Source organism: Pipistrellus hanaki (genome assembly GCF_964339955.1).
Source record: "Pipistrellus hanaki genome assembly, chromosome: 21".
NCBI classification, from domain to species: Eukaryota; Metazoa; Chordata; class Mammalia; order Chiroptera; family Vespertilionidae; genus Pipistrellus; species Pipistrellus hanaki.
Genome location: NC_140523.1, coordinates 5,025,396 through 5,302,990, shown reverse-complemented (window position 1 = coordinate 5,302,990; position 277,595 = coordinate 5,025,396). Strand labels below are relative to the sequence as shown.

The following is a 277,595-nucleotide window of genomic DNA, read 5'->3' as shown; positions in this document are numbered from 1 at the left end:
AGAGAGACACACACACACACGGAGGAGGGAGAAGCAGCCCTTTTATCTCTCTTTTGTGCTCTCACTTCCTTCCACCCCCCACCCCCTCCTGTCAGCCCAAGTTTTCTTTTTCTCTTGCCACCGAGGACGGGTTTTTTTTTTCTTCTTTTTTTTCTTTTCTTCCCCTTTCTCTCTGCCTCTCGCTCCAACTCTCCCACTCCGAATGGAAAGCGCCTCAGCCGGGCGTCCGCTCCCCCCCGTCCCCTCCCTCCCTCCCTCCCTCCCCTTCTTCTTTCTTCCCTCTTTTCTTCCTTCTTCCTCCTTTCTTATGTCTCTAAAAAAGGGTTTTGTGTGCCTGTGGGAGTTTTCGTTTGAAAACCTAGTCACGCCTTTTTTTTTTTTCTTCTTTCCTCCTCCTCCTCTCTCTCTCTCTCTCTCTCTCTCTCTCCTCAGAAAAAGGGGAACAAAGATGAAGTGAAGCGGGGGGAGGAGAAGGGCAGCGGCGGCACCTCACATGGGAAAAGGGGGGGAGGCATCAAGGGGCCCGGGGACCGCGCGCCCCCCCCCTCAGCCCCCCAGGCCTTGGGGAGCCTGAGGCGCCCGGAGAAGGGGAACCAGCGGGGCGGGTGGGGTGCCGCCCAGCCAGTCGCCCCTCCCGGGCCCGAGGTGGAAGCTGGGTGTGTTCTGGAGACTCCTGTCTTTTGAAAAAAGTAGGCAGATGGGCTGGGAAACTGCAGAAAAGCCTGGAAAACAGCTGTTCGGGGCGCCCTGGACGGACGGACTGACGGGCTCCAGGGCGCGGGCGGCGAGGGGGGCGCGCAGGCGCGCTCCCGGCCTTGCGCGCGCGGGGCCGGGACTGGCGGAGCCGGGGGTCGGCCCCCCGAGGGCCCTCCAATCCCAGGGCCCGGCCTCGGCCCCGCGGACACCGCAGGGGGCGTCGGGGCGTCGGGGCGTGGCCACTTCCTGTGCAGGGTCAGGGCCTGGCGCCTCCTGGCGGGGGGGCTTCGCACGGCTTGGCTTCCCGCCCCCCTCAGCCCCCAGCTCTCCGGGGCGCAGGCCGGACCCTGGGCCTCCCACCTCCGGGAACCCGGCCCCTCGGACCCGCGTCTCCACTCGGGAATCCTGTGCCCCCACCCCTCGGGGCAGAGCCGCCCCGAGAGGGTCAATTATTCATGGGGCGCCCGGGCGTGCTCCCAAGACCTGCTCTGCCCTCAGCTTCTGCAGGCGAGGCGGGGAGAGGACAGGGAAAAGTTCCCAGAGTAAAAAGTTGGCCACGTTCTCTCTCATGTCCCCCAAGTAAGTATTGAGCACCTGCTGGATGCCTGGGGCTGGGGCTGAGGCTGCTGCCAAGGACTGAGGGGGGGAACGTGAGGTCCCCCTGGGGTGTCCACCCCCCCCCCCACCCCGGAGTTTCCGCAGGAAACAAAGCCTGAGGAGCCTGGCGCCCCAGACCAGGTCAGGGAGGAGGAGGAGGAGGAGGAGGAAGGAAAGCCGGCGCCTGGCTGCCCTGCGCCTCGCTTCCTTCCCCTTCCCTTCCTTCCTTCCTTCCTTCCTCCCGGCAGCATCTCCTTGGCTCCGCCCCTTCTTCTCATCCATTCCTCCCACACTTCCCTGCTTTTCAGCGGAGGGTCCCTGCTCCCAGCAGAGAGAGCAGATGTGGAGCCCTATTGTCTTCTCCCCCAAGGGGCTGCAGCCTCCCCCGACCGACCTGCTACTTGGCATCCCCTCCCCTCCGCCTGCCCCCCCAGCCAGGAGGCCTGGGCCTTCAGAGACCGGAGCCCCAAGGCCACTGCCCCTCACCCCACCCCGAACCAGCGCCTGGTGATGTGAGCAATGACTGCAGTCACTCAGAAACATGATTTGTGTCTGACTGGGAGGGAGAAAGCAGGAGCCGGAGGCTCGGCGTGGGCAAGGAGGACACCAGCGTTTTAATACCACCACACGAAGGCCCCAGAGCCTTCGGCCACTGGGCCCCCTTCATAGGATGACACATTTCTGTCATTTTTAAAAAAATATTTTATTGATTTTTTTACAGCGAGAAAGGGAGAGGGATAGAGAGCTAGACACATCGATGAGAGAGAAACATCCATCCACTGCCTCCTGCACACACCCCTACTTGGGATGTGCCCGCAACCAAGGTACAGGCCCTTGGCCGGAATCGAACCTGGGACCCTTCGATTCACAGGCCGGTGCTCTGTCCACTGAGCCACACCGGTTTGGGCGAATCGCTGTCATTTTATTTTCCTCCAGATTCGTGCCCCCACGTTGTAGCCTTCAAACAAAGCGAAGCACAGCTCGGGCCGGCCAAGCATTCATTTCACAAATGCTCACCGAGTATACCTACTGGGTGCCTGCTGTTGAGCTGGGTGCCAAGGTCCTCCTCATGGAAGGCCTGGCCAGACCCGCAGGGAAATAATAAGCAAGAAGGCAGCAGCCACCACAGTGCCAGGTGCTGCGTGCAAAGAACAGAGGAGGAAGCACCTAAGAGGGGACTCTAGACGAAGGTGGTCAGGGAGGGCTTCCCGGAAGAGGCGGCATCTGGATGAGTAGGCCTGGGACAGGCAGATGCGTGGGCAGGCACAGCCTGTCCAAAGCCCCCAGGGCAAGTGAGCACATTCTTACAGATTCTTGGAGCTGCCCCAAGTATGTGCCGCCCCGAGGAGGGTGCATGCGGGGGAGTGGGGAAGGAGAGCAATGTCAGGGCACACGTTGGGGAGGCAGGAGCATGGAGAGTGACTGGGCGAAGTGGGGGAGGGCAACGGGTATCGGGGAGATTGTCAGATTTTAGCCTCTCCCGCTTGTTTAACTTCATGAGCTTGGGGGAGTCACAGCCTCAGGAAAGAACTTAGACTCAGTTTCCCCACTTATACATTGGGGCTAAGAAAGATCTGGGAGCCAAAACTGGTTTGGCTCAGTGGATAGAGCGTTGGCCTGCGGACTGAAGGGTCCCAGGTTTGATTCCAGTCAAGGGCATGTACCTTGGTTGCGGGCACATCTCCAGTGGGGGGTGTGCGGGAGGTAGCGGATCAATGTTTCTCTCTCATCAATGTTTCTAGCTCTCTATCCCTCTCCCTTCCTCTCTGTAAAAAAAATCAATAAAATATATTTTTTAAAAAAGAAAGAGCCGAAACCGGTTTGGCTCAATGTATAGAGCGTCAGCTTGGGGACTGAAGGGTCCCAGGTTCGATTCCGGTCAAGGGCATGTACCTTGGTTGCAGGCACATTCCCAGTGGGGGGGGGTGCAGGAGGCAGCTGATCGATGTTTCTCTCTCATCGATGTTTCTAACTCTATCCCTCTCTCTTCCTCTCTGTAAAAAATCAATTTAAAAAAATAAAAAAATATGCCGGGACCGGTTTGGCTCAATGGATAGAGCGTCGGCTTGGGGACTGAAGGGTCCCAGGTTCGATTCCGGTCAAGGGCATGTACCTGGTTGCGGGCATATCCCCAGTAGGGGGTGTGCAAGAGGCAGCTGATTGATGACTCTCTCTCATCGATGTTTCTGACTCTCTATCTCTCTCCCTTCCTCTCTGTACAAAATCAATAAAATATATTAAAAAAAAAATTAAAAATAAATAAATAAATAAAGAAAGAAAGAAAGAAAGAAAGATCTGGGGGCTGCAGAGATAGCATCTTCTGTGTAAGGGCCCAGGCTTACTTGCGGGCAAATCTCTGGGCTTGTGGACTTCTCTGTCTTCCCATCTGTAAAATGGGTATGAAAACACCGTCTCACGGGGTTAAAACGAGGCCTACGTGAGCCTGTGCAGAGCACGATGGTGGCTTCTATTCATTCGTGTGTTTTTTGGGGGGTTTTGTTTGCTTGCTTATTTGTTCTGTTAATCCTCACTCGTGGATATTTTCCCATCGGTTTTTAGGGAGCGTGGAAGAGACGGAGAGAAACATCGATGTGAGAGCAACACCATGGATGGTCTGCCTCCTGCACAGGCCCCGGCCAGGGCCCAGGCCCGGGAGGAACCTACAACCCAGGTACAAACAAGCCTTTGCCCAGAGTCGAACTCAGAACCCTTTGGTCCCTAGGCCGACAGTCTATATCCACGGAGCCAAACCAGCTAAGCCTATCCCTTCGGGTTTTTTGTTTGTTTGTTTGTTTTTAATATATTTTATTGATTTTTCATAGAGAGGAAGAGAGAGGGATAGAGAGTTAGAAACATCGATGAGAGAGAATCATCCATCAGCTGCCTCTTGCACCCCCTCCCCCCCCACTGGGGATGTGCCCACAACCAAGGTACGTGCCCTTGACCGGAATCGAACCTGGGACCTTTCAGTCCGCAGGCCGACGCTCTATCCACTGAGCCACACCGGTTCAGGCTTTTCCTTCGTGTTATAAACCAGGAAGGTGCCCGTACATGAGATTCCGTTCCAGATGACTCACCGCGCCAGAAACTCAATGAGCTGGCTTGTGGAGGAGCATTCATTTGAAAAATGCCCCGTGTCCCCACAGGTGGCCTGGATCGGGGACACCTACGTCTCATCCAGGGGGCCAAGGCGTTCGCTCAGGGGCATGGCTGGCACTCGGAGACTGGCTACCCAAGCCAGGCCTCGTCAGGGGAGGGTAGCCTGGCAAAGACAGGGGGCCACCCTCGGAGCCGGTACCCACCTGGCTGAATTTGCTCAGTGAAGAGAAAAGCAGACAGACAGTCACGCTGGGGAGGAGGGCGGGGCAGGAGGGATTATAGACTCCTTTGCCAGCTGCTAGACATCATTTTTTTTTAAAATATATTTTATTGACTTTTTACAGAGAGGAAGGGAGAGGGAGAGAGAGCTAGAAACATCAATGAGAGAGAATCACCGATCAGCTGCCTCTTGCACACCGCCTACTGGGGATGTGCCCACAACCAAGGTACATGCCCTTGACTGGAATCGAACCTGGGACCTCTCAGTCCACAGGCTGATGCTCTATCCACTGAGCCACACCGGCTTTGGCTGCTTCAAATCTTAGTTCTTTTTGCCTGGGTCCCTCATTCTCGAAGCCACATGCAGATGAACTTGGCACCAGCAGAATGCCCCCTCCCGGATCCTGGCGCACCGGTGTTCCAGTTTCTGGCATTGTAAACATCTTAACACTCCTATTATTTCTTTAGGACACAAGTTCACGGTGAGATAGTTTGAAAATCAGCTAAGCCAAACTGAAAAGGAAACCCCCATGGAGCCATTATAGTGTGGCATATACATCCTTGGACATTTTATTTTTTTATTTTTTTAATATATTTTGTATTGATTTTTTTACAGAGAGGAAGGGAGAGAGATAGAGAGCCAGAAACATCGATGAGAGAGAAACATCGATCAGCTGCCTCCTGCACACCCCCTACTGGGGATGTGCCCGCAACCAAGGTACATGCCCTTGCCCGGAATCGAACCCGGGACCATTCAGTCCGCAGGCCGACGCTCTATCCACTGAGCCAAACCGGTTTCGGGACTATTATAAGGTTTATTCGTCCTCAGGATTTCCCCAAGGGGGAAGGGGATCAGATGCATTCATGCTGCAGACTTTCCAGAATGTTCCTATCCATCTCTGAAAGTCTGGGGAGTCTTGAGAGCTGAGAATAGGTAGGAGATACAGCTCTTCGGCGTCTCAATTGATGTGTTCCCCCGAGTAGCTGCTGGGAGATTAGCAGGTGATTATTAAGATCTGTTTCTCTCATTGACAGACATTTTAAGAAGCATCCGTGACTCCTGTAATATTTCGTGCTTGATGCTTCGGACTAAATCTCCCAACTGGAATCGGCCATTGGAAAGGGCAGGACCCCAGGGTAGAACTAAGAGGGGCTTCAAAAAGCGGTTATGTCACAGATAGCTTTCTGCCCCTCTAGAAACAGTCACATTATCCTTATTTTTTTAAATATATTTTTTATTGATTTTGTACAGAGAGGAAGGGAGAGAGATAGAGAGTCGGAAACATCGATGAGAGAGAGTCATCGATCAGCTGCCTCTTGCACACCCCCTACTGGGAATATGCCCGCAACCAAGGTACATGCGCTTGACCCAAATCGAACCTGGGACCCTTCAGTCCCCAAGCCGATGCTCTATCCATTGAGCCAAACCGGTTTTGGCTATCCTTATTTTTTTTTTATTAATTACGTTTTTAAAAATATATATTTTATTGAGTTTTTACAGAGAGGAAGGGAGAGGGATAGAGAGTTAGGAACATCAATGAGAGAGAAACATCGATCAGCTGCCTTCTGCACACCCCCCACTGGGGATGTGCCCGCAACCAAGGTACATGCCCTTGACCGGAATCGAACCTGGGACCCCTCAGTCTGCAGGCCGACGCTCTCTCCACTGAGCCGAACCGTTTTCGGCGGTATACACTTTTAAGCTTTTTTACATATAAAATAAGCAAAGACATAGCTTTATTTTGCTTGTTTTGTTTTTATTGATTTCAGAGAGGAAGGGAGAGGGAGGGAGAGAGAGAGAAACATCCATGATGAGAGAGAATCTTGGATCGACTGCATGAAGCTTGCCACCTGGGCATGTGCCCTGACCAGGAATCGAACCTTGACCTCCTGGTTCATAGATCGACGCTCAACCACTGAGCCACACTGGCCGGGCCTTTTAAGCTTTTCTTGGTCGCTAATATGAAATTGTATTCCAGGCTTTTTACCAATGAGCTCTTCCACAGCAATAGAGGTTATTGTTATGGCTCTTATGCGTTTATTGGTTTTGACCTGGTGAAGCTGGCAGGTTCCTGTTTATGGTCGATGGCCTAGCCTTCTTTTGGCATATTTTCAGTCTCATATTTATGCAAATAAGGCTGATTAGGTTATGGGGAATAAAGCAATGCAAATACACACCCGTGGCCACAGGCGGAGTCATCAGAGGAAGGCAATTTTGACACACCCTGTCATTACTCCTGGAAAATCACTTGCCAATGTCACATGTCGACCACACACAGATTTTTGCCTGCCTTTGGGTTTCCCACTAAATCCTGGATGATTCCTAAATTTTCCTTTTAAAAAAAAAAATATATTTTTATTGATTTCAGAGAAGAAGGGGGAGAGAGAGAGAGAGAGAAACATCAATGATGAGAGAGGCTCATGGGTCGGCTGCCTCCTGCACGCCCCACCCTGGGGATGGATCCCTCAACCGGGCCATGTGCCTCTGACTGGAATCAAACCTGGGACCTTTCAGTCCGCTGGCAAACGCTCTATACACTGAGCCAAACCGGCTAAGGCTGACCTGGATCTTTTTGACTGAAGCCTAGGTCCTGTTCTCTAACTATATGTTAACGCTTAAAGATTATATACTAGCCCTAGCTGGTTTGGCCCAGTGGATAGACTGTCTGCCTTCGGACTGAAGGGTCCCAGGTTCGATTCCAGTCAAGGGCACGTACCTTGGTTGCGGGCACATCCCCAGTAGGGGGCGTGCAGGAGGCAGCTGATCGATGTTTCTCTCTCATCAACTCTCTATCCCTCTCCCTTCCTCTCTAAAAAATCAATAAAATCTATATTTAAAAAAAAAAAATCATATACTAGCCCTAGCCAGTTTGGCTCAGTGGATAGAGCGTCGGCCTGCGGACTGAAGGGTCCCGGGTTTGATTCCGGTCAAGGGCACATGCCAGGGTTGCGGTATCGATCCCCAGTGGGGAGCTTGCAGTAGGCAGCCCATCAATGATTCTCTCTCATCGTGGATGTTTCTATCTCTCTCTCCCTCTTCCTTCCCCTCTGAAATCAATACAAATAAATAAAAAAAGAAAAGAAAAAGAAACTATCATCACCCTGGAAGGAACAAAAAAAAACAAAAAAAAGATCCAAGTCAGGCCTTCAAGGTACTTCCAGTCCAAAACAGCCGAGCACACCGGAAGTCATGGGGCAGAAAGCAGGCATTTTCTCCGGCCCTGGAGATGCTGGAGGACCTAGGAGGAAGGAGGAACCACAGAGCAGCGGCTGAGGATTTGGGCTGTGGGGTGAATAGGCTATTGTGAAAGCGTATTGTGCCAAAGGAGAATGGGGCTTTTTGTGAAGGGAGATAAAGGGTTGTGGGGTGAGAACCGGGAGGAGAGGGTTGAGAAGAGGAGGGGAGGGGAGGAGGAGGAGGCAGGCCTGGGTGCAGCAGGTGGACTGGGGGCAGGGCCTCTCTGAAGGTCTCCTATGGGTGTTCTCCAGCCTGCACCTAGGTTGCTGTGTCCAGGGCCAGCCCAATTGGGGGGAGGGCGGGTTGGGGGGGTCAGTAAATGTGTATTGTTCGTAAAAACAGATGAATGAATCAGCATGGCCAAAACTGGTTTGGGGGGCTCAATGGATAGAGCGTCAGCCTGCGGACTGAAAGGTCCCGGGTTCGATTCCCGTCAGGGGCATGTACCCTGCTTGCGGGCACATCCCCAGTGGGGGGTGTGCAGGAGGCAGCTGATGGATGATTCTCTCTCATCGATGTTTCTAGCTCTCTATCCCTCTCTCTTCCTCTCTGTAAAAAATCAATAAAATATACTTTAAAAAACAACAAAAAAAAAAACCAGATCACCGAAACAGGTTTGGCTCAGTGGATAGAGCATCGGCCTGCGGACTGAAAGGTCCCAGGTTCGATTCCGGGCAAGGGCATGTACCCTGCTTGCGGGCACATTCCCAGTGGGGGGTGTGCAGGAGGCAGCTGATTGATGATTCTCTCTCATTGATGTTTCTAACTCTCTATCCCTCTCTCTTCCTCTCTGTAAAAAATCAATAAAATATATTTTAAAAAAACAAACAGATGAATGAATCAACATGCATCCTTAAGGATCACTCTCATGAATTTCCTTTAAGGCATTCAGTAAGCTCGCCGTCTGGGGGGAAAAGGACACCATTGCGAAGCCATGAGGATGGGCAAGACCAGAGGAGTGAGGTAGGTGTGTGGCTGCGTGTGCGTGTGTCTGCGTGTGCGTGCGTCTGCGTCAACCACAAGAGGGGCCTGGGTTCGAGTGAGAAGGTGGCCATGGCTGGAGCCTAAGGAGCTCGTGGCTGTGTGGACTCAGCAGCCGGGGGTGACCTTGGCCACACGCCATCTCGGTGCTTCTCTCCCTAAAAGCAAGCGTGTCAAACTCGCCCTGGGCGGGCCGGGCCGAGAGATTGACATGTTTGTTGGCCTAGAGCCGTGGTCGGCAAAGGGCGGCTCGCAAGCCACAGGCGGCTCTTTGGCCCCTTGAGGGTGGCCCTTCCACAAAATACCACGGCCTGGGCGAGTCTGTGTTGAAGAAGTGGCGTCTGAAGACGTTTGAAGTTTAAAAAATGTGGCTCTCCAAAAAAATGTCAGTCGTTGTCCTGTTGATGTTTCACTCTGTGGACTCATGAGTTTGCCGACCCCGGGCCTAGAGAATGGGCTCAGGGTCACCTGTGTTGCTGAGGAGATTCAGTAAGACAATGCATTGCTGCCCTGGCTGGTTTGGCCCAGTGAATAGAGATCACCGCCTGTGGACCGAAGAGTCGCGGGTTCGATTCCGATCAAGGACATGTACCTCCGTGGCAGGCTCCGCCCCAGCCCAGGCCCAGGTCTGGGCACGTGCAGGAGGCAATCATATCGGTATTTCTCTCTGTCTTTTTTTTTTCTTTAATATATTTTATTGATTTTTTTACAGAGAGGAAGGGAGAGGGATAGAGAGTTAGAAACATCGATGAGAGAGAAACATCCATCAGCTGCCTCCTGCACACCTCCCACTGGGGATGTGCCCGCAACCAAGGTACATGCCCTTGACTGGAATCGAACCCGGGACCCTTCAGTCCGCAGGCCGACGCTCTATCCACGGAGCCAAACCGGTTAGGGCTTCTCTCTGTCTCTGTCTCTCCCTCTCTCTTCCACTCTCCCTAAAAGTCAATGGAAAAATATCCTTAGGTGAGGATTAACAAAAATCAAAATAATAAAAATAAAATGGATCTTGAGCTCTGCTGGTGTGGCTCAGTGGTTGAGCATCGTCCTAGGAACCAGGAGGTCAGGGTACGATTCCCGGTCAGGGCACACGCCCGGGTTGCGGGCTCGATCCCCAGTGTGGGGCGTGCAGGAGGCAGCTGATCCGTGATGCTCTCTCATCATTGATGTTTCTCTCCCCTCTCCCTTCCTCTCTGAGATCAATAAAAAGAAGTATATAGCCGAAACCGGTTTGGCTCAGTGGTAAGAGCGTCGGTCTGCTGACTGAAGGGTCCCGGGTTCCATTCCAGTCAAGGGCACGATTCCGGTCAGGGGCATATACCTTGGTTGCGGGCACATCCCCGGTGGGGGGTGTGCAGGAGGCGGCTGGTCGGTGTTTCTCCCTCATCGACGTTTCTAGCTCTCTGTCTCTCTCCTTTCCTCTCTGTAAAATATCAATAAAATATATTTTTTTAAAAAGAAGTATATATATATATATATATATATATATTTTTTTTTTTTTTTTTTAAATGGGTCTCGAAAGAAAAGTGGGAACCTGCTCAGCCACGCAAGGGGCCCAGGGCTTTGCTCAGGGACAGAGTGCCGGAAGCTCCCTAACCCCTCGGAGCCCTGGTGTCCTGCTCTGCAGAAGCCTCTCCGACCGCCGGAGTGAGATGACACATGCCCAGTGCCAGGGAGGTGCCCGCCTGGAGTGGGTGCTGACTGACAGAGGCCAGTTCTTCGTCCCTCTCTCAAGATCACTTCCTCTTTGAGGCTTCCTTCCTGTTCCCTTGTGTCCTGTCCCCGTCCCCCCCCCCGCCCCCCCTGCTCCTGAGCAGGCAGTGACTGCTGCTCGGGCTGTGAATAACTCAGCCTGCTTCCCAGAATCCGCAAAATCCTTTTCAAAAGCGGGTCATGCCAAAAACCGGTGTGGCTCAGTGGACAGAGCATCTGCCTGCAGACTGAAAGGTCCCGGGTTCGATTCCGGTCAAGGGCATCGACCTTGGTTGCGGGCACATCCCCGGTGGAGGGTGTGCAAGAGGCAGCTGATCGATGTTTCTCTCTCATCAATGTTTCTAGCTCTCTATCCCTCTCCCTTCCTCTCTGTAAAAAAATCAATAAAATATATTTTTTAAAATATATATAAGTCAGTCCTTTGGGGGGCAAATCCCCCGGGACCAGACGCCTCTGGGATGGAGAGCTCCCTCCCCTGTGAAACCTTAGGCTGTTACACAACAGGCTGTAATGAATACCGCCCAGGCTCGGAGAGGCAGCCCATCACGCTAATGAAAAATGAAAGACACCTCGGCTCAGTGCCCAGCGCCTGCAGGCATGTGCCAGGCCAGGAGCCGCCAGCAGAGGGCGCTCCTGGGGGCCTGAGGTGCCCAGGCCCATCATTCGTTTGCCCATGGTGCCAGCCTCCTGTAGGAGAGAGAGCTTCGGCCTGTGGACTGAAGGGTCCCAGGTTCAATTCTGGCCAAGGACACATGCCTGGGTTGTGGGCTCCATCCCCAGTCAATCAATGATCCTCTCTCATCATTGATGTTTCTAGCTCTCTCTCCTTCTCCCTTCCTCTCTGAAATCAATAAAGAAATATACGTAGCCGAGGCTGGTTTGGCTCAGTGGATAGAGCGTTGGCCTGCGGACTGAAGGGTCCCGGGTTCGATTCCGGTCAAGGGCATGTACCTTGGTTGCGGGCACATCCCCAGTGCGGGGGGTGCAAGAGGCAGCTGATGGATGTTTCTCTCTCATCGACGTTTCTAACTCTCTATCTCTCTCTCTTCCTCTCTGTGAAAAATCAATAAAACATATTAAAGAAGAAATATATATGTGTATATATACACACATGTATACATATACACATATGTACATACATACACGCGTGCATATATACATGTGCGTGTATGTGTATGTATTATACATAATGTATGTATTCATATGTATAACACACATATATAACACATGCACGTGTGTATACATACATGTGTATGTATTCATATGTATATGAATGACCCAGTCCTGGTCAGCCAGAGCAGGGCATGAACCCGTCGTCCTGTTGCCATGGGAGCCATTCAGAGGGGAGGCCTGGGAGGGTTGGGGGGGATAGGGGGTGGTGCAGAGCAGGGTGGCACCGCCAGGACGTGCCCTGCCTCACAGCGTGGCTGTGGTGGGACTCAGTGAGAGAACACGTAGGAACCACACGGGACAGGCACGTGTCATCAACGTTGGCAGCGGTGATAATGCTGCTGCTGAACCAGTTCCTCCTCTGCAGCCCCGCCCAACCCAAACATGCCCACCCTTCACAGCTCCTCTTCCTCCGAGAACCCTCCTGGATCATGTAGGGTCCGTGGTTTACAAATCGGGGGCCCTTCTGGATCACCTAAGAAGGCGAGAAGTTGCCAAAACCGGTTTGGCTCAGTGGATAGAGCGTCGGCCTGCAGACTGAAGGGTCCCGGGTTCGATTCCCGTCAACGGCACATCCCCAGGAGGGGGCGTGTAGGAGGCAGCTGATGGATGACTCTCTCTCATCGATGTTTCTAACTCTCTATCCCTCTCCCTTCCTCTCTGTAAAAAAATCAATAATAAAATATTTTAAATTTTTTTTTCAAAAGGTGAGAAGTTTGTTTGCTTGTTGTTGTTTTAATGTTCTTACTGATTTCAGAGAGAGGAAGGGGGAGGGAGAGAGAGAAGCATCAATGATGAGAGGGAATCATCGGTCGGCTGCCTCCTGCACGCCTCCTAGTGGAGATGGAGCCCACCACCTGGGCATGTGCCCATTACTGGAATCCAACCCAGGATGCTTCAGTCCGCAGGCCAATGGTCTAACCACTGAGCAACACCAGCGGGGGCTGTATCAGGATGATGCTTTAAACAACTGAACCACTCAATCAGGGCCACGGCTTTTTTTTTTCCTTGTGGTGAGGATTTCTTAAAGTAGATCTTAATCTACTCTCTTAGCAACTTTTATTTTATTTATTTATTTTTATAATATATTTTATTGGTTTTTTTTTTTTTTTTTACAAAGAGGAAGGGAGAGGGATAGAGAGTTAGAAACATTGATGTGAGAGAAACATTGACCAGCTGCCTCCTGCACTCCCCCTCCACTGGGGATGTGCCCTCAACCAAGGTGCATGCCCTTGACCGGAATCGAACCTGGGACCTTTCAGTCCCCAGGCTGACGCTCTATCCACTGAGCCACACCGGTTAGGTCTGTCTTAGCAACTTTTATTTATTTATTTATTTTTTTAAATATTTTATTGATTTTTCACAGAGAGGAAGAGAGAGGGATAGAGAGTTAGAAACATCGATGAGAGAGAATCATCGATCAGCTGCCTCCTGCACACCCCCTACTGGGAATGTGCCCGCAACCAAGGTACATGCCCTTGACGGGAATCGAACCCGAGACCTTTCAGTCCCCAGGCCAACGCTCTATCCACTGAGCCAAACCAGTCTTGGCATGTCTTAGCAACTTTTAAAATATGAACTGTAGTATGATTAACTATAGTCACCATGCTGTACAGGACATTCCCCCAATTTCTCCATATGCCAATCTGGATAGGTGTGTATTCCTAGGAATTACGCATTTCTTGTAGGTTATCCGAATTTGTGGGTGTATCACTGCTCACCATATTCTCTTACAATCTTTTTTTTTATGTCTGTGAAGTCAGCCGTATGCCTCCTCTTTCCCTTCTAATTTTAATTATTGGCGTCTCTTCTCTCTTTTTCCCACCCTTGGTTCCTATGGCTTAAGGGTTTGTCCATTTTGTTGATCTTTTCAAAAACGATTGCTTAAGCCGAGACCAGTTTTGCTCAATGGATAGAGCGTCGGCTTGGGGACTGAAGGGTCCCCGGGTTCGATTCCGGTCAAGGGCATGTACCTTGGTTGCGGGCATATCCCCAGTGGGGGGTGTGCAAGAGGCAGCTGATCGATGACTCTCTCTCATCAATGTTTCTAGCTATCTCTCTCCCTTCCTCTCTGTACAAAATCAATAAAATATATTTTTTTAAAAAAACAAACAAAAAAAACAAAACTATTGCTTAAGCCGAAACCGGTGTGGCTCAGTGGTTAGAGCATCAGCCTGCGGACTGAGAGGTCCCGGGTTCGATTCCGGTCAAGGGCACATGCCCGGGTTGTGGGCTGGATCCCCAGTAGGGGGTGTGCAAGAGGCAGGCAATCAGTGACTCTCTCTCATCATTGATGTTTCTATCTCCCTCCCTCTTCCTTCCTCTCTGAAATTAATAAAAATATATATATTTTCAAAAAACTAACTCTTAATTTTGTCGCTTTTTTTCCTATTGTCTCTCTATGCCCTGCTTTGTTTATTATCTCTGCTGTAATCTCTATTATTTCCTTCCTCGGCTAGCTTGGGTGCAGTGTATTTTTGGTTTGTATTTGCTTGAGGTAGGAAGCTAGGGTGTTGATTTGAGCCGTTTCTTTCTTTCTGAATGCGAACATTTCATAGCTGTAAACTCCCCCTGAGCGCCGCTTCCACCGCGTCTCGCAAGGTTTGGAATATTGTGTTGCTCTTTTCATTGGTCTCGGGGTAGTTTCTGATTTCCCCGGTGATTTATTCTCTGACCCGTTAGTTGTTTAAAAGCGCGTTGTTTAATTTCCATCCGTTTGTGGGTTGTTTTTATTTTTCTTTTTTTCTAGTTTTCCCTCTGCTATTCATTTCTGGTTTTCTTCCATTGTTACCGAAAGAGACACTTCCTATGATTTCAATCCTTTAAAAATATATATAGATAGTGCCGAAACCGGTGTGGCTCAGTGGATAGAGCGTCGGCCTGCGGACTGGAGGGTCCCGGGTTCGATGCCAGTCAAGGGCATGTGCCTTGGTTGCGGGCACATCCCCGGTGGGGGGTGTGCAGGAGGCAGCTGATCGATGTTTCTGACTCTCTGTCCCTCTCGCTTCCTCTCTGTGTAAAATCAATAAAATATATTAATAATAATAATAATAATAATAATAATAAATAAAATAAAAAATTTATTTTTTTCCCCCAGAGAGTAAGGGAGAGGGAAAGAGAGATAGAAGCATCCATGACGAGAGAGAATCATGGATCGGCTGCCTCCTGCACATCCAACACCGGGGGATGGAGCCCAAAACCCAGGCATGTGCCCTGACCGGGAATCGAACCTGACCTCCTGGTTCCTAGGTTGACGCTCAACCACTGAGCCACCTGGTTGGGCTTATTTTTATTTTATTTTATATTTTATTGATTATTTACAGAGAGGAGGAGAGAGGGATAGAGAGCTAGAAACGTCAGTGAGAGAGAAACATCGACCAGCTGCCTCTTGCACACCCCCAACCGGGGATGTGCCCGCAACCAATGTGCATGCCCTTGACCAGAATCGAACCTGGGACCTTTCAGTCCGCAGACCGACGCTCTACCGCTGAGCCAAACCGGTTTCGGCTGGGCTTATTTTTAATTTTTTTTTATTAAATTATTATCTATGTACATATTTTTAATTTATTATTATGATTTTTTTTATCCTTACCCAAGGATGTTTTTTTTTTAAATGTTTGAGGTGACAGACATGCATCTTTTTTAAAAAAAAACATATTTTATTGATTTTGTACAGAGAGGAAGGGAGAGAGATAGAGAGCTAGAAACATCGATGAGAGAGAGTCATCGGCCAGCTGCCTCCTGCACACCCCCTACTGGGGATATGCCCGCAACCAAGGTACATGCCCTTGACCGGAATCGAACCCAGGTCCCTTCAGTCCCCAAGCCGACGCTCTATCCATTGAGCCAAACCAGTTTCGGCTTGAGCCAAACCGGTTTCGGCCCAAGGATGTTTTTATTGAATTTTATTTTATTTTATTTTATTTTATTTTATTTTATTTTATTTTATTTTATTTTATTTTATTTTATTTTAGAGAGAGAGAGGAAAAGAGAGAGGAACAGAAAAATCAATGTGTGAGAGAAATAGCCCGTACGCACCCCGACTAGGAATCGAACCCATGACCTTTTGGTGTACAGGACGACACTCCGACCAACTCAGCCCCCCAGCCACGGCTACCTTTCCTTTCCACATGTTCTGATTTTACCTTCTACCCTTTCCAACCTTTTTAGCCTTCTTACTTCCTTTCATATTTTCTCTTTTAATTACCTGTTTTTATGGTTATAGTTCCCTCCAACTTAAAAAAAAAAAATCGTATTTTTCTGACTAGGAAAGTGGAGTGTATTTTTATTGCTAACTGTTTGGAAAATATAGGAACGGGTATAAAGAACGAAATTAAAATATCCCATTAAGTCTCCTCTAGGAATAACCACTGTTGCTGTTTTATTGTATTCTCTTCCACTGCTTTTTCTATTCATAAACACTTAGAGATATTGCCTTAACCCTTTGTCTGACTAAGTGTCGTAAATATTTTCCTATGACTTGATGTTTGTTGAAAAAAATATTAAAAAAAAAAAATACATTTGTATTGATTCCAGAGAGGAAGGTAGAGGAGACAGAGAAAGAAACATCAATGGTGCCGAAACCGGTTTGGCTCAGTGGATGGAGCCTCGGTCTGCGGACTGGGGAGTCCCAGGTTCGATTCCGGTCAAGGGCATGTACCTTGGTTGCGGGCACATCTCCAGTGGGGATTGTGCAGGAGGCAGCTGATCGATGATTCTCTCTCATCGATGTTTCTAACTCTCTATCCCTCTCTCTTCCTCTCTGTAAAAAACCAATAAAATATATTTATATAAAAAAAATTAAAAAAAAACAAAAAACGATGGAACCGTTTGCTTTTATTTTCTTCTCAAGATCCATTCTTTCTTAGGGGAGACCTAGTTTTTTTTGTTTGCCTTCAAATAACACGGGGGTTTATTGAGGGCCCGATGGTACGAGATGGCACTCACCTTGATCTTCCACGCTGTTAGCCAGCCCAGCCAACGAGATGGATCGGCTTACCCATCCTCTCCCTGTTGATGTGAAATCCCACCTTTATCACACACCGAATTCTTATTCCTATGGACTCTTTTCTGTCCTGTTCTATTGATCTGTTCGTGTATCGCCAGGCCAATACTGTGCCATGACTTCATTTCTTATTAGGAAAAGCAATAAAGGCTTATTTACAGAAAAAGTCAGAAAAACGCACGGGCACAAGCAAACCAAATATAAAACACTGGCAATGGCATCCGGGACTAACTAACATCCGGGTTACCTTGTTTTCTATCACTTCGGATCATTTAATTTATAGAACACCATGTGTGTAAATATATATACTTCTCCAGTAACATAAAGGCGGTGCCACTTAAGTAGTTTGGCAAACCTTTTATCCACTTTATGATACTTTGGAGGGAACATGTTTCCTTGCTGGTAAATACTCCTCTTTTCAAACCTTTTTTGTTGTTGTTGTTGCCCTGGCCGGTGTGGCTCAGTGGTTAGAGCAGAGACCTGCGGACTGAAGGGTCCCAGGTGCGCTTCCCATCAAGGGCACATGCCCAAGTTGCTGGCTCGATCCCCAGTGGGATCTCACAGTCCAGGAGCCCTTGGGGCATGTCCAAGCTTCGATATTTTTTTTTAGAGAGAGCAGAAGAGAGGAAGGTGTTTTGTCCCTCAGAGTCCACAAAAAGGCGGGACTCGCTGCTGCAGAGTCCGGAGAAGCTTCGTTGACATTCTCCACCATTATTTGCGGACGGGAACCAGACTCATTGATCTATTATTGAACACACTTCGTGCCTGCGTTTTTTGAATTCCGCTAAAAGCTTTTGTTTGGATGTATCGATTATATCTGAACACGGCTAGTCTCCTGAGACTGTTAGATCACCCCCTTCTGACAATCTTTACATTCCTTAAAACAATGCTGCAAATGTATTCAGTCTCTGTGTGTTTTCATATACACAAATAGGAAATGGATAAGCCACAGAAAATTTAAAAAATATATATTTTATTGATTTTTAACAGAGAGGAAGGGAGAGAGATAGAGAGCTAGAAATGTCGATAAAAGAGAAACATCAGCCAGCTGCCTCTTGCACACCCCCCACTGGGGATGTGCCCGCAACCAAGGTCCATGCCCTTGACTGGAATCAATCCTGGGACCCTTCAGTCCGCAGACCGACGCTCCACCACTGAGCCAAACCGGCTTCGGCTTGTTTTGTTTTTTATTTATTTTTATTGTGCCACAGAAATTTTAAAAATGACTATTGCCCAGCCGAAACCAATTTAGCTCAGTGGATAGAGCGTCGGCCTATGGACTGAAAGGTCCCGGGTTCGATTCCGGTCAAGGGCATGTACCTTGGTTGCAGGCACATCCCCGGTAGGGGGTGTGCAAGAGGCAGCTGATCGATGATTCTCACTCACAGATGTTTCTAACTCTCTATCCCTCTCTCTTCCTCTCTGTAAAAAGTCAATAAAATATATTGTTTTGAAAAATGACTATTGCCCAGCTGGCATGGCTGTGTGGTAGAGTATCTACTTATGAACCAGGAAGTCACGGTTTGAATCCTGGTCAGGACACATGCCTGGGTTGTAGGCTATTGGTGCCCAGTGTGGGGCGTGCAGGAGGCAGCCGATCAGTGATTCCCTCTCATTTTTAAAAAAATATATTTTATTGATATTTTACAGAGAGGAAGGGAGAGAGATAGAGAGCTAGAAACGTCAATGAGAGAGAAACATCGACCAGCTGCCTCCTGCACACCCCCTACCGGGGATATGCCCGCAACCAAGGTACGTGCCCTTGACCAGAATCGAACCCGGGACCTTTCAGTCCACAGACCGACGCTCTACCACTGAGCCAAACTGGTTTCGGCTCCCTCTCATTATTTTTTTTTTTTAATATATTTTATTGATTTTGTACAGAGAGGAAGGGAGAGAGATAGAGAGTTGGAAACATCGATGAGAGAGAATCATCGATCAGCTGCCTCTTGCACAGCCCCTACTGGGGATGTGCCCGCAACCAAGGTACATGCCCTTGCCCGGAATCGAACCCGGGACCTTTCAGTCCGCAGGCCGACGCTCTATCCACTGAGCCAAACCGGTCCCGGCTCCTCTCATTATTTTTAAAAAATATATATTTTATTGATTTTGTACAGAAAGGAAGGGAGAGAGATAGAGAGCTAGAAACATCGGTGAGAGAGAGTCATCAATCAGCTGCCTCTTGCACACCCCCCACTGGGGATATGCCTGCAACCAAGGTACATGCCCTTGACCGGAATCGAACCCAGGACCTTTCAGTCCCCAAGCCGACACTCTATCCATTGAGCCAAACCGGTTTGGCTCCCTCTCATTATTGATGTCTCTCTCTCTTTCCCTCTCCCTTCCTCTCTGAAATCAATACAAATATATTTTAATTTTATTTATTTTTAAATATTTTATTTATTTATTTATTTATTTATTTTTACAGAGAAGAAGAGAGAGGGATAGAGATTTAGAAACATCGATGATAGAGAAACATCCATCAGCTGCCTCTTGCACACCCCCTACCGGGATGTGCCCACAACCAGGGTACATGCCCTTGACCGGAATGGAACCAGGAACCTTTCAGTCCGCAGGCCGACACTCTATCCACTGAGCCAAACTGGTTTCGGCACAAATATATTTTTAAAAAGAAAAGAAAAAGAATACGTCCAGGAGAGGAAGGACTGAGTGTAAAAGAGACAGGAATAGAGGTCAGACTTTCTGAATGTACCTGGTTTTGTAGCTCTGACTCTTGAGTTTTGTGTACGTTTCACATGGAATAAAACAAACTTAAATCAAATTGTATTGGCGATTTGCATCTTCCTTTCTTTTTTTTCCTTCCCCGGTCTATTTAAGGCTGATCAACTTTATTGACCTTTTCACAGAACCAGCTCTCGGCCTCATTGATTTCTCTCCAACATTTGCCTGTTTCCTATTTTATTGATCTCTGCTCTTATTTCTTTCTGCTGATGTTGAGTTTAACCTGCTCTTTTTCTAGTTACTTAGGGTGGAAGGTTGATTTTTAAAAAAATTTCTGCTTTTTTTGCCGGGACCGGTTTGGCTCAATGGATAGAGTGTCGGCTTGGGGACTGAAGGGTCCCGGGTTCGATTCTGGTCAAGGGCATGTACCTTGGTTGCGGGCATATCCCCAGTAGGGGGTGTGCAGGAGGCAGCTGATCGATGACTCTCTCTCATCGATGTTTCTAACTCTCTATCTCTCTCCCTTCCTCTCTGTATAAAATCAATAAAATATATTTTAAAAAAATTTTTCTTCTTTTTCATCCTGGCCAGCGGGCTGAGTGATTAGAGCATTGGCCCGAGGACCGAAGGGTCTCGGGTTCGATTCCCGGTCCAGGGCATGTCCCTGGGTTGGGGATTAACTCCTTGTTCCCACTGGGGCACGTGTGGGGGGAGGTAAACAGTCGATCTGTCTGTGTCTCTCTCACATCAATGTTTATCTCTCTCTCTCTCTCTCACCCCCCTCTTCCCCTCTCTTCCACTCTCTCTGAAAAGCAATTGAAAAAATACCCTTGGCCAGCACCGGTTTGGCTCAGTGGTAGAGCGTCGGTCTGCGGACTGAAGGGTCCCAGGTTCGATTGCGGTCAAGGGCATGTACATTGGTTGCGAGCACATCCCCAGGAGGGGGTGTGCAAGAGGCAGCTGATCGATGTTGCTCTCTCATCGACGTTTCTAGCTCTCTATCCCTCTCCCTTCCTCTCTGTAAAAAATCAATAAAATATATATTAAAAAAAAGAAAAAGAAAAAATACCCTTGCCAAAACCGGTTAGGGCTCTAATATACTTCTTTCCATTATTGTTTCCGTTTCTTTTCCTACCATTTGTTGGATTAATAACATTTCTGTATTCTTCTCCTCCCCCCCCCCGCCCCCCCCCCCCCCCCCCAATGATGGTTTGCACGCTCGAGATCCTATCTCTGTTTTGCTGGTGATCACCCTCCGGTTGTCGCCTTTTCTCGGTGTCACGGGTGCGCTTACCGTGAGAGCCCCATCACCGTGGAAGTCTGGTTATGAGAAACAGCGACTCCTCCGCCTCCCCAGCCGTTTCCCCCTCCGCAGCGGAAACCACTTTCCCTCCTTCGGCGGGCCCTGCGCCTCTTCTCTCCTTCATCTCTCACCCGCACGCACGTATGGCCCCGTCTGGGTTTCTCGGATTGAGTCACTTGTCTGTTGACTTTCCACTGGAGAGGATGAAGGTGGAACTCTCCCTGTTAGAATACGTGTGCATGCCGAAGCTGGTGTGGCTCAGTGGATAGAGCGTTGGTCTGCGGACTGAAAGGTCCCAGGTTCGATTCCGGTCAAGGGCGTGTACCTTGGTTGCGGGCACATCCCCAGTAGGGGGTGTGCAAGAGGCAGCTGGTCGATGTTTCTCTCTCGTTGGCGTTTCTAGCTCTCTATCTCTCTCCCTTCCTTTCTGTAAAAGTATTTAAAAAAAGAATACGTACACACATGCACACACACACACCCCTTCCTAGTGGGTAGGAGATAGGAGGATGAATGAATGAATGAACGTTAGTGTCCTATATAATAAAAGGCTAATATGCACCCAAACCGGTTTGGCTCAGTGGATAGAGCATTGGCCTGTGGACTGAAAGATTCCGGGTTCGATTCCAGTCAAGGGCATGTGCCTTAGCTGCAGGCACATCCCCAGTGGGAGGTGTGCAGGAGGCAGCTGATCCATAAAAATTGATCATCATTTTTGTTTCTATCTCTCCCTCTCCTTTCCTCTCTGAAATCAATAAGAATATATATATGTATATATAAAATGAATCAACCAATGAATGCATAAATGAGTGGAACAACAAATCAATGTTTCCCTCTCCCTCTCCCTCTCTCTCTCTCGAATTGATAAATACATGTAAAGAGGAATATTTGCAAGTAGAGTAGTCATGTATATATTTTAAAGGATCTGGCAAAGATAGCATTTCAAGGAAACATTTAGGGATGCATTTAGTTCTGAATATAATGACAAATCAGGGAGGGAGGAGGGACTATGAGGAGCACTTCCAGATGAACAAGAATTAGCTTGTATTGATAACTTACATAGAACTCACGATAACTCCATGACTTCTTTTTTTTTTAATATATATTTTATTGATTTTGTACAGAGAGGAAGGGAGAGAGATAGAGAGTTAGAAACATCGATGAGAGAGAGTCATCCATCAGCTGCCTCCTGCACACCCCCTACTGGGGATGTGCCCGCAACCAAGGTACATGCCCTTGACCGGAATCGAACCCGGGACCCTTCAGTCCCCAAGCTGACGCTCTATCCATTGAGCCAAACCTGTTTCGGCTCCATGACTTCTATATATGCTCATTCCTGTGCATGAAACATGCACACAGTACCCGAACTCATTTCTCATATCCTCATCAGCTTGTGAGCCTTATTCATTCTGAAGTCCTTCAAAAAAAAAAAAAAAAAAGGCTATTTCCATGATGTTTTCATTTGCATCTCTCTGATTACAGCTGAGGTCGAATATGAAGATGTTTCCACGGTTTAAAAAATTAACTAGCTTTTAATTGGAGAAGTCATTCATGTACAGGGGGGGAAAAATATCAAAGAGCATAAAAAGCCACGCTAGGAGACATACATCTCCTTCCCACGCCCGAGGAGCCCCTGGCCCTGAGGCGGCCACCGAGATCCGCTGCTTCTTCCTCCTTCCAGAAATACTGCGTGCACAAGCCAGCACCTTAGGAAAGAGGAAATGCATCGGGGTACCTCTGAATCTTTTTTTTTTTTTTTTTTTTTTTACTATATTTTATTGATTTTTTTACAGAGAGGAAGAGAGAGGGATAGAGAATTAGAAACATCATCAGCTGCCTCCTGCACACCCCTACTGGGGATGTGCCCGCAACCAAGGTACACGCCCTTGACCGGAATCGAACCTGGGACCCTTGAGTTCGCAGGCTGATGCTCTATCCACTGAGCCAAACTGGTTTCGGCCTCCTTTTTTTTTTTTTTTTCACACAACAAGAACATGTTTTTTTTATTTTTAAAAACATATATTTTATTGATTTTTCACAGAGAGGAAGGGAGAGGGATAGAGAGCTAGAAACATCAATGAGAGAGAAACATGGACCACAGGAGATGTGCCAACAACCCAGGTAAATGCTCTTGACCGGAATCGAACCCGGGACCCTCTAGTCCCCAGGCTGATGCTCTGTCCACTGAGCCAAACCACTTAGGGCAATACCCAAGTAATTCTGATGCCACTTCATGCCAGGGGGTATCACCATCCACTTACCGTTAGCAATCATGTCCCTTTGGCCACCGGAAAATGGGCGGTGCAATTTCTCAGGCCTCTCCAGAGAGCGATCTTGTAAGGAGCCCCCTGGGGACCAGTGGTCTGAAGGGGCAGGTGGGGTGGCATGGCCATACGGTGAGGCGTGGAGGACGGCTTCTGCCCGCAGTCAGTGGAGCCCCAGCAGAGCTGGTCGCCAAGGCGGAGTGGCTGGGACAGGGAGTGGCAGGGACAGAGAGTAGCTGGGACAGGGAGTAGCTGGGACAGGGAGTAGCTGGGACAGGGAATGGTGGAGACAGAGAGTATCTGGGACAGGGAGTGGCGGGGACAGAGAGTGGCTGGGACAGGAAGTAGCTGGGACAGGGAGTGGCGGGGACAGGGAGTAGCTTGGACAGGGAGTAGCTTGGACAGGGAGTAGCTGGGGCAGGGAGTGGCTGGGACAGGGAGTAGCTGGGACAGGGAGTGGCTGGGACAGGGAGTAGCTGGGACAGGGAGTGGCTGGGACAGGGAGTGGCGGGGACAGAGAGTAGCTGGGACAGGGAGTGGCTGGGACAGGGAGTGGCGGGGACAGAGAGTGGCTGGGACAGGGAGTAGCTGGGACAGGGAGTGGCTGGGACAGGGAGTGGCGGGGACAGGGAGTGGTGGGGACAGAGAGTAGCTGGGACAGGGAGTGGTGGGGACAGGGAGTAGCTGGGTCAGGGAGTGGCTGGGACAGTGAGTAGCTGGGACAGGGAGTAGCTGGGACAGGGAGTGGCTGGGACAGGGAGTGGCGGGGACAGGGAGTAGCTGGGACAGGGAGTGGCGGGGACAGGGAGTAGCTGGGACAGGGAGTGGCTGGGACAGGGAGTGGCGGGGACAGGGAGTGGCGGGGACAGGGAGTGGCTGGGACAGGGAGTAGCTGGGACAGGGAGTGGCTGGGACAGGGAGTGGCTGGGACAGGGAGTAGCTGGGACAGGGAGTAGCTGGGACAGGGAGTGGCTGGGACAGGGAGTGGCGGGGACAGGGAGTAGCTGGGACAGGGAGTGGCTGGGACAGGGAGTGGCGGGGACAGGGAGTAGCTGGGACAGGGAGTGGCGGGGACAGGGAGTAGCTGGGACAGGGAGTGGCGGGGACAGGGAGTGGCTGGGACAGGGAGTGGCGGGGACAGGGAGTAGCGGGGACAGGGAGTAGCTGGGACAGGGAGTAGCTGGGACAGGGAGTGGCGGGGACAGGGAGTGGCTGGGACAGGGAGTGGCGGGGACAGGGAGTAGCGGGGACAGGGAGTAGCTGGGACAGGGAGTAGCGGGGACAGGGAGTAGCTGGGACAGGGAGTGGCTGGGACAGGGAGTGGCGGGGACAGGGAGTAGCTGGGACAGGGAGTAGCTGGGACAGGGTACATCCAAGGCCCTGGGAGGCCTGGAGGCCGTGACGCGGCAGGACGAGCTGCCTGATACGAAGGCCTGTCACGGATTTTCCTCCCGAACAAGGCCTGCCCTGTTTGCATTTATCGACGCCACGTGATGGATAGGTTTAGTTCTTATTCTGACATCTTATTTTACAGGATGTCTCCTCTCCCGGGTGCCTTCTTTGTTGTGCGTGTCTTTGGCTCTGTGCCGCGTGTGTGTGTGCGTGCGTGTGCGTGTGCGTGTGTGTGTGTGTGTGTGTGTGTAAATTCTCTGTGTTTGTGGCCCTTTGGCATTCTCACTCTGGAACCCCCAGACTTTGTCAGGACCAGACAGACGTTGTCAGGTCTGCTAGGGTGTGATCTGACGTGTGAAGACCTAAGACTCCAGCCTGGCCTTTGTGGCTCAGTGGTTGAGCGTCGACCCATGCACCAAGTGGTTGCCTGTTCGATTCCCGGTCAGGGCACATGCCCAGGTTGCGGTCTCAATCCCCATAGCAGGGCATGCAGAGGCAGCCGATCAATGTCTGTCTGTCTGTCTGTCTGTGTTTCTCTTTAAAAAAATTATTATTATTATTTTTAAAAAGCTCTAGCCGGTTTGGCTCAGTGGATAGAGTGTCGGCCTATGGATTAAAGGATCCTGGGTTCGATTCTGTTCAAGGGCATATGCCCGGGTTGCAGGTTCAAACCCCAGTGGGAGGATGCAGGAGTCAGCTGATGAACAATTCTCTCTCATCCTTGGTGTTATTATCTCCCACTCCCTCTCCGTTCCTCTCTAGAAACAAAACAAAACAAAAAACAAACAGAAAACAGCTAAGCCCTAGTCGGTGTGGCTCAGTGAATAGAGCGTCAACCTGTGGGTTCGATTCCGTCAAGGGCATGTACCTGGGTTGCAGGCTCCTCCCTGCCCCCCTGCCCTGGTCGGGGAGCGTGTAGGAGGCAACCAATCGATGTGTTTCTCTCACATCAATGTTTCTCTCTGTCTCTCCTTCTCTTTAAAAAGAAAAAAAAAAAATGAATGGAAAAGCATCCCGGGTGGGGATTAACACACACACACACACACACACACACACACACGGCTACAGCCCTGTCCGGTGGCTCCGTTGGTTGGAGTGTCAGCGCACCCTAGCAGGGGACATTTGGACACAGGGCAGTGGGGAGCCTGGGTCCAAGAATATCAAGGGAGGACAGAGAGGGGCAGTGCTGTGCTCTGGAGCGAGTTTATTACTGTTTTTAAATTATATATCTTTTTTTTGATTGATTTCAGAAAGGAAGGGAGAGGGAGAGAGAGAGAAACATCCATGATGAGAGAGAATCATGGATCGGCTTGTCTGTCTCCTGCCTGCAACCTGGGCATGTGCCCTTGACCGGAAATCGAACCCGGTACCCTTCTGTCCGCAGGCCAGCCGGTGCTCTGCCCACTGAGCCACACCGGCTGGGGCCCAACCCCATTTTGCAGAGGAGGAATCACAGGCTCTGAGATTGAGGAACTTGTCCACAGCGGGAGTTCCAACCCCCTAGATCTGACACCCAACCCTAGGCCCCTGCGTCGCAGACCCCAGGAGCCTCAGCCATGGTGGGACCTGGGGCCGGGCCCCAAGAGCAGCTTCAGCGCTCCCCTCCCTAAACCCCCTACCCCCTTCCCCTTCCCATAAGGGCTTCTCCCTTTTCTCCATTCCTGTTCTCTGGAGCTGATCCTATAGGATCTCTGTTCTCCCAGAGCCCCTATAGGGTATCTGTTCTCCCAGAGCTGATCCTATAGGATATTTCTTCTTCCAGAGCCGATCCCCTAGGATAGGGGTGTCGAACTCAATCAGAGAAGGGGCCAAAATCTAAAATCCAGCCTAAATCGTGGGCCGAATGGTTTACTGAACAGTCATAAACTGACAATGTCATAAACTGACAGCGGAGTGCAGTGATGACAGCGCGGTGCGGGCCACATTGCAAGGCCTGGCGGGCTGGATTTGGCCCGCGGGCCTTGTGTTTGACACATGTGCCCTAGGATCTCTGTTCTCCCAGAGCCGATCCTATGGGATCACTGGGCCTCAGTTTCTCTGTGCGGGTATTGGGGCAGGGGTCTCCCTCTCCAGGAACAGGAAAAGGGAGAGAAGAAGGATCCCAGCCCACCCAGGGTCTGCCCAGATGCCCCCTCCCGGCGCGCACGGTCCCGGGGCGGGAATGAGGCGCGGCCCCTTTAGGTCCCGCCCAGGAACTCCGGGCGCCGCGGCCTTCCCGGAACCGCAGGGAGCGGGAATCGCTGGTCTCTGCTCCCGGTCCGGTCCCGGTCCCGGTCCCGGTCCCGATCCCGAGGAAGATGAGCCGCATCTACCAGGACAGCGCGCTCCGGAACAAGGCGGTGCGGAGCGCGCAGCTGCGCGGGGCCTGGGAGCCGGCCGCGCACCAGGGGTAACCTCCCCTCCCCGCACCCCGGCTTTTACTGGGGCTCCCCGATCGGGTGGGGGCTCCCGGATCCGGTGGGGTCTCCTGGGGGCCGGAGGGAGGAAAAGCAGGCGGTGCCAAAGCTCCTCCCTCCCGCGCGCCCCCTCCCCTTGGCACGCAGGCGCGGCGCACCCCCCTGACACCGATCGATCGATCAATCGATCGGGTTCAACCCTTGGAGAGCGTTGGGTCTCCACCCCCAAACCTGGCCCCAACGTGGGTGCCGGGTTCTCACGATCTCGGTCTCCACCCCCCACTCCCCCTGGCAGCCGCTTGCCAGCTGGCCCAGCCTTCCTTCTGGCCTGGGCACGGCTGGCACCGGATCCAGAGTCCAGAGGGGTATTGGGGCCGAGGGGTGGGGCGGGGGTGGGATGTGGGAGGCGCAGGCCTGCCCCGAGGGACCCAGAAGTTGGGAGAAGGAAGGGAATGGGCCTTTGAGGGTGGAGAAGGGTGACAGGGGCACTTGGGTACAGACAAGTTGCCATGTTTTGTACACACAACCCTCCCCCCCACCCCCACCCCCCACACGCCTCTCCCATTTTTGGGGTTCCCTGAACAGGAAATCCACACTCAGTTCTGCTTTCATGCAAAGTGGAATCAGGAAGTGGGGTTCCCAGCTCCTCTCAGTGGGAACCCCGCAATCAGGACCCTAGGCTTCTTTGCCTCCAAAATAGCCATGAGAACAGGGATGTGAGAGTGCTTTCAGCAGGTGAAAATGCCCCAGCCGGTCTGGCTCAGTGGCTAGATTCCGGTCCCGGGTTCGATTCCCAGTCATGGCATGTACCTTGGTTACGGACACATATCTAGTGGGGAGTGTGCAGGAGGCAGCTGGTCGATGTTTCTAACTATCTCTCGTCATTCCTCTTTAAAAATAAATAAATAAAAATAAACAGGTGAAGCCGAAACAGGTTTGGCTCAGTGGATAGAGCATCAGCCTGCAGTTTGAAAGGTCCCGGGTTCGATTCCGGTCAAGGGCATGTACCTTGGTTGCGGGCTCATCCCCAGTAGGGGGTGTGAAGGAGGCAGCTGATCGATGATCCTCTCTCATCGATGTTTCTAACTCTCTATCCCTCTCTCTTCCTCTCTGTAAAAAATCAATAAAATATATTTAAAAAAATAAATAAACAGGTGAAAAAGGAAAGATTTTTTAAAATTTTATTTTATTTTTTATTTATAAGACTTTTAATTTTTTCTTTTTCTTCTTTTTTTTTTTTATTGTTTAAAGTATTACATGTATCTCCTTCCCCCCCCCCAACTGATCTTCCCTCTGTCCCATGCCCTCACCCCACCCCCACCCCCAAGATTTTTAAAAAATTGATTGGTTTGACTTGAGAGAGATAAGCATGAATTTGTTGTTCCACTTATTTATTCATTGGTTGATTATTTTATTAAAAAATATTTTTATTGATTTCAGAGAGGAAGGGAGAGGGGAGAGAGAGAGACAGAAACATCAATGATGAGAGAGAATCATTGACCAGCTGCCTCCTGCATGCCCCCTACTGGGGACCAAGCCCACAAACTGGGCATGTGCCTTTTACTGGAATCGAACCCGGGACCCTTCAGTCAGCAGGCTGAAGATGTTATCCACTGAGCCAAACCAGCTAGGGCAATTGGTTCTTATATAGGCCCTGACCCGGAATCAAACCTGCAACCTTGGTCTAACCCAGTGGTCGGCAAACTCATTAGTCAGCAGAGCCAAATATCAACAGTAATAAAGGATGAAATTTCTTTTTGATTGAAAACTTAAACGTTTTCTCATGCCACTTCTTCAAAATAGACTCGCCCAGGCCGTGGTATTTTGTGGAAGAGCCACACTCAAGGGGCCAAAGAGCCCCATGTGGCTCTCGAGCCACAGTTGGCTGACCACGGGTCTCATCAACCCAACTACCTAGCCAAGGCAGGAAAAATAACTTTATAGCAACTTAGACACCCTTTCTAATTTGGTTAAATAAAAAAAAATAAGCTCTTTTATACTTAATAAACACTGATTAGTTTACCAAACACCTTCATATACATGATCTTCATCATCATAGACCCAGAGTGAGATGACTGTTACCCTCCCATTTTGCAGATAGGAAGACTGAGTCCCTGGTGACAGTCCTCCCCGAAGGAGGGGCCATCATTTGGCCTTGCAGTTTGACAAGGTTCCCTCCTTCCCCCCTGAGCAGCACCCCAACCTTTGGGACCCCCAAAGGCATGGAGGCCCCATGTGGGAAGCACAGAGAAAGGGGCTGCTCATATACATGGGAGCTGCCTCAGTCCCAGTGCAGACTCTGAGCTGGGCCTGGAACCTGGGGCTCTCTCCTGACGACTGGCAGAGCCAGCTGATCCCTCCCTCTCATCCCATCCAGGGGAAATGGTGTCCTGCTGGAGGGAGAGCTGGTGGATGTATCTCGGCACAGCATCTCGGATGCTCATGGCAGAAAGGTGAGGATGCCAAAACCAGTGTGGCTCAGTGGATAGAGCGTCGGCCTGCGGACTGAAAGGTCCCAGGTTCGATTCCAGTCAAAGGCATGTGCCTTGGTCCCCAGTAGGGGGTGTGCAAGAGGCAGCTGGAAAGAAGGGAGAGGGATAGAGAGTTAGGAACATCGATGGGAGAGAATCATTGATCAGCTGCCTCTTGCACATCCCCCCATCAGGGATGTGCCTTCAACCAAGGTACATGCCCTTGACTGGAATCGAACATGGGACCTTTCAGTCCGCAGGCCGACGCTCTATCCACTGGGCCAAACCGGTTTTGGCTATCATTGGTATTTCTAGCGCTCTCTCCCTCTCCCTTCCTCTCTCTGAAATCAATAAAAATGTATTAAAACAAAACAAAAGCTGAAACCGGTTTGGCTCAATGGATAGAGCATCGGCTTGGGGACTGAAGGGTCCCGGGTTCGATTCCAGTCAAGGGCATGTACCTTGGTTGCGGGCACATCCCCAGTAGGGGGTGTGCAAGAGGCAGCTGATCGATGACTCTCTCCCATCGATGTTTCTAACTCTCTATCTCTCTCCCTTCCTCTCTGTACAAAATCAATAAAATATATTAAAAAAAAAAAAAAACCACATGTGAATGAATGAACGAATGAATGAATGGGTGTACGTATGGGTGGATAAATGGATCAGTATTGGAGTAGTGCACCGCTAGAATGTTTTTGGAGCCAAGGGTGGGGTTCCAGGGTGTAGAGTTTGGGAAGGGCTGCAGGGAGTGTGTGTGTGTATTGGGGGGTGGGGAGGGGGAGTGGAGCAGCCCCCTAACTCTCCGCCTGCCCCCCCAGGAGCGCTACTACGTGCTGTACATCCGGCCCAGCCACATCCACCGCCGGAAGTTCGACCCCAAGGGCAACGAGATCGAGCCCAACTTCAGCGCCACCAGGAAAGTGAACACGGGCTTCCTCATGTCGTCCTACAGTAGGTACCTCGGCCCTGCGGCCCGAGAAAGGGTCTTTGCAGCCCGATGGACTCTTATTTTATAAATATATATTTTAAGCCGAAACCGGTGTGGCTCAGTGGATAGAGCGTCGGCCCGCGGACTGAAGGGTCCCGAGTTCGGTTCCCATCAAGGGCGTGTGCCTTGGTTGCGGGCACATCCCCAGTAGGGGACGTGCAAGAGGCGGCTGATAAATGTTTCTCTCTCATCGATGTTTCTAGCTCTCTATCGCTCTCCCTTCCTCTCTGTGAAAAATCAATAAAATATATTTTAAAAAAAATAATAAATAAATATTTTTATTGATTTCAGAGAGGAAGAGAGAGAGGGAGAGAGAGAGAGAAACATCAGTGATGAGAGAGAATCATGGATTGGCTGCCTCCTGCACGCCCCCTACTGGGGGGATGGAGCCCGAAATCTGTGCCCTGAGGGGAATCGAACCTGGATCTCCTGGTTCATAGGTCGACTCAGCTACCCAGCCAAGCCAGCTGGGCAGCATGATAGGCTTTCAAGCCCATGTCTGGCCAAAACCGGTGTGGCTCAGTGGATAGAGAGTCGGCTTGGGGACTGAGGGGTTCCGGGTTCAATTCCGGTCAAGGGCATGTACATTGGTTGCGGGCCCATCCCCAGTAGGGGGTGTGTAAGAGGCGGCTGATCGATGACTCTCTCATCGATGTTTCTAGCTCTCTATCTCTCTCCCTTCCTCTCTGTACAAAATCAATAAAATATATTTAAAAAATAATAATAAAAAAAAATAAAAATAAAAATAAAGCCCATGTCTGGCCTGAGGGCCCCTGACTGAACCCTGTACCCTGTTCACGCAGATGATCCCAGTGCTTCTGTCCTCTCTCCCCCTCCCCCCGCCCCCTCAGCCTGGCAGAATCACCCATGAACCCGGCTCTGGGCTCTCACTGCCTTGGTGCAGAGCCCAGGTCACGGCCCCGGGGGGCCTCCAATTTGCTGCCAAAATTCTCGTTCGGGCCTTGGGCCCTTCGGGGTGTCGTTTCTCTCCCCGGGGTTGGCAGTAGCGGGACCTCTGCTCTCTACCCCTGTGAGGGAAGGTTTTTGAGGTTGCACGGCATCCATCCATCCCCCTGTCATTGCGTTCATCCGTGCTTCCCACAGCTCATTCATTCTCTGAGCATGGTCGTTGTTCATTCTCACCCGAGGATATTTGATATTATTCCCATTGACTTTTAGAGAGCGGAAAGGAGAGGCAGAGACAGAGAGAAACATCGATGTGAGAGAGACACAGTGATTGGCTGACTCCCGCATGTGCCCCAGCCAGGACCGGGAATCAAGCCTGCTACCTGTACGTGCCCTTGACTGGCATTGAACCCGGGACCCTTCAGTCCGCAGGCTGATGCTCTACCCACTGAGCCAAACCAGTTAGGGCTGAACATTTATTTATTTATTTTATTTTTATTTATTTATTTTTTTAAATATATTTTATTGAATTTTTTTACAGAGAGGAAGGGAGAGGGATAGAAAGTCAGAAACATCGATGAGAGAGAAACATCGATCAGCTGCCTCTTGCACACCCCCTACCGGGGTTGTGTCCACAACCAGAGTATATGCCCTTGACCGGAATCGAACCCGAGTCCCTTGAGTCCGCAGGCCGATGCTCTATCCACTGAGCCACACCGGTTTCGGCTGAACATTTATTTTTTTTTTTTTTACTAGAAGCCTGGTGAATGAAAATTCTTTTCTTTTCTTTTTTTTAAAATATATTTTATTGATTTTTTTACAGAGAGGAAGAGAGAGGGATAGAGAGTTAGAAACATCAATGAGAGAGAATCATCGATCAGCTGTCTCTTGCACACTCCCTACTGGGGATGTGCCCGCAACCAAGGTACATGCCCTTGACCGGAATCGAATCTGGGACCTTTCAGTCTGTAGGCCCATGAATGCTCTATCCACTGAGCCACACCGGTTAGGGCTAATTTATTTGTTTTTTTTAATTTCACTCGAGAATATTTTTCCATTGATTTCTAGGGAGAGTGGAAGAGAGAGGGAAAGACAGAGAGAAACATCGATGTGGGAGAAACACATTGACTGGTTGCCTCCTGCATGGGGCCAGGGAGGAGCTTGCCATGGAGGCACGTGCCCTTGCCTGGAATTGAGCCCGGGATCCATCGGTCGGCAGGCCGACGCTCTATCCACTGAGCCGCACTGTCTAGGGCCCTCCGTGCTGGTCCCACAGCGGGAACAATCCATCCTCTTGTGCTGTGTGCCTGCAGAGGTGGACGCCAAGGGGGACACGGACAGACTCACGCCCGAGGCCCTGAAGGAGCTGGTGAATAAGCCAGAGCTGCTGGCTCTGACCCAGAGCCTCACGCCCGAGCAGACCGTGGCCTTCTGGGTGCCCGAGTCCGAGATGGAGGCCCTGGAGCTGGAGCTGGGGGCCGGGGTGCGGCTGAAAACCCGCGGCGACGGCCCCTTCCTGGGTGAGCAGTGCAGCCCTCCTGTTCCCATTTGGCCTGGGGGCCCCCCCAAACCCTCCTGCTTGGAGATCCGGGAGCAGCCAGGTCTGGCCTCTGGGGGGACAAGACCCTTTAAGATACATCCCTAAATCCCAGGGCCGTGCCCTGAGGCCCTGGACACCCTGGATTGTGGGGTGCTGTCCAATCCCGTGGTCCCTGTGGGTGCCCTTTCCCACCGTGTTTCCCCGAAAATAAGACATCCTCCGAAAATAAGACCTACTTACGGGTTTCCTTCTGAGTGAAATAGAAGGCATCCCCCCGAAAATAAGGCCCCCCCCCCCAGGCTAACCATGAGAGATTTGGCCCACTGATCCTGAAAGAAATGGAGTCACAAGAAATTCACCAGGAAATTCAGGAGTTGGATGATTAGGATGATGTTCCAGAAGATGATGACGTGATTGTCATTGAATAAATGAGTAAATTCTTTTTTTTTTTTTTTAAAGAAATAACTTTTTTTAAAAATATATTTTATTGATTTTGTACAGAGAGGAAGGGAGAGAGAGAGAAAGCTAGAAACATCAATGAGAGAGAGTCATCGATCAGCTGCCTCTTGCACACCCCCTACTGGGGATATACCTGCAACTAAGGTACATGCCCTTGACCGGAATCGAACCCGGGACCTTTCAGTCCCCAAGCCGACGCTCTATCCATTGAGCCAAACTGGTCTCGGCTAAATGAGTAAATTCTTGATACTGTAGGATTCACAGTTTGTCTGGTTTGTGTTGACAACTACCGTACTACCATACCGTATACAGGTAATACATTTCCTTTATTTTCACTTAACAATAAATGTGTACCATATTCTTCATGGAAAAATAAGGCATCCCCTGAAAATAAGACCTAGCGCATCTTTGGGAGCAAAAATTAATAGAAGACACTGTCTTATTTTCAGGGAAACAGGGTAGCTGGGGCCTCATGGTTCGGTCCCATCCACGGTCTCCCTGAGGTCCACACCCAGGCCTGCAGAGAACAATGGCTCACGCCCCGGCCACAGGGACCCCAGGAGAATGGGGCCAGCCCCCCACGGGGTTCCCGCCCCAGGGAGAGAGGCCACTCAACTTCCTTCCTTCTCGCAGATTCGTTAGCCAAGCTCGAGGCTGGAACAGTGACCAAGTGCAATTTCGCTGGCGACGCGAAGGCGGGCGCGTCATGGACCGACAACATCATGGCCCGGAAGGCTTCCGAAGGGGCCACGGCGGAGACCCGGGAGCAGGGGGACGGGGCGGAGGATGGGGAGTGGGTAGGTCAGGGGAAACGACCATGGACTTGGCAATGGAGTGGTTTACCTCTTGGCAGGAGTTGTGCGTTTTTAATATTTTTTAAATATATATATATATCTTATTGATTTTTTAACAGAGGAAGGGAGAAGGATAGAGAGCTAGAAACATCGATGAGAGAGAGTCATCGATCAGCTGCCTCTTGGATGCCCCCCACTGGGGATGTGCCCGCAACCAAGGTACATGCCCTTGACCGGAATCGAACCTGGGACCCTTCAGTCCGCAGGCTGACACTCTATCCAGTGAGCCAAACCGGTTAGGGCTGTTTTTAATATATATATGTATATATATATATATATATATATATATATATATATATATTGCTTTTTAGAGAGGAAAGGCGAGGGAGAGAGAAAAACATCAATGATGAGAGAGAGAATCATGGATCGGCTGCCTCCTGCACGCCCCCTACTGGGAATCAAGCCCACAACCCAGGCATGTGCCCTGACCGGGAATGCAACTGTGACCTCTTGGTTTCTGGGTCAGCGCTCAACCACTGAGCCACACCGGCCGGGCTGGCTGGGCTTGGCAGGAGCTTTGTCCGTACCAGCGGCAGTTGTGTGTAGGACAAGGAGACAGCAGTGTGAACTTGACCCTCCAGCCTTGTTGGAACTCCGTGGCCTTCCTGAGGGTGTGTTGCATCGGGAAAATTCTTCAAGGTGTGAAGGCAGACAATTGGGACCTTCCTTTTTTTCTTTTTTTTCTCCTCACCTGAGGATATTTTCCCATTGATTTCTAGAGAGAGTGGAAGAGGGCGAGAAAGACAGAGAAATATCGATGTCAGAGAGACACCTTGATTGGCTGCTCCTGCATGCGCCCCTACCAGGGCCCAGGCCAGGGTGGAGCCTGCAACCCAGATACGTGCCCTTGACCAGAATCGAACCTGGGACCCTTCAGTCCACAGGCCAGTGCTCTATCCACTGAGCCGAACTTCCTAGGGTAGGGGTGTCGAACTCAATCAGAGAAGGGGCCAAAATCTAAAATCCAGCCTAAATCGCGGGCCGAATGGTTTACTGAACAGTCATAAACTGACAATGTCATAAACTGACAGCGGAGTGCAGTGATGACAGCGCGGTGCGGGCCACATTGCAAGGCCTGGCGGGCTGGATTTGGCCCGCGGGCCTTGTGTTTGACACATGTGTCCTAGGGCCTGGAATCTTTCTTTTTGGAGGATCTGAACTGTGCCCCTTTACAAGAAATCCCCAGAGATGTATACAAGCAAGGAACAGCCTGGGTTGTGGGCTCGATCCCCAAGTGTTGGGCACGCAGGAGGCAGCTGATCCATGATTCTCATCATTGATGTTTCTCTCTCACTCCCTCTCCCTTCCTCTCTGAAATCAATTTAAAAAAAAAAGCGGGACACAGAGAATGGACATGTGACTTCAGAGCAAGTCTGCAAACACCGTCACACCCAGCAACTACCATCAGCCAGGCGGAGGCAGCCATGCAAGGAATGCGTAATTCCTTTCTCTGTTCTGGGCGCTCTGCCCAGAGCGGCTAGGAAATGGCTAACTGGGTGCTCAGTAGTTTTTTTTGTTTTTTTTTCCTTTGTTTGTTTGCCAATGGTCAGCCCTCTAGTTGACCTCAGCCTACTCACCGCTTACTATTTGTTTTGGCGGAAGTGTATTTCACCTGAAGATCTGAATTGATGTCAAACGCCCCAAATGGAGCATTCAGAAACAGAGTCACAGAAAAATGGGCTGTTTGTCTCGGTGATGGAGATGACAGCCTTTGTCGGAGAAAACAGAGCACAGGTGGACGAGAGGGTCTGGATTTCCATTTGTCTTGATAAAGTGAGTCTTGCCGAAACCGGTTTGGCTCAATGGATAGAGCGTCGGCTTGGGGACTGAAGGGACCCGGGTTCAATTCCGGTCAAGGGCATGTACCTTGGTTGCGGGCATATCCCCAGTAGGGGGTGTGCAAGAGGCAGCTGATTGATGACTCTCTCTCATCGATGTTTCTAACTCTCTATCTCTCTCCCTTCCTCTCTGTACAAATCAATAAAATATATTTTAAAAATAAATAAATAAAATAAAAAATAAAGTGAGTCTTGGCCCGGCTGGTGTCGCTCAATGGTTGAGCATCGACCTATGAACCAGGAGGTCACGGTTCGATTCCCGGTCAGGGCACTTGCTTGGGTTATGGGCTCCATCCCCAGTGTAGGGTGTGCAAGAGGCAGCTGATCAATGATTCTCTCTCATCGTTAATGTTTCTCTCTCTCTCCTTCCCCTTTTCTCTCTGAAATTAATAAAAATATATTAAAAAATAAAGTAAGTCTTGGACAGAAAAGCAATTGGAGATGTCAGCTGACGCCCTGGGCCACCTCTAAAGAGGTGAGGCTGAGTCCTAGCCAGTTTGGCTCAGTGGATAGAGCGTCAGCCTGCAGACTGAAGGGTCGCAGGTTCAATTACCATCAAGGGCATGTACCTTGGTTGTGGGCACATCCCCAGTGTGGGGGGGTGTGCAAGAGGCAGCTGATGGATATTTCTCTTATTGATGTTTCTAATTCTCTCTTCCTCTCCCTTCCTCTCTGTAAAAAAATCAATAAAATATATATTTTTAAAATATGTGCTCACTTCACGTCTCTTTGCTTTATCCCCAGGACGACTGAGGTTCCTGGAAGAAGCCGTAACCCCGGGGCTCACCGACTCTGAGAATTTCTGCCATCGACTTCCCTTCTGCAGTTCAAGGAAGAATTTTTAAAAAAATGCCCGGCTGGTGTGGCTCAGTGGTTGAGCATCAACCTAGGAACCAGGAGGTCACCAGAAGCCTTACTCACTTTGAACAAGCCGTGCTGAGACCAAATCCAACAGCCACACCCTTCGCATCAGGGCCGCTGGCTGTGGCTCACGGAGGGGCCCTCCCTGAGTGAGAATGTAGCCTCCTAGTTTTTTGACAGCCACGGCCTGGGGGCAGCTGTGTCTCTGCAGGCAGGTGGTGAGCGAGTGCCCCAGCGTGGTTAGAGGAACTGGGCTTGGTCCTGGTGCAGAATTGGGAAACATCCCTCTTGTATATGCAAAGCAGCCCGGAGGAGAAGCTGACAGCTACTCCCTCTGCCCTGGGATTCTCCCAGTTCTTCCCTCACCTGTCCTCTCTGGTGCTCTGAGCCGGGGCCTCTGCTCTGCTGCTCAGGCCTCCTGTTCCTGGCGCCCTCTTCTCTCCTGAAGCTGCCAGTTCTCTGTTCCTCCTCTGGGTCTCCACCACCTTGGGGGTTCCTGCCTCCTCGCCTCTCTGTCTGCTTGTCTGGGGATACTGTGCCCAGGTGTGGCTGGCTGGTCCTCACCTTTCAGACACCCTCTGCCAGACCACATTTCTGATACCACCTTTTTCCCTCCTTTTTTTTCTTTTTTAAACAAAGCATTTTTATTTTATTTTTTTATTTCAGAGAGGAAGGGAGAGGGAGAGAGAGATAGAAACATCAGTGATGATGCTGCCTCCTGCATGGGAGATGGAGCCCGAAACCTGGGCATGTGCCCTGACTGGGAATCAAACTGGTGACATCCTGGTTCCTAGGTTGATGCTCAACTACTGAGCCACACTGGCCGGGCATTTTTTTCTTTTTAATCTTTATTGTTGAAAGATTAAAAAGACATATTGTTTATATGTCCCCTTTTCCCTCCATTGCCCTCTCCTGCCCCTGTCGCCCCAGGCCTTCACACCCTATTCTGTGTCCATGGGTTATGCATATATGCACACAAGTTCAGTGGTTGATCTCTCCCTGCCTTACCTCTGAGGTTTGACAGTCTGTTCCATGTTTCTATGTCTCTGGGTCTATTTTTGTTCACCAGTTTATGAGATTATCCTTTTTCCATTGTTATATAATCACTTTCCATATTGCTACTGGAGTCTTCATAACCATTATTATTATTTTTTTAAGATAGGCTACCATTTAATAGCTCTATCATTGTCCAATTTTGGGGTAATTCTTTGGTTCCTTTTTAAAGATATATATATATATATTTTTAAGTGATTTTTTTACAGAGGAAGGGAGAGAGAGAGAGTTAGAAACATAGATGAGAGAGAAATATCAATCAGCTGCCTCCTTCACACCCCCCTACTGGGAATGTGCCCGCAGCCAAGGCACATGCCTTTGACCAGAATCAAACCTGGGACCCTTCAGTCCGCAGGCCTACGCTCTATCCACTGAGCCAAATCGGTTCTGGCTGCTAACACTTTTAAAAATTGTATTTAATAAGGTGAAAATACTTTAATTTTAAAGTTAATACTTTATTTTAATTAGCCTTTCCCCCATTAATAGCGAGCTTAAACATTTTCATTTCCTAGATGTGTTTCCTCTTTTGTTATTCCGTTTCTTTGTCCATTTATCTACTAAGGGAGTAGCTCTTTTCGGTTTATCACAGCTATTTCTGTTTTAAAATATAACCATTTGCCATATTTTATGAGACTGATGCGCTGCCTACTGCGCTAAGGAGGCAGCTCCTTGGCCATGATTTTAACAACTTTTCCATTTTTATTTGTTCCCACATTTAAAAATTGGTTTTACAAATACAAAGTCTTTATATAGAGCTGATGACTTGTGATTTTTATCGCTTCTAAGATATTCTTTTCAGCTGTTACGCTACTTCATTTTCCTCCATTTTTGGTTATTACCTAGTTTTATATTTAAGTCTCTAAACCACTTTACTAGACTTTAATTTTAGAAGGATATGAAGTGAGATAACGAAATTGTTTAATTTCAAATTGCTAACCAGTTATGCCAACATATTTATTGCATTTCCCCCCACTGTCAGGTTATCATTTCTCCTACATCACATAGTAAATTATTTCAATTAGCCATTATATTTCAGTGGGTTTGCTATAATGACAATGTGACTATCACAGTAGGTTTTGATAGTTGGCAGAGCTAAGTCCCCTCTTCTTTTAGAATTTTCTTTGGTACTCCTCTCAATATTGAAAACATTTTGTCAAGTTTCAGTGCATATTACTGCCTTTTGGATTTTTTTGAATTAAACAACCTTGGCTACAAGACTAATACATTTTTTAAAATATATTTTATTGATTTTTTTACAGAGAGGAAGGGAGAAGGATAGAGAGCTAGAAACATCGATCAGCCGTTTCTTGCACACCCTCCACTGGGGACGTGCCCGCAACCAAGGTACATGCCCTTGACCGGAATCGAACCTGAAACCCTTCAGTCCGCAGGCCGACGCTCTATCCACTGAGCCAAACCAGTTTAGGCTAGAGTAATACATATTTATTTTAGAAAAAGTATTGATCGATTTTGAGAAATAGAGAAACATTCATTTGTTGGGTCTAATGTTATTTTTTTAAACATTTTAAAATTGATTTCAGAGAGGAAGGGAGAGGGGGAGAGAGAGAGATTCATGATGAAACAGAATCATTGATCAGCTGCCTCCTGCACGCCCATACAGCTTGTGAGGGCCGGGCATGGGTCCAATACATTTTAAAGGTGCTTGAAACATTCCCAGTCATTTGTATAATGTAGCCTAAGAAGGTGCTCCACCTCACCCCGACTGTCATTAAACGTAAAAAAAATAACAAACTTTACCAATATGGGGTCGCCTGTACCTTTTCAATGGGATTGCATTAGCGATCTCTTGATTCCACCATTCATATCTACTATGGATGGAATCCAAGAAAGAAAAGAAAGGAAAGGAAAGGGAAGGGAAGGGAAGGGAAGGGAAGGGAAGGGAAGGGAAGAAAAGGGAAGGGAAGGGAAGGAGGAAAGAAAGAAGAAAAGGAGGAAGGAAAGGAGGAAAGAGGAGGAAAGAAAGAAAGAAGAAAAGAAATCAAGAAAGAAAAGAAAAGAAAAAAGAAAGAGAAAGATCTTAACGTGCTCCAACTAGGAAAAGGCTAAATTAGCCTGTATCTCATAGAGGGCAAGCAGGACATTATGTCGGGATGTGGATGGGAAGAGAGGGAGGCCTCCGCCACTTCGCGCAGGCGTTCCTGCGTGGGAACCTGCTTCTCCCACGTGATCGGTGAGGCGAGCGGTCGATCTGGGCAAAGGACACAGATCCAGGGCTCGCATCCCGGCCAGGCTGACCGAGGAGACAACCCTCCCAGCCTCGGGGTCTCGTGGTCCCCCCCCATAACCCTATCCCCGCGGGCCTGCAGCGCGTCCTGGCTCCTTCTCCGCGATCCGGCCCTCAGGCGCAGCAAGGGGGGGCGTTTCCGCCGGCCGCTTTTCAATGGCGCACCCACCGGAAGTGCCCGAGTTGTGGCGGAAGTTGATGTTTTCTGGAGACAGCAGGCTGCTGGGAAGGAGCGTGACGGCCGGCAGAGATGATTCAGGCGATTCTGGTTTTCAACAACCACGGGAAGCCGCGGCTGGTCCGCTTCTACCAGCGCTTCGTGAGTGCGGCCCGGCTGCGTCACGTCCCTCCGGGGCACCGCGTCCCCTTCCTCCCGATCCCCAGGCCCCAGCGGGCCCCCCTCTCCGCTGCCCATCTCGGGCTCCCTCACCACGCGTGACCCTCACACGCCGACCTCTTTCCCGCTCTCCCTGACCCCTTTCCGGACCCTGGCATTTCTATGCCATTTTGTTTTTATTATTATTTTTTTAAAATATATTTTATTGATTTTTTTACAGACAGGAAGAGGGAGGGATAGAGAGTTAGAAACATCGTTGAGAGAGAAACATCGATCAGCTGCCTCCTGCACACCCCCTACTGGGGATGCGCCCGCAACCAAGGTACATGCCTTTGACTGGAATCGAACCTGGGACCCTTCATTCCGCAGGCTGATGCTCTGTCCATTGAGCCACACCGGTTAGGGCTCTATGCCATTTTGTGACACCTCCTTGCTCTCCAGGCTCTCTGTAAGTGACCGGGGTGCCTCAAGGAGACCCTGACTGAAACATCAATAATGAGAGAATCATTGATCGACTGCCTCCTGCACACCCCATACTGGGGATGGAGCCTGCAACCCGGGCATGTGCTCTTGACCGGAATCAAACCTGGGACCATCCTGTCTACACACCAGTGCTCTAACCACTGAGCCAATCCAGCTAGGGCCATGTACTACAAGTTTTTATGTGGACATGTGTTTTTCATTCCTCTTGATTTTATACCTAGGAGTAGAATTTCTGGGTCCTACGGCCGCTTTATGGTGAACATTTTGAGGAATTGCCCAATTTTTTCCAAGTGACTGAACCCTTTGGCATTCCCATTGCAGTATGCATTCCAATTTCTCTACCTCCCTGGTGACTTTTACTGTTTTCCATGAAAGATGTCTTAGTGAGTGTGAAGTAGGTTTTTATTGTGGTTTTAATTCCCATTTCCCTAATGTCTAATGATGTCGAGCATCTTTTCCTGTCCTTATTAACCATTTGTACTATCTTTGAAGAACATAGTATTTTTGTAAAAACCATATTAGCTTAGGAGTGAAAATTAACCTTGTAAAAAGAAAAGTATTGAAGGATATGAGGGATTATTAAAATAATGGGGGGGAGGAGAAACAATTGTAGTAATCTGAACAATAAAGATTTATTAAAATAGTCGAAACCGGTGTGGCTCAGTGGTAGAGCGTCGGTCTGCGGACTGAAAGGTCCCAGGTTCGATTCCGGTCAAAGGCATGTACATTGGTTGCGGGCACATCCCCAGTAGGGGTTGTGCAAGAGGCAGCTGGTCGATGTTTCTCTCTCATTGATGTTTCTAGCTCTCTATCCCTCTCTCCTCCTCTCTGTAAAAAAAATCAATAAAATATATTTTAAACAAAAGATTTATTAAAATAAAGAAAGAAAAAAAAAGAATAAAATAAATAATTGAGGTCTAACCTTAGCTGGTTTGGCTCAGTGGATAGAGCGTTGGCTTGCAGACTGAAAGGTCCCGGGTTTGATTCCAGTCAAGGGCACATGCTTGGGTTGTGGGCACATCCCCAGTGTGAGGTGTGTAGGAGGCAGCCAATCAATTATTCTCATCATTGATGTTTCTATCTTTCTCTCCCTCTCCCTTCCTCTCTGAATTCAATAAAAATAATAATAATCACTGAGGACTAGAAACAATTGGTAGTTTACCTTTTTGTTGAGTTAGAAATTCGGTAGCTTCATCATTTCATATTTTTTCCACCATCTGCTGCCACCTCCTGAGATGTTTTTCTCAGTTTAAAAAAGTGCTGATGCTTCCCTCTGCGAGCTTGAAGTGGAAACCAGGAAAATACCTGGTCGATTTACTCAGATTTACAAGGGCCAGTGATTAGTATGTTTTCATTCATCCGTCAGTAAATACCGAGCCGCTGTGCTAGTGTACCCATGGCGAGTCAAAGTTCTGAAAAATGGTTTCTCCACCGTGACATTTTCCCTGTTTTTACCTCTATTTCTTTCCAATAACTAAACATTTCAAGTATAAATTGCTGCAGAAAGAAAGGTATTAACATTTAAAAATATACATATTTTATTGATTTTTTTTTTTTTTACAGAGAGGAAGGGAGAGAGAGAGAAACATCAATGAGAGAGAAACACCGATCAGCTGCCTCCTGCACACTCCCTACTGGGGATGTGCCCACAACCAAGGTGCATGCCCTTGATCGGAATCGAACCCGGGACCTTTCAGTCCTCAGGCTGATCCTCTATCCACTGAGCCAAACTGGTTTCATTGGTATTAACATTTTTGAATCTATTACGTATCTGACTCTTAGGGCAAGTCCAGTCTGAAGGTTTGTTTGCTATAGGTTAGGGGTGTCGAACTCAATCAGAGAAGGGGCCAAAATCTAAAATCCAGCCTAAATCGCGGGCCGAATGGTTTACTGAACAGTCATAAACTGACAATGTCATAAACTGATAGCGGAGTGCAGTGATGACAGCGCGGTGCGGGCCACATTGCAAGGCCTGGTGGGCTGGATTTGGCCCGCGGGCCTTGTGTTTGACACATGTGCTATAGGTCAATGCTCAACCACTGAGTCACGCTGTCTGAGCAATACACTCTTGCTTAATTCCTGTAACAGAGCCTTGTCCATTTTTCCAGAGATTCCCCTATTATTATTATTTTTTTTCTCTACTCATCCCTTTTTTCTGGGACCTGGTACCATATGTTCAGATCATTCCCAGCTTGGAAGCACTTCTCTCCCTGTCCACCTCCATCAGTGGGATACATTTCCAGATGCCCCAGCTCAGTGGTCGGCAAACTCATTAGCCAACAGAGCGGCGAACCTCCATTGCGAGCCGCAGTTTGCCGACCACTGCCCCCTGCTGACTCACTTTACTTCTTTCATCCCACAGCCCGAAGAAATTCAGCAGCAGATCGTCCGAGAGACCTTCCATCTGGTTCTCAAACGGGATGACAACATCTGTAACTTCCTGGAGGGCGGGAGGTGAGTGACCAGCTTCCGGTTTCTGCCCACGTGTCCTCCCCCTTTTGGGGGGCCTTCGTCATTCCTGCTGGAGGCAGCGCCCACGTGACAGCTGGGTACCCGGTGCAGCCGGGCGGAGCTGACCTCGGCATGACGGGCTGAGGGAGAGACCCCATTCCGTTTGGAAGCTGTTGAACGGTTGTGTTTCGGATTTTTCTCCCTTAGAGGTTTGGTTTCTGGGAGGATGGGCAGAAAAAAAAAAAGGTGAGGGAAGTGATTTAGGCACCACTGCCAAGCGTGGTCACACTCGCCTGGTAGAACTGGCCTATGCTTTGGCCAGTCCTCCCCCTGTGTGCTGGCTCAGGTCCCAATTCCCTGGGACAGGGTTGCTCTTTGATGTGTTTAATTAAGATGCAGGGATTTAGCCGAAGCCGGTTTAGCTCAGTGGATAGAGCGGCGGCCTGCGGACTGAAAGGTCCCAGGTTTGATTCCGGTCAAGGGCATGTACCATGGTTGTGGGCACATCCACAGTAGGGGGTGTGCAAGAGGCAGCTGATGGATGTTTCTAACTCTCTATCCCTCCTCTCTGTAAAAAAAATCAATAAAATATATTTTTAAAAAATGCGGGGATTTAAGTGTTTTCTGTCTTCCACAGCTTGATTGGTGGTTCTGATTACAAACTGATCTATCGGCACTACGCTACCCTCTACTTCGTATTTTGTGTGGATTCATCCGAGAGTGAACTTGGGATCTTGGACCTCATCCAGGTACGTGCAGTCAGCTAATGACAGCAGGTGCTTTAGGGTTTGTTTTGGGGTGTTTTTTTTTTGTTTGTTTTTTTTAACATATTTTATTGATTTTGTACAGAGAGGAAGGGAGAGAGATAGAAAGGGAGAGAGATAGAGAGTTAGAAACATCGATGAGAGAGAATCATGATATTCTCGCAACCAAGGTACATGCCCTTGACTGGAATCGAACCCGGGACCTTTCGGTCCCCAAGCCGATGCTCTATCCATTGAGCCAAACCGGTTTCAGCTGCTTTGGGTTTTTGAGTAGCCATCCTATAGATTCTTTTGTCAGTCTCTGTACTGATACTGGTAAAGTTGCCAGATGTCCACCAGATGGTGCTATGAGAAAGCTCCACTGCAACCCTTCAACACCTAGAGCTTCTGGGTTCATTGGTTCCTACCATCCCTCTCGCTGCCCTTGGTTTTTATGTTCATTTGTGTACATTTCCAGTAGCTCGCTACTTGTTTTTTTGCTTTTCAACCATTTCCTTTTCTCGCCGTTCTTGTCATTTCTCTGCCTACCAGCTAGAGCGTCTTCTCGCGCACTCATTGCTGTTTTTGCCTCTGATGAAACAGAGGCTAGCACTCAGTCAGTTAAACTTTCACTAAATCTTTTTTTTTTATATATATATATATATATATATATATATATATATTATATTGATTTTTACAGAGAGGAAGGGAGAGGGATAGAGAGTTAGAAACGTCGATGAGAGAGAAACATCGACCAGCTGCCTCCTGCACACCCCCCACTGGGGATGTGCCCGCAACCAATGTACATGCCCCCGACCGGAATCAAACCCAGGACCCCTCAGTCCGCAGGCCGAGGCTCTATCCACGGAGCCACACCGGTTTCGGCTATTCCTTGGGGTTCTTCATCTTGATCATGAACTTGAATGATGGTGTTTTGAGGCTTGAGGGGAAAAATACACGTGACTGCTCCATATATGTGTGTGTGTGTGTGTGTGTGTATGTATGTATATATATATATACACACACATATATGTACATATATATGTTCTTTTTTATTTCTTTTTATTTAGAGAGAGGGAGAGGGAGAGGGAGAGAGAAACAACCCCTTATCTCTAAGCCACAGAGCAATAAAGGAAGACACACACAGGCTGCTAAACAAACAAGAAACACAAACAAGATGATCTCTTAGAAATTAAAATCCCGAGAGGAAAATGGGAGAGCAAAGATAAGAAAATGAGGAGGTTCTGTTTTGTTTGAGATTTACATCAGGTACCCGGTACCACGGCTTCGCCCTTTGCTTTCCCGTGTGCTGTTTGCGAAGATGTGACTATTTCCCGTTTCTCTCCTTTACCGGCTTCTCTGTGTTTCCCAGGTTTTTGTGGAGACCCTGGATAAATGCTTCGAAAACGTTTGCGAATTGGATCTGATCTTCCACATGGATAAGGTACCTTCTCTCCCAAACCAGGGTTCCCAGGAAGCCAAGCGCCTCAGCCATCCCTCTGCACCAGGGGTCTTCAAACTACGGCCCGCGGGCCACATGCGGCCCGCAGAGGAGTCTGATCCGGCCCGCCAGGTTTTTTGGGTAGTGAGCGTAGCCGAGGTGTTACAGTAGGAATTAGTAGTTCATATAGTCCAGCCCTCCAGCTCTCTGAGGGACCGTGATCTGGCCCCCACTTTAAAAAGTTTGAGGACCCCTGCTCTGCACCTTCATGTGCTTTCTTTTGTGCTTTTTCCCTTGGGACATTCCTAGAACCTGGTTTTGCTTTTTTCTTAATATGTTTTTAAAAATATATATTTTATTGATTTTTTTTTTTTTACAGCGAGGAAGGGAGAGTAATAGAGAGTTAGAAACATCGATGAGAGAGAAACACCAATCAGCTGCCTCCTGTACACCTCCCATTGGGGCTGTGCCTGCAACCAAGGTCCATGCCCTTGACCGGAATCGAACCTGGGACCTTTCAGTTCACAGGCCAACGCTCTATCCACTGAGCCAAACCAGTCAGGGCTCTTAATATGTCTTTTTGACGCTCAACCAACTAAGCCATACTGGTTGGGCCTAGAACTGTTTTATATATATATATATTTTACTGATTTGAGAAGGGAAGGGAGAGGGAGAGAGAGAGATAGAAATATCAGTGATGAGAGAGAATCATGGATCAGCTGCCTCCTGCAGGCCCTCTACTGGGGATCGAGCCCATAACCCAGGCATGTGCCCTGACCAGGAATCGAACCCCGACCTTCTGGTTCATAGGTCGACGTTCAACCACTGAGCTACGTCAGCTGGGCAGAACCCGTTTTCATTTACTAACTTAAGTGTGATAGTTTTGGGGGTTCTTTGCAAAGATCCGTTCCTAGTGGTAACACACAGGGATCACTCTTGGGCCTGTATCATGGTTCGGCTTTCCATTACAGACCTCCTGGTGGGTGGCAGCCATGCCCCCGGAATGCCTGGCTGTCGGGCTGAACGGTGAGATCAGTAGATTTATGTTGGTTATCAGATGAGATTCCCGGCAACGGTTCAGTGAGAGTGAAGCTTTCACATAATCCCGACACCGAGGCTTTGACTTCCCCGGTGAAATTTTTACTTTTCCTGAACAGGAGAGCGGTGACTAAGGCATCGTTAACGTAGCCTTAGGTCATGTGACGCTCTGCGGAGGAGCTGATGTCAGGCCGGATCGGAGGGGTTCAGAGTCCCATGTTCCCTGGCGTGGCCTCCGCCCTCGAGATCCAGATTAGACCTGGGCGATTGCCGGCCAGGGCAGGGCAGCTGCCGCAGGTGATTTGTCCAGAGGTCCATGCAGCTCCGGTTTGGCTTGGTCCTGGTTTTTCTCCAGCTGGTTGTCATGGGGACCCTGGGCCCTTGGAAGGTGGTAGTGATTTTTTTGGATGCTCTGTGCTCATTGCTAAGCCATGGTCCTTTATGACACTGTTTCCATCCCGATGGGGCAGATGTTTGTATTTTTATCTTTTCATAATGTTTTTAATCCGCACCCGAGGATATTTTTCCATTGATTTTTATTTTTATTGATTTTAAAAATATATTTGATTGGCCGAAGCCAGTTTGGCTCAGTGGATAGAGCGTCGGCCTGCGGACTGAAGGGTCCCGGGTTCGATTCCGGTCAAGGGCATGGACCTTGGTTGCGGGCACATCCCCAGTGGGGGGTGTGTAGGAGGCGGCTGGTCGATGATTCTCATCGATGTTTCTAACTCTATCCCTCTCTCTTCCTCTCTGTAAAAAATAAAAAAAAAAATAAATATATATATATTAAAAAATATATATATATATATTTGATTGATTCTCTACAGAGAGGAAGGGATAGAGAGCTAGAAACATCGATGAGAGAGAAACATCGACCAGCCGCCTCCTGGACATCCCCCACTGGGGACGTGCCCGCAACCAAGGTACATGCCCTTGACCGGAATCGAACCCGGGACCCTTCAGTCCGCAGGCCACGACGCTCTATCCATTGAGCAACACCGGTTTCGGCTCCATTGATTTTTAGAGAGAGTGAAAGAGAGAGGGAAAGACACAGAAGTAGCGATGTGAGAGAAACACACTGATTGGTTGCCTCCTGCACATGCGCCCCAACCAGGGCCCGGGCCAGGGAGGAGCCTGCAACCTAGGTATTATACATGCCCTGGACAGGAATCGAACCTGGGACCCTTTAGTCTGCAGGCCGATGCTCTATCCACTGATCCATACTGGCTAGGGTGAGGCGGGTGTTATTAGTCTAGGGACTCTCAGTCTCAGTGCCCTCTCCCAGGCTCTCGGGGCACTCTGCAGGCTGGCGCAGTCTGGGCATTCTCAGGATTGGCTGCTGGAACGCAGGGAAGTTCCTCTCAGCATCTACCCTGACACTGACTTCACAAGGAGCCTGGTATAAGGGAATTTCAGAGTGGTCGGCAAACTGCAGCTCGCGAGCCACAGGCGGCTCTTTGGCCCCTTGAGTGTGGCTTTTCCACAAAATACCACGGCCTGGGCGAGTCTGTTTTGAAGAAGTGGCGTTAGGAGAAGTGTAAGTTTAAAACATGTGGCTCTCCAAAGACATTTCAATCATTGTACTGCTGATATTTGGCTCCGTTGACTAAGGAGTTTGCCGACCACTGGGCTATGACATTGGTGAGTTGTTGTTCATATCGATTAGCCCATGGCACAGTGGTTTCATGTCCGTCATTTTATTTCAAGTTGTGTTAACCTGTCGTGACATTAAACTAGGACTTGCTGTACTTGACTTGGCGCTCCTCAAGCCTCACAAGGCGTCCGGAACCCTGGTTGCCGGTTCGATTCCCAGTCAGGGCACATGCCCGGGTGGTGGGCTTGATCCCCAGTAGGCTGTGTGCAAGAGTTAGCTGATTGATGTTTCCCTCTTACATCAGTGTTTCCCTCTCTCTCTCTCTCTCTCCCTCCCTCTCTCTCTCTCTCTCTCTCTCTCTCTCTCTCTCTTCCTCTTCACCTATCTAAAAGTATATTTTTAAAATATATTTTATTGATTTTTTACAGAGAAGAAGAGAGAGGGATGTAGACTTAGAAACATCGATGAGAAAGGAACATCTACCAGCTGCCTCCTGCACAGGGGATGTGCCCGCAACCAAGGAACATGCCCTTGCCCAGAATCGAACCAGGATCCCTCAGTCCGCACTCCAAGGCTCTATCCACTGAGCCTAACCGGTTTCAGCATCTAAAAGTATTTTTTTTTTTAAGTTTTTATCTTATCTCCTGAGATAATGGTGAGCTTTTATCTTATCATTCTCATGCTATTTTTAAAATATTTGTGAGGATATTTAAATATTTAAATATTTAAGTATTTAAATATTTAAAATATTTGCTAGGGCGGTAAAATAATTCAGGCCCAAGTACTTCACTGGACGTGGCTTTAAAAGGAAATAAAATGCCTTGAACTTGTTGTTTCTCCTATGTCTTATCTTCACGTGCGTTCCAGGCAGGATTTTGATACGCTTGGGCTTCTTGTACAGTCTGAGGGGCTGTAATGTTGGATTGCTCTTACGACATCAGGAAGTTGGGTTTCGGAAAGTGAAGAGGCGACTTTTGGTCTGCCCACCTGTGGAATGCCCGTATGTGACTTCCTTTCCCTGGCGTCTCAGGCTTATCTTGGCCCTCCTAGCTCAGCCCTATCTCCTTTTCGAGAATAGAAAGTGATCTTTTCACTCGGAAGCAAAGGCCGCGTTGTAAGATCTCTGGAGTAAACAGCTTGAACTCTCTGTTCTTCTTGATTGAGGACTCTCTCCAGGAACTCGCATCGGTGCCTCGACCTTTACACTCTGCGCGGGGCTGTCCTGGGTGTGGACCCGTCACCCCGAGCAGGTGTGGCTGGGCCAGCTGCCCCGAGGGAGGACTAGGGAGGACAGTCCTGCTGCCTGGCAGTGTGTCACTTTCTGCTCTTGGGATTTCTCTTTCTGCTCCTGTGTTGTTGTTGTTGTTTAAATATATTTTTATTGATTTCAGAGAGGAAGGGAGAGGGAATGGGAGATAGAAACATCGACGATGAGAGAGAATCATGGATCGGCTGCCTCCTGCACATCCCCCAATGGGGATCAAGCCCGCAAACCAGGTACGTGCCCTGACTGGGTATCGAACCGTGACCTCCTGGTTCATAGGTTGACACTCAACCACTGAGCCACACCAGCAGGCCCCGTAGAGTCCTTCTTATACCTGGTTCTCGGTTATTTGCATTTGGCACATTTGCTTTGGTATCTCTCTAGATATGCACATTTCCCCTGAAACCCCTGAAAGTTAGTGGCAGGCATTGTTAACTTTTGATCACCAAGTCCATCAGCAGACATCGCTGAAGATCAAGGGCATTGTCTCAGATCGTGTGCTGTGCCTAATTCTCTAACCTACTCAATGGCGACATAACTAATTAGCAGCCACAACATAAGTAACATATTTAGGAAATGTAATGCTAATAAATACTCTTTTCTAATTTTTTAAAATTGATTTCAGAGAGAAAGGGAGAAGGAAAGAGAAATAGAAACATCAGCGATGAGAGAGAATCACGTCCCCTGAGTGGAATCGAACTTGGGACCCTTTAATCCCTGGGAGGCCACTAACCACTGAGCCACACTGGAGAGGGCTCGTCTTGTTCTCGCTCCAGGGAGCAATCAAAAGCACTGCATCTGGCCGAAACCGGATTGCCCCAGTGGACAGAGCGTCGGCCTGTGGACTGAGAGGTCCCAGGTTCGATTCCGGTCAAGGGCATGTACCTTAGTTGTGGGCACATCCCCAATAGGGGAGTGTGCAAGAGGCAGCTGATTAATGACTCTCTCTCATCGATGTTTCTAACTCTCTATCCCTCTCTCTTCCTCTCTGTGAAAAATCAATCAATAAAATATATTTTAAAAAAACACACACAAAAAAACACTGCATCTGGTCAAATATACAATAGATAGCAAATCGCACTTCATAGACCTGTGTGTAAATTACACCAAATGATCCAGTGTCTACTCAGGAGCTCTTTTATGTCAGGACATTGGATCAGAGGCAGAGAAAAATGGGACTGTGGAGAAATGGCTGTTTCAGAGACCGCGCTCTGAAATCCAGGGGGCAGGAGAGATGGGGGCCCGGTGGCAGCTTTTGGCTGGGAGCCCGGGGTCCCGGATGCGGGAGCACGCTGGCAGCACTGGGGGCCCTTGGGTGCCGAGTGTGGCGCAGCCTAAGGACAGCTGGGTGAACACCTCAGATGTGACGACAGTTTGAGGCAGATCGGTGCCACGTGAGAGAGCAAGGAGGCTGTATAAATTCCTGAGGGAGCTGTCATCGGGCCAAGGGGACGGGACAGCTGCCAAGTGCCAGGCCTGTGCCAGGTGCATGTCCAATCGTCTTACATAACGTGGGTGTGGTGCCCCCCTGTCACAGATCAGCACGCTGAGGCTTAAACTAAGGGGCCCCAAACTTTAAAAATTCATGTTTTAGCCCGACTGGCATGGCTCGGTGGTTGAACGTCAACTTATGAACCAGGAAGTCCCGGTTCAATTCCCGGTCAGGGCACGCGCCCGGGTTGTGGTCTGGATCCCCAGTGTGGGGCGTGCAGGAGGCAGCTGATCAATGATTCTTTCTGCTCATTGATTAAGCAACCCTCTTCTTTTTTTTTTTTTTTTAATATATTTTATTGATTTTGTACAGAGAGGAAGAGAGAGAGATAGAGAGTTAGAAACATCGATGAGAGAGAGTCATCGATCAGCCGCCTCCTGCACACCCCCTACTGGGGATATGCCCGCAACCAAGGTACATGCCCTTGACCGGAATCGAACCTGGGTGCCTTCAGTCCCCAAGCCGCCGCTCTATCCATTGAGCCAAACCAGTCTCGGCAATTAGGCAACCCTCTTAAAGACCACTTTGTGGTTCAGCTTCTTCCGTTGTAAAATAGGGATGATGCCATATTTTACCAATTTAGTCTCCCTTTTTTCTGATAATTATGATTTAAAAAAATATTTTATTGATTTTGTACAAAGAGGAAGGGAGAGAGATAGAGAGTTGGAAACATTGAGAGAGAGTCATCGATCAGCTGCCTCTTGCACACCCCGTACTGGGGATATGCCCGCAACCAAGGTACATGCCCTTGACTGGAATCGAACCCGGGGCCCTTCAGTCCCCAAGCCGATGCTCTATCCATTGAGCCAAACCGGTCCCGGCTGATAATTATGATTTTAACATGTCAGATCAAGATTTGTTTTACAGTCGTGGCATTTATAGTTTGATTGATGTTTTTCTTTTTTGGGGGGGTACATATAGCAGTGGTGTGATCTATAGACCGTGGAGTCTTAGCTCTGCTGAAAAACATTAACATCCACTATTCATGGTGATTTTTAAAAAAATGTATTTTATTGATTTTGTACAGGGAGGAAGAGAGAGGGACAGAGAGTCAGAAACATCGATAAGAGAAAATCATCGATCAGCTGCCTCTTGCACAGCATCCACTGGGGATGTGCCTGCAACCAAGGTACATGCCCTTGATCAGAATCGAACCCAGGACCTTTCAGTCCGCAGGCCGACGCTCTGTCCCCTGAGCCAAACCGGTTTCGGCTCATGGTGATTTTGAGGATTGCAGTTAGTAATTGCTCAGCTCAGTAAATGGTGGTTTTTGATCTTTCTTTTTAATTTTTTTTTTTTCCCTACCATTCTCCCTCCAAATTCTGCCTTCACTCCATCCTTACACCTGCTTGATGACATAGTTAAAGGGCTTTTGACTCTCTCACCCCTTGTCTGAGCTCTTCTGTGGCTCTGTGCCGCCTCCAAAGCCTTCTGAATGCCGAGAGACACTGAGTGGCCGAGGGACGTGTGTTGTCCAGGTGCATGCCGGGAATGTACTCACAGAGATGCGACCACTGCAGAGGATGGAGCGGAGGCCCCTTCCCCTGCAGACCGTCCCCCCTGCCTCTCTCTCTCACCACCTGCCATCCCCGCCCTTGCACTTTGAGCTGCAGTAGCTCTGAGCTATTTAGACCTTGTCTGCAAGGAGATTACTGCTCTGTAAGGTTTCGATTCCCCGTGAGGGCTAGTGAGGGCGTGGTGGGGCCCAGGGCCGTTCCAGGAACTGCTCTTGAGAAGGAACAGGAAGCCGAAACTGGTTTCGCTCCTTGGATAGAGCGTCAGCCTGCGGACTGAAAGGTTCCGGGTTCGATTATGGTCAAGGGCATGTACCTTGGTTGCGGGCACATTCCTAGTAGGGGGTGTGCAAGATGCAGCTGATCGATGATTCTCTCTTATCGATGTTTCTAACTCTCTATCCCTCTCTCTTCCTCTTTGTAAAAAAATCAATAAAATATATATATATATATAAATAATAATAATAATAATAATAATAATCCCAGGGTGTAGAATCTCAGAGTGGTGGGCAGGGAGCACAGGTCAGGCCGGGAATGGACATGGCTCCATGCACATGGCTGCTCAGCAAAGAACTTCCCGGCAGTTCCCGCTGCTGCTCAGTAGACCAGGCAGCTGGGAGCAGCCTGAGCTCTCTGCCCCGAGGGGAAGGGTTTGTCTGTCTCCGGAGCCAAGAATCAGTCCCTGTGTCGGGAAGGAGGTTGGTCAAAAAGACTGACTGTCATTACTCCATCAACTAGTAGTCACTAACTGCGTACGTATCTCCATAACGGCCACATCATCTTGTTTTAGTTTTGGAATGGGCATCAGCAAGGAGTCTCGTTGTCCCCATTTTACAGATGAGGAAACAGGTTTAGATCCGGACCACCCGTAAGTGGCAGGGAAGTGGCTTCACAGAGAACCCTGACTCATAAATAGGAACTTGTTTCTTATTTTTTTTAAGGAAGGAATACTTTGCAACAAGTGCACCTTGCTGCCGTCAGCTATATTTATGCAGCGCTGAGAATTGAGTGATTTTTTTTTTTTTTTATTGGAGAAGAATTATTAGCAAGGCCTGAAGAATAGTTAATGAGTTGCTGGGAGATTTGTCATTCCTACCTCCGTTTACCATTTGTTTAAGCCCCACCCTTCTCCGAGCTTTTACAGTCTTTGTCCTTGGTCCTGGCACTTATCGCAGTCTGCCTTTTATTACAGATATTTTATGTCCCGTAGTTACCCTCAGCCTTACGGGGACAAGGTCCACCTGCCGTCCTCATTTCTTCCTTACAGCCCCGAACATCCCGGAGCGGGAGGCACGCCTCACGGCAGACATTGCTGCAGGTCGCGTTTTCTCAGGGAAAACCGGCCAGAGTCTTGGCCTTGACCCACGATCTTGTGTCTGGCGGGTCCCGGGGGCTCACCTGTGCAGGCTTAGCTTCTACAGAGTCAGCTCGAGCCATTCGGCAAAAAAAGAATGAGAATAAAAAACTCTAAATTCAGCCAAAACCAGTTTGGCTCAGTGGATAGAGCGTCGGCCTGCGGGCTGAAAGGTCCCAGGTTCGATTCTGGTCAAGGGCATGTACCTTGGTTGCGGGCACATCCCCGGTAGTGGGTGTGCAGGAGGCAGCTGATCGATGTTTTTATAGCTCTCTATCACTCTCCCTTCCTCTCTGTAAAAGAAAAATAAATTAAAATAAATAAATAAAACTCTAAATAATACAGAATGATTCTGCCCCCGATTCCGCTCGCTCAGCGAGGGGCTGGAGTGGGACATTTGAACGGGCTCTTCTTGGCCTCTGCCCTCACATGCCTGTCACTTGCCTGTCACACGCATGACACGGCGCCTGGGGTGACGTTAGTGTTTGAAGATGCAGTTCAGACTTCCGGTCTGTGTGGTCCCTGGATAGACCACTTGGTCTACTGCTCACCCGGAAAGGAAAAGGAATCATTATTGGGGGAGGGAAATGGCCGGGTCGGTCTGCAGAGGCGATGGAAGGGATTCTTGGCTGTGTCTACTTTCCTCCCAGTTGGTGACTTTAGGGATTTGATCTTTTTCTTTTCTTTTTTTTAAATATACTTTTATTGACTTCAAGAGAGGAAGGAAGAGGGAGGAAGAGACAGAAACGTCCACGATGAGAGAGAATCACGGTGGATCGGCTGCCTCCTGCAAGTCCCCCCCCTGGGGATGGAGCCCACAACCTGGGCACGTGCCCTTGACCGGAATCGAACCCGGGACCTTTCAGTCCGCAGGCCGACGCTCTACCCACTGAGCCAGACCGGCTCGGGCAGGACTTGATCTTAGGTAAGAGGAGGTTTCGCTAGATCCACTTGTTCATTGAGAGAATGAATGATCACACGAGTGAAAGGGAAGAAAGAAAGTCAGAAGCCAGGGGTTGACTCGTATGGAATTGCTTGGTGAGAAGACGTCTGGAGGGAACGGTGAAAATGCCCCGTCTGAAGACCACAAAGGTCCTAAAAGTGGTGCAGGAGCCAAAGCCGGTGTGGCTCAGTGGATAGAGCGTCGGCCTGCGGACTGAAAGGCCCCAGGTTCAATTCCGGTCAAGGGCATGTACCTTGGTTGCGGGCACATCCCAAGTAGGGGGTGTGCAGGAGGCAGCTTATCGATGATTCTCTCTCATCGATGTTTCTAACTCTCTATCCCTCTCTCTTCCTCTCTGTGAAAAAAATCAATAAAGTATATTAACCCTTTGCACTCTGCTGTCCCCTCTCAGGGGACATTGGAATTCTAGCATATCACTCGGATGTCCCCTCTCAGGGGGGACATTGCAGTTTATTAGTGATTACGGGGAATTGAGTTAATTCAACGCACGTTTCCGCCGCAAAGTAGCGTCGAGTAGCTGGTAGCCAATGTCCAGGATGGTTCGGAGTGCAAAGGGTTAAAAAAAAAAATGAAAGTGGTGCAGGAGACACTGATAGCAAGCAAAAGGGAAACAAATGGGACTGGACAGAGCAGGTTGCTTTCTTCACTGTAGCAGAGCTGACAGGCTAAGTTATGGTCAGAATGTTCTGATTTAGCAGTCACAGGAGCGCGTAGTACATTTGAAGGTTTTCCTTCCAATCGTTCCATGGTGACTGGACGTATGACCGGTCCCATCTGTGTCCTCTCCCGTGTGTGCCGGCGCTGAGTTTTTTTTTTTAAATATCTTTCATTGATTTTTTTTACGGAGAGGAAGGGAGAGGGATAGAGTTAGAAACATCGATGAGAGAGAATCATCGATCAGCTGCCTCTTGTACCCCCCCCACCACCACCACTGGGGTTGTGCCCGCAACCAAGGTACATGCCCTTGACCGGAATCGAACCCGGGACCCCTCAGTCCGCAGGCCGACGCTCTAGCCACTGAGCCACACCGGCTTTGGCCCGTGTGCTCCGTTTTGTTCATGGCAGATAGACCTGCAGAGACGCTCAGCCCACACGGCTGGACGTGATGACCATATGTTCCTTTGTGGACATGTGAGATGCAAGATGCGATAAGCCATGGGGACAGGCAGTCCTTAGCGTGACTTCAAACCCTGATAAAACGTTGGACTTTGGAACGAAAGTGGGGGTAAGAGAGGAGGCTGAGGTGCCAGAGTTCCGGAGGGTGTTCTGATGCCCTCTTCCTCTTTCATTTCTTTTTTGGAATGGATAATTTGGGAACTGGAGATCAACTCTGGACCAAGATGACTCAAAAAATGATTTCCTCTTTCCCCGTCACTGCTCAGCCCTCTTAAAGTGACCCTGTCCTCTTCCTTGGCTTATTCGCAAACCACTGCACCCTCCTCCGGACACAGAGGTGATACGTACCCCGGCTCACCAGGATTTCCCCTCTTCACTCTCCTAGGAATGAAGCCACTAAGAAGTAGAAAAACCTTACCCACACCTAAGCTGTTTATAACCGTAGACTAGATATTTATTTACTTATTTTTTAATCCTCATCCGAGGATATTTTTTCCACTGATTTTTCAGAGAAAGGGAAGACAGAAATACCAGTGTGAGAGAAACACATTGATTGGTTGCCTCCTGCATGTGCCCCTACCAGGGGCCTCAGCTGGGGAGGAGCCTGCAACCGAGGTACATGCCCTTGACCGGAACCCAGGACCCTTTGGTCCACAGGCTGACGCTCTATCCACTGAGCCAGACCGGCTTAGGGCTAGACTAGATATTTCATTAGTGATTACCACTTCCTTTTGAAAACTTGAGTCTTGCCAAAACCGGTGTGGCTCGGTGGATAGAGCGTCGGCCTGCGGACTCAAGGGCCCCGGGTTCTATTCCGGTCAAGGGCATGGACCTTGGTTGCGGGCACATCCCAGGTAGGGAGTGTGCAGGAGGCAGCTGACGAGCGGTAGGGGGTAGGGAGGGTTTGCAGAAGCCGTAGCAGGTGAGCCGGTCACGGGGCTCCTCGGTGGCTCTCCATGTGGCTGTTCCCTTTCGGTGCAGCTCCCGGTGCAGCTGCGGGCCGGGCCTTGCTGGGCTCAGAACCTCTGATTCAGGCTCCTCAGAGCAGGAGAGTCACACCCTGCACGGTCCCGGAGCTGGGCCTGGGCACTGTCGTCTCCTCGGCACTCACGGGATTTCCCCCCCCCCCTCCCTTGGTACAGCGGAGCCCTGGGCCCAAACTCCTAGGTCTCCATTGTCTTTAAAAAACACAAGTTTATCGATTTCATTTTTAAAAAAAATATATTTTATTGAATTTTTACAGAGAGGAAGAGAGAGGGATAGAGAGTTAGAAACATCGATGAGAGAGAATCATCGATCAGCCGCCTCCTGCACACCCCCTACTGGGGATGTGCCCACAACCAAGGCACATGCCCTTGACCGGAATCGAACCTAGGACCTTTCAATCCCCAGGCTGATGCTCTATCCACTGAGCGAAACCGGTTTCGGCCATGTTTATCGATTTCAGATAGGAAAGGAGAGGGAGAGAGAGAGAAACATCAACGATGAGAGGGAATCCTGGATCGGCTGCCTCCTGCACGCCCCCTCCTGGGGGATCGAGCCCGCAATCCTTGACCAACATTGAACCCGGGACCTTTCAGTCCAGCAGGCCAAATCTGTCCCCCGAGCCAAACCGGCTAGGCTAGGTCTCCATCTGGGCAGGTCGTTCAGAGTGCCTCCAGGGGAGGAGGTGGGGTAGGGCTCACTGAGTTCCCTTCTATCGGCAGAACAAAGGAGCAGAGCCAGACTGGGTGACCAGTGGATCCCATTATAGAAGCAAACACCTCGGTGGGGGGTGGAGGAGAGGGGTGAAGAAGGGACGATGGGACAGGTCCCTGGAAAAGAAACATGAAGGACAGATGTCCAGGCGTGTGGGGAGGACAGAATAGAGGCTTGGTAGCATGTTAGGGTGTCTTCAGAGCGGTAGACATTCTGACTCTAGTAATCATCCCTACTTTTTTACTGTTCTGAGGGGTTTTAAGAGAAAGTTTTTTGTTTTTGTTTTTTAAATATATTTTATTGATTTTTCACAGAGAGGAAGAGAAAGGGATAGAGAGTTAGAAACATCGATGAGAGAGAATCATCGATCAGCTGCCTCCTGCACACCCGATGTGCCCGCAACCTGCCCTTGACCGGAATCGAACCCGGGACCTTTCAGTCCACAGGCCGATGCTCTATCCACTGAGCCAAACCGGTCCCGGCAAGAGAGAGTTTTTAATAGGACAGGATTATACACTGCAACTCTCAGTCACTAAGGTGTGGCCACACGTTTCTGTATTTTGGTCTTGTAAAAAAACACGTTTCCAGCCAGCATTTTACCTGTGGAGATTTCAGCTTCATCAAGTTTTTTCTCTGCTCCTAGCCAGTTTTGCTCAGTGGATAGAGCGTCGGCCTGTGGACTGAAGGGTCCTGGGTTCGATTCCGATCAAGGGCATGCACCTTAGTTGTAGGCTCCTCCCGGGCCCAAGCCCTGATCAGGGCGTGTGCAGGAGGCAGCCAGTCGATGTGTTTCTCTCACATCAATATTTCTCTCTTTCTTTCTCTCTCTTCCACTCTCTCTAAAAATCAATGGGAAGCAATGGGGGCGGGGGGAGATATATGTACTACTATATGTAATACTTTAAACAATAAAAAAATAAGTTTTGATACAAAAAAATAAATTAAGCCAAAACCGGTTTGGCTCAGTGGATAGAGCGTCGGCCTGTCGACTGAAAAGTCCCGGGTTCGATTCTGGTCAAGGGCATGTACCAGTGGGGGCTGTGCAAGAGGCAGCTGGTCGATGTTTCTCTCTCATCAACGTTTCTAAACTCTCTATCCCTCTCAATTCCTCTCTGTGTAAAAATCAATAAAATATATTTAAAAAAATAAATTAAAAAAAATTAAAAATAAATAAATTAATTAAAATAAATGGGAAAATATCCCAGGTGAGGATTTTTTTTTTTTTAAAAAGTATTTTTCCCTGTTGCCTTCCCCTCCCATCAAGATAACCTGTGGTTTATTGGGGTTATCATAATCTTTATGTTCTGATGAAACTCTTCCTGGTTGTGATTAATCCTGGATCGAATTGCCGGTGCCTTTGCCAAGAACTGAGGAGTCGGTGGCACTCCTGTTCTCTGGACAAACACTTCCGAATGCATTTTGCTGGTGTCATTGTTTTAGGCGGCTGCTGAAATAGCAGGATGTTGTCAAGTGGGTAATTGGCAGTTCGTGTTTGCCCAGTGCCCACTGTGTGTGGCTGGGGTTCGGGCTCTTGGGGACCTTTTCCTCTCTGCTTTCTTTTACTTCTGTAATTATGTTGTTCTTTTTCTTTTTCTTTTTTTAAAATATATTTTATTGATTTTTTTACAGAGAGGAAGAGAGAGGGATAGAGAGTTGAAATATCGATCAGCTGCCTCTTGCAACACCCCCTACTAGGGGTGTGCCCGCAACCAAGGTACATGCCCTTGACCGGAATCGAACCCAGGACCTTTCAGTCCGCAGACCGACGCTCTATCCACTGAGCCACACCGGCGTCGGCTGTTGTTGTTTTTCGATCCTCACCGGAGGATATTTTCCCATTGATTTTTAGGAAGAGGGGAAGAGAGAGGGAGAGACAGAGAGAAACATCGATGTGAGAGAGACACATTGATTGGTTGCCTCCTGCACATGCCCTGATCAGGGCCCGGGCTGGGGAGGAGCCTGCAACCAAGGAATGTGCCCTTGACACGAATCGAACCCAGAACTCTTTGGTCCACAGACCAACACTATCCAATGAGCCAAACCGGCCAGGGCTACTTGTGGGTTTTGTTGTTGTTTTTTAAAATATATTTTATTGATTTTTTACAGAGAGGAAGGGAGACAGTGAGAAACATCGATCAGCTGCCTCCTGCACACCCTCCAATGGGGATCTGCCCCCAATCAAAGTACGTGCCCTTGACCGGAACCGAACCTGGGACCCTTCAGTCCGCAGGCCGATGCTCTATCCACTGAGCCACACCGGTTAGGGCTACTTGGGGGTTTTTATCGCCACCTTCACGACCCGGATTTGAGATTCCCTTCCCCCGGCCTCCCTTTGTCATGTTGGTGCTTTAGCTCTCGGGGCCTCTGAGGTGTTGAGCCACGTTTCTCTTGACCTCAGGATCACCCCATCAGCCCCCAGCTATCATTGGCCCCAACCAGGCTTTGTGATTTGACTGACTCCCCAGTTTGTTAGGGACACAGTTTAGTTTCGATTCCCGACTGCCTTCTCCCCACACCTGTGCTTGGCAACTTTCCCTGGATAGCCACTCCTGCTGAAACCGGTTTGGCTCAGTGGATAGAGTGTCAGTCTGCAGACTGAAAGGTCCCAGGTTCAATTCCAGTCAAGGCCATGTACCTTGGTTGCTGATTGAAGGCACATCCCCAGTGCGGGGTGTGCAGTAGGCAGCTGATGGATGTTTCTCTCTCATCGATGTTTCTAGCTCTCTCTCTCCCTCTCTGCAAAAAATCAATAAAATATATATATATATATATATATATATATATATATATATTTTAAAGGAAGGGATCAGGTTTATTTGTTTTTATGTGCATTACATATCTTTTTTTAAAAAATATATTTTGTTGATTTTTTACAGAGAGGAAGAGAGAGAGATAGAGAGTTAGAAACATCGACGAGAGAGAATCATCGATCAGTTGCCTCTTGCACACCCCCTACCGGGGATGTGCCCGGTACATGCCCTTGCCCGGAATCGAACCTGGGACCTTTCAGTCCGCAGGCTCTATCCACTGAGCCAAACCGGTCCCGGCAAAATATATTTTTTTTTTAAAAAGAAAAGAACGCTCAGTGGAAGAGGTCTCCCCAGCCTTGCCAGGTGGACACAGGCCGCTGGGCAGCTGCTCCTTCCTGGCTTGACCGTGTTTATTTACCCAACGAGAGGCTGTGTCCAACCAGGGTCAGTGTGACGTGTTCAGACCTGTTGATGCCACTTATGCTGGTATAGTAATCATGTAATTTACTTAATAATAGACAGGTAAGCCAAGCGTGAGAAACAAGAATCTGTCCTATGAAAACAGAGGTGAGTGCTCTGGAAAGGCCAGTTCCCTGGAAAAGGAAATGACGTTGAATTAGCCCGAGCCGGTGTGGCTCAGTGGATAGAGCGTCGGCCTGCGGACTGAAGGGTCCCGGGTTCGATTCCGGCCAAGGGCACATGCCCGGGGTTGCCAGCTTGATCCGCAGTAGGGGGCGTGCAGAAGGCAGCCGATCAATGATTCTTCTTTCATCATTGATGTTTCTATCTCTCCCCTCTCCCTTCCTCTCCGAAATCAATAAAAATGTATTTTAAAAAAATTAAAAAATGACGTTGAATTAGGTTTGGACAAGGAACTATGAAGATGAGGGTGGTGGGGTGGGCAAAAAACCTCCAAGGGTTCTGTACTGACTGCTTCACCGGACTCTGAATTCTCCCCCTTCCGGGAAACTGGAAATTGTGGGGGATGCATTACGGTTGAATGTTCTGCAAGAAAAATGGCATAGCCCTAACCGGTTTGGCTCAGTGGATAGAGCATTGGCCTGTGGACTCAAGGATCCCAGGTTCGATTCCGGTCAAGGGCATGCACCTTGGTTGTGGGCACATCCCCAGTAGGGGGTGTGCAGGAGGCAGCTGATGGATGTTTCTCTCTCATTGATGTTTCTAACTCTCTCTCTCTTCTCTCTTCCTCTCTGTAAAAAAAATCAATAAAATACATTGAAAAAGAAAAATGGCATAGAACTCATCAGCCAAAAATGTCTTGTTGGCCCTAAATGAAAATTTTGGTGTCTCTGAAAATACTGTTTATAGCAAATGATTGTGGGCTTAGACACGGGGGAGGGGGAATTGTAAAAGAGATCATGCCCGTTTCTTTATAATGTGAGTTGTCGGTTTTAAGTGCTGTCCGTCAGCCCTCAGCCAGTGAGGATGGGGAATCAATCGTTACTGTTATTCCATCCACCGCCCTCCTGTTCCCCCATGTCTTCCTAATGTTGGTGCCTTCCCGGGGCCCAGCCCTGACATTCTGTCATCACTCTCGCCTTTAGTCTTGGTCCTCCCAGTACTTGGACTCAGTCGGTGCTCACCACCCGTCCTTCTGCCGTCCATTTTCCGGTCACCCCTCGGCTGCCAGAGTGCGTCCTGGCGATGCCTCAGAAAGACGGTGGGAGCAGCGGTTCCCGCTGTATTCCTCTTGGTTGATGATCGGCGCAGAATAAAATGCTCTGATCATGCTTTTTCTCCCTGGGCATCTTTGTAGGTATTGTTCCTTCTTCTGCTAGAATTTTACTGTGGAAATTTTCAAGATTTGCCCTCCCTCCCCTTTTTTTATCCTCACCAAGAATGTTTATTGATTGAGAGAGAGCAAGAGAGAGAGAGAAACATCGATGTGAGAGGGAAACATCTATCTTATCAGTTGCCTCTTATATGCGCCCTGACCGGTATTCGAACCCACGGCCTTTTGGTGTGTGGGATGATGCTCCAACCCACATGTGTCAAACACAAGGCCCGCGGGCCAAATCCAGCCCGCCAGGCCTTGCATTGTGGCCCGCACCGCGCTGTCATCACTGCACTCCGCTGTCAGTTTATGACATTGTCAGTTTATGACTGTTCAGTAAACCATTCGGCCCGCGATTTAGGCTGGATTTTAGATTTTGGCCCCTTCTCTGATTGAGTTCGACACCCCTACTCCAACTGATGAGCCACCCAGCCAGGGCAGATACTGCCCCCCTCTAAGGGATGTGATCTCTTGCCCGGTTGCGGAAACCCGGTCGTCCTGCCCAGGAGGTCTGTCTGGCGATGCCTGGGTAGGGTCCGTTTCCCTGGGACCCGTGTGTCCTTCCGCCATGCAGCTCCTCCGGTGTCTCAGCCACCACGCCTTCAGGTCTATCTTTATGGAATCTTTATGAACTGCCTCTGTACGTTTATGGAATCTTTATGAACAATCCACGATGTATTTATGGAATCTTTATGGGAACAAATCACTGTATATTTTTGGAATCGTTGTGAGCAAGTTGCTATATATCTGTCCCATTCCATTTTAGTTTGGGGCATGTATGCGTCTCCTTAGCTGTCTGCGGTAACTCGTTTCCTCTCAGTTCCTTTTAACTGCTTTTTGTTTGTGTGTTTCCATTCGCTTGCTGTTCTTCCTTGCTCTCCTTTTTCGCTCCTTACTGTGTTAGCAGCGACTCTCCTCCCTGTCTTTTTAAAAAATATTTTTTTTATTTTATTTTATTTTTTATTTATTTATTTTTTTTACAGAGAGGAAGAGAGAGGGATAGAGAGAAACATCGATGAGAGAGAATCATCCATCAGCTGCCTCTTGCACACCCCTTTACTGGGGATGTGCCGGCAACCAAGGTACATGCCCTTGACCCGAATCGAACCTGGAACCTTTCAGTCCTCAGGCCGACACTCTAACCATTGAGCCACACCAGTTAGGGCTCTCCTCCCTGTCTTTCCTCGCAGCTCCACCTTCATTTCTGCACGTTTTTCTGAGCTGGGCTGGCAGACGTCTTCTTACCCCCCTACTTATCCCACCAGCTCACGCTTCCATCTCTGCTTTGAGCTCTTGCTTCAGAGTTTTCTTTTTTTAATTTTACAATATATTTTAGGACAATTTAATCTGCCCCTCGGCAGCATTTTCCCACGGTGTAGTATTAGCCCACCTTTTTGCTCTCCTGTTTCTTTCCTAATTGTTTCTTGTGACGTCTTTCTATAAATCCTTTTTTAAAATATATTTTATTGATTTTTTTTTTTTTTTAACAGAGAAGGGAGAGGGACAGAGAGAGAAACATCGATGAGAGAGAAACATCGGTCAGCCTCCTCCTGCACACCCCCCACCAGGGATGTGCCCGCAACCAAGGTACATGCCCTTGACCGGAATCGAACCCGGGACCCTCAGTCCACCGGCTGATGCTCTACCCACTGAGCCACACCGGTTAGTGCTAAATCCTTCTTTATAACTCATCTTTAAGTAGGTGAGTTTTCAGGGGCCGGCTGTTTGCAGAATGCTTGGTTCAGGAGGTGTCAAGTCTGTGTTCCCGTCTCATGGCAGTTCTTGGTGCAGGATTCTGGGTGAGTTCACTTACCTGTATTCGCTCCAGCCAACAGAGGCGGGCACCGTGAGCTTGCGTGCCCGGCCTGTGGTCTGCGCAGCCGCGGAGACCAGCCCTGGGAGGCAAACAGGGCTTGTACGTGGGGTTCCTCATTTAGCCTCAGCTCCAGCCCCAAGGAAGCTCGCTTGTCCAAAAACTCGGAATCTGTTTGCTCCCTGAGGGCGTGCCCTTTCCCTCCAGGAAGTGGATTTGTGCTGTTTTCTGAGCTTCGCAGCCTGTGCTCTCTCTCTCTCTCTTCCCCCGTGGCATCCTTTCCCCCTCTCTGCTCTGAAGGAGAGGAGCCCTTTCATTGAGCTCCCTGCTCTTGACAGCTTTGGGGGGGGGGGGGGGCCTGGGCTTCTTTCTGGTGCTGCTGAAAACGGAGTCTGCGTTTTTACTCATTTCTCCTTTTTTGCACTTTGCACTGGTACATTTTGAATAGCATTTAAAAGTTACGAGTTCATGCCGAGACCGGTTTGGCTCAATGGATAGAGCGTCGGCCTGCGGACTGAAAGGTCCCGGGGTTCGATTCCGGTCAAGGGCATGGACCTTGGTTGCGGGCACATCCCCAGTGGGGTTGTGCAAGAGGCAGCTGGTTGATGTTTTTCCCTCAATGATGTTTCTAGCTCTCTATCCCCCTCTCTTCCTCTCTGTAAAAAATCAATAAAATATGTTTTAAAAAAAGAAGAAGAAGAAGAAGTTCTGCAAGATCCTTGGCAAACCGAAGGCAAGCCTTAAGCGGTTCCGTGTGGACGAGGGGGGAGGGATGAGCAGAGTGGAAGGCATTTGGGATTTCGAGGAAGCATGGTGGGAAGGGCAGAAACTCCAGCTCTGCGCCAGGAGCGCCGGCTCAGTTCTGCTGTGAATGCACGTGACACTGGGAGGTGCCCTGGCTGTTCCAGGGTCTGTTTTCTCATCTGGAAAATGAGACTGCATTGCCTGCCTCGGGTGGGCGTTGGGAAATTAAAATAAGTTACAGCCCTAAGCAGTTTGGCTCAGTGGATGGAGCATCGGCCTGCGGACTGAAGGGTCCCGGGTTCAATTCTGGTCAAGGGCATGTGCCTTGGTTGCGGGCTCTATTGATGTTGCAGCTGATCGATGTTTCTCTCATTGATGTTTCTAACTCTCCATCCTTCTCCCTTCCTCTCTGTATAAATCAATAAAATATATTTAAAAAAAAAAAAAAAAAAAAAGAGCCGAAACCAGTTTGGCTCAGTGGATAGAGCCTCGGCCTGCGGACTGAAGGATCCCAGGTTCGATTCCGGTCAAGGGCATGTACCTTGGTTGCGGGCACATCCCCAGTGGGGGGCGTGCAGGAGGCAGCTGATTGATGATTCTCTCTCATCGATGTTTCTAACTCTCTATCCCTCTCCCTTCCTCTCTGTGAAAACAATAAAATATATTTTAAAAAAGAAAAAAGAAAGAATAGCGTGCTCAAGTTCACAAACTAATAGAGCGGAATTTAACCAGGGTCTGCCCGACCTCAGAGCCCGTGCTCTCACAGCGCCTCCTGCCCTGAGTGTGAGCGGCACCTCCCCCCCCCCCCCCCCCCCGGCTCCTGGGGGATCTGTGTGTGACGTGGGAGCACGAGGGAAGAAGCCCCTGTGGCTCCTTGAGAGGTGATGACCCCGGGACTGCGGTGTCTGCTCGGGGGCCAGTGTCAGGTCCCCCAGCCCCGCTGCCTCCCCCGACGCTCCCACGCTCTGACCCTTCTCCTTCCCGCCCCCTCCAGGTGCACTACATCCTCCAGGAGGTGGTGATGGGAGGGATGGTGCTGGAAACGAACATGAATGAAATCGTGGCGCAGATCGAAGCTCAGAACAGGCTGGAGAAGTCGGAGGTGAGCGCACAGCTGGCCCGGCCCTGGCTGGTCCAGGGCGCTGGGCGGGTTGCGGAGAGCATGCTGGGTCGGTGTGGGTGACCTTGGAAATGTTTTACGCTCCTTTCTTCCTTGAGTCCATGAAAGCTCACTAAGGCCAGGTGAGAGGGAGGCACAAAGTGTGCACGGACAAGCCAGCTGGCACCGGAAGGCAAGCAGCTTCCGGGGGCTGTGGCCCATGTCTGTGGCTTGTCATTCCTTTTTTTTTTTTTAGCTGTATGATTTTTTTTTAAATGTATTTATTTATTTATTTTAATATATATTTTATTGATTTTTCACAGAGAGGAAGAGAAAGGGATAGAGGGTTAGAAACATCGATGAGAGAGAATCATCGATCAGCTGCCTCTTGCACACCCTCTACTGGGTATGTGCCCGCAACCAAGGTATGTGCCCTTGCCTGGAATCGAACCCGGGACCCTTCAGTCCGCAGGCCGACACTCTATCCATTGAGCCAAACCAGTGTGGCTTGTCATTCTTCCTCTCAAAGCCATACGCTCCCTGCAGGGGCCCAGAGCCCTTCTCCGATTGCAGTGTGGTCTCCTGGTTTGTGTGCTCACTGAGTCTGACCTCCCAGCAGCCATTTCTCACGGTGCCTTTCAGCCCTCAGAGTCACCAGTGTCCGTTTTTACAGTTAGCCTTCTAGAAGGCTCCAGGAGCAGGTGAGCTGGGTTTAACAGTAACACACCCCGGCCTACGCCCACGTGGTGCAGATGCTCCCGGTAAATCTGTCCAGTCCCGCCGAAACCGGTTTGGCTCAGCGGATAGAGCATCGGCCTGCGAACTGAAAGGTCCCAGGTTCGATTCCGGTCAAGGGCATGGACCTTGGTTGCAGGCACATCCCCAGTAGGGGTTGTGCAAGAGGCCGCTGATCGATGATTCTCTCTCATCGATGTTTCTAGTTCTCTATCCCTTTCTCTTCCTCTCTGTAAAAAATCAATAAAATATATATATATATATTTTAAAATCTGTCCAGTCCCCACTGGGACTCTCCATCGTCTCCATCCCCCTTCACACGCTGCGAGATCTCGGGGGCAAATGAGCGCCCTTGTCTCCCCAGTGTCTTGAGCAGCTTCCTTGCTCTGTGTCACTGAACTTGACCTTGCGAAACCAGGAATCCTTGTTTCCGTGAGGACTGGCAGTCCCGCTGCGGAAGCCTTTCCAGACCGCAGCTCTTGTGGCAGCCGTAGTTCTAGAAAGGCAGGCTGGGCCGGCTCCAGGAACAGTAGGTGACTCAGAGGCGGGCGGGCCGGCCGAGAAGCAGACTTGCAGGGCGAGGGGGGAACCAAGGGAGAAGTGGGCCTCTATAGAAGGATCTAGAACAGCGTTTTGAGATGTTGCCTGGTGTGCCGTAGGTGCAGACAAGACAAGAATTTTATAATTTTTCACTATTTTGTTTACTTAATATTTCATAATAAAGTAATTATAAAATACTTTCTTTGTGTTTATTTGATTCCTATTCAAGAGAATTACTTTATATATAGTCAATATAGGCACAGAGTTAAATTTTTTAACATTTTCTAATGGTGGTGTGCCTCGTGATTTTTTTTCATGAAACAAGTGTGCCTTTGCCCAAAAAAGGTTGAAAAACACTGATCTAGAAGGCCGACGACGAGGAGGAGGAGGAGGAGGAGAAGGAAATGGTTTTGAGCCTTTGTCAGTCTGCTCCTCTCCTCCGCACAGCAGGGGAGAGCCTGGAGGGTGAGGGCTGAGCGGAGGTGCCTCGGCTGGGCTGCCCGGGTCTGTCACCAGTCCCTGCGGGGTGGGTGCCCCCACCTCCCACTGGTCCTTCCTCCCATCCGGTTGCCCGTGACGTTGCGAAAGCCGGTGCTTTTCCATCTCCCATTATGAGTTGGCAGGCAGGTGCCCTGAGCAGTGACATTGGTTTTCCTTGTAACAGCTTCCCCGTGACTGCACTTGTTTGTAAGAGCCCTCGGTCTCTTGAGGAAAGGATTTTGCTCTGTTTTGTAACCTGAAAAGTGCCCGCTGCTGAGTGTAACTCGGTTAAACCATCTCAGGTTTTTCCGTAATCGCTGAGCGGGCACCGGCCGTGGGCCCGGCACTGTGAGGTGCTGGGCTGTGAGGCTACCTGAGCCACGGCCTTCAGGAGCTCAGGGTCTGAAACCCGTTACCATAGCCCCAGTCACCTCAGATTGTTTTGTTGGCTGGCTTCGAGGATGGGGGTGAGGGGGGATGAAGCTTACCTTGTGTGTGCTCAGGCTGGACAATTTATATATATATATATAGCTGAAATGGGTGTGGCTCAGTGGATAGAGCATCAGCCTGTGGACTGAAAGGTCCCGGGTTTGATTCCGGTCAAGGGCATGTACCTTGGTTGTAGGCACATTCCCAGTAGGGGGTGTGTAGGAGGCAGCTGATCGATGTTTCTCGATGTGTTTCATGTTTCTAACTCTCTATCCCTCTCCTCTCTCTTCCTCTCTGTAAAAAATCAATAATATATATATTTTATATATATATATATATATATATATATATATATATATATATATATATATTTTTTTTTTTTTTTTAATTTCAGAGAGAAAGGGAGAGGGAGAGTGAGAGAAACATCAATGATGAGAGTGAATCATTGATCAGCTGCCTCCTGCAGGCCCCTCCTGGGGATCGAGTCACAACCGGGGCATGTGCCCGGACGGGGATCCAAACTGTGACCTCCTTGGTTCATGGGTGAACATCCAACCACTGAGCCACACTGGCCGGGCCGGGCTGGACGTTTTTGAGGCCCTGTCACTGGGTTTCCTGAGCAGTAAGCCCGCAGCACTGAGGGCCTGTCTCACTCCACCTCTCATCTCTCCCCAGGGCGGCCTCTCGGCAGCCCCCGCCCGGGCCGTGTCTGCCGTGAAGAACATCAACCTGCCCGAGATGCCGCGGAACATCAACATCGGAGACCTCAACATCAAAGTCCCCAACCTGTCCCAGTTCGTCTGAGGCCGGAGACTCGCCAGTCCCACCACAGAGCCTCCCTGCGCCCGGGGAAAGAAGCCTCGGACCCGGATCCGCGCTGCCAGGGAGCGGGAGGGGAGCCTCGGGCCGCTGTGGCGAGTGCCCTGGTCTCCGACGCACGTGGCCGCTGCAGACGTGGGGGGATCGGTGTGTCCCAGTCACTCGGCCCCTCTCCCTCCACATGCAGCCGTTCCCGGGGTTTGGGGTCGTACTGAGAGGCCCGCCCACTCCCCAGGACCACCCCCCCTAGAACATCGTCTGACCAGAGTCTTCTTCCTTCGCACCCAGTCGCATGCACTTTAACTCTGGGACGTGGCAAGTGGCGGGCAGGGGCCTGCTGGCCCTGCCGGGTGGTCAGCCCAGCGTCCTCTCGTGTGGCCATGCTTCCTGGTTCCCCTCCTGCCAAGGGCACCGCCCCTGCCACCGTCCCGGCTCTGCCCCCGCAGGCGTTCCGTGCGGGAAGCGATCCAGGCCCTGAGCCCGGGGCAGGCCCGCCACGTCCCTGCTGGCTGGGGTAGCACCTCCCCACGGCACCCCTCCAGCCCAGCCAGGGGCCTCCCCCGTCAGAGGGGAGGGGGGTCGTGTCTGTAGAAGGTAAAGCCGGCAGCCAATCGAGCCTCTCGGAGTTCCGACCCTTTCCGGGTTTAAAATACATCGTCCTCACGAGGAGCAGACGGGTCTGGCGCTGTGTCGTGAATGATGAGTTTCCTTTCTCCGAACGGGAAGCCCACAGCCATCCGAACCGGCTTCTGGAGCGGGAGGGCCGGGGCCGGGGCCGGGGCCGGGGCCGGGACACAGGAAGTGCCAGCATCTTCCAGTGTTCGAGGGGCCCCCCTGAGCACCCCTTGTTCCCGCAGAGCTGGCTTTGGGAACCCGTACACGTGGACCTGTGCTCCGAGCCCTCCTCCCCACGGTTCATTTGGAGCAAACGCGGCTCCTCGGAGCAGTGCCCGTTGCTCCTGCACAGCCTCAGGCCTCAGGGACAGTGTCAGGCTGCCTAGTGGTTAGGGAGCTCACCGCACCATCATGGCGCCCACTGGCCGGGCCCCAGACTGGTTCCTTGGGCCTCCTGATGCCATCACAGAGCCTGAGACACCGTGCCCAGCAGGGCCGTGTGTCCAGATCACGTCTCTTCCCTCTTGAGTTTTTTCTAATTGTTTTAAATTGATTGATTTTTTTTTTTTTTTATAGAGAGCGCACGGAATGGGGAGAGAGAAAGAGGTAGAGAGGAACATCAGTTGGCTGTCCCGCCACCCATTTATGCATTCGGTGGTTGATTCTTGTCTGTGCCCTGACTGGGGATCAAACCCGCGACCCTAGCTTGTTGGGATGCTACTGTGACCAATGAGCTGCCCGGCCAGGCCTCTTCCCTCTGGATGTGCTCCTCGGGGCCCATTGGTCCTCCCTCTTTCAGATCCTCTCCGGTCACCTCAGAGGGGGCCGTGTTGGTCCCTTTTATGTCAGAACAGGAACGTAGGCGGCTGTGTCTGATTTTGAAGGGTTTAACGTTTTTAAAAAAATGTATCTTATTGATTTTTTACAGAGAGGAAGGGAGAGGGATAGAGAGCTAGAAACATCGATGATAGAGAATCATCGAGAGGGAGGGGGACAAAAAAAATCAATAAAATATGTAAATAAAAAAAAAAAGAATCATCGATCGGCTGCCTCTTGCACACTCCCCACTGGAGATGTGTCCGCAACCAAGGTACATGCCCTTGACCAGAATCGAACCCGGGACCTTTCAGTCCGCAGACCGACGCTCTATCCACTGAGCCACACCGGTTTCGGCTGAAGGGGTTAACATTTTTATAGAGATCTCGGCACATTCACACCCCTTTCTCTCCGTCCGTTCCTTCGTCCATTCGTCCGTCCGTCCGTCCGCCGAGTGTGAACTAGGAGCAGAGGGAGGACACCGGTGTGTGTTGTGCCCCCGCCGCTGGGACGTGGCTGAGCAGGCCCTTCCACAGCCCTCACAGCAGAATCTCCGCCTTCGGGGGAAGCGAGTAGGACTCGGAGGCCAGGTAACCAGCTGGAGGTCAGGCCGGGCTAAGCACCGAGCCTGCCAGGGTCCCCGTCCTTTCCCGCCGCCCACGACGGCTTCCCCCACGTTTGTCTTTCTTCTTCGGGATGAGGGGGCAGCCGCGCCGAGGTTAAGTGGCTTCTCACAAACTGACCCACAGAGGCCTGGCCTTCGGGAGCAGGAGCCGGAGCGCCCTCTGCTCCGTTGATGTGAGGAGGGAACGGAAGCCGGGTGTTGGGTGTGTGGAGTGTCACAGAGAGAGCGAGCCAGGTCCTTTTAAAAAATACATATTTTATTGATTTTTTACAGAGAGGAAAGGAGAGGGATAGAGAGTTAGAAACATCAATGAGAAAGAGACATCCATCAGCTGCCTCCTGCACACCCACCCCCTACTGGGGATGTGCTCGCAACCAAGGTACATGCCTTTGACAGGAATCGAACCCGGGACCTTTCAGTCCGCAGGCCGACGCTCTATCCACTGAGCCACACCGGCTTCGGCCCTTTTTTTAAAAAAATTTTTATTTATTGTTTTAATCCTCAGCTGAGGATATTTTTCCGTTGGTTTTAGAGAGAGGGAAAGACAGAGAGAAACATCGATGAGAGAGAAACACATCGATCGGTTGCCTCCTGCATGAGGCCGACCGAAGCCTGGGCTGGGGAGGGGCCTGCAACCGAGGTACGTGCCCTTGACCGGAATCGAACCCGGGACCCTTTAGTCCCAGTCCCTCTGGCCCCAGCTTCATCAGCAAAGAAACCCCACCTCTCCTAAGACAGAGAGACCCCCAGGGGCTCCCAAGTCTGCAGCTGCTGCAGTTCAGTTACCCCCCGCCCCCCCCCCCCCCGCGGGCCCGAGGGAGGCCAGATAAGACCCTTCAGATGGCATGTGTGCCCTGCGGTGGAAGGGGCGAGGGCCTTCTGGGTCCCCATCTCTGGACCCTCATAAGCCGGCAGCAGAACTGGAGGCCGAGAGATGGCCAGCAGCCCAGGGCACTGCCACTGCCAAAGCCCCATCTTTCCCTGGGCACCCTGGCAGCGCAGCTCCCCTGGCCTGGGTTCTGAGCACTGGGTGTGATGCCCTTGACCCTCCCTGGACCTGCGAGTGGCTCCTAGCGGCCGGAGGCCACCCTCTCTTGCTGTGTCTGATAGCAAGAAGGCAGCATATGTGCCCTGGCATGCAGTCCTTGCTTGCCAGGGAAGGAGTGCCTGTGTTCGGAGGCAGGCGGCGGGGATTCGAACTGTCCACCTTGCTAAGCCAGCTTTTCAGAACTCGGTGTGGCTGGGAGGTGGTGGCTGCCACTCCTTTGGGGTGTTTTTTTCTGCTGAAATTCCCGCCCCCCCCCCCCCCCGCAAGGGTCCCAGCCTCCGCCTGGCTCTCCATCAGCTGGGCCCTGGCTAGTGCCAGCTGGTTAAAGTTCACTCCGATGTGACCGGACAGGAGGGAAATCCCCGGTCCAAACTACCACACAGCCTGGCGTCGCGGTGACGCTGCCCGGATCGGGGCGCACCTGGCCCCGGGGACAGCAGGAGGGCCCCGCCCCGAGCCCCCGCGCCCCGGGTCACACCCTGCCAGCTGGCCTCCAGCCCGGCCCCAGCCATCACATGTGCTCCCGTGTGACCCTTCCCTCTGAGCCTGCCGTCCCCAGCTGGCAGCACCGGGCAGCTGGCCTGGCCGCGGTGTGAGCTGAATGAATGTTTCTTGTCTTTTTTTCAAAATATATTTTATTGATTTTTCACAGAGAAGAAGGGAGAGGGATAGAGAGCTAGAAATATCGATGAGAGAGAATCATCGACCAGCTGCCTCCTGCACACCCACCACCGGGGATGTGCCCGCAACCAAGGTCCATGCCCTTGGCCGGGATCGAACCCGGGACCCTTCAGTCCGCAGGCCGACGCTCTGTCCACTGAGCCACACTGGTTTCAGCGTGAATGAATGTTTCATTGTCGTAACCACTGGGCTGTCCCTGGTTGGTCGCTCCCTTCCTGGCCCCGCCGCAGTCCTCCCTGGGACCTCAGCCCTCAGATCCACGGGGAGAGCTGGAGCACCAGTCCCCGGGCCCCGAGCTGGCCCCTGGGAGGAGAGGGGACACCTCCCTCTGCACGTCTAACAGCTCATCCATCGAGGAGCAGCCAGCTCCTCAGTCTTCCCCAAACCCCGCGAGGCCGAGCCTGATTCAGAGAAAGCTTCTCGCCCAGGGGAGTCATTTGCTGATGATCGCCACGGCCAGGACACAAATCCTGACCGCTAATGGCCACTGTCCACACCCTCCTCCCCAGAGCCCACGGGGGCGGCCCCGACGCCGGGCAGCCCGGCTCCTCAGAGTCACACCCCGGCGGGAACCCGTTCCCGACACCTCTGTCCACGTGCAGACCCCAGGCCCCCCAGGAGCCAGGAGAGGGTGCAGGGACCCCAGGCTCACGTCTGTGGACAGACAGCCTGTCCTGGGGGCCAAGATCCGAGCAAATCTGGGTGTCAGGGAGAGAACCCCGACTCCCAGGGGGGGGGGCCTCTTCCCCCAAAAGCGGGGGCCCCTGGACAGGTGGACAGGCCACCCCCCCAGCCTCCTGAGGGATCCAAAGGGGAGGTGTTCCAGGAGGCTGCAGCCGGGGGATCTGCTGGTTATGGGGGGTAGGGAGGGGATGCCCTGGGCTGAGAAGGGGTCGGGCTGCCCAGTGGGTGGGGTTTCCAAAGGGAATACAAAAGGGGCTCAGGCTGCCAGGCAAGAGGAGGAGGCCCGGGCAGGCCGGAGCAGGTCTCTGACGAGCCCATGTTCTCTCTGAGGCTGGCGGGTGTGCGCCTGAGCCGAGCCAGCGGGGAGTGGGTGGAGGCCGCAGCGGTGGCGGGGAGAGGCCAGGGGGCACCCCGCTGGGTGTAGGGGGGCCGCATGCCCAGGCCCTAACGCCCGGAACCTGTGAGCGTGAGCTTGTTTTAAAAAGGAGTAAATTGGGTGGAATTCAGTTAAGGGTCCAGGGACGAGATCACCTGGGATCACTCAGGGGAGGCCTAACCCCAGGGACAGGTGTCCTTCTGAGTGACCCAGAGGCGGCGGCGGCCCTGTGACCACAGAGGCAGAGCCTGGAGCACATGTGTCAAACACAAGGCCCGCGGGCCAAATCCAGCCCGCCAGGCCTTGCAATGTGGCCCGCACCGCGCTGTCATCACTGCACTCCGCTGTCAGTTTATGACATTGTCAGTTTATGACTGTTCAGTAAACCATTCGGCCCGCGATTTAGGCTGGATTTTAGATTTTGGCCCCTTCTCTGATTGAGTTCGACACCCCTAGCCTGGAGTGATGCCGACGGAGCCACCAAGGCCAGGAAGAGCCCCCTGATGGCACCTTGTCTCAGACTTCCGGCCCCAAATGGCAAGAGGATAACTTCCTGTTGCTTTAAGCCCCTGGTTTGCAGGACTTTGCTATGGAGTCGGGGGCCTCAGGGTGGGCAGAGGGGACAGACGGAAAGATGGAGGGAGGGAATCGGGCAGAGGCCTGGAGGTCTGGGGTGGGAGTAGGGGGGCCGAGAGAGGAGAGAGGGGACCCGGGAGGGGGGCCCAGGACAAGCAAGGCCTGGGAAAGGACCCGGGAGGGGTGGCCGAGGCCAGCGATGGTTCCTAGGGAAAGAGACTGGTGCCCCAGGGAGCGGCCGGAGGGGGCAGGGGCGTGCCCCCGGGTCAGAGACATTGGCACACTGCGCCCGTGCAGGTGGGGAGGATAGTAAGCTGCCCACGCCTCTTCCCCCAGAAGCCCCGTGAGGGCCTGCCCCCACTTTCCAGATAAGGACGGCGGAGACTCCGGCTGGCCCTGCTTCTGGGGGGCAGACCCTGACGGGAAGCCAGGAAGCTCCTGGGGTGAGCGGTCAGTGCACAGAGGTCGGGGCCCGAGGGGTCATTGGGAGAGAGCCCGCCCCGAGGCGCAGGGCTCCTGCTGGAACGCCTGGCCGGCCCCCCCTGACCCCCCACCCCCCACCCCTACGCCTCTGGGACCACTGTCCCTCCACTGCCCCGGCCCCCACTGGGCCAGCTTACATCAGCAGGCCCCGTCCCGCTTCCTGCCTTGCCAAGACAGCTTGTTCTAAAAGCTGCTCTTTGTCTCTTTTTTTCTTCCCCCCCCCCCCCCGCCAAAAAAAAAATGTGTTTTTAATCAACCTCATACTAGAACCCAAACTGAAGTCTTGAAAACAGCAGCAATAAGAAATAGCAAAATAAGAAATCTCGGCTCCAGAAGCGCTGACTCCAGCACCATCCTCTCCAGCCTGGCGCCCCTCCCGCGCCCCTCCTGGCCTCCCAAATGGCCACTCACCCCCTCCTGAGAGCCCCACCTCTGCAGCGCCCTGCCCCTCCACCTGCCCTCAGACCTCCCCTCCGGACCGTCCCCCAGCGGACCCCAAACCACCGGAGCCTCACTGTAAAAGCAGGTCCATCCGTGCCCTCCTGTCAACATTCATGGAGCCTAAACTCCTTGGCAGGAAATCCAAGGCTCCAGTGTCCAGGCCCCCGCCCACCTCTGGCCCACGTGCACTGGACCCCTGCCATGGTGCATGCTGGCCCCTCTACCTGGGACTGTTGGCAGTCTCAAGCATGGAGGACAAGCTGGCTAACGGGCCCCACGTGGGACAGGCTGGCGGAGTCCCTACCATCTTCCCCTTCCCAGATGCTTAATGGTCTCCTTTTCTTTCTTTAAAAAAAAAATAGCCGAAGCCGGTTTGGCTCAGAGGTAGAGCGTCGGTCTGCGGACTGAAAGGTCCCGGGTTCGATTCCGGTCAAGGGCATGTACCTTGGTTGCAGGCACATCCCCGGTGGGGGGTGTGCAGGAGGCAGCTGGTCGATGTTTCTCTCTCATCGATGTTTCTATCTCTCTATCTCTCTCCCTTTCTCTCTGTTGAGAATCAATAAAATATATTAATAAATATATATATATATATATATATATATATATTTATATATATATTAATTTCAAAGAGGAAGGTAGAGAGAAACATCAGCGATAAGAGAGAGTCATTGATAAGCTGCCTCCTGCACACCCCCACTGGGGATTGAGCCCACACCCAGGCATGTGCCCTGATCAGGAATCAAACTATAACCTCCTGATTCATAGGTTGACGCTCAACTTGTGAGCCACGCCGGCTGGACTCTGGTCTCCTTTTTAAAATAGTATTGTAGTATTGTAGCCGAAACCGGTTTGGCTCAGTGGATGGAGCGTCGGCTTGGGGACTGAAGGGTCCCAGGTTCGATTCCGGTCAAGGGCATGTACCTTGGTTGCGGGCATATCCCCAGTAGGGGGTGTGCAAGAGGCAGCTGATCGATGACCCTTTCTCATCGATGTTTCTAACTCTCTATCTCTCTCCCTTCCTCTCTGTACAAAATCAATAAAATATATTTTAAAATAGTATTGTAATGGTTTTGGTGGTGGTGGTGGCTCCTGCAAAGCTAGTATACACTGAGTGGCCATACTATGATGATCTCTGAACGCATAATAATCTGGCCACTCAGTGTAATATATATATATATTTCTATTAGAGGCCCAGTGCATGAATTCATACATGGGTGGGTCTGGCCAGCCTGGCCAGGGGGAGGGGACATGGACAGTTGGCCAGCCTGTTTGATAGTCAAACTCCTGGTCAAGGGAACAATTTGCATATTAGCCTTTTATTATTTAGGATTGTATTCTATAGGATAAACACTGAGGGGCCAGATTATTATGCGTTCAGAGATCTCATCATCATCTGGCCCCTCAGTGTATGTTCTAGCAATTCAAGGAATACCCAGGTGCATATGGACAAAAAGTGGTCTCTCCCTGCCTTTGTCTATTCTGGTCCCTCTACCCCTCCTCCCTTGCCCCTGCATCATGTGGACTCCCTGAGGCCAGCTAGGGTCACCATTCAGCATGTGTTCCCACCCTTATCACAACACTCTTGACATGGCACAAGTGTACAAACGCCCTGAGTCCATGTGAAGATGGGACCGTAGTCTAAGTATTACCTCGGCACTTGCTTTGAAACAGAGAAAATGGACTGTGGACACCATTTCAAGGCAATGTATACAGATTTAACTCATTCTTTTTTAAAAAAAAAACATTTTATTGATTTTTCACAGAGAGGAAGAGAGAGGGATAGAGAGTTAGAAACATTGATGAGAGAGAAGCATCCATCAGCTGCCTCCTGCACGCCCCCCACTGGGGATGTGCCCGCAACCAAGGTACATGCTCTTGACCGGAATCTAACCCGGGACCTTTCTGTCCGCAGGCTGACATTTTATCCACTGAGCCAAACCGGTTAGGGCATTAACTCATTCTAACTACAGTTTTTCCTGAGGGCCTTTAAGTTCTGGTTTGGTTTCCCTAGGTTTAGGGTACAGTCCCCCAAAATCAGGGTCCCAGGGTCAAAGGGTATATGCATTTGAATTTTTTATCAATTTGTTTATATATATATATATAATTTTATATATATATATATATATATATATATATATATATATAAAATTGTTCAATATATATATTATTGATTATAGAGAGGAAGGGAGAGAGAGGGATACAGACGTCAATGAGAGAGAATCACGGATCGGCTGCCTCCTGCACGTCCCGCACTGGGGATGGAGCTTGAAACCCAGGCAGGCACCCTGACCGGGAATCAGGAATCGAAGCGTGACCTCCTGCAGCCACACGGGCTTGGCTACGCATTTACATTTTTAATGGCTTTTGCCATTTTGCATTCGGAAGGGGCCAGAGCATTTCTCTATTGCAGTGTTTTTCAACCTTTTTTGGGCAAAGGCACACTTGTTTCATGAAAAAAATCACGAGGCACAGCACCATTAGAAAATGTTAAAAAATTTAACTCTGTGCCTATATTGACTATATATAAAGTAATTCTCTTGAATAGGAATCAGATAAGCACAAAGAAAGTATTTTATAATTACTTTATTATGAAATATTAAGTAAACAAAATAGTGAAAAATTATAAAATTCTTGTCTTGTCTGCACCTACGGCACACCAGGCAACAGTGTGCCGGGGAACAGCGGTTGAAAAACGCTGCTCTATTGCTCCATGAGCTAGTCACGCTGGCTGCCCACACCCCGGCCAGCTGGAGCTGTTATCGGTCATCTCAACCTTGGCCAGTAGCATGGGCCAGAACTGACGTCTCTCTGTTTCCACGCTGTGTTCCCTGGGTTAACGTGAAAACATCCAAACCTGTAAAGAGTTTTTGGGGAGTTTATTTGAGCCAAAATAAAGTTTCTTTGAGCCAAGCTGTCGACAATTGCTGGGAAGCAAAATCTCCAATGTATCTGGGACAACGCTCCAGAGAAGGGTGGTTTTTCACGTTGTTTTTTTTTTATACATTATAATCAAAGGCGGAGTCGAAACCGGTGTGGCTCAGTGGGTAGAGCGCCGGCCTGCGGACTGAAGGGTCCCAGGTTCGATTCCGGTCAAGGGCATGGACCTTGGTTGCGGGCACATCCCCGGTAGAGGGTGTGCAGGAGGCAGCTGGTTGATGTTTCTCTCTCATCAATGTTTCTAGCTCTCTATCCCTCTCCCTTCTTCTCTGTAAAAAAATCAAAAAAATATATTTTAAAAAAATGAATACAATCAAAGGAGGAGAAGACGTAAGTGGATTACACGAAATCCATTGGTGATAGATTAGGGAGGTGGGAGAAAGCAAAGGGGGGTCTCTAGAATTGAATAAAAAGTAAAATGATAGACACAAAATAAAATAAAATAAAATAAAATAAATAAAATAAAATGATAGACACATACTTCTTTTACTTGGGTGGGTGTAGGATCAATAACATCAACAATTAACATGATAACAATAACAGGGAAGGAATTTGTGGTATTTCTTCTGGTGCCAGGGCATTCAGTTGTGCCCAGGCATGAGTGGGGCAGAGGCAGGGAGGGAAGTTATAAGTAACTCTGACATTCTGTGACATGTTATTGTAGATGCAAAAAGGCAGTAGGCTTAGTTAAGGTAAAGATTGACCTTTTCACCGAAACCGGTTTGGCTCAGTGAATAGAGACTGAAGGGTCCCGGGTTCGATTCCGGACAAGGGCATGTACCTTGGTTGCGGGCACATTCCCAGTAGTGGGTGTGCAGGAGGCAGCTGGTGGATGTTTCTAACTCTCTATCCCTCTCTCTTCCTCTCTGTGAAAAATCAATAAAATATATATTAAAAAAAAAAAGATCGACCTTTTCAATGAAGATACAGGCCTAGGACATGGCTACCCACCATCACTGCTTTTAGTTGAAGTTTTCATTTCAGACCGTCCTTTGTGGTGACTTATGGTCTCTAAGTTTGCAAGACTAGTACACAGGCGGAACTTCCCTGAGCTTGTCAGGTTAGCATGTGGTCTTTTTTTTTTGTCTACACCTCAATATGATTAAGGTTGAACATATTTTCATGTGTTGATTGGCCTTTTTAAAAATTTCCTGTTCTGTGAGTTTCTTTGTTTTTGTTTTTTTGTGTGTGTTTTTTTTGGTTTTGTTTTGTTTTAGGGTGATTTATCATCCTTGAGGTGACTTGAAATGTGACCTTTCATTTGTTTGTTTATTTTTAATCCTCACCCATGAATATTTTTTCATTAGAGAGAGGGAGAGACAGAGAGAAACATCAATGTGAGTGAAACACATGGGTTGGTTGCCTCCTGCTTGAGCCCCAACCAGGGCCCAGGCTGGGGAGGAGCCTGCAGCCTAGGAAGTGCCCTTGACCGGAATCGAACCTGGGACCCTTTGATCCACAGGCCAACTCTCTATCCACTGAGCCACACCGGCTAGGACTTCTGTGGGTATTTAAAATCTAATTCTTTGCTCAGTTTCCAACTGTGGCATCTTGATTTATTTTTATTTTTTTAATACATTTTTTATCGATTTTAGAGAGGAAGGGAGAGAGAGAAACATCAATAATGAGAGAGAATCATTGATTGGCTGCTTCCTGCACACCTTCTAGTGGGGATCAAGCCCACAACTAGAGCATGTGACCTTGACCAGAATCGAACCTGGGACCCTTCAGTCTGCAGGCCAACGCTCTACCCACTGAGCCAAACCGGCCAGGGCTTCATTTATTTTTAAATCGCTCTATAGGACCTTTCTGAACATTATTGGTATCAATCCTTCCTTTTATGTGTTGCAAATATTCTAGTCCAGTGTGATAGCTGTCTTTCGCCACGGAGAAGCTTGTAGATACTTAAATTATTTTTAACTCCTTGCTACAGCAATTTGAGAACATACTCAAAAGTCAGAACAATATAATGAATTCACACTGCCCACCTCTGAGCTCCAGCAGCGATGGAGATAAGGCAGGCAGCCAGAAGGAAGTTTTGCTTTTGACGTTGCTGGGGGTGAGTTTTGCGATGCAGAGATTTTTGCTTTTGGGTCGTCAGATTTCTCAGTCTTCCTTTTTGTGGTTTCTGGCTGTCTGTGATACTTAGAGAGGCCTTCCCCCTTTAGGGTTATTAATTAAACAAAACGGATTCTTCTGGTACTTGTTTTTTTTTGTTGTTTTTTTTTTAAATATATTTTATTGATTTTGTACAGAGAGGAATGGAGAGGGATAGAGAGTTAGAAACATCGATGAGAATCATCGATCAGCTGCCTCCTGCACACCCCCCACTGGGGATATGCCCACAACCAAGGTACATGCCCTTAACCGGAATCGAACCCGGGACCCTTCAGTCCCCAAGCCGACGCTCTATCCATTGAGCCAAACCGGTCTCGACTCTTCTAGTACTTGTAAAAAACATGATTTCTTATGTCCTAAATGATGATACAGTATTTTTTCACGTGCAGGACCATAATCTATTTAACCAATTTCCAATTACTGAGCCATAAGGTGGTTTCTGATGTTCCCCTATTTTATTTATTTTTAATATTTTTATTGATTTCAGGGAGGAAGGGAAAGGGAGAGAGAAGTAGAAATATCAGTGATGAGAGAGAATCATGGATCAGTTGCCTCCTGCACGCCCCGCACTGGGGATTGAGCCTGTAACCGGAAATATACTCTGACCCGGAATCGAACTGGTGACCTTGCTGAGCCACACCCTGCTAGATTCCTCTATTTAGAGAGAATCAACATTCATTGGGTAAAAAGTAAAATGATAGACACAAGCTTAGGTGAGTGCAAGAACAATGAACATAACAATGAAGGGATTTGTGGTATCTGTTCTGGCGCCTAGCACATCAGGCTGTGCCCCAAGGGGTTCAGAAAAAGGGAAGTTACAAGTTACCCAGATATTTCAAAAGGTGTGTTATTATAGATGCAAAAAGACAGATAAGCTCAGTTAGATAAAGGTTGTCCTTATCAGTGAAGATAGCAGCCTAGGACGTGACTGCCCACCATCACTGTTTAATTTCAAGCCATCCTTTGTGGTGACTTTAGGTCTCTGAGTTTGCAAAACTGCCATGCAGGCCTCCCTGAGCTTGTCAGGTTAGCATGTGGCCCCTTTTGTCCACACCACGGGTCTTCAAACTACGGCCCGCGGGCCACATGCGGCCCGCAGAGGAGTCTGATCCGGCCCACCAGGTTTTTTGGGCAGTGAGCGCAGCCGAGGTGTTACAGTAGGAATTAGTAGTTCATATAGTCCGGCCCTCCAGCTCTCTGAGGGACCGTGATCTGGCCCCCACTTTAAAAAGTTTGAGGACCCCTGGTCCACACCAATTATAGCCAGAAATGTTTCCCATAACCATAGCTAGTCCCTAACAATATTTCCTTTTTTTATGACTCTTTTTTTTTTTTTTTTAGGATATTTTTATTGATGTCAGAGAAGAAGGGAGAGGGAGAGATCGAAACATCAATGATGAGAGAGAATCATTGATTGGGTGCCTCCTGCATGCCCCCCACTGGGGATTGAACCTGCAAGGATGTGCCCTTGACCAGAATTGAATCCGGGACCCCTCAGTTCGCAGGCTGATGCTCTATCCACTGAGCCAAACTGGCTAGGGCCAATAATATCTCTTTCTTTCTTTCTTTCTTTCTTTCTTTCTTTTTTTTTTTTTTAATATATTTTATTGGTTTTTTTTTTTTTACAGAGATGAAGAGACAGGGATAGAGAGTTAGAAACATTGACGAGAAACATCGATCAGCTGCCTCTTGCACACTCCCCCACTGGGGATGTGCCAGCAACCAAGGTACATGCCCTTGACTGGAATCGAACCCGGGACCCTTCAGTCCGCAAGCCGACGCTCTATCCACTGAGCCAAACCGATTTTGGCCACCAATAATATTTCTTGATATAACATAGCCTGATTAATATCTCCCATAGCCATAGCTAGTCCCCCAAATAGCCAGAAAGACTGGACTTGCCACTTGCTGGCTTTGAAAAAAAATGGTAGGGGCCACAAGCAAGGAATGTGGGCTCCAGAAGCAGGAAAAGGCAAACAAACCAACCAACAAACACGCAAACACACACGTATACTCCGTGGCGGCCAAAAGAAAGCCTTGCTGAGACCCTGGAGTGTAGCCCATGTTGGCCTTAACTTACAGAACGGTAAGATAAGTGTGTGTGGTTTTGAGCTTGTGTTCATTTGTTACAGCAGCCACCGGAACCAGCGCTGATACCATCTGGACTGCCCAGTGTCAAGATGCCCGGGGTAGAGCAGGCCCTGCCCCTGCCCGCACTGCCCCTGGAGGCAGATGGGATGAGAGACAAGCCCCCTGGCTCCAGTCACTTAATCACTTTCCTGGTAGGTCCAGCTTCCTGCTCTCCCTGCCTTCTTTCTTTCTTTCTTTTTAAATATATTTTATTATTTTTTTTACAGAGAGGAAGGGAGAGGGATAGAGAGCTAGAAACATCGATGAGAGAGAAACATCCATCAGCTGCCTCCTGCACCACCCCCCACACAGGGGATGTGCCTTCAACCAAGGTACATGCCCTTGACCGGAATCGAACCTGGGACTCTTTAGTCTGTTGTGGGGTCGAACCCTGGGTTCAAAAATAAGACCACCGGAGGCTGGTTAATTAATTAAAAAAAGCAGGCAAGGATTTATTGAACTGGCCAGGGCAGCCACAAGAGCACCACACGCAGGTGGTCTCCAAACGACTGGACTGCCCCGTTTCAGGGGTAGGCAATTCCTTTTAAAGGTTTAAACCGCAAGAATTTTCCTTTTGTTCCTAAAATCCTAAAGACTAAATTCTAAAGACTGGGGACAGCCCGCAGGGTTCGTTCCCAGTCACGTCCTTTTAGACATTGGAATGTGGCCCTACCTTGCCCAAAATACAAAAGCAGAACTAAAAGTTATCTATAGTTTCTACCCCTGAAGCTACTGAGTCAGTGGGAGTCCATCTTCTGTAACTACCCTATTGTTTAAGCAAGTAATCGAAGGTCGAAGTCAGGTGATAGCAAAGTTAAAATTCCAACAGCAGTTTTTTACCAAAGTACGGTTGCCACTGTATTTCAAGTCCGCAGGCCGCCCGCTCTATCCACTGAGCCACACCGGTTTCGGCTCGCTGCCTTCTTTCTGATGCGGGGATGTTATAAAAGCTAAATTAGCCGAAACCGGTGTGGCTCAGTGGGTAGAGCGTCGGTCTGCGGACTGAAAGGTCGCAGGTTCGATTCCGGTCAGGGGCATGTATGTTGGTTGCGGGCATATCCCCAGGAGGGGGTGTGCAAGAGGCAGCTGGTCGGTGTTTCTCTCTCATCGACGTTTCTAGCTCTCTCTCTCCCTTCCTCTCTGTAAAAAATCAATAAAATATATTTTTTTTAAAAAAAAAAAGCTAAATTAACATCCCGGCAAGATTCCGTTATCTGGAACCCCAACCTGTGTGGGGGGGTGGGGGGTGGGCTGTGCGGTCTCTGTTCCTGACAAGAGGGGCTTCCCGCCCATCCCAGCAGGGAAGAAGGGCTGGGCTCCGGGCCCCACCCACCCCCGGGAGCAGATGCCGTCCAGATGTGGAGGGGCGGGGCCCTGGGCTTTGGCCACGGGAGTTGGGGGTTTGAGCGGGAGAGAAGACCGGGAACCGGAGAGCCATCGGGGGCCTTGCGAGGCTGGCTGTCGGGGAGCAGCAGGCAGGCAAGCAGGCGAGTCCGGGCGTGTGCGTGGGCTGGGCGGCGGCCCGAAGGGGTTAACCCGGGAGGGGTAGCGGCGGGCTCAGGTTACTTCCCTTTAAAAAGCCTGGGAAGGAGGAGCCGGGCCCTGGTGAGGCCGTGCGGGTGGCCGTCCGTCCGTCCGCTCATCCTCCGGTGGCCTAGGCAAGTGGGGGGGGGGGGGGTGGCCGGGCAGGGGCTGGCGGGAGCCTCAGCAGCAGCAGCAAGCGGGGCCCCCCCTGCCCCCCGACGGCCAAGGCGTGCAGGGAGCCCCGCGTCCGCTGCCCACGCCCCTTCTGAGTGAGGCGGGCACCCCCGAGGGCCAAGAATTCCTTTGGCCAAGATTCTGCTGCTCCTTCTTCTTCTCCTCCTCGGCCCTCCCGGGTCAGGGGACCCCCTCCCCCCGAGAAGTCCCCCCCATCCAGGGCGGGGAGGGGGCTGCTGGCGCTTCTGGGGGAGGGGAGGTGGGGAGACAAGCTGGGAGGCCGGGTGCTGGGCTGGCTGGCCGGACGGAAGGTGACTGGCACCGAGGCCGGGTCTCCCTGGGAGGCAGAGGGAAGAGAATCCCGGGGAGATGGCCCCCGCCCGCGGCCTCTTCGGGGGCCTTAGACATGTGGCCTCTGTCTGTCTAAACTCTGTCTGTCCCTCCTGGCCCCGGGGGCAAGAGGAAAGGAAGCACACTCCCGTCCCCAAGCAGCCCCTCTCCCATCCCAGCCCTGTCCCCTCCCCCCTTGCAGCCATCCCATCGGCATGGGGGCTTCCCGGTGGTGCAAAAGGAGGCTCCTGGATTGGGAGGCGCTCCCTGGGGTGACGTCAAGGGTCCCGCCACCCCCACCTTTGGGGAATGGGCCCTCCACACGGGGCCAGTGGGGGGGCCTTACCCTGCACCCCAGTTCCCTAGCAGGACAGCAGGTGGGGACCCTGATCGGGGTTTTGTGACCTGAGTCCCCTCCTCCTCCACCATCTCAGCCCCCAGGGGCCACACCCGCCAGGCGGGGGTGGGGGTGGGGGGGGCCCTCGGGTGGTCAGAGCACTGGTCTCGGTCACACCCCGGGTCTGACTGTGGCCAGTGTCTAAGGACCTGGATCTTTGCCTGTGAAAGGGGAGTTGGACTCGATCGCCGGATAGAGCATTGTCCGCCTGCGGACTGAAAGGTCCCAGGTTCGATTCCGGTCAAGGGCATGTATGTACCTTGGTTGCGGGCACAACCCCAGTGGGGGGTGTGCAGGAAGCAGCTGGTTGATGTTTCTCTCTCATCGGTGTTTCTCTCTATCCCTCTCCCTTCCTCTCTGTAAAAAAAATCAATAAAATATATATTTTTTAAAATAGGGAGGGCAGGGGGTATGGGACGATGCTGAGGAAGCATGCGTAGTTAAGCCTTCTAACCAGCTGTGGTCCTTGGGCAAGATTCTCACCCTCTTGGTGCCCTGGTTTCTCCAGCCGCCGAGTGGTGGCGCTTGTCTCAGTCGGGCCTCTGTGTAGTAGGTGCTCAGTTAAACAGAGGGGAGCTGCCAGGCAGGGTCTGCAGCCTAGAACGGCTCCTCCGTGGCTGGTGCACGTCGCCCCCATTCCCTCCCCCAGCCCCCAGCCCTTCCCCCCGTCCCCTCTGTGCCTTCCCTCCTGAGGGCCCTGCATTGGGTTTTGTTTATTTATTTATTATTTATTTATTTATAAATATTTATTGATTTTTCATATAAAGAGGAAGGGAGAGGGATAGACAGTTAGAAACATCGATGAGAGAGAGAGACATTGATTAGCTGCCTCCTGCACACACCCCCCACTGGGGATGTGCCTGCAACCAAGGTCCATGCCCTTGACCCGGAATCGAACCCGGGACCCTTCAGTCTGCAGGCCGACGCTCTATCCACTGAGCCACACCGGCTTTGGCCCCGCGTTGGGTTTTAGAGGCTGAGACCGGGCTGACCTCCCGGCAGGGGGCCTCCTGAGGTTCTCACAGGACGACAGTGTCCGAGGCTCCCAGAGGAAGCACGCCGGGGGCTGGCCCGGGGCCCAGGCTCACGCAGCTGGGCTGGAGGCCGCAGAAGCCCGGAGAAGGTCAGAGGCAGGGGGGGCCAGCGTGGGCTCTGAGCTGGGGTCCACCCAGCCTAGCTCTGCCCCCCACTCCCTGGGAGGTGGGCTTCAGGGTGTCCCCTTGCTGCCAGCTCCCCTAGCCCCTGCAGCGGACAGGATGGTGGGGAGGAGGGCGGGGGGCGGAGTGGCCAGTGAAGGAGCCAGAGCTCAGTGTAGTTTGCTGATTGCTGGTCCTCCCACCGCGGCCCCTCCAGACTCCTGGCATTCTGAGAAGGCAACCCCCACCCCATCTCCGAGACAAGCTGCCTTCTGCCGTTCAGGAGAATGCCTTCTACCCGTGTGACTCAGCCTTGTCAACCTTAACGCGTGTGTGTGTGTGTGTGTGTGTGTGTTTATAAATACATTTTATTGATTTTTTTTTACAGAGAGGAAGAGAGAGGGATAGAGAGTTAGAAACATCAGTGAGAGAGAAGCATCGATCCGCTGCCTCTTGGACACCCCCCCACACACACACACTGGGGATGTGCCCGCAACCAAGGTCCATGCCCTTGACCGGAATCGAGCCCGGGACCCCTTCCGTCCGCAGGCGGATGCTCTATCCCCTGGGCCACACCGGTTTCTGGCTTTTAATGTGTATCTTTTAAATTTGGAGCAACTTTGGCTTCCTGGACCCAGACCGAGGCAGGGCAGGAGTGTCTGGGCCCGTGGGAAAGCCGCTTCGGAGGGACTGTTTCTCCCGAGTCGGGAGATGAGCTGTAAGAGGAACGCACATCTCGTTCCCCTGCGGAGGGCGCCCCGCCAAAGACAACGCAGCTGCCGCCGGGCCCCCCCCCCGCCCCCCCCCTCCGGTTCCCCCGCCCGCCCCAGCACCACCCAGGATGGAGCCGCGGCTCCCTGAGTGGGTGTGGCCACGCGATGAACGGGGCTTAAGTCAGGAGTCACGAGCTGAGACGTGTAACGGAAAGAATGCAACGTTAACACGCGTAGCCATGGCTTCGTGGCCGTTCTCGTTCGGAAGGAGAGGAAGCCCCGAACTGATGACAGTGGGAAATGTTGAGTCACGTACAGGAAGCTCAGAGACCTGGCAGAGCTCAGGAAGGTAGTTTGTGTGCACAATCTGGGACCCCAGGGGGAGGGGGGATGGAGGGAGCACCTGTCACCAGGACCAAGGGGCTGAATGACGCTGAATTCCATCCTTAACCACCGTCTCTCTTCTTATGGATGCGTCTGCTTCCTAAGTATGTGATGCCCACCCGTGTGTACTAGGCGCTGTGTACTTACGTGATGCCCACCGGCGTGTACTAGGAGCTGTGTACTTACGTGATGCCCACCGGCGTGTACTAGGAGCTGTGTACTTACGTGATGCCCACCGGCGTGTACTAGGCACTGTGTACTTACGTGATGCCCACCGGTGTGTACTAGGCGCTGTGTACTTACGTGATGCCCACCCGTGTGTACTAGGCGCTGTATACTAACGTGATGCCCACCGGCGTGTACTAGGCACTGTGTACTTACGTGATGCCCACCGGCGTGCACTAGGAGCTGTGTACTTACGTGATGCCCACCGGCGTGTACTAGGCGCTGTGTACTTACATGATGCCCACCGGCGTGTACTAGGAGCTGTGTACTTACGTGATGCCCACCGGCGTGTACTAGGCACTGTGTACTTACGTGATGCCCACCGGCGTGTACTAGGCGCTGTGTACTTACATGATGGTCATCGGTGTATACGAGGCACTGTATACACATGTGATGCCCACCAGCTTGTACTAGGTGCTGTGTACCATGTTTCCCCGAAAATAAGACATCCCCTGAAAATAAGACCTAGTGCAACTTTGGGAGAAAAAATTAATATAAGACACTGTTTTATTTTCGGGGAAACAGGGTACTTACATGATGCCCAATACTGTGTACTAGGCGCTTGTGTACTTATGTGATGGCCACCGGTGTGTACTAGGCGCTGTGTACTTACGTGCTGCCCACTGGCGTGTACTAGGCGCTGTGTACTTACGTGCTGCCCACTGGCGTGTACTAGGTGCTGTGTACTTACGTGCTGCCCACCGGCGTGTACTAGGTGCTGTGTACTTATGTGCTGCCCACCAGCGTGTACTAGACATGCTTGCGTACTTACATGATGGCCTCCAGCATGTACTAGGCATGCTTGCATACTTACATGATGGCCTCCAGTGTGTACTAGGCGCTTGTGTACTTATGTGATGCCCACCGGCATGTACTAGGCGCTGTGTACTTACGTGTTGCTCATCGGTATGTATTAGGTGCTGTGTACTTACATGCTGCCCACTGGTGTGTACTAGGTGCTGTGTACTTACGTGATGCCCACCGGCCTGTACTGGGCTGTGTGTACTAATGTGATGCCCACTCGTGTGTACTAGGCGCTGTGTACTTACGTGTTGCTCATCGGTATGTATTAGGTGCTGTGTACTTACATGCTGCCCACTGGTGTGTACTAGGTGCTGTGTACCTACGTGATGCCCACCGGCCTGTACTAGGCTGTGTGTACTAATGTGATGCCCACTCGTGTGTATTAGGTGCTGTGTACTTACGTGATGCCCACTGGCATGTACTAGGCGCTGTGTACTTACGTGTTGCCCACCAGTGTATACTAGGCACCTGTGTACTTACGTGATGGTCATTGGTGTGTACTAGGCGCTGTGTACTTACGTGTTGCCCACCGGCGTGTACTGGGTTCTTGTTTACTAGGGGTGGGGAGACTATCCTCATGGGGCTCAGTCTTGGAGCAGCATCGCTGAAGTGAGCCTCGGGGACCAGGGGGGCATGTGAAGGAACGACAGGAGCTCTCCAGCCCAGAGAGCGGTTATGTGGGGCCCTGGAGGGGACCGGGCAGAGTGAGAGCCTGGCGGGCTCGGTAAACCGGAAGAAGACAGTGGGGCGGGGGAGAGAGGGCGGCGGGGGGAGAGGGATGAGACCAGAGGATCCTGGGGGGCCGGATCACACCGGCGCTCTAAGCAGCGATGGCGGCCGCTGTCACTCATTCAGCCCACACGCACCGGCCTCCCGGCCTGCGCCAGGCGTGGAGGGGCCTGCAGTCACCCGGCCTTCCCCCGCGGTGCACAGGTCTAGTGTGAACACGCAGACGGTGGGTGGCCTCTTCGTAAGCGCTGCGACAAGGGGGTGAATCAGGCCAGCGGAGCACAAAGGGCCTGCCTTGCCTTCCAGGAGAAGGCAGTGACATCCGAGCCAGGTTTGGAAGGATGAGTAAGTGCTCCTTTGACAGGAGGCAGAGAAGAGACGCTCCTGGCAGCGGGAACAGGAAGGGCAGAGGCACCGAGCCGCGCAAAGGCCCAGAGGGCTGGGTGCGCACTGGAGGCAGAGGCCGGAGGAGGGTCAAGATCACAGAAGGTCTTGAGGCTGCAGCCAGAGTGGAGGTGGAGAGCGGGCTGCAGCGGGAGAGAAGGATTCCCGGCCGAGGTGTGTCTGGTGGGATGCGGACATGGAGGAGGGGGGCCCCTCGGGGTATCCCGGCGGTGGGATATGTCCCTCCCGGCGCCCCCAGCTGGCCCGGCCTGGTGCCCAGAGCAGGGACCCCCCCATTACAGCTCAGTGGGCTGCCTGCCGCACCCCATTTTGCAGGCCCTTTTTCCCAGGGAGTGCAGACCCAGCCAGCTGGCCCGTGGTCCCGGTCCAAAGCAAACAGGAAAAGCCCACGGTGGGCCAGGCCGGGCCTCTTTCTTTGTTTGGAAAAGGGATCAGGCCAACCGGATTCGGCTCCCTGGGTCTTTCCCGCCGGGGGCGGGCGGGGGCTGCAGGCCGAGGCAGGGGCGCGGTGAGGGGGGCGGCACGGGTCCCCCCCGGGGGCCAGCCTCCAGGGGGTACCACCACACGCACGGCCTTCCTTGGCACACGCTGCCCCGATGGCGGGAACCGGGAGCACACGCTGCGTCACCCCGGGGCGTCACCCACCTTCCCTGTGTCACCCGGCCCGAGCTGCAGCCCTGCCCCGGGCCCTTGGCTTCCCACTCGTGTTTCTTGGAAGGCAAGCCAGGCCCGACGGGGCGGCTGCCAGTTACAGCGGGGGGAACTCCACCCCGCCCAGGCCAGGGGCTCGGAGCACCCACCGTCCCTCGGAGGGATGGGCACCCCGGATTCCTCCGCAGACCCGGCCCTCAGACCCTGGCCTCTGCTGGCCAGACACGGTGGCAGCCATTCACTCGTTTTGTGTGGGTTTTTTTAATGTATATATTTTTATTGATTTTTTTTTTTTTTTTACAGAGAGGAAGGGAGAGGGATAGAGAACTAGAAACATCCATGAGAGAGAAACATCGACCAGCTGCCTCCTGCACACCCCCCACCGGGGATGTGCCCGCAACCAAGGCACATGCCCTTGACCGGAATCGAACCTGGGACCCTTCAGTCTGCAGGCCGACGCTCTATCCACTGAGCCACACTGGTGGCTTTCAGCAAGCCATTCACTCTTGCAGTTATGGGGGAATGAACTCGTCTCCGCATCTGTTCACACATGCAGTCACTGACCAGGCCTTCGTGCAGACTCGGGGGGTGGGAGTGGGGGGAAAGGATGAGGCAGGTGAGTGAGGTCCTCCAGGAGCTGGCAAGCTGAAAAACAGACAAACGGGAGTCCTGCCTGCCTGCTGGGAGTGGAAGTGGAAAGGGGAGGCAAGCATGGAGGCAGGGACAAGGACAGGAGTGGAGATGAGCTAGAGAGACCCCTTCCTTTATTCATTCGCCATGTGCGCATTCACTGAACAAGTACGGGTTGAGCCTCTACTCATGTGCCAGGGATGTGCCAAGTGTTGGTAAGCAGAAGCAGCCAAAGCTGCGCCCCCTCCCTGCCCGCTCTCTTGGGGCCTCCAGTCGGCAGTGCTTAAGTCATCAACCACACAGATCAAATAAAAAACTCACCGAGCCGAAACTGCCGACTGAAAGGTCCCGAGAGAGAATCATCGATCAGCTGCCTCCTGCACACTCCCAACTGGGGATATGCCCGCAACCAACGTGCATGCCCTTGACCAGAATCGAACTTGGGACCTTTCAGTCCGCAGGCCGACGCTCTACCGCTGAGCGAAACGGGTTTCGGCTTGGGGAACATTTTATTCTGCCCCATTTGAGTAGAAAATAATGATCCAGTTTGGTCAAGAGGTTTGAGGGGGAGCTGAGTGGAAGCGGGATGTGGGGAGTCGGTGAGGGCACAGCAGTGACCGCATAAACAATGAGAGTGGCTTTGACCCAGGAGTGGTGAGGTGGGGGCGAGGGAGGAGGGGGGTCCCGGATGTGGGGGTGAGGGGCAGGCGGTGTCAAGGCTTGAGGAACTAAGGAACTAACTAGACGAGTGGACGGAAAGGGTAAGAATGGGCATCCATTTCCTCGGAGCCGAACCGGCTGGGGCGGTTTTGCCTTTTTATTGAGAATGATGAGTGCTCTTCTCACTTCTGCCAAGGACAGGAAAAGAGGCTGTGGCCGAGCCCTGGGTAAGAAAGGAGAGGGTGCCCTAGCCGGTGTTGCTCAGTGGATAGCGCGTGAGCCTGCAGACTGAAGGGTCCCAGGTTCAATTCCGGTCAAGGGCATGGACCTCGGTTGCGGGCACATCCCCAGTAGGGGATGTGCAAGAGGCAGCTGAACAATGTTTCTAATTCTCTATCCCTCTCTCTTCCTTTCAGTAAAAAATCATAAAATATATTAAAAAATAAAAAAAATAAAAAAGGAGGGGTGACTTTTAGGTTCCACCCTGTGGTGTTTAATATCTTTTCTCATTAAATCTGTTCTGTGAACAAGAGAGGGAAAGACTGCCATGAGGAAAAAGGTCATGGCTGGTCAAGAGATTAAGCCTGCTATTTTTTTTATTATTATTATTGATTTTTTTTTTTGATTTTTTTTTTTTTACAGAGAGGAAGAGATAGAGAGAGAGAAACATCGATCAGCTGCCTCTTGCACACCCCGCACTAGGGATGTGCCCGCAACCAAGGTACACGCCCTTGACCGGAATCTAAACCCGGGACCCTTCAGTCTGCAAGCCGACGCTCTATCCACTGAGCCAAACCGGTTTCGGCAGCCTCCTGTCTTAAAAAGGCAAGACAGCCCTAGCCGGTGTGGCTCAGTGGCTAGAGTGTCCGCCTGAGGACCACAAGGTCCCGGGTTCGATTCCAGTCAAGGGCACACACCTGGGTTGCAGGCTTCTCTCCAGCCCCAGGGGCCCCATGTGTTTCTCAACAACCCTCTGTCTCTCCCTCTCTCTTCCACTCTTCCTAAAAATCAATGGAACAGTCTCCTCGGGTGAGGATTAACCCGAGGAAAAAAAAGGAAAAAAAGATCTAAATATCTTATCTCATTCTACTCAGTGAGCTGATCATTGAGGACAAAGGAGAAGGGGGGGGGGGGGAGGGAGGGGATAGACACCTGGGAGCCTGCCTGCTCTAGAGGAATGCAGGGGGGCTGTTCACCCCTCCAGCCCCGGCCCCAGGGGAGACCCAGCTTATGCCTGACTCAGAAACCCACTCTCCCCTTTTCTGCATCCCCACCTCTTTTTTTAAAATATATTTTATTGATTTTTTTTTTTTTTTTTTTTTACAGAGAGGAAGGGAGAGGGATAGAGAGCCAGAAACATCGATGAGAGAGAGACATCGACCAGCTGCCTCCTGCACACCCCCCTACCGGGGATGTGCCCGCAGCCAATGCACATGCCCTTGACCGGAATGGAACCCGGGACCTTTCAGTCTGCAGACCGACGCTCTATCCGCTGAGCCAACCCGGTTTCGGCCATCCCCCATCTCTTGTTTCGGGAAAGTCTTTCCCTCCCTCTCACCCCGGTCCCCCTTCTCCTGTCCCCACCGTCTCAGCTCGCACACAGAGAGCACTGCGCCCCGCACCCCTTCAGGAGGGCGGGGAGTGAGGAGAGCCGGGGGAGCCAGCAGCCTGTAACTGGATCCTGTTTGCTCCCAGCAGGTGCACGGTTCCCGGGTCTCTCTCTTCTCTGCGGAGACTCCTGGGCACAGCTCGCCCCTGCCCGGGGCAGGTGACCTTTGCCTGTCTGAGCCCTGGTTAATTTTTTGCCCAGTTTGCTTGCCGTGGGGAGGAGGAGCCCTGCTCGGGGATATAAGCCTGGCCCTGCTCCCTGCCTGCCCTGAGCCTCCCAAACGCCCACCGTCGCCATGGCCAAGGGCTTCTACATCTCCAAGGGCGTAGGCGTCCTGGGCATCGTGCTGGGCGTTGCGGCCATCAGCACCATCATCGCCCTGTCCGTGGTGTACTCCCAGGAGAAGAACAAGAACGCCGAGAACTCTGCCCAGGCCCCCACCACCACCACCACCACCACCAGCAGCAGCAGCAGCAGTCCCGCCACCACCAGCGGACCCGCTGCCACCACCACCACCACCACCACCGGCGGGCCCGCCACCACCTTGGACCCCAGCAAGCCGTGGAACCGGTACCGCCTCCCAAGGTCGCTGGTCCCCGATTCCTACCAGGTGACCCTCAGGCCCTTCCTGGCCCCCAACGAGCACGGCCTGTACGTCTTCAACGGCTCCAGCTCCGTCCACTTCACGTGCCAGAACGCCACCGACGTGATCATCATCCACAGCAAGAAGCTCAACTACACCGACACCCAGGGCCACCGGGTGACGCTGCGGGCCCTGGGGGGCGCCCCCCCGGCCCCCCAGATCGACCGCACGGAGCTGGTGGAGGCCACCGAGTACCTGGTGGTGCACCTGAAGGGCCCGCTGCAGGAGGGCGCCATGTACGAGATGAACAGCACGTTCCAGGGCGAGCTGGCCGACGACCTGGCCGGCTTCTACCGCAGCGAGTACATGGACGGCACCCAGAAAAAGTAAGGCGGCGGGGGGGGGGGGGGCTGGGAGGGCGTGGGTTCGAGGCCTTTGAACCTGCGGGAGCTCTCGCCCCCCCCCCCCGGGGGCCCTGCCTTCCCCTGGAGCTCCCGGGGGGGGGGGGGGGCGGCTGCCACAAACCCTTTCCCTGAATCCCCCCTGCCCCTCCTCCCCACCCCACCACCCCACCCAGGGAGTCAGTTCCCCTCTTATTTATTTTATTATTTAAAATATATTTTATTGGTATTTTACAGAGAGGAAGAGAGAGGGATAGAGAGCTAGAAACATCGATGAGAGAGAAACATCCACCAGCTGCCTCCTGCACACCCCACCCCCCACCACCACCACCACCACCGGGGGTGTGCCCGCAACCAAGGTCCATGCCCCTTGACCGGAATGGAACCTGGGACCCTTCAGTCCGCAGGCCGGCGCTCTACCCACTGAGCCACACCAGTTTCGGCATGTCCCCCCCCCCCCCCCCCGGTTTAGACAGGAAAACTGAGAGCAGAGGAGAGAGAGGCGGGCTCCCAGCTGACAGAGATGGAGCCTGCGGGGACTTTGACCCGGGAGTCCTGAAGGAGCTGCAGGCCCATCCAAGGCGCCTGCAGGGGCGAGGGGAGGCGGGGAGGTGGGGGGGGGGTAGGGATTAGGCAGACCAGCTTTCGGGGCACCCCTTTCCCTGCACCTAAAGCACCCCCCCCATCCCACCCCGATGGGTGCACACATCCCCAGCTGACCCCCACCCCCCCGTCTGGGCAGGGTGCTGGCCACGACCCAGATGCAGTCGGCCGACGCACGCAAGTCCTTCCCGTGCTTCGACGAGCCCGCCATGAAGGCCAGGTTCAACATCACCCTCATCCACCCCCACAACCTCACGGCGCTGTCCAACATGCTGCCCAAAGGTGAGCCGGTGGGTCCCGGGGCCCCGCAGCTTCCCTCACAGCTGGCGCCCCGGGGCGGGGCGGGGCGGGGGGCGGGGGTGCAGGGCCGGAGGCCGGGTGCGTGCGCACCTGCCCGCATGCTCCCCCCGCCCAGGCCCCAGCGTCCCGCTGGAGGGAAACCCCGAGTGGAGCGTCACTGAGTTCCACACCACGCCCGTCATGTCCACGTACCTGCTGGCCTACATCGTGAGCGAGTTCACGGATGTGAACAGGACAGAGAACATGTCGACCGGGCAGAAAGTCCTGGTAGGAAGCTGAGCCCCCCTCCCCTCGCCTCCCCTCCCCTCCCCTCCCCCCATCGGCCTTGCCTGAGGGACCCTCCTGTGTACCCCAGCCCCCGAGTTGTCAGGCCAGGGTTTGAACCCCAGCTCTGGGGCAGTTCTCTGACCCTCCGTCTCTGTGTCTGCAAAGTGGGAGCTGCTTCCTCATGAAGGTGGGTGCCGCTCCCACGGGTGCCAGGCAGGCGTGGTGGGTCAAGGCCATTGTCATCCCCCCCCCAAAGAACCCTCCTAGCCGAAACCGGTGTGGCTCAGTGGACAGAGCATCGGCCTGAGGACTGAAAGGTCCCGGGTTCGATTCCGGTCAAGGGCATGTACGTTGGTTGCAGGCACATCCCCGGTAGGGGGTGTGCAGGAGGCAGCTGGTCGATGTTTCTCTCTCATCGACGTTTCTAGCTCTCTATCTCTCTCCCTTCCTCTCTGTGAAAGAAAATCAATAAAATTTATTAAAAAAAAAAAAAAGAACTCTCCTAGGTCTTCAGGGACCCCCAGCCCGCTCCCCTGCGGACCAGGCCTCCTGTTTAACCTCATCCTGTTTAGCCCTGGTCCTCGGCCCACCCGCTCCGGGGTGCAGGCGGGCCCTGACCTCCCTCCGTCCTCCCTGCAGATCCGGATCTGGGCGCGCCCCAGCGCCACGGCGGCCGGCCACGGCCAGTACGCCCTGAACGTGACGGGCAGCATCCTCAACTTCTTCGCCCAGCATTACAACACACCCTACCCCTTGGAGAAATCCGGTGAGCGAGGGCTCTCTCACGGGGGGCGGGCACAGGGCCCCATGTCCAGCGGCCGTCCCGCCAACCTCCGGCCCCCCCCCCCTCCGCCCCGCAGACCAGATCGGCCTCCCCGACTTCAACGCGGGCGCCATGGAGAACTGGGGGCTGGTGACCTACCGCGAGAACTCGCTGCTCTTCGACCCCAAGTCCTCCTCCAGCAGCAACAAGGAGCGGGTGGTCACCGTGATCGCACACGAGCTGGCCCATCAGGTAGCGGGCGCGGCATGGCGGGGTGCAGGGAACGGAGACGGGGTGGGGGCTCCGGGAGGCAAGGGCACGGGTCTCCCCCACTCGGTAGCCGGGAGGGAGGGGAGGAGGGTTAGCAGGCGGGAGTCACGCTGATGTCAGAAGGCGCCAGCCCAGCCGAAACCGGTGTGGCTCAGTGGATAGAGCATCGGTCTGCGGACTGAAGGGTCCCAGGTTCGATTCCGGTCAGGGGCATGTAAGTTGGTTGTGGGCACATCCCCGATAGGGGGTGTGCAAGAGGCAGCTGGTCGGTGTTTCTCTCTCATCGATGTTTCTAGCTCTCTATCCCTCTCCCTTTCTCTCTGTACAAAATCAATAAAAAAATATATATTTTTTAATATGGAAGTTTTTTTTAATATATTTTTATTGATTTTGTACAGAGAGGAAGGGAGAGAGATAGTTAGAAACATCGATGAGAGAGAGTCATCGATCAGCTGCCTCTTGCACACCCCCTACTGGGGATGTGCCCGCAACCAAGGCACATGCCCTTGACCGGAATCGAACCCGGGACCCTTCAGTTCCCAAGCCGACGCTCTATCCATTGAGCCAAACCGGTTTCGGCAATAAATATATATATATATATATATATATATATATATATATATATATATATATATATATATTTTTTTTTTTTTTTTTTTTTTTAAAGAAGGCGCCAGCCCAGGCCTGGCATTGGGGCTGCTCAGGGGGCTGGGGGGGGGGGGCGGTCCCATAAGGCCGTAGCAGCTGCAGGGCTGACCCCCGCTCTCCCCGCCCGCCCCCTCAGTGGTTTGGCAACCTGGTGACGGTGGCCTGGTGGAATGACCTGTGGCTGAACGAGGGCTTCGCCTCCTACGTGGAGTACCTGGGCGCCGACCACGCCGAGCCCAGCTGGAACCTGGTGAGCCGCCGGGCGGGGGCCCGGGGCAGGGGCGAGGGGGGCCGGGGGCAGGGGTGAGGGGGGCCGGGGGCAGGGGCGAGGGGGCCCGGGGCAGGGGCGAGGGGGGCCGGGGGCAGGGGTGAGGGGGGCCGGGGGCAGGGGTGAGGGGGGCAGAGGGCAGGGGTGAGGGGGGCCGGGGGCGCCCGGAGCAGGGGCGAGGGGGGCCGGGGGCAGGGGTGAGGGGCGCCGGGGGCAGGGGCGAGGGGGGCCGGGGGCAGGGGTGAGGGGCGCCGGGGGCAGGGGCGAGGGGGGCAGGGGGCAGGGGTGAGGGGGGCCGGGGGCAGGGGTGAGGGGGGCCGGGGGCAGGGGTGAGGGGGGCCGGGGGCAGGGGTGAGGGGGGCCGGGGCAGGGGTGAGGGGGCCGGGGCAGGGGTGAGGGGCGCAGGGGGCGCCCAGGCCGCCCCTCCCAGGCCCGTGCCCTGACTCCTGACGGCGGCGCCCGGGGATTTGCAGAAAGACATCATAGTGCAGAACGAGCTGTACCGCGTGATGGTGGTGGACGCCCTGGCCTCCTCCCACCCGCTGTCCACCCCGGCCGAGGAGGTCAACACGCCGGCCCAGATCAGCGAGATGTTCGACTCCATCTCCTACAGCAAGGTGCGGGCCCCAGGCAGCCGGAGGGGGGACGGGGTGTGTGTGTGTGTGTGTGTGTGTGTGTGTGTGTGTGTGTGTGTCACCGGGTCCTGCTGGCCGGGCACAGCTTTCTGAGCACCCCCCCTCCCCCTCCCCTCCCCAGGGAGCCTCGGTGATCAGGATGCTCTCCAGCTTCCTGACTGAGGACCTGTTCAAGAAGGGCCTGTCGGTGAGTGCGCCGGGCCGGCCCTCGGCGGGTGGGGGTGGGGGTGGGGGTGGTGGGGGTCGGGGGCGTTCCTCCAGCCCTGCCCCTGGGGCCCCAGCTCAGCCCTCACCCGGCCTCTGTCCACAGCTCTACCTCCACGCCTTCTCCTACAACAGTACCACCTACTTGGACCTGTGGGACAACCTGCAGAAGGTGGGTGACAGCCTGCCCCCTCCCTTTCCTCTCCCCCCCCCAGACAACCTATTGGGGTCCTGAGATGCTAGATGTCCCTGGGGGCAGGTCATCTGGAGCTTTGGTTGGCAATGGGGAAAATGGGCGCTGCCATGGCCCCTTGAAGGGGCGGTGTGAGACCCCGCAGGCGGCCTGCCGCACCCCGTAGTGAGCTCCTCCATGGGATCCGCCCCTCTGATCGCCCCGAGCCCTCCTCTCTGGGGACTTTGGAGCCAGCCGCTCTACCTGCTCAGCAGTCCCGGCTGCCCTGTGCCCTCCCGGCCCCTCCCCAGCACGACTTTGCACCCTGCACCCAGGGCACAGCCGGGGACCCTCCCATCCGGCCCCGCCTTGCATGCCTGTCAGCTCAGACCCCAGCAACCGGTGTCTGTGGGGCAGACCTTCTAGCACCTTCCGCCCTCCTTCATCCCCGCCTCTTCCCCTCCCTCCCAGCGGCCCCACCCCTTCCCCCCCGGGGCCCTCCTCACCCCAAACGGCCCCTCCAGCCCCCGGCTGCCCTGGCTCTCAGGCCGGTCTGACCAGGGAGAGGGGACTAGGGCTTGGTCACAGTCACAGCTGGGCCCCAGGGCCCTCATGGCCAAGCTCCAGCCCAGGTTCCATCTGTCAGGAACCTGCCCCGCACCCTCCCCCGCCTCCCTCACCGGCTCCGTCCCTCCCCTCCACTCCCACCGGCTTCCTAGCCCTGCCTCAGTTTCCCACCCACGCCTCCTGCAAAGGTGAGGCCTCCTCATGCCAGGTGTCCGCCAACTCCCTCCCTCCCTCTGGTCCCCTCTTTCCTGAGCTCCCTCTTTCTGCAGCCTCTGGAGCCCCCCCCCCCCCCCCATTTCTCAGCCTATACCCTCCGGTACCCTCTTCTGCCCGCCTTCTTTGCCCTGTTGTCGTTTTTATTTTCTCCGTTATTCACAGACACGGTTGGCATTATGAAAACAATAGCCGAAAGCGGTTTGGCTCAGTGGGTAGAGCGTCCGGCCTGCGGACTCAAAGGTCCCAGGTTCGATTCCGGCCAGGGGCGTGTGCCTTGGTTTCGGGCACATCCCCAGTAGGGGGCGTGCAAGAGGCAGCTGATGGATGATTCTCATCGATGTTTCTAACTCTCTACCCCTCTCTCTTCCTCTCTGTAAAAAATCAATTAAAAAAATAAATTAATAAAATATATATATATATAAAAGAAAACAAAACATACGCACAGAGAGAACAAAGACCCAGGAGTACAGCAGAGACCACCTCCGCCCGTCCCCAGGCCCCCATCGGGGTGTCCATGGCGCCCGCCCGCCCCTGGCTCTGACTGCTCCCTCCCCTGTGCGTCCCTCCCAGGCCGTGGAAGAGCAGGTGGACATCAAACTGCCTAAGCCTGTAAGTGACATCATGGACCGCTGGATCCTGCAGATGGGCTTCCCCGTCATCACCGTGGACACCAAGACGGGGAACGTCTCTCAGAAGCACTTCCTCCTGGACCCCGACACCCCCGTCACCCGCCCCTCAAAATTCGGGTGAGCAGATGGGGCGCCGGTGTCCTCAGGGGGGGTCCCCAGGGGCCTCGCCTGCGGGGGTCCCAGCCCCAGCGGCTGTCCACAGGCCGGGAGGGGGGAGGGGGGCACGTGGTGCCAGAGGACGGGGCCTGGGCAGGGCGGCTCTGCGCTTGCGCCGGGGGTGGCCACGGCGGCTCTGCGCTTGCGCCGGGGGTGGCCACGGCGGCTCTGCGCTTGCGCCGGGGGTGGCCACGGCGGCTCTGCGCTTGCGCCGGGGGTGGCCACGGCGGCTCTGCGCTTGCGCCGGGGGTGGCCACGGCGGCTCTGCGCTTGCGCCGGGGGTGGCCACGGCCTGCCCTCTCTCACCGCCCCCTCTTCCCGGCGGCGTCTCTTGTTGCAGCTACAAGTGGATCGTTCCCATCTCGTCTCTGAGAAATGGCAAACCGCAGACTGACACCTGGCTAGAGGAATCCAGCATGAGTAATGCAGGCCTGCCCCTGGGGACAGAAGCCCCGCCCCCCCCCCCCCCCGCTGCTCCCCCCTCCACACTCTCCTCCCCCCCCAACTCCCGGCCCCTGTGCTGGCGTCCCCACCTCCTCCTCCGCCAGGGCTTCCTTCCTCATTTCACGCCCCAAATGGAGCTGCCTTCTTTGGTTCTTTTTTTAAAAAAAAATATATATATATATATATTTTATTGATTTTATACAGAGAGGAAGGGAGAGAGATAGAGAGTTAGAAACATCGATGAGAGAGAGTCATCCATCAGCTGCCTCTTGCACACCCCCTACTGGGGATGTGCCCGCAACCAAGGTACGTGCCCTTGGCCGGAATCGAACCCGGGACCCTTCAGTCCCCAAGCCGATGCTCTATCCATTGAGCCAAACCAGTTTTGGCTTCTTTGGATCTTTTTATTTATTTCTTTTTATTTTTTAATATATTTTATTGATTTTTTTTTTTTTTTTACAAAGAGGAAGGGAGAGGGATAGAAAGTTAGAAACATCCATCAGCTGCCTCCTGCACGCCCCCTCCTGGGGATGTGCCCGCCACCAAGCCACACCGGTTTCAGCAAGAAGTTTAAGTTTAAAAAATGTGGCTCTCCAAAGAAATGCTAGAAGGGAGAGCAGGGAGAAGGGGGGTGGGGGGGGCCGCTAAGCCCCACTGAAGAGATGGGCAATGCCAGGGGGCTGCCTGGATGGGAGTCTGAGCAGACGGGAGGCGTGAGGGTGGGGGTACCTCGGTAGCTGGCCCTGGCCCAGGCACTGAGGTTCAGGCGTGGCATGTGGTCTGTCTGAGGTGACCAGCCAGCCAGAGGTAGAGATTGGCAGGGCAGTAGAGATTGGCAGGGCAGCCGAAGCCGGTGTGGCTCAGTGGATAGAGCGTCGGCCTGCAGACCGAAAGGTCCCGGGTTCGATTCCGGTCAAGGGCATGTACGTTGGTTGCGGGCACATCCCCGTAGGGGGTGTGCAGGAGGCGGCTGGTCGATATTTCTCTCTCATCGGCGATTGTGGCTCTCTATCTCTCTCCCTTCCTCTCTGTAAAAAATGAATAAAATATATTAAAAAAAAAAAAAAGAGAGAGAGAGAGAGAGAGAGAGAGAGAGAGAGAGAGATTGATTGGCAGGGCGGGCAGCCACCGCCCCTCCCCTCCCCTCGGCTTTGCCCCAGAGGCTGGTGGCCAGCTGCTACCCAGCTGTACGAGGCTGCTCTTGGCTGAGGCCTGGAGGGCGGAGGTCAAGGGTCAGCCTCTGTCTTCGGAGCCACCCCGCCCCAGCTCCGCTCTGTCCCCCCACAGTTCAGGAGGGTCTGTTCAAAACCGCCTCCGAAGAGTGGGTCCTGCTGAACGTCAACGTGACTGGCTATTACCAGGTGAACTACGACATGGAGAACTGGAAAAAGATTCAGGCCCAGCTGATGAGGGACCTGAAGGTCAGTGGGCTTCTGCCACCCCACCTGGGCCCCTGCCCCCGGCCCAGCCCGAGGTCACGGCCAGAGGTCACCCCCTCTGTTGCTCCTTCTAGGTCATCCCGACCCTCAACAGGGCACAAGTCATCCATGACTCCTTCGACCTGGCCAGGTGAGTGTCGCCTCCCTCCTCGGGCCCAGGCGGGCTCTGCCGGAAGGCCTTGTGCCCCGAGCAAGTGCGTTTCCATAGTGACAACCCCTGAGTCTGACCTGCAGGTGTGAAGGGTCCCGGGTTCGATTCCCCCCACCCCCACCCCTCACACTGTGAGCAGCAGGCTTGTCTTCTTCTTTTTTTTTTCCTTAATCCTCACTCGAGGATACTTTTTTGTTTTTAATATATTTTATTATTTTTTACAGAGAGGAAGGGAGAGGGATAGAGAGTTAGAAACATCGATGAGAGAGAATCACCGACCAGCTGCCTCTTGCACACCCCCTACTGGGGATGTGCCTGCAACCAAGGCACATGCCCTTGACTGGAATTGAACCTGGGACCTTTCAGTCTGCAGGCCGACGCTCTATCCACTGAGTCACACTGGCTAGAGCCTCAGCTTTACGACGGGGATAATAAGCAAGGGATTGTGGCTGGCAGTGGGGGGCGGGGGGGCCAGGGCCTGGCTTGCCTTGTTTGTGGAATCACCCAGCACCCACATTCCCCACCCCCCAGTGAACCCTGGAGCTGGTGCAGCTGGGGCTTTGGGACCTCAGGGTCCAGGGTTCCCAGAGAGGAGTAGCTGGGGGTGCTCAGTTGACCCCCTCTGTTTGACCCCCCCCCCCCCCCAGTGCCCGCCAGGTCCCCGTCACTCTGGCGCTGGACAACACCGTCTTCCTGATCCAAGAGAAAGAATACCTGCCCTGGCAGGCCGCCCTGAGCAGCCTGAGCTACTTCAAGCTCATGTTCGAGGGCACCGAGGTCTACGAGTCCATGCAGGTACGGGAGGGGGCGGGGGCAGGTCGGCAGGGGGGCGCGGGACCACTTCGCCAGGCGCCTGGCACCGCACCAGCAGGAAGCCCGTGGAGGCACCGCCTGGCACCTTTGTGAGCTCAGGCTGGGCGTCAGGAGGAGGGCAGGCTGGGGAGGGCCAGGCAAGGGCCCAGGCCTCCAGGGAAGTGGGCGGATGTGGATGGCAGCCCTTTCTGGAGAGGCGTCTGTGCTGGGGCGCGGGGCTCCTGTCTTCCCGGCTGCGTGGCCTCGGGTGCCCCTCCGGAGCCCAGAGAAGCCCCCCCCTCCGGGAAACGTCTAGCTGTCTAGCAAGCCCACGGGGCAGAAGGGGCGGGAGATGCAGGTGTTAGCAGCTTTAAAACAGGGGGCTCCTTTGCCGAAACCGGTGTGGCTCAGTGGGTAGAGCATGGGTCCTCAAACTTTTTAAAAATATATTTTATTGATTTTGTACAGAGAGGAAGGGAGAGAGAGAGAGAGAGAGAGAGAGAGCTAGAAACATGGATGAGAGAGAGTCATCGATCAGCTGCCTCTTGCACACCCCCTACTGGGGATATGCCCGCAACCAAGGTACATGCCCTTGACCGGAATCGAACCCAGGACCTTTCAGTCCCCAAGCCGACGCTCTATCCATTGAGCCAAACCGGTTTCGGCAATAAGATATTTTCTTTCTTTCTTTTTTTTTTTAAATATATTTTTTATTGATTTTTTACAGAGAGGAAGGGAGAGAGATAGAGAGCTACAAACGTCGATGAGAAACATCGACCAGCTGCCTCTTGCACACCCCCCACTGGGGATGTGCCTGCAACCAACGTACATGCCCCTGACCGGAATCGAACCTGGGACCTTTCAGTCCGCAGACCGACGCTCTACCACTGAGCCAAACTGGTTTCGGGTCCTCAAACTTTTTAAAGTGGGGGCCAGATCACGGTCCCTCAGAGAGCTGGAGGGCGGGACTATATGAACTACTAATTCCTACTGTAACACCTCGGCTGCGCTCACTGCCCAAAAAACCTGGCGGGCCGGATCAGACTCCTCTGCGGGCCGCATGTGGCCCGCGGGCCGTAGTTTGAAGACCCCTGGGGTAGAGCGTCGGCCTGCGGACTGAAGGGTCCCGGGTTCGATTCCGGTCAAGGGCGTGGACCTTGGTTGCGGGCACATCCCCAGTAGGGGGTGTGCAGGAGGCAACTGATTGATGATTCTGTCTCATCGATGTTTCTGACTCTCTATCCCTCTCTCTTCCTCTCTGTGAAAAATCAATAAAATATATATATGTTTTTAAAAATCAATAAAATATATATATTTTTTAAAATCAATAAAATATATTAAAAAAGAACAGAAAAGAAAGGGATGGTGATGGTTAGAGTGTTGAGGTGCTGAGGTCTGCGGGGAAGCACCTCAGCTCCATCATCAGATACGGGTCAGGAGGGATGGGGGCTCTGAGTGCCGTCGGGCCCCGGGGGGGGGGGGTTTCCGAGCCTCGGGTCGCTTTGCCTCCGACGGCTGCCCACCCACACCCGCCCGCACCCGCCCGCACAAGGCCCCTGGGGCTCCCGGCAGGCCAGGCTGGAGTCTCACCTTTGAACCTGCTCATGCTCTCTCTTCCTCAGAAATACCTGAAGAAGCAGGTCACGCCCCTCTTCCAACACTTTGAAATTATCACCACTAACTGGACGAAGCGCCCCGAGAACCTGATGGACCAGTGAGTGTGACTCTTCCGGGTCTGGAGGTCACGGGGCCCAGCCACCCTGACCTGGGGGGGGAGGGGGGTCCGGAGTAACGCCAGGCAGCGCCCCCACCCCACCCCCGGACCTCTCCGCTCCCGGCTGCACTGGGGGCGCCAGGCGGGGAGCCAGCCCCACCCGCAGGGGCCCTGCCATCTCTGCCTCTTCGCTAAGGTGGCCAGACGTCCCGCTTTGGGCGGGACAGTCCCGATTTCCAACAATTTGTCCCGCGTCCCGCGGCATTTTTAAAAAGTCCCGATTTTTGGGGAGAAAATTTTGAGAATCATTTTGGGGGAAAAAAATCAGGACTTTTTTATTTTTTTATTATTTTTCTTTTCTTTTTATTTTTACTGTTCACATTTTTATCTTATTTTTTTAAAGAGGCAAATAGTGTTTTAGTATTATTTATTTACTTATTTTTTAAATTGTATTTTATTGATTTTTTTACAGAGAGGAAGGGAGAGGGATAGAGAGTTAGAAACATCGATGAGAGAGAATCATCAATCAGCTGCTTCCTGCACACCTCTTACTGGGGATGTGCCTGCAACCAAGGTACATGCCCTTAACCGGAATCGAACCTGGGATCTTTCAGTCCGCAGTCCGATGCTCTACCACTGAGCCAAACCAGTATCGGCTTTTTTTTCAAATCAGGACTTTTTTAAAACGCCGCAGGACGCGGGACAAATTGTTAAAAATCGGGACGTCTGGTCACCTTACTCTTTGCACAAAACCAAACTGCAACTCCCAGGTCCCCTCACCGACCTGGTCGCTGAGATCCTAGATGGGGAAGCTGGGGCTGGCACAGAGCAAAGGGGTCCCCGGGCACAGAGCAAAGGGGGGACCCGGAGGACACGGCGGGCTGCAGCCTTAGCGCCCCGGCCTGACGCCCTGTGTGGGCTGGGGAGCCCTGGCCAGCCTGACCAAGTGTCCCCCCGGGGCAGGTACAACGAGGTCAACGCCATCAGCACCGCCTGCTCCAGCGGGGTCCCGGAATGCGAGAAACTGGTGTCGGACCTTTTCTCCAAATGGATGCTCACGCCCGATGACAATCCGTGAGTGTCCCCCTGCTCCTCCCCGAGCTTCGTTCGCCCCCGCAAGCCCATAGCCCTAACCTCATCCCACCTTCCCTGCTGCTGCTCCGCCGCTGACCGCCTCCCCCCTCCCCCTATCCTCCACCCCGCATGCCAGGATCCACCCCAACCTGCGGTCCACCGTCTACTGCAACGCCATCGCCCAGGGCGGCCAGGAGCAGTGGGACTTCGCCTGGGACCAGTTCCGGAAAGCCACCCTGGTCAACGAAGCTGACAAGCTCCGCGCAGCCCTGGCCTGCAGCAAGGATGTCGGGATCCTGACCAGGTGAGGCCCGCGGGCACAGTGGGCGAGTTCCCTTCCCCCCCCCCCCCCCCACTCCCTTCCCGGGATCCCGATGGAAGAGAAAGAACCGTCCTCACAGGGCCTCCGCACTCACCAAATGGCAGGATGCTCCCATTTTACAGATGGGGACACTGAGGCTCGGAAAACTTGGCCAAGGTCAAGAAGCTTTAAGGAGGGATAGAGTCAAGAATCGAGCCCAAGTCTGGGCTCGTGTCCTGTTTTTTGTTTTTTTTTTAAATATATTTTATTGATTTTTTACAGAGAGGAAGAGAGAGGGATAGTTAGAAACATCAATGAGAGAGAAACATCCATCAGCTACCCCCTACTGGGGATGTGCCCACAACCAAAGTACATGCCCTTGACCGGAATCGAACCTGGGACCTTGCAGGGGGTGTGCAAGAGGCAGCTGATCGATGTTTCTCTCTCGTCGATGTTTCTAACTCTCTCTCCCTCTCTCTTCCTCTCTGTAAAAAAAAATCAATAAAATATATTAAGAAAAAAAAAAGAAAAAAAAGGCAGAGACCGGTTTGGCTCAGTGGATAGAGCGTCGGTCTGCGGACTGAAAGGTCCCAGGTTCGATTCCGGTCAAGGGCATGTACGTTGGTTGCGGGCACATCCCCGGTAGGGGGTAGCTGATGGATGTTTCTCTCTCATTGATGTTTCTAGCTCTCTATCCCTCTCTCTTCCTCTCTGTAAAAAATCAATAAAATATATATATATTTTTTAAAAAGGATGGAGGACAGCTGTGTGGGGAGGGCAGGTGCCAGCCTGGCTTTCCGTCGAATCATCTCACCGCAGCCCTCCTTCGCGATCACTAACGCAGACCCTACCCTCACAGGTACCTGAACTACACCCTGAGCCCCGACCTCATCCGGAAGCAGGACGCCACCTCCACCATCAGCAGCATCGCCGGCAACATCATCGGGAAGTCGCTGGCCTGGGACTTTGTCCAGAAGAACTGGAAGAAGCTCTTCAACGAGTGAGTCGCCCTGAGAACGTGGCAGCCCCGGGGCGCAGGATGTCTCTGTGCGCGGAACTCAGCAGGGCCGGGAGCGAGGGGTGAGCCCTGCCAGGGCGCCGGGGCAGCCATCGAAAGAGCAGATGGGGGAAGAGACAGCCTGGCTGGTGGGAGCGAAGCCTGGAGAGGTGGACATCCCAGGATGACCCGTGTTCAGGTCCCCTTGCATCGCATCTGCAAGACGGACCAATCACAGGGCGGCTGTGCGGAGGCAGCACCGCCTGTCAGTCACCGTGCGCTAAGTCCCGCCCTCCTCACGGTTCATCTCTCTCCCTGGCCTGCAGTTACGGCGGCGGCTCCTTCTCCTTCTCCAACCTCATCCTGGCCGTGACCCGACGATTCTCCACGGAGCAGGAGCTGCAGCAGGTGAGCAGCCCTGGGCCCTGGGAACATCCGGGTCTAAGGGGGGGCGGCCGCCAGTCAGCTCCCCCCCACCCCCCCAGTGTGGTCCAAGGGAGATGGGCTCCTTGTGGTCAGGCCTCCCTCAATGAGAGAGGAAACTGGGTGTCCAGATTTTTTCTTTATTTCTTTATTTTTTAAAAATATATTTTATTGATTTTTTACAGAGAGGAGGAGAGAGGGATAGAGAGTCAGAAACGTTGATGAGAGAGAAACACTGACCAGCTGCTTCTTGCACACCCCCACACCGGGGATGTGCCTGCAACCAATGTACATGCCCCTGACTGGAATCGAACCTGGGACCTTTCAGTCTGCAGGCCGATGCTCTATCCACTGAGCCACACCGGTTTCGGCTTTTTCTTTTTTTTAATATATATATTTTATTGATTTTTTACAGAGAGGAAGAGAGAGGGATAGAGAGTTAGAAACATCAATGTGAGAGAAACATCGATCAGCTGCCTCTTGCACACCTCCTAGTGGGTATGTGCCCGCAACCAAGGTACATGCCTCTGACCAGAATTGAACTTGGGACCTTTCCACTCCGATGCTCTATCCACTGAGCCAAACTGGTTTGGGCACTTTTTCATATATATATATATATATATATATATATATATATATATATATATATATATAAAATTGATTTCATAGAGGAAAGGAGAGAGAGAAATATCAATGATGAGAGAGAATCACTGATCGGCTGCTTCCCGCACGCCCCCAATGGGGATCGAGCCCACAACCCAGGCATGTCCCCTTGACCGGAATCGAACCCGGGACCCTTCAATCTGCAGGCCAAGGCTCTATCCACTGAGCCAGATCGGACAGGGCCCACTCTGTCTTGATTACTGTAGCTTTGTAGTGAGTTTTAACATTAGGGATATGAATAACACAACTTGGATCTTTTTTTTGTAAGATTATTTGGCTCTTCTGGGTCCCTTGAATTTCTTTATGAGTTTTCGGATCCGATGCTAATTTCTGCACCAAAGGGCCATTGGAGCTTTGATAGGGATTTCATAGGATCTGTAGATCCATCCATTCAGGGAGTGCTGCTATGTTAATAACATTCAACCTCCCCATCCATTAACATTTATGGGGTCTCTTTTCCTTTTATTTAAGTCTTCTTAATCGCTTTCCAAAATGTTTCATACTTTTCTTGTCAAACGTATTTCCAAGTGTCTTATTCTTTTTGATGCCATTGTAGACGAAGCTGCTCTCTTTAATTTCGGTTTCGGATTTTTCACGGCTGGCTATGTAGAAATACAACTGAGTTTAACACATCGCTCTTGTATCCTGCCACCCTGCTGGACCCATTCGTTCAAATAACTTTTTGGTGGTGTAAATGTCTAGGGATTTGCTGTATGCAGATCATGTCATCTCCAAGTAGAGGCAATTCTGCTTCTTCCTTTCTTGTCTAATTGCCTTCATTACTAATGCCCAGTACTAACGCATTTTTTATTTATTTTTTAATATATTTTATTGATTTTGTACAGAGAGGATGGGAGAGAGATAGAGAGTTAGAAACATAGATGAGAGAGAGTCATCGATCAGCTGCCTCTTGCACACCCCCTACTGGGGATGTGCCCGCAACCAAGGTACATGCCCTTGACCGGAATAGAACCCGGGTCCCTTCAGTCCCCAAGCCGACGCTCTATCCATTGAGCCAAACCGGCTTCAGCCTAACGCATTTTTTAATCTGTAACATCTTAAAAAAAAAAAAAAAAAAAGCAAACAAAACAAACCACAACTGGGTCATTTATATTATGAAAATGGCCACCTTTTAAATTCAGCCATTCGGTTGCCATGGCATGTGTTTCACTTGCCACTGTCCCCCCTCCCCCCAAACCCCCCCTTGATTGGATTGAGACTGCAATTCAATTAAAAACCGAGAGTCCATGCTGTGGTGGAGAATCACACGCTGCAGGCTCAATCATCTGAGAGCCTGATTGAACCCTGGGGGCTGTCACTTCTTAGCTCTGCTCCAGATAAGGACTTGGCCAGAGGAGGGGGATGGAGGGGGAGTGGGGGGGAGGGCCGGGACCGGGGTCCCTCTGCTCAGAGCCGCCTGGGCTGAGAGACCAGCCTGGGCTGAGGCTCTCTCTCCCCGTTCCCTGGCAGCTGGAGCAGTTCAAGAATGACAACATGGACACGGGCTTCGGCTCGGCCACCCGGGCCCTGGAGCAGGCGCTGGAGAAGACCAAGGCCAACATCAAGTGGGTGAAGGAGAACAAGGACGCGGTGCACACGTGGTTCAGAGACAACAGCCTGTAACGCCCAGGCTGTGCCGCCGCCCGGCCCGCACGGGCATCTGTCCCCGCGGCTCGCCCACCCTGAGGCCCCACGCCCTCCCTCAGGGACCCAGTCCTCGCCCCCGTGCCCTCTCCACTCTGTCCGGGGAGCCAGTCCACCTCCCGGCCGACCGACCGACCGACCAAACACCTCCCAGCCCCCGCCCTGCCCCTCGTGCCAACCGCGCCCCAGGCCTGGCGTGGCTCCTGCCGCCCAGAGCCCTGGGGCTGATCTCAGGGAAAGCCCTCGGCTCGGCCCCGGGGAGCTGGCCGCGCCCCTTCACCTTCCCCACAAAGAAAGACCCTGAACCTGGGGACTCCACCCGACGCCAGATCTGTATATTTTTTTTTTTTTCTAAGAGAAAATATAGATAAAAGGATTTCTAAGATGAGCTTCCGGACTCATGACTGAACCAGAACAGGCGGAGGGATCCATCCGCCCGGCAGCTGGGGAGCCGGGGCTAGAGGGGGTGGTGTGTGGATGGAGGGAGTCTGTGCACTGACCACTGGGCCTGACGGGTAAGAGGAAGTGGCTGTTATTATGGTCCAGGCCTTGTCTCTGGGTTCAAGGCCCTCTCCCCTCACAGCTCCCCTGTGCTCCCCTGGTGCCTGCACATCAAAGGGGGGGCGGGGCCCGCCGAGGTGGGGTGGGGGGTCCCTCCACCAACCAGGTCCCCTCCGGGCCAGCCCTTCCTGTCGCCAGCGCCCAGCAGCAGCGGCTGGCACTTGACCTTCGGGGACCAGAGCTCAGGGCACCGTTGGGGGAGGGGTCGGCAAGGATCCTGTCTCCGTGCCTGGCACTGAGCTCAGCGCGTATGCGCATTCTCTCATCTGGTTCCCAGCAGTCCAGGGAGCAGATAGGCACAGTCTTTATCTGGGTTTTGCTGATAAGGAAAGAGGCTCAGGGAGGTTAAGGCTCAATTCAGCGGAGCTTGAAGGAGGCCCTAGACCACATGTGTCAAACACAAGGCCCGCGGGCCAAATCCAGCCCGCCAGGCCTTGCAATGTGGCCTGCACCGCGCTGTCATCACTGCACTCCGCTGTCAGTTTATGACATTGTCAGTTTATGACTGTTCAGTAAACCATTCGGCCCGCGATTTAGGCTGGATTTTAGATTTTGGCCCCTTCTCTGATTGAGTTCGACACCCCTACGCCTAGACCGTCTCCCTGGTCCCTCCCTGAGGGAGTGACATTGAGGCAGGGTCTACGACAGCCACACCTCACATGCAAGGCCCCGTGTGGCTGGAGGAAACGGGTTCCCGGGCTGCAGCAAGGACAGAGTGAGACCTGCCTGCAGAACCTTGCTCAATCAAGGTCGCACCCAGAGCAGGAGCCCACTCAAACCCAGACTGCTCACTCCCCGTCTGTCTGGGACTCAAAGCCCCAGGGGAAAGCAGGATCTGAGGATCCACCGGAAGCAGCTGGGGTACAGGGTCCCCTCCCACCTCCCCATCATCCGGGAGACACGTCCTTCTCTACATGGCGGGGTCATTGAAAGGCTGAGATGAGCCGAAACCGGTGTGGCTCAGTGGATAGAGTGTCGGCCTGCGGACTGAAAGGTCCCAGGTTTGATTCTGATCAAGGGCATGCACCTTGGTTGCGGGCACATCCCCAGTAGGGGGTGTGCAGGAGGCAGCTGGTCGATGAATCTCTTTCATCGATGTTTCTAACTCTCTCTCCCTCTCTTCCTCTCTGTGAAAAATCAATAATATATATATATATATATATATATATATATATATTTATATTTATATGAAAGGCTGAGATGAGGCGCATAGATGGTGACTGGTGAAAGATGAGACGGAGTGGGCCGGAGACCAGGAGACCAGGACCCAGGCTTTATTGGGGAGAAGACCCCTGCCGGCTGCCTTTGGAGGAGAAAGAGCCCACATGCAGGGATGGACACGCCTTTTGAGGGGAGGAAAAGGAAGGGGCGGGGCTTAGGGCACTCAGCACACGCTGATTGGTTGTTTCCTGTAAGCCGCATGATTAGGGACCTAGGGACTTAGGAATTGGGGGCTTAGAGTATTGGGCAGGTGCTGATGGGCGGTTCGATGTCCAGTCCCTGTAAGGTGCCTGGTCAGGTGCTCAGGGATGTCCGTGCTGCAGGTACAGGTTATGTCATCCTCTGCCCATCAGCTGGGCTCCCCAGGAAGGTGCGGGCAGACCAGTCGCCCCAGGCTGGGCACCAGCACTGGCACCTCTCCTCCGCTGCCAGTCACTTAGCAGAGAGGGATCAGCCGAGGGCAGCATGCCATGGGCCAGACGGATGGGGGGCAAGGAGCTGCCATTCCCAAGAGCTTTCCCTCCCAGAGGGTGGGGACAGGGGTGGCATCAGCCCAGTGCCCCTGGGCCCTGCTCCCCGACTCCAGCAGCGTCTAGGATGCCTCTCGGGCAGCTCCAGCCGGGGTGCTGGCGGCCTCTTGCCTCTGGGCACCTCTTGGGAGGGAGGCTGGAAAGTAGAGCTGCCAAGTTCCAGAAGACACGCCGCTCTGGCTGCTGCTGGTAAAGGCCAGGACTCTCTCTTGGGCTCTCTGCCAGCCCTGGCCTGGCTTCAGAGCCGGGGGGAGCGGCCATGGGTGACCGGGCCAGGGATACCGCTCTCTGTCCCTTTAAGATGAGCTGTACGCAGATGGGTGGGAGCCAAAGGAAGGAGATGGGGCAGGTGTTCGGTTCTGCCTTCGGTGCAGATGCCCTGAGACCGGGGCCAAGACCTTGGGTTCCCCTGGAAAGCAGAGAGCACTGGGTGGGGAGTCAGGGCCTGGATACCCACACCCAGCTTGGGGTTCATTCACAGAGCCTGTAAGGAGGTAATTAAGGGATAAAGGAGGTCAGATGCGTGGGCCCCAATCCCCTAGAACGGGTGACCTTAGAGGGAGAGGTTAAGACAGACACACAGCCGAAACCGGTTTGGCTCAGCGGTAGAGCATCAGTCTGCGGACTGAAAGGTCCCAGGTTCGATTCCGGTCAAGAGCATGTGCGTTGCTTGCGGGCACATCCCCAGTGGGGGGTGTGCAAGAGGCAGCTGGTCGATGTTTCTCTCTCATCGACGTTTCTAGCTCTCTGTCTCTCTCCCTTCCTCTCTGTGAAAAATCAATAAAATATATTTTAAAAAAAAGACAGACACACAGACCACGGGGTGACCACGTGAGGACACGGTGAGAAAAAGGTGGCCGTCGGCAAGCCCAGGAGGGAGGCCTCCAAGAAACCAAACCTGCCGACACCTTGATCTTGGACTTCCAGCCTCTACAACTGTGAGAAAACAATTTTGGGTGGTTCAGCTACTCAATGCGTGGTATTCTGTTAGGGCCGTGGTCTGCAAATTCATTGGTCCACAGAGCCAAAGATCAACAGGACAACGATGGAAAATTTTTAAAAAATATATATTTTATTGATTTTTTTACGGAGAGGAAGGGAGAGAGTTAGAAATATCGATGAGAAACATCGACCAGCTGCCTCCTGCACACCCCCCACCGGGGATCTGCCCGCTACCTTGGTACATGCCCTTGACCGCAATCGAACCTGGGACCCTTCAGTCCACTGGCTGACGCTCTATCCACTGAGCCAAACTGATTTCGGCTGAAATTTTTTTTGAGAGACGAAAACCGACTTCTGCACATGGACCATAATGTTTCAATTGCATTGCATATGGGTGCCTGCATGTAGTATTTTTAAAAAATATGTATATTTTATTGATTTTTCAGAGAGAGGGATAGAGAGTCAGAAACATCGATGAGAGAGAATCATTGATCAGCTGCCTCTTGCACACCCCCGACCGGGGATGTGCCCGCAACCAAGGTACATGCCCTTGACTGGGAATTGAACCCGGGACCTTTCAGTCCGCAGGCCGACACTCTGTCCACTGAGCCAAACCGGTCTCGGCTGCACATAGTATTTTGTGGAAGAGCCACACTCAAGGGGCCAAAGAGCCGCATATGGCTCGCGAGCTGCAGTTTGCCGACCATCGTGTAAGGCAGGGGTCTTCAAACTACGGCCCTCGGGCCACATGCGGCCCGCAGAGGAGTCTGATCCGGCCCGCCAGGTTTTTTGGGCAGTGAGCGCAGCCGAGGTGTTACAGTAGGAATTAGTAGTTCATATAGTCCGGCCCTCCAGCTCTCTGAGGGACCGTGATCTGGCCCCCACTTTAAAAAGTTTGAGGACCCCTGGTGTAAGGGCAACCTGAGCCCACTAAATACACTAGCCTGGTCCCTAGGGCCCATTCACAGGCATCCTTTGAAAACAGTTTCATATCATGTGGACAAGCCCTACGGGTCAGCAGGAATGAAATGGGTGCTGGCCTGGTGGTCATGGCAACCTGCTCTGCCGCCATGCACAGCTGGCCAGGCAGGGAGACCTTCCCTGTGCGATAAACACTGTCAGATTGGCGAGGGCCCACAGCACCACTGGGAGGGCATGACCTGTTCCCCACGGGATGGGAACATTTCCCCGTTCCCAGAGGCCAGAAAAGCACAGAGCAAAGCAGTTTTTTTTAAAAAAATTTATTTACATTTTAATCCTCACCCGAGGATATTTTTTCCATTGACATTTTTTGAGAGAGAGAGAGAGAGAGAGAGAGAGAGAGAGAGAGAGAGAAATGTTGATGGGAGAGAACGATATAGATTGGTTGCCTCCTGCATGCCCACTGACCAGGGTCAGAGAGGAGTTTGAAACCCAGGTACGTGCCCTTAACTGGAATCGAACCCGGGACCCTTTGGTCCACAGGCTGACACTCTATGCACTGAGCCAAACGGACTAGGGCTGTGCTGTGTGGGGTTTTTAAAAAAATATATATTTTATTGATTTTTTTACAGAGAGGGAGGGAGAGGGATAGTTAGAAACATTGATGAGAGAGAAACATGGATCAGCTGCCTCCTGCACACCCCCCACCGGGAATGTGCCTGCAACCAAGGTACATGCCCTTGATCAGGATCGAACCCGGGACCCTTTGGTCCACAGGCCGACGCTCTATCCACTGAGCCATATCGGCCGGGGCTGTGTTGTGTTTTTTTAAACACAAAGTACATAGGGGTCTGCCCAATCCATCCCATCAGCCCCAGCCCTCCCAACATGGTGGGTCATGCAGCCCGCCATGTTTCTGCAGCTCAGGCTGTGCTGTTCAGGGCAATGATCATTTGGGGGAGCTGTGCTCAGGAGCTGGGGGTGCCCCAGCCCCCACGCCAGCCAGGGAGGCCACCGAACACGGCTTCCGTGAACGGCATCACTTGGGAAAGGGATCCCTGGCTACAGGAAAGCTTGAAAACCGCTGACCTCGCACCTGAGGGAGCCCAACGCTACAGGCTGGAAAGGGGGGGGGGGGGGACAAGCAAGGCCATTAATAGAAGATGCTCAGGTGGCCCCCCTCCAGGTCGTCCGGCCAAAGTTCAGGGCAGCCCCCGAGCTGCAGGCCTGAGCTCTGGAGAGGACTTTCGTCGCTGAAGCAGAAGGTGGGGCCTGGTCCCTGGGGCTCCGAGCTGGGCAGCAGGTCTTCACTGTGGCTCCAGTAACCCCATTGGGCCTGGGGCTGCAGGAGGGGCGGGGTTTCTGGCCACAGACAGGACTCCGGAGACACACAGATACCCTGCGAGAGAGACGAGAGCAGGCTGGTGAGGGGGCCGCGATGGGCTCCTCAGAGTGTGGCAGGCAGCCTCCGAACAGCCCTGGCCTGGCGTCCAGAATGCAGGGAAAGCGAAATGGTTAAGAGTGTCACTGCCAGGGTTCAAACCCCAGCTCTGCTAGCCGCCAGCTCCAGGAACACAGATGGCCTCTTCTAGCCTCAGTTTTCCCATCTGTACATTGGGATGATGATAATACCTGCTTCGGGGGGCTTGAGGCAGGGCAGAATGAGTCAACTCATGCGCAATAATAGACATTTTGGCCATGAACATGCTATGTTATGGGCCATGGTTCACGGGCCTCATGAATGATGAATGAAGATTGAAGGAAACATGAAAGTCACCAGCTCAAAGCCCATCGATCAGGAAGCCCCTAAACCTGGAGCTGCGGGGGGCTTTCCTCCATACTCCCAGCCCCGAATGGAGCCAGGGTGGAAGGAGCAAGTCCACGGGGGCGTGAGGACTTCTGGGTATTGGTGGCCTTAACTGCGAGGGTCCCATCTCTTTCCCCAAGGGGCCAGCGCCCTCTCTCTCCATCTCCCCTTCAGCTTCTCTCCATCCCTAACCAGGGTGGGATTGGATAATCGGGATCCAAAAGGGATAGAATCTACTGCAGACTAGAGCCTACCTACCCACCCCGTCCATTTCCAACTGCAGCCTGGGCACGGTACCTGGTACACTGCAGCGGGCACCTGGGCTGCGGGGGTCCCAAGCTCCAAGGGCGTCTGCGTTCCGGAACCAGCTTCGGGCGGCGTCCAAAGGGCCGCATCGGGGGCTCTACGTTGGGACACTGGCGGAAGCGACTGCGCCCCGGAGCAGTAAGGGGGGGAGACCCAAGGACCCACGTCGGGGATCCTGCTTCCCAAGCATCCGGGCGCTTCTGGGACTCCTAGACAGGCAGGCGGGGACCCCCAAGACCCCGCAGCGGCGGCGACGGAGCCCAGAACCCGGCCGCGCGCTGGCGTCGACGTCGACGTCGGCGTCAGCGTCTGCGCCTGCGCGGAGCCGCCGTCGGGGCAGAGCGGGCAGCCCCGAGGGGCCTCCGCGTCGTTGCTGCGGGGCCGCGGGCGCCGGCACCGCCGCAGGCTGTCCTCGCTGAGGCCCAGCACGGCCGACAGGTGGGCGATGTAGCGGATGGCCAGGCGCAGCGTCTCGATCTTGGTGAGGCTCTGGCCGGCGGGCGCCACGGACGGCGGCAGGAAGCGGCGCAGCTCGTGCAGCGCGCGGGCGAGCGTGCGCATGCGCAGCTTCTCGCGCTCGCTGGCGCTCTGCCGCTGCCCGCCGGCCGCCGGGGCGGGGCGCGCGCGTCCGGGCGCCGTCGTCGTCGTCGTCGGGGCGGCCTGCGGGCTGCGGGCGGGGGGCTTGGGCCGCGAGGGGACCCCGGCGCCGCCGTCACAGGGGCACGAGCCCGACGAGTCTGAGGAGGACGAGGCCGGGGACGTGGAGTCCGGGTGCGCGGCCGCCCAACCCCAGCCCTGGGGTAAGGTCCAGGGGTCGAGGGTCTGCAGCGGCGGCGGCGGCGGCGGCGGCGGCGGGGACTGGGCCATGGCCGGCCGGGGGGCCGCGGGCTCCGGGCTCCTCCTCGGTGAAGGCTGGGCCGGCCGCCTCCGGGCCTGAGCTTTTTATCCGGGACCCGAAGGTGCGAGGTGGCCTCCCGCCAGGTTGCAGAGAGGTGTCAAAACCCACAGAGCCCAGGGAAGGCCCGGGCAGGGGGGAGGCCTGGGAAAGCGGGCCCATTTGCGGAGGTGTGGATTCTGACTCCTCGGGGGGCTCTAATGGAGGCCCCTGCAGCCCGGGAAGTGTGGGAGGGACGGTTCGCATCTGGATGGAGCTGCTGAGCTTCTCGCCACCAGGCTCCCGTCCACGCCGCCGGCCGCGCAGGGTGAGTGCCCAGGAGCGGTGGGCAGTGCCACCGCCTCTGACTCCCGGCGCCCAAGCTGCAACTCAATGGACCATGGCGCCCCTCTCGTCACCATCCCGGGTGGGGAGCTTGCTGTGCCCAGTAATTTGCGCCCGGTGCCTACAAGGGTGCCCAGGACAAGCCCTGAGAGACCTGCCAGCAGTGATGGGGGGAGGGGGGATGGGGGGGGTGCAGGTGGACCCTTCCTGGGTTCCTTGGAGCCTGCACCTGCTGATTTGCTGAGTGACACCGAGAAAGTCCTCTCACTGCCCACAGCTAATTTCTTTTTCTTTTCTTTTTAATATTTTATTGATTTTTTACAGAGAGGAAGAGGGAAGGATAGAGAGTTAGAAACATCGATGAGAGAGAATCATCGATCAGCTGCCTCTTGCACACACCCCCACTGGGGATGTGCCCGCAACCAAGGGCCATGCCCTTGACCGGAATCGAACCTGGGACCCTTGAGTTCGCAGGCCGACGCTCTATCCACTGAGCCACACCGGTTTTGGCTTTCTTTTCTTTTTCTTTTTCTTTTTCTTTTCTTTTTTTTTTTTTTTTTTTTTTAATATATTTCTTTAGTGATTTCAGAGAGGAAGGGAGAAGGAGAGAGAGAGATAGAAATATCCATGATGAGAGAGAATCATGGATGGGCTACCTCCTGCACACCCCCCTACTGGGGATCGAGCCTGCAATCCAGGCATGTGCCTTTGGGTCAGAATCGAAACCCGGGACCCTCCTCAGTCTGCAGGCTGATGCTTTATCCGCTGAGCCAACCCGGGTAAGGCCTACAGTCATTTCTGTTCCAGAAAAACAACAGAGGAGCCCTAGCCATTTGGGCTCAGTGGATAGAGCGTTGTCCCGGGTTCGATTCTGGTCAAGGGCACAGGCCTGGGTTGTAGGCTTGGTCTCTGGTAAGGGGAGTGCAGGAGGCAGCCGATCAATGATTCTCATCATTGATGTTTCTCTCTCTCTCTCCCTCTTTGAAATCAATTTTTAAAAATATATATATTTTATTGATTTTTTACAGAGAGGAAGGGAGAGAGATAGAGAGTTAGAAACGTCGATGAGAGAGGAACATCGACCAGCTGCCTCCTGCACACCCCCCACCGGGGATGTGCCCGCAACCAAGGTACATGCCCTTGACCGGAATCGAACCTGGGACCTTTCAGTCCGCAGGCCAACGCTCTATCCACTGAGCCACACCGGTTTCGGCTGAAATCAATTTATTTTTTAAAAAAGAAAAGAAAAACCAGAGAGGAGCCTGGAGAAGGAGAATGAATGGCCTGCCCGGCCAGACCCTCTTTATTTGCTGTGTGACTTGGACAAATGACTTCGCTCCTCTGAGGCTCAAGTTTCCTCGTTCTCAGCAATGACGTCACGCGCCAGCCCGGATGGCTGCTGGGCCTCGGGGGAACCATCCACAGAACCACTTAGCGTGCCCTTGGCACTGGGGCTCCGTGTGTAATACCTTCATTTTATAAAGAAGGTACTTCCATTTCAGGATGCTCATGGGCATCATTCACTTAATTCGTGTTTATTTAGCAACTGGTAAATGTTCAGGCGCGCCAGGGTGAGCAAGCAGGGAGTTTATTTTTTCGTTTTTTCAATACATTTTTATTGATTTCAGAGAGGGGGAGAGAGAGAGAAACATCAATGACGAGGGAATCATTGATTGGCTGCCTCCTGCACGCCCCCCAACTGGGGATTGAGTTGGTAACCTGACATATGCCCTTGACTGGAATCGAACCCAGGACCCTTCAACCGCAGGCTGATGTTCTATCCACTGAGCCAAAACAGCTAGGGCCCTTGATGAGATTTTAGTGTTTTGTTGTTTTTTTTAAATATGTTTTATTGAGCCGGGACCGGTTTGGCTCAGTGGATGGAGCGTCGGCCTGTGGACTGAAAGGTACCGGGTTCGATTCCGGGCAAGGGCATGTACCTTGGTTGCGGGCACATCCCCAGTGGGGGGTGTGCAGGAGGCAGCTGATCGATGATTCTCTCTCATCGATGTTTCTAATTCTCTATCCCTCTCTCTTCCTCTCTGTGAAAAAATCAATAAAATATATTAAAAAAAATATATATATATATATATTTAAATATATTTTATTGATTTATATATATATGTTTTATTGATTTATATATATATGTTTTATTGATTTTTGCAGGAAGGGAGAGGGATAGAGAGTTAGAAACATCGATCAGTTGCCTCTTGCACACTCCCTACTGGATAGGTGCCCACAACTAAGGTGCATGCCCTTGCCCGGAATCGAACCTGGGACCTTTCAGTCCACAGGCCGCTCTATCCACTGAGCCACACCGGTTTTGGCTGTGATCTTTTTTAAAAGGGCAGTCTTGGAGACTAAGGGCCTCATCAGGGCCAGAGACTAGTGCTCTGGTTGAAGAGGTGAGAGGTCACAGCTGGGCCTTGACCCAGGCCTGGTTCTAGGATAGGGAGAGAGGCAGATAGAGGGCATTTTGGATGTGGGAACAGCCTAACCACAGGCCTGGTGCTCCCTGGGAGTTAGAAATATATTAACCCATACCAGCCTGAAGAAGTAGATGGCTTTCCCTAGCCGGTGTTGCTCAGTGGATAGAGCGTCGACCTGTGGACTGACAGGTCCCGGGTTCGATTCCGGTCAAGGGCACATGCCCGGGTTATGGGCTGGATCCCCAGCGGGGGTGTACAGGAGGCAGCCGATGACTGATTCTCTCATCACTGATGTTTCTCTCTCTCTCCCTTTCTCTCTGAAATCAATAAAAATACATTTTAAAACAAAATAAGTAAGTGGCTCTCTAGTATTTTGTGGCTGTTTTTTAAAAACTAACTTTTAGTTACACCAATTACATAAACACATTCTCTTTGTAAGAAGTGGAAACATGCCCTGACCAGTCTCGCTCAGTGGATAGAGCGTGAGCCTGCGGACTCAAGGGTCCCAGGTTCGATTCCGGTCAAGGGCATGTACCTTGGTTGCGGGCACATCCCCAGTGGGGGGTGTGCAGGAGGCAGCTGATCGATGTTTCTCTCTCATCGATGTTTCTAACTCTGTATCCCTCTCTATAAAAAAACCAAAAAAATATATATATATATATATATATTTTTAAAAGAAATGGAAACATGAGAGGTAAAGCTGGAACCCCTATAAACCTCCACTTCCACCCCACAACGGGAACAGCTACGGTAAAGGGTTGTCAGGTATCTTTCCAGACCTGGTCCATGCATTCACATCAGTCAACGTATGTCCTTAGAAGTCACACACAGTATATGCCGGGACCGGTTTGGCTCAGTGGATAGAGCGTCGGCCTGCGGACTGAAAGGTCCCGGGTTCAATTCCAGTCAAGGGCATGTACCTTGGTTGCGGGTACATCCCCAGTAGGGGGTGTGCAAGAGGCAGCTGATCGATGATTCTCTCGCATCGATGTTTCTACCTCTCTATCCCTCTCTCTTCCTCTCTGTGAAAAATCAATAAAAATATATTAAAAAAAAAAGAAGTCACACACAGTATAAAGGTGGTACCATGGCCCTTTTCCACATGCCAGCCTGTAACTTGCTCTTTTTTTTAAATATTTTTTTATTGATATTAAATAAAATAATTTATTTAATATCTATAATTTATTTAATTATAGATATTAAATCTATAATTTAATATAGATTTATTAAATTCTATATTAAAACGTTCTATCCACTGAGCCACACTCTATCCACTGAGCCACACCGGCCTCGGCTGTAACTTGCTCTTTTTTCATTCGGTAGCGTATATGAGAGCATTCCATGTGAGGACATGTGTCGTTCACTCGAAGCTGGTCATAGTTGATTTCAATGTTCATCCATTTCCATCGTAGAAGACAATTTAAAAAATGTATATATTTTTTTATTGATTTCAGAGAGGAAAGGAGAGGGGGAGAGAGATATGGAAACATCCATGATGAGAGAGAATCATTGATGGGCTGCCTCCTGCACGCCCCCTACTGGGGATGGAGCCCACAACCGGGCCTGTGCCCTGACCGGAATGGAACCATGACCTCCTGGTTCCTAGGATGACACTCGACCCCTGAGCCATGCCGGTTGGGTCTCCTCAGAATGTATTTTGAAATATGTTGGAGACAAGATGCTCCTGTAACCACTGTAACATGATGATAAAGTCATAACCGACCGGGAGTCACATAGATCAGGGCAGCTGTCGTTTGGTTTGTTGTAGCTGCTGTGAACGAGGAGAGGGAACTTGATCCGTAACGCAAAAAGAAGATGCAATCGGTTAGCCATGCCTGATTTTAAACATGCTTTCTTTGGAAAGAAGCAGTTGGTTACGCAACATTTCATGACTTAAAAGGGCTTAAACAACCACATTAAAAAATATACCAAAGCACTTTTTCCTGCGGGCAGAGTAGACTCAGAAAACATTCAGTTCTGCACTTCTTGTTTTTTTTTATTTTAATTTATTAATTTTTTTTTTTTTTTACTATATTTTATTGATTTTGTACAGAGAAGAAGGGAGAGAGTTAGAGAGTTAGAAACATCGATGAGAGAGAGTCATCGATCAGCCGCCTCTTGCACACCCCCTACTGGGGATATGCCCGCAACCAAGGTACATGCCCTCGACCGGAATCGAACCCGGGACCCTTCAGTCCCCAAGCCGACGCTCTATCCATTGAGCCAAACCCGTTTCGGCTGTTTTTTTTTAAATCTTCACCCGAGGATATGTTCTTATTGACTCTTACAGAGAAGAAGGGAGAGACATTGATTGAGAAACATTGATTGGTTGCCTCCCGCACCCACTGGTGAACCCAAAACCCGGGGATGTGTCCTGACTGGGAATTGAACCTTTTGGTGGACGAGATGATATTCCAAATGACTTAAGTCACTCTGCTAGGGCGTCCTGCACTTGGAGGTTGAAATAATGGCAAAGCAAGAAATTGGGTTTCTTACTGATACGACGCTGGAATGTTTTCAGTTCTGGCCCAACAGCCGGCTGGATTTGGAGTGGTCAGGTACCCTTGTGACCTCCAGGAAGCTTCTAAACACCCAGTATTCCCCAGCCAGGGTAGCTCAGTGGTTGAGCATCAACCTATGAACCAGGAGGTCAGGGTTCGATTCCCAGTCAGGGCACACGCCCAGGTTGTGGGCTTGATCGCCAGTGTGGGGCGTGCAGGAGGCAGAAACATCATTGATGTTTCTGTCTCTCTCTCTCCTGCTCCCTTCCTCTCCACAATCAATAAAAATATAGTTAGCCCAAACCGATTTGGCTCAGTGGATAGAGCGTCGGCCTGCGGACTGAAGGGTCCCAGGTTTGATTCTGGCAAAGGGCACAGGCCTGGGCTGTGGGCTTGATCCCCAGTGGGGGGCGTGCAGGAGGCAGCCGATCCATGATGCTCTCTCATCATGGATGTTTCTGTCTCTCCCCCTGCCTCTCCCTTCTTCTCTGAAATAAAAAATATATATATGTATATATATATATATATATATATATATATATATATATATATATTTTTTTTTTTTTTTTTAAAGCCCCTGCAGTTCCCAGCCTGTCTTTTTTTTTTTTTAAATATATTTTATTGATTTTGTACAGAGAGGAAAAGAGAGAGATAGAGAGTTAGAAACATCGATGAGAGAGAGTCATCGATCAGCCGCCTCTTGCACACCCCCTACTGGGGATATGCCCGCAACCAAGGTACGTGCCCTTGACCGGAATCGAACCCGGGTCCCTTCAGTCCCCAAGCCGACGCTCTATCCACTGAGCCAAACCGATCTCGGCTCCCAGCCTGTCTTGCAGACAGAACGGCCAATGAAATGTCTGGGGAGGTATTAAAGGGGCTTCTAGGAAAGTGCTTTAAGGCAGGGCGGTATCCTCCTGTGGCTCTAACCACTTCCGTTTTCTGGAAAACAGAAATGTGATGGCTGTAGCTCCAGCAACCACTTTGTGACCCGGAAGCAGTCTCCAGGACAGAGGTCACCCACTGAGGAGGACTGTGGAGCAGAAAGCAGCCCGAGGCATCAGTGACAACATGGAAGCGCCACACCAGCCCAGGACTGTCTGCCCGTGAGTTTCTTTCCTGTGTGAGAAAACGAATCACCATCTTGTTTGTTGTTTTTGAATTGATTTCGGAGAGGAAGGGAGAGGGAGAGAGAGAGAGAGAAACATCAATGATGAGAGAGAATCATGGATGAGCTGCCTCCTGCACGCCCCCTACTGGGGATGTGCCCTGACCAGGCATTGTGCATAGGTTGATGCTCAACCACTGAGCCACACCGTCAGGCCTGAGGTCCTTTCAGAGCTGAAGCCAAGCATCCGGAGAGGATGGGGGTGCTGCTTTGGGCTCTGGGCGGTCTCCTCAGCCCAGCCTGCTCTCCTTGGAGCCCGAAGCTCTGGCTGGGCCTCTGGCTCAGCCCGGCCTGCTCTGGGGCTGGAGCCACAGCCGCCTCCACCTCCGGCTGAGCCTGTCTGGGTGGCGCCAGCCGGCTGGCCGCGTGAGGACCCTGACGCCTCCATCCCATCATCCCCGATCCACTTCCCAGGACCCCCCCCCACCCCCAACCCGCAGTCCAACCAGCAGGCTGGGCGTTCCCCTGCTAAAAGGACTTCAGGCCTGACGGTGTGGCTCAGTGGTTGAGCATCAACCTATAAAACAATTCCCAATCAGGGCACATGCCTGGGTCGCCGGCTCCATCCCCAGAAGGGGGCGTGCAGGAGGCAGCCGATCCATGATTCTCTCTCATCATCAGCATCAGGCTCTGGTGCTGTTGAGGGACCGTGGGAGAGGGGGGGCTGTGTCAGGTGGCTTAGCCCAGGCCTCCCCGATGGTTCTGCACCTGCGCACCTGCTCTTTCCCTCCCCCCCCCCCCCGGGCGGGCACCCAGGTCCAAGGCTGGAGGAGGGTGACCGCCTGGCCTCTGCCCTGTCGGTCTGCTTCCCCCTCAGGCCCCAGGGGCGGGCGGGCTGTGGGAACGCGGAGGGCAGGCGGGGGGCCGGCCGTGCGGGGCCGCCGGGCCAGGTGGTATTCTCATTACCAGCCAGCAGCGAGGGCCAGCCCGCCGCCCCCTGGGCCACCGTGGCCGCCTTCACACCTCCCTCCGCTCCTCCTGTTGACACAGGCCGCCTCCCTCGGGGCGCAAGGTGTCGCCTTGGGAACCGGGGCGTGCAGGGGCCTCCAAAACAGCCGGCAGCAGGCCCGCTCAGCATCCCCAGGGCGCACCTCCGGGCTGGGGGGGGGGGAGGCTGCAGGCCCCCCCAACTTGGGGGCGCCCCCGGGGAAAGGCAGAGGGAGGACACCCTGAGTCAGCCCGCCCAGATCCCGCTGCCCCCGGCCCAGGCGCTGGGGCGTGACTTCGGGCACAGCCAGGGAGGCCCCGTGCCAAGGCCGTGCCAGGCAGAGCACCGTCAGTGTCACCACGGGGCCCAGAGACAGGGGAATTCTGCAAGGTCTACCTCCACCCTCCTTCTCTTTTTCTTTCCTTTACCAAAGCAAGGAACGCTGTTACAGAAAATCGAGAGCATTCAGACAATCAAAAAAAGGAATCTTGGCTCAGTGGCTAGAGCGTCGGTCTGTGGACTGAAGGGTCCCAGGTTCGATTCTGGTCAAGGGCATGTGCCTTGGTTGCGGGCACATCCCCAGTAGGAGGCATGCGGGAGGCAGCTGATTGATGTTTCTCTCTCATCGATGTTTCTAACTCTCTCTTCCTCTCCCTCTGTAAAAATCAATAAAATATATTTTTTAAGAAGAAGGGAATCTTGAATGCCCCCAGTTTCATCTACTCAGAGAGAACCCTGATGACATGTTGGTCCATCTCTCTTTCTTCTTTTTCTTTTTTTTTTTTTTTTTTTTTAATATATATATGTTTTATTGATTTTCTACAGAGAGGAAGGGAGAGAGACAGAGAGCTAGAAACGTCGATGAGAGAGAAACATTGACCAGCTGCCTCCTGCACACCCCCCACCGGGGATGTGCCCGCAACCAAGGTACATGCCCTTGACCGGAATCGAACCCGGGACCTTTCAGTCGGCAGACCGACGCTCTATCCACTGAGCCAAACTGGTTTCAGCGGTCCATCTGTCTGTATCCCAACCCTTTCTAGCATCCCTACAAATACATGAGCATATGCATGGAGCACGGGGAGAGAGTGTGTCGGGGATTTTTATGTGTGGTGGGTATTCTTTTGTATATGTATTTTATTTTTGAAAATAACCTTTTATATCAGAAATAAAGGTGGTGGCACACAGACCAATATACACATCTTGTAACATGGAAATCCACACCTGACACCTATATGATAACCAATGTCCCCCGAATAGGTTTAATTAAAAAAAAAAAAAAAAAAAAGAACTTAATGGAGATATAATTCACATACATTCACCTGTTTATTTTTTTTAAATATATTTTTTATTGATTTCAGTGAGGTAGGGAGAGGGAGAAAGAGAGAAACAGCAATGATGAGAGAGAATCATTGATAGGCTGCCTACTGCAAGCCTCCCACTGGGGCCTGAGCCCAAAACCCTGGTGCATGCCCTTGACTGGAATCGAACCTGGGACCAGTCGGCTCTATCCACTGAGCCAAACTGGCTAGGGCAATACCTGTATTTCTAAACTGAGATTTTGGTAACAAATTCTCTGGTATACACTGAGATGCCTTACAGTTTTTTGCAGAGGAATAGCCTTATAATTTTACAAATAGCTTAAAACTATACATTAACATGCAGTTTTAAACTATATAATCTCCTTGTCAAAAATGTAAACATTACAGCCCTGACCGGTTTGGCTCAGTGGATAGAGTGTCAGGCCTGCAGACTGAAGGGTCCCGGGTTCGATTCCAGTCAAGGGCATGTACCTTGGTTGCAGGCACATCCCCAGTAGTATGAGGAGGCAGCTGATCGATGTTTCTCTCTCATCGATGTTTCTCTCAGCGATGTTTCTGACTCTCTCTCCCTCTCCCTTCCTCTCTGTAAAATATCAATAAAAAATATATATATATATTTTTTTTTAATGTAAACATTACAGGTGAAGATTAAAGTCTTCGTTGACCCTTCCCCCGATCCCAAACCCAGACCTCCCCTCCCACAAATAAGTCTGGGTACGTTATTATGGATTTGGTGAGAACTGGGGCCTTAGTCTGAGCTTTCCCACGGTAGATCTTTACAGAAGGCAGGGCGTAAATATGTATAGGCTCCATATTCGATGACTTTCTATGGAGGGTTTTTATCAGATTCTCATTTTCTTACGTGTTTGCTTTTATCAGCGGTGCCTCATGGAATGTTTCGTTACTTTTTTTGTTTTTTCTGCAGCTTGGTTCTGTCACTCAGCAGTATGCCTATCCTTGTGCCTTTAATCTTTTCTAATCAGGATGAATTCCCATCAGGAAACCACCGGGCCAGGGCACGCTGAGGCTGTCCTGAAGCCCTGCCCCAGGGGGCCCCAGAGGTGGGGACTGGTCACGGGCAGCTGGTGCGGGCACACCTGTGTGCCCGCCTGTGCCAGACGCTGACCGCGCATGCCCAGGGCCTGGGCGGGGCATGACCTCCGAGGGGGAAGGGCTGCATCCGGGGTTTCTCCCGGTGGGGGGCCCTCCAGAGCCGAGGGCTGAGTTCATTCTATCCTCAGTTTGGGGCCTGTAATCAATACTAATCACCTAAGACCCTTCTCCTGCTCCATTCGTTATCTGATCCATTTAAGCCAGGGGTCCTCAAACTTTTTAAAGTGGGGGCCAGATCACGGTCCCTCAGAGAGCTGGAGGGCCGGACTATATGAACTACTGTAACACCTCGGCTGCGCTCACTGCCCAAAAAACCTGGCGGGCCGGATCAGACTCCTCTGCAGGCCGCATGTGGCCCTCGGGCCGTAGTTTGAAGACCCCTGATTTAAGCTCTTGCACTTCCTCTAGAGCAGTGTTTCCCAAAGTGTGGTCCGCGGACCCCCAGGGGTGCGGGAAGAGTCTGGTGGGGGTACGCGTTGCACCGGAGTTTGGTGGGGATATGCACTGCACCGTGCTTAGCTGCGCCTAATTCTCCGTTCTCATGAGTACGAGGGGTCCTCAGCGTTACGAAAACTATAGAAGGGGTACACATATGTCAAACGTTTGGGAAACACTGCTCTAGAGATTCCCCAATGGGTCCAGGGACATCCCTGTCCCCCAGAACTTTGGCAAAAGGAGGCCACACAGACTCCGACCCCCCTCCCCCCACCCTGCCCAGGGTATTCCAGCTCAGTCTGCGAGGGCTCTGCTTTTTATTTATTTATTTATTTATTTTGCCTTTTTTTTTTTTTTTTTAATATGTTTTATTGATTTTTCACAGAGAGGAAGGGAGAGGGATAGAGAGTTAGAAACATCAATGAGAGAGAAACATCGATCAGCTGCCTCCTGCACACACACACACACACACACCCCCCCCCCACTGGGGATGTGCCCGCAACCAAGGTACGTGCCCTTGACCGGAATCGAACCTGGGACCCTTCAGTCCGCAGACCGACGCCCTATCCACTGAGCCACACCGGTTTCGGCCCCACTCTGCTTTTCGTTGGGTGTAAAGTCAGGTACCTTTGGGGAGGTGGGGAGGGGTGTCCTCCTTCCTCTGCTCTTGGGAAGGAGGACGTGGACGTGGCTGAAGGCCGGAGCCACCCAGTGACGTGGTGTGGGAGCCCAGGCCGGGGTTCTGGCCCTGCGGCGGCCTGGGCTGGGCCTGAGCACATGCCTCCCCTCCTGCAGGCCTGGTCGCCGGCTGGCACTCCCGTGAGCGGTCAGCCAGGACAGGGGCAGGGTCGAGGGGCCTGAAACCTGTACGTCCTGCCTGGAGAGAGCTGGGCTGTGTGCCTCCTGCGGGGGGCTGGGGCTGGCTGTGCCCCAAGTTGGCAGCCGAGCTGGGCCCGCAGATCCCCTCCAGGGAGCTGGCAAGGGCTCAGAGCCCACGGAGTTTCGGTCAGCTTGTGGTTTGACCATTTCAACCTTCGGTCCAGGGCTGTGTGTGGGAAAGCTGGAAGGGACTGAGCCCTGCTTGTCCCCAGCCCTCCTGAGCCAGTTCCCTCCCCCCCTTTCCCCTCTAGGCTCCATCTCGCTCTGCCTCTCGGATGGATGAGCAAACGGGTCCAGAAAAGGCAAGTGGCCTGTCAGGGTCCCAGAGCCCATCTCGCCGGCGCTGAGCCAGCTTCACCCACTTCTTAAGCCAGCCCGGCACCTCTGGCACCTCGGGCCCGCCGCTCCCACCCAGCACTGGCCCTCGCTCCGGGGGAAAAAGGCCTCTGACTGGTCCGAGGTAGGTGTGCCTTTTCCGCATCCTAAGATCCCAGCTGGCTGGCGGCGCCCTCTGCTGGCTGCGGCTGGAAGTGCAAGGGCGCTGTATTCTGTGTACACCTATCCCTGCTGTGTGCTGTGTGCGTGACTCCGGGTGGGCACTGTGGCCTGAGACTGAGACCAGCGCTTTCTCACCAAACGTGCAGAGCTCCCAGCACATCTGGGCAGGCACTCGGGAGGCCCTGCTGCATTTTACAGTCGGAGAAACCGAGGCTACTTCATGCCTCAGTTTCCCCATCTTTCACTGCAAAGCTCACATCCCCCTCCGTGTACCCGGAGGAAGCAAAGGAGCAGCGTGTGACCCCCCCCCACGGGCAGAGGCAGGGTCTGCTGGCCCTGTTCTCAGCCGGCTCCCAGGGCTCCTCTTGATCCTTAATCTCTCCCCTTTCTTCCCACCCCCTCCCTCCTCATCACCCCTCGGCCTCCTGTGACTCCCACTGGCTGCATATCCAGCTGACCCACGGCCCGGATAATCAGATTATCGTGGTTCCAGAATAATCTATTCCATATGGCCCGCCAGCTCAGTGGCTCCGGGAGCCAGAGGTGTGAGGCGAGGGGGCGATCCCAGTTGGAAGGGGGCTCCCTGGGAGCCTCGGGCTGGAGCGGGGAGGCTGCTGGGGAAGGAGGGAGGAGGAGGAGGAGCTGGGAGCCTCGTGCTGGGCCCTCTGACTGCTCTGGGCTCCAGGCGGCCTCAGCCCCCCTCCAGCCTAAGCTCATCCGCATGCATCTGCTTTGGACCCATGTGGGGAGGGAGGACAGGCACTCCGGGGCCTCTGTCCCGCTCTGCACTGCGGGGAGGCTCACTAAAGTCCTGCCGAAACCGGTATGGCTCAGCAGATAGAGCGTAGGCCTGCAGACTGAGGGGTCCCGGGTTCGATTCCGGTCAAGGGCATGTACCTTGGTTGCAGGCACATCCCCAGTAGGGGTTGTGGGAGAGGCAGCTGATTGATGTTTCTCTCTCATCGATATTTCTAGCTCTCTATCCCTCTCTCTTCCTCTCTGTAAAAACTCAATAAAATACATTTAAAAAAATAAATTACTTTTCAGACCCGGACTGTCCGGCTCCATCCTCAGGGGCTCTGGTGCCGGCGGCCCAGGGTGGGCCTGGACACCTCTTTCTTTTTCCTGTCCCCAGGCCCCTTTGGCACGGAGCGGGCTTCCGGGCGGCTTGCGGGCACCACCCCCGCCTGGCACCCTCACTCTCAGGGCAGCCCCCCTGGAGGAAAGGAGCCATGGAGCCCCCCAGACTCAGAGGTGGCCCCAGACAGAGGCAGATGGACCCCCGCTCTGTAGCCACGTGACAGGGGGCAGCCTCTCGCCACTCCGTCGCCTCCTCAACCTGCGTCTCAGCATGGCTGTGAGCTGTGACCCAGCCGAGCCCAGGCACGTGGGTGCTGCACGAAGCGTGTCTGGGTGGTGTGATTGGATCCTGGCCACAGTGGGCGCCACACACACACACACACACACACACACACACACACCCCGAGGCACAGAAGCAGGAGCTGGGGTCAGACAGACAGTGAGTGACACGGGTAGGACATAGGACCTGGCAGGAGAGGGGCCCCAACTCACGCCGTCCACACTCCAGAGGGTGTCCTAGGCCAGTGGTCGGCAAACCGCGGCTCGAGAGCCACCTGCTGCTCTTTGGCCCCTTGAGTGTGGCTCTTCCACAAAATACCACGCACAGTGCAATTGAAACTTGGTGGCCCATGCGCAGAAGTCGGTTTTCGGCTCTCCAAAGAAATGTCAGTCGTCCTGTTGCTATTTGGCTCTGTTGACGAATGAGTTTGCCGACCACCATCCTAGGCTGTCTGAAGGAGGGGGCTTCATAAGCGGTAAAGCTGGAGGGTCCCTGGAAGTAGGGGACCCCCAAATTAGGAGCTTCCCCGGGGCTCCGGCTCCAGCCGGACAGGAGTGAAGGGCTGCCGGGGGCAGATTGACATCGCACCTCTGATTAGCACCCGCCTGTCAGGGGGCTGCTGGGGGAAATGAGGGCGCTGGGGCTGGGAGATGGGAGAGGGGGCAGCGCCCCAGACCCCACTTGGCCTGAGAGGCCGGCTGGTTCCTAGCAGGAAGGCCGAGGCCTATGGGGGTGCTGCCCCGTCCTGCCCCCCACCCCACCGAACTCTCACCTCTGCTCAGTGGGGCTGCCCCCAGACCTCATTTCCCAGCCTTACACTTTGGGGAGCGAGGGCAGGCGAGGGCAGGGGAGCGAGCGGGAGCCACCGGGCCAGGCACTTGTCAAAACACAGGCCCCCGAGGTGTGAAGTCCTCACCCCAGCGGGGGGGCGTGTGGGCCCTGCCGCCCGGAGAACTCATTAACTCGGGCAGCTCCCAAATGAACCCACCAGCGCGGCTGGCTGGCGATAAGGACATCAAAGGTGACAGGCATGGGGAAGGGAAGACGGGGGATGGCTCCAGATTGGGGGTCCCTCCTGTGCCCCCACGGGGCTCCATCAGGCCGACTGACCACAGTCTGGGCCCAGGGACCCCAGGGGCAGCAGGAGAGGGAGGGTCTCCCACGTGGCATCTCCAGTTTGTTAGCATTTAGGGCTTAAGACTCTGCCTCTTTTTTTTTTTTTATGTATTTTATTGATTTTTTTTACCGAGAGGAAGAGAGAGGGAAAGTTAGAAACATCAATGAGAGAGAATCATCGATCAGCTGCCTCTTGCACACCCCCCGCTGGAGATGTGCCCGCAACCAAGGTCCATGCCCTTGACCGGAATCGAACCTGGGACCCTGTAGTCCGCAGGCAGACTCTCTATCCACTGAGCCAAACCGGTTTCAGCGACCCTGCCTCTTGCATGCCATTTTGGGGACTCTTCGTCTCCACACTCACCCCTGGGTCTTTTTATTATTATTATTATCATTAATATCATTCTATATAATTTACTAACAGAATAAGACTTCCACAAGTTACCATGTGTGAGTTTTCTGTGACTACATGTTTCTGTGTGCATATATGAATGAAGAACGGTTTGGAAAGTAGGACCAGGCCAAAACCGGTGTGGCTCAGTGGATGGAGCGTCAGCCTGCAGACTGAAAGGTCCCAGGTTCGATTCCGGTCAAGGACATGTACCTCGGCTCTCTATCCCTCTTCCTTCCTCTCTGTAAAAAAAAAAATCAATAAAAGAAAAATTAAAAAAAGAAAAAGAAAAAGAAAGTAGGACCATAGGTGTCACAACCATTTTAGAGAGTTAGAAACTTAAACTTTAAAAAATATATATTTTTACTGATTTTAAAGGAGAGAGAGAGAGAGAGAGAGAGAGAGAGAGAGAGAGAGAGAGAGAGAAGGCATCCATCAGCCCAGTCCAGGCGGGCAGACCCTGCTGACGGCTGCAGGCTGAGGGGCCAGGCTCTCCTTGGGAGTGCACCCAGGCAGGTTGGCACTGCCTCTCCTGGCTGTGACTGGGCACAAGCATTCTGAGACAGACTGCCAGCGTGGGTTACAGAAGCTGCCGGAGGAAGTCACTGCATAGACCACATGTGTCAAACACAAGGCCCACAGGCCAAATCCAGCCCGCCAGGCCTTGCAATGTGGCCCGCACCGCGCTGTCATCACTGCACTCCGCTGTCAGTTTATGACATTGTCAGTTTATGACTGTTCAGTAAACCATTCGGCCCGCAATTTAGGCTGGATTTTAGATTTTGGCCCCTTCTCTGATTGAGTTCGACACCCCTAGCATAGACAATAAAGACAACGGGAGAGCAGTGGGGGGCTGAGATATCAGGGGAGAAGGTTCCAAGCTGCTTTCCTTGCTTTCCTGCCAGCTCACCCTCCGGTCCCCTGGGGCTGGAAGCCGTGGAGGATGCAAACAGTAGATCTTCTCTCAAAGACGTGAAGCCAGGCACCAGGAGCGGCCCAGCCCGGCTGGAGGGCATCATGAATGAAGCAGCTGTTAGGACAGGTGCTGACGCCAGCCCGAGCGGTCAGGTAGGCCATATAGATAAATCCTCTGTGAGACCTCCTGTGTGACAGTCCTATTGTCTGTAAATACAGACCATCTGTATGCCTTTCATTTTTTGTGTGTTTTTTAAAATAGATTTCTTTATTGATTTCAGAGAGGAAGGGAGAGGGAGAGATAGAAACATCAATGATGAGAGAGAATCATTGATCGGCTGCCTCCTGCACGCATCCCACTGGGATCCAGCCTGCAACCCCGGGCATGTGCCCTTTGACCAGAATCGAACCCAGGATGCTTCTGTCCGCAGGCCGAGGCTCTATCCACTGAGCAAACCCAGCTAGGGCTGTAGATGCCTTTTAGCCGATTGAGAAAGTTTCCCTCTATGCCTCGTTTGCTGAGAAGTTTTATCGTGACGGGGTATTGGATTTTGTCAGATGTTTTTTAATGTGTCATTTCCATGGCAAAGCTTGTCACACCTGCCCCAGAGTGACACCAGCCAGAGGGCACAACAGGCCAAACCCCGAGGCTGCCAGGCTAAGGGTGTCCTGCAGGGCCGCAGGCTCACCCCTCCCTCAGCCCAGATGGTCCAGCAGCCTGACCAGATGCAGCCAGCTTGGGGCATCCAGACCGCCAGCCTTGGAGGAGGAATGGATTGCTGTTCCCCTCACTCCCAGGCCCTCGCTGGTGCAGACCTGGATGCAGCAGGCCCCTAGGGTCCCATTATACAAATCGGCAACAAAGGTGCAAGAAAATTCATTTCTTTGCATAAGGTCTCCAAACAGGTGAAGACAGCCCGAGACCTAGGTCCTGGGCTTCAAGGCCTGTGATCCTGCTTCCTTTTCCCCGCTGAGCTGGCCCAACACCCAGGGCTGGGCGCAGGCAGGAGGCCCGAGGGGCAGGGGCTGGTGCCCTGCCATGGCTCAGGTGGGGCCAACCTGGTGCAGCCAAGCGGCCGGCACCTTCGCCCCCCGTCGGTTCAAAGGTTCGGGCCCCGCCCCCCCCCCCCCCCCCCCCCGCATCCGAGCCGCTTTGAAGTGCTGATGGGGCCTGGAAGGGGCCACTTCACACCTCGGACTCCGGATAGAGCGCTCGCCTCGGGGATAAAAAGGTCGCCGGCCGCCTTCCCTCCCGAGACCGCGCTGCTGCTGCTGCTGCTGCCGCCGCCGCCGCCGCCGCCGCTGCCATGACCCAGCCCCTCTGCCCCGCGCTCTCCGAGCCCTGGATCTTCCCCGCGGGCTGGGGCGCCGCTCAGCCTCCTCCTCCCGCCGATCGGGGCCGCTGCTGCTGCTCCCCGGCATCCTCCCCGAACTCCTGGGGCAGCGCCCCGGCCGGCAGCCCCGCGCCCAGCCCCCGGCGCCCCGGCGCCCGCACGGCCCCGCGCGGCCCTCGAGCCGGGAGGCGCGGCGGCGGCCGCCTGGGCGGCGGGCAGCGGCAGAGCGCCAGCGAGCGCGAGAAGCTGCGCATGCGCACGCTCGCCCGCGCGCTGCACGAGCTGCGCCGCTTCCTGCCGCCGTCCGTGGCGCCCGCCGGCCAGAGCCTCACCAAGATCGAGACGCTGCGCCTGGCCATCCGCTACATCGCCCACCTGTCGGCCGTGCTAGGCCTCAGCGAGGACAGCCTGCGGCGGTGCCGGCGCCCGCGGCCCCGGAGCAGCAGCAGCAGCAGCAGCAGCGACGCGGCGGCCCCTCGGGGCTGCCCGCTCTGCCCCGACGGCGGTTCCGCGCAGGCGCAGACGCACGCGCATGCGCACGGCCTGGGCGCCGCCGCCCCGGCCGCGGGGTCTTGGGGTCCCGCGCCGGCCGGTCCTGGAGCCGCGGTGGTGCCCGCGCCCGCGCTGTACGAGGAGGCAGCGCGCCCCAAAGGGCTTGCGGTGCAGCCAGGGCCCTCGTCTCCGGTTAGTATCTCCTGTCCCCGCCGTCGTCGTGTGGGCGCCACTTGGTGTCCGCGCAGCCCGGCCTCCCCGATGGCTCTCCCGAGCCTCCAAGCCGGGGTGCCCGATGCCCAGCGGTGAGGGCAGGGAGGGGACGCAGAGGGGCAGGGGCCTCTGAGGGTCACGCCGTCCCCTCTCCCCCCCACAGCGCTTCCCTGGCCACGTGCTGGCCCAGCTGGAGGCCTGGATGCCCGCCTCGCCCCTGGAGTGGCCCCCCGGCCTGAGCAGTTGACGTGGCGGCGGACAGCCGGCGGCCTGTCTGCTGTGAGCACCGCGGTCTGTGCACCTTCGGAGGGCGCCCCGTCCAGACCCCTCCCGCGGTGGAGGGCGGCGGCCAGGCTGACACGGGCATGCCTGCGGGTGAGAGCCTGTCCCGCCCCGACGACCTTCCCCAGCCCCTGCCGCGATGGGACCGCAGAGCACGCCTTGAGGCAGCAGGCGGGAGGCTGTGCTTAGGGTCTATTTATTTATTTGTGAATAAACTGTGCTGGTGTCAATTGGCAATTTCTTTCTTCGAGTGGATGCAAAGCTCCCGCCCTCTCCTCCAGAGCGCATAGGAGAGCTGGGTTTCTTGCAATCTTCAGCCCCCCCTCTCGCCCCCCCCCCCCAGCACGTAGGCCCAGACCCCTCCTTCCTTGCCCCCAGCACCTCCTGTTCAGACAGTCCGGTCAGCCTCCAACTGGCAGGCGCTTCATCGGGGAAAGTGGGAGGAAATGAATCTGTCCATCTTTTCTTTGAACCTGGTGGGGAGGGGGGGCGAGGGGGCTGGCATAAACCCAAGGATCTCTAGAGAATACACCTCCATCCGTGAATGCTTACTGCATCGGGTCCTTTACACATTTTATACCCAAGTAACCACTTTGCAGAAGCCTAGACTCAGGGTCAACCCTCCAGCGCCGCTAGGATTTTGTCAGCTCCATTCATTCCGGGACTTGGGGGACACTGGCTCCAGGAGGCCATTTCCCATGTCCCCAGCCCTATACCCCCCTTGTGCTGGAGCATCCTGGACTCTGGGGTTTTCCCATCTTCCTTCACTCCCACGTGGTTTAGGGACGTAAAATAACGGCGAGCCAATCCTGAGTTTATGGCACCTTGACCTCCCAGAGGCCTAGGTTGAAGCCAGGCCCATCTAACTGCATTCACCCCTGTCCACGTTGGCTGGACTCAGGTTAGGGCAGGGGTGTGGGGGGAGGGGTGGCTTGAGGCCAGGAGCCTGGCCTGGGCCAGGGGGGTCCTGTGAGCAGTCAGCCCTGGCAGGTGAGGTGGACAAGGGACAGAGCGTCTGTCCAAGGGTCCCTCAGCCCTCTGTGGACATCCACCTCTCCCCTGCACCCCCTCAGCCTTCTTTGAAACACAGGACTTGGTATTTGCTTTTCATAAGATCTTTAATGAGATGTAATTTGCGAGCCATAAAAAGTTCACCCCATGCCGGGACCGGTTTGGCTCAGTGGATAGAGCGTCGGCCTGCGGACTGAAAGGTCCCGGGTTCGATTCCGGTCAAGGGCATGTATACCTTGGTTGCGGGCACATCCCCAGTAGGGGGTGTGCAAGAGGCAGCTGATCGATGATTCTCTCTCATCGATGTTTCTAACTCTCTATCCCTCTCTCTTCCTCTATGTGAAAAATCAATAAAATATATTAAAAAAAAAAAAAAAGTTCACCCCTTAAAGTATATTCGAATGATTTTAAAATACTCAGGGCCATCACCACTAATTTGTTAAAAATATATTTTTTATTGATTAGGGAGAAGGAGAGAAAGATAGAAACATCAATGATGAGAGAGAATCACTGATCAGCTGCCTCCTGCACGCCCCCTACTTGGGGATCGAGCCTGTGCAACCCAGGCATGCGGCCTTGACCGGAATCGAACCCGGGACCCTTCAGTCCGCAGGCCAATGCTCTTATCCACTGAGCCAAACCGGCTAGGGCTAGCAGGCTATCATCACTGATTTTATAACATTTCATCACCGCCCCCAGAAGGGAACTCTGAAACCTGTATAGTTTTATTAGCCAGTGCCACCCCAATAAATTCAATCAAAACAAAAACCTGTATCTATTAGCAGTCACTCCTCACTATTCTGCTGCACCCCAGCCCAGCCCAGCCCACTACTCTGATTCCTGTCTCTATAGAGTTGCCTGTTCTGAACATTTCATATGAATGGCCCATAGGATGTGGGACCTTTTCTGTCTGGCTTTTTTCACTTAGCGTGCGGTGTCCAAGGTTCCCCCTCCCCCCCCCCTGCGTTTTCTGTGTCTCCGTCCTTAGGACCAGTGGTCGGCAAACTCATTCGTCCACAGAGCCAACTATCCTCAGCACGAAGAGCCACACGCAAGGGGCCAGAGAGCCGCGCGTGGCTCGCGCGCGAGCCGCAGTTTGCCGACCACGGCCCTGGATTTGTACAAATACAAATCCCGTTGTGTTTAGAGACCACAGTTTGTTGACCTGCTGGTGTCCGTGGGTTTGTCTTGCTCCAGCCCAGGCCAGCAGAGGCAGGCAGTCATTCACAGTGGTGTGCGGGGGGGTCCCTGTCCTGCATTTTAGGGGGTGTCTTCCGAGAGCAGGATCCCCAAAGCAGAGGCCCTGCCGTGGTGGGGGGGGTGAGACCCCCTTTCCCTCACCTCCACCCCACAATCACTCTCCCCTCCCAGGACCCTAAGCTGGGCGGACGGAGGGTCGGGACATTTACTCCAGGATCCCTACCCGGTTTAGAAAGTCTATTTGCATGGCAAAGGCCCCGCCGAGCAGGAGGGGGAATTAAAGTTATTAGCAAGTCTTTTCACAGCTAAGTGGGGCTTGTTGGCCGGCCCCTCCCCCGCCGAGGGCCTCTGCTGGGGGCCTCCCGAGGGGAGCTGGGGGCCTCCCGCCGCTTATTAGCGCCTGAGTGTGGCTCTCATTAACAGGGCTCTGCTAATGGGACGGAGCGCAGGAGATGAGACGGGCCGTCCCACCCCTTCCTGGGCCAGCCGCCCCAACCGGTGGAGGAAACCCCGATGATGCCTGATCAGAGGGACCGGACGGTCACCAGTGTGCCAGGTAGGCGAGCCGTGGTCGCACACTCTCATTGCTCAGCTCATCTGCGGGGGGAGCCCTAGCTAAAGGGCCAAGTTGCCGAAACCGGTGTGGCTCAGTGGATAGAGCGTCGGCCTGCGGACTCAAGGGTCCCAGGTTTGATTCTTGGTTGCGGGCACATCCCCAGTAGAGGGTGTGCAGGAGGCAGCTGATCGATGATTCTCTCTCATCGATGTTTCTAACTCTCTATCCTTCTCTCTTCCTCTCTGTAAAAAATCAATTAAAGAATATATATGTATATATATATATATATATATATATACACACACACACACACATTAAGTAAATAAATAGCCTTAAAAAAAGTACAGTAAGAGCTGAAACCGGTTTGGCTCAGTGGATAGAGCGTCTGTCTGCGGACTGAAAGGTCCCGGGTTCGATTCTGGTCAAGGGCATGTACCTTGGTTGCGGGCACATCCCCAGGAGGGGGTTGTGCAAGAGGCAGCTGATCGATGACTCTCTCTCATTGATGTTTCTAACTCTCTCTCTCCCTTCCTCTCTGTAAAAAATCAATAAAATATATTTAAAAAAAGAAAAAAAGAGGCTAACTGATACCATGCTGACACAGATGTTCAGTGGTGGCCTTGGGATTGGGCCCCAGATGTGGCTCCTGAGCCTGTGCTTACTCCTAGGGGCACCAGCCTGTCTCAAGGACAGAGAGCTAGCTGGCGGCTCGGCTCACTCACTGCCGTCCTGGGCAGGGTGCCCTGGTCTGGACGGTGAGAGAGAGAGAGAGAGAGAGAGAGAGAGAGAGAGAGAGAGAGAGAGAGAGAGATAGCATCAGCACGGGGCGCCGCCCGGCCAGCCTGCTGACTCTGGTCACCTCCTCACAGCGCGTGCGCAGCCTGACGGGTTCCAACTCACGTGACGGAGAAGCCAGGTGCTGTGCGTGGGACATGAAACCACCGTCTCATTCTAACTTCAAGTCCTTTTAGCCTCAGAGCCGGCGGGGCGGGGGGAGGCGGGTGATCAGGATGAGGAAGGTTACGGGATTTTTCACCAAACCAGTACGTGGCGTTTGGGGTGGGGAGGAGGAAGGGAGGTGGGTGGCAAATCCTGGCGGGCAAGTGTGCGTGCGTGCATGCATACGTGTGTATCGGTGTAAAATAAAGGTCCTTGTGCACACAGGCAGGCAACATGCTTCTGAGTGTTGACCCCATGTTTCTGCTGGGACAGCTGTGCCATGTAGATGCTGGTGCTGGATGGGCCAGTGTTGCTGTTTTTTAAAATATATATATATATTTTTAGCTGAAACCGGTGTGGCTCAGTGGATAGAGCATCAGCCTGCAGACTGAAGGGGCCCGGGTTTGATTCCGGTCAAGGGCATGTACCTTGGTGGCGGGCACATCCCCAGTGGGGAGGGTGCAAGAGGCAGCTGGTTGATGATTCTCTCTCATTATTAATGTTCTATTTCTCCCTTCCTCTCTGAAATAAATACAAATATGTATATTTTTTTAAAAAACCAACCTGCTTGCAGTCTGTGGGCAGATTATCACGGGGAGACTGGGACTCCTGAACCCCTGCAGTTCTCAGAGGCACCACACGGTGTCCTCAGAGAGCCGGGCGTAGCCCTTGCGCAGCGGGCACCCTGCATCCAGCTTTCCTGGGAAGGCCAGTTTCTCAGAGAAGAGAAAGGTGCCCCTTTGCCCCTCTCCTGTGCCTCCCGGGTTCCTGGGCCAGCAGGCGAGGCACGGTGCCTGCCTGCCTGCCACCTCGCCTGGCACCTCTGCCTCTCACGCCTGTGTGTCCCCAGCAGCAGTCACCTCATTGCTCTCCAAGGCGGTTCCATGACGTTAGTGGGGAGAGAAGGGGGTGGAGGAAAAGGGGGGGCACACAGCCGCTAGGGACGGGGCGGGGTGGGGCTGGTGTCTTGCTCATTCAGCAGGGACTGTCCTGGGCCCGGCTTGGTTGGGACTGGGTGGGTGCAAAGGGCTGTAACACCCCCTTCCCCCCCCCACACACACACACATAACTCTGGAATCTGGAAACAATATCTCTGTTTATTTGGGGGACACAGCTGTCTGCCTGCGGGCTCTGACAATCCATAGTGATTGAAACCCCCCAAAAACAGTCCCTCTCCCCCTGCTGGCTGTGCGGGGCGGGGGGGGGGGGCAGGCTGCAAGTGCAGACCCCTCGGACCTCCTGAGCTGCAGCCCTTTGTCGCTGAGTCTCTCCACCTCGGGGCCTCCTGGGCGAAGCCCACCTGCTGCCCCCCACGCCTCCCCCTGGACCCGGGACCCGGGACCCGTCACTTCCTGACGTTCTCTCTCTGCAGGAGGATGGAGTACCTGCGCAGCCGCGCCCAGTGCTCCTGCTCCTTCCCCTTGGTCTCCAGCTTCTGGAACCTGGGGGTAGAGAGGAGGAGGGCGGGCTGGGGCCGCGTCCCTAGCCTTGGCCACCTGTGCCCGTATCAGGAACGCTCCAAAGGCTGCTTCGTCTCTGTGCCCTCAGGACCCGGCCTGGTGCACAGCGGGCACCCGAAACTCCTTTTATTTTATTTTTTACTTTTTTAAATATATTTTATTAATTTTTTTACAGAGAGGAAGGGAGAGAGATAGAGAGCTAGAAACATCGATGAGAGAGAATCATCGATTAGTTGCCTCTTGCACACCCCCTACTGGGGATGTGCCCACAACCAAGGTACGTGCCCTTGACCGGAATCGAACCCGGGACCCCTCAGTCAGCAGGTCGACGCTCTTATCCACTGAGCCAAACTGGTTTCGGCCCGAAACTCCTTTTAAAATGTGTATATATATATATATATATGTATATATTTCATTAATTTCAGAGAGAGAGAAACATCAGTGATGAGAGAGAAGCATGGATCGGCTGCCTCCTGCACGCCCCACACTGGGGATGGAGCCTGCAACCCGGGTCTGTGCCCTGACCGGGAACGGAACCGTGACCTCCTGGGTCATAGGTCGATGCTCAACCGCTGAGCCACACCTTTGGGGGAATGCGGTGACATTGCAAAGCGTGAGGTGGAGGGTGACGGGGGAGGGGGGGCCATAGCGAACCCAGGGGCTGAGGTCTGTGGGCACAGACCCGCGTTGCCCACACCGGGATGCCAGCACGCCGTTTCGCAAGCGTTTCTTAAGCCCCGGCCAGTGGCAGGCGCCGGTGCCAGCGCCGGGCGGGCCAGGGCGAGCACACAGCACGTCCCTGTCCCCGGGGAAGGGGTGACAGAGGGAGAGAGCACTGTGACAGGAGGCGTCCGAGCGCCACGAAGGTCACACGCAGGGAGGGGCGGGGGAGGGGCCGCCACCCGGGGCGCCCCAAGGAGATGAGGAGCCCGAGTGGGGCTTTTCAGAAAGTTAGGGAGGGTTGGTGTTTGTTTTACGTTTAGTTTTTTAAAAATATGTTATTGAGCCGAAACCGGTGTGGCTCAGTGGATAGAGCGTCGGCCTGTGGACTGAAGGGTCCCGGGTTCGATTCTGGTCAAGGGCGTGTGCCTTGGTTGCGGGTGCATCCCCAGTGGGGGGGTGTGCAGGAGGCAGCTGGTCGATGTCTCTCTCATCGATGTTTCTAGCTCTCTATCCCTCTCTCTTCCTCTCTGTGAAAAATCAATGAAATATATATATATATATATATATATATATTTTTTTTTTAAATAATAAAAATATATTATTGATTTCAGAGAGGAAGGGAGAGGGTGAGAGAGAGAAACATCAGTGATGAGCAAGAATCATCGACAGGCTGCCTCCTGCACACCTCACCCTGGGGATCGAGCCCGCAACCTGGGCATGAGCCCTGACGGGGGATCGAACTGGGGACCCTTCGGTCCATAGGCCGAGGCTCTATCCACTGAGCCACACCGGCTCGGGCTTTAGTGTGTGTTTTTTTGTTTGTTTGTTTTAATAACAAACGAGAGCATGTTCATGGTCATTTCACGTGCACAGGATGCCTTCGGACCCTTGCAAAGCCTTTGACTTCCGGAAGCTTGCCTGGCTGCGCCTTACGGGGTGCGGGAGGGGAGGGGGGGCTGTGTGTCTGTAGGTCATTTTCGAGGGAGTCACCCCTTGTTTCTCAAGGAAGGCCAAGGGAGGGGTCACCCCGTGGCCTCACAGGGCCTGCCCGGTCCCCCACCAGGGGAGCCCTGTGTGTGCCCTGTGGGCTCGGGGTCTGTGGGGTCACCCAGAAGCCCGCCTGGGGGGGGGGGGACCTGGCCCGTGTTCTGTACCCCACGGGAATTAAAGGGACAGGGACAGAGTGTTTCTGTCTGCTTCCTGCTGTCCCGAAACTTGTGCGGTCAGATGCTTGGCCCAGTCGGAGATGGCAGACACCGGAGCAGACGGGGAGGGGAAGCAGATGGAAATGGTGCCGGACGGGGCAGAGGCCAGGCCGGGGGCGGAGCGGGCACCCTTGGCAGCGACTGGCCCCTCTGAGAGCCCCCGGAGGCGGGCTTCGGTCCACCCTGCTGCTTGCCAAACCCCCGGGGCGGATGTCGCAAAAGCAGTTTGGACAGACCATCCCGGGCCCGCAACTTTGACTCTGTTGCCTCACCAACCCATTGCCTTCAAGTTTCACCTAGTTTTAGGGCCAATGGAAACTTCCAGACACCAGCTATAAATAGAAAAATATAAGACGGGAGGGGATAGGTGTCCACGGATGTGTGTGATGCGCGGAGAGAGTTAACGTGTCACCGACAGACCTGGGTTGTGAGTAGGTGGGTGTTTTGCGGAAATTGTTTTCGAAGCTGCTGCGTGTTTGAAAATTGTCACGATAAAACGGGGTAGGGCCGAAACCGGTGTGGCTCAGTGGGATAGAGTGTCGGCCTGCGGACTGAAAGGTCCCGGGTTCTATTCCGGTCAAGGGCATGGACCTTGGTTGTGGGCACATCCCCAGTAGGAGGTGTGCAAGAGGCAGCTGATCCATGCTTCTCTCTCATTGATGTTTCTAACTCTCTATCCTTCTCTCTTCCTCTCTGTAAAAAATCAATACAATATATTTTTTAAAAATCAATAATAAAAAAAAAAAAGTTAAGGAAGCAAAAGGAGCCGGGCCAGTGTGGCTCAGTGGTTGAGCATCGGCCTAAGAACCAGGAGGTCGCGGTTCCATTCCTGGTCAGGGCTCATGCCCGGGCTGCAGGCTCGATCCCCAGTAGGGGGCGTGTGGGAGGCAGACAACCAGTAATTCTCTCTCATCACTGATGTTCTCATCTCTCTCTCCTTTCTCCCTTCCTCTCTGAAATCAATAAAAATAGCCGAAGCCGGTGTGGCTCAGTGGTAGAGCATCGGTCTGCGGACTGAAAGGTCCCAGGTTCGATTCCAGTCAAAGGCATGTACCTTGGTTGCAGGCACATCCCCGGTAGGGGGTGTGCAAGAGGAAGCTGATCGATGTTTCTCTCTCATCGACGTTTCTAGCTCTCTATATCTCTCCCTTCCTCTCTGTGAAAAAATCAATAAAATATATTTTTTAAAATATATATAAATAGCTGAAACCAGTTTGGCTCAATGGATAGAGCCTCGGCTTGGGGGACTGAAAGGTCCCGGGTTCAATTCCGGTCAAGGGCATGTACCTTGGTTGCGGGCACATCCCCGATAAGGGGGTGTACAAGAGGCAGCTGGTCGATGTTTCTCTCTCATTGACGTTTCTAGCTCTCTATCTCTCTCCCTTCCTCTCTGTAAAAAAATCAATAAAATATATTTAAAAATATATATATATATATATATATATATATATATATATATATATATATATATAAATAAATAAAATAAAAATATATTTAAGAGCAAGAGAGAGGGGGGCGAGACAGAGAGCAAAAGGAAAACCTGTCTGCCCCCCTTCCCCATCAGCCTGAGCTGCTGCCGATGGGAGGGGAATCGGAGTGCGAGGGGAGGGTTCAGACGCCCGAAGGGTCGGACCCTCACACCGGAGGCTCCCTGTCCCCGGCCAGGCCGGGCCGGGCCCGGGCGGGGTGAGGGCCGGGACCCACCTCCTCTGGAGCAGGCTCTCGCATCTCCTCTCCAGGGGCAGTGCCTGGCGGAAGCCCGCGGCGTTCAGGGCCGCCTGGGGGACGAGGCCGCGCTTGGAGACCTTCTCCAGGAGGGGGCAGGAGTCGAAGTTGAAGTAGAAGACAGAACTCGGGGTGTCCCCGTCCGGATGGTCCCCTGAGAGGAGACGAGAGCGCGTGTCTGTGTCCACGTCACCTTCTCTGGCGTCTCTATGGCCCCGGTGGGGCCGGGTCATCCAGGCTGAGCCCGAGGGCCCACTTGTCTGGAGGAACCGGGGTCCAGAGAGGCCTGCCTGGCGTCTGTCTCTTCTGAGTGTCTGGGGAGGACTCAGGCCGTGGTGGTGGGGGACAAAGTGAGGGGAGCAGCCCGGCCAGTGTGGCTCAGTGGTTGAGCATCGACCTATGAACCAGGAGGTCACGGTTCCATTCCCGGTCAGGGCACAGGCCCGGGTTGCAGGCTCAGTCCCCAGTAGGGGGCGTGCAGGAGGCACCCGATCAATGATTCTCTCTCATCATTGATGTATCTCTCTCTCCCTCTCCCTTCCTCTCTGAAATCAATAAAAGTATATATTAAAAATAAAATAAAATAAAAAAAAAGGCCGAAACTGGTTTGGCTCTGTGGATAGATCATCGGCCTGCGGACCCAAGGGTCCCAGGTTCGATTCCAGTCAAGGACACGTACGTTGGTTGCGGGCACATCCCCAGTGGGGGGTGTGCAGGAGGCAGCTGATCGATGATTCTCTCTCATCGATGTTTCTAACTCTCTATCCCTCTCTCTTCCTCTCTGTAAAAAAATCAAAAAAATATATTTTTAAAAAAAAAGAGTGGGGAGCAGATTGAATAGGGTCGCCCTGGGCTCCGGGAAGGGACTTAGGAAGTCAGGGAAGCGGCCAGGAGGCTCCCGGGCTGGGCAGCGTGCCCCGTGGCCCCCCTCTCCTACCTCGGAGCAGGAAGAAGGGGTGATGCAGGGACACGGCGAACACCGGCTTCCAGGGCACCGCCAGGTGGTAGGGCTCGGGGGGCGCAAAGGCGCAGACGACGTGGGGCCGGGCCACGTCCAGCAGCTGCACGGAGCTGTTCTTGGAGAAGGTCAGCACCTGGGCAGCGGGCGGGCACGGGGTTCGCCGGGGGGCCCTCGGGAAGCGGGGCAGGACACGGCCTAACCCCCCCCCCCCCCCCCCGCCCCGGAGCGGCTGCCCGGTGACTCGGCAGAGAGGAGGCGGCGTGAGGGGCACGGGGGACCTACCATGCCGGGCAAGGCCGGGACGGGGGCCATGGCACAGAGCTCCTCCTCCGGGTGCTTGGCGGGCCTGTGGGCACCAGGACGGACAGACGCTCACCCTCTGCTCTCCCAGGCGGCCGTCCCCAATAAGCATTTTGTTTTTAATAAATATATCTTATTGATTTTTTACAGAGAGGAAGGGAGAGGGAGTCAGAAACATCGATGAGAGAGAAACAGCGATCAGATGCCTCCTGCACAACCCCCCACCGGGGATGTGCCCGCAGCCAAGGTACATGCCCTTGACCGGAATCGAACCCGGGACTTTTCTTTCTTTCTTTTTTTTTTTTTTTTCAATTGATTTTTTTTTTAAAAAAAAATATATATTTTATTGATTTTTCACAGAGAGGAAGAGAGAGGGATAGAGAGTTAGAAACATCGATGAGAATCATCGACCAGCTGCCTCTTGCACACCCCCCACCGGGGATGTGCCCGCAGCCAAGGTACATGCCCTTGACCGGAATCGAACCCGGGACTTTTCTTTCTTTCTTTTTTTTTTTTTTTCAATTGATTTTTTTTTTTAAAAAAAATATATTTTATTGATTTTTCACAGAGAGGAAGAGAGAGGGATAGAGAGTTAGAAACATCGATGAGAATCATCGATCAGCTGCCTCTTGCACACCCCCCACCGGGGATGTGCCCGCAGCCAAGGTACATGCCCTTGACCGGAATCGAACCCGGGACCTTTCAGTCCGCAGGCCGACGCTCTATCCACTGAGCCAAACCGGTGCTGGCAAACCCGGGACTTTTCAGTCCGCAGACGGACACTCTACCACTGAGCCACACCGGTTTTGGCAAACTTTTTTTTAAAAATAAATATATCTTATTGATTTTTTACAGAGAGGCAGGGAGAGGGAGAGAGAGTCAGAAAACATCGATGAGAGAGAAACAGCGATCAGCTGCCTCCTGCACACCCCCCACCGGGGATGTGCCCGCAACCAATGTACATGCCCTTGACCGGAATCGAACCCGGGACCCTTCAGTCCGCAGGCCGACGCTCTATCCACTGAGCCACACCGGTTATGGCTGGAATAAACTTTCATATAAGCATCGAGAGAGATGCCGGGGGCTCCTCACAGCAGCAGGAACAGGGAGCGTGCACTTCTCCATTGGTGGGAGAAGCGTAAAAGCTGGTGTGTGCACGGGGACGCGGCTCAGTGGGGCCAGGGAGACCTGCTGCCCAGGGCGGCCCCCGGGGAACTCTCACGGACAGGGTTGCAGAGCAAGTCACAGAATAAATAGCACCGAAATGTAAGTGGGATCCTAACCGGTGTGGCTCCGTGGACAGAGCGTCGGCCTGCGGACTGAAGGGTCCCAGGTTCCATTCCGGTCAAGGGCATGGACCTTGGTTGCGGGCACATCCCCAGTTAGGGGGTGTGCAGGAGGCAGCTGATGGATGATTCTCTCTCCTCCATGTTTCTAGCTCTCTATCCCTCTCTCTTCCTCTCTGTAAAAAAATCAATAAAACGTTTTTAAAAATGTAAGCAGGAGATGCTTAGACTGGCTGTCATTCACATGTTCCCTCCATATGTAGAGCTAGAGACTGTGTGGGGACATGAGCAGGAGTGTGGTTAATTCTAAAGCAAAGCCACGGGAGGAATTTAGGAAAAGGATGTAGTGGATTGAAAAAAAAAAAAAAAATTGGCCATGATGTTTGTCACCAACTCCCTTGCCCGCCCAGCTGGCGTGACTCAGTGGTTGAGCATCGACCTAGGAACCAGGAGGTCACGGTTCGATTCCCGGTCAGGGCTCACGCCCGGGTTGTGGGCTCGATCCCCAGTGTGGGTTGTGTGCAGGAGGCAGCCAGTGGGGGGATTCTTGCTCATCATTGGTGCTTCCATCTCTCCCTCTCTCTCCCTTCCTCTCTGAAATCAATAAAAAAATAGATTTTAAAAAATAAAAAAAGATGCCCTGGCCAGTGTGGCTCGGTGGATAGAGCGTCGGCCTGCGGACTGAAAGGTCCCAGGTTCGATTCCGGTCAAGGGCATGTACCTTGGTTGAGGGCACATCCCCAGTAGCGGGTGTGCAGGAGGCAGCTGATCAGTGTTGCTAACTCTTTCCCTCTCTCTTCCTCTCTGTAAAAAAATCAATAAAATATATTAAAAAATAAATAAAAAATAAAAAAGAGAGGGACCCCTGGAGAGACGGATACAAGGCTGTTTTCGGCAAAAATGACCCTCGTCTTGCCCTGTGGGGGGTGAACGGGGTTGTGTGTGCCATCATCCATTATGTGGGGACCGTGTTGCACACACACACACACACACACACCCTCCCCCATACAGAAGCCGTGATGCTGAGACGCTCATGGGGAGAGAGGGAGTGGCTGTGGGGCCGGCAGGCTCCATCCCCTGGGATCTAGATCCTTCACCCGCCTCCCCCTCAGAGCCGCCGCCCACCTCTCCACCAGCGTGCTGAGGGTGGGGCCGCAGGTCCCCGAGGCGGTGACCAGGTGCAGGGACGTGTCCGAGCACAGCACCACGCAGCTCATCTGGGACCTCACGGCGCCCGCGGGGTACACGTTCCGGCCCTCGTGGACCCCGAAGTCCTTCAGGAACTGAATGCTTTGGCAGGAGCACCCCTCGGGGAGAGCGATGACCCCGAGCGACAGTCCTAGAGAGAGAGGCCGGGCGTGCAGGTCGGAAAGGGGGACAAAAGGCCCGGCCGGTGTGGCCCAGTGGTTAGGCGTCGACCCAGGAACCAGGAAGTCACGGTTCGATTCCCAGTCAGGGCACAGGCCCGGGTTATGGGCTATATCCCCAGTGCAGGAGGTAGCCGATCAGTGATTCTCTCTCATCATTGATGTTTCTCTCTCTCTCTCTCTCTCTCTCTCTCTCTCTCTCTCTCTCCCTCCCTCTCTGAAATCAATAAAAATATATTTTTTTAAAAAAGGGGGACAAAGGGATGCAGCCCTGGTGCGACATGAGGACAGAAATCAAGCAATGAGCCGAAGCTGGTGTAGCTCAGTGGATAGAGCGTCAGCCTGAGGACTGAAGGGTCCCCGGTTCAATTCCGGTCAAAGGCATGTGCCTTGGTTGTGGACACATCCCCAGTGGGGGGTGTGCAGGAGGCAGCTGATGGATGTTTTTCTCTCTCATCGATGTTTCTATCTCTCTCCTTTCCTCTCTGTAAAAAAAAAATCAATAAAATATATATATTTTAAAAATCAAGCAATGAGCCAAAACCAGTATGGCTCAGTGGATAGAGCGCGGCCTGCGGACTGAAGGGTCCCAGGTTCGATTCCAATCAAGGGCATGGACCTTGGTTGCAGACACATCCCCAGTAGGGGGTGTGCAGGAGGCAGCTGATCGATGATTCTCTCTCATCGATGTTTCTATCTCTCTCCTTCTCCCTTCCTCTCTGTAAAAAAAAATCAATAAAATATGTATTTAAAAAATCAAGTAATGAGCTCCCCCTTCAGGGGTCCCCTTCTGAGTGCCCCTTAGAATAGGGGTGTCGAACTCAGTCAGAGAAGGGGCCAAAATCTAAAATCCAGCCTAAATCGCGGGCCGAATGGTTTACTGAACAGTCCTAAACTGACAATGTCATAAACTGACAGCGGAGTGCCGTGATGACAGCGCGGTGCGGGCCACATGGCAAGGCCTGGTGGGCTGGATTTGGCCCGCGGGCCTTGTGTTTGACACATGTGCCTTAGAAGGGTTATCAATATCCAGGAGGATGGAAACAAGCTGTTGGAAGGGACTGGGAAATGGTGAATCCATCCACCCACAGTGGTTGCTGGTCTCAAACTGATCTAACCGATCGCTGTCCAGGTCTCGGTGCCCAGAGACACATCGGGGGGCCGGGCAGGGATGGGGGTGGCTCACCTTCAGCCAGGTCCCACAGCGTGAGCACCCCGTCCTCGCAGGCCAGCACCAGGTAGCTGCCGCAGTCGGTGAGCTGAGACGCCACAATGGGCGCAGCGCAGGGCCACACACCCTCGGGGTCTGGCAGGAAGGACACGCTCACCGGGCCGCCCCCCCTTCCCCCAGGCCTCCCACCCCCCACCCCCAACCCCCACCTGCACCACCGGAGACCGGATCGCTGGTTCCCGTCCCTCCCCCGTCCGTCCATCCGTCCGTCCGTCCGTCCGTCCGTCCGCGCAGCGCTGGCTCCTGGCTCAGGACGGCAGAGCAGGCCGCCCGCCTGGTCAGGGTCCGATGGCAGCCACCGTGGGAGGCATTTTCACTCATCGCCCCACTGAATTCCCTCCCACAGGGCCTTGAGGAGGTGGGTCCTGCCGGCGCCCATTTTACAGGTGAGGAGACTGAGGCACAGAAGTGGCGCGATTTTTCCCACGGACACCCAGGCCAGCGGTCGGCAAACTCGTTAGCCCACGGAGCCAAATATCAGCAGGGCGACGACTGAAATTGCTTTTTGAGAGTCACATTTTTAAAACTTAAACTATAGCCCTGACTGGTTTGGCTCAGTGGATAGAGCGTCGGCCTGCGGACTGAAGGGTCCCAGGTTCGATTCTGGTTAAGGACATATGCCTTGGTTGCAGGCAAATCCCCAGTGCAGGGTGTGCAGGAGGCAGCTGGTCGATGTTTCTCTCTCATCGATGTTTCTAACTCTCTATCCCTCTCCCTTTCTCTCTGTAAAAAATTAATAAAATAGCCAAAACCGGTTTGGCTCAGTGGATAGAGCCAAACAAGGTCGGCCTGCAGAGTGAAGGGTCCCAGGTTCGATTTCGGTCAAGGGCATGTACCTTGGTTGCAGGCACATCCCCAGTAGGGGGTGATCAGGAGGCAGCTGGTGGATGTTTCTCTCTCATCGATGTTTCTAGCTCTCTATCCCTCTCTCTTCCTCTCTGTAAAAAAGTCAATAAAATATATTTTTAAAAAATATAATAAAATATATTTTAAATAAGTAAATAAATAAACTTAAACTATATAGGAAGGTACGTTGTTATTAACTTAATTAGGGTACTCCTAAGCTGGCCTCGGCTAAAAACTCAAGGGGCCAAAGAGCTGCATGTGGCTCTCGAGCCGCCGTTTGCCAACCCCTGGCCTAGGCAGTTGGCACCGAAGCCCAGGTTAGAAGCCAGGCTGCCTTGGTGGATGTTGTGATGTAACTTGGGAAGTAGAACTCTAAAGTGCAATATAAGTGTCCCGCTCAAGGAAATACCACAGCCGAAACCAGTATGGCTCAGTGGAGAGAGCGTCGGCCTGCGGACTGAAAGGTCCCGGGTTCGATTCCGGTCAAGGGCATGTACCTTGGTTGCGTGCACATCCCCGGTGGGGGGTGTGCAGGAGGCAGCTGGTCGATGTTTCTCTCTCATCGATGTTTCTAACTCTCTATCCCACTCCCTTCCTCTCTGTAAAAAATCAACAAAATGTATTTACAAAAAGAAAAGAAAAGGAGCCGGGACCGGTTTGGCTCAATGGATAGAGCGTCGGCTTGGGGACTAAAGGGCCCCTGGTTCGATTCCGGTCAAGGGCATGTACCTTGGTTGCGGGCATATCCCCAGTAGGGGGTGTGCAAGAGGCAGCTGATCAATGACTCTCTCTCATTGATGTTTCGAACTCTCTATCTCTCTCCCTTCCACTCTGTACAAAAATCAATAAAATATATTTAAAAAAAAAAAAAAAAAAAAGAAAAGAAAAGAAAAGGAAATACAGAGTGAACTTACTCATGTAACCGGTGCCCGTGAACTTGTGAAAAAGCAACAAGTGCACTTCCTAAGGGCCTGTCACTGCCAAAGAGCTTCACATACGGAAACTCTGGGCTTTGCTGGTTACAGGCAATGGGGGCAGCAGGCAGGACGGTCGTGAACCAGCTCTGTGTTCGGATGAGAAGTCGGGGGAGGGGGAGTGGGAGGGGGCAATTGGGGAGGCAGGTGACTGGTCTGAGGCTGCCCAGTTCACAGGCACTGGGGCTGGGACTGGCTCTGGCCCTCTGAGGTCAAGGTCACCTTCTGACCTTCGCTGCCCAGGGGCCCTGGGGACCTCACTGGGCTTTGTCCCTGTTGACCTGTTGTCTTTAAGAAGCGGGACAGCCGGAACTGGTGTGGCTCAGTGGATAGGGTGTCGGCCTGCGGACTGAAGGGTCTCAGGTTCGATTCCAGTCAAGGGCATATGACTATTTGTGTGCACATCCCCAGTGGGGGGTGTGCAGGAGGCAGCTGATGGATGTTTCTCTCTCATCGATGTTTCTAACTCTCTCTCTCTCCCTTCCTCTCTGTAAAAAAATCAATAAAATATATATTTTAAGAAAAGAAACGGGACATGCCCGGCCGGCGTGGCTCAGTGGCTGAGCGTTGACCTATGAACCTGGAGGTCACGGTTCGATTCCCGGTCAAGGGCACATGCCTCGGTGTGGGTTCGAGCCCCAGTGGGGGGCGTGCAGGAGGCAGCTGATCCACGATTCTCTCTCATCACTGATGTTTCTATCTCTCTCTCTCTCCTCCCTTTCTTTCTGACATCAATAAAAAATATATATATTTTATTTATTTATTTATTTATTTATTTATTTATTTTTTATATATTTTATTGATTTTGTACAGAGAGGAAGGGAGAGAGATACAGAGTTAGAAACATCGATGAGAGAGAGTCATCCATCAGCTGCCTCTTGCACACCCCCTACAGGGGATGTGCCCGCAACCAAGGTACATGCCCTTGACCGGAATCGAACCCGGGACCCTTCAGTCCCCAAGCCGACGCTCTATCCACTGAGCCACACCGGTTTTGGAAATATTTTTTAAAGAAGCAGCACAGTTCGGAGACACAGCCTCAGGCCACACCACCGCCCAGTGCCCAGATGCCCGCCCGCACGCACAGCTCTGGTCCCTGAAGCCACACTGTGTGCCGGCCACACTGTGTGCCAGCCCCGTGCCCTCAGCGAGGCTGGAGCCGGACACGTCCCCAGGGCCCGAGCGCGGGCAGCCAAGTACCAACTTTGTCCTTGAGGGTGCGGTTGAGGGAGTAGAGGAAGAAGTTGTGCCGACCCGTCCACTGGACACCAAGGACACTGGCCAGCCCTGGGAAGAGAGGGGGGGCAGGGAGTCAGTAAGGAGCGGGGGTGGGGGCCTTTGGTCGGGGCCCATGGCCTTCGCCCAAGAGGAAGTCGGTTTGAAATAAAAAAAATGGTTTGTTCCGCCGGCTGGCGTGGCTCAGGGGTTGAGCGTCGACCTAGGAACCAGGAGGTCACAGGTTCGATTCCTGGGCAGGGCACAAGCCCGGGTTGCAGGCTCCATCCCCACTAGGGGGCGTGCAGGAGGCAGCCAACCAGTGATTCTCTCTCATCATGGGTGTTTCTATCTCTCTTTCTCCATCTCCCTTCCTCTCTGAAACCAATAAAAAAAAAAAAAAAAAAAACACTTTTAAAAAAGTGGTCTGAGCCAAAACCGGTTTGGCTCAACGGATAGAGCGTCGGCTTGGGGACTGAAGGGTCCTGGGTTCGATTCCGGTCAAGGGCATGGGCCTTGGTTGTGGGCATATCCCCAGTAGGGGGTGTGCAAGAGGCTGCTGATAGATGATTCTCTCTCATCGATGTTTCTAACTCTCTTATCTCTCTCCCTTCCTCTCTGTACAAAATCAATAAAATATATTAAAAAAAAAAAAAAGTGGTTTGAGCCAAAACCGGTTTGGCTCAGTGGATAGAGCGTTGGTCTGCGGACTGAAGGGTCCCAGGTTCGATTCCGGTCAAGGGCATGTACCTTGGTTGCGGGCACATCCCCGGTGGGGGGGTGTGCAGGAGGCAGCTGATCGATGTTTCTAGCTCTCTATTCCTCTCCCATCCTCTGTAAAAAAATCAATAAAATATATTTTTTTAAAAAAGTGGTTTGTCCCCATGGGCAGCACCCACCACAAGGGTGATCGCCCCGGAGAGCAGGGGCTGGGCACCCAGGAGGAGGGCTGCCCCTGGACCCACTCACCGTCCTGGGTGGGGCAGTGGCCGCAGCTCCCTCGGCTGCTTTCACAGCTTCGAGGTCATTCGTGTCCATCGGCTGTCAGCGTTTTACTTATATTTCTAAAAATATATTCTTATTGATTTCAGAGAGGGAGGGAGAGGGGTAAAGAAACATCAATGATGAGAGAGAATCATGGATCGGCTGCCTCCTGCACGCCCCCTACTGGGGATCGAGCCCACAACCCGGGCATGAGCCCTGACCGGGAATGGAACCGTGACCTCCTGGGCTGGGCTGGCCGTCAGTTTTTAAATTACATCCTGAACGAAGTGAGTTCCTGTCTGGAACAGCCTGGCACCCTCCCCTGAGGCGGGCCACCCCTGGAGGACGGTGCCAGCCCCATCCTCAGGGCCTCTGGGCCGCAGCCCAGTCCTGGTCCCCTCCCCCCTCGCAGGGTGCGCTGTGGGGACCCGGGGGGTGGGGGGGGCATTGCCCCCAGGTGCCTGGCCACGTGACCAGGACAGCCACTCCCTCGGGGTCACTTACCCGGGGGGCTCTTCGCCTCTGTTGGCATCACAGTGAGGCAGCTAGGAAGAAGGAAGTGGAAGGTGGCCATGCTGGAGAGAGAGAGAGAGAGAGAGAGAGAGAGAGAGAGAGAGAGAGAGACTTGTCAGCGCCATGGCAGACTCCTTGGCAAGGAGCAAGGCTGGCAGTCTCGGTACCAGGACGGGAAATGGGTCCAGAGCCCCGAGGCATTGTGGGTGCAGGTCCTGGTGGGTGCAGAACATGGAAGTCGGTGAGGGGTGGGGGGGTAGGGCTGTGGGAGCCTCTTCCAGGCCTGGGCAGCGCCCTGTCTGACCCCTCAGACCCTTCAGGACCAGGCTTGGGCCGTGTGCACGAAGGCTCTCTCTGCCTGGGGGTGAGACCATCAGTGCTGTGCAGAAACATTGGCTGTTTTTTGTTTTTTAATATATTTTATTGATTTTTTACAGAGAGGGATAGAGAGCTAGAAACGTCGATGAGAGAGAAACATCCATCAGCTGCCTCTTGCACACCCCCTACCGGGGATGTGCCCGCAACCAATGTACATGCCCTTGACCGGGATCGAACCTGGGACCTTTCAGTCCACAGACCGACGCTCTATCCACTGAGCCACACCAGTCCTGGCTGTTTGTTTTTTTAACAAAAGCCCAATGCCTGATGTATAGGGCTGTGGCTCTCTGTGGTGTAAACAGTCTCATGAGGGACAGTAACCTCTGAACCAGGAGGTCAGGGTTCGATTCCCGGTCAGGGCACATGGCCCAGGTTTCGGGTTCAATCCCTAGTAGGGGGCACGCAGGAGGCAGCCGATCAATGAATGATTCTCTCTCATCATTGATGTTTCTATCTCTCCCGCTCCCTCTCTCTCTGAAATCAATAAAAATATACACTGAGTGGCCAGATGATGATGATCTCTGAATGCATAATAGTCTGGCCACTCAGTGTATATCCTATAGAATAAAAAGGCTAGCCGAGACTCGTTTGGCTCAGTGGATAGAGCATCGGCCTGTGGACTGAAAGGTCCCGGGTTCGATTCTGGTCAAGGGCATATGCCTTGGTTGCGGGCACATCCCCAGTAGGGGTGGTGCAAGAGGCAGCTGATTGATGATTCTCTCTCATCGATGTTTCTAACTCTCTATCCCTCTCTCTTCCTCTCTGTAAAAAAAATCAATTAAAAAAAAAAAAAAGGCTAATATGTAAATTGTCCCCTCGACCAGGAGTCTGACCAGCAGGCAGGCTGGCCAACCACCCATGTCCCCTCCCCCTGGCTAGGCTGGCTGGACCCCACCCATGCACGAATTCATGCACCGGGCCTCATGTGTGTGTGTGTGTGTGTGTAGATAGATATAGATATATGCATATGTATGCATATACACACACACACACTGAGTGGCCAGATTATTATGCGTTCAGAGATCATAATCATCTGGCTACTCAGTATATATATATTAAAATATATATATTCAATATATGACTTCTTAAAAGATCTGCTGGAGTTCTCAGATCGGAAAGGTGCCCGGAACCGGAAGCTTTCAGACCCGGGGTGGAGTCAGGTCCTCGGGGAGAAGCCCTGGGTGCGGGGCCGCGGCGCCGGGGGCGGGCTCACCTGAGCGGCTCCTCCTCCCACTCCCCATCCAGGTACTTCCGGTACGTGTCGTTGAAGATGGCGGTCTGCTGCTCCCACTGGCTGTCCTTGATGATGTGGTTCTGGCCCGAGCCCAGGCCGTAGCAGCCCTCCAGCTTGGCAAACACTTCCAGGGGGCTTTTAAACTGGGAGCCTGGGCAGGGGGGGGGACATTCCAGAGGCGCTCAGACCGCCCGGCTCCCGCCTCCTCCACGCTGCCCAGCTCCCTGCGGAGTCCCGCCTCCTCAGAAACCCCGTCTGGCCTGCAGCCCTCCATCCCTCAGCGAGCCCAGGCGCTCTTTCCCGGCCTCTCTGCTACCCCAGGTGCTCACCGGCTTCCTCGTCTCCCTCCCTCCGCAGGTCCTCACTCGGGATCGCACCATCTCCAGAGGAGGCCCCGAGGCTGGCCCCATGTCACCAGACACCCACCCGGGGGCACTGTTGCTGCCCCACCAGCTCAGCAGCCAGTCCTGTCTCTTCCTCTGTTTATTTTTATTTTTTTTATTTTATGCTTTTTTAAAAAAATATATATATATATATATATATATATATATATATATATATATATTTTATTGAGTTTTTACAGAGAGGAAGAGAGAGGGATAGAAAGCTAGAAACATCGATCAGCTGCTTCTTGTACACCCCTACTGGGGATGTGCCCACAACCAAGGTACACGCCCTTGACCGGAATCGAACCCGGGACCTTTCAGTCCGCAGGCCAACGCTCTATCCACTGAGCCAAACCGGTTTCAGCTATTTTATGCCTTTTTTACAGAGAGGAAGGGAGAGGGATAGAGCGTTAGAAACATCGATGAGAGAAACATCGATCATCTGCCTCCTGCATCTGCCTCCTGCACACCCCCCACTGGCACATGCCTTCGACTGGAATCGAACCTGGGACCTTTCAGTCCACAGGCCGACGCTCTATCCACTGAGCCACACTGTCTCGGCTCCTCTGTTTAGTTTCCTTCAACTTCCTTCCTCTTCAAGGCTTTCTCCTCCCTCTCCCATAGCCTCTCATTTCCTTCCTGTCGCCTGGCCCTAAATCCTCAGGAAAACCGGGCGGTTTCGTTGCTGGGTTCGCACCCCCAGCCTTCAGAGCTCCGCTCCTTGGCACGTGCCCGGGGCCCTCAGGTTGCCTGGCAGGTGCCAGGCTGGCCGGATGCCCTTCCCCTGGTAGCCAGCGTTATCAGTCTGCTGCGTGGCTGTCCACAGCAGCTCCTCATTGATAAACTATGTGGCCTGTTCCACCCCTGGATGTTCTAGCTGGTTTCCTTATACATCGCCTCGCTCCCATGGGCGGAACCTACAGCTGATTGTGCTGATGAGTGAACTAACACGAGGTGTAGCAATGAATGCACTCCAGCCCTAGGTGGTTTGGCCGGTGTGGCTCAGTGGCGCAGGGGTCCTCAAACTTTTTAAAGTGGGGGCCAGATCACGGTCCCTCAGAGAGCTGGAGGGCCGGACTATATGGACTACTAATTCCTACTGTAACACCTCGGCTGCGCTCACTGCCCAAAAAACCTGGCGGGCCGGATCAGACTCCTCTGCGGGCCGCATGTGGCCCGCGGGCCGTAGTTTGAAGACCCCTGGTAGAGCATCGGCCTGTGGACTGAAGGGTCCCGGATTCGATTCCTGTCAAGGGCACATGCCCGGGTTACAGGCTCGATCCCCAGTAGGGGGCGTGCAGGAGGCGGGCAATCAATGATTCTCTCTCATCATGGATGTTTCTATCTCTCTCCCTCTCTCTTCCTCTCTGAAATCAATAAAAATGTTTTAAAACAAAAGACATGACAACTCAATTAATATATGTGGATTCTGATTCAAACCAATGTAAAAAAAAAAAAAAAACTTTAAATTTTTTTAAAAATGAATTCCTACCAGGAGAGACCTCTCTCTTTCCCAGTCTCCCCTTCTGTCAGTTTAACTGCATCCCCGTAACATTTATAACACTTGTCTTTAGGTCCCAGAGTTTATCACTTAAAGAACATTTTCTTGCCGAAACCGGTGTGGCTCAATGGACAGGGCGTCGGCCTGGGGACTGAAGGGTCCCGGGTTCGATTCCGGTCAAGGGCATGTACCTTCGTTGCGGGCATATCCCAGTAGGAGGTGTGCAAGAGGCAGCTGATCGATGACTCTCTCTCATCGATGTTTCTAACTCTCTATCTCCCTCTCGTAAAAAAATCGATAAAATATATATTTTTAAAAAGAACATTTTCTCTTCAGAACTGTACTTGTCATTTAGATATTGCTGCCAATAAATAGAAAAGACGGGGAAAAGGTGGGAAAAGGCAACAAAAGGAAATAAAAGCGGTATCAACGGTCAAAGGAGACTGTTAGTTGAATCAGACTGACCGGTGATTGGTTTGGTTTGGTTGAATCAGACTGACCGGTGATTGGTTTGGGTTAGTTGAATCAGACTGACCAGTGATTGGTTTGAGTTAGTTGAATCAGACTGACCGGTGATTGGTTTGGGTTAGTTGAGTCAGACTGACTGGTGATTGGTTTGGGTTAGTTGAATCAGACTGACCGGTGATCGGTTTGGGTTAGTTGAATCAGACTGACCGGTGATCGGTTTGGGTTAGTTGAGTCAGACTGACAGGTGATCGGTTTGGGTTAGTTGAGTCAGACTGACCGGTGATCGGTTTGGGTTAGTGAATCAGACTGACCGGTGATCGGTTTGGGTTAGTTGAGTCAGACTGACCGGTGATCGGTTTGGGTTAGTTGAATCAGACTGACCGGTGATCGGTTTGGGTTAGTTGAATCAGACTGACCGGTGATCGGTTTGTGTTAGTTGAGTCAGACTGACCGGTGATCGGTTTGGGTGGCTTGATCTTCATGATGTGGACTGGAAGACTCAACTTAATATCTCCCAGGTAACAGACGCTCACATCCTACAATAAGGAAAGGCACAGCTAATAAGACCACAAGGGAGAAATTATAAGACCACACAGAATAATTCCAAGATGGCAGGCGAAGAGGAAAAAGGAAGAAAATGAGGTAGGACAATAGAGAGCACATAGCAAAGTGGAAGATTTAAACAACCATGCCCGGCCGGTGTGGCTCAGTGGTTGAGCGTCAACCTGTGAACCAGGAGGTCACGGTTCCATTCCCAGTCATGACCGGGGTTGCGGGCTCGATCCCCAGTAGGGGGCGTGCAGGAGGCAGCCGATCCATGATTCTCTCTCATCATGGATGTCTCTCTCTCTCCCTCTCCTTTCCTCTCTGAAATCAATACAAATACAATTTTTTAAAAAATACCTGCCATTTCTGTATACTAAGAACAAGCTGTTTATACCAGAGACCGGGAAATCGAGGGGAATGCGGGGCATGAAGGGGTTACATCGGCCCCGAAGGGAAGAGGAGTTAGTTGCCTGGGAGACAGAGGAAAAGCCCCCCCAGAGAAATGCTGGGGAGCCGAAACCGGTGTGGCTCAGTGGATAGAGCATCGGCCTGTGGACTGAAAGGTCCCAGGTTCGATTCCGGTCAAGGGCATGGACATACCTCTCTGTAAGAAAAAAAAAAAGATCAATAAAATACATTTAATAAAGAAAGAGAGAGAGAGAGATGGAGAGAGCTAGAAACATCGATGAGAGAGAAACATCCATCAGCTGCCTCCTGCACGCCCTTTACCGGGGATGTGCCCGCAACCAAGGTACATGCCCTTGACCGGAATCGAACCCGGGACCTTTCAGTCTGCAGGCCGACGCTCTATCCACTGAGCCACACCGGCTTCGGCTTCAGTCCGGTTTTAACCAGAGCGGATGGGTTTGGGAGACACGGCCAGGGTGCCTGGCCCCCCTTCCCGCCCCCATGGAGGGTCCCGCCGGACGGACGTGGGGCCGGAGGGGGTGGGGTGGGGTGGGGGGAGAGACTCAAAGGTTCAAAGCGGGCTCCCTACCGTTTGGGGCTGTTTGGGTTTCTTCTTGGGGTTCGTGGCCAGCTGGGGGTGTTCCACCTCCTTGAGCCAGGCCTCCTTGGGCAACCTGTACACGTCCAGCCACGTGTCTCCGGCCCCTGCGTTGGGAAAGCCCCCCCCCCGGGGGGCGGCGGGTTGAGCAACCCCAGGCAGGCGCCGCGGGTCCCCCGAGGACGGCCTGTCCCCTCGGAACCCCTGGCCCGGAGCCCGGCAGACACCCCCAAACAGCGGGGTCCTCACCCCGGGGAGCCGGGCTGCTCCCCAGGAGCCACCGCGCCTGCACGGCCCCAGCAGTTTCCTCTGTGGGTTGATGGATTGGTTTCAGAGAGGGAGGGCGAGAGGAGGGAGAGGGAGAGAGGAACATCAATGAGGAGAGAGAATCGTGGATTGATCGGCTGCCTCCTGCACGCCCCACGCTGGGGATCGAGCCCGCAACCCTGCGTGTGCCCTTGATCGGAGTCAAACCCCGACCCTTCCCGTCCACAGGCCAGCGCTCTAACCACTGGGCACACCGGCTAGGGTGAGGAGTTTCTAACCGGACTCTGCTGAGCCCATCCCCAGGTGTTCTTGCTTGCAAATGGTAAACTCCACTGACATTGTGTCTCAGCGATTCCTCTCTGGGGATGGGGGGGGTTGGGGGGATGTGGTTCGTATGGAACCAGCAACGAACGGACAGGGCTAGGCCAAGAAGGGGCTAGAACTGGGACCGTTGCCTTAAGAGAATCCTTCTGACAAATGTTGGGGTGACAATCTATGGGGGGGTGGGGGCTTCTTTGTCTTGTCATAGAAACGTGCTCAGCTTCAGCACCGAGGACCCGCCCATCGGGGGAGGGGCTGCTTTCTCGGGGAATGGGTTCCTGGCTAACGGTTTCCTTAGAAAAAAGTGCTCGTCGCCCTGGCCAGTGTGTCTCAGTGGATAGAGCGAAGGCCTGCGGACTGAAGGGTGTCCCGGGTTCGATTCTGGTGGAGGGAACGTACGTACCTCAGTTGCGGGGCCCCATCCCTGATCTTGGTCAGGGTGCATAGAGGAGGCAACCAATCACTGTGTCTGTCCCACATCAATGTTTCTCTCTGTCTCCCCTCCCTTCCACTCTCTCTAAAAAAAATCAGTGGGCCGAAACCAGTTTGGCTCAGTGGATAGAGCATCAGCCTGCGGACTGAAGGGTCCCAGGTTCGATTCCAGTCAAGGGCATGCACCTTGGTTGCGGGCACATCCCCAATGGGGGGTGTGTAGGAAGCAGCTGATCGATGATTCTCTCTTATCGATGTTTCTAGCTCTCTATCCTTCTCTCTTCCTCTCTGTAAAATATCAATAAAACATATATATTTAAAAATAAGTAAATAAATAAATAAATGGAAAGATATTTTCAGGTGAGGATTATATTTAAAAAAAAAAAAAAAAGTGGCCAAAACTGGTGTGGCTCAATGGATAGAGCGTCGGTCTGGGTCTGAAAGGTCCCGGGTTCGATTCCGGTCAAGGGCATGTACCTTGGTTGCAGGCACATCCCCAGTAGTGGGTGTGCAAGAGGCAGCTGATGGATGATTCTTTCTCATCGACGTTTCTAACTCTTTATCCCTCTCCCTTCCTCTCTGTAAAAAATCAATAAAATATATATATATATATATATATATATATATATATATATATATATTTTTTTTTTAAAAAAGTGATCATCTGGTCACCTTGACTTCAGCATCCTGGCCTCCAGTCCTGGGAGAAAATAATGATCTATTGCTTTAAGCCATCCAGTTGGGGCCTCCCTAAGGAAACTGTTGCAGAATCAGAGTCTCCTTCGATGCACAAACTGTTATAAATACACGTCTTCCTCGAGCACTTGACATGGGAGGGACCCAGGCAGGAATATCAGTAGAGACCCAGCCCTGCCCAGCCCGGCCGGTGTGGCTCAGTGGTTAGGTGTCAACCTTGGCAGGTCAGGGCACATGCCCAGGTTGTGGGCTCGATCCCCAGCAGGGGGCGTGCCAGAGGCAGCCGATCCCTTCAGTGTGGTCTGGACTTGGTAACTGGCTTCTAACAGAGCTTGGACAGGGCAGCACAGTGGCTCAATGGCAGGTGGAGGGCAGGGGGAGGGCCCGGCAGATGCCACTTGAACTAAATGTCAAGGTTAACGTGGGCGGCAGAGAGTCACGTGGCTGTCACACACGCCCTGGTTCGATGCAGTGAAAAAAAGCCCTTCACCTCTGCCTGTCTTCCCCCAAATCCTTAACCCCAGTGGAACCATGAGAAACATTCAAACCGTGAAATTGAGGGACGTTGCACAAAACCGCTCACTGGTCCTCCTCAGAAATGTCAAGGTCACGAAAAAACAAGAAAGACCAAGACACGGTCAGTCAGGAGCAGACCAAGGAGGTGGGAGACTAGATGCAGTGTGGTATCCTACTTGAACCTCAGAGAGCAAAAAAATTAGGTTAGTGGGAAAACTGGTGACATTGGGGTGAAATATGTACTTAATAGTATTATGCTGCCTGGCCGGTGTGGCTCAGTGGCTGAGCATCTACCTATGAACCAGGAGGTCATGGTTCGATTCCCGATCAGGGCACATGCCCAAGTTGCAGGCTGGGGGGGCGTGCAGGAGGCAGCCAATCAATGATTCTCTCTCCTCATTGATGTTTCTCTCTCTCTCTTTCCCTCTCCTTTCCTCTCTGAAATTAAATATATATATATATATATATATATATATATATATATATATATATATATATTTAAAAAAATAGTATTATAAAAGATTTATTAAATTTGAAAAAAAAATAGTATTATAGCCCTAGCTGGTTTGGCTCAGTGGGTAGAGCTTTGGTCCGTAGACTGAAGGGTCCCAGGTTCAAATCCAGTTAAGGGCACATGGCCAGGTTTCGGCCTCAATCCCTAGTAGGGAGCACGCAGGAGGCAGCCAGTTAATGATTCTCTCTCTTCGCTGATGTTTCTATTTTCCCTCCCTCTCCCTTCCTCTCTGAAATCAATTAAAAAAATATTTTTTAAAAAGGAAAAGCAGCCGAAACCGGTTTGGCTCAGTGGATAGAGCGTTGGCCTGCGGACTCAAGGGTCCCGGGTTCGATTCCGGTCAAGGGCATGCACCTTGGTTGCGGGCACATCCCCGGTGGGGGGTGTGCAAGAGGCAGCTGATCGATGTTTCTCTTTCATCAATGTTTCTAACTCTCTATCCCTTTCCTTTCTTCTTTGTAAAAAAATCAATAAAATATTTTTTTTTAAAAAATTCCTCGAGGGGAAAGGAGATTTTCTAGAAGAGACTGCACATCCGGACTTCCTTCCCGGCCCCGCTGAGCCTTGCCTTGTAGGAGGAAGGCTGCAAAGTCCCCTCCGGGAGAGATGTTCATCTTGGCACAGATGGTCTGCTTGCTGGTGTCATCCTGAAACGGGGAGAGAGAGAGAGAGAGAGAGAGAGAGAGAGAGAGAGAGAGAGAGAGAGAGAGAGAGAGAGAGAGAGAGAGAGAGAGAGAGAGGGAGGGAGAGAGAGAGGCTGCCGGAGCCAGCCGCCCGCCGACAGAGAGGGCGCCTGTGGGGGCCCGGCGTGTCCCCACCCGCGTCCACAGAAACCCTCCGAAGCCAGGGGCCTTTCTGCAGACACGTGTTTTCATTTCTCTCGGGTCAAAGCCTAGGATGCTACTGATGAGCGATCGGCTCAACTTTATGTCTCAGATACGTTTCCCAGTCTGTCCGTGGCACATGCCGCTGCCGAAGCCAGGGACGGAGCCGGCAACCGAGATGTGTGGCCTTGACTGGAATCAAACCTGTGACCCTTCATTCCACAGGCCGGTGCTCTAACCACTGAGCAACCCGGATAGGCCTTAATACAATTTTAAAATTTTTATTGATTGATTTTTTTTTGAGAGAGAGAGAAAGAGAGAGAGAGAGAAAGGAGAGCTCAATACTGCTTTTGTTCCACTTATTTATTTGGTTGATCCTTGTATGTGCCCTGATCGGGGGTCGCACCCTCAGCCTTGGTGTATCGCCCGATGCTCTAACCCAGTGGTCAGCAAACTCATTCGTCCACAGAGCCAAATATCAACAGTACAATGATTGAGCCAAAACCGGTTTGGTTCAGTGGATAGAGCATCGGCCTGCAGACTGAAAGGTCCCAGGTTCGATTCCGGTCAAGGGCATGTACCTTGGTTGCGGGCACATCCCCAGTAGGGGGTGTGCAGGAGGCAGCTGATCAATGTTTCTCTCATCGATATTTCTAGCTCTCTATCCCTCTCCCTTCCTCTCTGTAAAAAATCAATAAAATATATATATTTTTAAAAACAAAAAACAGTACAGTGATTGAAATTCCTTTTGAGAGCCACATTTTTTAAACTTGAACTTCTAACGCGACTTCCTCAACACAGACTCGCCCAGGCCGTGGTATTCTGTGGAAGAGCCACACTCCAGGGGCCAAAGAGCCGCATGTGGCTCACGAGCCTTGGTTTGCCGACCACGGCTCTAACCCACTGAGCTCCTCTGCCAGGGCCCCGCCTCCATCTTCAAAGTGAACTTGATTTGCTACCGTGTGAGGCCCAGAATGGGAACTTACCACCTCGTTGATGGTTTTGATGAAGAAAAGACCCTCCTTGCACAGATAAAACAGCCTTACGACACCTGGAAGGGAAAAACGGGTATGTCAGACAGAAGCAACCTGTAACTTTCTCTCGAACTTTCTGAGATTGGCCTCGGCAGCTCGCGCACGCTGGGGCCTCCTCCCGCCCTCCACCGCTGCGAGGGCCTGGGTCTCCCTGCCTTCCGCCACCGGCCCCTGCCCACCCTGGCCCCGTCCTCCTCCCCTAGGGCCTCCCATGCGCCCTCCGGCCCCCTCTCCTTGACTCCTGTCCGCTGTGTTAGTCCTCATGCCATTCTGCCTCACGTGACTATCCACCCGTGTCCTGTGGGTGTGTTTTGTTTTATTTTTGACATTTTTTAAAATATATTTTATTGATTTTGTACAGAGAGGAAGGGAGAGAGATACAGAGAAACATCAATGAGAGAGAGTCATCGACCAGCTGCCTCTTGCACACCCCCTACTGGGGATGTGCCCGCAACCAAGGTACATGCCCTTGACCGGAATCGAACCCGGGACCTTTCAGTCCCCAAGCCGACACTCTATCCATTGAGCCAAACCAGTCCCGGCTTGTTTTATTTTTGAATACATACATATATATATATATATATATATATATATATATATATATATATTTTATTTATTTTTTACAGAGAGGAAAGAAGAGGGAGAGAGAGAAAGAAACATCAATGATGAGAGAGAATCATTGATCGGCTGCCTCCAGCACGCCCCACACTGGGGATCGAGCCCGCAACCCAGGCATATGCCCTTGGCCAGAATCGAACCTGGGATCCTTCAGTCCACAGGCCAACGCTTTATCCACTGAACCAAACCAGCCAGGGTCTGTTATTTATTTATTTATTTTTAATACTCTACTTTTTGAAATAAACCTCCGTTTCTATGAAAATGGAAGCTTTTGGGTTTTGGGGGTTTTTTTTTTGCGGCCACATACACTTAAACCTTGTTCATCAGGCCCGTGTTAGCCTTTGAGTTTGACATGCTCGGTCCACAGGTGCACATGAATGAGGCTAAAGGAAGATGAAGGCCGAAACCGGTGTGGCTCAGTGGCTAGAGCGTCAACCCGCGGACTAAAAGGTCCTGGGTTTGATTCCGGGCAAGGGCATGTACCTTGGTTGCGGGCACTATCCCCAGTAGGAGGTGTGCAGGAGGCAGCTGGTCGATGTTTCTCTCTCATCGACATTTCTAGCTCTCTATCCCTCTCCCTCTCTTGGTAAAAAATCAATAAAATTTATTTAAAAAAAAAGAAGAAGAAGATGAAGAAGAAGATGTAGGACAAGTACCCGTTTCATCCACAGGAGCCATAAGCGTTTCGTTCCCCAAGTCCGTGGCCCAGATGGACATGACCTCAACCTTGAATTTCTCGTAAACGTAGATCTGCCTGGCGTCGAGCAGATTGTAGATGGAGAAGCCCTTGGGTCCCGCAACAAACACATAGTCTTGGGAAATCGCTAAGCATCGTGGCCTTTTGCTGAGCTGGGAAAACAAAGAACAAAGAGAAAGAAAGAAAAAAGAAAGAAAAAAAAAGGATGATTTTTTTTCAGCTGTCACTTTCTACAAACAACCTACGTTGACATTTCAAAGAGGGATCTAGGCCCTTCCTAGATAGAATATCATCCCCAAACACAGGGCTCGTGTCCACATTTTGCTCACATAGCAAGAAGTCATAGCCGCCCTGGCCGGTGTGGCTCAGTGGATAGAGCATCGGCCTGCAGACCAAAGGGTCCGATTCCGGTCAAGGGCATGTATCTTGGTTACAGGATCCTCCCCGGCCTGGGCCCTAGTCAGGGCCTAGGGCAGGAGGCAACCAATCGATGTGTTTCTCTTACATGGATGTTTCTCTCTGTCTTTCCCTCCCTCTTCCACTCTCCCTAAACATCAATAGAAAAAATAATCTTCGGGTGATGATTAACAAAAAAAAGAAAAATAAAAGGAAGTCATAGCACTCCACTTTTAGGGGACGTGCCCACAACCAAGGTACATGCCTCTGACTGGAATCGAACCTGGGACTTCCTGGTTCCTAGGTCGACGCTCAACCACTGAGCCACACAGGCTGGGCCGTGTTTTCCTTTTTTTAAAATATATTTTATTGATTTTGTACAGAGAGGAAGGGAGAGAGATAGTTAGAAACATCGATGAGAGAGAGTCATTGATCAGCTGCCTCTTGCACGCCCCCCACTGGGGATGTGCCTGCAACCAAGGTACATGCCCTGGACCGGAATCGAACCCCGGGACCCTTCAGTCTGCAGGCCGATGTTCTATCCACTGAGCCACACTGGTTTCGGCAGCGTCGCCCCAATACCTTGCTTTCTGAAACCGGAGGGTAGACGGTGGGCCGGATCCGGCTGAGCTCCATCTCCCTCCGCAGGTCCCGCTCCTCGATGATCTCCCACGCCCTATCGAACAGCAGGTTCACCAGCTTGTTGATCATCCGGTACGGCTGAGGCAGGGCGACCAGCGCCTGCAGCGGGTCCCGGAAGACGTAGCCCTCCTGGTCGTCCTTGGACCAGTCCTTCTCCGAAGGCGTGGGCACCTCCTGCTGCCCCTTCTGCGTGAACAGAGGCAGCTTCATCTTCTGGGCTCGGCTTCCATCGGGGGACGACATCACGGGAGGAGGCGGGGCTGGGAGCGGCTCGGACACCGAGGAGCTGACTGAGGAAGAAGGGAAGAAAGACGTCAGAGAAAAGAGGGATGTTCGGACCTCGCCAGTGTGGCTCAGTGGGTAGCGCACCGGCCTGCGGACGGAAGGGGTCCCAGGTTCGACTCCGGGCAAGGGCACGTGCCCGGGGTTGTGGGCTCGATCCCTAGTAGGGGGCGTGCAGGAGGCAGCCGATCAATGATTCTCTCTCATATCCTTGATATGTCTCTCTCTCTCTTCCTTCCCCTCTGAAATCAATCAAAATATATGTAGTCCGAGCTGGTTTGGCTCAGCGGATAGAGCGTTGGCCTGCAGACTGTAGGGTCCCGGGTTCGATTCCGGTCAAGGGCATGTATATTGGTTGCGGGCACATTCCCGTAGGGGTGTGCAGGAGGCAGCTGGTTGATGTTTCTCTCTCATTGATGTTTCTAGCTCTCTATCCTTCTCCCTTTCTCTCTGTGGAAAATAAATTAAATATGTATATATATATTTTTTTAATTTAAAAATTGCTATGTTATGGATGGGTTTCCGTGTCTTCAAGCCCCACAGGAGGACCGTCCATGGGTGCAATTTCATTGTCATCTAGTTTTGCCCCCACTTTGTTCGCGGTAACCATTTTAGGATTTCCTCCAGTAGCAATCTTCATTCAGGAATCCTAACAGAAAATTCTCCCACTGGACCGGGCCCTCCTGCTAGGAATACACTCCTCCGATCGGCTTTATCTCTGCTCTCACCCTGAGCTCCCGCAGAGCTGGAGCTGGATGCTGCTCCAGGGACCCCAAGGCACAGATCAGGGAATGTTTAGCCTTGCAGTCCCCAAGCGGAAGCTCAGGGTCCTACCTGGGGCTCCTGGGGGCCCGGGAATTGCCCGAGACCAGGAGACGGGGCCCCTTGGAGCCCCTCAAGGCGATCGGGATGTGAACGGAGCCCCAGGGCGCGTGGGAAGCGCTTGCCCTGGCAGAGCGGAAGCGGGCTTTTCCGCTCACCTGGCCGGCGGCTTGGGCGTCGCCTTGGCAACCACAACTTCCGGTCCAGACCGGAAGTCCGAGAAAGTCGCACTTCGCGCCGCCCGCCGGCCCCGCTGGCGGAGAGAGACTGCCCCTCCGGCGTCCGAGGCCGGGCTCCCGGGGGACCCGCGGCGCCCCGAGGGCTCGCGGCCCGGCCGGGCTCCGTGTGGCCGGCGGCCGGCGCCATGGAGGCCTTCACCCGCTTCACCAACCAGACGCAGGGCCGCGACCGGCTCTTCAGGTGAGGCAGGTGCCGCCGCCTCTGCCCCCCCTTTCCCCTTCTCGGACCCGCACCCCGGGAAGGGGGTCAGGCCGCCGGCTCTGGGCGGGGCTGGGGTCTGGCCTGTCACCCCGAACCCGGCGGGGCGGGCCGCGAACCCGCGCCTGTCAGGCTGGGCGGGCGGCGCGCCCCCTTCTCCCAGCCCCGGGACACGGTTCTCCGAGCACTGATTGTTAAAGAAACTTTGGGGTGACTTTTGTGTCCAAGGATCCGAGCCCTTGGGGGGGCCTCACACCGCGCACAAAGGCACATGGAGAGACGGGAACGTGGGTTGTTACCTTCTCCACCTTCCGGGTGGGAACGGGGCGGGGGGGGGGGGGGAAGGGGGGAGGGGGGAGGGGGAGCCGAACGCGGCGCCCCGCCCCTCGGAGGCGCTCGCTGTGCTGCCAGCAGCATTCAGTACCCGAGGTGGTTTCCGTACCAATGAGCTCCTGATGCTTTTATTTTATTTACTTATTTTTTTAAAAAAAATATTTTTTATTGATTTTTTACAGAGAAAGAGAAAGGGATAGAGAGAAACATCGATGAGAGAGAATCATCCATCAGCTGCCTCCTGCACGCCCCCCACTGGGGATGTGCCCGAAACCAAGGTACATGGCCTTGACCGGAATCGAACCTGGGACCCCTTCAGTCTGCAGGCCGATGCTCTATCCACTGAGCCACACCGGTTAGGGCTGCACATTTATTTAAAAAAAACAAACAGCCGAAACCGGTGTTGCTCAGTGGATAGAGCGTCGGCTTGACTGAAGGGTCCCGGGTTCGATTCCGGTCAAGGGCATGTACCTTGGTTGCGGGCACATCACCTGTAGGGGGTGTGCAAGAGGCAGCTGATCGATGACTCTCTCTCATCAATGTTTCTAACTTGCTGTCTCTCTCCTTTCCTCTCTGTACCAAATCAATAAAATATATTTAAAAAAAAAACAAAAAAAAACCACACACACACACAAAAAATAGAACTATTACGGTTGCAGTTTGATAGAACAGCTTTTCGTCTTTCGGGTGTAAAGTGCTGACACAAGCAGGCCAGTGAGCATGGCCCCAGTAAGGAGACTTATTTTCCAGGGTGGGTCGGGCTGAGATTGTACCCCCAGAGGGTCATCCATGAGGCTGGCTAATGAAATAATTGCTTAGGATGTACTTACTCAGCAAGGCCTGAAATCTCTCAGATTCATTTCCCAATCCTCTTGGTCAACTCCAGCTTCTAAGAACAGACTGGCATTCATAAAAGAATGCCTTGTTTTTGGACGCATTCCTCTTATTTGACCGAATCTGAGAATGTGAGCAGCTTGAGCCCTCTAGCCACGAATCATACTAAGGGGCGTGTGTGTGTGGGGGTGTGTGTGTGTGTGTGTGAGAGAGAGAAAGAGAGAGGGAGAGATTTCATCACTTTGGAAAACGTGCTACATTTTATTTTTATTTTTTAAATATATTTTTATTGATTCCAGAGAGGAAAGGAAAGGGAAAGACATCAATAATGAGAGAATCATTGATCAGCTGCCTGCTGCACACCCCCTACTGGGAATCAAGCCCAAAACCCAGGCATGTGCCCTGACCAGTATCAAATCCGAGACCCTTCAGTCCACAGGCAGACGCTCTATCCACTGAGCCAAACTGGCTAGGGCAACGTGTGACATTGTAATTTGAGAGTGTAGGGGTTCAGAATGAGTCACCCCAAGATGTTCCTCTGTGCTATGTGGATTATTTTGAGCTAAAGGCAACCGAGACCCCCCTCAGGCTCAAGAAAAATGTCTGCTCCACCCCCTTAACTACCTAGAAGAATTTAAATTAGGGGCCTTGTCCATAATAAGAGTTGTCACCGGAAGTAACTTTTATGACATACCTGTAGGGCAGAGCAAACTTCTAATTATTGCACGTCCGTGCATCTTATTGTCCTTTGAATCACCTCCTTCCCTCGAGCCCCAAGGCGCCCTACCTCATCCTTACCTCAGTTTCCCTTTCTGTGTCTGAACCGTTCATGTACGTGGAGTTCCCATGGAAACACATGCAATTAAGTTAGATTATTTTCTCTGGTTCATTTGTCTCACATAGATTTAATTATTAGACCAGAGGGAGAGTAATATTTACAGCACAAAGGGATGCAAATACAGTTACAGGACATGGGAAACAGGAACCTACGGTACTTCATAAATAGACTGTCAAGTGCATTTCAGATGTTCCACGATGGGGCATAAAATGGCTCATTTGCTTTATTTCTGTGAGTAAGGCATTGTTATTTGTAGGCATGGCAGTCATCACTTCATTGAATGTTTGGTATTCTTAAACTGGGGTCTGGCTGTATTTTCTATACCAGGGGTCCTCATGTGGCCCGCGGGCCGTAGTTTGAAGACCCCTGTTCTATACAATACGAATTAGTTTGGAAAGACATGTCTACACTTAGTTATGCATGGGTGTGTATATGCTAGTCATAAAAAACATCAAACGATGGTCACACTGTAGACTTTTCTTTTTTTAAAATATATTTTATAATTTTTTACAGAGAGGAAGAGAGAAGGAAAGAGAGCCAGAAACATAGATGAGAGAGAATCATTGATCAGCTGCCTCTTGCACACCCCCTAATGGGGATATGCCCGCAACCAAGGTCCATGCCCTTGACCGGAATCGAACCCGGGACCTCTCAGTCCGCAGGCCTGAGCCACACCGGTTTCAGCTAGACTTTTCATTGGCTTCTAGTTCGAGCCACTCCTGCCACATAAGTGCTTGGTTAACTCTGTGGCAAAAAGTTCACTTTAGAAATATGCAGTCGACTTGAGAAAATAAAGACCGTGGGTCTTTGCAGACTTAGCTCAAGGGAGGTTACTGTGCGGTTGACCACTGTGCCAGCAGAAGGCCCTCGGACGGGCTGCTCTCTGCATCCTCGCGAGATCTCCTGCATCACCTTTGAGTTGCATTTCCATCATTGCATCCTCCCCTTTGGCCCCGTGCAGTGCCTGTTGCAGAATCCTGCTCTTGGCGGCCTTGCCTGCTCCTCCTCCCCTTACTTCACGGATCCGGTTTTATCTGGTTTGCCAATCCTCCGCCTCATTTTTTCATTTTCATTTTTCATTTTTTCCGTTTCAGAGCCACTCAGTACACATGCATGTTGCTTAGGTATTTGTTAGAGCCCAAAGCTGACAAAGAGAAGGTGGTAATGAAGCTCAAGAAACTGGAGTCTAGTGTGAGCACTGGCCGCAAATGTAAGTACCCTGTTTGTTCTCAAGGGCCGGCGGGCCCTGGTGTGGACCCTCGGGCTCCGTAATCCACAAAACACTTTCTCGAACGTTCCTTTCTAGTCAGGCTGGCTAATGAAGCCAGCCAGTCGGTCCGCCCTCATGGAATGACAAGGCCCCACAAGGGGACCGTTTTGCTCCTCGGACCATTCACAGACACGTGCAGTGCTCCCAGTCGGTGCTCCTCCACATCTTTCCGGTCAGCCACAACCCGTGGGGCACACACCGTGATGGCTCACCTGTATTTATTCATTTTTCAAATATATTTTTATTGATTTCAGAGAGGAAGAGAGAGAGAGAGTGAGAGAAAGAGACACACATCAACGATGAGAGAGAACCTGCCTCCTGCACGCCCCCTACTGGCGTGGGGGATCGAGCCCACAACCCGGGCATGTGCTCTTGACCGGAATCGAACCCAGAACCCATCAGTCCGCAGGCCAGTGCTCTATCCACTGAGCCAAACCAGCTAGGGCTGGTTCACCTTTGGTTCTTAGAATCACCATATGTTTGGGCAGGAGCTCGAACTCCTGGAGCCCCTTGTATTCTCTGGAAGAACAGAATAGCTGCATCCTGGACCCTCTGCCTCTTCCCTCTTCTCTAGAGGGATTGCTAGAGGAAATGGACAGAGTCGTTTTATATAATACATACATATATTGATTTCAGAGAGGAAGGGAGAGGGAGAGAGAGAGAGAGAAACATCGATGATGAGAGAGAATCATTGATTGGCTGCCTCCTTCCCGCCGCCTCCTGAGGATCGAACCCACAACCTGGGCATGTGTCCTTGACCGGAATCGAACCTGGGACCCTCCAGTCCACAGGCCGACGCTCTGTCCACTGAGCCAAACCAGCCAGGGGCGGATACGTTCTCTCAGACCAACTGTGGCATGGTTTCACGTCCAAGGCAAACAGCGAAGTCAGGTGTCTCACGCTCACTTAGTTCACTCGGCCAGTAAGGCGTAGTGGGAAACCTGTCTTTCCGCTAACAGTCCTGTGGCCAACGCCCGGCCTTCCGGGGAGAGCCAGGAGTGGCCGCGGCAGGTGAGCAGGGACCCAGAGGAAATGTGGAAATCAGCTGTTGTGCAATTATCTGTGAGCGCCGACCTCCCGGAGGCAGGACCCGAGCTCTTTGGGAGCACGGAGATCACGCGGTGTGAGAACGCTATTAGATTTGGTGCCAGATGTGGTGGGGGGGGGGAGGAGGACGGGGAAGCTGGCCTGAGGCGGTGGGCTGGGGGCGTGGCTAGCACAGAGGAGGAAGGAGAGCGTCTTGGAGGTGGTTAGCTCCAGGGAGGACTCAGACTCTTAAGAGCAAACAGTTGTGTTGGAGGATCAGCGAGAAAACTGGTTTGACAAGAGAAGACTGAACGTCGTCGTTCAAGAAGGAAGGGCAGGGTAGGGTGAGCTTTTCCCGGTGGCTCGGGAGAGCAAGATGGACGTTCTCCGGTTCTTCAGGGTGCTGGGGCTCAGAGGCCCTTGGCAGGTCACCCGTCTCTGAGGTCCAGAAATGACTTGCCCAAGGTCACTCAGTCTTTTAGTGCAAGAGGCGGAATGGAACCCGGGATTATCCGTTGAGCTCTGGGTCCTGTGTTCCCTTTGATAAGATGTGATACCGAACATTCTTCGGAGATTCTAAGTTTCCTGGGGGAAGCTACTTCGGAGCATTTGCTGAGTCTAGGATACAGTTCTTTAAGGAAAGTTCTTCTTTGGTTACCCTCCATAGTGTTTAGGATAATAATATATACTGAGTATTGACAGATGCGTAAATATATGATTGATAAATCCCTGACTGATGGAATTAATTACAGGCTCAGATAAAGGCATGTCTTGCAGTGGTTGATTTAATTCACTAGGAGTCATATATGACAATATTACTTACTAGTTGTCCTATACACTAAATCCTACCATTTTTTAAATCTCTTTTTTTAATATTTATTTATTTTTTATCTTTATTTTTCTTACCCTAACCCTAACCCTATAATTTTTTAAAAATATATTTTTATTAATTTCAGAGAGGAAAAGAGGAGAGATAGAAGCATCAAAGATGAAAGAGAATCATTGATCAGCTGCCTCCTGCACGCCCCCTACTGGGGATCAAGCCAGCAACTCGGACATATGCCCTGAACTGTGACCTCCTGGTTCAAAGGTCAATGCTCAACCACTGAGCCGGTTATTTACTTTGTCTTGACAGTAGGAGCCGAAGGGGGTTGGACCAGAGAAATGGCAAAATTGATAATGGTGTTGTTTTCAAAGCAATCTTCTGTGTGGAAAGTAAATAAAATGCAGGGCCCCAGACTCTCCAGAAGAATGCTGCATCTGGAGGTGACGTTTCCATACCAGGGGTCTTCAAACTACGGCTCGCGGGCCACATGCGGCCCCCAGGGAAGTCTGATCCGGCCCGCCAGGTTTTTTGGGCAGTGAGCGCAGCCGAGGTGTTACAGTAGGGATTAGTAGTTCATATAGTCCGGCCCTCCAGCTCTCTGAGGGACCGTGATCTGGCCCCCACTTTAAAAAGTTTGAGGACCCCTGCCATAGAGTCTGGTCCCGGGCAGATGGACAGTGCACACTCTGCCTGACCTCCAGTGCCCGGGATTGTAATGGAGGCAGGAAAGTCCCGGAGCCACAGACCGTGCCTTCCGGAGTCATTTTATTTGTTTGTCCATTTGTGTTAATCCTCACCCGAGGATATTTTTCCATTGATTTTTTTAGGGAGAGTGGAAGAGAGAGGGAGAGTCAGAGAGAAACATCGATGTGAGAGAGACACATCCATTGGTTGCCTCCTGCATGAACCCCGACCAGGGCCCAGGCCAGGGAGGAGCCTACATGCCCTTGACCAGAATCAAACCCAGCCCTTGGGTCCTCAGGCTGACGCTCTGTCCACTGAGCCACACCGGCCAGGGCTGGGATCATGTTAGGTGTCTGAGACCTGCCGCTAGCCTCTCCCTGGCACAGCTAAATAACCGTTTTGCTGCCGTGGGTTCTTGCAGGGTTCAGGCTGGGCAACGTGGTCCACGCAGTGCAGGCCACTCAGCAGAGCATCCACGCCACGGACCTGGTGCCCCGCCTGTGCCTGACCCTGGCCAACCTGAACCGCGTGGTCTACTTCGTCTGCGACACCGTCCTGTGGGCGAGGAGCGTCGGCCTCAGCTCCGGCATCAACAAGGAGAAATGGCGGATGTGGGCCGCCCGCTACTACTGCTGCTCGCTCCTGCTGAGCCTGGCCAGGGACCTGTACGAGATCTCCCTGCAGATGGAGCGGGCCGCGCGGGACAAGGCCCGGAGGGACGAGGCGCTCTCCCGGGATCCCCTGGGGCACAGCGTGGCCGACGAGGAGACCGAATGGCTCCAGTCCTTCCTCCTGCTCCTGTTCCGGTCGCTGCGGAGGCATCCCCCGTTGCTCCTGGACACGGTGAAGAACCTCTGTGACATCCTGAACCCGCTGGACCAGCTGGGCATCTACAAGTCCAACCCCGGCGTCATTGGCCTCGGCGGGCTGGTGTCCTCCGTGGCCGGGATCATCACGGTGGCCTGGCCCCACCTGAAGCTGAAGATCCACTGAGGCAGCTCCGGGCTGAGGACGGGCACCTCCCGGGGCGGGGGCGGGGGATGGACGTTTGCAATCGGCACGGACCGTGAGCACTCAAGCGGCCTGGAGCGCGAGCAGAGGTCGGGCCAAGGACGGAGGAGGGGGGCGCATGAGGATGTACATGTTTTTTTTTTTGGAGTGCTGCGATGACTTCTGAGTTCCTGAGTATTTTCCCTTCGTCTGACATTCACTGGGCCTCTCTTCTGCACACAGTAGGAGCTTGTGTTCGCTGAACGAATAAACATGGGGAGAAAAGAAACTTGTAAAGGTCCAAGCTAATAAGTGAGCGCTAACACGCAGTCATGTTTGGGCTGTGCCGCCTCACAGCCCTCAGATCCAGCGGAGGCCCCTTCCTCCATAGAGCCCACCGGGATGCGGGGAGCTGGGCTAACAGCCTCGGAATCGCTGCCCCTGTCCTCCTGTCCGGAAGTGGGATCAGAAAGGCACCAGGCACCTCCAAGGTATCAGTTGTGTCCGAGGTAGCGCAGTGACCAAGCACTTAGAGAGAACTCGAGGCAAAAAGGACGTGGGAGGTCACCCCGGGGTAGCCTGTGACACAGGAGGACACGAGGTTTAAAGAAAGCCATCCAGAACCTCACTCCTCTGCCTGCCAGTCCAAGGCCACTCAGGCCCGAGCGCGAGAGCCGGACCCGGGACCCCGAATTACTCATCGCCTCGCCTCCATGACAGCTCGCTGCCGTCTGGGTGGAGGCAGAATCTGGTGCAAGAATCCAGTGCCGTCTGGTGGGAGACTCGGAATCCGGTGCAAGAAGCCTTTCTGAGAATCTGTGTTGGTCAGTGGTTTCCATTTTCTCCAAAAATTCAAACTATAGGGTGCCCCCTCCCCACCCCCCTAGAAATGTATACACACACTTTGAATAATTACAAAAGCAGTGTTGATTAAAATTCAACTTATTCTCAAAATTGAGCTGTTGCTGTGTAGTTACATTTTTTGGGGGGCTCCCTGTGTATTCAGACTTGTCAGCAAGATTGTTTTATTGAGAGCCGTATGACAGTTTGGACATTTCCACATGAGTTGATGCAACGAAGTGTCACAAAGGACTCTGAATGTCGGAGGGTTGCCGTTTTCTGTGATCGGTCACGCTCCGTATATGAGGGGGGCTGGGAGGAAGACGGAGCCGTAGCTTTAGTGAAGGAGAGGCCGCTTAACACGTGTTCCTACTTCCCATCTTGGTGTCGGGTTTTTCTGTGATCGCAGAGCTAAGCTTGTGATTGAGCTTCTTAGAAGCAGGCTCAGGTTCTTGGCTCTTTATTTTTTTTAAATATATTTTATTGATTTTTTACAGAGAGGGATAGAGAGTTAGGAACATCGACGAGAGAGAAACATCGATCAGCTGCCTCTTGCACACCCCCTACTGGGGATGTGCCCCCAACCAAGGTACGTGCCCTTGACCGGAATCGAACCTAGAACCTTTCGGTCCGTAGGCCGACGCTCTATCCACTGAGCCAAACCGGTTTCGGCTTGGCTCTTTATTTTTAAAGCCATCAAGATTCAGGATTCGAGAATAAACCTTGTGGGGATTTTCAGAGATGTGAAAGCTGCTAGATCAGGGCACATAAAATGGTTAAACCACTCTTGATACTTTGTCCAGATCCTTTACTGTAATAGATTAAATATGTGCAATTAAATTTCTAGACAAAACTGACTGTGTCTGTGAGTGTTTTGTGGGCATGGCGAAGCATTTATTTATATTTATTATTATTATCTTTTTTAATTTATTGACTTTTTACAGAGAGGAAGGCAGAGGGATAGAGAGCTAGAAACATCGATGATGAGAGAAACATCAACCAGCTGCCTCCTGCACCCCCCCCCCCCCCACTGGGGATGTGCCCGCAACCAAGGCACATGCCCTTGACCGGAATCGAATCCGGGATCTTTCAGTCCGCAGGCCACCGCTCTATCCACTGAGCCACACCGGTCTCTGCCGAAGCGTTTAAAAGAAGGCGATCCCGAGACGACCTTCAGCGGAGTCTGCGCAGTGAGCTGGCGGCGTGGGCTCTGGCCTGGAACCCCCGCCGAGGATGACGGTGACGAGGGACTTAGACGTGTGAACGAGGACTGAGTCGCTAGAGGTTCAACGATGCTCTCATCTGGCTGCTACCCAGGCGAGGTCCTCTGTCCGCCCCGAAGGTGGGGTTTTGCTTCTACCGGAGGCACGTTACAGTGGTGTCGTGGTGGTACTGTGTCTTTTCCTTTTTCAAATATTTTTTTTTTTATATTGATTTCAGAGACGACGGGAGAGGGAGATAGAAAGACATCTCAATGATGAGAGAGAAGTGCCCCTCACCAGGGATCGAATCCCCAACCCGGGCATGTGCCCTGACGGGGAATCGAACCGCGATCTCCTAGTTCATAGGTCAGTGCTCAACCACTGAGCCACACCAGCCGGGCTCATGGCGGTACTTTTTTGTCCTGGCCAAGTTAGAGCAGGTGGTGGGGAGTCTGGGGAGTGTGCCTCTTCTAGAACATGTGTGTCCTGGTACCTCCTTCCCTGTGCACCTGTTTAACTCACACCCCCACCTCCGAGCCTCCACATTCAGGAGTGACTCAAAAAGCAAGACGCTCCTGATAAATGTACAGCCAGCACCTTCCCCACTGAACCCATTGCCCGAGAAATGCATTCAGGACCGAAACCAGTGTGGCTCAGTGGATAGAGCATCGGCCTGCGGACCGAAAGGTCCCAGGTTCGATTCCGGTCAAGGGCACGTACCTTGGTTGCGGGCACATCCCCGGTAGGGGGTGTGCAGGAGGAGGCAGCTGGTCGATGATTCTCTCTCATCGATGTTTCTAACTCTCTGTCCCTCTATCCTCCTCTCTGTAAAAAATATTTTAAAAACAGAAATGCATTCAGGGGTGAGCATCTGAGTGCCTGGCCTGGTTCTGGGACCCGCTGTGCACAGGTGGCAAGGTCCCTGTGCCTGTGTGGTGGTGTGTGTGGTGGTGTGTGTGGTGGGCATGGCGGGGGCTGGCAGACAGATGGGGGTAGAAGGTAACGGTGTCCTTGAAGCTGCTGCCGGAAAGCGGACCCTTCCCAGGGGCCTCCCCTGGCCCTTTCACCCCGCTCCCCTCTCACCCACAGCCCGGCCTCCCGGCAGCCCGGCCAGAGGACCAGCCATGCCAGCAGCTCCGGGCCCAGCGCCCTCTCCTCCCTCTGGCCCGCAGCCACTCCTCCCGCTGGCCCGCAGCTGTGGCTGCCCTTTGGCCGGCTTGCTCTCCAGACACAGCCCCTGGCTATGGTCCTGAACCCTCCCGAGGGCAGAGGGCATGCCTTAGACACACCCCGGGTCACCCCCCCCCCTATTACCCACTTCATTCTTGAAGTCTGGGTCGGACCCATAAGTAGTGAACATGTCAAATAGGACTTCCAGCTCTACTCTCCCTTCCCCTCCCAGTTCCTGCTTTATTGTCTCACAGGTACAGACTGGACTGTAAGGATCTATCCTAGAGCTCCGTTTTTCCCCACCCTCTGCCCCTCTCTCTTTCTCTCTCTTTTTTAAAAATATATTATATTGATTTTTTACAGAGAGAAAGAGAGAGGGACAAAGAGTCAGAAACATTAATGAGAGAGAAACATCAATCAGCTGCCTCCTGCACGCCCCTTACTGGGGATGTGCCTGCAACCAAGGTTCATGCCTTGACCGGAATTGAACCCCGGATCCTTGAGTCCACAGGCTGAGGCCCTATCCACTGAGCCAAACCAGTTTCGGCTACCTCTATCTCTTTTTAAAAAAAATAAATAAAAAAAAAATTATTGACTTCAGAGAGGAAGGGAGAGGGAGGGAGAGACAGAAACATCAACGATGAGAATCATGGATCGGCTGCCTCCTGCACGCCCCTCACTGGGGATGGAGCCCAGCCAATGTGCCCTGACGGGGAAGCGAACCTGTGACCTTCTGGTTCGCAGGCCGGGCCCAACCCTCCGCCTCCTCCACTGCCCTCGGCACACAATCTAGAGAAAACAATAGATCCAGTTCCACCAGCAGCAGGGAAGTCAGCATTGTTCTGCTCCTGTCCGTTTTCATTAAGAGGTCCTCAGCCTAAACACCCATGCGTGGCTCGCACCAGATCCCTCCATCATTTTAAAAAATATATATTTTATTGATTTTTAAAAAAATATATTTTATTGATTTTTTTAAAGAGAGTAGGAGAGAGATAGAGAGCCAGAAACGTCGATGAGAGAGAAACATCGACCAGCTGCCTCCTGCACATCCCCCACTGGGGATGCGTCCGCATCCAAGGTATATGCCCTTGACTGGAATCGAACCTGGGACCTTTCAGTCCGCAGACCAACGCTCTACCACTGAGCCAAACCGGTTTCGGCTATTTTATTGATTTTTTACAGAGAGGAAGAGAGAGGGATAGAGAGTTAGAAACATCAATGAGAGAGAAACATCGATCAGCTGCCTCTTGCACACCCCCTATTGGGGATGTGCCCGCAACCAAGGTACATGCCCTTGACCGGAATTGAACCCCGGACCCTTGAGTCCACAGGCTGAGGCCCTATCCACTGAGCCAAACCGGTTTCGGCAGATCCCCCCATCATTTGCAGCCAGGAACCGGGCCTCGGGCTTAGCCTGACTCGTGGCTAAGGCAGGGGTGTTAGGCCATGGTTCTTGGTTGCTAATCAGTGACAGGATCAGGTGGCTCTCTATCAGCATGTTCTGGTGGCATCTTAGAGCAGGTGGAGTTCAAGAAATTTTCTGGAGACCTGACCGGTGTGGGTCAGTGGGTAGAGCGGCGGCCTGAGGACTGAAGGGTTCCAGGTTCAATTCCGGTCAAGGGCATGTACCTTGGTTGCGGGCACTTCCCCAGTGGGAGGTGTGCAGGAGGCAGCTCTCTCATTGATGTTTCTAATTCTCTATTCCTTTCCCTTCCTCTCTGTAAAAAAAAGTCAATAAAATATATTTAAAAAGAAAAAAAAGAAAGAAATTTCCTTCAAAAGTAGGAATGAACCTGCTCCTGCAAAGGCTGGACTGTCAGCGAGTCCACCCCAGCTTGGGTTCCCTTCCTCACTGAGAACCCTAGCCGGTGTGGCTCAGTGGGTAGAGCATCCGCCTGCGGACTGAAGGGTTCCAGGTTCGATTCCAGTCAAGGGCTCGTGTCCGGCTTGTAGGCTCCATCCCCAGTGGAGGAATGTGCAGGAGGCAACCCATCTATGATTCTCATCATTGTTGTTTCTCTCTCTCTCATCCTCTCCCTCCCGCTCTGAAATCAACACAAATTTTTAAAGACATTCCCTCTGATGCTAATAATAAATTTATGCAGAACCTTCTGTGGGAGAGGAGCGAAAAGTTATGGAACTTCAGAGCTCCCACGTTTAATGACACGTACCCCCCCACACCTTCCGTCTGGAAAAAACCGGATTTTGAGAACTGGGGGGGCCAGAGACCTGTTACAGAAAGGATGGAAAGCTCTAGAATCATGAGTGCTCTGAGCCTGGGTCCCCTTTCAGCTCTGCCATCTACCTCCCTCCTACTTGGCTCCATCCTACAGAAGTTAGGGTATCCCCGGGGGGGGGACCCTGGGTCCAGTAACCACGGCAACGGACTGACTAAGCTTTCTCCCCTCTGCCCTCCTCCAGCTGGGAGGTGTCAGCAGCATTGCCCAAGACTCCTCGGAGCGACCCGGATCGTGTCTGTCGGCGGAGACACTGCAGCCGGGGCTCTGGGACAGAGGAGGCGTCAGCCGGAGTGAGTGTGGGGGTCCCGGGATCACCTGCCTCGCCTGCCTTACCTGGTTGGTCTCTGAGGGTCCGAGGGAAGACGTGGAGGGTCGGGGTCTCCTGGGAATTCGCCGGGTGAATGACCGAGAGCGTAGATTCGATAGTCTGGGGTCGTCGGCTCTTCCAGAACGCAGTCAGAAGTAGCTGGTTTTCAGAGCGACTCCTTTCTCGCCTGGTTGAGTGCAGAGGGGAGGAGTGAATGAGTGCAAAACCTTCCCTTTGTTAAGAAATAGGATTTTATTAATGTTAGAAGGAGAGAGGGAGACATGGATCAGCTGCCTCCTGCACACCCCTAATGGGGACCAAGCCCTCAACCCGGGCATGTGCCCTGACCGGGAATCGAACCAGCAACCTTCGGATGTATGGATGATGCCCAGCCAACCGAGTCACTCGGCCAGGGATGAACATCTTAACTTTTTTTTTTTTAAATATATTTTATTGTGGTTTTTTTTTTTTTTTTTTACAGAGAGGAAGGGAGAGGATAGAGAGTTAGAAATATTGATGAGAGAGAAACATCGATCAGCTGCCTCCTGCACACCTCTTAAGGGCCGAACCTCTTAACTCTTAAAGTGACCTTGGTTTTTTACTTCTTATGCTGCATCCTTGTAAGAAACACCAATCTTTTTCTTTTTTTAAAAAAAAATATATTTTTATTGATTTTAGAGAGAAAGGGGGAGAGAGAGAAATATCAATAATGAAAGAGATTCATGAATCGGCTGCCTCCTGCAAGCCCCTTCCTGGGGATCGAGCCCGCAACCCAGGCATGTGCCCTGACTGGGAGTCGAACCCGGGACCTCCCGGGCCACCACAACCAGCAGAAATGCCAGTCTTTTTTTTTTTTTTTTTTTTTAATATATTTTATTAAATTTTTATAGAGAGTAAGGAAGAGGGAGAGAGAGCTAGAAACATCGATGAGAGAGAAACATCGACTAGCTGCCTCCTGCACACCCCCCACCGGGGATGTGCCCGCAACCAAGGTACATGCCCCTGACCGGAATCGAACCTGGGACCCTTGAGTCCGCAGGCCGACTCTCTATCCACTGAGCCAAACTGATCAGGGCAGAAACGCCAGTCTTGAGAAGCTGGGGGCCGGGGCACCTCATCCTGGCGGGACCCCCAGGAGTGGCTGCTTGTCTGTCTTATCCGCCCTCCGGCCTAGGGCCTCCTGTTCAGGGCACCCCAGTCCCCGGGCAGTCTGGGCCCCGCTGGCGGCCCGAGAGGGAGGGACGGACCCTGGGCGCCCGCAGCTGCGGGTTTGCTGATGCGCCGGGGCCTTCTGCTTTGCAGCGTGAGGAGCTACGATGGCCGTGAACAAGAGCCCCCCCTTGATGGACGGAGACTGCCCTGTAAGTAGCCTGGGTGTGTCCGTGCGGTGGGGGTATCCCGGGCCGAGGAGGGAGCCTCGAGGGGCGGCCAGGGGGACATGGAGCAAGATGCTTCTAGCCCCGTGGTCGGCAAATCGCGGCTCGCGAGCCACCTGCGGCTCTTTGGCCCCTTGAGTGTGGCTCTTCCACAAAATACCACGGCCTGGGCGAGTCTGTGTTGAAGAAGTGGCGTCAGAAGAAGTTGAAGTTTAAAAAATGTGGCTCTCCAAAGAAATTGCAATCGCTGTGCTGTTGATGGTTTGGCTCTGCTGACTAATGAGTTTGCCGACCACGGGCCTCTAAGAACCCCTGAGGACTCTGTCCGAAGCATTAAAGATGTTGGCTGTTTGCAGTCAGAAACTTTTTTCTGGTTCAGATTTCGAACTCATCTGCAGGACAGGAGCTCAGACACTGTGGCCTGGGTTTAGTGGCCGCACACAGCTCTTTGGTGGGCCTTTCGCTCAGCCTCCTACCCGCGGACACGGCTGGGTGTTCGTCTCCCCGCAGAACCTCGTACCTGTGGCAAATGCAATTCAGAGGTCCTCAGCGATTCAGAGCTGGGGACCTTTCATCTTTCCCTTTTTTAAAAAAAATATATATTTTTATTGCCGAAACCAGTTTGGTTCAGTGGGTAGTGCGTCGGCCTGCGGACTGAAAGGTCTCAGGTTCGATTCCGGTCAAGGGCATGTGCCTTGGTTGCGGGCGCATCCCGGTGGGGGGTGTGCGAGAGGCAGCTGATCAGTGTTTCTGGCTCTCTATCTCTCTCTCTTCCTCTCTGTAAAAAAAATCAATAAAAATATATTTTAAGAAAAAAAATATATATATATTGGTTTCAGGGAGGAAGGGAGAGGGAGAGAGAGAGAGAGAAACATCAATGATGAGAGAGAAACACAGATCGGCTGCTTCCTGCATGCCCCCTACTGGGGATCGAGCCTGCAATCTGGGCATGTGCCCTTGACCAGGAATCAAACCCAGGACCCTTCAGCCTGCTCTATCCACTGAGCCAAACCAGCCAGGGTGAGAAATCCTATAAAATACAAGGCTAATTTGCAAACCGACTGAACGGCGGGATGACCAGTTGCTGTGACGCTCGCTCACCAGGGGGCAGATGCCCAGCACAGGAGCCGCCCCTGGTGAGCTCGGCTCAGCCAAAAGCCCTAAGCCGGCTCATGGCTGGCGAGCACAACGGTGGTGCCAGGAGCCTCTCCCCGCCTCTGTGGCAATGCTAAGGATATCCGACTGCCCCCATGGGCTCTCGGACTGCGAGAGGGTGCAGGCGAGGCTGAGGGACCCCCCCCTTCAGTGCACCAATTTTGTGCACCGGCCTCTAGGCTGAGGGTCCGCCCCCCAGTGCACAAATTCCGTGCACCAGGCCTCTAGGCTGAGGGACCACCCCCCCCCCCCAGTGCACGAATTTCGTGCACCAGGCCTCTAGGCTGAGGGTCCGCCCCCCCAGTGCACAAATTTCGTGCACCAGGCCTCTAGGCTGAGGGTTAGCCCCCCAGTGCACGAATTTCATACACCAGGCCTCTAGCATCTAGATAAAGCCCCCAAGTCGAGATGGACAGAAGCTCTGTGCCTGACAGTGTCAGTGGGTGGGCTGGAGCCTGGTGGGAGGGGGCGCCACGCCCCTGGAGCCCTGCAGAGCTGGGCTGTGGCCCGTTTCCCTGTGGGGGGGCGCAGAGACCACTGAGACCCCCGCCGGCCTCACCATCGGGCTCTGGGGCCCTGGGGCTGCCTTAGGGGGGCGCGGGGGCAGGAGAGGGAGGTGGGGCCACTCCCAGGCCTCTGCCCGTCTCCCTCCCACGCCAGGAGCAGGAGAACGTGCTGCAGCGCGTCCTGCAGCTGCCCGTGGTGAGCGGCACGTGTGAGTGCGTGCAGAAGACCTACACCAGCACCAAGGAGGCCCACCCGCTGGTGGCGTCCGTGTGCAACGCCTACGAGAAGGGCGTGCAGGGCGCCAGCAGCCTGGCCGCCTGGAGCATGGAGCCCGTGGTCCGCAGGCTGTCCACCCAGTGTGAGTCCTCGTGGCCCGCGGGCCGCCCGCTGCCTCGCGCATGCTCCCTCCCTCCCTGCCTGCCCACCTGCCCGCCTGCCCGTCTGTGTGTCCACCCGCCCGTCTGTCTGTGGTCTCCCAGCTTGCTGCTCTGTCTGCTTGCATGTGTGTCTGACTCGGTGCAGAGCCTTCTCACCTGTAGACATGGATGACAGAGCTATGGGGATGCAGAGCTGGATATAGATACTGCTCTTCTCGTCCATAGATGCCCAGCTGGCATTCTCCTAGGGCCAAGCAATTGGCAGGAGGCATGGGCAGAGCTGTGGGCGGTGGTGGGAGCGGGCCCCGTGGCGGGTCAGACACCCGCTGCGGCTCCAGATGCAGCCACAGGAACAAGCAGAGCCCGGCACGGAGGCAGGGGCACCGGGCACCAGGCTGGCCTGCCAGGGCTGAGCGGAGGTCAGGGAAGCCCTCGGGCCCAGCTGCTGGTGGTACCAGCTCTTGACACGTGGGGGCAGCAGAGGCCCTTGGGCTCCGTGATGCTCGGGAGGGAGCAGGGACGCGGGGTGTGTGTGTGTGTGTGTGTGTGTGGATGGGAGGGGGAGATCTGAGGGCTCCAGGCACCTTGCTGGGCACAGAGGCCCCCAGCGAGGTTGTCACAGTGCCAGGAGGGAGCACCCCACCTCGGCCTTTTGCTTCCAGTCACAGCTGCCAATGAGCTGGCCTGCCGAGGCCTGGACCACCTGGAGGAGAAGATCCCGGCCCTGCAGTACCCCCCTGAAAAGGTGAGCCCCTCTCTCTTCTCTCCGGGGCGGGGCGGGCGGGGGGGCAGGCCCTGGATGCCGTGACCGGGAGTGTGTGCACAGGGCATCAGGACATATTTTTATGTCAAAAAAAAAAAAATATATATATATATATATATATTTTAATATATTTTATTGATATTTTACAGAGAGGAAGGGAGAGAGAGAGAGCTAGAAACGTCGATGAGAGAGAAACATTGACCAGCTGCCTCTTGCACACCCCCCACTGGGGATGTGCCCGCAACCAAGGTACATGCCCTTGACCGGAATCGAACCTGGGACCTTTTGGTCCGCAGGCCGACTCTCTATTCACTGAGCCAAACCGGTTTTGGCTAAAATATATATTTTTTAAATATTTTTTAAAAATTGATTTCAGAGAGGAAGGGAGAGAGAGAGAGAAACATCAATGATGAGAATCATGGATCGGCTGCCTCCTGCACGCCCCCACACTGGGGATCAAGCCTGCAACCCGGGCAGGTGCCCTGACCGGGAATCGAACCGTGAGCTCCTGGTTCCTAGGTCGATGCTCCGCCACTGAGCCACGCCGGCCGGGCTGCCCTGGGCCTTGCACGTACCTGACCCTCCTCCCCACCCCCTACCCCCCAGATCGCCTCCGAGCTGAAGGGCACCATCTCCACCCGCCTCCGCAGCGCCCGGAACAGCATCAGCGTGCCCATCTCCAGCACGTCCGACAAGGTCCTGGGCGCCGCCCTGGCCAGCTGCGAGCTGGCCCTGGGGGTGGCCAAGGACACTGCGGAGTACGCCGCCAAGACCCGCGTGGGCCGGCTGGCCTCGGGCGGCGCCGACCTGGCCGTGGGCGGCATGGAGAAGGTGGTGGAGTTCCTCATCCCTCCGGCCAAGGACGAGTCAGGTACCCGCCCACGGGGGCTACTAGTCCCTCCCTGGGGGGGCGAGTTGGCTCCTGGGAATGAGCAAAGTGGGCAAAGGCCCATCCAGCCCCTGCTCCGGAGCAGGGGAGACCCCGCGGGGTTTCTGATGCGCCCATTTGCATGCGGGGGGGGGAAAGTGGGGTCCCCGGGTCCCCATGAGCCCGCGGAGCTGGGACAGCAGCTGCAGCCCTGACCCTGGCCCAGCCCAGCTCTCCCTGCACCTCTGTCTGACCCGCTCTCCCTCCTCCCCCCGCGTCTCCTCCCCAGCCCCCGTGCCGGGACGCCCGCAGGCCCAGAAGCCCCCCAAGGCCAACCGCAGCCTCGCGAGCAGGGTGGGGAACCTGGCCAACACCATCTCGCAGCACACCCTCCAGACCACGAAGCAGGTGCTGAAGCAGGGCCACGCCCTGGCCATGTGGATCCCTGGGGTGGCGCCCCTGGTGAGTGTGTGCCCTGAGCTCTGACCCCCCCCCCTCCAAACCCCCCCACCCCCCACCCCGCTCCCCACAGCCTGGGCTAAGGACGCATGCTGAGGGTGTGCCTTGCTCGGTGGCCTGCACCACCACCCATTCTCCCACTGGGTCCCGTCGCCCTTCATTTGGGCCCTCCCACCTGTGAGAGAGCAGAGATCCCCTCCTTAAACCCCCCCCCCCCCACACACACACACACACACACAGGCCCAGCCGCTGTCCAGGCCCTAGGGCGTGTCCCCTGTAAATAAACAAGGCACCCTCCGTCCTGTAGGGGGAGCTCCAGCGGGGCCGTGTCCCGCCTGCTCCCAGGTTTCCCATCTGTACCCCGAGCACCTGAGGCAGAGCCCCCTTTCCTAGGCCAGGGAGGGGCAGCGTCCCTCTTCCCCCATCTCTCCGCGTATTTCAGCAGAGACGGGCTGGAGTTCTAGAAAACATGTTTGTATTGCTTTCAGAGAGGAAGGGAGAGGGAGCGGGAGAGGGAGAGGGAGAGAAACACCAATGGTGAGAGTGAGCCATCGATCCGCTGCCTCCTGCACGCCCCCCACTCTGGGGATCGAGCCCGCAACCCAGGCAGGTTACACAGGTGTGTGCCCTCTGTGTCACTTGCCACTCGGAGAGAAGTTTTAAGGACAGTCCCCCCCCCCCCCCCCCCCCCCCGGGGCTGACCCGGGGGAGGGGGGGCGCGTTGGCTGCCGGGACTGTGACGCCAGAGGCCCCCCTCCCCTCCTGCCCACAGAGCAGCCTGGCCCAGTGGGGAGCGTCGGCGGCCTCGCAGGTGGTGATCCGGCGGCAGAGCGAGGTGCGGGTGCCCTGGCTGCACAACCTGGCCGCCGCCGCCGCCCGCGCCCGCGAGGCGGAGCGCGATGACCAGACGGACAGCGAGGGGGACGAGGCCAAGGAGAAGGAGAAGGAGGAGGACTCGAACTCGGAGGCCGAGGAGCAGTTCAGCGAGGTGAGAGGGAGGGGCCCCGGCCCCCAGGACCTCCACGCCCTTCTCGCACGGACCCCGCCGACAGCCCGTAGCACACAGTCAGGGCAGAGATTGTGAAGACAGGTTCAGAGAGGGCGAGCGACCTGCCCGAGGCCACACAGCACCAGAGCCAGCGGGGTCCGCGTCCCTTCCCCCCTAGGCCTGGGGTCGGGGGAGGGGAAGGGCCGGGCCCTGACCGGTCCCCGGTCCCCAGGCAGCAGCCCCGCCCCGCCCGCAGGGCCTGCTGGGCACCGCGGTGCACACCCTGCAGAGGGCCGTGCAGGGCACCATCTCGGCCGTGCTGTGGGCGCCCGCTGCCGTGCTGGGCACAGCAGGGAGAATGCTGCGCCTCACGCCGGCCCCCGCCGCCGCCCCGGCCAAGGCCAAGAGCAGGGCCATGTCGCTGTCAGACGCACTGAAGGGGGTCACGGACAACGTGGTGGACACGGTGGTGCACTACGTGCCGGTGAGTCCCACCCGCTGGCCCCGCCGCCCTCGGGGCCCCGACGGGGGCCCTTCCCAGCCCCGGGAATAGAGGGGCCTCCTCCCGGTCAGAATGGGGGTCCCCGGGGCCTGGCCCTCACCCCTCAGCACCCACCTGCAGGACCTGGGGTCACTCGGGCAGTCACCTCATGGCGGGGCTCGCCCTGGGCCCAGATCGGAACCAGGCAGGGATCGCTGACCTCGGCTGGGCAGCGTGTGGGCCCCAGGGTGGGTCAGGAGAGCCACTGGCCTCCCATTGAAAGGCCCCGGAGGAGGAACCGGGGTCTAAAAACTGCAGGAAGGTCTGCCTTGCCTTCGTGCAATGCCCCCCACCCCTCTGCACCGCAGGCCCCTCCGCCCGAGCCTGTGCCCTGCTGCTTGGCTGCTCCTGGGTGATGGGGGGACCTCGGGGGGTGGGCAAGTGGCTCCAGGCCAGACCAAACCGACACCAACCCGGGCCCTGAGGCGGCTGCCTGGTCTCAGCTCCCCAGGTTGTCCCTGATGGAGCCCGAGAGCGAATTCCGGGAAATTGAGGAGCTGAAGCGAAGGGCGTCGGCCGCGCCCACCTGCTCGGAGCCCTCGCAGCGCCCGGCCCAGCACCGCGGCAGCCTGCGCAGCGCCCGGGGGCCCGGCCTGGAGGACAGGGGGGACCTGCCCACGGCGATGAGCTCCACGTTCCCGGCCGTGCCCCGCGAGAAGGCGCGCAGGGTCAGCGACAGCTTCTTCCGGCCCAGCCACATGGAGCCCATCCTGGGCCGCGCGCAGTACAACCAGCTGCGCAAGAAGAGCTGAGCGCCCGGCCCGCCCTCCGCCGCCGCCGCCGCCGGGCACCCGGACCCCGCACCCCATCTTTCGAGCATCCTTTGGGGGGCTTAGTCTGCAGCCCATTTTTCAGAAAGATCAGAGCAGCCACCTGCTTTGATTCTGTCCCCTTTTGTTTTTTGTTAATCCCCACCTGAGGATATTTTCCCACTGATTTTTAGAGAGCGTGGAAGAGAGAGGAGGGAGAGGCAGAGAGAAACATCGATGAGAGAGAAACACGTGGGTCGGTTGCCTCCTGCAGGCACCCTGATGAAGGCTGGGGCCGGGGAGGAGCCTGCAACCAAAATAAGTGCCCTTGACCGGAATCGAACCCGGGACCCTTTGGTCCACAGGCCGGCGCTCTCCCCACGGAGCGGACCGGCTCGGGCCTGTCTTGTTTTCTCCCTAAAAGACGAATTGCCTCGCTTGATGGCTCACTCTTTAAGCCGACTTGCAGCCAAATGGCATTAGACTGCTCCCAAGATTCACACGCATCCTCTGGAGGCAAACACTTTGCCACCAGAGAGTTGCATGCTGCTACCCCGCCCCTCCAGCCGGCGGGAGTCCTGGGCCCTGTCTTATGCCCAGAGATCCCTGCGCGTGAGCCTCCGGGCCGGCTGCTTTGAAGGAACAACGATCAGGCGCACAAGCTCTCATCGTCCCACAGACTGGGCCCGGCCGTGCTCATAGCGCCACCTTCTGGCTCAAAACACACCCCAATGCACCCTTCCCGCCTGGCCTGCACATGCGCATTCATTTCACCCTGCCGGTCCCCTTGGGGCTCCCGGCACCCTGGTGTGTGGGGACCACAGCCGTGACCCTTCACTTAGAAAGTCTGCACGATGAGAGCATCCCAAGTTTTGCAAACGTTAATATCTGGTAAATCTAAGAAGTGCATACATATCATTTAAAATACAAACACTGCAAGAGGGTGCGTGTCTCCCCCACCTTGAGGGCCCGGGTTCCCCCTCACAGAGACAGCCTCCTGTGTCTGTCCAGCTGCCAGCTGTGCGTGTGCGGGCACGTGTGTGTATGTACTTCCCACGCCGTGGGATGCTGTACCTGCCTCTCCCCACCTCACGGTTCCCCTCAGACATCGGAAGTCCCCCCGGCTCCTTTCAACGGCCACATAGTAAGCGCCTCGTGTCATGGATGTAACCCGTTCTGTAACGAAGGGCTTTGAGGTTGTTGCCATTTTTTGTGGTTTTTTTTTTGCTACTGCAGACAGTATCGCAATAAATGTCCTTATACAGCATGTCTGTGTACACGTGTGGGTATACCTATAGGGTGAACTTTTCACTTGGAACTGTGACTTAATGGGCAAAAGGGTATCTATGTTGTTATTGTTGTTTTATACACACACACACACACACACACACACACACATGGAGAAGTGCGCCCCCAGCCCAACCCTGAAAGTCATGGGGGATGAATCCCTCTCAGCCTTAGAAGGGTCGTGAAATCAGAGGAGAAAAGGGAGGTGGAGGCTCCCGGGGCCTGGGGAGGGAGAGCCTTGCTGGGCCTTGCTGGGCGTGGGGCGCGCAGAGAGGGGGGATGCGGTGGTGGGAGAAGGGAAGGTCTCCACCTGAGTCCACGAACGAAGCTGGAGATCCACCTGAATCCGCCCTCCATCGCGGAGCGGAAAGGCTCTTGTTAACTTTTGTCATCTCCCGCGTTACACTGGCTATCGGGAGGGGGGGGGGAGAGAGGGGGCCGCCCGCGGGCAGCGGGGTTCGCTGTGTCCCCCAAGAATGTGATGAGTCTGCACTGGAATCAGGGCTCAAGGCCTGCGACCCCCAGGCGGTGTCTGGGTACCAGGGACACGTGGCCCCGCCCCCAGGCGTGGCCCCGCCCCTCGACGCCCCGCCCCTTCACCACCCTCGCGCCGCCGCCCCGCCCACCCCCAACTTCTCGGTTTATCGCCCCGCCCACTTCCCGCCCCTCGCGCCGTAGCCCCGCCCACCCTCAACTTCTCGTGTTGTCTCACCGCCCACTCCCCGGCCCTCGCGCCGTCGTCCCGCCCAATCACCGCCCACTCCCCGCCCCTCGCGCCTTAGCCCCGCCCCCCGCCTCGCCTGCGGACCGACTTGGCGGCGCCGCCCCGCTCGTGTTTCTGCCCCCACGAGCCCGGCGGGCGGGCGGGCGGGGTTGCGGGGCGAAGGCGGGCTTCTTCAGGGGGCGGGGGTCGTGGTGACGGCATCAGAGCGCGCGGCGTGAGGGCTCGGCGGCTGCTGCGGGGCCGGGGCTGCGCTGCACCCCCGCAGGTGAGTGGGGGCCGCGAGGGGGTGCGAGGCGAGGACCGGGCGCCCCGCGGGGGAGCCGCCCCCTGGGGAGCCCATCCCGCTCACCAGCCTCCCGAGGGCTCCTCCCGGGGCGCGGCCCCCCTTCCTTAAAGCCGGGCCGGATGGAGGCTGACATCCCGGGCCTGGCCGCGGGGGGATGGGGGGAGCGCCGGGCGGCGAGGGTCGCCTTGCATAGGTGGCCACTTTCCAGAACTTTCCCGGCCCCGACCCCCTGCGCGCTCCCGCCCGCTCCCGCCCGCGGTTCGGGGAGCCTTTGGGGCGCGGAGAGGCGGGACCGCCAGGGGCTGGAAAGTTCAGGGGAGCCGGACGGGTACCGCTGGGTCCCCAGCGCCGGGCACCCCGCGGGGACCGAATGGTTTTTGGGAACAAAATCCGTTAGCGGGGCGCTGAGAGGAGCGAATTATAGGCGGGCCCATCCCCCCGGGGTGCACCCCATGCCTGGATGGGTGCACCCCATGCCTGGATGGGTGCACCCCACGCCTGGATAGGTGCACCCCACGCCTGGATGGGTGTGCAGGTCCCGGGCCCTGGTCGGGGCTCCGGCAGGAGGTAATTCATGGATGTGTCTCTCTCACACCGATGTTTCTCTCTGTCTGTCTCTCCCATCCACTCTCTCAAAATCCATGGGAAAATATCTTCTGGGGGAGGATTGACAAAAAATAAATAAATAAAATGAAATAAAAATAAATAAAACCAAGCACGGGAGGAAATGGTTCCATCAGGAGGCCAGGGACTGTTTCACAGCTAACTTTAAAAAAAAAAAAAAAACAAGTGGAAACGGTGCGCTCTAAAATACCGGTGAGCCGAAACCGGTTTGGCTCAGTGGATAGAGGACTGAAAGGTCCCAGGTTCGATTCCCCGTCAAGGACATGGACCTTGGTTGCGGGCACATCCCCGGTGGGGGCTGTGCAAGAGGCAGCTGATCGATGATTCTCTCTCATCGATGTTTCTAACTCTCTATCTCTCTCCCTTCCTCTCAGTAAGAAATCAATAAAAAACCGGGACCGGTTTGGCTCTGGATAGAGCGTCGGCTTGCGGACTAAAAAGTCCCGGGTTCGATTCCGGTCAAGGGCATGTACCCCAGTAGGGGTGGTGCAGGAGGCAGCTGATCGATGATTCTTTCTCACCGATGTTTCTAACTCTCTGTCCCTCTCTCTTCCTCTCTGTAAAAAAAAATCAATAAAATATATTTTTTTAAAAAAGAAATCAATAAAAAATATATTAAAAAATAAAATAAAATAGCGGCCAAAACCGGTTTGGCTCAGTGGATAGAGCGTCGGCCTGTGGACTGAAGGTCCCCAGGTTCGATTCCCGTCAAGAGCATGTACCTTGGTTGCGGGCACATCCCCAGTGGGGGGTTTGCAGGAGGCAGCTGATCAATGATTCTTGCTCATCGATGTTTCTGGCTCTCTATCCCTCTCCCTTCCTCTCTGTAAAAAAGTCAATACAATATATATTTAAAATAACGGTGAGAAGTGTAGCTAGGAAATGAGTTGATCGGGGCCGCGGATGGTGTGTTTGTTCTGTGTGTCTGTCTGTCCGTCCGGCAGCGTAGTAGGTTTCTCCTCGCCCCCCCCCCCCCCCCCAACATCACAGCCCGGGAGCACTGCCTGCAGAGAAGCCGCTGTGGTCGGGGCTGGTGGAAGGTCTTCCTTCAATTTGTGAAAAAAGAAAAAAGAAACACCTGTGAGTGCGTTACAGCAAAGCCCAGTAAAGGAGGCAAACCTGTGGCCCATAAAGGTCGGCGGGGCCAGGCGGGGATGGGGGAGGGACTGGGGAGGGAGGAGGGAGATGGGCGCTCCCCGGGGAAATGGCCTGCAGCACCATGGGGCAGCAGGCAGGGCGGAGCGGGGAGACGGCTGAGGGCAGTGGCTGGGTGGGGTGTGCGTGGAGAGGGGCAGCACTGAGGATGCTGGGGTATTTTGTGGAAGAGCCGCACTCCAGGGGCCAAAGAGCCGCAGTTTGCCGACCCCAGGGCTAGGGCAAGAGTTTGCATTTTTGAAAAATGGCCCAGTTGCCCTGTGGGAGGAGCAGGGACAGGCCCCGGGAGGCTGGGAAGTTTTTTGATGGAGTCTTTTGGGGTTTTTATGTATAATATCATGTCATGGTATAATACGTGTCAGGCCACCAGTGACCGGGACCAGGCCTGTGGCACAGGCTGAGGAGACGCAGGGGAACCTGAGAAATACAGTCACGGCCCCCACGTTAGCTGTGGCTTCACTTTCCACGATTTCAGCTACCCATGGTTAACGGTGGGCTAAAAACATTGAATGGAAAATTCCAGAAATAATTCATAAGTTTTTTGTTTGTTTTAATATATTTTATTGACCTTTTACAGAGAGGAATGGAGAGGGATAGAGAGCCAGAAACATCGATGAGAGAGAGTCATCCATCAGCTGCCTCTTGCACACCCCCTACTGGGGATATGCCCGCAACCAAGGTACTCCGGGACCTTTCAGTCCCCAAGCCGACACTCTATCCACTGAGCCAAACAGGTTTCGGCTAATTCATAAGTTTTAATGTGTGCCGAGTAGTGTGATCGATGTATTTGGGTGCCCCTGTATTGGGTGTGTCTATGTTTATCAGTGTTTCTTCTTGTTGGATTGCTCCCTTTAGTATTATGTAGTGGCCTTCCTTATCTCTTGTCATGTCCTCTACTTTGAGATCTATTTTGTCAGATATAAGTATTGCTACCCCAGCTTTTTTTTTTTCATTTCCATTCACCTGGAAAACCTTTTTCCATCCCTTCACCCTCAGTCTGTGTGTGTATTTTTTTCTGAGGTGGGTTTCTTAAAGACAGTAGATATATGGGTCTTGTTTTCTTATCCAATCTGTTACCCTATGTCTTTTGATTGGAGCATTTAATCCACTTAGTACATCTAAAGTTATTATTGATAGGTACTTATTTGTTGCCATTTTTATTCTATACTCCTGTGTTCATTTCTTTCTTTCTTTCTTTCTTTCTTTCTTTCTTTCTTTCTTTCTTTTTACAGCAGACCCTTTAGCATTTCTTGCATTGCTGGTTTTGTGGTGATAAATTCCTTTAGCCTTTTTTTGTCTGTGAAGCTCCTGATTTCACCTTCAATTTTGACTGATAGCCTTGCTGGGTACAGCATTCTTGGATTCAGACCCTTCCTTTGCATGACTTTGTATATTCCATTCCATTCCTTTCAGGCCCGATGAGTTTCTGTTGAGAAATCGGTTGCTAGTCTGATGGGGGTTCCTTTGTATATAACTTTCTGTCTCTCTTTGGCCGCTTTTAAGATTCTTATTTTGTCGTTGGTGTTCGCCAGTTTAATTATAATGTGCCTCGGCGTCGGCCTTTCAGGGTTCATTTTGCTTGGGACTCTGCGAGCTTCTTGGATCTGTGTGGGTTTTTCCTTCCCTGTATCAGAGAAGTTTTCTGTCATTATTTCTTCAGACAGGTGTTCTGTTCCTCGCTCAGTTTCCTTTCCTTCTGGACCCCCTATTATACGGATGTTGTTTTGTTTTGTGTTGTCCCTTGGGAACAGCGGGGCGGCAGCCAGGGGAGTGCTGCAGACACTGCGTCTCCAACCTCAGAGGCGTTGGCCGGTGGGGATGGGCGGCTACCTGCCTGCCACACCCTCTGGCCTCGCCGTGCCCGCTCTGGATCCCGGGATGTGCAGGGCAGTGCTGGGGACCCCGGGCTGGAGACTGCAGCCCGCCACCCTTACACCCTGGAGCCTGTGCAAAGGGGGGAGCAGTCGGCCTGTCACTGGCGCTGGTGTGTGCTGTCAGCGCGCTGAAGCCCAGAGACTGGAAATCTCAGCATGTGTGTGTCCTGTGTGTGCATGTGCATGTGTGTGTGTGTGTGTGGGGTAGAAGGTGGGGGCGGGGGGAGGTGCCACTGGAACACAAGCCCTCGGGACTTATTTATTATTTTTTAAAATATATATATATATATATATATATATATTTTATTGATTTTTTACAGAGAGGAAGAGAGAGGGATAGAGAGTTAGAAACATCGGTGAGAGAGAGTCATCAATCAGCTGCCTCTTGCACACCCCCTACTGGGGATATGCCCGCAACCAAGGTACATGCCCTTGACCGGAATCGAACCCGGGACCCTTCAGTCCCCAAGCCGATGCTCTATCCATTGAGCCAAACTGGTTTTGGCTAAAATATATATATATATTTTATTGATTTTTTACAGAGAGGAAGAGAGAGGGATAGAGAGTTAGAAACATCGATGAGAGAGAGTCATCGATCAGCTGCCTCTTGCACACCCCCTACTGGGGATATGCCCACAACCAAGGTACATGCCCCTGACCGGAATCGAACCCGGGACCTTTCAGTCGGCAGGCCGACACTCTATCCACTGAGCCACACCGGTCTCGGCGCCCTCGGGACTTATTGCAGTGACGAGAGCCGTGGCCTGCTGCCGGGTCGGACTGCGTTGTGGCCCCGAAGCATGTGGGCCCCAGGCCGGGCACAGAGGATGCTCTGAGCTCTGACCCCCTCCCCTCCATCCCTGCCAGGTCGGGAGCTGCAGGGTCCGGCTCCGGCCCCCTGCAGGGGAGCCCAGCCCCTGGGGCACAGGTGCTGACGGGCGCCTCCTCCTCCCCACAGGGTCCCCCGGGGCAGCCCGCCCGCCGCACCATGGGGCTGGAGGCGCCGAGGCCGCCGGGGCCCGAGCCGTCCCCGGTGCGGGTGGCGCTGCGGGTGCGCCCGCTGCTGCCCAAGGAGCTGCTGCGCGGCCACCAGAGCTGCCTGCGGGCGGAGCCGGCGCGCGGCCGCGTCACGCTGGGCCGGGCCCGCAGCTTCGGCTTCCCCGTGGTGCTGGACCAGGCGGCCGGCCAGGAGGCCGTGTACCGGGCCTGCGTGCAGCCGCTGCTGGAGGCCTTCTTCCAGGGCTTCAACGCCACCGTGTTCGCCTACGGCCAGACGGGCTCGGGGAAGACCTACACCATGGGCGAGGCGGGCGTGGGTGAGCGCCGGCGGGGGCGGGGGCGGGGGCGGGGGCTTATATCGTGAAAGGGGTTGGCTCGCCCCTGAGAGGTTGCTGCCAGCTCAGATATTGGGGTTCTGCCCATGGCCCCCTCCACACGGAGCCCCCGCCCCCGCTGCCGGAGGGGCCTGGGGGCCTGGGTACCCAGCAGCGGCCCGTGTCCCCCCAGCCGCCCTCCAGGAGGACCAGCAGGGCATCATCCCGCGCGTCATGGCCGAGGCCTTCCGGCTCATCGACGAGAAGGACCTGCTGGACTGCCTGGTGCGCGTGTCCTACCTGGAGGTGTACAAGGAGGAGCTGCGCGACCTGCTGGAGGCGGGCCCCGCCGGCCGCGCCGTGCAGCTGCGCGAGGACGAGCGCGGCAACGTGGGTGAGGAGCCCGCGGCCCCGTGGGGGGGGGGGGGGCGGCTGGAGGGGCTCCCCAACCGGAAACCCTCCTCTGGAAGGTTTGCTTTGAGGCGGGCATGGTCACCCCAAGGATTCTTTTCAAAAACCGGGACTTTTTTTTTTAATCTTTATTTTTAAAAATTTTTTTAAAAATATATTTTATTGATTTTTTACAGAGAGGAAGGGAGAGAGATAGAGAGTTAGAAACGTCGACGAGAGAGAAACATCTTTCAGCTGCCTCTTGCACACCCCCTACTGGGGATGTGCCCGCAACCAAGGTACATGCCCTTGACCGGAATCGAACCCGGGACCCTTCAGTCCGAAGGCCGACGCTCTATCCACTGAGCCAAACTGGTCTGGGGGTGGGGGCTGGAATCGGGACTTTTTTAAAACACCGCAGACAAATCGTTAAAAATCGGGAGGTCTGGTCACCTTAGCATGGGGGCCGCTGGAGGGCCCCCTGCCCCTCTCCCAGCCCCCATCAGGATGGGCAGGAGCCCGGGCACGGAGGGGGGGCCCGGGCCTGGGAGGGGGGCTGCAGGGGCTCCCCAGCCCCCGGCTCACCCGGCCCCTGCGCCCGCAGTGCTGTGCGGGGTGAAGGAGGTGGACGTGGAGGGCCTGGACGAGGTGCTGAGCGTCCTGGAGATGGGCCACGCGGCGCGGCACACGGGGGCCACGCACCTCAACCGCCTGTCCAGCCGCTCGCACACGGTCTTCACCGTGACCTTGGAGCAGCGCGGCCGCGCGCCCAGCCGCGCGCCCCGGCCCCCCGCCGCCGCCGCCGCCCCGCTGCTCGTGTCCAAGTTCCGCTTCGTGGACCTGGCGGGCTCGGAGCGGGTGCTCAAGACGGGGAGCACCGGCGAGCGCCTCAGGGAGAGCATCCAGATCAACAGCAGCCTGCTGGCCCTGGGCTCCGTCATCAGCGCGCTGGGCGACCCGCAGCGGCGCGGCGGCCACATCCCCTACCGCGACTCCAAGATCACCCGGTGAGCGCGGCCGCGGGGGGCCGATCGGGGCCGGGGTCCCCCTGTGGCCGCGGGGGGCCGATCGGGGCCGGGGTCCCCCTGTGGCCGCGGGGGGCCGATCGGGGGCCGGGGTCCCCCTGTGGCTGATCGGGGGGCGCATCCATGCAGTCCGAGGCCGATGGGGGCGCGCATCCATGCATCCGAGGCCGATCGGGGGCGCGCACCCATGCAGCCCGAGGCCGATCGGGGGCGCGCACCCATGCATCCGAGGCCGATCGGGGGGCGCATCCATGCATCCGAGGCCGATCGGGGGGCGCGCATCCATGCATCTGAGGCTGATCGGGGGGGCGGGGGGGGGCGCATCCATGCATCCGAGGCCGATCGGGGGGCGCATCCATGCATCCGAGGCCGATCGGGGGGCGCATCCATGCAGCCCGAGCCCCCGATCTGACCGAGCAGGGACCCCGATCCCCGCCCCCCCCCAGGATCCTCAAAGACTCGCTGGGCGGGAACGCTAAGACGGTGATGATCGCCTGCGTGAGCCCCTCGTCCTCCGACTTCGATGAGACCCTCCACACCCTCAACTACGCCAGCCGCGCCCAGAACATCTGCAACCGGCCCACCGTCAACTGGCGGCCCGAGCCCGAGCGGGCGCCCGAGGACGCGGCCGGGGCGCGGGGCCCCCCGCGGCACCGCTCCGAGACGCGCATCATCCACCGCGGCCGGCGCGGCCCCAGCTCCGGCCCCGGTCCCCCCGCCGCCCCCGCCGCGGCCGCCGCCCGCCTGGGCGCCGAGTGTGCCCGCTACCGGGCCCGCACCGACGCCGCCTACAGCCTCCTGCGGGAGCTGCAGGCCGCGCCCGGGCTGCCCGGCGCCGCCGCCCGCAAGGTGCGCGACTGGCTGTGCGCCGTGGAGGGCGAGCGCAGCGCCCTGAGCTCCGCCTCCGGGCCCGACAGCGGCATCGACAGCGCCTCCGCCGCCGCCGAGGAGCGGGCCCCGCGGGCGCCCGGCGGCAGGAAGGTGGCCGGGGGCCTGGGGGGGCCGGGGAGGGGCGGGCAGGGCGGGAGGAGGTTTTCAGACGGACAGACAGCAGCCCCTGCCCCTTCCATCCAAAGGCGCGTCTGCTGGGGACATGGCCACGCGCCCTAAGGTCCCCCCTGGGCCTGGGCTCCCCGTCTGTAAAGTGGGGGTGACGGTGGCACTGCCTCCGAGGGGGGTGTGAGGGCTGAGGGGAACAGGGCCCGGCAGGCTGGGGGACATGCAGTGAGTTGTAATAACAGCAGCGATGTTCTGATCGTTAATTTATAAAGGATCGGTGATTACAAGAGGGGGCCGCATGGCTTGCAGGGGGTGTGCAGGCAGGGCTTGGAGCAGAGCAGCGCTGGGCCGGGGGAACCCTGGTGGGGAGATGGAGCGCCCTGCCAGCCCCTCGCCCTGAAGCCCGGCTCCCTGCCCCCCAGGACGATGAGGGGGCGCTGCTGGCCCTGCAGAGCCAGGTGGCCCGCCTGGAGGAGGAGAACCGAGACTTCCTGGCCGCCCTGGAGGACGCCATGGAGCAGTACAAGCTGCAGGTGGGCCCCGCTTCCCAGGAGGGGGTGCGAGGGAGCCGGTTCCCCAGACGGGAGGAGACCAGCCGGGTGGGAGGGTGCTGGCGGCGGGCAGGGATGGGGGCAGGCACAGATGAGCAAAGGGTGCGGCTGAGGAGCATGCGGTGGGGGTGCAGGGTGGTCCTGAGTGTGGGGGGCAGGAGGGGGCACTGGAGCCAGAGCGGTCCGTCCTTTTGTCCCAAGGTGGCGGGTCAGCATTGCTCTGGCGCCCTCTGGTGGCGGTGATTGGCATTGACGTGGAGGACAGGCAGGGCGGGCTGAGAACTTGAGCCTGAACTAGTGCAGAGTGTGTGTGTGTGTGTGTGTGTGTGTGTGTGAGAGAGGGAGAGAGAGAGAGAGAGAGAGAGAGATGGGGGGGGGGATGACCGTGAGGTGGCCTGCACTTCCTCCTGTCGCCATCCCTGTCGCACAGCCCCAGCCGCGTCCCCACTCAGCACCCGGACCTTGTCTTGCAGAGCGACCGGCTGCGGGAGCAGCAGGAGGAGATGGCGGAGCTGCGGCTGCGGCTGGAGCTGGTGCGGCCGGGCTGGGGGGGCCCAGGGCTCCTGCAGGGCCTGCCTCCGGGGTCCTTTGTGCCGCGGCCTCACACGGCCCCCCTGGCGGGTGCCCACTCCCACGTGCTGGCCATGGTGCCCCCCGCGGGCCTTCCTGGGGATGGCGTCGGCCCGGAGAACTGGGGAGAGGTGAGGAGGTGGGGGGCCGGGCGCCCGCTGGGCCTGATGGGCTGGGCGGTGCTGCGCAGGGTGCCCCTCACCCAGGCTCCCATGGGACCGGCTGTGGGTGCCCCTTCCCGTGTCCCTGAGGGAGGGCCAGGGTGGGTGACTGGGCCCTCTCAGAGGGGTGGTGCTATTAAACAGTATACATATTGATTGATTGATTGCAGAGAGGAAGGGAGAGGGAGAGAGAGAGCAACATCAGTGATGAGAACCCTGGACCGGCTGCCTCCTGCACGCCCCCTACTGGGGACTGAGCTCAAAACATGGGCCTGTGCCCTGACTGGGAAGCAAACTGGGACAGAGCCGTGCCGGCAGGCGGACGGTGCTTTCGGGAGCCCCCAGTGTCCCTGGGGGCTGCGTGCGGGCTGCAGGGGGGGTGCTGGCTCCAGCACAGGGCGGGAAGCGTGCACACCCCCAGGGACAGGGAGCTCACCCCTGTGAGGCCGCCCACCCCCCTCCTTGTCCCTGACCCCGGGCTCCGCTTCTGGTTCTGCCACGTGGGGCCTTTCGGACGCAGGTTGCGGCTGCATCTGCCCGAAAGTTCGGGGTCCTCTCAGCCCTGCAGCCCTGAGGGCCCGGGGAGAGGCGGTACGGGGAGGGGGAGTGGGGGGGGTGGGGGTTGGCAGAGGTCTGTCACTCAGCCTCCACTCCGGCCGGGCGAGGTTTGCAGGATGAGAAGGTGCAGGTGACCTGTGAGCCAGAGAGGAATGGCGGGTGGTCACGGGCCGAGCGTTCGGGTGCTTCGGGAGGAGGGGAGGGGGTGAGGGGCGGCTCCCGCTCTGACCGGAGTGGGGGAAGGCCTGCCTCCCCAGGGGGCACTGCGCTGGGGCGTGGGGGTGAGTGAGCAGGGCTGGAGGCGGAGATGTGGGTGCACAGACTTGGTGCCGGGAGTGGCCCCTAGAGGGCGCCCGGGAGGCTTCCTGCCCGAAGCCCTGGTGCCCCCGCAGGTGCCCGATGGCCCGGAGGCGGGAGCCGCGCTGCTGGAGGAGGAGGAGGCGCTGGACAGTGGCTCCTCGGCTGCATCCGGAGAGGAAGAGGAGGAGGACGAGGGGGAGGAGGAGGGGGAGGAGCCGCCCCGGAGGGCCCTGCGCAGGTGAGGACCCGCTGGGGCCCAGGCGGGGGCAGCGGTGGTCTCGGTGCCCTCACCCGCGTCGCCCTGCCAGCCTGGGTGTTGGGGGGCTCTGAGCCCAGCGCCTGCCGGTGGGAAAGGCCGGGTTCGCAGCCTCCAGGGGGTCTGGGTGCCCCTCGCCCTGCACCCCTAGCTTGGCCCCGGCCCGGGGATCTGCGGGGGGACAGGCTCCTGTGATGATGGGGTGAAGGCTGTGACCCACCTCCTGGCTGTGGCCAGGGGGCGGGGCCCGGGGCGGGGCGGGATACAGCATCTGCTCTGCCCCCCAGAGGCGGGATCAGCAAGTGCAGCCCGAGGGCGGAGGCCGGCCCAGGGAGCCCCCCGGGCGGGAAGGGCCCGGAGCTGCGCCTCGAGGAGCTGAGCGCAGCCGGCCTGGAGCCCCGAGGTGAGCTCGGGGGACGCAGAGGACCGACCCCTCCTCCCGCCGCGGTCCTCCCTGGCCACCTGGCAGTCCACACTCCGCCCTGGCTGCCCTGGCACGCGTCCGCCTCCTCCACCCCTGCCTCCCCCTCTGTCCCCTGTATGCTCTCCCCTCCGCCCCCTGTATGCTCTCCCCTCCACCCCTGCCTCCCCCTCCGCCCCCTGCCCGCGGCCGCAGCGGTGACCGCAGGCCTTGCTCAGGGGTCCAGGGGACCAAGGCCCAGGCGCGGCGCGGCCAGGCCCCCGCGGCCTCGGCCTCCGAGTGGCGGCTGGCCCAGGCCCAGCAGAAGATCCGGGAGCTGGCCATCAACATCCGCATGAAGGAGGAGCTCATCGGCGAGCTGGTCCGCACGGGTGAGTGCAGGCGCCCCGCTGTGTGGCCTCCGGCGAGCGGAGCAACCTCTCTGTGCACCATGCTCTCCTCCGGGAAGGGGGCGCACAGCTGTGCCTGCTCCGAGGGGTGTCGGGGGGGAGGGAGCGGCTTCGGGCACAGGCTCAGACTGGTGTTGTTCTTTATCAGGCGCCGCCGTGTGCCAGGCCTGCTGGTGGGCACAGCGCTGGTCCAGGGAGGGCACGGCGCCCCACGTCGCGCCACTGCTGCTGCTGCTGTGTGCCACCGGGTCAGGGTGACATTCGGTGGATTTTTAAAAAATAGTTCTTATTGATTTCAGAGAGGAAGGGAGAGGGAGAGAGAGAGGAACGTCAATGATGAGAGGGAATCATTGATCGGCTGCCTTCTGCACGCCCCACACTGGGGATCGAGCCTGCAACCCAGGCATGTGCCCTGACCGGAATCGAACCCGGGACCCTTCAGTCCGCAGGCTGGCGCTCTACCCACTGAGCCACACCGGCCAGGGCTCCTTTGCCCATTCTGATTGGTTGTCTTCCTGGTGTTGAGCTGTGTGAGTTCTTTGTATATGTGTCATTGGGAACGTGTTCTCTCAGGCAGGGGGTTTCCATTTGTTCCGCTGGCTGTGCAGAAGCGTTTAGTGTGATGTAGTCCCGTTTGTTTATCTTTCCTGTGTCTCTCTGGCCCTGGGCGAGGTATTGGCGAGAAGACCGCTCCATTGCCTGAGATGTTCCTGCTTAGGTTTTATTCTAGGATATTGATGATTTCATGACTTATATGTAACTCCTATCTGTTGTGCCTTTTTCTTGTGTGTGGTGGATTGGTGCAGTTGGATTTTTCCTCATGTTGTCTGTCCAGTTTTCCCAGCGTCACTCACTGAAGAGACTGTCTTGACTCCATTGTAAGCTCTTGCTTCCTTTGTCATATATTTTTTTTAAAGTATATATATTTTATTGACTTTTTACAGAGAGGAATAGAGAGTTAGAAACATCAATGAGAGAGGAACATCTACCAGCTGCCTCCTGCACACCCCCTACTGGGGATGTGCCCGCAACCAAGGTACATGCCCATGACCAGAATCGAACCTGGGACCCTTCAGTCCGCAGGCCGACGCTCTATCCACTGAGCCACACCGGTTTTAGCATCCTTTGTCACATATTAATGACCCTATTGGCGTGGGCCACTTTCTGGGTCTCTGATCTGCATGCCTGTTCTTGTGCCAGGACCATGCTGTTTTGATTACAGTGGCTTTGTCGTATAGTTTGACATCCGGTGTTATGATCCCTCCGACTTTATTCTTCTCTCTCAGGATTGCTGTAGCTCTTCGGGGTCCTTTTGGTTCCCTAGAAGTATGTGTAGTGTTTGATCTAGGTCTGTGAAATGTGCCGTTGGTATTTGATGGTGGCTGCGTTGAATCTGTAGATTGCTGTGGGCAGTGTGGGCATTTCAACGACATTAATTCTAAAATACAGAGCACCTCAAGGATTTGCGGGTACACCTTGCACAGGGGCCATGCTAAGCTGCTCTGTGTCAGTGAAGAGAGAGAATCATTGATCAGCTGCCTCCTACTGGGGATCGAGCCTGCAGCCCAGGCTGGTGCCCTGGACCAGAGTGGAACCTGGGACCCTTCAGAGACTGCAGGCCGGCGCTCTATCCACTGAGCCACACCGGCTGGGGCTGGCGGTGTAATTTCAGTCTTGTTGAGTTTGTGGAGGCTGGTTTGTGACCCAGCATGTGGTCTGTCCTTGAGAATGCCGGTGGCTGCCGGAGGAGAATGTACCCTCTGACGCTCTAGGAAGCGAGGCTCTGTAACTGGCAGTGTGTCCACTTGTCTTAATGGCGGCCGATGACAGGTGTCATCAGAGGCCGGTATTTCCCCATTGACTTCCTGTTCGGGTGATCGGGGTACGGCTGCCCATGGAGTGTGAGGTCCCCAACTGTGATCGTGTCTCGATCTCTTTCTCCCTTTAGTTCTGTGAGTGGTTTTTCCTGTATTTCCGTGCTCCCTGGTTGGACACATATATGTAAAGACGTGTTATGTTTTCTTGGTGTAGTGTCCCCATCACCGTTATAAAACTAGAGGCCCGGTGCATGAAATTCGTGCACGGGTAGGATCCCTAGGCCTGGCCAGGACCTCCCTTCGTCCCGTGCTGCCCCCTGGTGGTCAGTGCACGTCATAGCGAGCGATCAAACTCTGTCTCGGTTGAGCTCCCGAGGGGACACCTTGCATATTAGCCTTATATGTGCGTAGATTATTCATACAGGTACTCACCTTTGCCTTCTGTTATCTTGACATGCAATTTGTCAGATGTAAGTATGGCTGCACCTACTCTCCTGTGGATGTTATTTGCTTATAGCAGGGCGGCCAGAGGTGCCGTGGGCTCGGCACTTGGAGGGAGTGGGGGGTCCGCTTTGGAGGAACTGAGGCCAGTTCCCGCTGGCTGTCCCTGTGAGGAGGGACCCCCCTGGAGGACGCACACGGCACAGCACCTGTCAGCCCGGCCCCTCCGGGTGCTGCCGGCTACAGCGGTTCCTCCGCACGGCGATCATTAGCTCCCGCCGCGGCCTGGCCAGGGGCCCGAGTGCCAGGGGGCCCCGCCTCCGCCCCAGGCAGGACTCGCCCATATGGCTCAGTGGTTTGGCATTGACCTAGGAACCAGGAGGTCATGGTTCGATTCCGGGCAGGGCACAGGCCCAGGTTTCGGCCTTGATCCCCAGCAGGGGGCGTGCAGGAGGCAGCCGTCCATGATTCTCATCGTTGATGTTTCTCTCTCTTTTCCTCTCTGAAATCAATAAAAAAATATATTTTTTTAAAAGTGAGTCAAGGCAAAGCTAAATCCTGAGTGAATCATGGTTTTGGCGGAACAGAGGCTGGCAAACCTCTGGGTGTCCGTCCCCTGGGGACCCAGCGGCTGGGCCCGAGGGGGGGGACGGCTGGCCTGCTGACCTGCCCCCCCCCCCCCCAGGGAAGGCCGCCCAGGCCCTGAACCGCCAGCACAGCCAGCGCATCCGGGAGCTGGAGCAGGAGGCGGAGCGGGTGCGGGCCGAGCTGAGCGAGGGGCAGCGGCAGCTGCGGGAGCTGGAGGGCGCGGAGCCCCAGGACGCGGGCGAGCGGTGCCGGCTGCAGGAGTTCCGCCGGCGGGTGGCCGCCGCCCAGAGCCAGGTGCAGGTCCGTCCGTGCGGCCGGGGGCGGCGGGGGCAGGTCCGTCCGTGCGGCCGGGGGCGGCGGGGGCAGGTCCGTGCGGCTGGGGGGCGGCGGGGGCCAGGTCCGTGCGGCCCCCGGGGGGCAGCGGGGGGCAGGTCCGTGCGGCTGGGGGGCGGCGGGTGCCAGGCCTCTGCGGGTCCCAGACTGCGGTGCTGACGCCCTGCCGCCTCCCAGGCTGAGCTGGTGCTGGTGGGGGCCGCACCGCCAGGGCTCAGCTCAGCTTTAGGCAGAGCCGGGCAGGCGGGGGCCGGGCAGGCGGGGGCCGGGAGCCAGGCCCCGCTGACAGCCCCCCCTTCTCGGGAGGGTGAGCGCTGGGATGGGAAGAACTCGGACCTTCCTCGTGCAGCCTCCGCCCTCCTCCGTCTGCCTGTCCTTCAGCTCCCATTCCCTTCCCTCTGCGCCCACCTTCCCTCTGTCCCCCTCAGCCCGTGTCCCTGGATCCAAGCATGTCCCACTCAGGCCACCACGGCCCCGCACACAAGGTGTGAGTGTATGTGGCCGCAACACAGCAAAAGCTTCCGTGTTCATAGAAATGTGGGCTTATTTCCATAGAGACGTGCTGAATGCAAAGGGCTGAAATAAGAGTCATCGGTAACATAAGATCATTTTATTTTATTTTTTAAATATATTTTATTGATTTTTCACAGAGAGGAAGAGAGAGGAATAGAGAGTTAGAAACATCGATGGGAGAGAATCATGGATCAGCTGCCTCTTGCACACCCCCCCTACTGAGGATGTGCCCACAACCAAGGTACATGCCCTTGACTGGAATCGAACCCGGCACCTTTCAGTCCGCAGGCCGACGCTCTATCCACTGAGCCAAACCGGTGCCGGCATAACATAAGATCATTTTAATAAAAAAAATCAGTATTTCTCTTGACCATGAACTTACCAGACACTGAATCACTGCACAAATTAGTAAGCGTAACGCAAATAAACCTGTTTTTCTTGTTCTCCAAAAGCGAAATATTTCCTATTGCGCACACCAAGTCAGTCCAAGACATGACGTGGCGATCGGCTGCTAAAACATTCGCTGCTGGTGTTAGTGGAGGGAAATGAATGCAGCATGATGATAGTCATCGGTCATTAGCAAATGTTGTAGTTCATTATTAATGATTATGTATAGCAGGATGTTGTGAAAATTAAGTTACGAAATTGTTATTAAATCATTTCTAATACTGTTATATTGGCTGGGCTGCGAAAATACTCATTGTGGGCTCTGAGTTTGACATGCTTGCTCTAATCCACGCTTATCAGCTGATGTGACTAACCATCCATTTACCCCTTCATCTTTGCCTCTTTCTGTCCCCTTTTATCCATTCCTGCATCCTGGTTTTTATCTTCCCATGATCCCTCCCATCCACCTTGCTGTCCATCCACCCTGCTGACCCTCTGTCCATGCAGCTGTCCACCCACTGTCCGTTCCTTCTGTGCTCAGTTGGGCGGTCAGAGTGCCATCTCTGCCATTTACTAGCTGTGTGCCCCTGGCCCAGCGTCCTGACCTCTCTGTGCCTCTGTTTCCTAATGTTAACGGGGCTGACAATGGTCACCCTCTCCGATAGGATGGTTGGAGTCCTTTTGCATGCACAGCGCACCTAGGCCTGGTACTGACATCCGTCTCTCTGTTTGTATTTTTCTGAGTTCCTGTTTAAAAAACATTTTTATTGATTTCAGGGAGGAAGGGAGAGAGAGAGAGAAAGAGAGAGAAAGAGAGAGAGAGAGGGAAGTACATCAGTGATGAGAGAGAATCATGGATCGGTTGCCTCCTGCATGCCCCCTACTGGGGGTCAAGCCCACAGCCCAGGCATGCGCCCTGACCAGAATCGAACCCAGGACCCTCCAGTCCGCAGGCCGGTGCCCTATCCACTGAGCCACACCGCTAGGCCCCTCCTCCTGCTTTCCCGCCCGTCTGCCCCGCTCAGGGGGATTCAGTGGGGACTCAGGGAGGAGCTGAGTGGAGGCTGTGCCGGTGCAGGCGCTGCGGGAGAGGAAGCAGGCGAGCGAGCGGCTGGCCTCGCTGTCGGCGCAGAGCGAGAAGCGGCTGCGGGAGCTGGAGCACAGCGTGCGGCTCATGCGGCAGCAGCAGGCCCAGCTGCAGCGGCGGCTGCGCGAGGAGACGGAGCAGAAGCGGCGCCTGGAGACGGAGATGAGCAAGCGGCAGCACCGGGTCAAGGTGGGGCTCGGGGCGGGGCGGGGCGGGGCCCACCACCGGCCACGTGGCCCTCCCGAGGGCTCTCACTGTGAGAGGGGGGTTACGGGAAAGTCAGGGCCAGCGTCAGCCCTGCAGGGCGGCGGCACCGCATCCTGTAGGAGCCCCGTCGGTGTTTGCTTCTGTGCGCTGTCCCCAGCGAGATGGGACCGGGGTGTAAAGCTGGGGGCGCCGAGCAGGGCTGTGTGGGGAGGGGCAGGCACACCTAGGCCCTGGCGACAAGCTGGTGCCATCCTCTCCGGCCCTGAGCCCCTCCCAGCCCTTCTCCCCTGCGCGCGCCCCCCTAAGCTCCTCCCTGAGTTCCTCCCCTGAGCTCCTCCCCTGAGCTCCCCCCCTGTGCATCCCCCTTCCCCTGTGCATCCCCCTGAGCTCCCCCCCTGAGCTCCCCCCTGAGCTCCCCCCTGAGCTCCTCCCCTGTGCATCCCCCTGAGCTCCCCCCTGAGCTCCTCCCCGAGCTCCTCCCCTGTAATCCTCCCCTGTGCGCCCCCTGAGCTCCCCCCCGAGCTCCTCCCCGAGCTCCCCCCTGTGCACCCCCCTGAGCTCCCCCCTGAGCTCCTCCCCTGTGCATCCCCCTGAGCTCCCCCCTGAGCTCCTCCCCTGTGCACCCCCCTGAGCTCCTCCCCGAGCTCCTCCCCTGTGCACCCCCCTGAGCTCCCCCCTGAGCTCCTCCCCTGTGCATCCCCCTGAGCTCCCCCCTGAGCTCCTCCCCTGAGCTCCCCCCTGAGCTCCTCCCCGAGCTCCTCCCCTGTGCACCCCCCTGAGCTCCCCCCTGAGCTCCTCCCCGAGCTCCTCCCCTGTGCACCCCCCTGAGCTCCCCCCTGAGCTCCTCCCCTGTGCATCCCCCTGAGCTACCCCCTGAGCTCCTCCCCTGAGCTCCCCCCCTGTGCACCCCCCTGAGCTCCCCCCTGAGCTCCTCCCCTGTGCATCCCCCTGAGCTACCCCCTGAGCTCCTCCCCTGAGCTCCCCCCCTGAGCTCCTCCCCTGTGCATCCCCCTGAGCTCCTCCCTGAGCTCTACCCTGAGCTCCTCCCCTGTGCACCCCCCTGAGCTCCCCCCTGAGCTCCTCCCCTGTGCACCCCCCTGAGCTCCCCCCTGAGCTCCTCCCCTGTGCACCCCCCTGAGCTCCCCCCTGAGCTCCTCCCCTGAGCTCCCCCCCTGAGCTCCTCCCCTGTGCATCCCCCTGAGCTCCCCCCTGAGCTCCTCCCCGTGCGCCCCCTGAGCTCCCCCCTGAGCTCCTCCCCTGAGCTCCTCCCCTGTGCACCCCCCTGAGCTCCCCCCTGAGCTCCTCCCCGTGCGCCCCCTTGTGCCTCCAGGAGCTGGAGCTGAAGCACGAGCAGCAGCAGAAGATCCTGCGCATCAAGACGGAGGAGATCGCGGCGTTCCAGAGGAAGCGGCGCAGCGGCAGCAGCGGCTCCGTGTTCTCCCTGGAGCAGCAGCAGGTGGGCCCGCACCCACAGCCGCCCCGGGGCTGCCCCCAGCAGCCTGGGCGCTGGCACTGAGCGCCCGCCTCCCCCCGCCCCTCAGAAGGTGGAGGAGCAGAAGCGGTGGCTGGACCAGGAGATGGAGAAGGTGCTGCAGCAGCGGCGGGCGCTGGAGGAGCTGGGGGAGGAACTGCGCAAGCGGGAGGCCATCCTGGCCAAGAAGGAGGCGCTGGTGCAGGAGAAGACGGGGCTGGAGAGCAAGCGCCTGCGGTCCAGCCAGGTGGGGGCGCCCCCGGGTTCGGGCCGGCGGGGCCCGGTCCGCCCCCCTCCCTAACGCCCGGCGCCCCCAGGCCCTGACGGAGGACATCGTGCGCGTGTCCAGCCGGCTGGAGCACCTGGAGCGGGAGCTGTCGGAGAAGAGCGGGCAGCTGCGCCAGGGCAGCGCGCAGAGCCAGCAGCAGATCCGCGGCGAGATCGACGCCCTGCGCCAGGAGAAGGACTCGCTGCTGAAGCAGCGCCTGGAGATCGACGGCAAGCTGCGCCAGGGCAGCCTGCTCTCGCCCGAGGTGCGGGCCCCTGCCTAGCCCTGGCCGGGGACTGGTGCCGGGGCTGCCACCCTCCGCTCCCTCCGGCTGGACCAACTCTGCATCCTGTGTGCACTGAGCTCCCCCGCATCTCGGCTCCCCCGCGGGCATGAGTGCCGGGACGGAGGGGTCCTGCCAGGCCCTCCCTCATCCCAGCTCCCTGAGTGCAGAGCCCCAGCCTCCCCAGGGTGTCTGGCTCTGACAGCCCAGGACAAGGGGACACTTCGGGGTCAGTTGTGGCTGGTACTAGGACTTAGTCCCCGTGCATGCCCCGTCCCCCCCGCAGGAGGAGCGGACGCTGTTCCAGCTGGACGAGGCCATCGAGGCCCTGGACGCCGCCATCGAGTACAAGAACGAGGCCATCACCTCCCGGCAGCGGGTGCTGCGGGCCTCGGCCTCGCTGCTGTCCCAGTGCGAGATGAACCTCATGGCCAAGCTCAGCTACCTGTCCTCCTCCGAGACCAGGGCCCTGCTCTGCAAGTACTTCGACAAGGTGGGTCAGCGCCGCCTCTGTCCGCCGTCTGTCTGTCTCTCTCTAAAGCCTGTTCTATTGGCGAGACCGTCTCCTCCCCCTCCCGTCTGATTGGCACCTTCAGGGTGGCCTGTGCCCGCTGGCCAGGGGCGCTCTGTCACACAGTAGGGCAGTTGTCACACAGTAGGGCAGCAGCCCACACGTCCCTGTCGAGACCGAAATCCTGGCCTCATGAAGCCCTAAAGTTTGAGGGGCGGTCACACTCCTGACTTGGGAATCGCGGCCTGGGGAGCTGCGAGGAGGGTCTGAGGCCCCGGTTTCTCAGTGGCATCTGGTGGGGCGGGGGCGCCTGGCCCGGGCCCGGCCTGAGGGCAGCCGGGCGCCCGCAGGTGGTGACGCTGCGCGAGGAGCAGCACCAGCAGCAGGTGGCCTTCTCGGAGCTGGAGATGCAGCTGGAGGAGCAGCAGCGGCTGGTGTTCTGGCTGGAGGCGGCGCTGGAGCGGCAGCGCCTGGAGACGGACCGGCAGCTGACGCTGCAGCAGAAGGAGCACGAGCAGCACGTGCAGCTGCTGCTGCAGCAGAGCCGAGGTGAGGCCGCGCCCCGGCCCCGCCCCCGTTCCCCCGCCCCGCCCCGCCCCCCGGCCGGCCCACCACCCTCCTCTGCCCCCCAGACCACCTCGGCGAGGGGCTGGCTGACAGCAGGCGGCAGTACGAGGGCCGGATCCAGGCGCTGGAGCGGGAGCTGGGCCGCCACGTGTGGGCGAACCAGGAGCTGCGGCAGAGGCTGAGCGGGGGCAGCGCCGCGGGCCAGAGCCAGGGCCAGAGCCAGAGCCGGGGTGAGGCACTGCGGGAAGGCCTGGCACCAGTGCCGGCTCTGCCGGGCGGGCAGCGGGGGCTGAGGGACTGCGCCCCTCTCTGACGGGGTGTCATCCGTGCAGGCGGGGAGAAGGGCCTGTGCCCCGGGAACGAGGAGGAGCCCTGGCAGCCCGCCCTGGCGGAGGCCGCCCCCCGGGCCCGGGAGGACAGGGGCCTGGTGCGCGCCCCGCCGCCGCTGACCTGGAGGCGCTCCAGCCCGGGCGGGGAGGAGCAGGCCGCCCCCGAGGCCGCAGAGCCCCCCCCGGGGCCGCCCTGGCACCTCGGGCCCCTGGCCAGGCCGCGGCGGGAGCTGCGGAGGCCCAGCCCGGGCATGATCGACGTGCGGAGGAACCCGCTGTAGCCAGCAGCGCCCGGAGGGGCCGGGCTGACAGGTACTGTGTCCTGTGCGTCCTCCAGACGGGCCCCTCACCGGGACAGCCAGCGGGAACTGGCCTCAGCTCCCCAAAGCGGACCCCCACTCCCTCCAAGGGCCGAGCCCACGGCACCTCTGGCCGCTCAGGATGCTCCGGCCTCTGGACCTGCTCGGCCACAGGCGGCCGGGTCCGGATGGGCACACGGACCTGGGGAAACTGGGAACGGTTTTGTAAAACCATTTTATAATAAACGAGTAACCTCACGAGAACGGGGTTTCCCTCGGAGTGCTGGGAAAACAGAGGGACAGCAGTAGGAAGCAGGAACACAGCCGGGACGGCGCTGTGGTCTCCCCTGGCTCCGGCAGAGCCGTGCGGCTCCCCACGAGGCGCGGGCAGGTCAGGGAGGCCGGCGAGAGCACCACCAGGCACGCGGGTACAGAGGTAACTTTATTGTTGGGGAAGGGAGGGCTCCTGGTGGTCCAGGGCCCCGGCAGCCTCGGGCAGCCCGGCCCGGGCGGTGGTGGCACCTGTGGGACTTGCTCCCCGGAGCAGCCGGCAGTGCGCGGAGACGGGGCCGGGCAGGCTCTGTAGTGTCTGGTTAGGGGCCCGCCGGGTCCCCCTCTAGCTGATCAGCTTCTTCCGGGAGTACGTCCTGCCGGCGGGGCGCGTCCTGGAGAAGGCCCGGCTGAAGGGAGAGTCGTCCTCGGCGGGAAACACAGCCAAGTCCTCGTCTAGAGCCAGGAGAGCAGCTGAGGGCGCAGCAGAGGGGGCCCCCCCGTGCTGCCGGCTCAGATCTGCGGGCTGCGGTAGGCTCTGCCGCGGCCTTGAGGGAGGGACCACGGACGGCCCTCCTGCTCCCTGACCATCTAACGTGCGACACAGGATCGGCCAGGGCTCTGTGGGCCGTCCTGCCACGGGACACGCAGACGAGGACACAGCTCAGCCTCCAGGGACTGCGCTGTGCACCGCGCCTGCCGCCGCCTTCAGGACCCCAAGTGCCTGGTAGGACGGGGTTCCCTGGGCGGCACCGCACGTCACTGCCCCTTCGCCCCTCAAAACCGCCCTCCCCCGGCCCCGGGGCGTGGAGAGCGGCCAGGACTTACCCGGGGCGGCCGTGCCCTGCGCGGGGGGCGCCCTCCCGGGGAGCAGCAGCGGGGACTGGGTCAGGGCCTGGAGGCCGCGGGCGGAGAGGCCGCTGCGCACGGCGGGGCCGGGAGGGGGCGTGGAGCCTGCGGGGGAGGCGGTCAGTGTGGCCCCGGGGCCGGCCGCCCAGCCAGGCCCCCCCCCCGTCCCGGGGCCACACTCACCCAGAACCCTCGGCTCGTCGTCGCCTGGAGACCAAGCCTCGCCCCCGGCCTCCGGGGCCTCTCCCCGCGGCTCACAGGCCCTCCTGGCCTCACACTCCGTGTCCTCGGGGGGCAGCAGCCTCTTCCGGGAGCCCCACCCGGACGGCCTCCAGGAGGGGGCCTCCTGGGGCCCGGGCCCCCCGTCTCCGGCTCCCGGAGGGGACTGGTCTGGCAGCCGACACACCCCCTCGAGCTCAGAGCCCCCCAGGACGCCCGTCTTGTGGAGGCCGAGCTCCAGGCCCAGCTCCGCGCCCTCCGGCCGCAGCAGCGACCCGCCCGCACCAAGGTCTGTGCCCGCGTCGGCCCTGCCCACAGGGCCGCCCAGGCTGCCGTCCACCGCCCGCTTCCTCCGCGGCCAGTCCTTGATGGTGTCCGGGGTGGTCTTCCCGCTGTGCTTGGGAGACGGCGTCCAGGGAACCCCGGCCTCGGCCTGGAACGGACTGGGGGTGTTCGAGGGGCCGCGGGTGGGGGTGCAGGACTGGCAGATGTAGGTCTGTCCGCCGTTCCTGCTGGGGCTGCCGTGCGAGGGGCGCAGGCAGGGGGGCGATGTGTAGGTGTCGGGTTTTGAGGACTTGCTGCCCCTGGGCCCGCCCAGGCCAGGGGGCACACTCGGGTCCCTCCTCAGCGGCTCGGCCTCGCACCCCGGGCTGGTGTCCACCTTCTTGACTGGAAGCTTGGGCAGCCCCCCGGCCCGCACGTCCAGCTCCGCCTCGTAGGCCTGGGGCTGGGCAGGGGCCTCTGACAGCTGGGCGGACGCGGGCAGGCACTGCCCTCCGGGGGCCGCACAGAGCAGGGCGCCGGGCGGTGTCTGCGGAGAGCCGGGCGCGGAGGGAGGAGTCCCGGGGCCAGAGGGCTGCTCCCCAGCGGCTCCCACGGGAGCGACGTGGCTGTTCCCGGCCGCGGCTCCGCCCGGGACAGGGCGGGGCTCCGTGTCCCTTGCAGGGAGCACCGGGGAGGGTGTGTGCCAGCCGCTCCTGCAGCCCGGCCCGGGGGCGCCCTCCAGGGAGCCCCTCTCGGGCCTGGAGGTGCTTCCCAGCCTCGTCCCCCCTTCAGGAGGGCGGGGGCGGGGGCTGGAGTCCGGCTCGGCTGGCCCCGAGGTGCTGGGGGGCCCCGCGGGGGCGGGGCCGGGGCCGGAGGCTCTCGGGGGCTCTCTCCCGTCCAGCGGTCCAGGGGGAGGGGACTCGGCCCAGGCTGTCCAGGGGGGGCTCTCGGGAACGCCGCCCACAGGGGAGGCGAGCGGAGACGCAGGCGGGGAGGCTGGCACGGCCGTGTCCCCGGGTCCTGTCGGGGTTCCGAGAGCGTCCCCTCTCCCTCTCCGTGCCGGGTCCTCGCCCCAAGAGGCTCCGGGGCGGTGCGGGTGCTGGAGTGTCTGTGGCGGAGGCGCCCCCCAGGCTGCTGGACGCGGGGGGCTGTCTGGACTGGAGGCCACGGCGGGCAGCCAGGGGCTCTGCGGAGACCCCGGGGAGTGGCCGCCTTCGGGCGGGGGGCGGCCGAGGGGCGAGGCTGCGGGCGGAGAAGGCGAGCGGTGGCCGAGGGGCGCGGAGGGCCGCGGGGCCTGAAAGAGCGCCTGCCGGGCGGGGGTGCGGGGCGCTCGGGGCGGCGGCGGGCGCGCGGGGGAGCACCGGGGGGTCTGCGGCTCTCGGGGGGCCCGGGGGGGCCTCCGGGGCGTGGCTCTCGGGGAGCCGGGGCGTTTCCGGGCGCTCCTCTTCGGAGTCTGTGAAGGAGACAGTTCAGCGGTTGAACACGGTAACCCACACTCTCTCTCCAGGAACGGAGGTCCCTAACCGCTAGGGCCGTGGTCGGCAAACTCATTAGTCAGCAGCCAAATATCGACATTTCTTTGGAGAGCCACATTGTTTAAACTTCAGCTTCTCAATAGACTCGCCTAGGCCATGGCATTTTGTGGAAGAGCCACACTCAAGGGGCCAAAGAGCCGTTGCTCGCGAGCCGCAGTTTGCCGACCACGGCTCTAGGGCGATTAGAAAGGAGAGGGGAGATCTTAGTAATGACCGGTGTCCACGGCCAATCTATCTTCTGCCTTTCATTTCTCACTCTAATTTCCCGATCTTCTCCTGAAACGACCCTCGCCGCCTGCCAACACCCTGCAGACCTGCAGGTAAGGGGCCCCCACGCCGCCCAGGGCTGCAGCCTGACGAGGTGCCTGTGCTCTGGGGTGGACGGGACCGCGTGTGGCTAATGCAACGCCGGGAGCGTGCGTGGGGCGACGGAGCTGGAGGACAGCTCGCCGTTAGACCATGACGGGGACGGGGATGTCCAAGTGTGTCAGCGGGGGAAGGGGCCCAGCCGGTGTGGCTCAGCGGCTGAGCACAGACCTGTGGACCAGGGGGTCAGCGTTGGATTCCCGGCCAGGGCACAGGCCTGGGTTGTTCGGGAGGCACCCGATGGAAGGTTTTCTCTCATCACTGATGTTTCTCTCTCTCCCTCCCTCACCCTTCCTCTCTGAAATCAGTAAACATATTCTAAAAAAAGGGTCTGGGAGTGGCAGGGAACTGTGGGTGTAAAAAATATGAGTAAAGGTAAAAAACACACAAAACACCTTTAACATCCCGCTCTTTCTGCCCAAGAAGTTCAGAGACAAAACACAGGTAAGCAAGACAATGTTCTAATGTGGGTCTCAGCCTGTTTGAAATAAAAATGGTGACCAGCACGTGTCCCCCCAAACCTGCCATCTTCGCTGCGGAGACGAGGAGACCCACTGGCAGCAGGTGAGGGGCCTCTGTTCTGTCTCAGCTCCCCGCTCCTCACATCTCCCTTCCTCTCTTGCACCCTCTCCTGCTCTCCTCTATCATTTCAGATGTCTCTTCCCCATCTCGTCCCTCTGGTTTCACTCTCCTCTCTCCCTCCATGGATTCACTCTTACCCACACACACCTCCCGTCTTCTCTCTGCGGGGCCTCCTCTCCCTCTCCCCTCACCCCCTTTTAGAACTCCCCTGGCTCTGTCTCCATCTCCCTCGGAACTCTCTCCTCCTCCGTCTATTTCTCTCGGTCCCACCTTCCTCTGAGTTGTTTTCTCAGATCGACCTTCGGCCTTTCATTTCTCCTTCCAACTCTCCTCTGTTCTCTCCATCTCCCTGCCTCCTTCTCTAACGACTTTCCTCTGTGTTCACCTCCCTCTGAACTCACCCTCCCACCACGCCCTTCCATCTGCCTTCGAAATCCCTTCTCAGTGCCCTCCGTCCTCATCTCCCTCATCTCTGCTCCCTGCTTCTCGCTCAGACCCCCTCCCCTCTCTGAGCTCATGTCTCTACCCTTCCCGCTCTTCCTGCCGTGTCTCCTCACACATGGCCTGCTCTCCGCTCAGCTCTCTGTCTGATCGCTCCTCTCTCACTCTGCGCTCTCGGCCTCTGTGCACTCTTCCCTCAGTCTCTCCTCTCTCGGATTTCCCTGAGTCTGCTTCTCTCTTCGCACACGCTTCTCTCACTGCCCTCCTTCTCTGTGCTCCCACTCTTCCCCTGTCTCTTCTCACCTCTTCTCTCCCCAGATCTGCCTCTCCCTGATCTCACTTCTATTTCTTCCTCCCCTTTCCTCCTCGTGTCTGCTCCTTCTTCTCTCTCTGTCATTTCTTTCCCTCTCTCTGGTCTGCATCTTTCCCTCTGCTCTCTCTGCTCCCACCTCCCCCTCTTCCCTCTCACACTGTGGTCTCCAATTCTCACTTTCTGAGGGAGCTCACTCTCTCCTCTCTGATCTCTTGTTACTCCTTCTTTGTCCCCACTGTTCTTCCTCTCCCCATCTCCCTCCTCAGAACTCATTTTCTCTCTCATTTCCCTCTGGTCTCACTTTGCTCTGCTGCCCTGTCTCCTGTGATGTGGCTCTGTGCTCTCTGAGCTCCCATACTTCTGTGTGATTGCGTTCTTGCCACTTTCTCCTCCCGACTCCTCTCTCCACTCTCATTCTTCTTTGACCTCACTCTCTCCTATTCTCTAATTTTTTGTCCCTGGACCCTGTTTTCCATCTCAGATCTATCACTGCCTTTCATTTCTCTCCCCTCCCTCCCTCTTACCCCACTGTCTGATCTCCCTCCCTGATCTCTGCTTTCATCAATTCTTTCATCAATCTCTCCTCTCTAAAATCTATCTTCTGCCTTTCATTTCTCACTCCAATTTCCCGATCTTCTCCTGAAACAACCCTCACCGCCTGCCAACCCTCACCCTGCAGACCTGCAGGTAAGGGGCCCCCACGCCGCCCAGGGCTGCAGCCTGACGAGGTGCCTGTGCTCTGGGGTGGACGGGACCGCACGTGTGGCTAATGCAACGTCGGGGGTGACAGGGAGCTGGAGGACAGCTCGCCGTTAGACCATGGAGGCCGGGGACGGGGACACCCAGGAAAGTGTATCAACGGGGGAAGGGGCCCAGCTGGTGTGGCTCAGCGGCCGAGCACAGACCTGTGAACCAGGAGGTCAGGGTTGGCTTCCCGGCCAGGGCACAGGCCTGGGTTGTGGGCTCCATCCCCAGGGCAGGGGCGTGTAGGAGCAGCCGATCCATGATTCTCACTCATCACTGATGTTTCTATCTGTCCCTCCCTCACCCTTCCTCTCTGAAATCAGTAAACATATTCTAAAAAAAGGGTTTGGGGGTGGCAGGGAACTGTGGGTGCAAAAAATATGAGTAAAGGTTAAAAAAAAAAACCACCTTTGAACCTCTTGGGCAGAAAGAGTGGGATGTTAGAGACAAAAAATGGGTAAGCAAGACAATGTTCTCATGTGGGTCTCAGCCTCGTCTGAAATAAAAATGGTCACCAGCATGTGTCCCCCCAAACCTGCCATCTTCGCTGCGGAGACGAGGAGACCCACTGGCAGCAGGTGAGGGGCCTCTGTTCTGTCTCAGCTCCCCGCTCCTCACATCTCCCTTCTCTCTCCACCTTCCCCCGCTCCTCTCTGACCTTCATCTCATCTCGTCCCTCTGGTTTCACTCTCCTCTCTCCCTCCATGGATTCACTCTCACCCACACACACCTCCTGTCTTCTCTCTGCGGGGCCTCCTCTTCCTCTCCCCTCACCCCCTTTTAGAACTCCCCTGGCTCTGTCTCCATCTCCCTCGGAACTCTCTCCTCCTCCGTCTATTTCTCTCGGTCCCGCTCTCCTCTGTTGTTTTCTCAGATCGACCTTCGGCCTTTCATTTCTCCTTCCAACTCTCCTCTGTTCTCTCCATCTCCCCGCCTCCTTCTCTAACGACTTTCCTCTCTGTTCACCTCCCTCTGAACTCACCCTCCCACCACGCCCTTCCATCTGCCTTCGAAATCCCTTCTCAGTGCCCTCCGTCCTCACCTCCCTCATCTCTGCTCCCTGCTGCTCGCTCAGACCCCCTCCCCGCTCTGAGCTCCTGTCTCTACCCTTCCCGCTCTTCCTGCCGTGTCTTCTCACACATGGCCTGCTCTCCGCTCAGCTCTCTGTCTGATCGCTCCTCTCTCACTCTGCGCTCTCGGCCTCTGTGCCCTCTTCCCTCAGTCTCTACTCTCTCGGATTTCCCTGAGTCTGCTTTTCTCTTCGCACACGCTTCTCTCACTGCCCTCCATTCTCTCCTTCACCTTCTCTTCTCACCTCTTCTCTCCCCAGATCTGCCTCTCCCTGATCTCACTTCTATTTCTTCCTCCCCTTTCCTCCTCCTCGTGTCTGCTCCCCCTTCTCTCTCAATCATTTCTTTCCCGCTCCCTGATCTGCATCACTCCCCCTGCTCTCTCTTCTCATCTCTTCCCTCCCACACTGCGATCTCCAACTCTCACTTTCTGAGGGAGCTCACACTCTTCTCCCTGATTTTTTTTTTTAAATATATTTTATTGATTTTTTACAGAGAGGAAGGGAGAGAGAGAGAGGGCTAGGATGAGAGAGAAACATCATCCAGCCGCCTCCCGCACACCCCCCACCGGGGATGCGCCCACAACCAATGTACATGCCCCTGACCAGAGTCGAACCCGGGACCTTCCAGTCCGCAGACCGACGCTCTACCACTGAGCCAAACCGGTTTCGGCTTCTCCCTGATCTCTTGCTGCTCCTTCTTTGCCCCCACTGCTTCCTCCCCCCTTTCTCCTCTTCAGAACTCATTTTCTCTCTCATTTTTCTCTAATCTCCCAATCTTCTGTCTGATTTCATTCTTGCCACTTTTTTCTCCAGACTCCACTCTCTGAACTTGTTCTTCTTTGACCTCACTCTCTTCTATGTTCTTTTCTAATTATTTGTCGCTGGACCCTGATTTCCATCTCTGAGATCTATCACTGCCTTTCATTTCTCTCTCCTCTATCTGATCTCTCACCAATTCTCTCATCTCAATCTCTCCTCTCCAAAATCTACCTTCTGCCTTTCATTTCCTGATCTTCTCTTTGACTTCTGTTATTCTGACCTCCTTCATCCCTTTTCGGTCTCTCCATTTTTTTCTCTCTTTGATCTTCCTATTTTCTTTTCTCTGTCTCCCTGATTTCATTCCTGTCACTTCTATCTCTGACCCGCCTCTTCTCTCATCCCACCTCTCCACCTCTCTGAACCCTCAGTATCTCTCTGTGTAAGCGGTAAGCTGTCTGACTTTCTTCTCCTGCACACTGTCCCTTACCGATCTGGTGTGATTGTTAAGGTTCCCTCTGTTTTTCCAGACACATGGCTGCTGCTTACACAGGCCTCCCTGTGGAGCCACCTGATGAGTGAGGCTGACCTCTTCCCTGACCTGACTTATTCTCAGGACTAAACGCTGGTCAGTGGAACGTGGACCATCTCCATCGTCCATAAAAGTTTTAAAGGCGGGACCAACGTTCTGCCAACCTAACGCTGCCTGTTGGAATGTTCATCTCAGCTGGTCACTAAGAGCGACGACTCAGACAGCACCCGTGAGCCTCCCTCCCGGTTATGGCGCTGCTTCCCTGGCCGTGTGCGTGTTCTCCAAGTGTGACCGACATGACTTACCTGGTGAGCGGTTGGAATCTCAGAGGCCACTGTGTCTCCGAAGAACGATGACTCAGCACCTGTGAGCCTCCGGTTACGGCGCTGCTTCCCTGGCCGTGTGTGTGTGTGTGTGTGTGTGTGTGTGTTCTCTAAGTGTGATCGACATGTCCTACCTGGTAAGCTGTCGGCATCTCAGAGGCCACTGTGTCTCCTGAAGACCCTTTCCGTCGAGCCGCACCCTCCTCCGAGGGCCTGACCACCTCGGACACGGCCCCGAAAAGCAGCGTCTTCGGAGACCGGATGCTCGGGATGGGAGGCGATCCTGGGTCTGCAAGTCAACAACAGGGACAGCTTCACTCCCTCCAGCACCAAACAGCCAGTCCATCCAGAGAGAAGAGGGCGGGGGTGGTGTCAGCAACTGCAGTCATGCTGCCGTCCTGAGTTCCAATAAGACTGCAGCTACCCCAGGCCTATGCTAGGAAATATAACCAACCAAAGCATTTTCGTTTGTAACTAGAACAGCAGAGGAGATACAGACCCTGCCTGCCTCCGGGGACAGGTGCAGGTGAGAGTCACGGGCCACGTCCTCTGCAGGGGATGGGTGGGGGCAGCTGTCAGACCCCCTGGGGATGATGCGGATCATAAAGACCCTGATTGTTCATCACCCGAACCTCAAACCCCTCACCTGCTCTACTCCGTGTCCAGAAACGAGGCCAAACCTCATGCTTTCCCTAAAAACACTTCCCACCGCGTTACCTGACCGGCCCTGCTGAGAGGGGTGAGCTCTCTGCACGCTGCGCGGCTGCGGCTGCGACACAGAGTAGAAGGGACCGGACTTGGTCCGGCCGAGGGTCAGCTGCTTGATGCGCGGGCTTCTTCTCAGGCTCACCTCTGCAAAGCAGAGTCAGCCAGTCAGCAGGGAGACACCAGCCGGACTCTGCCATGTACACGTGAGCAACACCCATGTTTTACCAAACGGGAGCGTGACAAGCCACTGGTGGAGACTTCACGAGCCTGTCACCTCAATGTCATGAAGCACGATGGAAATATGTATAAAGTACAGTCATGCTTCTAAAAATGATTAAATTTAAAAATGGTAGTTTATGCGTATATTACCTATATTTGTATATAAGTAACACCCGTAAGAATAATATTAAAGCTAAAGCTAAACTGTTAACAGTATTTCAGAGTTATGGGATTACCAAGTGATTATCAAAATTTTGGCTCCCTCCCCCCCCCCCCCCCCCAATTTTGCTACAAAAATCATATTCCTTGATTTTTAAAAAGGCCACTCAGGATTGCTGGTGTGCAGCACTGTCACCTACCTGTGAACAGCTTAGACGAGGGGTGGGGAACCGTTTTCTGCCAAGGGCCATTTGGATGTTTATAATCTCATTTGGGGAGCATAAAGAATCGTCACCTTCACCCCTAGTGCCTTGGCAGGGCCAGACCATACGGTTCCACGGGCCTGACCCTCCCCTCCGTCTCAGGGTGACGGGCAGAGCGGACGGGGCATGAGGCGGCCACCGAAAGCAGCAAGAACCCAGAAGAAGGGGGTGCGTACCTTTCTCCGGGGACTCCTCCACAACATCCACCTCAGGACCAGGGTCAGAGGACCTGAGGAACCAGGAGCACAAGGATTAGCCACCAGTTAATTCATAATGAACACAAGACAGAGATAAAGCCTCTCACGCTATCAAGAGTTAAAACATTTTTTAAAAGTGTATTTCTATTGATTTCAGAGAGGGAGGGAGAGATAGAAACCTTGACTAGAATAGAACCTGGGACCCTTCAGTACGCAGGCTCTATCCACTTAGCCAAACCAGTCAGGGCTTAAAACATTTTTTTAAAAATATATATTTTTATTGACTTCACAGAGGAAGTAAGAGGGATAGAAACATCAATGATGAGAAAGAATCATTGATCAGCTGCGTCCTGCACGCCCCCTACTGGGGATAGAGCCTGCAACCCAGGCATGCGCCTTTGACTGGAATCGAACCCGGGACCCTTCAGTCCACAGGCTGACGCTCTATCCATTGAGCCAAACCAGCCAGGGCTTAAAACATCTATTTACAACTTCAAAATTAAAGATATATACTTTTGCCCTGGCCGCTGTTTCTCAGTGGTTAAAGTGTCAGCCCGCACACCAAAGGGTCTCGAGTTCAATTCACTGGTATGCACCTGGTGCAGGTTTGACCCCCCAGCCCAGCTGATGGCATGTATGTGAGGCAAGCAATCACCCCCCCACACCCCGCATCTTCCACTCTAATACCCACAAACTTCCCTTCCTACAATTTATTCTGTAGAAAACCCAAACACCAGTAACGACAAGACACACACATGTGCTCCTCCCTGGCCGTCCTATAAACATGGCAGTGTCTTCGGTACGTTACATGCAGCGACTGAGGAAGACGCAGGCGGAGAGCAGAGCCGCCTGGCTGAGACTCGGGGCCCAGAGACGGGCAGTGAGCTCCCGAAGTTCCTCTCTGCTTCTCAGAGAGGCCGACACCCTGGACACGCCCAGAGGTGCGGCCCACGCTGCCCTCTGAGAACCAGGACGGGTTGCAAAGGACAGACAAGGTCAGGGAGACCTGCTCTGCCCAGGCCGCTGCCATGGAATCCGCCCCTCAGCATAGGAAGGTGGGACCTTAGACCCCAGCCCTGCCTGGCCATAATGAAGACCCACCTCTAATTCCCCGTCAGCACATGGATTTAAAAATTGTGAAGTATCCAGCCCAGCTTGGGTGAGCATCAACCCATGAACCAGGAGATGAGGGTTCGATTCCCGGTCAAGGAACAGGCCTGGGCCGTGGGCTCGATCCCAGTGGGGGGCATACAGGAGGCAGCTGGCCAATGATTCTCTCCCATCACTGCTGTTTCCATCTCTCTCCCCCTCTCCCTCCCTCTCTGAATCAATAAAAACAAACTGTGGAATATCCATTTAACTACATGTCATTGCTCAGTAACAGGGATGAGCAGACACGTGAACAGCACGGGTAAATCTCAACACCACTGGCCGGGTGTGCGAGGCCTGACAGAGCCCCCCCCATAGGTTCTCGGCCCTCAGAGCCGACAGGATGCTCTCTGGCTAAGAGACAGTTGGCATCTGAGTCACGAAGCTCTCGGAGCTGGGAGAGCCGTCTGGGGGGGTGTGGGCGGAGGGGGTGTGGGCGGACGCACAGTGTCACTCACCGGCCCTGGATCTGCCTGTGCAGCAGCCGCCCGGACACCTGCTTGTGCTCTGGGGTCTCGGCCACGGTCCTGGTCAGCAGCCTGTGGTGCCCTGCAAGGCGAGCAGCACGCGGTCCCTTAGGCACGGCCTTTCCCCGGCCGCAGTGGACTCAGCCTAGCCCTGGGGCTCCTTTTAACCGTTTATCACCACTGGCAGAGGCTACAGAGCACGTAAGGCGAAGTACGATATGAAAGGTTCCTCTAATAAGCAGTCCTAGGACATGAGCTGCTCACTGATGACACAGAGCTCACACATCTCTGCACCTAGTCGGTGGCTCTTGTATCTACAAGTAAAATAAAGTATATGACAATGTTGACATTCAGTGGGATCCTGGGTAAGGGATCCTGGGTAAGATCTACAGCTGGTTTCTCATTAGGCAGTGTGACAAAAGAAGAAAGATTCAATCAACAATTCTGGACCCAACCAAATTATTAATTCAAAACCAAAGGAGAAATGAGCACATTCCCCGATTATAAAAACAAGCCCCCCATAGAAACTGTCACTAGCAAACCAGCCCCATCAGGAGTCCCCCAAGGGGAGTCCTCAGGCCGAAAGGAAAGGGTGCTGGAGAGTAACTCGAATCCACAGGAGGAGTCAGAGCACTGGGGAAGGTAACTGCGTATATAAATACAGAAGGCAGTATAAAACTACTTTTTGTAACTGTTATTCTCCCTTGAGTTAAAATATAAAATATCAGTTATAATTTGTGTTGAAAGACATACAATGTATAAAGATGTAACTTGTATGACAACAGAAACAGGAGGGGAGAGGACATGCAACTATGGGAGCAGTGCTTCAGGTTGAAATGACACTAGACAGTGACTGGAAGCTGAAGAAATAAAGAACACAGGAGCCAAAACCGGTGTGGCTCAGTGGATAGAGCGTCGGCCTGCGGACTGAAAGGTCCCAGGTTTGATTCCGGGCATGGGCATGTGCCTTGGTTGCGGGCACATCCCCGGTAGGGGGAGAGGGGAGTGTGTGGGCAGGAGGCACCTGATCGATGATTCTCTCTCATCGATGTTTCTAACTCTATCCCTCTCTCTTCTTCTCTATAAAAAAATCAATAAAATATATTTAAAAAAAAAAAAAAAAGGAAAGAAACACAGGAAAAGGTAACTACACAGGTGGACATGCCAGCCAGGAGTGGGGTACTTTTGATTTGCAACCCCGCTTTTTCCCCTATGTGATTTAACAGGCAAGTACATGAAACAATAACTGTAAATCTGCATTAATGGGCACATCATTTATAAAGATGTCATTGGTGCCGAAACCGGTTTGGCTCAGTGGTAGAGCGTCGGTCTGCGGACTGAAAGGTCCCAGGTTCGATTCCGGTCAGGGGCATGTACATTGGTTGCAGGCACAACCCCGGTAGGGGGTGTGCAAGAGGCAGCTGGTCCATGTTTCTCTGTCATCGACGTTTCTAGCTCTCTATCTCTCTCCTTTCCTCTCTGTAAAAAATCAATAAAATATATATATATTTTTAAAATGACATCAGAAATAAATAAAATTGAGAATGGAAAACTAATAGAGCCCAGCAGGCCTGGCTCAGGGGTTGAGTGTCGACGTAGGAACCAGGAGGTCACGGTTCGATTCCCAGTCAGGGCACAGGCCCAGGCTGTGGGTTTAATCCCTGGTAGGGGGTGTGCAGGAGGCAGCTGATCAATGATTCTTTCTCTTCATTCATGTTTCTATCTCTCACTCCCTTTCCCTTTCTCTCAGAAATCAATAAGAATATGTTTAAAAAGATAAAGAAACCAAGTTGATTCTTTGAAAAAATTAATCATTGACAAACCTATAGCTGGTCTGACAAAAAATAAATAAAAAAAGAGCTTCAACCTACAAAATCAGGAATGAAAGAGAGAATATAACTGTCATTCTCACAGAAATGAGGAGTGTGAGGGATACTATGATCAACTGTAGCCAAACATTAGGCAACCTGATGAAATGGACAGACTCCTAGAGAGACACAAACTCCTGGACACAGACACAAGAAGAAATGGAAAATCTAAATAAACCCTGACAAGTAAAAAGATAGGCTTAGTCTTCGAAATAGTTCCCGTAAAGTGTCTGGGCTGGATGGCTTCCCTGCTGATTTCTAACAACGAAAGAAGAACGAACACGGTGACACAGGCGGTCAGCTCGCTGTGGACCAGGCTGCCATGTTTTCCTGTTTTAAAGAAGAAAACTAGTCCTTTCAACTAAGGGGGCTAGGACAGCCGGATGGTCACATGCTGGACTCTTGTCTCCCACAATCTCATATACAAAAATGAATTCAGAGTGCATCAGACCTCAATGGAAGAGCTGACAGTATAAAATTTGGGTTACATGATGGGTTGTTTTTTTCTTTAGAAAAGACTCCAAAAGCACAAGCAACAACCACTAACATGAATAAAGTGGACTTCATCGCAATTAAAAGCTTTGGTGAGCACTATCAAGAATGTGAAAAGACAACCCACAGTTTGGATAAAATATTTGCAAGTCATAGATCTCGTAAGTACCTAGAATAAAGAACCTCGACAGTAAGAAGACAAACCCAAAAGAAAAACAGGCAAAAATCTAACAGACATTTCTCCAAAGAAAGCACACGAACAGCCAGTGAGCTCAACATCAGTTATCAGGACAATGCAGCTCGTCACCACAGTAAGATACAGACACACCCCCACTAGAAAGGGTAGAATGAAAAAGAGACAGCATCTTGGAGAGAAGACAAGGGAAGTGGATGGGGGGCAGGTAATCAACCAAAAACCTTGTTACCAAATGACCTAGCAAATCCATTTCTAGTCATGCACCTGAGAATTAAAAACACGTCTATACAAAACCCTGTGTATGAATGTGTGTGGCATGATTTACAATGGCCAAAAATTGGAAACAACTCGAATGTCCACCAACTGATGGCGGGTAAGTACAATATAATTTATCCACACCACGACGTGTGCTGGCACTAAAAGCAAACGAGGCGCTGGGGCCTGCTGTATGACTTACTTCACGTACAACAAACTCCCACAAAAGGCAAATCCGTAGAAACAGAAAGCAGCCTGGCTCTCGCCCACAGCAGGGCGTGGCTGCTGAGGGGTGTGAGGTTCTTTTTGGAGTGATGAAAACGTTCTGGGACATACCGAAAACCACTGCATCACACACTTCAATCCATGCATTCTCTCTCAATCATCTAAGAAGGACAAACAAAACTAGAAGACTGTTTAATCACTACTCTTCCTTTCTTTTAACTGGTTTTATAGAGCAGATGCTAGTCTGCAGGGGTGGCTAGAAGGGAGCTGAGAGACCAGCCTGGAGAGACCCCGAGGGGAGAGTAGCTGGAGCAGCCACGGAGAGAGGCAAACAGGAAGTGCAGGGGCTCCGGCCGGAAAGCGGGGCCGGGTCACCGGGAAGGTACCTCTGGTGCCGCCGGCGCTGTCCAGCTTGTGCCGCAGGCCCTCCACGGCCGACACCGAGTGGCTTCTCGGCAGCCCCCGCTTCGCCGGCCTCTTGGAAGGAGAACTTTCCTGGGTGAAGAGATTCCTTCGGACTTTGGTCACTTCTGAAAACATTAAAAAAAAGGACAAATATTGTCACTTATATAAGCCATATGTGGGAAAAGAAAGTTATCCAAAACAGAGCGAAGCCGCTTAAGGAAACTATTGTATAGATTGACTACTATATAGACTCAGGGAGGATTTTCTTTCTTTTTAAGAAAACATATTTAATTGATGTTTTACAGAGAGGAAGGAAGAGGGATAGAGTTAGAAACATCGATCAGCTGCCTCTTGCACACCCCCCACTGGGAATGTGCCCACAACCAAGGTACATGCCCTTGGCCGGAATCGAACCTGGGACCCTTTAGCCCCAAGGCTGACACTCTATCCCCTGAGCCAAACCGGTTAGGGCTGGGAGGATTTTCTAAACTATTGTACTATACTCACATGGTACATTAGAGTTATTTTAAGTTGATTTTTAGAGAGAGAGGAAGGGAAAGGGAGAGAGAATCAATGTGACAGTGAAACCCTGATCAGCGGCCTCCTGCACGCCTCCTCCTGGGGATTGAGGCAGAAACCTGGGCATGTGCCCTGACCTGGAATCGAACTGGCAACCTTTTGGTGCGCAGACGAAGCCCAATCAACTGAGCCACACGGGCCAGGGCTAAAATCATTTCCTTTCATACATTCAATGTAGACTCCACCTTCCAGGAGCACACGGAAGGCCACCCCCCTAACCTGGACGCTCTGCTCGCTGAGGAATGGACATACCCTCAGGGAGAGGATGGGCCTTCCCGTACATCCCAGAGCCAGAGTGACTGTCCTCCCTTTTCTGCTGCTTTGGATTCAGCTCCGCCTCCAGGGGAGAGAAACTGTCCTTTTCAACTTCAAACATTTCAATCTTCTCGGGAACATTTTACTAATTTTCTGGGTTGTTTTAAATGCCCTTCCTCACTCAACAGCATGGAAGCTGTGACCATCTAGACTCAAAGCTAGTGGGGGGAAGCTGAAGAGTAGAGAAACACTTGGCCAAAGTGAGGAAAACGGCTTCTGAATCTTAGGGTGGCCACATGGAGGCTGGGCGATAATTCACTGCGGTAAATTTTTCTAAGAGTCATTGAAAGAAAACCAAAGGAAAGAGGTCCACACACTGAGAGGACCCCTAAGTCTTCCCATCAGGGACACACACATTAATGCAAGGACCCCAGTCACATAGTGAAGTTTGAAAAGAGCTCCTCGCCGAAACCGGTGTGGCTCAGTGGATAGAGCGTCGGTCTGCAGACTGAAAGGTCCCAGGTTCGATTCCGGTCAAGCGCATGTACCTTGGTTGCAGGCACATCCCCAGTAAGGGGTGTGCAAGAGGCAGCTGATCGATGATTCTCTCTCATCGATGTTTCTAACTCTATCCCTCTCTCTTCCTCTCTGTGAAAAATCAATAAAATATATATTTAAAAAAGAAGAAAAAGTTCCTCCATCTCCACGCTGCCTGAGGCTGTCTACAAACCGACAGCTAACCTGGATTGCTCCTCTGTTTCTTCCAGGTTTTTGAAAAGTTTAGTATTTACAGAAAGCTTCAAAGAATCCTAAATAATAAAAGTCTAATATGCTAAGTGTCCAGTCATCTGCTTACCAATCAAAGCATATGTGCTATGACGTGCACTGACCACCAGGGGGAAGATGCTCTGACTGGTAGGTGAGCTTGCTTGCTGGGGTAGGGCCGATGGGGACCGAGTGAGATGGGTCGGACACAGCCTGGAGCCCTTCCAAGGTCCCTCCCCAGCTGGCCAACCTCCCACATCCTTCCCCAGCCCACCATGCACTGGTCCCTTGGCCTGGCCTGCGCCCTCTCACAATCCAGGACCCCTTGGGGGATGTTGGAAAGCCGGTTTCAGCCCGATCCTGCAAGGCCAGGCAGAAGGACCACACTGGTGCATGAGTTTGTGCACTGGGCCTCGAGAAACACAATAAACAGTCGTCGCTAACATTCACACACTGTCATCATTCGTGCCCTCCCCGATTTATACAATTTCCCACCCCCGCACTGCAGAGGAAGGGCAGACATGAGACTCCTCAGTCCCTCTACGTCAGCGCATGTCTCCTGGGTGCGAGGGCACATTATCTAGCCTATGAACCAGGAAGTCACAGTTGGTTCAATTCCCAGGTGGTGGGCCTGATCTCCATTATGGGACATGCAGGAGGCAGCTGATCCATAATTCTCTCTCATCACTGATGTTTCTATCTCTCTCTCTCCCCCTTCCTCTCTGAAATCAATAAAAATAGTGTTGTTGTTTTTTTTTTTTTAAAGAAATGTTCGTCCTAGCTGGTTTGGCTCAGTGGCTAGAGCGTCAGTCTGCGAACTGAAGGGTTGGATTCTGGTCAGGGGCACATGCCCAGGTTGTGGACTCGATCCCCAATGGGGGACTTGCTGGGGGGGCAGGCAATCCATGATTCTCTCTCATCATGGATGTTTCTATCTCTTTCTCCCTCTTCCTTCCTCTCTGAAATCAATAAAAAATAATTTTTAAAAAGAAATGCTCTACAAAAAAAAAAGAGAGAGAGAGAGAGATTTCAGGCAAGTTATTTTGCAGAATGCAGCATTTTGAGACCACCTGAACACCTTATTCTCCTAGTACGTGCTATCTGGACATATTTCATTAACCAACAACTGCCCATAACGAGGCAGCTGCTTAAATACACACAAGCGAATAAACGTGTCGTTCTAGCCCATGAACAGGTGCTGAGAACAAAGCATACCTTGTACCGGATCTTTCACTGGGAGTGAGGGCTGCGGGAGAGTGGGGCGAGAGTTCTCCTGAAAGGCGAGAAGACCCGGTAAGAAAACAGACAGGCGTTTAAAATAAAAGAATAAAATCCCACCTGAAACGCTTTGACCCTGACAGTTCTCCTTACGGAATCCATAACAGAAATGGTTGCAAAACGCACAAAAATAGATACATGACCCAAGGACACTGAAGGCTGCAATAATAATACAAAGTAAGAGGCTCCCTAACTAGCCACAAAGTGTGGCTCAGTGGATAGATATGATTTGACTTCTGTGAGCTCCACACCCACTCCCCGCCACAGACCCCGCCCTCCACGGGGCTGGTGCAGAAGGACTAGCTCTCCGGCGCCATTTCCTGTCTGGGAAACAACTCACACTCCTCGCGGGCCTCTGGGACACTCTGCTCTGGGACGCCTTGGGGATTTCAATCTGCCGAACGTTCTGAGAGCACTCCGCGATGCTTTTGTGTCTTATTAACGCCTTTTTCCTTTGGGGAGGAGAAAGCAACAGTCAGTGCACACTCGATAGCGGTTACAGGCAGCTAAATTAGACTGAAACTACAGTGCGAAATAAAACGTTCCCTTTTTAAAAATATATTTTTATCGAGTTCAGAGAGGGAGAGGAAAGAGAGATAAAAACATCAATGATGAGAGAGAATCATTGATCAGCAGTCTCCTGCATGCCCCCCACGAGGGATACAGCCCGAAACCCGGGCATGTGCCCTGACTGGAATCGAACCCGGGACCCTTCAGTCCTCAGGCCGCCGCTCTATCCACTGAGCCAAACCGGCTAGGGCTAAAACATTCTTTAGGTATAGGTCAGTAATCTTAGTATTGGACTGAATTTTAAGCAAAACAAGTCAATCCAAAATTTTCCAAAAGTAAGTACTATATATTCAACCAGTCATAAACAATGGAAAGCATCAAAGGAAAACTTAAAAAGCAAGCTGAAACCCCAAACCCATCTCCTACAAGGCTCCTGGTTCCCCGCCACCCACGGACAGTCAAGGGCTCTGGACTCCGGCAAATACTGTGTGCTCCCTGGAGAACAGTGTCACGTGCCCCTGACACCCTTCCGAACGCCCAGGAACATAGAGCGGAAACTCAGCGACTGGCCAAAACCCGTTTGGCTCAGTGGATAGAGCATCGGCCTGCGGACTGAAAGGTCCCGGGTTTGATTCCGGTCAAGGGCGTGTTTCTAACTCTATCTCCCTTCCTCTCTGTAAAAAAATCAATAAAATATATATATTTTTTTTAAAAAGAAAAGAAACTCGGTGACTGGCTTCTGTGATTCAGACAGGAGGGCACAGGAAGTCAATGAGTTACAAACACACACTACCGGACTATGGTTTAAACACACCCTCTGGCCCTACCAGTTTTGTGCAGTGATCAGAGCGTCGGCCCGCGGACTGAAGAGTCCCGGGTTCAATTCCCGATCAAGGGCATGTCACTGGGTGTGGGTTCGCTCCCCACCCAATGGGAGCACAAGGAGCGCCTTCGATTTCCAACGCCCCCCTACCTCCTCTTCTTGGCCGATCGAGTCCGCAGCTCCTCCAACAGGTCGGAGTCCGTGCCGCCCAGCGCTGGCCTGCCGCCGCTGGCCACGGGCGGCACGGAGGACGGCGGCGACCTGCTCTCCTGGGTCACGGAGTCATCGCTGAAGAAGTCTGTCGGCAGGACCTCCGCCAGCTTCGGAGGAATCACGAAGCCCAGGCTGTCGTACAGCTGCCCCAGCGTCTTCGGGACGGAGTCGATGTACCTGCGGGCGGGTCGGCTAAATGTGGCACAGCCGTCGCGGGGGGGCCCCTCCGTCCCCTCCTTGCCCAGCGTGAGTTAGGGTAGCAGCCCTCAAGCTTACAATTTCAGGATCTCTTCCAGAAACGTCGCCAGGTATGCCGAGTCCTCGGTCAGACACACCACGCGCAGCAGATCCGCCACCTGAAGGAGATGCCGAGGTGACCACACGCCTCTGCGGGCCGCTGAGAGCTTCCAGCACGTTCCCAGCGGCCCGGGCGGGACACTCACCTCCTCCACCAGCTGCTCCACGTCCTCTGCTCTGTCCGTTATCAGCGGGCACTGCACACACATCTCCAAACGGAGAAACACCTGCAGCTGGCACCTTGAGAGAAATACTAAGGTTACAGCGACTCTGAAGGTCACTAAACTCGAGGCCCCTTCCTCAGTCATAGATCTACTGATACATAAAGCAGAGAACAGAGGCTTTCTCTAAAGCAGCGGTGGCCAACCAGTGGTCTGCGGACCAGTGATGGTCCGTGAGGTCAAAAGGTTGACAACCACTGCTCTACCGACATGGGTTATCAGGTGAACAGGTGACTCAAACTGCATATATATCTATCCTATCTAATAAGAATAATATGCAAATTAACCACCACTCTACTACACCCACCAGCCATGCCCACCAATCAATCAGGAGTATGCTAATTAACCCAACCAATATGGCTGCAGCCACGGAGTGCGCAGGAGGCCTGGGTTTCCTCGGTAAAGGAGGAAGCCAAGCTTTCCGCACACCCTGGAGGGCCTCGGCCTCCTCTCAAGGCTATATAGGAGATAAATAAATCCCAACAAAAACGGCTGTGGCCATGGAGTGAGCAGAAGGCTTGGCTCCACTCAAGGCTATAAATTTTCAAGTATAGAAGATAAATAAATCCCAGAAACCAGGACCTCCGGTTGGGTCACTCATCAGCCTTTCGGACCTCATGGACCATCAGTGGTCCACAGTAGGATAGGACCTAAACAGGCAGTCAAACATCCCTCTTGGGGTCCCAGATTGGAGAGGGTGCAGGCTGGGCTGAGGGACACCCCCCCATGCACGAATTTCATGCCCCGGGCCTCTAGTGTGTGTGTGTGTATGTATATATGTGTATGTGTGTGTGTGTGTGTGTGTGTGTGTGTGTGTGTGTGTATACATATATATATACATACACAAAAGCCCAGTGCCTGGAACAGTGGAATGACCAGAACAACCAGTGGCTATGATGCACACTGCACCAGCAAACCATCCTAATCTGGACCCTAATCAGCCCCCTCGCCCTGCCCCAGCCCAGGATTGGCTCCCAAAACCCCAATCGGGCGCAGGGCCAGCTGGCTAACTGCCACGGCCCCTCCCCCAGCTGGCCACAGCCCCTCCTCCCGATCAGCTCCATCCCCAATGGGCCCCCATCCGCCATGATCACCCCCCCACACTGGCCCACCCCGGTGGGCCCCCATCAGAGCGGGAAGGCCAGTCCCACCTGTGCACAAATCTGTTCACAGGTCTCGAGTCCTATATAATAAAAAGCTAATCTGCTAATTAGACCCGACAGCAGAACGACTGTCTGGACGACCTTCCGGGGCAAAGCCAGGGCTGCGAGGGCCAAGCCCCTTGCTCCAATTTCAGGTACTGGTCCTCCAGTTAGGTTATAAAGAATCAGCCACAAAAGCCTCTTTGAGCAATGTGCCATCTGTTCTAAGTGGATATAAGCAAGTCTTAAGAGTTTGTTTTGGAGCAATGGTTAAAAGAAACAAACAAAAAAGGTTACTTACTCTCTGACTTTGTCCTCTTTATCCAGGTTTTTGCCTATGTCTTGTCTAAGACTTTTGCTGGTTTTTAAGAGGTTATTTTTGACTTGATGCAAGCAGTTCATCTGAAAATGCAAAAGGGTCACATAGGAAACTGTGACGTTCCTGATCATCATTTCTAATTTCTTCACAGCTGACAAATGCCCTAAGCTGGGGAGTCCATTCCCTTACACTCTCCCCCTTCTTTCACTTCACTGAAAAAATGGTGACATGGATGTTATTGTTTTCTGTCTTCAAGCCTACAGATTTAACCTTTTTTTTTTTTAGTCCCCATCTGACAATATTTTTTCCATTGTTTTTCAGAGAGAGAGAGAGAGGAAGGGATGAAGAGAAAGAGAAACCCGATGTTAGAGAAACACACTGACTACCTGCTTCCAGTCCAGGCCCAACCAAGGATGGGGAGCAAACAAGCAACCCAGGTATGCGCCCTTGACTAGGAATTGAACCCGCGATCCATAGGTGCACAGGCCAACGCTCTGACCACTGAACCACACTGACCAGGGCTTGACCCCTCTCGCTCTCTCTCTCTCTCTTTCTCTTTTTAAAAATATATTTTATTGATTTTTTACCGAGAGGGAGAGAGATAGTTAGAAACATCGATGAGAAACATGGACCAGCTGCCTCCTGCACACGCCCCACCAGGGATGTGCCCGCAACCAAGGTCCATGCCCTTGACCGGAATCGAACCTGGGACCTTTCAGTCCGCAGGCCAACGCTCTATCCACTGAGCCAAACTGGTTTTGGCTTGACTTCTCTTAAAAGGGCGATTCCATACAATAGTAACTGAGATGTCTACATACAATAAACAACTCCTGGTTGCTTAACAGCATCCCTTTGCATAGGGGTCTCTTAAGAAGCTTTTAGTATACAGATACCCAGGTCCCAGCATGCAGACATCTGCTTCACTGTCCGGAGGAAGGCAGGCATCAGGTACAAATGTCCCATGTGCCCCAAACAGTGTTGATCTGTGGTTAGAGCGTTGGCCCGCACACCAAAGTATCCTGGGTTCGATTCCCGGGCAAGGGCACGTACCTGGGTTGCAGGTTTGCTCTCCAGTCAGGGTGTGTGTGGAAGGCAACCAGTTAAGGTCTCTCTCACACCAATGGGTCTCTCTCTAACTCTCTCTAAAAACCAACGAAAAAAATGTCTTCAGGTGAGGATTTACAAAAAAAAAAAAGAACAAAAATGTTGCAGGAGACTGTCCAGTCCAGACAGGACTGAGGAGAACTGGCTTAATTCTGTCCTTATCACACGCAGCTCAGATAAGGACACAGGAGAGCCAAAACCGGTTTGGCTCAGTTAATAGAGCGTCGGCCTGCGGACTGAAAGGTCCCAGGTTCGATTCTGGTCAAGGGCATGTGCCTTGGATGAGGGCACATCCCCAGTGGGGGGTGTGCAAGAGGCAGCTGATCCATGATTCTCTCTCATCGATGTTTCTAACTCTCTGTCACTCTCTCTTCCTCTTTGTAAAAAATCAATAAAATATATGGCAAAAAAAAGAAGACACAGGAGAGTACATGGCATTACTGGCCTAACCCATGCCCTTCATTTCTGCCTTGTTAGGTCACCATGTCCAACTTCCAAGACCTGGAACCGTGCTCACCACTCCCCTCCTCGCTCCCCTCACCAGGTATGAGTCATGCCCGGCCGACAAACACGTGAGCCAAACCCGCCAATAAGCAATGATGACATTCATCGCGATGCTCTTACCTCTAGGTCCTTGGTGCCTTTGGACTTGAGGAACGCTTTGATGGCTGAGATCATGTTCTGAGCACATGAGTACAACATGGTTTCTCCCGTGGCCATGGTCTTTTGGTAATTTTCACGTATGTACGATTGCAGCTCCTCTTCGGTTTTAAAATCTGTAAGGAAAAAAAAAAAAATTAAACTGAGGACGCGCAGTAAAGATGGCAGAGCAGGCAAAGGCTGTGCTTGTCTGACGGATACGAAAGACGCGTATAAGAACACGAGGGTGTAAAAGGGCACGCCTGCATGCAGACATGAACGCTGTGGAGGAGGAGTACCTCTGGGTCTGGAGCTCCTCCGTGTCCGTCCTCGGGGCTCCAGTCTGCCCGCCGCTCTCCCGCCCGCCGCCTGCGGGGCCGCCCTGTCCCCCGCGGCCTCCGGGCTGCCGTCCGGATGCAGCTTCTGGGCCTTGACGTTCAGCCTTGCGACATTCAGCATCTTTAGGGAGCGGCACATGGTCTTCATTTTCTGACGCACCGGCGTGCGAGGGACGCCTCCTACAGCCGTCACGGGAGGGAAAGTAAGAGATTTTACTCCCCTGGACCAAGAACTACTTCAGTTACCAAAAAAACAAAAACCCCGCTGCTTTAATTCCGCACTAAGAGCCACTTTGCCCATTTTAAAAAATATTTATTTTACTGATTTTTTACAGAGAGGAAGAGAGAGGGATAGACAGTTAGAAACATCAATGAGAGAGAATCATGGATCAACTGCCTCTTGCACACCCCCCACTGGGGATGTGCCCGCAACCAAGGTACATGCCCTTGGCCGGAATCGAACTCGGGACCCTTCAGTCCGCAGGCTGATGCTCCATCCACTGAGCCAAACCAGTTTTGGCTACTTTGCCCATTTTATGATGCAAAAACTTTTCCTGGAAGCTTATGCCAAGGAAATCACTTAAAGAACCAATCAAATCATACACATGATGTACACTACAGTACCATTTACAATAACAGTATCAATCGAAATATTCCACAACAAAAGAATTCTGTAAATTTCGTTAAGCAGCGAGGTGGAATAGTAACTGAAAAGGCAAGGCAGCAGATGAACGAATAATTCTGTAAGCGACACGCAAAGTTGTATTTGTTAGAATGAAAAATGAAAATGGCTTATTCATTAAGAACGTAAAATTGTGGCCCATTTTTTATTATTTTGTTAATCCTCACTAAAGTATAATTTTTCCACGGATTTTTAGAGTGGAAAGGTGGAGGAGAGGGAGGGTGAGAGAGAAAGAGAAACATCAACATGAGGAGGATGGGTTGGTTGCCTCCAGCACACACCCCTCAGCCAGGGCCAGGGATTGAACCTGCAACCCAGGTACATGCCTCACCAGAATCAAACCTCAGACCCTTCGGTGCACAGGCCAACACTCTAACCAGTGAGCCACACGGGCCAGGGTTGTGGCTGATAATCGCTATTGTACTAATGTAATTATTTTGAAATGTAAACTAGAAGAACTTGTCCTTGTTTATTCGGTTACCATCTTCAACCTCATTTTGGGGAGTATTAGCCCTTTAAAACATTCAGTCTCCGAAAATACTCAGGAAACCTTCTTGGTACAAGCGTACGTTTCTTCTTGCCGTCTTCCTGGCTAGACGCGGAGGGCTCTTCACGAGACTTTCTCAGGTAGAGCTCAGCCAGGCGGCGTGTGACCTCACTCTCAGTCTTGGAAGATTCTTCCTTACTGGGCGAGGCAGCCTGCAGCAGCCTGTGAACAAGTCAAGGAGGCTGTGTGAAGCTGAAATTCTCATTTCCCAAAATGCCTGAGACAAAACGACAATAACCACCAGATCCCTCCAAGACTAAACACTTGTTAACGGTTTGCCATATCTGCTTCAGATCTTTTGTGTTTAATAAAATTTAGCTTTATAGACACAGAGAAAACCCCGATCTTTTCCCACCCTTATCCTCCACAGGTATTCCTAGATTTGTGTTTTAGAGAGACGTACAACATATGGGTTACAACCAGCAGAAACTGCTATTTTATGTTGTAAATTGTTTAAAAATATACTAACCATCCTTTTGCGATTTTGATTGTACTCAACATCATTTCATGTGCAAATAAATCACCCCATCTCCACAACTCTCTTCATCTTGTAAAACTGAAACTGTACCCCCATTAAACACTCTCCATTTGTAATTAGTTTTCATTTATTTTTTAACTATGAAATTTAGTTTAATTTCAGAAGTGGTTTTTAATATGCCAATTTTATATTGGCATATTATAATATATCAATTTTATATTATATTGGTTTTTAATATTGCCAATTACCGGTTTTAAATTTGCTTTTCAGAATTGTTTCCTCCCCCAATCATAGCCGACACTATTTTATATTAGTTGCAGCATAGTAATTAGACATTTATATGATTTATAAAGTGGCGCCCCAACAAGTCTAGTACACACCTGGCACCGTACATAGTTATGTAATTAGTTTTGTATTTTATGGAACTATACTAATAAAATGTGGTATGTTATGAAAAGAAAAAAAAAAACCCCACCCATATTGAGATAACTGAGAGCTGATTTCAATGACCGATTCCCAGAGAAATAAAAGGAGTTTTACCAGAATGACTCCATCAGATTGGAACTGGCGCCGCTGAGGTTGGAGCAGGGAAACCAGCTCTCGGCCACAGCGGCCCTCCAGGGCGCGGTGCGGCTCAGCTCCTGCTGGACCCACTCTGGACAGGGAGGAGCTGCAGGGACGAGCAGAGATGGAAGGGAAAGAGGCATGAGGACCAAAGTGATCACCCCCGTTCCTGGCCTGCCACGGACTGACCGCCTTCTCCCCGAGGACATGCAAAGCGCAGCACTGACGACCTTCCTCCGTCTGCACCCCTCCCCCGGGCCTGTGTCTATGGAAACGGCTGTGCTGACAATGCACAGCGCAGGCTTAGGGCTGCTCCTCAAACACAGCGGACCCACCGCCCAGGGCCTCTCAGGGAGTTCGCTCCCTGCAGCTCCCTTCAGGCCTGTGTTCAAATATGGCTTTTCCAAGCAGGCCCGTTTAAAATGGCACCCCTCCTGCCCCTTAACTGCCCCATTCCCTTTTTCCTGTTTGTTATATAGCATGTATCGCTCTCAAATGTCTTCTAGAATTCCCTTAGTTTATTGTCCTGTATTCCAACTGAATGGTACACTCGGTGAGAACAAGACCTCGGTTTACTCTGTTCACTGATGTATTATTCCCAATACGAAGGACAGCGCCTGGCATGCAGCAGGCACTCACTAAATCTGTTGAATAAATGAATAAATGGAAGAAATATCAAGTTAATTGCATGTTCATCTACCTAGCATAAATGACAATGCCATGAACTGGAAGGCAGACAGAATCATGGCAGTTTCACGTGCAGCCTTTAGTATTATAAATACGTTAAAAACCAGGTTTCATCTTATTCTCTAATTTAAAAGCGATTTCAGAGCCTTTGGCCTCCTCTGAATGCTTCAGAATTCTGTCGATAATGACCACTTAAATTACCTAAAGTACTAGTTTGCTCTGACCTGTTTTATAACAGACTAGAGGCCCGATGCACAAAATTTGTGCACTGGGAGGGGCTGTCCCTCAGCCTGGCTGAGCCCTTGGGGTATGTCCAGGGATCAGGCCTAAGCCAGCAGTCAGACATCCCTCTCGCAGTCCGGGGTTCTCGCAGTCCGAGACCCCTCTCTCCTTACTGCCTGCCTGCAGCAGAGACGGGAGAGGCTTCCGGCACTGCTGTTGTCCTTGCCAGCCGTGAGCCTGGCTTCTGGCCGAGCAGCACTTCCCCTGTGGGCGCATCTGGCCCCTGGTGGTCAGTGTGCATCATAGCAACCGGCCCTTCCACCTTTCGATCAATTTGCATATTAGGGTTTTATTACGTAGGATACTGGGGTTCTACTGAGAGCAGAGTTGGGGGGGGGGGGGGAGTGTCAGCTGATGGTTGTGAACTTACCGGAGGTAGACGGGTCTTCCGGTAAACCCGGGGTCGGACTCAACACGACCCCCATGACATCGGAACACAGGGATGTGGTGTCCAGGGGGTTCTCGGCCGCGGCTGTTCGGAGAAAATGCCTCTGAAATGCAGCCTCCTCGGTGCGGAGCACGGTGAGAACGGTAGTGGTGGCAGAGAGCGGGGAAATTACTCCTGTGACGGGGGGCCAGCCGTCACCGGGGTCCACGCTGGCGACCTACAGAGGAAGTTCCAGCTGGCTGAGAACATTGCTGATGTGCGTAAAGGAGAAAGCAGGCCGGTGAGAGGCCAGGACGGTTTTCCCAGGCCTTAGCTTACTGGGATAAAGATACATGCAATGGCCCTAACCGGTGTGGCTCAGTGGATAGAGTGTCAACCTGCAGACTAAAAGGTCACGGGTTCGATTCCGGTCAGGGGCATGTACCTTGGTTGCAGGCACATCCCCAGTAGGAGGTGTGCAGGAGGCAGCTGATCAATGTTTCTCTCTCATCGATGTTTCTATCTCATTCCTTTCTTCTCTGTAAAAAATCAATAAAATATTTTTTTTTTAAAAAGATACATGCAGCCAAAACCGGTTTGGCTCAATGGATAGAGCGTCGGCTTGGGGACTGAAGGGACTCGGGTTCGATTCCGGTCAAGGGCATGTACCTTGGTTGCGGGCATATCCCCAGTACGGGGTGTGCAAGAGGCAACTGATTGATGACTCTCTCATCGATGTTTCTAACTCTCTATCTCTCTCCCTTCCTCTCTGTACAAAATCAATAAAATATATTTTTTTTAAAAAATAAAAAGATACATGCAATGTTATAAACTGCTTCTTCACTGATGAGCACTGTCGTCATCTACAGTGTAGACAATATTATTATTTACACAAGCATCACCTGTTGCACTGAGATGATATTACAGAGGACAATCCTGGGTGTTTCACAAACACACTCATTCCCCTTTACCAGTGATTTAGACCAGCGGCTGCCAACCGTTTGGACCTCATGGACCACCAGCGGTCCATGGACCACCAGCTGCCGACCACTATATGGGACAAGGATGACCCAACGTGCGGGAGACCTACCAGGTGTAACTCTTCGGCGGTCAGCCTGCGGACCAGCTGCTGGAACAATGACCCGTGGGCCGGCGGCTTCTCCTCCGGACTCCGGAGCATCCAGCTGTCGGTGCCCAGCGTGCCGCTCGCCGGGAGGGACCACTGGGAGGCCGTGCTGTTCAGGAAAATTCTGACTGGCTTCTGGAAATGTCTCTGATGCATGGCCAACGGCTCTAGGACGACTGTCCATGCTTCTTGAGTCTCTTTGCCTGTTAGGAATAGAGAACATTAAAATCGGGATGGAGCAAACAGTTGCTAAAAGATTTAATAGTAAGAGAAAAGCTAGAATGTCAGCTGAGTACTAGGATTGCCACTTAGTTCACACTCGGCCCTCGTTCTGCTGCCAATAGCTCCCCGGGAAAAGCTGTGCACGAGCGGAACTGCAAGGGCACAGCTGGATGTCATAAGTTCTTTTTTTTTTTTTTTTTTTTTTTAGTATATCTTATTGATAATTTAGTATATTTAGTATATAACTTAGTATATTTTTTAGTATATCTTATTGATAATTTACGGAGAGGAAGAGAAAGAGGAAGGGATAGAGAGTTAGAAACATCGATGAGAGAGAAACATCGATCAGCTGCCTCCTGCACACCTTCTACTGGGGATGTGCCCGCAACCCTTCCCTGTGGCACCTCTGACTTGGCTCAGACATATTTTAATTTCAATCACTGAGTACCTGGGCCGTGGAAAGCCTAGAGAATTTGAAAGCATAGGCCTGCCTTAAAGAAATGTATATAACTGAGACACCTCCCGCCCCAAACATCATTTGCTTACCGTCAACAGGGAGAAACAACGTGCCTGCCGTCCGTGGAAATGAGGCCTCGTACTCGGGAGAACTACAGAGCAGACAGTTTAAGGCGGAGTCTGTGGGCAGCGCTGACACCCACGGGGAGAGGCGAGGCTCCCGGGGGAGCTGGGTCTCCCCGGCTTTCGTTCCATCTGGGCTCAGAGTCTCCAACGGCAACACGGTGCCCCCCACGTGCCGGAGCAGTTCGCACAGCGTCCAGTACCCGAGGTGGTCCGGGGACGCCCACAGCTGACATGAAATTGAAATGAAGAACCTCGGGTTATTCCAAAGGAGGCATTCCGCTAAGTGTGAGGGGAATCGGGAGGAAGGAAAGGTGATTTCTGCTCTGAACGAACAAGTGGCACAGTCATGTATTTGTTGGACTCAACACAGAAAACGGCCAGCGTCTTATCACCGTACAGTCCAAGAATGTAATCTATACCAGTGTTTTTCAACCTTTTTTGGGCAAAGGCACACTTGTTTCATGAAAAAAATCACGAGGCACACCACCATTAGAAAATGTTAAAAAATTTAACTCTGTGCCTATATTGACTATATATAAAGTAATTCTCTTGAATAGGAATCAAATAAACACAAAGAAAGTATTTTATAATTACTTTATTATGAAATATTAAGTAAACAAAATAGTGAAAAATTATAAAATTCTTGTCTTGTCTGCACCTACGGCACACCAGGCAACATCTCTAGTGTGCCGCGGAACAGCGGTTGAAAAACGCTGATCTATACTAATAAAAGGGTAATATGCAAATTGGTCGGGACACCCTCACAGTAAAGACCAAACAGCAGGCTTTGTGGGGCAATTATGTCGGTGGGGGAAGAGGGCGGGGTTAGTGAGGGATGACCAAACAACTGAACAAGCCGGCTGCATGGGGTGACCAGGCTGGCAGAGGGAACAGTTGAGGACAATAAGGCAAGGGGGTGGGGGTGCGGGGCAGTTAGGGGCAACCAGACCAGCAGAGTGGGGGGTCAGTGAGGGGTGACTAGGCTGGCAAGAGGGACATTTAGGGGCAACCAGGCCAGTGGGGGAGGTGATGGGGCAGGGGGGGGGGGACAGTGGGGATAACCAGGCCGGCAGTTAGGGGCAATCAGGCTGGCAGTAGAGGCGGTTAGAAGTGATCAGGCTGCGGGGGCAGGCAGTTAGGGATGATCAGGCAAGCAGGCAGGTGAACAGTTAGGAGAAGGAAAGAAATAATTAAGATCAGAGCAGAAGATAAAGCATATAGAGACCAAAGAAACAATATAAAAGATCAACAAAACCAAGAGCTGGTTCTTTGAAAGGACAAACAAGATTGATGAACCTCTAGCCAGGCTCACCAAGAAGCAAAGAGAGAGGACCAAATAAACAAAATCAGAAATGAAAGAGATGAAATAACAACAGATCCAGCCAAAATACAAAGTACTGTTAAAAAATACTTCGAACAACTTATTCCAACAAACTGGACAACCTGGAGGAAATGGACAGATTCCTAGAAAAATACAACCTTCCAAAACTCAATCAGGAAGAATCTAAACAGCTCAATAGGCCAGTAACTATGGAAGAAATTGAAGAAGCCATCAAAAAGCTTCCGGCAAACAAAAGCCTGGGGACAAACAGCTTCACAGAAGTTTTGCCAAACATTCAAGGAAGAACTAAAACCTATCCTCCTCAGACTATTCCAAAAAATTCAAGAGGAAGGAACACTTCCAAGCTCCTATTATGAAGACAGCATCACCCTAATGCCAAAACCAGATAAAGACAACACAGTGAGAGAGAACTACAGGCCAATATGCCTCATGAACGTAGATGCCAAAATCCTCAACAAAATTCTAGCAAATCGGCTCCTGCAGTACATCAAAAAGATCATACACCATGACTAAGTGGGATTTTCCCCAGGGATGCAAGGATGGTACAATAGCAGCAAATCAATAAACGTGATACATCACATAAACACATTGAGAGATAAAAATCCATAGTCATATCAATTGATGCAGAAAAAGCATTTGACAGCCGGGACCGGTTTGGCTCAATGGATAGAGCATCGGCTTGGGGACTGAAGGGTCCCGGGTTCGATTCCGGTCAAGGGCATGTACCTTGGTTGCGGGCATATCCCCAGTAGGGGGTGTGCAAGAGGCAGCTGATCGATGACTCTCTCTCATCGATGTTTCTAACTCTCTATCTCTCTCCCTTCCTCTCTGTATAAAATCAATAAAATATATTTATAAAAAAGAAAAAAGAAGAAAAAAAAAAAGAAAAAGCATTTGACAAAATCCAACACACTTTCCTGATAAAAACTCTCAACCAGGTGGGAATAGAAGGATCATACCTCAACATAATAAAGCTATATATGATAAACCCACAGCAAGCATCATACTCAATGGGCAAAAACTAAAACCATTTCCCCTAAGAATAGAAACAAGACAGGGATGCCCACTCTCAACACTCCTGTTTGACACAGTACTGGAAGTACTAGCCATTGCAATTAGACAAGAAGAAATAAAAGGCATCCAAATTGGAAAAGTAAAACTGTCCTTATTTACAGATGACATGATATTGTACATAAAAAACCCAAAAGACTCCATCAAAAAACTAATAGACTTAATAAATGAATTCGGCAATGTAGCAAGATACAAAATTAACACCAAGAAATCTATGGTCTTTCTATACACCAATAGTGAACTTACAGAAAGAGAGACCAAAAAAATTAACATACCTAGGAATAGACTTAAGGAAGTAAAAAAAACTATACTCGGAAAACTACAGGACACTAAAAAAAAAAGAAAAAAAAAAAGAGAGAGATAGAGGAAAATGTTAACAGAATGAAGAACATACCATGTTCATGGATTGGTAGAATCAACATCATTAAAATGCCCATACTACCCAAAGCAATCTGTAGATTCAATACACTCCCCATTAAAAAACCAATGGCTTATTTCACAGATCTAGAAAGAATTCTCCAAAAATTCATCTGGAATAAAAAAGGGCCCCGAATAGCCTCAGTAATCCTGATAAAGAAGAATAAAGTAGGAGGGATCTCAATACCAGATTTTATGATGTGGTACAAAGCCACTGTTCTCAAAACAGCCTGGTACTGGCACAAGAACAGACATATAGATCAATGGAATATAATAGAGAATCCACATATCGACTCAAATCACCATGCTCAATTAATATTTGTCAAAGGAGGCATGAACATACAATGGAGTCAAGATAGTCTCTTCAATAAATCATGTTGGGAAAATTGGACAGATACATGCAAAAAAACGAAACTAGACCACCAACTTACATCATACACAAAAATAAACTCAAAATGGATAAAGGACTTAAACAGAAGACAGGAAACCATAAAAATACTAGAGAAAATACAGGCAGCAAAATCTCAGACATATGCCGGGAAGAACTTCACTGAAACTGCCCCTAGGGCAATGGAAACTAAAGAGAAAATAAACAAATGGGACTACATCAAAATAAAAAGCTTTCCCACAGCAAAAGAAACCATCAACAAAACAACAAGAAAGCCCACAGTATGGGAGAACATATTTGCAAATGTTATCACTGATAAAGGTTTAATCTCCAACATCTACAGGCAGCTTATACAACTTAATAAAAGGAAGATAAATGACCCAATAAAGAAATGGGCAAAGGACCTAACTAGAATCTTTTCTAAAGAAGACAGAAGGAAGGCCAAGAGGCACATGAAAACATGCTCAAAGTCACTAATTATCCAAGAGATGCAAATCAAAACGACAATGCAGTACGATGTTTCTAGCTCTCTATCCCTCTCCCTTCCTCTCTGTAAAAAATCAATATATATATATATAAACTATTCTGAAAAGAAAACGGTGGGGGGGTGGGGGGGTGGGGAGAAGAATCTCCAGACCCCCATCTGCAAAGATGTAGTTCTAGTCAGTGTAAGATTTGATATTATCCCAAATCAGTGCTTCTGTGTTGTGGACTGTGCCCAACATTTGCTTTGCTGCCAGAACAAACGTTAAGTCCTAGGTTTCCATTTTCCCCACCAAACGGGCACCATCCCCGTAGGCATTTCTGTCCTTTTCTTTGACAAGCCTGCTGCCTTGTTTTGCTTTTTGCTACACCTTGGAAGGTGGGGGTGGCTTTGTATGTGAAAGGTGCTGCCATTTTTATTTACTTTTAAAAAAATATATTTTATTGATTTTTTTTACAGAGAGGAAGGGAGAGGGATAGAGAGCTAGAAACATCGATGAGTGAGAGACATCGATCAGCTGCCCCCTGCACACCCCCCACTGGGGATGTGCCCACAACCAAGGTATTATACATGCCCCTGACCGGAATCGAACCGGGACCCTTCAGACTGCAGGTTGACGCTCTATCCACTGAGCCAGGGGTCCTCAAACTTTTTAAAGTGGGGGCCAGATCACGGTCCCTCAGAGAGCTGGAGGGCCGGACTATATGAACTACTAATTCCTACTGTAACACCTCGGCTGCGCTCACTGCCCAAAAAACCTGGCGGGCCGGATCAGACTCCTCTGTGGGCCGCATGTGGCCCGCGGGCCGTAGTTTGAAGACCCCTGCTAGTATCCACTGAGCCAAACTGGTCTTGGTGGTATTGAAAATTTTAACATACGGTGCCATTATTTAAGTAGCTGCTCATTCCCCATTTGTAATCTTACAACTTAACCCACTTCTTGATTAGCAACACGCATTGCCACAAACCGGAATCAGCTTTCACCTGGTGAAACCACACCTTCCCATCAATTAGAACAGGGGTCTTCAAACTACGGCCCGCGGGCCACATGCGGCCCGCAGAGGAGTCTGATCCGGCCCGCCAGGTTTTTTGGGCAGTGAGCGCAGCTGAGGTGTTACAGTAGGAATTAGTAGTTCATATAGTCCGGCCCTCCAGCTCTCTGAGGGACCGTGATCTGGCCCCCACTTTAAAAAGTTTGAGGACCCCTGATTATTAGAACAAAACCCGACCTTCCCAACCTTCCCACCTGGGGCCTACGGAGAGATGAGCCCCTCCCATTTCCTGACTTCCTCGAGTCTCACGCTTGCCTTTCTTGTTCCTCAAATCAACTAAATTCATCTCTCGCTCAGATCGGTACATCAGGTCATCTCTCCGCCTAGAATGTCTTTTCCCAACCTCCACATTCCTCCTCCTTCACCATTCAATTCTCTGTTCCAAGATGATTGCCATGCAGCTGAGCACAACGCCCCGCACACACCCCTTCTACCACACCCCTCCCCAGCTGTGTTTTTTTTTTTTTTTTAATATATTAGGCACAGTGCCAATTCTTTTTTTTTTATATATAACATATATTTTTTTAAATATATATTTTATTGATTTTGTACAGAGAGGAAGGGAGAGAGATAGTTAGAAACATCCATGAGAGAGAGTCATCCATCAGCTGCCTCTTGCACACCCCCTACTGGGGATGTGCCCGCAACCAAGGTACATGCCCTCGACCGGAATCGAACCCGGGACCTTTCAGTCCCCCAAGCCGACGCTCTATCCATTGAGCCAAACCGGTTTCGGCTTCATTGACTTTTTGACAGAGAGGAAGAGAGAGAGAGAGAGAGTTAGAAACATCAATGAGAGGAACATCAGAGAGAGAAACATCGATCAGCTGCCTCCTGCACACCCCCGACTGGGGATGTGCCTGCAAACCAAGGTATCCATGCCCTGGACCGGAATCGAACCCTGGACCTTTCAGTCCGCGCGGGCCGATGGAGCTCTACCCACTGAGCCACACCGGCTTCGGCGCGAGGCCCTCGCCCTAGTGTCTTGCTTACAGGCTGCCCCAAATCCGGTGAACCCCCCCGAAGGCACGGCGCCCTCTCACCTTTGACCTCTCGGCGGTGTCCACCCAGTACAACGTGACCTTCCGGGTGACCATGACCTCCTGGAGCCTCCTGGGCAGCAGCTTGTCCATCAGCTGCTTCGGGGCGGGCGGCGGGGCCTGGGCCTGGGCCTCGCAGCCGCCGGACACGAACTGGAGCAGCTCCCGCCGCGAGCGCGGGCAGGGGCCGAGCAGGAGGACGGCGTTGGCGAAGCCCCCGAGCGCCGCGCCGGCCTCGGCGGCCTCGTCGCCCTCGGCGTCCAGCAGGCGCCTCCCGCGGCGGCGCGGCGCGGGCTTGGCGGGCGACGTGATCTCGGGCCGGTCCCACTGGTAGTCGAGCAGCGTCTCCATGAGGGCGGCGTGCGTGTGCGCGGCCCGGGGCGCGGGGCCGGGGAGCCGGGCGCCGGCGGCGGCGCCGTCCCCGAGCCGGGCCTCCAGCTCCTCCTCGAAGTCCTCCCAGGAGCGGGCGCCCAGCTCGCGGAAGTCGGACACGCGGGACGGCGGGCCGCGCGCCCCCTCAGAGTCGAAGAACCGGAAGGCCCAGCGGACCCTCGCGAGGCCGAAGCGGCGGCTGAGGTAAAGGAGCAGGCGCAGGGCGGCCCGGCGGACGGGGCTCCGGACAGCGGCGCCGCCCGCCGTGTCCAGCAGCAGCATGACGTGGTGACAACAGGCCATGGCCGCCGCCGCCGCCGGCGCCGCTCCCGGGGGGCTCGGGCTCCCCCAGACCCCGCTTCAGGGAACCAGCGCCATTATCTCTCCCCCGGACTCGGCTCAAAAGGCTCCCGCGCTCTCCAGGAAACACTCCTATTGGCGGAGGCAGCGCCCAATCACAGCTCTTATTGGCCCCCGGCCTGACGTAAGGGACGTGAGCGCCCGGCCCTCCTCGGCGCTGATTGGGAGGGCGTGGAGGCAAGCCTCTGCTCGATTGGTGGAGGGCGTGTCTGTGGGCGGGGGCCTCGTGTTTGGGGGAAGAACTTAACGCTGATTGGCCAGGGGGTTCGTTTTAAAATTTAAAGGGGTGGTGCTAGGTCTTGTAAAGTTCCCTCCTGGGAAGGGGTGTGCCTTTGGGCGATTGTGCGCAGGTGCGCTGCGGGCCTCCAGGAATCCGACTAGCACTCAGTGGTTGGCAAACTGCGGCTCCCGAGCCACCTGGAGTTTTTAGCAAAGGCCAGCTTAGGAGTGCCCTAATTAAGTTAATAACAATGTACCTATCTATATAGTTTTAGTTTAAAAAATTTGGCTTTCCAAAAAAAAATGTCCATTGTACTGTTGACATTTGGCTCTGTTGACTGATGATGAGTTTGCCGACCACTGGCACTAGGTTGAAGCCACCCTAGACTTCCTGTGGGGTAGAATCAAATGTGAGGACTTTAATTTTCTGTAATTTAAGTAAAATTATTAAAATAGAGAAGCTCACTCACTTTGGCCAAGTTAACTTAGAGGAGTTTCTTTAAATGAGGCAATCAGATCCATAGAGTTGCTCTGACTTCAGAAAAATTGGAAAGATCTCGAATGGGAATGGTACCCTAGGAGAAAGACCTCATGTGTATCTTTTTAAAATAGCTTCTTCTTTTTTTTTTTTAATAATGTTACATTAAAAAGAAAAAAGACTGTATGTAACAGCACATGCAGTGAGAGCTCCGAATTTTCTGTCCACTTGTTTATTTCTTTTTTTTTTTAAAGTAAATCTTTATTGTTCATACTATTACAAATGTTCCTCTTTTTCCCCCCCCTCCATTGCTCCCCTCCACCAGGTTCCCACCCCGCCCTCTGCCCTTTCCCCACCCCCCACTGTCCTCATCCATAGGTGCACAGTTTATGTTCAGTCTCTACCCGCAGCCCCCACTCCCCTTTTCCCTCGAGAATCGTCAGTCCATTCCCCTTCCATACCTCTGATTCTATTATATTTACCAGTTAATATTGTTCATCTGGTTTTTTAATTCCCTTGGTTTTTAGATTCACCACCAGAGGGCGGTAGCAGCCACCTTGCACTGAAGGGCTCTGATGCCTATACATCCCGATTTGCAATGAAACCTCTCCCCCCTCAAACTCCCCCCCCCGCCCCCCCCCCCCCCCCCCCCCCGCCCCACCAACTGCTTGTCCTTAGTTTGGGTGTGAAAAGCAGATGTCTGGGAATTATCATAGTTGGGCCTCCCATGGAGACAAATTCCCTGGGGTGAAGGATCCCATTTTTTAAAAATATATTTTTATTCATTTTAGAGAGGAAGGGAGAGGGAGAGATAGAAACATCCATGATGAGAAAGAATCATGGATCGGCTACCTCCTGCATGCCCTACCCTGGCAATTGAGCCCACAACCCTTTCTTTTCTTTCTTTTTTTAAATATATTTTATTGATTTTTTTTTTTTTTTTATAGAGAGGAAGGGAGAGGGATAGAGTTAGAAACATCAATGAGAGAGAATCATCGATCAGCTGCCTCTTGCACACTCCCCACTGGGGATGTGCCCGCAACCAAGTGTACCGTGGCTCCCGACCGGATTCGAACCTGGGACCCTTCAGTCCGCAGGCCGATGCTCTATCCACTGAGCCAAACCGGTTTCGGCCAAAACCCTTTCTTTAATGGGGGTGATAACCCCACTCTGCTTAGGGCAAAGACCAGCTCCATCACTTGCAGAGCCCAGTGCAAAGTGAAACCATGAGACCCCTTCTTTAAAAAAAAAGTTAAATGCCAGCAGAGCATGGACACTCATAGAGAGATGAGAGAAATAATGACATCACAGTAGCTCCCCTCTTGGGGCGCTTACGTTGCATTATACTCTGTCTCTTTAAAAAAAAATTTTTTTTTTCATCTTCCTGGGGTTGTTTGTCCTCCTGCGTGTTTTCATCTCTACAATGAGGAGGCTGGACAAGACCAGTCTAGTTACACCCTGGTTACACACTGGAGGCATCTGGAGGCTTTAAATAGCACTCAAAGCTGGCCCAACCCCCAAGTTCTAACAGAACTGGATAGTGTGTGTGTGTGTGTGTGTGTGTGTGTGTGTGTGTGTTGGGGGGGGGGTTAGTGTTAGGCTCCTGGACTATAAGGGTGCAGGCCTGGCTGGGGAATCCCCCCACACACAAGTGCATGAATTTCGTGCACCAGGCCTCTAGTAAAAAAATAATTATTATTATTATTATATATATAATTATTTTTTATATTATATATTATATTATATTTATATTTATATATATTATATATTTATATATATATTATATATTATATATATATTTAGGGGGTAAAAAAGGAGCTATGACTCTTCTAAGCTTTAAAAAAAAAAAATGGCCCTAGCCGGCTTGGCTAAGTGGATAGAGCGTCAGTCTGCCGATTTAAGGGTCCCAGGTTCCATTCCGGCCAAGGGCACAGGCCTGGGTTGAGCTCAATCCCCAGTAGGAGTCATGCAAGAGGCAGCCGATCCATGATTCTCTCTCATCATTGATGTTTCTCTCTCTCTCTTTTCCTCTTCTTTCCTCTCTGAACAATCAAGAAATATATTTTAAAAACAAAATAAAATAGCAGAAAACCGGTTTGGATCAGTGGATAGAACGTCGGTCTGCAGACTGGGGGGGAGAGGGGGGGGTTCCCAGGTTCGATTCCGGTCAAGGGCACGTACCTTGGTTGCGGGCACATCCCCAGTAGGAGGTGTGCAGGAGGCAGCTGATGGATGTTTCTCTCTCATCAATATTTCTAACCCTCTATCCCGCTCTCTTCCTCTCTGTAAAAACTCAATAAAATATATATTTTTTTAAATAAAAAATGTAGGAAGTAGGCTGGCGGCTCTTGCTTACCTCCTCCGCCTTCCCCCCCCCCCCCCCCCCCCCCGCTCCCCTCATCTCTGATCCTGTTAGCCTGAGGCTTATGAGCTCCTGCCTCTTCCCACACTCCACACCCACCGGCCCGGCCCCACAAACTAAGCCATGCCAGAGCCAGCAGACCTGCCCTCCCTTTCTGTCCAGGAGAGCAAACCGCGGCTGCAGCCAGTGAGGCATGGCCCAGGCCTGCCTTATCAGGACGACTCCGAGGCCAGAACCCCTCACCTGGGCCCCGGGGAAATGGCCCGGAACGCTGGCCACACTCTCTGACGTGGGAACCCAAGGACGAGAGGAAGGTCCCAGGGAGGCAGCCCAGCAGGAGCTTGGGGCAGAGGCAGACGGGGGGCCCGGCCGCCGAGCAGGGCTGCAAATACACGCTGTGACATCTGGAGATTTTATGAGAAGAGACCCTGAGCCGAAGCCGGTGTGGCTCAGGGGATAGAGCGTCGGCCTGCGGACTGAAGGGTCCCGGGTTCGATTCCGGTCAAGGGCATGGACCTTGGTTGCGGGCACATCCCTGGTGGGGGGTGTGCAGGAGGCAGCTGGTCAATGATTCTCTCTCATCGGTGTTTCTAACTCTCTATTCCTCTCCCTTCCTCTCTGTGAAAAATCAATAAAATATATTTTTTTTTAAAAAAAGAAAGAAACCCTGAGCCGAAGCTGGTGTGGCTCAGTGGATAGAGCGTCAGCCTGCGGACTGAAGGGTCCCAGGTTCGATTCCGGTCAAGGGCATGTACCTTGGTTGCGGGCACATCCCCAGTAGGGGACATGCAGGAGGCAGCTGATCGATGTTTCTCTCTCATCGATATTTCTAGCTCTCTATTCCTCTCCCTTGCTCTTTGTAAAAAGTCAATAAAATATATTTTTAAAAAAGAAAAGAAACCCCGAGTTACGGCTTCTCTGGAACCATCGGCGCGGCTGGCCGGGTCCTGGGGCCGTAGTTCCAAACGGAAGCATCAGGCTCGGAGCAGCAGCGGCTCCAGTTGTCCGTCCACCCGTCCATCCGTCCATCCGTTCTGTCCTCTGTGCCCTTCCATGCGGTCACTTCAGTCCCTCATTTACCTGCCCGGCCCTTGGAGGCATTTGCGTTTGCTTTAAACCCCCAGAAGTGATATTTGCATTCATCAGATCAGACAAATGAGAGCTGAACTCCTTCCAAACAGCCCAGCCATCTTCCCTCCGGCCCCCAGGAAACTTAACATCTCTGATGATGAAAGCTTCTTTCCAGATGCTCCCAGAGTTCAACGGGTAGGATCCCCTTAGCCCCAGGCCCCCATGATTTAATATATTTTTTATTATTAATTTCAGAGAGGAAGAGAGAGATAAAAACATCAATGATGAGCCCAGCCGACTTGGCTCAGTGTTTGAACATGGACCTATGAACCAGGAGGTCACGGTTTGATTCCCAGTTTGGGCACATGCCTGGTTGTGGGCTTGATCCCCAGTAGGGGGCGTGCAGGAGGCAGCGGATCCATGATTCTCTCTCATCATTGATGTTTCTCTCTCTCTCTTCCTCTCCCTTCCTCTCTGAAATCAATAAAAAATATATATTTTAAAAAACATTTAAAAAATGTATGGAGGCCCTAGCCAGTTTGGCTCAGTGGATAGAGCGTCAGCCTGCGGACTGAAAGGTCCCAGGTTCGATTCCGGTCAAGGGCATGTACCTTGGTTGCGAGCACATCCCCAGTAGGGGACATGCAGGAGGCAGCTGATCGATGACTCTCTCTCATCGATGTGTCTAACTCTCCATCTCTCTCCCTTTCTGTAAAAAAAATCAATAAAATATATATATTTTTAAAAAAGTATATATATTTTAAAAAAAGAAACATCCATGATGAAAGAGAATCACTGATCGGCTGCCTCCTGCACGCCCCCTCCTGGGGATGGAGCCCGCAACCCGGGCCTGTGCCCTTGACCGGGAATCGAACCGTGACCTCCTGGTTCACCCCATGATTCCTTGATCCTCAAGAGTCCCAGAGACTGCCGAAACCGGTTTGGCTCAGCGAATAGAGCGTCGGCTTGCGGACTGGAAGGTCCCGGGTTCGATTCCGGTCAAGGGCATGTACCTTGGTTGCGGGCACGTCCCCGGTGGGGGGGGGGGGTGTGTGTGCAGGAGGCGGCTGATGGATGTTTCTCTCTCCTCGATGTTTCTAACTCTCTACCCCTCTCTCTTCCTCTCTGTGAAAAATCAATAAAAAATATATTAGGAAAAAGAAAAAGATTCCCAGAGACTAGATGCCGTGGGCATAGGCGAGACAAGGGAGAGAGGAAAGAGAAAAGCCACCCACACCCACAGGCAGACACAGAGCACACATGAGACACAGCGGCCTTGAACAAACACGGCCAGCCCTCTGAGTCACCCTCCTGATCGCACCGCGGGGATGGATGGAACTGGATGTGGCCTGGATCCCCGCCACCACCCACCCGCAGCCCAGGGGGGGCGGGAGGGGCAGGTGTCTGTGCCCGGTGACACCCTGCGTTCCGGCTCACCTGGCCCAACCTTCTCCTGCCTTCCTCTTGGAATTGGACCATGAACGTGACTGTCCAGGCACCTGTGGGCTCAGCAGCCAGCCATCCTGAAACGCAGGTGTCAGCAGTGGGCTTAGACGCAGAAAAGAACAGCTTAGGTACAGTCAGCGAAGGTTAGATAGTGCTTAACCATGGGCCACGCACTGTGCTAAGAAGGAGGCCTATATTGCCCGGCCTGTGTGGCTCAATGATTGAGCATTGACCTAGGAACCAGCAGGTCACGGTTCGATTCCAGATCAAGGCGCATGTCCAGGTTTTGGGCTTAATCCCCAGCGTGGGGCAGGCAGGAGGCAGCCGATCCATGATTCTCTGTCATCGTCAATATTTCTATCTCTCTCTCTCCCTCTCTCCCTCTCTGATATCAATAAAAATATGTTTTAAAAACATACTAATAGCCCTAACCGGTTTGGCTCGGTGGATAGAGCGTCGGCCTGTGGACTCAAGGGTCCCAGGTTCGATTCCGGTCAAGGGCATGTATCTTGGTTGCGGGCACATCCCCAGTGGGGGGTGTGCAAGAGGCAGCTGGTCGATGTTTCTCTCTCATCGATGTTTCTAACTCTTTGTCCCTCTCAATTCCTCTCTGTGAAAAATCAATAAAATATATTTAAAAATAAAACAAACAAAAAAACCCATACTAATAGCCATAACCAGTTTGGCTCAGTGGATAGAGCGTCGGCCTGTTGACTGAAGGGTCCCAGGTTCGATTCCGGTCAAGGGCATGTACCTTGGTTGCGGGCACATCCCCTGTGGGGGGTGTGCAGGAGAGAGAATCATGGATCGGCTGCCTCCCTCACGCCCCCTACTGGGGATCGAGCCTGCAACTCAGGCATGTGCCCTTGACCAAAATCGAACCCAGGACCCTTCAGTCCACAGGCCGGCGCTCTACCTACTGAGCCAAACCAGCCAGGGCTGGGAAGGCGACATTTATTGGCTGGTCCTCACCCCATGCCTTCCCCCTCTCTCCCTCCCCACCCCACCCCCCTCTCTCTACCCTCCTGGGTGGGCAGGTGGTTGGGAACAGGTGGCTGCCGTCCCCAGCGATAGTCTCAGCTGGCTGCCTCCCCTCCCCCGCAGACCTCCCTTATCTCGGGGATCAGATCTCTGCTGCCATGCCACCACCAACCCCCTCATACCAAGGTCACCTCCAGGGCTGACGCTAGCTCACTCCTTCTGCTTGGGGGGAGGGTTTTTAAAGAGCCAGGTCCTGCCAACACCGGTGTGGCTCAGTGGATAGAGCATCGGCCTGCGGACTGAAAGGTCCCGTGTTCGATTCCGGTCAGGGGCATGGACCTTGGTTGCGGGCACATCCCCAGTGGGGGGTGTGCAAGAGGCGGCGGATCGATGTTTCTGACTCTCTGTCCCTCTCTCTTCTTCTCTGTAAAAAAAAAATCAATAAAATATATTTTAAAAATAAAAAAAATAAAAATAAAAAAAAAATAAAGAGCCAGGTCCTTGTCTGGAGTCCTCCCCTTTCCAGCCCAGGGAACTGAGTCAGGGGAAAGGGGGGGAGGGGAAGGGGCCACAGGCTTGAGACCAGAAGAGGCTCCTTCAGTCCCAGGCTCTGAGCCTCTTTCGCCGGGAACCTCTGGGACAGACACATCCTCTTTCTGGGCCTCAGTTTCCCCATCTGGAAAGGGGGGGGGGGCGGGAGCAGACACACCCTGAGATCCCTGCCTTCTAGGAGTGGGGTGTCCTGCGTGGAGTGTTGGCGTGTCGGGTTTGGGACAGGCATCTACGTAAGCATATTTTAAAAAAACATATTTTATCGATTTTTTTTACAGAGAGGAAGAGAGAAGGATAGAGTCAGAAACATCGATGAGAGAGAAAACATCAACCAGCCGCCTCCTGCACACACCCCCTACCGGGGACGTGCCTGCAACCAAGGTCCATGCCCTTGACCGGAATCGAACCTGGGACCTTTCAGTCCGCAGACCGACGCTCTACCACTGAGCCAAACTGGCTTCGGCTTTTTTTTTTTTTTAAGGCAGCCACTGGGCCCCTCACAGGCCTGCAGAAGCCAGACCTGCAGTTTCCCACAATCCCTGACGTTCACGATGCTTTGGACTCTTGGGAGAGGGCAGAGGTAGGAGGGAGGGGGAGCAAAGCACACAGCCAGCCTGGGCCCTGGCATTCTAGAAGCTTCTGCTGGGACCCAGCTACCTCCGCCCCATGGCTTGCAGCCGGCCCCTGTCCCAGCGCTGTGGTGGGGACGGCTTCGGGTCAGTGGCTTCTGCCCGGAGGGAAGCACTCGAAACCGGAGCTCTGCGGAGCCCGGCAGGCCACAGGCCCCGGGATGGGTGCGGGCCATACACACGGGCCTCTGTTTGTGCAAACACAGGCCCAGCAGGGGAGGGAGCCCAGGGACAGAGTGGCCAGGCCTGGGCACCCTGAACCCCACCCCCACCTCCAACCCCACCCCCGGGAAGGTGGGACCCTCACAACGGCTGCTTGGCCCCCTGGCCCCTTCACCAGGTACCTAACCACTGAGCCACACCAGCTGGCCGCCCAATTCCTCTTTTCAGCCAAGGCCTTCCTGGTGGGCAGGAGGGTGGCACGGAGCTGTCACGCCAGGGTGACCAGGCGGCCCATTAGCCCGGGGCGGCCGTGTTTACACCTGCTGTCCCTGGTGTAATTATTAATAATAATGGCCCCTTCTCTTCCCTCCTGTTTGGATGACACGGTACAGGGTCACCCCTGGCGACCGCCCAAGTGTGACCCCCCAGAACCAGAGGAAGATGACTGTGAATGGGGGGGGGGGGGCTGGTCCAGGAGTCAGGAGCCTTCGGCAAGTCCTTCCTGGCTGCAGCTGTCTCGTCTCAATGGCAGAGGCTGGCCCGGCCGGTGTGGCTCAGTGGTTGAGCATCGACCTATGAACCAGGAGGTCTCAGTTCAATTCCCGGTCGGGACACGTGCCCGAGTTGTGGGCTTGATCCCCAGTAAGGGGGGCGTGCAGGAGGAAGCTAATCCATGATTCTCTCTCATCATTGATGCTTCTTCTCTCTCCCCCTCTCCCATCCCCTCTGAAATCAATAAAAATTTATTTTTTAAAAAAAATAAAACTTATAGCCGAAACCGGTTTGGCTCAGTGGATAGAGCGTCAACCTGCAGACTGAAAGGTCCCAGGTTCAATTCTGGACAAGGGCATGTACCTTGGTTGCGGGCACATCCCCAGTAGGGGGTGTGCAAGAGGCAGCTGATTAACGATTCTCTCTCATCGATGTTTCTAACTCTCTATCCCTCTCTCTTCCTCTCTGTAAAAAAAAAAAAAAATCAATAAAATATACTTTTAAAAAAATAAATAAATAAAATAAAACTTGCCTAGCTGGTTTGGCTCAGTGGGTAGAGCATTGGCTTGCGGACTGAAGGGTCCCGAGTTCGATTCCAGTCAAGGGCACATGCCTGGGTTGTGGGCTCGATCCCCAGAAGGGGGTGTGCAGGAGGCAGCCGATCAATGATTCTCTTTCATCATGGATGTTTCTATCTCTCCCTCCCTCTCCCTTCCTCTCTCTGAAATCAATATATATATATATATATATATATATATATATATGTATGTATATTTATATGTATGTGTGTATGTATGTATGTATGTATATACATATATTTAAAAAATAAAAAAATAATAATAAAACATATATATATATAAAAAGAGGTTGATCAGCTGGGCCCTTCCAGTGGGGAGTTAATGAACGTGGGTCCGTGGGGTGTTCATGGATGGGGGAGGACCCGGATCCTTCCCCAGCAGCTCTGACTCCGTGGCCTCTGGGGGCCCCACACTCAGCTGGTCCTTCTTCAGGACCTGGTCTCTGGGCCCACAGCTCTCAGGGGGCCTTGGCTTGTCTCCTTGCCTGTCCCCGCCTGACACCCTGCCTTCTCCACCCAGCGGGACCCTCCTTTACCCAGCACTTCCTCACTGGGTGACGCTGCAGACACATAGCTACATGTGTCAGCACCTGCCACCTGGGACAGCCGTGCCAATCTCTCAGGATTAGGGAAATGATCATTCAGGGCTTGGCTCCTAACAGGCACTCACCGAGGTATTCCTTTGTCTCGTCTGTTTTATTTTTATTTTTTAATATATTTTATTGATTTTTTTATAGAGAGGAAGGGAGAGGGATAGAGAGCTAGAAACATAGATGATGAAAGAGAATCATTGATCAGCTGCCTCTTGCACACCCCCTACTGAGGATCTGCCCGCAACCAAGGTACATGCCCTTGACAGGAATCGAACCTGGGACCTTTCCATCCGCAGACCGACGCTCTACCGCTGAGCCAAAGACAGTTTTGGCTTGTTTGTTTTGTTTTAATTTATTTCTATTGACTTCAGAGAAGAAGGGAGAGGGAGGAGAGGGAGAGAAACATCAATGATGAGAGAGAATCATCCATCAGCCGCCACCTGCACGCCCCCTACTGGGGCTCAAGACCATCACCTGGGCATGTGCCCTGACCGGGAATCAAACCGTGACCTCCTGGTTCAAGAGGTTGATGCTCAACCACTGAGCCATGCCTGCCAAGCCCCAAGGTATGACTGAGCCACCTGGTTCCATTTTCATGTGAATGCATCCCGATTCTCCATCTCAAGGCTGGGAACCAGAGGAGGGGGTTTAAGAGCGCCCGGAGGTCAGGAAGGTCACGCTCAGGCACACTGTGCACCCAGAAGGTTCTGTGACCGCTCCCGTCCCTCAGCCCCGCCTCACGGGCCCCAAATCCCATCTGCCATCTGACTAACGCGTGGGGAGAGGCCCTGTGGACATGTTAATCCCAGACTCAGCGATCTTCACTCTCACAACAACATCTCGTTGTTCGCCTTTCTTCCCTCACTTGCTCCTTTAGTCTGGAGTTTGGAGGCTTTGCGTCAGCAGCAAAGGAACCCGCTCTGCAGGCTGACACTTGTCTAGCTGCCTGTCCCCTCTGGGCCCCAATTCCTCTTTTCTTTTTTTCTTTCTTTTTCTTTTTCTTTTATTTTATATATTTTATTTATTTTTTACAGAGAGGAAGAGAGAGGGATAGAAAGTTGGAAACATCGACCGAAACCGGTGTGGCTCAGTGGATAGAGCGTCGGCCTGCGGACTGAAAGGTCCCAGGTTCAATTCCGGTCAAGGGCATGCACCTTGGTTGCGGGCACATCCCCAGTAGGGGGTGTGCAAGAGGCAGCTGATCGATGTTTCTCTCTCATCGATGTTTCTAACTCTCTATCCCTCTCTCTTCCTCTCCGTAAAAAAATCAATAAAATACATTATAAAAAAGAAAAAGAAAAAAAGAAAAAAAAAATCCAAAACCGGTTTAGCTCAGTGGATTGAGCGTCGGCCTGCGGACTGAAAGGCCGCAGGTTCGATTCCGGTCAAGGGCATGTGCCTTGGTTGCGGGCACGTCCCCAGTAGGGGGTGTGCAAGAGGCAGCTGATTGATGATTCTCTCTCATCAATGTTTCTTTTTTTATTTCTTTTTCTTTTTTTTTAAAGACTTTTTAAAAAAATATATTTTATTGATTTTTTACAGAGAGGAAGGGAGAGAGATAGAGAGCTAGAAATGTTGATGAGAGAGAAACATCCATCAGCTGCCTCCTGCACACCCCGTACCGAGGATGTGCCGGCAACCAATGTACATGCCCTTGACCGGAATCGAACCTGGGACCTTTACAGTCTGCAGACCGACGCTCTACCACTGAGCCAAACCGGCTTTGGCTCTCATCGACGTTTCTAACTATCCCTCTCTCTTCCTCTCTGTAAAAAAATCAATAAAATATATTAAAAAAACAAAAATCCACAATGTGGGCATGTGCCCTGATCGGGAATCCAACCTTGACCTCAACCACTGAGCCACACCGCCCAGACCCCAACGTATGACTGAGCCACCTGGTTCCCATCTTCCTGTGAATGCATCCTGTCTCTCCATCCCAAGAGGAACCTGGCCGGCTGGCGTGGGAACCAGAGGCGGGGGTTTAAGAGCGCCCGGAGGTCAGGAAGGTCACGCTCAGGCACGCTGTGCACCCAGAAGGTTCTGTGAACGCTCCCGTCCCTCAGCCCCGCCTCACGGGCCCCAAATCCCATCTGTCATCTGACTAATGCGTGGGGTGAGGCCCTGTGGACATGTTAATCCCAGACTCAGCGATCTTCACTCTCACAACAACGACCTGTTGTTAAAACTTCCTCCAGTGAGCCAATCGATGAGTCTCTCTCGTCGTTGGGGTTTCTATCTCTCCCTTCCTCTCTGAAATCAATAATAAATATATATATATATATATATATATTTTAAAATATATATATTTTATTGATTTTTTACAGAGAGGAAGGGAGAGGGATAGAAAGCTAGAAACATCGATGAGAGAGAAACATCGATCAGCTGCCTCTTGCACACCCCCCGCTGGGGAGGTGCCCGCAACCAAGGTACATGCCCTTGACCGGAATCGAACCCAGGACCCTTCAGTCCGCAGGCCGACGCTCTATCCACTGAGCCACACCGGTTTCGGCTATATATATATATATATATATATATATATATATATATATATATTAATAGTTTTTTACAGAGAGGAAGGGAGAGGGATAGGGAGTCAGAAATATCCATGGGATAGAGAGTTAGAAACATCAATGAGAGAGAAACACAGATCAGCTGCCTCCCGCACAGCCCCCTACTGGGGATGTGTCCGCAACCAAGGTACATGCCCTTGACCGGAATCGAACCTGGAACCCTTCAGCCCGCAGGCCGACGCTCCATCCACGGAGCCAAACCGGCTTCAGCAATAAAAATATATTTTAAGAAAAATAGGAAACGGACAAGAGCTCCATCCTCACGGGTGAGTCTGTGGCTGTTGCAGGTTCCTTTTTAAAAAAATTTATTTTTATTGATTGATTTTTTTTTACAGGGAGGAAGAGAGAGGGAGAGAGCGTTAGAAACATCGATGAGAGAGAAATATCCGATCAGCTGCCTCTTGCACACCCCCTACTGGGAATATGCACGCAACCAGGGTACGTGCCCTTGACCGGAATCGAACCTGGGACCCTTCAGTCCGCAGGCTGTCGCTCTAACCACTGAGCAACACCGGTTTCAGTTCCTGGCCTGCCCGTCTGCTCCACGGACCCAGCCCTCCCAGGACACGCTGGCCTTGGCTGGGTTACGCCCAGACCATCATGTGCCACTGCCTTCCAGACAAGGGCAGTGGCCCCGAGTACAGGGCTGGGCAGACACGGCTGATTCAGGGTCTGTGTCTGTGCCCAGGTCTCACGCAGAGGCCTGCCCAACGGTGCCTGCCAGGCCAGGCCCAGGCCCCGTGGTTCTCACCCTCCTTTCTTCCTCCCTTGGAGCCCGGATTATTCTGCTGCGTTCCACCCAGTGTCCATGGTTTTCTCCCCAAGGTTTAAAAAAAAAAACAAACGGTGAGGCCCTACCACCCTGGTCGGCAAACCCTGTCTCGAGAGCCACAGGCGGCTCTTTGACCCCTTAGGTGTGGCTCTTCCACAAAATACCACGGCCTGGGCGGGTCTATGTTGAAGAAGTGGCGTTAGAAGAAGTTTTAAGTTTAAAAAAAAATGTGGCTCTCCAAAGAAATGTCAGTCATTGTACTGTTGACGCTTGGCTCTGTGGACTCATGAGTTCGCCAACCACTGGGCTATCCGGTTTGGCCCAGGGGATAGAGCGTCGGCCTGCAGACTGAAGGGTCCAGGTTCCATGCCAGTCAAGGGCACATGCCCAGGTTGTGGGCTCCATCCCCAGGAGGGGGGGGCGTGCAGGAGGCAGCTGATCCAGGATTCTCTCTCATCATTGATGTTTCCGTTTCTCTCCCTCCCTCTCCCTTCCTCTCTGAAATCAATAAAAACATATTCTTTTAAAATTATGTTGCTATAGCCGAAACCGGTTTGGCTCAATGGATAGAGCGTCGGCCTGCGGACTGAAGGGTCCCAGGTTCGATTCCGGTCAAGGGCATGTACCTTAGTTGCGGGCACATCCCCAGTAGGGGATGTGCAAGAGGCAGCTGATCGATGACTCTCTCTCATCGATGTTTCTAACTCTCTATCTCTCTCCCTTCCTCTCTGTACAAAATCAATTTAAAAAAAAATCCAGTTTAAAATTTTGTTGCTATGAAAAAAGCTCCTAGATTTATTGAATTTCTTTTGTTTATATATTATATATATATATATATATATATATATATATATATATATATATATATATATAATTTTTTTAAATTGATTGTTTACAGATAGGGAGAGAGAGAGAGAGAGAGCTAGAAACATCGATGAGAGAGAAACACTGATCCGCTGCCCTCTGCACACCCCCTACTGGGGATCGAGCCAGCGACCCAGGCATGTGCCTTTCTTGGGAATCGAACCCGGGACCTTTCAGTCAGCAGGCCGACGCTCTCTCCGCTGAGCCACACCAGTCAGGGCGAGGCCCTGCATGTTTTAAAGGTTCTCGTGACAGGCCGGTTGGAAACCTCCGCTCTCCATCAACGAAGGCAAGCCCAGTGCTATTTCTGACATCTCCCCGAGGACGGTCCCATTCATTCCCACCCGCAAACCAGAACTGCCGCTTCCTCCGAACGCCCACTGGGGATGGAGCCACCCATTCCCTGAGCCGGGCCTCATGCCCACGAGCTGCCTCAGAGGCACCCAGCCCTCACCTCCCCCCGGAGGGCCTGTCACGGAGGGAATGGAGGCCCAGAGAGGGTAAGCAGCTTGCCCAAGGTCACCCAGCCAGAAAGCAGTAGGGCTGGGACTTGAACCCTGGTCCCCTAGAGCCTCTGTGTTCAGGTACTACATTTCTGCTCCTCCTCCTCCTCCCCTCTTCCTCTTCCTCCTCCTCCCCTCTTCCTCTTCTTCCTCCTCCCCTCTTCCTCTTCCTCTTTCCTCCTTCTTCTTCCTCCTCCCTCTCCTCCCCTCCTCCTTCTCCTTCTCCTCCTCCTCCTTCTTCTTCCTTCTCCTCCTCCTCTTTCTCCTTCTCCTTCTCCTCCTTCTCCTTCTCCTTCTCCTTCTCCTTCTCCTTCTCCTTCTCCTTCTCCTTCTCCTTCTCCTTCTCCTTCTCCTTCTCCTTCTCCTTCTCCTTCTCCCTTTTTTTTAAAATATATATTTTATTGATTTTGTACAGAGAGGAAGGGAGAGAGATAGAAACATCAACGAGAGAGAGTCATTGATCAGCTGCCTCTTGCACACCCCCTACTGGGGATATGCCCGCAACCAAGGTACATGCCTTGACCGGAATCGAACTCGGGACCCTTCAGTCCCCAAGCCGACGCTCTATCCATTGAGCAAAACCAGTCTCTCGGCTCCTTCTCCTTCTTTTCCTCCTCCTCCTCCTCCTTCTTCTTTTTCTTCCTCCTCCCCCTCCTCCTCCTCCTCCTCCTCCTCCTCCTCCTTCCTCCTCCTCCTCCTCTCCTCTTTCTCCTCCTGCTCCTCCTCCTCCTTCTTCTTTTTTTTTTGTCATCACCTGAGGATATTCTTCCATTGATATTTAGAGAGAGTTGAAGAGAGACAGAGAGAAATATTGGTGTGAGAGAAACACATCGATTGATTGTCTCCTGCACAAGCCCCGACCAGGGTCCGGGGCGGGGGGGGGGGGGGGGGGGGGAGAGAAGCCTGCAATCGAGGTCCGTGCCCTTGACCAGAATCAAACACCGAGCCCTTCAGTCCGCAGGCTGACGCTCTACCCACTGAGCCACACCGGCCAGGGCCCATGTTCTCCTTGGAGCTTCATGGTGGATCAGGGCCATGGGCGGGGCCCGCTGGGAATAGTCCTTTGCAGACAGAGGGAATGAGGCCCGGACAGGTTACGCATTCTGACCAAATTGGGGGTGACGCTAGGGCCACCCCCAGAGCTTATGAGTCTTGGCCTAGAGAGCCCTTGTCACTCCCTCCAGCTGCCCCCAGGATGCTGAGGGTGACCTCACAAGAGGGACGGGCAGAGGGCAGGATGGCACCGTGACTGCCCTTGTGTGTCTGTCTCCTTCACTGTGGCCAGCGGGCCTGGAGTGGGGAGACCCCCCCCAGAGCAGGATAATCTGGGGGGGTGGGGGATTGGAATGGGGGGGTTGAGGACAAATATGGGATACCTTAATGTAGGGGTGTCGAACTCAATCAGAGAAGGGGCCAAAATCTAAAATCCAGCCTAAATCGCGGGCCGAATGGTTTACTGAACAGTCATAAACTGACAATGTCATAAACTGACAGCGGAGTGCAGTGATGACAGCGCGGTGCGGGCCACATTGCAAGGCCTGGAGGGCTGGATTTGGCCAGCGGGCCTTGTGTTTGACACATGTGCCTTAATCAATAAAGCAATTAGCCGAAACCAGTTTGTCTTAGTGGATACAGCATCGGCCTGCGGACTGAAAGGTCCTGGGTTCGATTCCGGTCAAGGGCATGTACCTTGGTTGCAGGCACATCCCCAGTGGGGGGGTGGGGGGCGTGCAGGAGGCAGCGGATCCATGTTTCTCTCTCATCGATGTTTCTAACTCTCTATCCCTCTCTCTTCCTCTCTGTAAAAAAATTAATAAAATATATTTTAAAATTTAAAAATATATATATATATATTTTTTAAAAAAAGAATAAAAATAAAGCAATTAATAAAAAAAAATAAAAAATAAAAAGCAGGATCATCTGAATGCCCTGACTCTCAGCCCCCATCCCCTTGTCCGTCCATATGGCTTGACGCCCTGTCGCTCTCTCCCATCCTGCCCCAGCCATCCGCCCTGTCACCCCCACTCCTGTCGGCACCCACGTTTGGGAGGAAGCGACTGGCTTCCTGGGGAAACCCCGGCCCAGCCCCATCAACCTGAGCGACCGGTTTCCTGAACCCCAGTCTCAGACGGACAAACCCACAAATCCAGCCTCCCGATGGTCAGCAACATCACCGGGGCAGGGCTGGGGAGGTGGCCTAGAATCTTCTAGGAGTAGGCAGGTGAGAGAGGAAAAAAAAAAAAAAAAAAAAAAAGCCAGAGGGCAAAGGGGGAAAGGTGGACCTCGTCACGGCTCTGCAAAGCCCAGGTCGACTCGCCTCTTCCAGGAAGCCCACCTGGATTGCCCCATGCCCCCTTCCCTCGGCCCCCAAGCCCTCAGCTACCTAGGAGAGTGCTTGCTTCTGCTTTAGCCACTGATGCCAACTGCTGGTCACGCTTCTAACATACTACATGTGTGACTTAGCCATCTGTTTGCTTTTTGTCACCCCCCCTCACACACACACACACACACACACACACACACACACATTCATGCACACATTCATCCCTTCCTCTGTCCTTCCAGAGGGCCCGCCCCTCACCTGCACGGAGCTGTGGGCAGGGCAGAGAGCTATTAATAAGACGTCACTCCTGCCCGGCTGGTGTGGCTCAGTGGGTTGAGCACTGACCCAGGAACCAGGAGGTCATGGCCTGATTCCCAGTCACGGCACACGCCCCGGGGTTGTGGGCTGGATGCCCAGTGTGGGGCGTGCAGCAGGCAGCCGGCCCGTGATTCTCTCTCCTCCTCATGGATGTCCCTGCCTCCCTCTTCCTTCCTCTCTGAAACCAATCAAAATATTTCAAAGGGCCGAAACCGGTGTGGCTCAGTGGATAGAGCGTCGGCCTGCGGACTGAAAGGTCCCGGGTTCGATTCCGGTCAAGGGCATGTGCCTTGGTTGCGGGCACATCCCCAGTGGGGGGGGGGTGCGGGAGGCAGCTGATCGATGACTCTCTCTCATCGATGTTTCTAACTCTCTATCTCTCCCCTTTCTCTCTGTATAAAATCAATAAAAATATTTTTTAAAAAATCAATAAAATATATATATTTTTTTAAATAAATAAAATAAAATGGGGGGCGGGGCATTGGCACCAGGTATGCTGGGGTCTCCACAGAGGTCAGAGCGCCCCTACCCATTCATTGGCCTGTGGGCCCGGTTCCTTTTCCCTGCGCGGGCCCCCGAGGCAGGGGACGGGAGGGGGTGCGGGGGGGGGGGGGGGGAGGGCGGGAGCCGGGCCCTGGGTCCCTCCCCGACTGGATCAGCAGTTCCTCCACTCGCTGGGGCCGCCCCGCCCCGCCCCTGCCCGGGTGTTAAAAGCCAGTCCTCCTCCGAGCGCCGGGTTCGGCCGCAGCGCTCCTGGCTGCCCGAGTCCCGCGGCGGCAGGGGTCCCCGCAGCGCGCCCCGCCCGGCCAGGGTCCCCCCCCCCCCCCCGCGGCGGCATGGCCTGGAACACCAACCTGCGCTGGCGGCTGCCGCTCACCTGCCTGCTGCTGCAGGTCGCCATGGTGGTCCTCTTCGGCGTGTTCGTGCGCTACAGCCCCGACGCCGACGCCCACTGGACGGAGGAGAAGAAGCCGGGGAACCTGTCCAGCGACCTGGAGAACGAATTCTACTATCGCTACCCCAGTGAGTGCCGCCCAGGCCCGCGGGCCCGCGGATGCCCGTCCCCTCCCGGCGCAGAGCTGGGCGTTGAGGGCGCAGAGCTGGGCGCTGAGGGGGCAGAGGGGGCAGAGCTGGGCGCTGAGGGCGCAGAGCTGGGCGCTGAGGGGGCAGAGGGGGCAGAGCTGGGCGCTGAGGGCGCAGAGGGGGCAGAGCTGGGCGCTAAGGGCGCAGAGGGGGCAGAGCTGGGCGCTGAGGGGGCAGAGGGGGCAGAGCTGGGCGCTGAGGGGGCAGAGGGGGCAGAGCTGGGCGCTGAGGGCGCAGAGGGGGCAGAGCTGGGCGCTGAGGGGGCAGAGCTGGGCGCTGAGGGCGCAGAGGGGGCAGAGCTGGGCGCTGAGGGGGCAGAGGGGGCAGAGCTGGGCGCTGAGGGGGCAGAGGGCGCAGAGCTGGGCGCTGAGGGCGCAGAGGGGGCAGAGCTGGGCGCTGAGGGGGCAGAGCTGGGCGCTGAGGGCGCAGAGGGGGCAGAGCTGGGCGCAGAGGGGGCAGAGCTGGGCGCTGAGGGGGCAGAGGGGGCAGAGCTGGGCGCTGAGGGCGCAGAGGGGGCAGAGCTGGGCGCAGAGGGGGCAGAGTTGGGCGCTGAGGGCGCAGAGGGGGCAGAGCTGGGCGCAGAGGGGGCAGAGGGGGCAGAGCTGGGCGCTGAGGGCGCAGAGGGGGCAGAGCTTGGCGCAGAGGGGGCAGAGCTGGGCGCAGAGGGGGCAGAGGGGGCAGAGCTGGGCGCAGAGGGGGCAGAGGGGGCAGAGCTGGGCGCTGAGGGCGCAGAGGGGGCAGAGCTTGGCGCAGAGGGGGCAGAGCTGGGCGCAGAGGGGGCAGAGCTGGGCGCAGAGGGGGCAGAGGGGGCAGAGTTGGGCGCTGAGGGGGCAGAGGGGGCAGAGCTGGGCGCTGAGGGCGCAGAGTGGGCAGAGTTGGGCGCTGAGGGCGCAGAGGGGGCAGAGCTGGGCGCTGAGGGGGCAGAGCTGGGCGCAGAGGGGGCAGAGGGGGCAGAGTTGGGCGCTGAGGGGGCAGAGCTGGGCGCAGAGGGGGCAGAGGGGGCAGAGTTGGGCGCTGAAGGGGCAGAGGGGCAGAGCTGGGCGCTGAGGGGGCAGAGGGGGCAGAGCTGGGCGCAGAGGGGGCAGAGCTGGGCGCAGAGGGGGCAGAGCTGGGCGCAGAGCTGGGCACTGAGGGCGCAGAGGTGGGCGCAGAGGGCGCAGAGGGCGCAGAGCTGGGCGCAGAGGGCGCAGAGGGCGCAGAGCTGGGCGCAGAGCTGGCAGAGCTGGGAACCAGGGCGCGTGCGGAGAAGCGCCCACGGCCTGCGCCCCGCCCCGCTCAGGCACGCGCCCTTCTAGGAATCGCGCGGGAGAAATGGCCAGAGGTGCAAACGCCTTTTCTTCCTTTTGGAAACAGTACCAGGGGCCCTAGCCGGTGTGGCTCAGTGGATAGAGAGTCGGCCTGAGGACTGAAGGGTCCCAGGTTCGGTTCCTGGTCAAGGGCATGTACCTCCATTGCAGGCTCCTCCACCGCCCCCCGCCTCGCCTCCCCTGGGCCCTGAGCCAAACTGGTTTAGGCACAAGGGTTTTTGCATTGTAAATGCTCTCTGGCTGGCATTTGTTCCCGCGTTGTGGTGCAGGAAATGAGCTTAGAGACTTGCCCAAAGCTCTCAGCTGGCCAGTGGCACCTGCGGGATGAAGCCACGCCCCCTGCACACCCCCCCTGCAGCCCACCTGCTCCCCTCCCCATACTCCGTGGCATTGCCAGCCCCGGGCTATGCCCTCAAGAGACTTTACGGCAATGGCACGGTTCTGCGGATGGCCCTGAGTGTGGGAGAGATGGGCACAGAGCCTTGGGGGAGCTGAGGGGGCCTGGCCAGCCAGTCCCCAAAGGAAGGAATTTAGGCTCCGCTGGCCTGCGGAGGTCGGAAGGGGCAGGACCCAGGCAGCTTTGGGGGCACCACTCCTCTGTGCCCAGGCAGCAGATGGGAAAGCAAGCTGCCATGGCCCATAGCGTGGGACACTTTGTCTTCAGATTTTGGAGATTTCTGAGAACTTTGCTGGGAGGGAGGAGTGAGCTGGGAAGCCGGTGCAGACGCGGAGAGTGAGAGCAGCTGCGTACTGGTGCCCCCTGGTGGCAGCTCTGAGGATTGCAGCCAGCGGGCCAGCCTGCCCCCTGAGGGACCCCAGGTTGAGAGAATCTATTATGGACGAGGTAGCTTGATCCTGCCCCCACCCCCACCCCCACCCCCGTCCCCCCGCCAGGTTGGGGGGAAAAGTGGGCAGGAGGGCTGTCTTACGAACTTCCACTGACCTTCAGCAAGCCTCGAACTTAGTGAATGCAAAGCTGAAAGAGATAAAGGGGAACGGTAGCTAGCAGGATGGAGCAATGGCTAAAGAGCCAGGCTTGCCCTGGCCGGTGTGGCTCAGTGGACAGAGCGTCGGCCTGCGGACTCAGGGATCCCGGGTTTGATTCACGTCAAGGGCATGTACCTGGTTGCAGGCACATCCCCGGTGGGAGGTGTGCAGGAGGCAGCTGATGGATGTTTCTTTCTCATCAGTGTTTCTGGCTCTCTATCCCACTCCCTCCCTTTGTAAAAATAAAAAATAATAATAAAATATATTTAAAAAAAAAGAGCCAGGCATATGTCTTGGCTTTGGTTGGATCCCCTCACTAAACGTGCACCCAAAACACAAAAAGCAAGACAGATCAGGGGTCATGTCCTTGAAGGTCGTACAGTCTGAACTTTCAAACTATTACTATTCTTTTTTCCAGAATTTTATTTTTATTTTATTTTTATTTTTTTATTGATTATGGTGTCCTCATCCCCCCATTCCCATCCCAAACCCCTCCCTACATATGCCCCCACCCCCCTGTTGTCCATGGCCACTGGCTTCAAACTATTACTATTTTTAATTGATTTTTTTAAGAGAGGGAGAGGAAGGGAGAGGGTGAGAGAGAGAGAAGCATCAATGAGAGAGAAACGCCATCGATTAGCTGCCTCCTGCACGCCCCCTACTGGGGATGGAGCCCACCACCAGGCGTGTGCCCTTGACGAGAATCGAACCAGCAACCTCTCAGTGCACAACTGAGCCACCCAGGCCAGGCCTTAAGCCATTACTATCAAAGGCATTTTAGCCCTGACTGGTTTGGTTCAGTGGATAGAGCGTCAGCCTTCGAACTGAAGGGTCCCAGGTTCAATCCTGGTCAAGGGCACATGCTGGGTTTGGGGCTCAATCCCCAGCAGGGGGTGTGCAGGAGGCAGCCGATCAATCATTCTCTCTCATCATTGATGTTTCTCTCTCTCTTTCCCTCTCCCTTCGTCTCTGAAATCAATAAAGAAATATATTTAAAAAAAATAAAAGCATTTCAGGTAGCAGCAAGCTTTATGAAACCTACATTAATAAACTGGTAGGTTTGGGGTATAAATTAGGACCAGTTTGGGAGGTAAAGAGAAAGGGAGCAAGAGAATGAATGGGGGGGGGGTACCCCAGGCAGGTGGGGGGGAGCTGGCCTGCATGTGCCTGAGGGAGGGGGGAAACAGCCCCCGACAGGGTCAGGGTCTGGGGGAGGTCAGGGCACCCACAGAGGCAGGGAGAAGGACAGGAGGGAGGGGGACAGGCAGAGGGAATCATGGGAATTGGAGGACTCCATATCCCTGCTCTCCAGGGGGTACCCCATCTCTCCTCCCCCCCCCTCTTCAGCCTTGCCCCTGCCTCCAGGGTCCTCATACCACCAGGCAGCTGACACCCCTCTCCTCCAAAGGCCCCCCCCATTCTTTTTTAAAAAATATATATTTTATCGATTTTTTACAGAGAGGAAGAGAGAGGGACAGAGAGTTAGAAACATCGATGAGAGAGAATCATCGATCAGCTGCCTCTTGCGCACACACACACACACACACACACACACCCGCTGGGGATGTGCCTGCAACCAAGGTACATGCCCCTTGACCGGAATCGAACCCGGGATCCTTCAGTCCGCAGGCCGACGCTCTATCCACTGAGCCACAGTGGTTTCGGCTGCTTTCCCTTTCTGACTCACAGCTCTGTATTTGCAGGCCTGCCCAGTCTCAGACCCCAGCTCCCACGCGCACAGCAGGACCCCACTCCTTCATGCCACCCTGCCCATCCCACCCCCCCTAACCCCTACCCCCGAACGGGGTCCTCTCAGACCCCCACAGCCAGGAAGAGCCCCAGCACCTCCCTCCCACCTGCAACCTCTCCCCACTTCCCTGTCAACAGCCCCGCCAGCCCCCCTCCCCGAGCTGTGGTCTGATGACTGCACCTCCCGCTGCTTCACGCCTCTCCCCCGGTCTGTCTGTCACCCACCCCGTCTGTTCTTCCCAAGAATAACCACAGCGCCAGGCACACCGCCCCGCACACATCCGATGCTCCGTGTCCCCACCGCAGTGGGAAGCGTGACGGCCCACGAAATGCGGGAAGACACAGAGTCGGTGGCGTGTTGTGGATGCCGGGGCGGGCTGCTGTCTGTGGAAACGCACACAGAAGCTCAGCTCAGGGCCCCGTACTGGGGCGAGACCCACAGCTCTCTGGCATCGGCTGGCGTGCCCGCTCCCCTGCCCCCTACCCTGCTGTGTGCCCGTACCCCGTGGCTGCCCCCCACCCACCGTGGCCAGCCTGCAGTGGGCACCAGGACCTCTCTGCCTTCTTTCTTTTCTTTAAAAAAAATTATATATTTTATTGATTTTTTTACAGAGAGGAAGGGAGAGGGATAGAGAGTTAGAAACATCAATGAGAGAGAAGCATCGATCAGCTGCCTCTTGCACGCCCCCACACTGGGGATGTGCCTGCAACCAAGGTACATGCCCTTGACCGGAATCGAACCTGGGACCCTTCAGTCCCCAGGCCGATGCTCTATCCACTGAGCCAAACAGACTAGGGCTAGTTCATGGATATTTTTTAAAATATATATTTATTGAGTTTTTATAGAGAGGAAGAGAGAGGGATAGAAAGCTAGAAACATCCATGAGAGAGAAACATCGATCAGCTGCCTCTTGCACGCCCCCCACTGGGGATGTGCCTGCAACCAGGGTACATGCCCTTGACCGGAATCGAACCCGGACCCTTCAGTCCGCAGGCCGACGCTCTATCCACTGAGCCAGACCGGTTTCGGCTTTATTGATTTCTGAGAGGCAGGGAGAGGGGGAGAGAGAAACGCCATTGATGAGGGAGAACTGGCGTCACCCGCAGCGGCACCACCCTCCCCACAGGCTTCCAGGACGTGCACGTGATGATCTTCGTGGGCTTCGGCTTCCTCATGACCTTCCTGCAGCGCTACGGCTACAGCTCCGTGGGCTTCAACTTCCTGCTGGCGGCCTTCGGCATCCAGTGGGCGCTGCTGATGCAGGGCTGGTTCCACTCCTTCCACGGCGGCTACATCCTCGTGGGCGTGGAGAAGTGAGCGTGGCGAGGGGCGGGGCCTGGTGGGTGAGGGCGGGGCCTCTGGAGGGGCGGGGCCTGGGAGAGAGGCGGGGCCTGAGCGAGAGGCGGTGTCTGGATGGTGAGGCAGGCTGGGGGCGGGGCCTTGGGGAGAGGCGGGGCCTGTGGAAGAGGCAGGTCCAGGGGTGTCAGGGTGGTGGGGTAGGCTGCGGGGCGGGGCCTGAGTGAGTGACAGGATGGAGCGGGGCCTGTGTAAGAGGCAGGTCTAGGGGTGGTGTCTGGGTTGTGGGGTAGGCTGGGGGCGGGGCCCGAGTGAGTGACAGTATGGGGGGCGGGGCCTATGTAAGAGGCAGGTCCAGGGTGGTGTCTGGGTGCTGGGGCAGGCTGGGTGCGGGGCCTGAGTGAGTGACAGGATGGGGGGCGGGACCTGTGTAAAATGCAGGTCCAGGGGTGGTATCTTAGTGGTGGGGCAGGATGAGGGCGGGGCCTGAGTGAGGGGCGGGGCCTTGGGGAGAGGCGTGGCCTGTATAAGAGGCAGGTCCAGGGTGGTGTCTGGGTGCTGGGGCAGGCTGATGGCTGGGCCTGAGTGAGTGACAGGATGGGGCGGGGCCTGAGTGAGTGACAGGCTGGGGGCGGGACCTGTGTAAGAGGCAGGTCCAGGATGGTGTCTGGGTGGTGGGGCAGGCTGGGGCGGGGCCTGAGTGAGTGACAGGATGGGGCGGGGCCTGAGTGAATGACAGGCTGGGGGCGGGACCTGTGTAAGAGGCAGGTCCAGGATGGTGTCTGGGAGGTGGGGCAGGCTGGGGGCGGGGCCTGAGTGAGTGACAGGATGGGTTGGGGCCTGTGTAAGAGGCAGGTCCAGGGTGGTGTCTGGGTGGTGGGGTGGGGCCTGGGTGGGCCCGTGGGCGGGGTCTTGGAGTTTGGGGGCTTTGACCCCATCCCTATTCATCCAACCTGGGATCCCCAGCCTGGAGCCTGCATACACACACACACACCACACACACACACACACACTCTGCTTCCTGATCAGCCAGTGTCCAGGAGGGGTGGGTGTTCTAAAGGTGTCTTCCTCCCCCTCCCTCTGAGGCTGCAGGGACACCTCAGCGGCTCCTTCCCAGGGGCGAGGGACTGGGTGCTTCCTCCTGACACACGGGCCTGTCTCCCACAGCCTCATCAACGCCGACTTCTGCGTGGGCTCCGTGTGCGTGGCCTTCGGGGCGGTCCTGGGCAAGGTCAGCCCGGTCCAGCTGCTCATCATGACCCTCTTCCAAGTGACCCTCTTCTCCGTGAACGAGTTCATCCTCCTCAGCCTCCTGAACGTGAGCAGGGGGGGTCCTGATGGGGGTGCAGGTGGCGAGGGAACTTGGGGAGACAAAAGAGAGGGCTGGGGAGCCGTGTGCGCTGGATTCAGTTCAACCTTGGCAAGTCTCTTCACCCCGGGGTCGGCAAACCGCGGCTCGAGAGCCACAGGCGGCTCTTTGGCCCCTTGAGGGTGGCCCTTCCACAAAAACGCCACGGCCTGGGTGGGTCTGTGTTGAAGACGTGGCGCTAGAAAGAAGTTTACGTTTAAAAAGTGTGGCTCTCCGAAGAAATGTCAGCCGTTGTGCTGTTGCTGTTTGGCTCTGCGGACGGATGAGTTTGCCGACCACTGTATGACCCTCTGAAATCAGCGTCTTTGTCTCCAAAGTGGGAGCAGGGGGGACGGATGAGTTTGCGGGGGGGGGGGGGGGGGAGGGGAGAAAGCATCAGAGCCTGACTGGCCCCCCTCGGACCCAAGGTGAAGGACGCGGGGGGCTCCATGACCATCCACACCTTCGGCGCCTACTTTGGGCTCACGGTGACCTGGATCCTCTACCGGCCCAACCTGTACCAGAGCAAGGCCAGGCAGAGCGCCGTGTACCACTCGGACTCTTTGCCATGATCGGTGAGGCCGCCGTGCGGACTGAGGGCCCACGTCATGACCGAGAGCCGCATGGTGGGGGCGGGGGCCACAGGAGATTGCTCACAGACCCTTCCAGAATTCCCGATACCCCAGCACTGGGGACATGGCGGGTGCTCCATCTTCTCCCCTGTGCCCCATTCATTCCAGAGAACACACATGCCAGCCACCCACTCTGGTCTCCTAAAACCTAGCCAGTGTGGCTCAGTGGATAGAGCGTCGGCCTGTGGACCGAAGGGTCCTGGGTTCAATTCCGGTCAAGGGCATGTACCTTGGTTGCGGGCACATCCCCGGAAGGGGGGGGGGCGGTGTGTGTGTGTGTGCAAGAGGAAGCTGATGGATGATTCTCTCTCATTGATGTTTCTAACTCTCTATCCCTCTCTCTTCCTCTCTGTAAAAAAATCAATAAAATATATTCTTAAAAATAATAAAATATATTAAAAAAAGAAAAGAAAAGAAAAGCCCCCAGCATGAGCGCAGTGACAGGGGCAGGAGACAGCCCACCCATCTAACGCCTCTTCCCCCCCCCCCTGCCCCGTCCGGTCCGGTCTGGCCAGGCACCCTCTTCCTCTGGATGTACTGGCCCAGCTTCAACTCCGCCGTGTCCAACCACGGGACGCCCAGCACCGAGCGGCCATCAACACCTACTGCTCCCTGGCGGCCTGCGTGCTGACCGCGGTGGCGCTGTCCAGCGCGCTGCAGAAGAAGGGCAAGCTGGACATGGTGAGCCGGGGGCGTGGCCTGTGCGAGCAGGGGTGTGGCCCGAGACTGACAGGGGCGTGGCCTGGGAGTGACAGGGGCGTGGCCTGCAGCGTGGGCTGTGTGGCCTGGGGCGTGGCCTGTGCGGTAGGGGCGTGGCCTGGAGAGGGGTGCGCTGCACAAGAAGGGCAAGCTGGACATGGTGATCTGCGGGGGCGTGGCCGGGGGCGTGGCCGGGGGCGTGGCCGGTGAGGTGGGGGCGTGGCCTGGGCACGCAGGGCATGGCCTGGGACTGACAGGGGCGTGGCCTGGGGCGTGGGCTGTGTGGCTGGGGCGTGGCCTGTGCGGTAGGGGCGTGGCCTGGGGAGGGGTGCATAAGAAGGGCAAGCTGGACATGTGAGCTGCGGAGGGCGTGGCCTGGGGGAGTGGCCTGAACCCAGAAGCAGCCGAAACCTGTGTGGCTCAGTGGATAGAGCGTCAGTCTGCAGACTGAATGGTTGGTCCCGGGTTCGATTCCGGTCAAGGGCACGTACCCAGTGGGGGGGCATGCAAGAGGCAGCTGATAGATTACTCTCTCTTATGGATGTTTTCTAACTCTCTATCCCTCTTCTTCCTTTCTGTAAAAATCAATTAAAAAATATTTTTTTTTTTTAAAAAAAAAAGAAGGGCAAGCTGGACATGGTGAGCTGCGGGGGCGTGGTCTGGGGCGTTGCTTGGGGCGTGGCCTGTGGGCGTGGCCTGGGGAGGGGTGCAGCTGCCGAGGACTCTGCGAGGCCTGCAGCACGAGGATCATCGAGGATCATCGCGCCCGCTATGGGGATGCAGAGAACCAGAGGACTGATTTCCTGTCCGTTCTGCCCATCCTCTCCACCCCGCCCAGGTGCACATCCAGAACGCCACGCTGGCCGGAGGCGTGGCCGTGGGCACCGCCGCCGAGATGATGCTCATGCCCTACGGCTCGCTCATTGTCGGCTTCATCTGCGGCATCGTGTCCACGCTGGGCTTCGTGTACCTGTCGGTGAGGCCCGGGAGCACCCTGGAGTCACCGCTCCTGACCACGGCGGGGATGGGAGGGTGCAGAGCGGGGATGGGGGGCAGGAGGCTGGAGAATCCTGGGTCTCTGTATTGGGACCTCCAGGATCCTGGCCTCCCCACCCCCAGCCTCAGCTCTGGGCCTGAGCAGCCCCCCCCGTTTCTCCTCCCCGCTCCCCCCAGCCGTTCCTGGAGTCCCGCCTCCGGATCCAGGACACGTGTGGCATCCACAACCTGCATGGCATGCCCGGCATCATAGGCGGCATTGTGGGTGCCGTGACGGCGGCCTGCGCCAACAGTCGAGTTTATGGCCAGGAAGGGTACGTATGGCCTGGCCGGCATGGCTCAGGGGTTGAGCGTCGACCTAGGAACCAGGAGGTCACGGTTCGATTCCCGATCAGGGCACATGACAGGGTTGCAGGCTCTATCCCCAGTAGGGGGCGTGCAGGAGGCAGTTGATCCGCGATTCTCTCTCATCATTGATGTTTCTCTCTCCCTCCCTCTGCTTTCCTCTCTGAAATCAATCAAAGTATGTATTTTTAAAAAGGAAAGGTACATACAGCCCTAGCTGGTGTGGTTCAGTGGATAGGGCGTCAGCCTGTGGACTGAAGGGTCCCAGGTTCGAACCCGGTCAAGGGCACATGCTTGGGTTGCGGGCTCAGTACCCAGTGGGGGGCATGCAGGAGGCAGCCGATCAATGGTTCTCTCTCATCATTGGTGTTTCTATCTCTCTCTCTCTCCTTCTCTGAAATCAATAAATATATATATATATATATATATATATATATATATATATATATATATATATTTTTTTTTTTATTATTATTATTATTTTTTTTTTTAAAGGAAGGGCCAAAACCAGTTTGGCTCAGTGGATAGAGTGTCGGCCTGCGGACTGAAAAGTCCCAGGTTCGATTCTGTTCAAAGGCATGTACCTTGGTTGCAGGCACATCCCCAGTGTGTGTGTGTGTGAGGGGGGGGGGGGGTGCTGGATGACTCCTTTTTCATGGTTCTCTCTCCCCAAGCTCTGTCCTTCCACAAATGCCTGAGGCCGGCTGGTCTCCCCGATGCCCCCATTTTGCAGATGGCAAGGCTGAGGCCCGGGGCTTGTTGAGCCCTGGCGCCCGCCCCCGTCTGTGGCGTGGCAGCACATGGCTCCGTGTCCTCCCTGAGGGGCCCTGACCCGCCTCCTGTCTCCACCCCAGGCTGGCCCACGCCTTTGACTTTGAGGGCTTCAAGACGGAGTGGTCCCCCAGCCTGCAGGGCAGCTTCCAGGCCGCGGGCATCTTCGTGTCGCTGGCCATGGCCCTGGTGGGCGGCCTCTTTGTGGGTGAGTGGGGTGGCTGGGCCCCCGGCGGGGGGTGGGGGGAGGGGCGATGGGACCGCTCTGTGGCCGGGGCGCCCATGAACTTGTACCGGAGGTCAGCGGGGAGCCACCGGGACCCTTTGACTCTGCCCTCGTGGCCATAGGGCGGGGAAGCTGTCCCCACTGAGGGAAAGGGCTGGGTTAGGCTGAGAGGAAGTGGGTCCTGACCTCTGGTGACCTCTGGTGCCCTCTGACGTTCCTTAGGAGGCATTCTGAAATTACCCATCTGGGGCCAAGCTTCGGATGAGAACTGCTTCGAGGATGCTGTGTACTGGGAGGTGAGTTCTCTGGACTTACCCCCCACCCCCCAACCCCCGCCACCCGGCACTAAGACAGTGTCTCCCCTCTCCCCTGAGCTGGGGCCTGGGATGGAGCCCGCAATCGAGGTCCATGCCCTTGACCGGAATCGAACCTGGAACCCTTCAATCCGCAAGCCGACGCTCTAACCACTGAGCCACACCGGCTAGAGCCCTCCCCTCACTTTTGGAGCTGCCTGCCTTACAGTTCAGGGAGCTTATTATGCTGTCTTGCCCCTCACCGGACACACAAGTGGGGTCAGCACAACCGGAATCCCCCTCACCCCGCCCCCCAGGCCGGGTCATCAGCCTCTCGTGTACCTTCTACAACACTCGAATGCCTTCCCATCGCTCTGTCCCCGTAGCGCCCAGCACCCTGGACAGGGGTGGACGTGAACTTGGGGGCTTGATACACAGTCAAGACTGCCCTGCTCCTCGGCATGCAATCTACACGATGACCGCTAGGTGGCGCCCGCCACACACCGTTTGCCCAGGCTGTTCTATTAATAGTTCCGTCAGGGACATTCTCCCAGCCCTGGGCCTGGTCCCCCCCCCCCCCCCCCCCCCCCCCGGGTCCCCCTCTGAGCTGCCTCCTCTCTGCAGGTCCCCGAGGAGCCCAAGCACGCTGCCTCGCATGCTGAGGACTCTAACCTCAAGGCACCAGAGCCCTGAGCCCCCAGGGCAGGCGAGAAGCAGGTGAAGGTGAGTGGCTTGTCAGTAAGGGGGATGGGGGGGTGCAGGTGCTCCCATGGGGGGCCCAGGCGTGGGGATCAGATACCACCAGCAAAGGGGCAAAGAGAAAGCATCAGAGAGATAGAATATATAACCCTGGAGGGGAGTGGGCACGCTGGCGGTGGGAGAGAGTCTCCTTTACTTTTATTTTTAAATATATTTTGATGGATGTCAGAGAGGAAGGGAGGGAAGAGAGAGAAATAGAAGCATCCATGATGAGAGAGAATCATCGATAGGCTGCCTCCTTACGCCTCCTGCTGGGGATGGAGCCCGCGACCCCGGGCATGTCCCCCCCTGACCGGAATCGAACCGGGATCTCCTGGTTCCTAGGTCGACGCTCAACCACGGAGCCACGCCAGCTGGCCTGAGTCGCATTTATAAAAGTGGGGACGACTTTTCTATTCATTCTATCAACTCGAGCAAGACCTTCTTTCCTCCTTCTTTCTTTTCTGTTTTTAAAATAAATTTTATTGATTTTTTATTTTTTTTTTACAGAGAGGAAGGGAGAAAGATAGTTAGAAACATTAGAGAGAGTGAGATTGATCAGCTGCCTCCTGCACACCCCCTACTGGGGATGTGCCCGCAACCAAAGTACATGCCCTTGGCCGGAATCGAACCTGGGAACCTTGAGTCCGCAGGCCTATGCTCTAACCACTGAGCCACACTGGTTTCGGCTTCCCTCCTCTTTCCTATCAACATTTCCTGCCTCTCTGGGGACACACCCGCCTTCTGCATCTGACCCTCCAGAGACCGTCCCCCCCACCCCCAACACACAAAACGGCCGCAATTCCTCCCCTCCCTCCATTTATTTACTTATTTTCCCTCACCAGCGGATATTTTTCCATTGGTTTTCAGAGAGCGTGGAAGAGAGAGGGAAGGACAGAGAGAACCATCGATGTGAGAGAAACACATTGACTGGTTGCCTCCTACACGTGCCTGCAACCTAGGTCCATGCCCTTGACCGGAATCGAACCTGGGACCCTTCAGTCTGCAGGCCGACGCTCTACCCACTGAGCCACACCAGCCAGGGCCTCCTTTCCTTTGAATAGACGAGGGAGTGAAGGCTCAGAGAGGTTCCAATTTTCTGGTCACACAGCTCACAAGCAGATGAACTGAGTCTTTCTGTGTTTTTGTGTGTGTGTGTGTGTGTGTGTGTGTGTGTGTTTTAAATATATTTGATTGATTCCCACAGAGAAGGAAGGGAGAGGGACAGAGAGCCAGAAACATCGATGAGAGAGAAACATTGATCAGCTGCCTCCTGCACACACACACTAACCCCTGGGCATGTGCCCGCAACCAAGGCACATGCCCTTGACTGGAATCGAACCTGGGACCCTTCAGTCCGCAGACCGATGCTCTATCCACTGAGCCACACTGGTTTCGGCTCTTTCTGGGTTATTATCATCGCTGTTGCTATCATTATTTGCCCTCCTGGAGGCCAGCGCTTGGAAAGAGCTGAGTGAGGTGGCAGGAGAGGACCTGGGGGTTTAAGGACAGACCAAGGCCAGGCGGTGACCAGGGCTCACCCACCCTTAAAGGGGAAGCTGCCGGACGGGGCCAGGCAGAACCTGACCGCGGCCCCTGCTCTTGGCTCTCTCCCTGCAGGCTCCACAGACAGTGCTGGTGCCCAGGAGGAGCCGGTGCCCATCACGCTGGGCACACGAGGGCAAGGGGCACAGCACCCTGCCTGCTGGCATGGCCCAGGGTGCCGCCACCCTCGCTCCCCTTCGCTGCCTGGAAACGGAGGAGGAGGCGGCAGCGGTGTGGACACAGCGGGCGGACAGGTTCCGGCCACCGGGGGTCCCCGTGGCCTCAGGAGCCGGGCTGAGCCTGGACGTGGGCCCAGCCCTCGTGGGTGACAGCTCGGCGGCCAGCCCCCGGCGGCTGGGTTCTCGGCCTGCACCACCCATGCCCTCTGCCTCCCTCCCCCAGACCTCTGTGCCATAAGCCCATGGCAGCCTCTGTGAATAAATGTGGTAGGCGTTCTTTGTAACATGGGTGCGAATACTGCCAACAGTTTGAGGGAGAACAGGATGCAGAGACCCAGGCCTGACTGCCCACCCCAAGCTGCCATCCACGCCGCCAGGGAAATGACCCCAGGCTTCAGGGGGAAGAATTTGGGGTGCTGGAGCCGGCCCCCTGCCCAGAAGGCCCCCCCCAAGACCCCCTTCCAACGTCACATGAGCCCCCCCAGAATGCACCCCTGGGAAAAATGGCCCGTGCCTCCTGGGCCCAGGCCCAGAATGGGTCCCCTGAGTAGGGTTTTGGAGGCGGAATAGGAGTTTACCGGGAGGCTGGCAATGCCACAGCATGGGCCGAGACTCAGGGGTGGGACCGAGGGAAAGAGAGGTGAGGCCGAGGTGTGGCAGCTGGGGGCCGAGGCGCAGAATCCAGATCTTTGGAGGCGCAAAGGCCCCGGGGAAGAAGGGGAAAGGGGTCTCTCCTGCCTGCAAATCTGCCCTCCCCACCCCCCATCACAACTCACACACACACACACACACACACACACACACGCACGCACACACACACACGCACACACATGCACACACACACACACGCACGCACACACACACACACGCACATGCACACATGCACACACGCGCGCGCGCACACACACACGAGGAGGAGGAGGAGGAGGAAGAGGAGGAGGAGGAGAAGGAGGAGGATGAAGAGGAGGAGAAGGAAGAAGAGGAAGAGGAGAAGAGAGGGAGGAGGAGGAGAAGGAGGAGGAGAAGGAAGAGAAGGAAGAGAAGGAGGTGGAGGAGGAGAAGGAGGAGGAGGAGGACAAGGAGAAAGGAAGAGGAGGAGGAGGAGGAGGAGGACAAGGAGAAAGAGGAGGAGGAGGAGGAGGAGGGAGCCTCAGGACAACCTATTCATGCCCAGCGAGGAACACCCCTGGTTTCCCAGGCCGGGGGAAGACAAAACCCCTTTACCCCCGTTTCTGGAACCGTCGGCAGCTGCCAACGAGGAGGGAGCGTGTTAATTAGCCGTCCAGGAAGATGGATGCCCGAGGGGCCGGCTCTAATTGGACAGTTTGCTCCTCGGAGCGGAAAACATTGTGACAAAGGAGGAGGGGCGGGCAAGGGGGGGGGGCGGCTGGGGGTGCCGGAGGGTGCTCCCTGGGGATTGGGGGGGTGGTGGGAGACCAGCGCTTTGATTTCAGCCGAGAGGGCTCCAGGCACACTCCAGAGGGTGGGCGAGGGAGGGGAGGGGAGGGGTGCAGAGGGACAGGAGGGACCCCAGCAGGCTCCCTGACAGCAGCACTAGCCTCACCCTCAGACCAGGCTATTTTTTTTGGGGGGGGGCGCGGCGGGAGACGGGGTCCCCCCGATTATGTGACCTGGGTCTGGGGGCCATGCAGGGAGGGCACCCAGGGCAGGGCCAGGCAGGCACCTGTTGAGACTGGATCTGGGCACACCCTATTGCCCAGCCTCTATGTGGAGCACATGATCTTTATTCATTTTTAAAATATATATTTTCTTGATTTTTTAAAAAATTTTTATTTTATTTATTTTATTTATTTTTTATTAATATATTTTATTGATTTTGTACAGAGAGGAAGGGAGAGAGATAGAGAGTTAGAAACATCGATGAGAGGGAGTCATCCATCAGCTGCCTCTTGCACGCCCCCTACTGGGGATGTGCCCGGAACCAAGGTACATACATGCCCTTGACCGGAATCGAACCCGGGACCTTTCAGTCCGCAGACCGATGCTCTACCACTGAGCCACACCGGTTTTGGCAAGGCTGCTCTTTATTTAAAAAAAAAAAAAAAAAGTCTTGATTTTTTTAAAAAAACACTTAAAAATATATATATATTTTATTGATTTTTTTACAGAGAGGAAGAGAGAGGGATAGAGAGTTAGAAACATCGATGATGAGAGAGAAACAGCCATCACCTGCCTCCTGCACACCCCCTACTGGGGATGTGCCCGCAACCAAGGCACATGCCCTTGACCGGAATCGAACCCGGGACCTTTCAGTCCCCAAGCCGACACTCTATTCATTGAGCCAAACCGGTTTTGGCAAATTTATTTATTTATTTATTTATTTACAGAGAGGAAGGGAGAGGGACAGAGAGTTAGAAACATCCATGAGAGAGAAACATCCATTAGCTGCCTCCTGCACACTCCCCACTGGGGATGTGCCCACAACCAACGTCCATGCCCTTGACCGGGATCGAACCTGGGACCCTTCAGTCCGCAGGCCGACGCTCTGTCCACAGAGCCA

General features: G+C 54.1%; 11 protein-coding genes and 3 long non-coding RNA genes across 23 annotated transcripts; 10 read left to right on the top strand and 4 right to left on the bottom strand.

Annotated features, from left to right (window-relative positions):
• The first annotated feature begins 441 nt into the window (after positions 1–441).
• On the top strand, positions 442–8,816 carry LOC311614484. The gene is made up of 3 exons (XR_014793670.1): positions 442–1,275; positions 3,853–3,964; positions 8,734–8,816. It is a non-coding gene; the product is annotated as an uncharacterized lncRNA (long non-coding RNA).
• A 17,726-nt stretch (positions 8,817–26,542) lies between these two features.
• ARPIN (actin related protein 2/3 complex inhibitor) lies at positions 26,543–36,642 on the top strand. The gene is made up of 6 exons (XM_084869303.1): positions 26,543–26,745; positions 29,130–29,205; positions 30,042–30,174; positions 32,431–32,637; positions 33,750–33,913; positions 36,553–36,642. Exons 1-6 carry the CDS (start codon positions 26,654–26,656, stop codon positions 36,559–36,561), a joined length of 681 nt encoding a protein of 226 aa, XP_084725429.1. The 5' UTR covers positions 26,543–26,653; the 3' UTR covers positions 36,562–36,642.
• A 3,488-nt stretch (positions 36,643–40,130) lies between these two features.
• LOC311614453 (AP-3 complex subunit sigma-2) lies at positions 40,131–69,348 on the top strand. The gene is made up of 6 exons (XM_084869315.1): positions 40,131–40,286; positions 43,150–43,241; positions 43,876–43,987; positions 45,354–45,425; positions 65,553–65,660; positions 68,517–69,348. The coding sequence occupies exons 1-6, from the start codon at positions 40,218–40,220 to the stop codon at positions 68,643–68,645; spliced, it is 582 nt and encodes a 193-aa protein (XP_084725441.1). The 5' UTR covers positions 40,131–40,217; the 3' UTR covers positions 68,646–69,348.
• Positions 69,349–70,363: 1,015 nt separating this feature from the next.
• Positions 70,364–109,273, top strand: ANPEP (alanyl aminopeptidase, membrane). Its single transcript, XM_084869060.1, has 23 exons — positions 70,364–70,681; positions 79,876–80,005; positions 82,196–82,342; positions 92,648–93,530; positions 94,288–94,430; positions 94,564–94,715; positions 95,355–95,481; positions 95,576–95,730; positions 96,533–96,646; positions 97,138–97,281; positions 97,421–97,486; positions 97,610–97,675; positions 99,029–99,204; positions 99,584–99,663; positions 100,975–101,108; positions 101,201–101,256; positions 101,925–102,072; positions 103,692–103,783; positions 104,747–104,857; positions 104,994–105,161; positions 106,018–106,158; positions 106,482–106,563; positions 108,712–109,273. The coding sequence occupies exons 4-23, from the start codon at positions 92,857–92,859 to the stop codon at positions 108,862–108,864; spliced, it is 2,982 nt and encodes a 993-aa protein (XP_084725186.1). The 5' UTR covers positions 70,364–70,681; positions 79,876–80,005; positions 82,196–82,342; positions 92,648–92,856; the 3' UTR covers positions 108,865–109,273.
• A 4,193-nt stretch (positions 109,274–113,466) lies between these two features.
• On the bottom strand, positions 113,467–164,591 carry MESP2 (mesoderm posterior bHLH transcription factor 2). Its single transcript, XM_084869251.1, has 3 exons — positions 164,489–164,591; positions 115,165–116,796; positions 113,467–114,459 (listed from the first exon to the last, which is right to left on the bottom strand). The coding sequence occupies exons 2-3, from the start codon at positions 116,038–116,040 to the stop codon at positions 114,214–114,216; spliced, it is 1,122 nt and encodes a 373-aa protein (XP_084725377.1). The 5' UTR covers positions 116,041–116,796; positions 164,489–164,591; the 3' UTR covers positions 113,467–114,213.
• On the top strand, positions 115,507–127,724 carry LOC311614479. Of its 2 annotated transcripts, none has more exons than XR_014793662.1 (3): positions 115,507–115,654; positions 122,276–122,428; positions 127,419–127,724. It is a non-coding gene; the product is annotated as an uncharacterized lncRNA (long non-coding RNA). The 2 variants fall into 2 exon arrangements; XR_014793663.1 differs by lacking the exon at positions 115,507–115,654 and adding an exon at positions 115,842–115,973.
• On the top strand, positions 130,296–133,998 carry MESP1 (mesoderm posterior bHLH transcription factor 1). Its single transcript, XM_084869280.1, is given in 5 exon segments — positions 130,296–131,154; positions 131,364–131,600; positions 132,038–132,698; positions 132,701–133,465; positions 133,650–133,998. Coding segments are annotated over 3 exon segments (936 nt in total). The 5' UTR covers positions 130,296–131,154; positions 131,364–131,600; positions 132,038–132,611; the 3' UTR covers positions 133,734–133,998.
• On the bottom strand, positions 138,553–165,953 carry WDR93 (WD repeat domain 93). Its single transcript, XM_084869128.1, has 17 exons — positions 165,797–165,953; positions 164,621–164,970; positions 163,602–163,794; positions 162,280–162,344; positions 161,038–161,116; positions 157,715–157,830; positions 156,623–156,707; positions 153,796–153,967; positions 152,196–152,266; positions 150,693–150,779; positions 147,628–147,747; positions 146,200–146,413; positions 143,771–143,834; positions 143,465–143,621; positions 142,507–142,681; positions 138,810–138,916; positions 138,553–138,759 (listed from the first exon to the last, which is right to left on the bottom strand). The coding sequence occupies exons 2-16, from the start codon at positions 164,921–164,923 to the stop codon at positions 138,820–138,822; spliced, it is 1,998 nt and encodes a 665-aa protein (XP_084725254.1). The 5' UTR covers positions 164,924–164,970; positions 165,797–165,953; the 3' UTR covers positions 138,553–138,759; positions 138,810–138,819.
• A 43-nt stretch (positions 165,954–165,996) lies between these two features.
• PEX11A (peroxisomal biogenesis factor 11 alpha) lies at positions 165,997–174,720 on the top strand. The gene is made up of 3 exons (XM_084869294.1): positions 165,997–166,204; positions 169,322–169,437; positions 172,455–174,720. The coding sequence occupies exons 1-3, from the start codon at positions 166,149–166,151 to the stop codon at positions 173,024–173,026; spliced, it is 744 nt and encodes a 247-aa protein (XP_084725420.1). The 5' UTR covers positions 165,997–166,148; the 3' UTR covers positions 173,027–174,720.
• On the bottom strand, positions 167,649–168,886 carry LOC311614494. The gene is made up of 2 exons (XR_014793681.1): positions 168,592–168,886; positions 167,649–168,536 (listed from the first exon to the last, which is right to left on the bottom strand). It is a non-coding gene; the product is annotated as an uncharacterized lncRNA (long non-coding RNA).
• A 216-nt stretch (positions 174,721–174,936) lies between the features above and the next one.
• Positions 174,937–187,832, top strand: PLIN1 (perilipin 1). Of its 7 annotated transcripts, none has more exons than XM_084869186.1 (10): positions 174,937–175,205; positions 178,657–178,765; positions 180,085–180,143; positions 181,974–182,178; positions 182,860–182,942; positions 183,567–183,831; positions 184,118–184,290; positions 185,060–185,275; positions 185,532–185,759; positions 186,242–187,832. In XM_084869186.1, the coding sequence occupies exons 3-10, from the start codon at positions 180,099–180,101 to the stop codon at positions 186,566–186,568; spliced, it is 1,542 nt and encodes a 513-aa protein (XP_084725312.1). In that variant the 5' UTR covers positions 174,937–175,205; positions 178,657–178,765; positions 180,085–180,098; the 3' UTR covers positions 186,569–187,832. The 7 variants fall into 7 exon arrangements, with proteins under 7 accessions (XP_084725312.1, XP_084725308.1, XP_084725306.1 ...); XM_084869182.1 differs by having other exon boundaries at positions 174,939–175,205; positions 178,657–178,811; positions 185,508–185,759; XM_084869180.1 differs by having other exon boundaries at positions 174,940–175,205; positions 185,508–185,759.
• Positions 187,833–188,826: 994 nt separating this feature from the next.
• On the top strand, positions 188,827–208,992 carry KIF7 (kinesin family member 7). 2 transcript variants are annotated; one of them, XM_084869036.1, is made up of 19 exons: positions 188,827–188,841; positions 193,474–193,831; positions 194,022–194,222; positions 194,823–195,225; positions 195,690–196,224; positions 196,665–196,775; positions 197,267–197,494; positions 198,475–198,620; positions 198,926–199,041; positions 199,278–199,430; positions 202,392–202,588; positions 204,606–204,803; positions 206,152–206,277; positions 206,363–206,539; positions 206,610–206,825; positions 207,130–207,336; positions 207,705–207,903; positions 207,987–208,151; positions 208,254–208,992. In XM_084869036.1, the coding sequence occupies exons 2-19, from the start codon at positions 193,504–193,506 to the stop codon at positions 208,529–208,531; spliced, it is 3,984 nt and encodes a 1,327-aa protein (XP_084725162.1). In that variant the 5' UTR covers positions 188,827–188,841; positions 193,474–193,503; the 3' UTR covers positions 208,532–208,992. The 2 variants fall into 2 exon arrangements, with proteins under 2 accessions (XP_084725162.1, XP_084725161.1); XM_084869035.1 differs by lacking the exon at positions 188,827–188,841 and having other exon boundaries at positions 202,392–202,594; positions 208,254–208,991.
• Positions 208,993–209,001: 9 nt separating this feature from the next.
• TICRR (TOPBP1 interacting checkpoint and replication regulator) lies at positions 209,002–244,074 on the bottom strand. 2 transcript variants are annotated; one of them, XM_084869006.1, is made up of 22 exons: positions 243,236–244,074; positions 237,403–237,664; positions 236,599–236,837; positions 235,512–235,746; positions 234,149–234,278; positions 233,153–233,292; positions 231,863–232,081; positions 231,549–231,700; positions 229,803–229,903; positions 228,285–228,378; positions 228,118–228,197; positions 227,779–228,018; positions 226,636–226,747; positions 226,233–226,290; positions 223,400–223,543; positions 219,969–220,059; positions 218,341–218,393; positions 217,533–217,667; positions 216,950–217,104; positions 209,852–211,604; positions 209,648–209,773; positions 209,002–209,452 (listed from the first exon to the last, which is right to left on the bottom strand). In XM_084869006.1, exons 1-22 carry the CDS (start codon positions 243,905–243,907, stop codon positions 209,166–209,168), a joined length of 5,478 nt encoding a protein of 1,825 aa, XP_084725132.1. In that variant the 5' UTR covers positions 243,908–244,074; the 3' UTR covers positions 209,002–209,165. The 2 variants fall into 2 exon arrangements, with proteins under 2 accessions (XP_084725132.1, XP_084725133.1); XM_084869007.1 differs by having other exon boundaries at positions 209,002–209,275; positions 209,648–211,604.
• A 17,551-nt stretch (positions 244,075–261,625) lies between these two features.
• RHCG (Rh family C glycoprotein) lies at positions 261,626–275,361 on the top strand. Its single transcript, XM_084869217.1, is given in 13 exon segments — positions 261,626–261,902; positions 267,133–267,319; positions 268,470–268,620; positions 269,079–269,208; positions 269,211–269,225; positions 269,798–269,854; positions 269,857–269,963; positions 270,820–270,957; positions 271,155–271,291; positions 272,177–272,301; positions 272,542–272,615; positions 273,237–273,335; positions 274,971–275,361. Coding segments are annotated over 12 exon segments (1,377 nt in total). The 5' UTR covers positions 261,626–261,715; the 3' UTR covers positions 273,306–273,335; positions 274,971–275,361.
• Positions 275,362–277,595: the final 2,234 nt, after the last annotated feature.

Bases quoted from the DNA above. Each gene is read 5' to 3' on its own strand.
- MESP2 (XM_084869251.1), bottom strand. From the start codon at position 116,040: ATGGCCCAGTCCCCGCCGCCGCCGCCGCCGCCGCCGCCGCTGCAGACC. The intron at 114,460-115,164 runs GTACCGTGCCCA...TCTCTCTCGCAG, and splicing joins TGCCCGCTGCAGTGTACCAG to GGTATCTGTGTGTCTCCGGA.
- WDR93 (XM_084869128.1), bottom strand. From the start codon at position 164,923: ATGTCGTCCCCCGATGGAAGCCGAGCCCAGAAGATGAAGCTGCCTCTG. The intron at 150,780-152,195 runs GTAAGTGACCCC...CTCTCTTCCCAG, and splicing joins AGAGGCGAAGAGCCCCCCGG to GGCTGGCCAGTGTCCTTGGT. The intron at 146,414-147,627 runs GTGAGCCACCCC...CTCTCTCTCTAG, and splicing joins GCTGTGGGACCTGGCTGAAG to GACTGTCGCTCGGGGTCATC.
- TICRR (XM_084869006.1), bottom strand. From the start codon at position 243,907: ATGGCCTGTTGTCACCACGTCATGCTGCTGCTGGACACGGCGGGCGGC. The intron at 226,291-226,635 runs GTGAGTTGTTTC...CTCGCCTTTCAG, and splicing joins CCCAGAGGCCCGCGAGGAGT to GAGAACTCTCGCCCCACTCT. The intron at 223,544-226,232 runs GTATGCTTTGTT...TAATGTTTTCAG, and splicing joins AGTGAAAGATCCGGTACAAG to AAGTGACCAAAGTCCGAAGG.
- PEX11A (XM_084869294.1), top strand. From the start codon at position 166,149: ATGGAGGCCTTCACCCGCTTCACCAACCAGACGCAGGGCCGCGACCGG. The intron at 166,205-169,321 runs GTGAGGCAGGTG...TTTCCGTTTCAG, and splicing joins GGCCGCGACCGGCTCTTCAG to AGCCACTCAGTACACATGCA. The intron at 169,438-172,454 runs GTAAGTACCCTG...GGGTTCTTGCAG, and splicing joins TGTGAGCACTGGCCGCAAAT to GGTTCAGGCTGGGCAACGTG.
- ARPIN (XM_084869303.1), top strand. From the start codon at position 26,654: ATGAGCCGCATCTACCAGGACAGCGCGCTCCGGAACAAGGCGGTGCGG. The intron at 29,206-30,041 runs GTGAGGATGCCA...CTGCCCCCCCAG, and splicing joins CGGATGCTCATGGCAGAAAG to GAGCGCTACTACGTGCTGTA. The intron at 32,638-33,749 runs GTGAGCAGTGCA...TCCTTCTCGCAG, and splicing joins CGGCGACGGCCCCTTCCTGG to ATTCGTTAGCCAAGCTCGAG.
- PLIN1 (XM_084869182.1), top strand. From the start codon at position 180,099: ATGGCCGTGAACAAGAGCCCCCCCTTGATGGACGGAGACTGCCCT. The intron at 184,291-185,059 runs GTGAGTGTGTGC...TCCTGCCCACAG, and splicing joins TCCCTGGGGTGGCGCCCCTG to AGCAGCCTGGCCCAGTGGGG. The intron at 185,760-186,241 runs GTGAGTCCCACC...CCGGGCCCTGAG, and splicing joins CGGTGGTGCACTACGTGCCG to GCGGCTGCCTGGTCTCAGCT.
- ANPEP (XM_084869060.1), top strand. From the start codon at position 92,857: ATGGCCAAGGGCTTCTACATCTCCAAGGGCGTAGGCGTCCTGGGCATC. The intron at 97,487-97,609 runs GTGAGTGCGCCG...CTCTGTCCACAG, and splicing joins TGTTCAAGAAGGGCCTGTCG to CTCTACCTCCACGCCTTCTC. The intron at 105,162-106,017 runs GTGAGGCCCGCG...CTACCCTCACAG, and splicing joins GATGTCGGGATCCTGACCAG to GTACCTGAACTACACCCTGA.
- KIF7 (XM_084869035.1), top strand. From the start codon at position 193,504: ATGGGGCTGGAGGCGCCGAGGCCGCCGGGGCCCGAGCCGTCCCCGGTG. The intron at 199,042-199,277 runs GTGAGCTCGGGG...GGCCTTGCTCAG, and splicing joins AGCCGGCCTGGAGCCCCGAG to GGGTCCAGGGGACCAAGGCC. The intron at 207,904-207,986 runs GTGAGGCCGCGC...TCTGCCCCCCAG, and splicing joins GCTGCTGCAGCAGAGCCGAG to ACCACCTCGGCGAGGGGCTG.
- LOC311614453 (XM_084869315.1), top strand. From the start codon at position 40,218: ATGATTCAGGCGATTCTGGTTTTCAACAACCACGGGAAGCCGCGGCTG. The intron at 43,988-45,353 runs GTACGTGCAGTC...TGTGTTTCCCAG, and splicing joins GGATCTTGGACCTCATCCAG to GTTTTTGTGGAGACCCTGGA. The intron at 45,426-65,552 runs GTACCTTCTCTC...CGCCCCCTCCAG, and splicing joins TGATCTTCCACATGGATAAG to GTGCACTACATCCTCCAGGA.